We start from the raw sequence: 288,358 nt of genomic DNA on the forward strand, positions 1-288,358 counted from the left end.
TACCCTAAAATGAAAATGAAGTCATCATTTACGCACCCTGGTATTGTTCTAGTGCAGTATGCCATTCTTTCTTTTTCTGGACCACAAAAGGAGAAATAAAAAAAAAATGTCCTGCTCACACTCGTCCATATAATAGCAGTGAATAGCGACTAGCATCAAGCTTTTAGCGCTTTCCCCATCAGCGTCTTTTAAAAGTTTCCAGCCACCACCAGCATTTTTGATCATTTTCACAAAACTTTCATGGCCCCCAGATTATTTTGTTGTGTGAATATCTGAACATGCAATATATCAAAAGAAAGAACATAGAACCCCATTTTATTCTAGCTTCATGCATTCTTTTTTTATCAACACTTGAATGTGGGTGTTTCATAAAAAAAGTAACATTTTGAACAAACAGCTGAGAAAATTGCATTTTTTTTTTTTTTTTAAGAATACACCTTGAATAAGCAATGCTTTTATCGCTCGTGTCTGCTTCTTTTTTGCCTGTGTTTTAATCCGGATATTCTCGTCTCTTTCAGAAGTTGTGTAATAGCGCCCCCTCCCCCTGTATAACAGTGGAACAGTGTATAACATGGAAAGCCGTAAAATTCCGTCAATGGCAGGGAAGCGTTGTCTCATAAATGACGGAAAGTTCTGTCAATGACAGGGAAAGAGTTAAAAAAAATGCAAAAGTATTACAGAATGATTCCATGTGACACATGTTGTATATTCCAAGTGTTCTGGGGGTATATGAAAGGGTTTGATGAAAAACAAACCGAAATTTAATGTATTTAATGAAAATCATGACCTTGGACATTGGTCTTCTTTGTATGGCCCACTAGTGCCACAGTTCACTCCGTTTCTAAAAAAGTACAGTAAAAATATCCTTGTACTTTCTTCACTGAGTTGAATATCTCCCGACCGGAACCGGAACTGTTTGTCTGATGACGGTCAGAATGACAGTTAAAAGATGTGAACATGATAACTTTTTGTTGTGACGAACACAGTTCAAATCAAAGAAGAAAGTACATGGATTGTATTTCATTTCACGTTATTTATCTTGATTTCTCACAACTTGTGTGCTTTTTCTGGGTGAGTCAGAGTGAACTGTGGCGCTAATAGAGTCTCACGAACACGCACGTCGTGTAACTGTGCACAGAAGACCAACGGCCAAGGTCAAGATTTTCGTTAAATAATACCAAAGTCCCTTTAAGACAAGTCATTTCACTCGGCGGCCATCTTTGAAACACCTCTCGGGCATTCAAGTGCAGCTCCTATCTCTTTGAATGGGGAAACATCAAATGCTCCAAAACAGTTTGCCAAGCTTTCGATTAAATTTCATATTTGAAATCACCAATGAAATCTGACAACTGTCTCATAAATTTGGTTTCTAAACGCTCAAATCATGACAAAAAACTGTATTTTTCAGGCTGGATCAAGCTAATGCGCAAGCGCAGTCCTAAATGCGTGTCTCTTGTGCCTCATTTCGGAGGCACGCGTCTGACTGTTTCTATAGGAACCGGAGCTTCTAACAGCCGCTGCAGTGACGCGATGACTTTACCAATCGGCGATTGGCTCTTATTTAGAAGGGGGGACTTATTCCACCATATTGCGCGTTGCACTTTCTCCCATTCAAAACAATATGAGTGATGCGTCTTGTGTTATTCTATAGTCTTTGATAATACATAGAATTTCGGTTTGTTTTTCACCAAACCTTATCATATACCCCCAGAACACTTGAATTATATATGGCATGTGTCGCATGAGATCATTCTGTGATACTTTTGCATCTTTTTTAAAAGCTTGACGCTGGTCGCTATTCACTACCATTATATGGACGAGCGCGAGTGGGACATTTTTAAAAAATGGAATTCTAAAAGGAATTCTACTTTTGTGTTCCAAAAAAGAAAGAATGGAATACGGCATTAGAACAACACCAGGGTAGTTAACAACAGTAATTTATGACTTGATTTTCATTTTAGGGTGAACTAACCCTTTAATATTTTAATTTCTATTCTACACATAATAATATTCAGTATTATTATTGATTTGACTGCACGTACACTATTTTATGAGAAGAAAACTTGAACTGAATTGAGCTGAATGATGACATCACTGTTTTCTGCAGAGCTACTCTATAGCTAATTTCGACTTTGTTTCATAATTGACGGATTTTGCAACATCAACACTGTTATTGAACTGAATCGAATCAACATTGAACTGACTCAAAGTAAATAATAACACTATTGTCTTGTGTAGAACTGCTTTACAGCAGAATTGAATTCTGTTTGCATCATTGATCATTACTTTCCTGTTTCTCACTGCAAAGCTGCTTTGAAACACTGAGCTGAATTGAGCTGAACAATGATACTATTGTCTTTTTAGAGCTGCTTTACAGCAGAATTGAATTCTGTTTGCATCATTGATCATTACCTTCCTGTTTCTCACTGCAAAGCTGCTTTGAAACAATCAAGCGCCATATAAATAAAGGTGACTTGACTTGACTTTAGCTTTAGTACTTAAACTTTAACTTATTTTATTTCAGTAAGTTGCCAGGTCAACATTTCTAATTTTCATTTAGTTTAGGTTTTTAGGTTTTATTTCATTTCAGCTTTAATTCAATTAACAGAAACGATTTTGAATAGATTTAGTTTTAGGAAGCAATAACAACACTGATAAATATGCTGTAAAATTTAATTGAAACTGCAGAGACAAATCAGAAACCATTTGCTGAAGTTGGTCAGTAGTGTTTTTATGGCAGGGCTTTGCGAAGGGTCATTTGGCAGTTCTAAGCATCATCATTTATATTTAGAGGTTTTCTGGGATGTTTAAAACAGGAAGTGGTCGGAACTGTGGGTAATATAAAAAGCCATTGTACTCACATTGATGTGGGTTTAAATCTGTCACATTCAAGCCCACTTTGTTTCCTGTCATCTTTAATAAATACCAAAATCAGTGATTATGAATAATAAATAAAAAAATAAACTGTATAAATTGTAAATAAAACTGTATTTGCAGTGCAGGAAAGGTGTCTTTCAGTGCTCACATCTTTCAAAGACAGTACATTCATGCTACATTGTCTTTGTCACATGCATAGAAACTCTTCACGTCCAAAGAAGTCCAGGACATTTTCAGCTGTCATTAGTAAGCAAAAGCCAAGCTTGTGATGAGTTATTCAAATTAAACGTGAGCCGCCCATGTATTTAAAGTGTCAAATGTATTATGCATCATATGTCATGCTGTCTGGGTGTGGGGATAAACATTGTCTAAGCTTTTGGCTCTTAAAACTCCATTTAATTAAGAGGTACAACCAAAAGGAAACACCCACTCTCACATTATAACAATAACCTGCTTGATGATGATTGTTCTCTGACGTCAAAGCATGTTCGTCTGTGAACTGAGAGCTGTAAAGATTAAAAACAAATGTTTGTAAATGACAAATCAGGGTCATTGGGTGAATCTCAAAACAACATGCCCAGGTCTCATTTCACCACAAAATAAAACCACATTATATGAAATTATGTGTTGTATATGAGTCAGTGAAGCCTATTGTAAGAACATCAAGATTGCTGTCTTATTTTATTATTTAAATGACAAATTAAGCACAATTTGCTCTTAAATTATTATTACCGGAATGTGTCTAGATATTTGTTTTTGAGTTTTTTTCCAAGTAATTCTCATTAATCTTAATGGTGAACAATCATCATTTTAATCTCTTCACTGTAAAACAATGATTGGCATAAATAAAGTATCAAGGCATAAAGTATAAAAAATTCTAATGTGATGTATTTTAATACTTTACCATTGAAAAAATAAATAAATAAATACATAATATATATATATATATATATATGTGTGTGTGTGTGTGTGTGTGTGTGTACATCCTAAAAATAGGCTCCATATTCTCTACACATAATTTAATTTCTTTTTATATGAGCTGGAATATGAATATGAGCCAGACAGGTTTTGTGAAATTTATTATTATCTTATCAAACTGTCAAAAAGTGAAGGTATAACATTTTTATTTTTATTTTAATGCTGCAGCTATTAACACACTTGACTGATGGCTGTTTACACGCATGGACACATGACCCGCATCCACCCCCGTATCAGATGTGAGGTTCTGCCACAGCATAAAGCCCTGAATGAAAGAGTGATGAACTCTGAAACACTAGAGTTCATCAACAGGACAGTGGCTATGTTCCAAAACAGTGATTTGACTTCATAGGCAGCATTTTGCATGATCCTTTACAGGAAAGAATCCCACAATGCTTTGCTACTAGCTCAATAATAAATAAATAAATAAATAAAATAAAAATGTCAGATGAAACTAGAAAATGATGATTATAAATACAATTTAATATATTTTCATATTTTTATAATTACATTTTTGCTTTTATATTATTTTTTTGTTTTTTTTATTATTTATATTTAGGTTTCATTTATTCTTATAAAATTATTTATAGCAATTTTAGTATTTAAACTTGTTTTAGTTTCCAAGGCAAGATTCTTTTTTGTTAAGTTTTTTTTTTTTTTTTTTTTTTTTTAGTTTAAAGGGTTAGTTCACCCTGAAATGAAAATTCTGTCATTAAAGGGTTAGTTCACCCAAAAATGAAAATAATGTCAATTATTATCACGCTGATTCATAACGCTCCGAAGCTTCATGAAGCAGTGTTTTGAAATCGGCCATCACTACATAAGTCGTTATTTTGTTTTTTTGGCGCACCAAAAATATTCTTGTCGCTTTATAATATTAATATTGAACCACTGTACTCACATGAACTGTTTTAAATATGTTTTTAGTACCTTTATGGATCTTGAGAGAGGAAATGTCATTGCTGGCTATGCAGGCCTCACTGATCCATCGGATTTCAACAAAAATATCTTAATTTGTGTTCTGAAGATGAACGAAGGTCTTACGGGTGTAGAACGACATGAGGGTGAGTAATTAATGACATTATTTTCATTTTTGGGTGAACTAACCCTTTACTTACTCACCCTCATGTCGTTCCAAACCCGTAAGACTTTTGTTTATTTTCGGAATACAAATGAATATTTTTTTGATGGAATCTGAGAGATGTCTGTCCCTCCATTGACTGCCTTTGCAACAACCACTTCAACGCTTCAAAAAGATCATAAAGTGATCGTAAAACTAATTTCACTAGAGACTTGATCGCTTTTTATGATGAACAGATTGAATTTATTCTTTTACTCACATATAAACATTGATCAGCGAACATAAGCAGAAGCTCAACCAAACCTGAATGATCATTGTTCGTATGTGAATAAAAGCCTAAATGAAATCTGTTCATCATAAAAAAATGATCGAGTCTCTTCAGAAAATTTGGATTAAACCGCACCAGTGGGCCCCAGTTGAGAACCACTGGTCTATAGCGTTGTTAGCATAGCAACATGCTAACACTAACTCCTGAAATCAGTCAGTCAGGTAAGAAGCAATGTTGGCATGACACAAAGAACTTCTAGAGAGTTCCAAATCAATCACTTGCAAGGTTTCATTTCAGTTAGAATGCTGCCTTAAAAGGCAGTAGACTGCAAGGCAGCTCGCTAGCCGTTATGTTTGGTTAATGGAGTTCTGTGCACCGTCTAACCATTGACACTTCTCTGACTTTACAAATCGCAGTGGTATGACACGTCAGGAGGTCCTGGAAGTGTCTGTCACAACCAGAAACTCTTAGGTGATCATACTGTCCAGGCCTAGATCGTGTCTGAACAATCTTCACTGATCGTTCGGTAACTGTACTAGCCGACAAGCACAAAAGCTTCCCTGATGTGCTTTGAATCAAACTGCACCTTCTTACTCTTGTCCTACTTGCTCTTTTGTGTCAATAATCACCATCATCATGACGACAATCATACAGGATAAGTGGACCTCTATAGATAACCCAACACAGTTTTTATTTGTAGTCTTTGTTGCTGCTCTTTTCTGTCTCGGTCTGTCTGTGCGTCTGTCTCTACATGAGACCTTCAAGTCATTCTTTTACAGCCGTAATCATTCCCTCTAAATCCATTTGTATGGCAGTGTGTGTTTCCATGGCAACGTCTTTCACCATTTTAGTGCCGAAAGTGAATATGAATAATGTTTTATTTACACACACATTGTCCCAATTTATGCATTTCTATTTATCAGAACTGTTTTATATGAAACAAATGGCTAAATCAACCCTCCCGACTGTCAACCAACACGATAATGTAATATCAGAACCCAGAAATAATCTCAGAATATACTCATTTCAGGCAATTCCTATGTGATGAAATGAACTAATGAGAAATTAGTTTTGTTCCTATGCTAATGCAGCAGTGATTAAGCTGTTTTACATTGTAGAGTGTAATCCAATAGACCGGTAACCCAGAAGAAGTGATCATTAAGATTCAGCCTATTCATGCCGCGGATGCTCCGTAGGCAGGAGATGATGTGCCCTTCCCCCTAATGAATGAAAATCAGCCATGCTTGGCTGCAACAGCACCCCCCCCAAAAAAAAAAAAAAAAAAATCCCACAATCCTCATTCCATTCTTATTTACAGAAACGAGATATAGGGGTGCTGCTATATTAGGCAAAGTGCTCTTGTCTCGGACTGGAGCATGTTTGCTGATTTGGTTCTCTGAAGAAACCCTTCATGGTCTCTCTGAGTATATGCCTTCCTAATAACCCCTTATATTTCACAAACAATCATGAAATTTTTATCAGCACGCTGCTTCTTGCAGCTGCGCTGGAATGAGAGGATTAGAGCGTGTTGAAACTAGGCTGCCGTGCGCGAGACGAGCGCGGGATGCTATAGTGCACAGGTTAATTTCATTAAAACGCCAACTCGGGACCGGGAGATGCCGCCGGGGGAGCTTATCATTCAGCTGGCCAACAGAAGGAAAGTCTCGGTAAAATACGACTCGAGCAGCCGGCTTCACGATGGCTTCTTCTGAAGAACGATGTCTCGGAGAAGCTGGGGAATCTCGGCCCCCGGTGGGCAGGATAATGATGCTGGCGAGGATGTGAGGAAACAATTCTCTCTCCTTCTCCCTCTGCGTTTCTACGGCTGTGGAAGAGGAGGGGGAAATCGCTGATCCGTTTCCAGCCAACGGATTCCATTTGAGGAGCGACACTTGCGACGCACACAGGTGCCCGTTTCTTTCCAGTGTGGTAGTGAAGGCGTGTGAGTGTTTGTGTATTTGCACTGGTATAAATGAGTGAGATTAGAGATGTCAAAAGGGGACAGCGCAGCCTCCATCATAGATTGATTGAAAGGCTGAAAACAACAGGGTGAAAGAGCAAGAGGGAACAGATTCCGAGAGGGTGATAAATACTCATAAGGCACAGCGCTGCTTTTCCGGTCATTGGGAGAGAGAGAGTGAGAGAGAGAGAGAGAGAGAGAAACATTTGTGTGACGTGTGTGTGTGTGTGTGTGTGACAGCGTTCCCTCAGTGCGTAGCAGAGAGACAGGTCTGTGCGCTGACACTCACTCCAACGGGCTGATGCACTCTGGAGCTGCGAGCAGGACCCTCTGGGAGACGTGTGCTGCTCGAACTGTCGGAGATGCTTTGAAGACTCGGAGCACTGCGCTACACGTGTTGAATCGCATACCTGCATATCCCTCTGCATCTTAGAACACTCCACACGCTCGTGCATTCGCTCAAACCATGGATACTCTGGCCAACGACACGGACGGGCTGGAGAACTCCTTGAAGTACTCCAAGTGCGACCAGACGGAGAAGATGTGGATTAGGCTGAAAGGAATGTAAGTGCTTCTTGTTTCATACTCTTTCATCAGCATGACTGGAAACCCTGGTTTGATTCCTGGCAAGAGAGAGAATGACAGAGCTGTTTATGAGCGGTATGGTTGTGTTCACTGCTGGGAGTGGGTGAATCTTGACTCTTGGGGCAGCAAGTGTGTGAATGTAATACTAATGAGACTGTCAAGCCTAATCAAGCAATGTTGTTGTTCACATACTTGCTTCTACTGACAGTTTTGGTTAATGAATTCAAATCAGTCTTGTAAGGTTTGGGTTCAGCGGTGTCATTTCATGGTGAAACAATCCAAACATCATTTTTTTGGATTTAATTTTTAATGAAAATATGACGTTGTATTTTGCATTTCATCATCAACTCTGTAGTCAGTACAATTACAGCAAACAGTAGTATTGTGCACAATACGTAAATTTAAATGTTAATTTAACATAAATTTAACTTGTTTTTTAGCAACAATAATTAATAATGGGTCATTTATGATACATCAAAGTTACAAACTTATCAAACTTTTATATTTTTAGCCACAATAAATAATAATAGATCATCTATCAAACTTAATATTCAAAACAGAAATAAAGTTACACACTTGGACTCATATAATGCATAAAGAAAAGCATTTAGCAAACTTTATTCAAAACAGCAATATAATGATATATTTTGACTCTTTATTCAGTATGTTTAATTTGACTGAAATCTTGTTATGGCAATAAATTCCTATTTTCCAGCATAAAAATTACTTTCTGTTGTTCTGGTCACTGCTAAAACATAATAACGTTTAGTCTAATGTTAAATGCATTGGTGCTGGAGCAGAGGGCACTCTAATCAGGCACTGTGACCTAAAGCAGAAGCAAATTTGTAGAAAGTCGGAGTCACTGAATGGCTGATCCCGGGATTTAAACCAGTCTAGTTCCATCACCTCCCTGCAAAGCTCATCCAAGCCTCTTTGGATCTATTCCTATAGACCGATCTTGCTCATCCATTCATCCCATCTTAGGTAGACAGCGTTGTTTTGGGATGCGTTGAAACAGCTCTACTGATCAACATCCAGGCCACAGTTGTTCCTTGGAAACTTCTAGAAGGAATAAACACAATCAAAATTATTTATTTTATTCTGTTTGATATATAATCAAATGTATTAACGATTGATTTGCAATATACCCCAATGCGCTGTCGATTTTCAAACCGTCAGTCTAAAACACGTCAGATAACAGCTGCTCCATGTGATAACTAATTCACTGCAGTGGAAAAGTGAGAATTCCTTGAGATCCTGGCTTTGTTCACACTGGAAATAGAGCATGCTGTTCTTGTCAGTCCCGTACTTTACACACGTAAAAGTACTTTCTCCCATGGCATGTGCTCATTATGGCTGCAAGCTAATGTGCTTCCATTTTTTGTCTTACAGGCAGAAGTACAAACGCACATCTCAAAGGTAAGTCCAAAGTTGGTCTCTATCTGTGTCGCAGCAATTCATTGAAGGAACATTTCATGCATGACAAGTAATGCAAGCTAGATGAATTGAACCGCAATCTTATCACTCCAGCTGGGTCACTAATGGTTTCATTGCCACCTCCATAGTGTGGGGGTTGCATAATGGGTAAAGATCTGGTGTGCTAACGTGAAGGTTGCAGCTAAAATCACGATTAAATGGGCTGATCAAGGAGCTGGAGAGATATTGACATTACAATCCAGCGCTTTCACCTGTGCCAATGAACATGGTGCTTCAAGGACTCCGTCCCTGTAATTAGGCTTTGTTAAAGGGCTAAGCATCTCTATCCAGACACAACCTCAACCAGGAACAAGACATTGGAGTTCTTCCATTTCCATGTGTGATAGCCCACACAATACAAACTGCACTCGCCGTCTGATGCTGTCTTATGATGTACGGATTACAGAAGTGGGGCAGCTCTGGAATGGAACGCTGAAGAGATTATCGTAACGTGTGCATGGCAGATCTGTATTGATATTCCTAAAACATTCTGGTTAGGGTTTGTTCTAAAGCCCTGACACTAAGTATTGAACTTGTGCTATTGATTCAGCCCGAACCGTTGACTAATTTCGAACCATTTTGTGGACAATTTTAGCCTTGGGTGTGCTTTGTACAATTGAAACTTTCATGGAACATTGATAGAACACTTAATGTAACCAACAGCAACAATGTCATCATAATAGCCGCATTCTGAATTATGATTGGTCATCTTTCTTACATCTATTTGAATACTGAATTGTGATGGGTTGCAGTGCACAGTCATTTAGGAAATGTCACAATACCTAGTGAGCTCCCTACTGCCTACATAGCGTACTGCTTACATAGGCAGCACCCAAAACCTGAGATGGAGACTTAACTCACAAATTATTTCAAATAGAGTTTGATGTTGCTAAACTAACAGCACAATACTCTAACATGTATAAATGCATTGCATACACATATTTTGGGTAAAATAGTCAATTTTTAATTAAACTGAACTATTTTTTCAGCGTTTTAATAATGATGACATAAGGACATACAGTGTCTTCTGATGATTTTGTGGGGTTTTGGACAATAGTAGTATAAAATAATAGTAGTATAAAACCCATTTCTTAACGTACACTGAAAAAAAAATGTGGCTTTGAAACAATTTTCACTGAGAAATTGCTAAATTTCACAAATAATTATAAAGAAACGGCTCTACAGAAGGTGATAGTTTCATTATTCAGCTCAAGTCAGTTCAGTGGGGCAGTTGTGGCCTAATGGTTAGAGAGTTGTAACCTGAAGGTTGTGGGTTCGACTCTCAATACCATCTGGAGCAAGGCACCTAACCCCCAATCGCTTGCAAAAATGTCTGTCCACTGTTCTGGGTGTGTGTGTCCACAGTTTGCAGTGTGTTATCACTATACTGTAAAAAATGAATTTTCGGTCTTGTAATTTTCATTAAAAAAAACTAAGGTGATAATTAAAAATAGTTATTAATAAAATTGTGGTTCAGTGTTGTATAGAAAATATTGAGAACATTTCACTAATAAAACCATGAGATACATTTTCCTAATTTTTTTAGGGAAACTTGCATAGTTTTGATGCTTGAATTGAGGAACCGTTTAAGCAAATAAAATTAAAGAAAGGAGGCTACCTATTTATTTTAAGAGAATTAGCTTAATTATGCAGTTTTATTTAGAGACACCTTTGTTAGTTCCCAGCATGCTTTGCATATGGCTGGAAATGGAGAGTAAATATTGAAATTAAGTGTTATTTTATGTGTTTTTGAGTGAAGGAAAAAATCTGTTAACGTTTAATGTTCATTTATGTTTGACATTTGAAAGAGATTCTGTTATGTTGAAGTTTTGATCGTTACCATTGTGCAGAAGAGTAGAGCTCATGGTTAGGTTGTGGATAACTGCCTGTACTAATACTTTGAAACATGTTGCTTTGTTCAATGTGTAATAACTTTGCTATTGCCAGTGCAGTAACAGGTTTGTTCTTACTTGTGTTGTGCTAGCAGAATACAGTGTTTTAATTGTACAATATAACTTAAAGTCAAATATAAACACAATTTCTATTCACTCTAAATCACACACTTTTGAGAGTCAACTTAAAATAAAAAAGGACATTTCACTAAAAGTATTAAATTAATTGTGTCATAGACTAAATAATTTAAGAGATTTTACATGATTTATTCAGGTAGATTCCATTAAAGAATCAAACCTTAAAAACTACTCAAAAATATCATGTGTAATATTGTTACCATAATTTTTTTAAGTAAACAGCACATACCATTTTTTACAGTGTACTCACTACCCCTAATGTTTGTGCACTAACTGGATGGGTTAAATGCAAAGGACAAATTCTGAGTATGGGTTATCATAATAGGACTTCATATGTCACTTATGTTCATTCAACTCAGTTCAGTTATTGTCGATGCTGCCTCACTTGGTTTTGGAAAGGGGCATGGTCAAAGATGTCCATCTAGCGCATGTTTACATAAAAAACAATGGAAAAGCAGCGCAGAAAATGCGTTCTGTGTGAACAGCTTTGTTATGGTTTTTACACTCTAAAAAATGCTGGATTAAAAACAACCCAAGTTGGGTTAAATATGGACAAACCCAGCGATTGGGTTGTTTAGACCTTAGCGGTTGGGTTAAATGTTTGATCCAACCTGCTGGGCAGTTTTATTTAACCCAACTATTGACTATTGATTGCTATATGGCTGGCTTAAAATGAATCCAAAATAGGTTGGAAATTAAAAATCAGACACATAATTACTAGAGGCAACAATAATAATCAAAAGGTGAATATTTATTAATAAGCAATTTAATAAATGTTTATTGTTTAATTATTGTTCATTAAACTTATTAATAAATGTTAAAAAATATAGTAATTTTTAAACAATAGTTGAGTTAAATAAAACTACCCAGCAGGTTGGTCAAACATTTAACCCAACAGCTGGGTCAAAACAACCCAATCGCTGGGTTTGTCCATATTTAACCCGACTTGGGTTATTTTTAACCCCCCACTTTTTAGAGTGTATGTAACCAAGATCTCTGCATTGAGCTGCTTTATTTCAGCATTGTTTTAAATGAACAACGCAGCAGCGCCTTATCAAGTGTATTCAACTGGATAGGCTAAGAAAAACATTAAAACGCAACAACTCTTACGTCATCATCACATCTCATGCGTCACTGCACTGTAAAAAAGAATTGTTGGTTAACTTAAAAAGTAAGTTACCTGGTTGCCTTAAAATTTTGAGTTCATTGATATTAAAAATTTGAGTTAATGCGATGAAAGCGATTAGTTTAAACTCAAAATATTACGTTATCTGAACCACATTAATTAGCTAAGTTGATTTGACAAAAGAAAAAATGTTGTGATAACAAATTATGAAAATAATTTTTTACAGTGTGATAAGGGTGCCTGACGCATATCTAAAAAACGAATGCACCATTTTTGCATTCAAATGTGGATTTTGTTTTAAATTCGATGAATATTCGAAATTCAAATTATAAATTTCAAATTATTTTTTACCAGAACTAAATCCCTTTCCTCAAACTTTAACAATACTCCTTTGTTGCCTTGCAAGCAATGCTATTTCCTTTTGTAAATGCACATTTAGGGACCCATATTAAGTGAATAGTAGCCCACATACATATCCAAAGCATTACTGACTTTGAAGGGCCCTGATGCCTTCACTGGCCCTCCTCTATGTGGAAACCTCTGTCAAGCTCTTTTGTGCAGGCCAATCAGAGCAGTCTAGCTCAGGTGAAGTGGCCTTCACACACCCCCACATTACTGCCTCTGATGCTAAACACTCGCCTGCCCTCAGTAACAGCCCCACATTTATGTAATGCATGCTGAGAGGTGCTACTCAACAATGGCCTTCCTTCAAAGCACAGCTCTCCACTATCAGTTAGGCGGACCTCAGTGTGTGTACTTTAGAGATTCTGTGGAGAGGACAACAACATCTCTGCATCAGTATTCACCTCAGGAAACAAGAGTCGATTGGTAATTCATGTGTCAAAATCAGTCATGTGCTGAAGGTGTGAGAGGTTTATGCGGAAAACTGTGGTTACTGTAATTGGGTGAATCTCACAAAACCTGTCAGGAGCAAGTCCAGGTCCCCAAAATCAACAGAAAGAAATAAGAAATTATAATTAGCTTGAAGACAATGAAGCCTTCTTTAGGACCACTGTGATTTTTTTGTGACATTATTTTCATAACATTTCCTCTCATTTAAAATTAAAAACGTAAAAAAAAATGTTTTGCTGAAAAAAATATGATAGAGTATTGTTTATGTCATGGTGGAACTGATGCTGGTTAAAATATTACAAATTACTGTAATGCAACACATATATAACGAAAGAATGAGAACAAAAAAAAAGTAAAATGTCCCATGCATTATTCAGTTTCTCCCTTAATCTCAATAAAACAAAAAATATTGTGTAAAAACAGGAAAATAAAATGTAACAACGCAAAAGTAAAATGTTCAGATATTACAGTAATTAGAATTTGCCGATAAAATGTGCATGATTGTTACTAAAATAATGTTACAATGGAAAAAAATCTTAATGGTTCTAAAAATGTCCTTTTTTCCTTTTCATTTTAAAATGACATGACCTGAACATGTTTTCATGAGATCCAACCAGTGAGATCCCATTTTGTAAGTGGTTGTTTTGTAGTGTGAAAGGTATATTCAACCACAATTAGTCCGATGGCATGAACTTAAATAGAATGTGAGGTGACAGCGTGTGACACCTTATAATGCAGAAGATAATCAATCAAACTAATTATATCAGCAGTGTTTTAAGCGCGTAGTGTTCAGCAAGCTGTCAGTAATGAATAATGTATGGTGGTCTTATTGATTAAATGACTCTACAAGAATAATGAGTTAAATTCTATAGATGGTTTTAAAACAAAAATCTTTATTCAAATCTTTTGGAATTCAGAAGATGTGAGTAATGTATCCACTAGAGGCCCCCATTAAACTGTCCCAACAAAGTTCACTGAAAATATTCACATGCATAATGTGGCTCTTTACTCACAAAAACCAACCTTATCCATTTCATGTATAATTTGACACCACACTGTAAATTTTTACCTTTCCACTGCACAAAAAGTTCTTTATAAAGTTCTTTAGATTATTACAATGTTCTTCACACTAAGAAAAAATGGCTCTTTTAAGAATTGTTTTCTGAAAGGCTCTTGAGGAACCCAAAATGGTTCTTCTATATGGCATCGCTACAAAAACTCCCTTTGGAGCCTTTATGCTTTACTGATTATGGCAAAGTTACCATTATTATAATGTGGCATTGTGTCATTTTCTTATGAAATCAACTGCACAGACTATTCTTGGTTTCAGCTATAGCAAATCCACTTCAGTGACACCAAAAGCTTACTTGCACTGACCTTTACATTAGAGCAGCACAGTCCATAAGGGTGTTGAGTGAATATAAAAGTGTGAAGAGCTGTGCATAGGTTGTTCATGTAAGAGGCGGCATTGTGTTGGTCCTCTTTCTCTGAAAACACAACAGAAAAGAGTAGAGCATAATACAGCGAATGTCGAGTAGCCATCGAACAATTTCCAGCTGTATTGTGTGTCATTAGCTGTTGAAGTTAAAGACAATGTATTAAACAACAGACTTGTGAGACAAAACATTTCCTGTCATTCACTGAGACAAAACACACACCTAATGTCAATAAATTGCACTGCTTTTTGTTGAATAAGTGCTACAAGCTTTATATATATATATAGTTGTCATTAAGTAAAAAAGAGGGAAAAAATATGAAATTGCCCAACATATCAATTTTTTTCCCATTTTTATATGTTGACTTAAAAATTCACAAGTACGAACTTTAGCTCATGTCTATTAGTTCTGAGGTCATCTGTATGATAAAATTAACATTTGGCATGTATGTACATGTAAAAAAGAGTCTTTCTCATTTGGGAAAAATTATCAAGAAATTTGATGACTAATCTTGCACTACAACTTTTTGTCCAATCAAATGCTCTCATAAAAATGCCCCTCCCCCAATATAGTCTGCTTGTGACTCGCAGTAGAAAATTATGGTTTATTTAAAGTCTCTTAGTTATTTTAAAATGGGCCAAGTTCTTAAAGGGATAGTTCACCCAAACTTGAAAATTTTGTCATTAATTACTCACCCTCATGTCGACTTTTGTTCATCTTCAGAACACAAATGAAGATCTTTTTTATGAAATCTGAGAGCTTTCTGTCCCACCATAGACAGCTACGCAACTGACACTTTGACGCTTCAAAAATATCATAAAGAGTTCGTAAAACTAATCCATATGAATCGAGCGGTTTATTCCAAATTTTCTGAAGAGACTTGATTGCTTTATATGACAAACAGATTTAATTTAGGCTTTTTATTCACATCTAAACATTGATCAATGAGCATAAACAGCAGCTCAACCAAATCTACTTGAAGCACAAGAACAAACATCTTGCAGAAGCTCAAACATGCTGCATAACACAAGAGAATAAACCTCATTGGTTCTCACACGTGTCAAGCAAGCTTGCTTGAGCTTCCTTTTACCACTACTGATGTGTGCATTGATGAATGTTTATATGTGAATAAAAGCCTAAATTCAATCTTTTCATCATATAAAGGGATCGTGTCTCTTCAGAAAATTTGGACTAAACTGCTCAGTTCATATGGATTAGTTTTATGATCTCTTTATGAACTTTTTGAAGTGTCAAATTGCATAGCTGTCTATCAAAAAGATCTCCATTTGTGTTCCAAAAATGAACGAAAGTCTTACGGGTTTGGAACGACATGAGGGTGAGTAATTAATTTTCAGAATTTTCATTTTTATGTGAACTAACCCTTTAAGTTGCAGTCGCAGTATGAGCCCATAAGCACAACTTTCAGTGTTTGGAGCATTATGTGTGTATTTTAAAACTAGCTGCTAATGTGAGAAAGAAAATGTGACATCTGCAGAGTAGACCTTCCAGACATTTCTGCATTGTGTTGTGTGGGCTTCCTGTCAACAGGTTCCTGTCTCGGGCCTCGTACCACCTCTCCAGCATTTGCTAAAACATTCTGGTGATGTCTCCTGGCAACTGAGTGTTTCCTGTTCTCTGGATATGTATTCATTTCAGGCTGTCCAGAAATTGGCAGATGTCAACAAACAGACCGGCATCCTGCGAGCAAAGAGGCTTTGGGGTGTTTTGTTGTGTTACTTTAGCTTGTTTGGGAACATGTAGCTTATTAATGTACTGTTGTTTCGGAGTTGTCAGAGGGAGGCGATCATGCGCATGCCAGAAGTGAGCGTCTGTGTCTGCTTCTTGTCAGAATTAAGCCACACACACACTCTTGCATGTGGTGAGAATGAATGCTGTAGTTTATTTTATCCACTTCCTCTGTATGTCTATGATTTACTTGAAAGCCATTTACTTTTATTCCGTGTGCGTTTCCTAAAGCAAGCTAAAAACCATGTTTGGGTTAGTGCACTTTTATTTAAAAGGATAGTTCACTCAAAAGTTAAGGTTTTGTCATCATTTACTCACCGTTATGTTTTTCCAAAATGAATGGTGATCACAGCTGTCCTTGGTCAAACTCACAATCCACTTTCATTGTGGGGAAAAGAGCAGTTTGGACATTTTTTAAGTCATTCATAACATGAGGGTGAGGAAATGATGAGAGAACTTTTATTTTTGAGTGAACTGTCCCTTTAAGCCTTTGTTTACACTGACAGCAAAGTGACAAAGTCATTTTCGATGGGATTTATCTCTTCCCACATAATAATATAATATGATATAATAGGCCTCGGCGATAAAACGGTATCGATATTTATCGACAGTACGCTTTCATTGATAACGATAGAAAAAAATGTTTGATATAACTCTCGATATAGTTTCACTTAAATGCACTAAAATGTAAACAGACATTAAGTTCGGTTGCATGAACAACTCTCAAGCTCGCTCCGTCCCTGGATCACAAACAGACGCGCTACGAGTGACACGCAAACAAGTTGCTGTGGAGTTCAGATGCGCAATCGCCACGTGAGATCAGAACACACAAACACATGAAAATGAGTGCTGTACCTGCCGGCGACGAGGAGATTGTGAAGAAAAAAGGACATGTCAGCTCGTCAGTGTGGCAGTTTCATGGTTTCCTTACATCTTCCAGTTGATCTACTTCAAAGTTCATCTTGAGAGAGCAGTTGTCATGTTGGTATTAACAGCTGCACAGTGTTTAAAAGTTTATAGTTCAGATATAAACACTAATGTCTATGTTATCGATCAAAAAAATAAATAAAGAAAGAAAGAAACTTGGCGCTGAAAATGACGCATTTATCGTTTACATTGTTTCACCGCAGGTGGCGACAAGTGAGTGTTAAAAAATGTATTTGAATCTTCATTCAACAGATTCTTTCAAATACACTGATTCATCCAGTAATAAAACAAGAGTATTTATGAGTGAGTCATTGAATCATACACAGATTTAAAAAAATAATTCAAATGAATTAAAAAATTTTCATAATCACTTCATTCATAATCATGATCTCAGTTTGAAACAAACAAAAACGTTTCTCAATTTATCCAGAATTGTGCAGCTCTAAGTATCTTTAACACTTATTTATTTAATCTTCATATAAAATATAATATATATTTTCATTTTACTTTATTTTGTTTTGTTTTAAAATTATTTGTTGTTTGACTTAATTAAAAATGCATTGGTTAAATTCAAACTTTTTTTTGTACTGGTCTTTTTTTTTTTTTTTAAGTTATTACAATTTTTTCAATAATTATCAATACCGATCAATATGAAATATTATATCGTGATAATTTTTTTAGGTGTATCGCCCAGCCCTATGATATAATATAATATAATATAATATAATATAATATAATATAATATAATATAATATAAGTAAGCAATAAGGTACGAGAGGCTGTGCTGTATCATATATAAGTCACGGCTGAAGGGCGTATCAGCCGTGATTTATTCACGATACAGCACTAGCCTCTAGGACCTTATTGCTTTTATAAAACGGTTACCACACAATACAAATATTAAAGCCAAAAATATGTATCAATGCAACTTTCATGAAGTAAACTTTAACCAAAGCCTTCCTTCCGCCGGAAAAAATAGTCCCTGACCGTGAACAGCAACAGAAGTTACATTATTATGCCATTAATTGGCAGCAAAGACTGTCTTTATGAGTGTGTCAGTCAGTAACGAAGACTTTTACATTGAAAAGACTGAACTGTTGTGAACATGGAACAAGACGCAGCTGACAAATGCTTTGACTAGCGCTGTCAGTCATGGGAAAACCCCTTAAATGTTAAAAGGACAAGATAATACATCGGAATTTAAACAGATTTTTTACTATGAACATAGGACTGATCTGAAGGAAAATGCTAAATCTGAATGCAGGTAATAAACTCGCTCATTCGATCTTTTTCTCACAATACTCTTCTACATAATACAGTAAGCATCAATGAACAATATAAATTGAGAACATACAGTTTACGTTGCTAAGAGTGGTTGCTAAGGGTGTTGTGTAGTGATACACAGAACCGTTGGGTGAAGCGGTCATAGCCGTGTTTTATCGTAAATAAAACACAGCTATTGACCAATCAGAATCAAGGACAGGAACTAACAGTTTTATAATATAATATAATGCTGTATAGTATAATATAATATTATGAGTGATGTGATAATATAATATTTATATACACTACCACTCAAAACTTTGGGGTCAGTAAGACTTTATTTTGTTTTCTAAAAGAAATAAATTCTTTTTTTTCAGCAAGAATGCATTGAATTGATCAAAATTGACAGTAATAAGAAAAAGTCTATTTCAAATAAATTTCTATTTAATCAAAGAATCCCGAACAAATGTATCACAGTTTCCACAAAAATATGAAGCAGCACAACTGTTTTCAACATTGATAATAATACGAAATGTTTCTTGAGCAGCAAATCAGCATATTAGAATAATTTCTAAAGGGTCATGTGACTGGAGTAATGATGCTAAAAATTCAGCTTTGCCATCACAAAAATAAATTACATTTTAAAAATATTAAAATAGAAAACAGTTAGTTTAGGTTGAAATAGTATTTCACAATATTGCTGTTTTTACTGTATTTTTGATCAAATAAATGCAGCCTTGGTGAGAGACTTTTTCAGAAACATTAAAAAAATCTTACTGACCCCAAACCTTTTATTCTGCAAACGTAATGTTAATTTTTAGCTGCAAGAAAACTGATTTCTTGTCAAAACCGAATGACATCTTATTTGCGATCAGATTTTTCAAAAGGTTTGAAAGCCCACAAATAATTTTAATTCAATTCAATTCACATTTATTTGTATAGCACTTTTCACGATACATATCGTTTAAGGCATCCTGCAGCAGGAGCACCTTCACTACCAACAGCACACAAACCTCCAGAGCTAAAACTGCTGTCAGTGTGAACGGGGCTTCAGCTGGCAGCTGAACAATTTGTTTAGTGGACTGGAATACCAGAGCTTGGCACCATATGTTCGCCCTGAACAAAAAGCCTGTACGACAGTTATCTGCGTCCTTATTTAGAAGCCATCCAGTGATCTGAGAAATTTTCTGAGAGCATGATTTGTCCTTGCTTGTTTAACCTCTCCCTCTCTTCTCATTTATTTTTTACCTCTCTTACTTTGTTGTTGACTGTCTAAATAAGGCCACCTGACTTTGATTAGATCACGGCATGGAGAGAGAAGGGCTCCCTGACAAACAATTTTGCCTGAAAATGAAAGTGTAGCAATGCAATTACCATTTTCTTGCATTCAATCAGTGAATGCTCGAGGCCTCTAATGGTTTCGGCAAACAACCAAATCCTTGCTTTCTTAAAGAGGCTTTGGAGCCATTTTTTGTGCAATTATAGAAGAATATAGGAAGAACATTCACAACACAGCATCATCAATACTATATCACTTCATGTTGAGAGCACCAATCACCTCTGTTCTCAATCGCCTGCATTGCAATCATTTTTTAACTCATCAGTGTAAAGCTGCAAAGCACAAAAAGCTGGCTGTGAGTGATAAAAGAAACAGAAGTGAATAGAAAACAAAAACAAAAACCCATTTATTCTTGATATGAGCACTATCCGCTCCACACTCAAGTATAATGGTTGCTATAGCAACATGAATCACAGCGTGAGGCTATAAGGTTAAATTAGGATTGCTTTATCAGTTTTAGATCGGAACAAAACTGCTACGGCTGGCTCTGGAAACAAACAAACAAAGTCATTAGCAACTAAATGCGACAAATTTTTGATTCTCGTTCTTTCCATGACATCATCTCAAACTGTCAGAGCTTAATGTAAGTGCTTTTTTGACACATCGGTGAAGAATGAAAGAACACCAGGCTTGGTGGTACTGCAGTAATTTCAATGTCACTAACCCAACCTGATCGACCCAGGAGGGAGAGAGAGAGAGAGAGAGAGAGAGTGTGTGTGTGAATTTACCCATCCAGAGGAAAATTGTATTGCTCAGAGGTGGCTCAATCACAGCTCACAAGACTTCAGGGAATAGATCAACAAAATATGAAAAGCATTTACTCACCTTCATGCTGTTACAAATCCGTATGACTTTCTTTCACAAAAGGCGAGTTTTTGAATAATACCCTGGAAGCAATTTTCAAATACTCTAAGTCTGAAAATGCTCTAAAATGGACCCCAAAAAAAAGCCATGTGAACTACAAAAACTGGCATTTGACACTTGCCAATTCTTGCGTTTGAGATCAAACAACATTGACATCACTACTGTAAAATTTGATGAAAAGATTAACAGTGAATAATGACTTAAATTGCTGAAAAAAGTCACAACATATGACTTAATAACTTTAAACAGAAAACTGAGTCATATGGACTAAAATTCATTTTTTATTTTCAGAGGATGAGTTCCCAGATATATTTAACGTAGGATGATAACAATAATTATTGCAATATAAAATTATAACAAAAGTTCGATAAATGTTTGATATAATGTTCATACTAAACAAATCATACTGTGGGGTAATGAATATAATTACAGGATTCTTGTCATTAAGCTATAGCAGTTTTTGTGCATTTGTATTATTCTAAGGGCCAGATTTACTAACAGCTTGCGCAAGCCAAACCCTCTTTTGGCGTTAAAAAACTACTGTCGGGATTTACTAAAGACACACAGTGCAAAATTAGCGCTGAAAAGGCGTGGACTGAGTTGTCTTTGCGGCTGACCTTATTGCATATGCATTTGTAGGAGGTTCCCTTTCAGATGCAAAATTTATGGGAGGAGAGTATTTAAATTTATCACGCAACACGATTTACTAATGTTTGCGCTAGTCAATTTACTGGTATTAGCATTATTTAACGCCCAAAAACACCCATTTTGCGACATGGCTGCAATTGTTGCTGCTAGGAGGAGACATCGCAGAGAACAAAGAGCGCGTGGTAGAAGGGAAAAAATATTTTCCACTTGTATTAATTTCTTTGAAATGCCAGAGGAAGACGTTATCCGAACATATCATTTTTCGAGCCATGTATATATATTTGTGTACGTGTTTGTCAGATTACATGTAACAAGTTGTGTCCTGATGATCATCAGCTCTGCTTATTCGCAACCCAACGCTAATTTGCACTGCTCTTGGTAGATTGCGTTGGTCATTATGTAAATGATTTGACTGTGTCTGTGTTCTTTAATTTCAGCAGTAGATCACGCGCAAAACTTGCCACTCCCATCGGCACATTTATGGAATTGAGCTAAGTAAGACATATAGAGCCAGTAAATCTGACCCTATATGTCTTTAAGCTACTGTTTTTCATAACAGATACCATAGAAACAATATAGTTACTATTTTTTTTTTTTTTTTTTTTTACCATGGCAGTGAGGTGCAATGTGTGGTTTTACCTGTGGTTAACATGATCTGAATACTATGGAAGACCAATAGTTAATTTTAATCCTAACTCAAACCGTCAGAAGTTTACCCTATAAAAATGAGGTTGTTACAATTTTTACATATTATGTTAGTGTTTTTGTTAATGAACATACATTTATATCTGCATCCCACCTCAAGCTACTGCTACTGTCAACTCATCTGCTAATGTCAAATGTGCATTTCTAATGGACAAAACATGTAATATTAATTTGTCTGGCAAGTGTTTGTCATGTTCTGATGATGAAACCACAATTAACCCTCTGGTTTCAGCCCTAGTTTAAAGTCATCATGAAATCAAAATGGACAATTTTTAATTTTTTTTTAAAAATGACGTTTACTGACATATAATTTCACCTTGAAAGAATTTTATGAGAAACGTTTGAGTTCATATTGAGAAGTCTAACTGTTGATTGCAGACTGAACATCTGAGCAGAAACTGAGCCATTGTTGTGATCTTTACTGAAACTCTAAAGGAGAAAAATCTATACACTCGAAAAAGGTCTCCATTTGCTGTCAATTTGCTGTCTAGGACAAAAACAACTGAGAGTTGTGATTTTTATCCCTGTGTGGGAAGTAATGGCGCTTTTTAATTCAAGCTCAGAGTCTATTAAGATAAAAAAGTGTGCTTGAATGATGTTTTTGTGTGTTTTTTAAATTCAAGAATCAACAGCTACATTTTCTAATTTTGATCATTTTGATATAAGATTATTTCCTCTTAATCAAATGTTCAGTCAAAAGCCATCAAGCCCATTAGCACAGAAAAACACATCTTGAATAGTCTTCACATCATCCTAATGTTGTATTTAGTGCCACTTTGAATTGCAGAAATGATTTTATGTGCTTGCAGATTTTTTAATAAGAAGTTTAAATGTCAAATCAATTCTCATAATATCATCATAAGGAATTTCATCAAAAGGGCTGTTACCACTAGCAACATACTCTTTAGCCTCATAATGGCACGAGCGATGTAAAAGGGTCCTGAGTGATGTTTTCCTCAGCCTCCTGCAGGGAATGACTCATGCTTCCCCAAGGGCTTTCAGTCGGGGCTCAGTCTTAACAGAATGCGCTACAGACAAGCTAATTATCAGCACGTTAGCCTGCGTGTGCTAATTAATCCTATGTCTTGCTGTCTCAAACTCCCAGCTTTGTGTTCCACTGCCCCACTAGAACAGTTCTGCCATTTATTTGCATGGCACTGAAGTCATGGCCGGGCCATATGGCTCTGGAGAGCGAAGACCATTGAGATTTGTTGCAATGATTGATCACACATACAGGTTTTTCTGTAGCCACAGGAAAATGTAGTCACACTTCAGCAGTTTTGTGTGGGAGGTCACAAGCTTCTGCGATTATGACACATACTGTATGAAGTAGTGAAGAGAGAAATCTCCCGTAGAAAATAAATCAAAATGAGATTGCTTTAACGTTTCTCGTAGACAGTATGGCAATCAAATGGAGAGTCTCCGGCTTTTTCTTCTGAAAAAAGACCATAACAATCTCATTGATCTCCTGTAGTTTCAGAAGAGATCTCAATAATGTCTCAAACTGTGCTCAGATTTGCAAACATGCCTTAAAAGTCAGAGATCTCAATATGAACTCACACATTTCTCATCAAATTCTTTCAAAAACAAAAATCTGAGATGTAATATACATTAAAAAAGTTATTTTAAAACTGTGCTCAGATATGCAAAAATGCCTTATGCTATCAAAAGTCAGATCTCAATATGAACTCAAATATTTCTCATCAAATTCTTTCAAAAGCGAATTATCTGAGATATACACTGCAAAAATGCTTTTCTTACTTAGAGTTTTTGTCTTGTTTCCAGTCCAAATATCTAAAAATTCTTAAATCAAGAAGCATTTTCTAGGCAAGTAAAAATTATTGTCTTGTTTTCAGACAAAATAAGTCAAAATGAAGTGAGTTTTTCCTTATAATCTGCCAATGGGGTAAGCAAAATAATCTTATTTCAAATCGAAAACAAGGATATTTTGCTTACCCCACTGGCAGATTATTTTGCTTGTTTTAAGGAAAAACTCACTTCATTTTGACGTATTTTGTCTAGAAAAATGCATCTTGATTTAAATTTTTTTTAGATATTTGGACTGGAAATAAGACAAAAAATCTAAGTAAGAAAAGCATTTTTTGCAGTGTATTATCCATATTAATTTTCTATTTTCAAACTCTGCTCAGATTTGCAAAGATGCCTTGTGCAATCAAAAGCCAGAGATCTCAATACAAACTCAAACATTTCTCACCAAATTCTTTCAAAACCAAATTATCTGAGATATAATATCCATATAATGTTTTTTTCAAAAAGATCAATCAAAAGTCAGAGATCTCAATATGAAACCAAGCATTTTCATCATTTTTAAACCAAATCATCAGAGATATACTATCCGTATTCATTTTCTATTTCAAACTTTGCTCAGATTTGCAAATATAGCCTTGTGCAATCATATGTCAGAGATCTCAATATGAACTCTAACATTTCTCACCAAATTCTTTTAAAAACAAAAATGTGAGATATAATAACCATAAAAACGTTATTTTTAAACTGTGCTCAGATTTGCAAAGATGCTTTGTGCAGTTATATGTCAGTTTTCAGTATGAACTCAAGCATTTCTTACCAAATTCTTTCAAAACCAAATAATCTGAGACATGCTATCCGTTGAAATAACCCATTTGACTCATTTGTTTTTATTTTTATTTCTCCTACACTGTCAGAATGTGCAAAAAAATGTATAGAGGTACAACAGTAGTAAATGTACCTTATATTTGTACTTTAGAGTAGTAATATTGTAGATGTACGGTACAAACCTTTCAGGGGTAAATAAGGTACAAGATGTCCCTTTAAGGGTGCCCCAGTGACAAGCTGTTGTACCCCTAAAGATATTTTTTTTTGTGTGAAAGAAGTGTAAAAAATGTAAGAAAAAGTGTTAACAACACATCTGACAACAACAAAGCTGAGAGCTCTCGTACTACGTCTGTCTCTGAAAGTGAGATTATTGACACCTATTTAAGCTGTTTTAAGATATTAAAATATTTACTAAAGAGTGCATTTGTATTGTGGAACAAATGTTGTTAAATTATGAGGTGATAGAGGCACTTCAGGACTGGAATGCGGAGAAAGCAGCAGCAGTTTGTTGCCATAGAGACCAAAAGCGCAACTTGTGGTGCAATGAATTTGTTCAGCTTTCTACCTGGAGTTAATCTAGATACAAAAGGTTGAAAGCATTCCACAAGACTTACAAGATGTAACCACCTTACAAGACAGAAATAGGCCTATAAATTTGAAGACTTGTAGGTTTATTTCTATGATGTGGAGTTCTGGTGAATAGTAAACATAAAACACAGAAATAAATTACGTACAGGGTAATAGAAATCTACGCTAAGGCCTTGTGTCCACCAAAGTGTTTTTTTCCAGAGGCTAGCATATTTATCTAATTGTTTTCAATGGGAGTGTCATGTTTTTTAAAACACCAACAGAGAAAAATTTTCAACTTTGGGTAAAATGCAGCGCTCATCACTGTCACTTTTTACCCAGCCGTCCAATCACAGTGGAGGAGGGGCGGGGCAAATACCACACCGACCAACCGTCGCATTCTGCTTGTACACCGATAACAAACGACGACAAGCACATCTCTTCATTCAAAACTAGTGCCAGAACAAGTATGTTACATTGTGTTGACATTTTTATATTCAGAAACAAACTGTTTGCGAAATCAGATACTAGTAACAGTTCCATGGATATTCCATATTGGGGATGCACCGATACCGATACCAGTATCGGGCCTGATACCAAGCTTGCGTACTTGTACTCGTACTCGTAAAAATACCCCGGATACCAAAGACCGATACCTCGCGTGACGTAACTGACAGAATTTTCCATGCACAGAGACACCGGCGGCAGCAGCAGAAACAATGTCAGCCTCAGAGGTGTGGAAATACTTCAAAATTAATGATGACAACACACACATTGCGAACTGCATGCTTTCAATCACAATTCGTTATCGATTAGTGAAGGCGGGATAGGCGGAATTGCGCTGAATGACACAGACCAGAAGCGCTCTCTCTCTCTCTCTCGCACGCGCTCTCTCGCTTTCTTGTGCGCGATCCCAGTTCTCTCAGACACCGCGCGATCAGTTCTCCTCGCGCCTGAATGGTCAAATGCCCACATAGTTGTCAAAATGTCCATTGTGTGGAGTATCTCACGTAAATACAGTCGGTTATGGCTTAAGTCTATGTAAACATTTGGGTGAAAACAGGATATGTGTCAGTATCCATGGATTCGGTCTTAAAGGGACCGTAGCCTATATTTGTCATTAATGTTAATAAATCAACAAAAGATGTTAAATAAATGTATATATGGTAAATAAACCTACTGTATCTGAAAAACAAGTTTTTTAATTTGTATCTCTATAGTATTTGTTGTATTGTTTGTAATTTGTTTGTAAATTTCTTTTTATATAACAACAATTATATATATTGGTAATTATGCCCTTTGAAGGTTATTGGACACTGTGAAATTTTTGTTCTTTAAGTTTGTGACAAGCACATAAAAATTATTTAGAGTAATAATAAAGAAGCTGTCCTACATTCATTAGTCTCACTGTGTTGTGCTTGGAAAACTGCAACATCACCAAAAATAAAAAAGAGAGAGAGAGAAATTAATAAATGTATAGGCATCGGTATCGGTATCGGCGAGTACCAGAAAAAAAGTATTGGTACTCGTACTCGGTCCTTAAAAAATGGTATCGGTGCATCCCTATTCTGTATCATACAAAGTCCCTTTAAGGCAAGTCATTTCACTCGGCGGCCATCTTTGAAACACCTCTCGGGCTCCTATCTCTTATATATCTTATATATCCTATATCTTGGGGAAACATCAAATTCTCCAAAGCTGTACACCACGCTTACGATTAAATTTCATATTTGAAATCACCAGTGAAATCTGACAGCAACTTTATCATAAATGTGGTTTCAGAAATGACACTATAGTTTTATCACGACACTCTCAAGTCTATGGTGCAGGATGGTGGTGACTTTTGACCTTTGTGTCATGAGGAGATCATGGAAGGAAGGAGTCCAGGAAGAAGAAAACATTAAACTCAATGTTAGGGTCATGTGCCTACTTTGGTGTGGTACACAAGGAGAACAGGCACGGCAATCTGTCCATTTGTGCTTTTACCATCGCCTCTAAGGAAGTCCAGTGATAATCCTTTAAGTCTGTATTGTCCTTTTGAATATCTGCTGTATCCTGGATTGTGAAGTCTGTTGCTATAGATACTGTGGCTGGTGGCTTTTATTGGGTGTTAAGACTTATCCTCCATCTTTGATCCCTTATTGGCTACTTTCTGCTGTAATATACCATATGGATATGTTCAGTCATGTCTGTATGAGATTTTATATTTGGCTGAGGTAGTATTTTCCACATTGTGGTGATTCCATCTTCACATTTTCATTCTGGCTTAAAAAAAAAAAAACCCATCAAGGATTGTGGTGGGATAAGGCTTCTAAACCGCAATCTCAAATGTTTTTGGCTGCATATGGTTACTGTTTCAAAAACTAGCATGCAGTAAGTACACAAAACCTGGTTGAAGAAAGAAGGAAGCAGTGTTTTCATATGCTTTTGCAAATGAACTATAAACTACAGCAGATGTTTCTTAGAGATGTTGCCTTTGGTCTAATAAGTTATTCAAAAATAAATTAAAAATTATATTTATATATAGACAATTATTTGAATACACTGTAAACATGTTGAGAGATGCACCAATATGACAGATATGACTGGCTGATGTAGAGAAGCCACTAAATATTTTTATATTATTGCCTTTACTCAATAAATGGCTGATGTTACAGTCCAACACTGTTTTGTCACTAAACACTAAAAACTAGTCTTTAAAAAATGCTTAACAACATTATTATGTATAGTATGAAAATGGATATTTATTTTGAGATTTGCTAAAGTATACATTTAACAGTATTATTAAATTATTAGTATTTTTAAAGAATAACTAACTTGTAACAAGTATAGTTAGTTTTGGTTCCGTCTTTAAGCGCGGCATATACAAACGCTAAAAAATGGTGAATGGTGGATGTCGTGATCGGAGCTGTGTTTGTTGTGTGTCGTGGGTTTCGTGATAACGGAGATGGAATGTAAACGCATAATCTACGTGGCTGAAAGAGCAAAAAGTGGGGCTAAGAGACAAAATCTCCTATGACAACTTTAAGTATCGGGCGGAGAAAAGAACACAACCCTGCAGACAACAGGTGAATGCCGTTTTCTCTGTTTTCCATTTTTGTGAAGAAAATGTCTACACGGCTTTTTAAATATGCCGGGTGCTGGTGTTTGACATGCGTTTGACCAATCAACGTACACTTACGTCACTGACATTTCCTATAGAGCTGGCTACTCTGAAGTAGGAGCTAATTTAGTTCCCCCAAAAGGAGTTCCTAGAAGTAAAATTGTTCCTAGCTCCTGCAATGCGAGCACGGCAAAATCCGTACTTCAGCCAATAGTTCTAGGAACTATGAAAAGGTTCTTCCGGTGCGAAAGCCCCTTATGTCTTTCTGTGTATTTAAAGGCCCACTGAAGTGCATTGAAACACACAGCTCCTCCCCTTTTTTAAAATAGCCAATAGCATTCTGTTTATATCACAGCTCAGCCAGAGCTGTTGAGCTTGGTAAAGCCGCAGTTTCCTCATAATTTCTAACCGTTTCTCCTCCTAATCTCTTCCATATCGCTTTAAAATATAGCATCCTGTGCAGAATTCAAATTGGGTCCAATACGTTTTGTGATCTGCGTCGACTTGCGCATATGATCCGCTCTGTGCTATCGTGTCTCTGGAGCGGAGCAGGCTGTGTGGTGGTTTGCGTGATACTAACGTGAATCCAGAATGGAAAGCATATTTACACTGTCTGAATCGTTCCCTATATAGTGCACTATATGCTATTCACCATGTAGAAAATAATAAATGTGTGAACAAGTGGCCGATTCCAGCCGCAGCTTCAGCGTCTATTTATAATGTAGGGGGCGGGACGCTTCCGATTCTAGAGAGCTTTTGATTGGACAGAAGATCTGATTAGAAGCTGAAGTGCAGAGTGATGTCATCAAAATCATTGATCCATATTGGAAGTGAGAGACTGCTTATAGCAAATTTTGTAATTATAATTGTTTTGAAGCACTATAGCTTAGATAACAGTAAGGCTAACATATTCATAGTAAATGAATGGAGACTTCATGGAGACTTTAAGCCCTTATTTTCCTCAGTCCTTGGTTCGCTCTTGTCTTTGTTTTATGTGGTTGTGTGTTAGTTTTTTCCTGTGATCTCCTGTGTGTCTCGTTGTGGATTAATAAAGAAGTGTTTGTTTGGATTCTCCTGCGTCATGCGATTACTACAACCACAGAACACGACAGAGCTAGGCGTTAGATGACGGCAAAGGTAATCTAAATGTAAATGAGCATGCACATTAAATATACAACATTAGCCAAAATATATCCAATATTGACTGATACTTATAAAACACTCTAATATTCACCAATATGGTACTGTGCATTTAAAAAAAAAAAAAAAACAAATTAAGGATTTTAGTATTAAGTCATGTAGTATAACCAAGAAGGTGTACAATACCTGGAGAGAGTTATATCCATTAGCATTCTTATTTATCTCAAATTGTCAATCATGTCACTGTCGAACTGCACGCAAATGACATCATGACATCGTTGATTGGCTGATGGCACCACAACAACACACACAGTCCCACGGCCTTCAGTGACTATGCTGAAGCTGTGACGTCAACGGCAGCAGTCGTGGAAAAGTACAAGTCCATTCTGCATTTTTAAAAGCCTCTAAAAAGAATCAGGCACTGGTAACATCTACTATAATATAATGATATATTAGCACTTTATATGTTAAAATTATTTCATAAGAATATGCTGCTTTTGAATGGCCGTCAATCAAGCTGCTTTTCAGAAGCAGATTGTGTAGTTACAGCGTCTACCAGCAGGGGCTAGTGGGGTAAAAGCAACATGCTTGTTGTCATATGACAAGAAAACCAGGAAATGATATCACACAGGCCCTAATGACCATGTGGCAAGGTCAGTCATTTTTTTTTTTATATATATATCAACTTATTGGGTATTTTGATCTATTAATGGCATTGCAATGTTAGTTTAGGGTCTTTTATGTCAAATGACTTCAAGAAAACTTCATGATATTTGTAAAAAAAAACAAATAGGCCTATTGATTTAACCTTGTAGAAAACAATATAAACATTTTTCAAAAGTGCATGAAGCCAACACAAATACAAAAAGTGCATTTCTAAAAACTTGGCGCATACATTTAAAAGTGTATTTTGCATTTAAAAATGCTTTCTCCTTTTCATCATCTCAGATATGCTTATTTATCGTTGAGCCTTATGCAGTTATTAAAATAACATCAGATATGCCAGAGATGTCTGCCTAAGCCGTCTGCTGTATTTCGAAGCCTCATGATAGATGAGTAAACAGTTTGGATTGTTTGTATTTTATTTTATGGGCCATTTAAGAGTAACTCAAACATTACTCAGGCTCTGATGTCAGATTTATCCCCATATTAGTGTTTCTTTGAAAATTTCACATGCAGTATATGCTCTATCTGTATCCGAGTCTGGATCATTTCGGTATTACCTGAAAGAACTGGGATCTGTTTTCGTGTGAGTAATGCTGACTTTGTGAAATTTCCATTTGAGTGCACTTTTACATTAATCTATACAATGTTTTACCACTTTTAGCCCAGTGCTTCATATTTTTATTAGTGTATGCTGACAATATATTTTAATTATGATAATTTGACAGGATACAATTGTATTTGGACTAGTATTTCTCCTTGTCGTCATATTTTTGCCTTATTAGGACACTCCAGTCTCTCTCTCCACTGTACCATTTTTATGTGACGTCTTGATTTTATAGGCCGTTTCTGTATATTTTTTATTTTTTGGTTGATTCAGTTTGTCAGTGAATTTGTCACGTATTAACAATGCATCTTATCTCTGAATATTTTTTATCTTAATGATCCGTTTTCCAAAATCAAAAGTTTGCAGTGACCCCTGATGCACTTTGGGTTCGCAGCGTTGCACTTTCTTTCCATAGGGAATTTGGTTTATGTTTTTTTTTTTTGAACTGCACATGGGGTCTACCTTTCTGACCAAATGAGGAAATATGCTGTTTAAACTTTTCAAGACCCTACAAATCAAAACTTGAGTTTTGTGACATTTAGTCCACGTGTTTTCGCTTTGAGAACTTGAGAGGGTGGAAAAAAAAAAAATCTTTTTTCATTTTTAGACTTAATGTGATGAAACTAAAGCCTATTGGCTGTTTAAAAAGATGACACAAGCCCTTTCAAATGTCCTATCCCGTATTTCCTGTGTCAATAAGAAGATCAGAAAGCTGAATTAAATGGGGTCTTAAAACAGGTTTATTTTTTTAATCTCTGGACCTACACTCTTAAAAATAAAGGTTCCAAAAGGTTTTTCAAATATTCATTAGTGTGAAGAAAATTTTAATAATCTAAAGAACCCTTTTCCACTATAAAGAACCTTTTGTGTAATGGAAAGATTCTGTGAATGTTGAAGGTCCTTCATGGGGCCATCAATGCAAATAAAGAAGCTTTATTTATATATTTTAATATAGATAAGCACTGCTGTAGCTAATAAATCTTACAATAAAATATATCTTTGATAAAGCTGTGCATTAAGTTGCATTTTCAAAAAAATCTTTATCTAATACTACATATTTTGAACAGTTGACAGGCCGTGGAATTTACAGTTTTAATGATCCAGAGAATGTACTGTAGTACCACTTGCCAGACATGTTTCTTTTTTCTCTTTTTGATGTGTCTCCATCTGTATCCACGCCGTTAGTCTCTGAGATTGACATCACTAATATGAATATCATATTAGTGTTTGTAACCATTCCTGAGTCACCATTGGGTGTTTCTCTGCCCTGCTCCAGCTAAAGAGTTTCTTTCGATTAAAGCACAAGAGACTCCCCTGAAGAGCTCATATCTTTCTTCTTTTCTTCTCTTCTTATCATATTATTTCTCCCTGAGGTCCACTTATAATTTTAGCAAAGATTTTGCAGTGCCAAAAAAAATCATTATTTAGTTTTCCATGACAATTTTCCACTCTATCACTGACCCTGGCTATGTCCTAACCAGTCCGTGATGCAACAAGTTTCTTTCCACATGGAGATAACATTTCTCAATACAAATCACCGTTGTTGAGATAAAAATGTGTGTGTTTTATGTGTTCAGACGTCTTCATCTGACATCAGAAAGTTGTAGAAGCTCATAATAAGCCGTTTTGTCATCTTAAGAAGTTGTTTTGAGTTTACAAGTTACAGTATGTTTGCAAAAGATGAACGAAAATGTTTTAAACGCAAAAACGCACACCTCGCTCTGCATCGCATAACTTTGTCCACACATCACACTAAACACAAGCCAGATTGTGATATAATTACTGTTTCCTGACATGGGTCCAGCCCCTTTTTTGACCAGACCCTGTCCGCCAATGTTAATTTGCGTGCTCGACAGCTTTTCTGGAAGGGAGAGTGGCTGTAAGGGAGAGGAGGCAGGCGTTGAGGAAGCGTTTTTGCGTGAGGGACAGAGAGATAAAAGCCACCGTGAAGAGTTCAACTCTGGAGCAGGGCACCTGGCTCTCTCTAAGTTTAACGTTTGGTGTTTGCCTGAGCGTTTTCTGTGATGTGGCCTCCATGGCCTTTTGCACTGGGCCGTCAGTGAGGAAGAAAGAAAGAAGAGAGGGAGGCTGGATCGGGCAGAGTGCACACGGCAATGTGAGGAGCAGCTGGGGACAGTCTGACTGAAGCCTCTGCTCACACAATCCTTGGACTCGTGCTCTTAAATGGATGAGTATGTGACCATCAAAAGAAAGCTTCTCCATAGACCCATATTCAGGTAAGGGATTCAGCTGTGGCTTCCTGGTTGCTCCAGTTAAATGTTCATATTTTGTGATTGAGTTTGTATGGGAACTCTGTTTTGAAGTTGTAAAGTTTGTGTTGTGTAACTTTGAAAAAAGTTGGTTTCTGTGGTGCTTTAGCATGTATGGCCGTTTCTAGAGAGCGATGAGATAAAATGGAGAACAAATTGAGAAATCTGCTTCTTTTTAGATGTTTCTCCTGAGAAATCTTGAGTGTGTCTCTTCTCAGATTTGTCAATATACCAATCAAAAATTAGATATCTCCGTATGGACTCAAATATTTCTCATCAGATTTCATCCAAGTCTAATTTATTTGAGCTATACATGTGGATTTTATAGCGTTATACTCTTGTTGTACAACAACAGTTGTCCCATTTAGCTTTATTTCTCCTAAAGAAATGCATGAGAAACATCTGAGACCAAGCTGAAACATAAACGAAACTTTTTTTTTTTTAACGAACCTGTTAGCAAATAGTACATCTAAAGTGTGACTTTGATTCTCAGGGGCACTTTCAACCTTATCTGCTTTTGCTCTGTTATCAGCCACAGTGTGTTTCAAAGGAATGGGAGCAAAATACCCTTCGCTAAATGCCCCCGTCTAATGTGGTTACACAGTCATTAGAGGCAGAACATTAAGCTGTGGTTCATTGCGTTCCTCCGTTATTTCAAGCAGGTTGCTAATCGCTTTTTTGCATGTAAAATGGAAGCAGATGTGCAACAGGTTCTTTTGCATGCTTTTGTCAGGCAAATCAGTTTAGCGGTTTTAAAGCAGGTTTACATTTTTGCGTTCTTGAGGATTAGGAGATATTGGCTTTGTTCCAAACCTAGCAAGCTACCTGTGTACATAGTACTCAGGGTACTAACTTGTATGGGACCTCATAAGTGACTGATTTGGAACACTCTACACAGACAGCAACAAATAGCAGTTCTCACATGAAGCTCAATTGATTTCAGCAGTGGTGGACAGTGAAGTATTTTTACTTTTGTTGCTGTACTTAAGTACATTTTTCAAGTATCTTTACTTTATCTGAGTATTTTTAATATGGGAAACTTTTACTTAACTACATTCCAAAGCATAATATTATACTTTTTACTCCACTACATTTCATAAAAACATGTCATTCCTTGTTATTTTCAACTGAAGAAATCATCACCCAATTAACCTGTTAAATTGGTTCGCAAATCACACTGAATGATTCATTTGTGAATTAGATTGCATCTGATTGCATCTGTTCTTGAGTCAACAACTCACTGACTCAAATGATCCAGTCAGAGTGAGTCTCCAGTCAACAGTTTACTGGATTCACAAGTCTGGACAAGAACCAAGAACGGGAGATCCTGGGAGCTTAAGTGAATGTGCGACTAATGGTGTGAAAAGTAAGTTACTAATGCCGAATTATTGTTAATGAAAATCATATTTAGGCCATGACTGTCAGTTGTTTGCAAACTAGTGCTGCCCCCCCCCAATCTTATTTTATGCAGTAGGATGGAGTATATAAAATTGGAAAATAAATAAACATTAATCAATCAGCACTTTCTACTTTTAATACTTAAAGCTACAATGTGTAGATTTTTCACCGCTAGAGGTCACCTAGTCAAAACAAAGGCATAGCTTGATGACGCCGAGATTGAGCGCGGAATCTTGGGAGATGTAGTCTTCACCTCACAGTCGGTGGAAAAGAATCAGGACGGGACTCGGGCAGAAATCATGTTCGTGGATGAGATTATTAACATTACTGTAGTATGAAGCAGAGCAGGGCGAGTGCTGTGGGATCTGAACGAGGCCGCTGGAGCGATTGCTAATGAGAGACAAACGCGACACACGCCTCACGAGCAGCGGAACTTTTATTATGCTCCAGTCGCCGGCACCGCTTCTTCTGGTCAAGTGTATGAGGTAACACAGCACTGTTTATCATATTAGATACATTTGACTGTGTTGAAAATGATGTTATAACGTTACTCTGTGCGTTCGCTCGGCGACTGCTTTGAGACACTTGTTCCACACTGCAGTAAGCTAGATCGATATTAGAATACTCGTCCCGTATCCTTGTTTAAAATCACGATTTTCTCACGATTTACAAATAGTTGGAAACATTTGGGATATTGTAAGTACTCAACTGAACAAAATATATAACACTGGCCTAGTGGTTTTTGGATATTTTACTGCAAAAATCTTACATATTGTAGCTTTAAGTACATTCAAAATCAAGTACTTTTGTACTTTTACTGAAGTAAAATTGAATATAAGTACTTAATTTTTATTGGAGTAATATTTTATTAGGGTATCTAATACTCAAGTGTACTTCGTCCACCACTGGATTTCAGTACAGTCTGACGTTAACTTGTTGCAAAGCTAATGATTTGGTACTCTTATATGCATAAAAATACATAGTTATGTGCAATACTTTGAAATATTATTTATAGATATTTTTTTTGTTATTGAATGAATTATAAATATGTTTATATTTAGCATTTTCCCTGTTTTGTCCACCATCTTGAATGAAATTTTTAGTGAGCTTGTTGCAGTGCATTATGGACTGCCTTCTACATGCAGTGATGCCTTTAGAATTTGGCCGAAAGTTGTCTTAAAACTTTTTGTGTCAGAAGTGTGCCAGCGATGCCTATTATAATGCATGTAGTGTTTATTAATATTTTGAATTGGCTTTTATTTTTGTATTTTCAGTTTTCATTTTAATTTTAGTTTAAGTATTTTGTGTGTCATTTTCATGAGTTTATATATATATATATATATATATATATATGTTTACCTTTAATTTATTTTTAATTCAATTTTAGTTTTAGCAGTTTTAATACTTCAACTTCAACTTATTTCAGTTAGTTCCAAGACAACATTTCTAATTTTTTTTATCTAATGTTTGTACAGTCAGAGCTGTACTGAGTTTGCAGTTGTTGTATGAGAGACTTTCTAAGTTCTTGGCTTTTCAATTATCCTGGGATATATTTTTGTGTGTGACTCTTGTTCTCTCTTGGGGGTTTCATGGTATGTTTTGTACCCCGATGTTCCCCTTGAGGATCCTCTCCTTGCTAACTCCAATATCAGCTGTGAGGCCTGCATAGCAATAACAGATTTTTGAAACTTGCAGGCAAGGCTCTGGAAATTAAGCTTTCTCTACCATTTGTTTGCAATGAGTAACATCCCATTGGGCAGTTTTACATGACATCTGTAGTCCATCACATGGACCGCTTTGATGAACTGACGTTTACTATGAGGACCAAACAGACAAAATGAATCAGCGTGATTCAACCAACCATCATCTCTTTTGTTTCCTTTCTCTGCTGAATTTGCTTATTGGTCCAGACTGGGTTATGCTTATTATGGTAGCTTTGTATTATGAATAGTAAATAAATTGTTGTATCTGAGACCTTCATTATCTTTTTATGGCGCTAATTCAATCTAATCTTTGCGAATATGCAAGAAGAGTGTTTTGGAAAGAATGAAGGGAGCTGTCTTAGAGACTGAAGACTAAATTAGTAAAGTATTAAACAGACCCTATCGGATTGCATTTTTGCAGATACTATCGTAATGTCAAGGGAGAACAATGGAGCATTGCACATTTTTCAGAGCTGACATCTTACTCTTGCAAGGTAATAGAAGTTCATAACAAAGCACAGAGGACGTCAATTGAATTAACTCCTCACATTTGAGATTAGTAGCCTCAGTTAGCTAGTGAAAAAACACCTATAAGAGCAAATATTTTACCCTGCCTCTATAGTTGGAGTGTAGGACTATATAGCCTGTATGGTACGGCTTTGAATACAGAAGATCATGAGTGATTTTGGTTATGAAACCTGCATGAAATTTGTTTGTAAGACAAAACAGCTGGAGGCACACGTTATATAACCTTAGTATAAAAATATGCTGAGCGATATTTTCTGAAATGTATTACAGGTAAACTTATATGCAAAATAAACATTTTGGGGTCAGTAAGATTTTGTTTTGTTTTTTGAAAGAAATTAATGCTTTTATTTAGAAAGGATGCGTTAAACTAGTCAAAAGTGACAGTAAAGGCATTTATAATGTTAAAAAAAGATTTCTATCTCAAATAAATGTTCTTTTGAACTTTCTATTCATTAAAGAATCCTGAAAAAATGTATCATGGTTAATATTGATGATGATGATAAGAAGAAATGTTTCTTGAGCAGCAAATCAGAATATTAGAATGATTTCTAAAGGATCATGTGACACTGAAGACTGAAGAGTAATGATGCTGAAAACATCACAGAAATAAATTACATTTTAAAATATATTAAAATAGAAAAATTTCTAATAAATAAAAAGTTATTTATTTTAATATTTCACAATATTACTGTATTTTTGATCAAATAAATGCAGCCTTGGTGAGCACAAGAGACTTTTTTCAAAAGCATTAAAAAATCTTACTGACCCCAAACGTTTGAACCCTGCAGAATGTATGAGCTGAAGAGTAGATTTTTACTAAATTATACATAAATTATGCACATTTGTTGCCTGAAACCACTGTGAATCAGCCTAATAGGCCTCTTTTTTTTAAATCAACAATCTTTGCCAGGAGTGATTATATATATATTGAGATCCTTTGAGCTTTTTATATGTATAAGAATCTAGATTGTGCTAATTTGTCTGATGAGACTTAGATGCAATCTGTATCACATGACTCGTCACTAATAAGGTTTGCATACCAGAATCAGTCCTCTATAATCTGTGTTTTGAGAACATGCAGTACGATATCTGATGTCTGTCACTATGGAATAAGTCAGCACAGATTTCAAGGGAAAATTTTGGCCCATAGTTCCTCATCAAAGCCAGCAACATTTAGGAAGTTAATGAAAAATATGAATACAGTCATAACCTTGCCTTATTTACCCTTAGGCACATATTACATTTCACTCTACCGGGAGATTCAGCTTTCAAACCACTGACCTCACAAACACGTCCCCTGACATTTCTGGCTTGTTTCTAAAAGAAAATTAGGCTTTTTTTTTTTTTTTTTTTTTTTAAAGAGTAGAGAACAATGCATACTAAAGCAATCTGATAGATGACACAAACGCTCGATAAATAGTTAATACTGGGTGGTATTTGATCAATCACCAGTTTTGTGTTTAAAGGGGTATGACACGACAATACATTTAGAATGATTGCGTTACTGCTTTTTCACCCTGCTCATCATATTATTGCGCTGTTTTATTAGTTTAGCTTTCATGTGTAAATAGTGAGGAGTTTGTGCATTAATTGGTCAAATAAATCAAAGGCACAGTGACTCTGTCTCATTCATTTACCAGATTAATCCATCAGTTTATAATTTGATGACATGATATTACATAAGAATACATCTATGGAAATAAGCCTCTGTTTTTAATGTTTTGTCCTTTGCAGTGTGTATTTTCAGGGACAGTATAAGTATGGACACTTGTAGAGTAATGAATGGGAGAAAATGCAACACTCTCGCCTGTCAGTTAAAAGAGCCAATAGCCTGTTAGAGCCAATAGAGAAATACAGTTGCATGATTTGATAACGAAGCAAAGTGGTGTCAGATTCTATTGCTAATTTGAAGTATGTTATTGAAACGTAATCTGTTTTGGAGATTTTGAAATAGACTCGAGCTGCATGACAGGAACATAGCTTCCAATAATGTGTCCACCCAGCTAATAGGGAACATTCTCAACTTTGGCTGAAGTTCTGGCAAGGGTCTCTCAAAATTATGAACAAACATATTTCAGTAAAGTTAATAGAACATTTGTTCAAAGTTATCTGGTCTTTTAATAATGTTCTTAAAAGGTTAGCACAAAAACAGTATTTTTTTTAACATTCAGAAATAATGTTTTCATAACTTAAAGGATTAGTTCACTTCAGAATTAAAATTTCCTGATAATTTACTTGCCCTCAAGTCATCCAAGATGTTTATGTCTTTCTTTCTTCAGTTGAAAAGAAATTAAGGTTTTTGAGGAAAACTTTCCAGGATTTTTCTCCATATAGTGGACTTCATCGGATACCATCAGGTTGAAGGTCCAAATTGCAGTTTCAGTGCAGCTTCAAAGGTCTCTACACAATCCCAGACGAGGAATAAGGGTCTTGTCTAGCGAAACGATCGGTCATTTTCTAAAAAAATAAATAAAAATGATATACTTTTAACCACAAATGCTCGTCTTGCACTGCTCTGCGATGCACCACGCATTACGTAATCACATTGGAAAGGTTACGCGTGACATAGGCGGAAGTACCAAGCAAGTATTTACAAAGTGAACGTGCAAAGACTAAGTCAAACGGCCTTTACAAAAAACGGCCTTTTTTTTTTCCTATACGTCACGCGTGACCTTTCCAACATGATTACATAATGCGTGGTGCATTGCAGAGCAGTGCAAGACCACATTTGTGGTCAAAAAGTATATAATTTTTATTTTATTTTTAGAAAATGACCAATCGCTTCGCTATATAAGACCCTTATTCCTCGTCTGGGATCCTGTAGAGCTCTTTGAAGCTGCACTGAAACTGCAATTTGGACCTTCAACCCGTTGAACCCCACTGAAGTCCACTATATGGAGAAAAATCCTGGAATGTTTTCCTCAAAAACCATAATTTCTTTTTGACTGAAGAAAGAAAGACATAAACATCTTGGATGACATGGGGGTGAGTAAATTATTAGGAAATTTTAATTCTGAAGTGAACTAATCCTTTAATGGGAACATTAGCAAAATGTTTTTAGATCATATTTTTGTTAGCTTGTCAAGATGACCATCGAGTGAAGGGACTTGCTATAACAGGACTGTGGTACTGTGTGTGCTGTATATATTAATTTAACTTTCAGATAAATCATTTCATCAGTAGGATTTGCATTGCCATATGCAGAAGTCTTTAAAAGAGATATACACATCTTGTTAGTTTGGGTGTGCTTGTGGTAAATGAGCAGTTCAGGGGCTGGTGTTGCACCACCCATATCCTTCAACTCCTGTTAATAATCTGTTTCTGAGGTTTTTCCTTTCTACTAAGATGCCTTCATCTGGTTGGTTTTTTACAGCAGTATAGACATGTCCTTCACTGCCTATGATATCCCACAATTCTTTATGTGTGGTTCAGTGGTTGTTTGAAAGAATAAAAATGCTTTCAGAAGGAGCTGTTGAAAGGAGCAAATACTATATATTTGCTCTGTTTTCTCTAAAGCTCACTTGCATTTGTTCTGGATCATTTGACTTGATGTTATGGTGCCTTTGGAAGCTGGTCGGAAGAGCTGTGCTGATGGCGGATGTAATGGAAGCTTGTTTATGCAGAAATGAAACAAGACGGGTGAATTTCCTGAATTTCTGTAGTTTAGGTATTGTTATTGTTCAAGCGACTGTAGGGGTGTCTACCTCTGTGACCTTGGACTTGTTTCTAAGTTGAATAGGTGAGTGTTAAATTCACTGAACATTATGAACACAGAAGAAAGTATTGATAAACCAGAGATTAGACCAGGCCGATTATTGTCCATAGAGTATTTGGACACTTAGGTCACACTTAAAAAAGTAATTGCATTAGAAAATAAACATAAATCTAAATGGCAGCCTTTTTGTGTGATTACTTTTAACCAGTTACTTTTAATCCACTAAAATTATCAAGGTGAATTTTCGTGGATGTGCTTGTCCTATTTTTCTTTAAAATGCTACTTGTTTTTTTTTTTTTTCATGCAAGCCCATTCATGCATTTTTATCTCATAAGTGTCAAAATGCTATTTGGTGCAACTGTAGATCAGTATTATATCAGATGCCCCTTTTTCTAGATATTAGCATCAGTGTTATCTAGGGATGCACCAATACCATTTTTTAAGAACCAAGTACGAGTACCGATACTTTTTTTCTGGTACTCGTCGATACCGATACCGATGCCTATACATTTCTCTCTCTCTCTCTCTCTCTCTCTCTCTCTCTCTCTCTCTCTCTCTCTCTCTCTCACTTTTTTTTTTTTCCAAGCATAACACAGTGAGACTAATGAATGTAGGACAGCTTCTTCTTTATTAATACTCTAATGAAAAAAGTAATAATTTTTATGTGCTTGTCACAAACTTAAAGAACAAAAATTTCAGTGTCCATAACCTTCAAAGGGCATAATTACCAATATATATAATTGTTGTTATATAAAAAGACATTTTCAAACAAATTACAAACAATACAAAAAATACTATAGAGATGCAAATTAAATAAACTTGTTTTTCAGATACAGTAGGTTTATTTACCATGTATACATTTATTTAACATCTTTTGTTGTTTAACAATAATGACAAATATAGGCTACGGTCCCTTTAAGACAGAATCCATGGATACTGACACATATCCTGTTTTCACCCAAATGTTTACATCGACTTAAGCCATAACCGACTGTATTTACGTGAGATACTCCACACGATGGACATTTTGACAACTTTGTGTGCATTTGACCATTCAGGCGCGAGGAAAACTGATCGCGCGCTGTCTGAGAGAACTGGGATCGCGCACAAGAAAGAGAAAGCGTGCACGCGAGAGAGAGAGAGAGAGAGAGAGAGAGAGTGTGCGAGGGAGCACTTCTGGTCTGTGTCATTCAGCGCGATTCCGCCTATCCCGCCTTCACTAATCGATAACGAATTGTGATCGAAAGCATGCAGTTCGCAATGTGTGGGTTGTCATCATTAATTTTGAAGTATTTCCACACCTCTGAGGCTGACATTGTTTCTGCTGCTGCCGCCGGTGTCTCTGTGCATGGAAAATTCTGTCAGTTACGTCACGCGAGGTATCGGTCTTTGGTATCGGGGGTATTTTTGCGTGTACGACTGTAAGTACACGAGCTTGGTATCGGCCCGATACCGATACCAGTATCCCTGCATCCCTAGTGTTATCAATTGAAAATCCCAACTTAAAGCCCATCTCATGCTAAATCTGCATTGAATGCACACTTTTTACAGCTCACTGAAGTTCCGCTGGAGCTGCTCTCATTTATGTGAGTCAATTGACTTCTAAAAGCATTCAAAAGCATTCAGTTAATTAATGTTTTAAGATTAAATCGCACCTCAATTTGTACCATTTATTGAATAACATTGCATCAGTTGTGATAAGACTTTCTGTTGTGTTAATGGAAATCACCGTCCTTGATATTCACAGTAGGATACGTTATACGCTGTAATTGTAAGGATAGAAAAGGCCTTGGCATCAGGTATATTGTATAAGCAGGACAATTCAAGAGTCACATCTGTTAGTAAATACGGTTGTAACTAATCCTAAACATTGTGTGACTGTAAGTTGGCGAAGATTCTTTGTTGCCAGTGGCTCCAGCATTCGATAGAAGAGCAGACTGATCTGATAATCACAAAATGAACTTAATTGACAAAATCCTAATAGGGAAGTCAAGGACTCCAGTGATTCTCTGCATGATTATCTTGTGATTGTCTCTTTAAATTCCCTTTTGAGGAAAAGAAGTTTTGCTGCAAGCGACTATAATTTATTCAGGGCCCATGGAAGGCCCGTGAGAGACTTTGGTCTTCTTTATGAATTCATTTTAAGTAGGGCACTTTATTTGAATCAGATCGCACAAAAGTAAATAGAAACCATTATAATCACTGATGCTGTCTACACTGGATACAGTACACAGATTCTGACATATTCCACGCTCTTGAGTCTGTCGACAGGACAAATGAAACAACATTCGCTTTGACGCGTCTAGTTTAAACAGCTCATTTGCGTCTCTGTACAGACTTCAGAAGGATCCCAGCATCGGAAACAGGTGGATGGCTTATTTTAATGGCATCTCGAAGGATTATATGTTTGTTCGGAACATTTTGTTTTGTCAGCGAGGCACAGTGTAATGGAGAGTTCACAAAGAAACTTTTGTTGACAGATGAAGCAGCCAACTGTATTGGATTTGACAGCAGCTGCATCACAAACCGTACGTAAATGATTTCATAAAGCTCTGTCTGTAAATGACGGCTTTATATTAATAATGTTTTCAAAACACTTACTTGCATGCAATAGCGAGTGGGTGTTGATACTGTTTCCTATGCAGTGACGTTAGCCAATCATAACAGTGGCCATTTACTGACGAGCCTTAAAGGAGCCGCCCCTTAAAAACAGACCAGAATGACGGTTGAAAATAATTTTTTTCCTGCATATATATTGTTTTTGTTTTTTTGTGCAAAAAACTTCATTAATATTATAAGTGAACCTCAAGGGAAAAAAATCCATGTCATGACCCCTTTAATGGCACTAAATTAACACGTTTAACTGTTTTTTTTTTTTTTAGTCAAATTTCTTGAACATCAGGTAAAGTCATCCACATCCCCTAAGGGGTGGGATTTACATCACTTGTGGAGGATAAGCATAGGGAGATGTTTAACAGAGATAGAGTCTTAGCCAGTAAATCACTGCCCTCTGTGCTGCCAAAACACAACTAGACTGACGTTACTTGCATTTAGAGCTTCAGCTTAACTGCTTCAAATGGGAACCCAAGAGGTTAGTTTACAACCCAGTGTAAACCAACCTGTCCTGCGGGCATTAAGATGTGGCTTCAGTACTTGAAGGACTGGAGAAACTGAGGCTTGTGAAGAATGGGATGTTTGTTTAATCAGCGCTCTGCTTGGCTCTAGGAATTGTTCTCTGGCACCGCAGATCACTGCAGACTGCTTGTATCAACCTGTGTTTAGCACGTCACCAGAGGGGCTGAGGTCCTCTAGTCAAATCCATGCACGCAAAATCTTGAAGGGATTATGGTCCTGTGAGGCTGATGGGCACCATGTCTCTTCGCAGGCCCCCTTTTGTAGCAATTGTCTACAAAAAGTGTTATACAGTCAAACCAAAATTTATTCATACACCTTGAACATTTCATTCATTATTACAGTTTATTCGCTCTATTTTAAAAAAAATGGTAATAAAATATGACAAGATCTCAGAGTTAAACTGTCAGAAAAAATTATCTTAATTATGTCAGATAACACTTAAGCAAAACATGGTCAGGTCATAGTGTCAAATTTTTATCAGTTTTACTGGTAGTCCACTATATGAAGAATTTTTGGGTATAATATGTCACAGTTTACTTTATTTTGCTATCCTCACTTACATAAATGAGCTATAGTGTCCTGCACCCAATAGTAAAAATATATAAATAGTGTTTGACTGTATACTGTATAAGTATTTTATATAATAATAGTGTTTTATATAATAATAGTAATAATAACAATAATTGTTGTACAATATAGATACAGTATGTGAGTGACTGATGTATGGATGTGATTTTCTTGTAAAAATAACTTGAGGTTTGGTAAACCAAAAATTTAAATAATAATAATAATAATAATAATAATAATAATGATGTAATATAATTTTATAATGACTGATATATGGATGTAATTTTTTTTTAAAGAGAATTTGAGTTTTGGTAAACTAAAGATTAGCAGATCTAATAAATTATTATTAAATAATTATTATATATAATAATGTAAGTAATTATAATTATTATTATTGATGTTATATATATATATATATTGATGTTATTATATATTATTATAAATTTTATATAGATATTCTAGTGACTAATTAAATTCGTATTTTAGTTTGGTTGGTTGATTTATGTTCTGTTCATTCACTCAGAAAGCTTTCATTTGTATGCCCTTATTGAGCCATCATTCAAGTGAATGAGTCAGTCAGTATTTAACTGACCAGTATCTCTAGGTTAATTAAAAAAAAATGGACAGATGCATGATGACAGTTCACCTTTCTCCAAGTCTTTGTCTGTGTTCACAATCTGTCTATAAATACATTTGGTAAGCAGTGTTGGCGTTAAGGGAGGACAATTTGTGACAATATTTTCCCTGTTGCCGAGGGACTTTTTTGGAACCAAAAAGTTAGCGGCGGGATATCTGTAAAATCAGGGAACACGTCCATTTATTTGTCTGAATAAATGGGGTGGGAAACTGCTTATGTCCGATGCACATTACACATGCGATTTTTTTTTTCTACTTAAAAGGAGCTGATTTGCCTCTCTGGACTCATCACACGCTCTTCCCCACCTCTCTAATTATTTTCAGGTCAGTGAGCAGTCCTATGGGTGCCATCTTGGTAGGGTGAGGAATGCAGAGCTGTCTGAGAGGCTGGCAGCGCGTCCTTTCTTTCTTTCCATCGCGAGCCCTCGAGGGACCGTCAATGACGGCAGCGGCTCTGAGTTTTGGACTTTTGCGTGTAATGGCACAGCAAGCTCATGGGAAAATGTTTGAGGTTGACCTTCCTCTGTATTTGTGTGACTGGGGCACGATGGCCTGCCGGCTGCCATTGCCAGCGTCTCACTGGGCCGCTGGAAGTGACGACGAGAAACATCCCCCTCGCTCTTTCTGCAGGGCATTCTCATGCACCCTAGGATAACAAGCCGGCCTTGTAGTCCCTCTCAGGAACAGTTCTTGAAAAACTCTAAGCAAACTTCCAGGGTTTGTTTTGTTTTGCAATTTCTAATCTGACCTGGGTGGATACACTGTGAGCTATGAAAAGCCTTGGTGGTTCTAGATTTGGAAAACAGGCACTCAGAAAAGGGGTGGAGATGGATTCAACTGGGTCCCTGAGGAACTTTCGGACTGGGTTGACGGAGCAGCATGTTACTCGATGGGCTGAAGAGTCCAGATGCAGCTAAAAGCAGACGACCCAGCTTGCTTTAGCGTGTTTTTGCTTCTGGGAGGCCTGCTATAGAGGTAAAGCGGTGCAGGTTTATTTTATCCATTTCCAGACAGGCTTCTTTTAGATGCTTGTTTTGATTTCCATACACTCGCAGTGGTCTGAAGACCCTCCCCGGTACACTGTGTCAGGGGCCATGGCAAAGTCTCCAAAAATACAGTCAGTCTAAGTGCCTGTGCTCTGAAACCACTCGACAGGATGGTGTCTGTCAACCCGTCATACTTCATCTCGTGTGTTTTTCAGCTAAGTTTACAGTCGTATTCACACAGCTCTTTGGAATGCTTGTTTCTAATTGGTCGATTACTTTGTTCTATCAAATATTTCTGTTTAAAGGGGTCATAAACGGCGTTGTTTTATTGTTTTATAATGTTTCCTGGGGTGCACTTATAGTATGCTTTTATACATAAAAAATTGTCATAATTTAGAAATAAAAGGCATTTTTGCTACCATGATTTTAGCCCTCTGATTTGAACGCTGTTTTAAGGGGCGTGTCTGCTGTGAGACTTCAGTGTAAACGCCCACTGCTGTGATTGGCTAACATCTTTACATTTAAAAAAGCCAAGTATTACTCTCTCTTTTAGCACATTTTTACTATTACAGCTCTCAAGGTTAACTAATCGTGAAAAGTGCTGCATTACATTTAGATCGTGGCATGAAAGGTCGCAGTGATGAACAGCCAATCACAGACATGTTGTTGAAAGCAGTGATCTCATCATTGTAACTCAATTTCTGCACACTAACGAATGCTTTCATCATAACTAACAGTGCAAACGCGATATAACTAAGAGATTCATTGAATAAAACAGGAGTTTTGGCGCGAGTCCAGAACTCAGTCACTGATAAACTCGCGCAGTTTGATTGACAGCTCCAGCGATTGTAAAGGGAGCGTTCTTTGATCGCTTTCTTTATATAATTTAATCATCGTTTAAATAACAGATTATTTTCATCGCCGAAATGTAATTGATTTACCAAAGTATCCACAGTGAAATACCAAATACTAATAAATAAAGCTCAACTGAGACATTCACATTGTTGAAAATAACCATATTCCTGGCATAAGGATCCTTTGAAAGATAATGTTATTTTTAGTCCTGTATCGCTCTCCTCTCCTCCTCATCTCACTAACACGGCAGTGGGCGGGGCTAATATTGCATTGAAGAAGTAGGTGTTGATTTCTTCTGCGGAGGCGGGGTTTCACCTGTCAGATCAGATCGTACGCTGGGCCTGGTGTCAATAAAAGCTTTTATTGGACTAACAAGGAAGTTTTCAGTTCTGAAACTTACAGGATATTCTTATAGTACGATGACCTCTTATATATCAAAAGCTCAAGGAAAAGTTGATTTCTCAATTCATGACCCCTTTAATGACCGCTAAACCGGAGAAGATGGCACATGTGCCATTGAGCCTCGTTAGCAAGTCATAATGGCCATGGCAACATTGTAAATATTACTTTCAGATTTTTACAACAGTCAGTATCCGTTTACCATAAAAATGATTTAGGATTGTCACTAAATTGTCAGCAACTTTTTTATAGAACAGCTATTTTATTGGTAGTATTATGTAGATACTATTATAGTATTTGTTAATATTTTGATTTAGGTTTTTTTTTTTTTTTGTAATTACATTTTAGTAATTTTATGTGCTTTTGTTATTTTTATTAGTTTTTTTTTTTTAATAACAATTCTATATTGCTTTCAATTATTTTTATTTCAGGTTTTGTTTTAGTCATTTTAGTACATACATTTATTTTTTTCAGTTAGTTGCCAAGTTACTTTTTTAAGGTTTTTTTTTTTTTTTTTTACTAACATTTATATTTTATTTTACTTTATTTCAGCTTTATTCAACATTTTAAATAGTTTTACTTAGCAAAAACAACACTGCTTAATATGGCACTCTCCATAATGAATGTCATGTAAAATATTTATTTTATTATAAGTTTATTTGTATTCCTAGCTGAAAGATGCATGAAAATACATGGATTGTAGCACAAGTTAATTTGCATCTTATCTCCCTAGAAAGGCTATTCACACAAACAAACAAAAAAAACACATAATTACACTATTAGTCATATTAAACTTTTTTTAAATGCCAAAAGTAAATTTATGAGTGACTACATTGTTAAAACGTTGAAAATAAGCAGACACGCATTGATTATTTGCAAAATAAACACCTTCAGAGTGATGCAAGACCCCTCTGCTTTGTGTCCTGATCACCCTGTCAGTGTTTATTTACCGATAATGACCAGATGACTATGTTTTTATCATGTTTAAGGCAGTTTTACGCACATTGTGGCCTATAGTATACTTTTTTCTTTCTTTTTTTTTTTTTTGTAGTATATAGAATTCATATTGTGCAAAATGTGCTAAATATCATATGACCTACTGCATTTGCAAAAATGTGCAATATGTAACAAAGCTCACTGCACTGAGTGCTGTATCCCATAATGCAATGCACTTACTTTGACCTTCCAGTGTTATGAATGATTAACTCTTTCTTGGCTCACATTCTGGACAAGTTTTTTTACATACTAAATGTAGGCAATTTATATTATATTGTATTTATAGTATATTGGTCCCACTTTATATTAGGTGGCCTTAACTACTATGTACTTACGTCAAAAAATAAGTACAATGTACTTATTGAGTTCATATTGAATTGCAAAACACTTTTGCTGCTATTGAGGTGGATACGGGTAAGGTTAGGGACAGGTTTGGTGGTGTGGGTAGGTTTAAGGGTAGGGGTAAGGTGTAAGGGATGGGTCAACAGTGTAATTATAAATGTAATTGCATGCAGGTGTTTTTAAAATATAAGTACAATGTAAAAACATGTATGTACACAATAAGTGCATTGTATCAAATGATTAATTTAAATGTAAGTACATAGTAGTTAAGGCCACTTAATATAAAGTGGGACCTGACCTGAGCCAGTTTACTCTAATTTCTCCTCTGAATTTTGCACAGATTATATTTGCCAGCTACTTCTAAGTGAGGAGCGCATGTTGGAGGTTCTGCACTCTTGCTGTCCTCAATGTTAAACACACTCTTACAGGCTTCATGTGAATGCTGATAAGCACAACAGCTGTTGTGGGGGGACCAGAGGGAGGGTGATGCACTCAAGGCTCTGCATCCCGTTACATTCGTTACATTTGTGTCATATTAAATGTCATAGACAGAGGGGGTCAAAAGTTTGACACCACAAATTTATTGTTGTTGTTGTTTCTTTTTTCCACTGAAGCTCAAGATGCTTTTTGGAACTCAAATAATGCTGGATCACATGATCATCTCAGCATCAGAGCTGCTGTCATTAAAACAGAATGTCTGAATACATTCAGAAATTCTATGTATCTATCTATCTATCGTTCTATTGTTCTTTCGTTCTATCTATCGTTCTAATTCAGAAATTCAAATCATTTTTCCACTTCAGTTTTTACCAGATCAGTAGATTGATCATTCTATAGTTTGTTCTATCGTTTGTTCTATCGTTCTATTTATGATTCTATCTATCGTTCTATCGTTCATTCTATCAGTCGTTCTATCTATCATTCTATCGCTCTCGATCGTTCTATCTGTAGTTCTATGGTACGTTCTATCGTTCTATCTATAGTTCTACCGTTCATTCTATCGTTCTATCTATCATTCTATCGCTCTCATTCGTTCTATCGTTCGTTCTATCGTTCGTTTTATCTATCGTTCTTTCTATCGTTCGTTCTATTTATCGTTTTTTCTATCGTTCGTTCTATTATTCTATCGTTCTTTCTATCTATTGTTCTATCATTCTCATTTGTTCTGTCATTCTATCGTTCGTTCTATCATTCTTTCTCTTTGTTTTATCTATCGAATTCAGAAATTCAAGTCATTTTTCCACTTATTACCAGATTGATGGATTGTTCGTTCCATCCTTCGTTCTATCGTTCTATCGTTCGTTCTATTGTTCTATCGCTCTCGTTCGATCTTAAATTCTATCGTTTTTTCTATCTATCGCTTTATCATTCTATCTATCGTTCCATCCATCCATGGAATATTTTTAAGCGAAATTATTGTATTAATTATTTAATTATTATGTAAAAAATTATTTAGAATCAAATTATCTTTAAAATCATGAGAAACATTCTATTGTTCAAACTATGTCTTTGTATGGTTATCTTCATTTAAAGCTGTTTTAAAGAAAGAATGAGAAAAAAAAAAAAACAGTGTTTAAATGGGATGAAACCTGAAGAAAATATAGAGCTAGACTGTGATAAACTGTAAATCCCCTCCTGCTGCAGTGCTGTGTGGTTATCATGGTTTGGAAAGTCCTCCCCTCTGGAGCCTGCAGAGCTTATGTGATAATTATACACACTGTGACATTTTGGGTGGGTGGGTGTGTTTGTGATTTATGCATGGTTACACACCCTCCTCCTCTCCATCAGACTCCATTATCCAGGTGCTCAAACTTGGGGGTCACTGCTGGGTGGTTGGAAACTCGGTTTACCATCAGGGAGGGAAGGAGTGAGTATCACCCACAATGTTTTCAAAGTCCTTATCATTCTCCTGCCCTTTTCCTCTGCCACTCTCCACAAGTCAGATGGAGTCCATCTCACTCACACGCTTTCATGCACTCCAGGTAAAAATAGGCCCTGATAGGTTGACATGTCACTCCAGAGCTGTTCGCCCCCAGCTACTTAACCAGAACCAGATTCTGTCTTTACTTATACTCGATAAACCTGCTTGAAACATATGTAATCACAATACAAATGTTTAATGTGTTTATCTATCTTTTTTAATGTAGATTAAAAAGTAAGTTTTACATGTTATAATACTTTCTCCTAGCAGGGATGACATTTTTATAGGCCAAAACTCAGAAACGAGTTAGCATTTTAGTACTTCTGTTTCCATCGCCCTGAAATCAATGGGTTTTTTGAATGGGTTTGTGGTTAAATGCTTGAAATTAGATCTCTGGTGAACACAAGCTCAAGATATTTTCAAGTTTATTCTACGATATAAAATACATCAGTAATACCCTCTTGTGATTTTTAAAGCTTTTTTCTTGTATTGTAAAAGGCAATTGCTAACAAGTGGCTAAATGGGACTACAGAGGTTGTCAAGGACATTAAACGTCATCACATCAAACAGGGAAACACATCCACTGCCTAGTCCGCTTTCATGGCCTCGTTGTGTGTAGAATCACACTCTTGCAAACTATTATAACTCAAACTTTCAAGGAAAATGTTGTTAAACAAAGACTGAAAGAGCTGTCAGAAGCTTAGTGATGGTGATGTTAAATTCATGTGACCGTGGTGTAGTTCATTTATAGACATTTAGCTTTTCTGACGATTGTATTTACACTTCAAAATTCATAAAAGTTGTGTTCATTTGTGAAATTATCACAATGAACAAAACGTGTAAGAATCATAAGCTTTTGTTAGTCACAGACCTTACTTTCTGCATTGATCCAAAAGCCAATGGAAAAATCCTATTGGGTTTTTGTCGAGGAAACCAGGGTGATGCTAACTTCTGGGTTGGCCTACAAAAGTATGTCATCCCTACACCACTCTATATCCATTTGTTGGTTAATTTCCCTGGAAAATGTAAGCTTTTTAGTTGTGGCGTTATCAAAACATTGCTCTGTTTGTTTAAGACACTCAACCAATGGCGTTGTTTTGGGATGGTGCTATCTTTTTGGCCGACCAATGGCAGATAGGTGAAGTGCTTCAGGAAACCTAAGTCATTATTTTTGCAGTTTGGTTTAAATTGAAGTTGAAACAAAGATTTTCCTTCTAAAAAGATCCTAGTAATTTAAAATGTTCAAAAGATCTCAACAGTGGCATCTTTACAAATCTGAACACAGTTAAAGACAACACCTGCAATCCAAATTGAGAGATCTCAAATATTTCTAATCAGATTATTTTAAGAGCAAATTAACTGAGTTATACTATACACATTAATTGGCCTTATGTCAACAAAAGTCTCATTTGTGTCTGTTTCTCTTAAAGATTTTTAGGAGAAACATCTGAGACTAATGGGGAACTCCATTTTGTCTCCTGAGCAATGAAAGATACCTATGGGCAGCAAAAACCTTTATCTCCTTAAAATGCACAGGTTGTAAAGTGTCTGTCATTATATCTTGGTTCTTTTGCTCTGTCATAAAGCATTTCTTACCTCGGCTCTCAGTTTGTGGTGATGAAGTCCAGTAATTTGACAAAAGCTTCATGTTAAAAGAGCCGCATTAGGAATATCAAACCCACATTTTCACAGGAACGACAGAGAATCTTCCAAAGGTAATTCATTGTTTCCAGTCACATACTTGACAGACAAATTGCAATGAATGCAAGAATGACTAGCTTGGCTTTGAGAGCGGTTTACTGTGAACATTTGCCTCATTTTCACATCAGATGTTATTCTGATCCACCTCAGACTACAATCAGAGTCAGACATCATTCCAGATCATATCGTGACAGGAATTGGAAATAGATAGAAGATGATGTCAGGCCAGACTTCAGGAGAATACCCATCAAAACCGACACAAACAACATGCTCTGTATTCAGTGCTGTTTCTCTCTGTTTTTTACTTAACCAGTAGTTTCATCTGCAGTTGCTGTTTGTATTCCTGCTCTTGTTTGTCTTCCATCCTGTCATGGTGTTTTTGAGGCAGAAACGCCATGGCAGGATGACGTTTAGGAGTTTGTGTTACCAGTTTGAGTTTAGGCGTATGTGTTATCTGTTAATAGCATGCTAAGGAAGAGGTGTTTATTCAAGTAGTTGCTATGTTACAGACCACTGTCATAAACAAAAAAGTGGGTGGGTGATTGAAAGCAGACATTAATAAGAAGACATTTGGCCATTTTGATATTATTGGCCCATAAATGTGCCCGCTTGGCCGATTAACAGAAGTGTTACTTATCCTTTTACTGATATCCATATCAACTCAATGACAGATGTGCTTTACATAATCTCTGCCACTGAATATCAGTCATAAACCAGAGAAGACTTGTGCATGTATATGTATGTACTTTTCCAGATTTTTCAATCAGACAGTTATTTCTTTTAAAGCCACAGATAACTGGCAAAGTGTAAACCCTTGTTTTGGTGCAGTGGGTGATTGACAGATGAGTGGGCGGTACTTCAGTGTTGTCTGGGACTCATCAGAATGGATTAGCATTTACCTCACCAATGACATGTACAGGTGTTTTCAACAACTTTCAAATGTGGTTGAAATGGATGAATCTTGAGGTATTTTGGATCTCGAGTACCTGTGTTTAGTGTTGTCCCGTTTCAGTGGGTTTCTGTGAAACTGGTGATAATATTTTATATATATATAGTTTATTTTTAGTGTTAAAGGGATAGTTCACCCAAAAAAAGACAGTTCTGTCATTATTTTCTTACCGTCTTGTCCAGGGGTGGGCAAAAAAGTGGCCCTGGACTTTCTGGCACAAAGCGGCCCATCACACATGGTCCGCAACACACCTCACCATAAGACCCACCAGCTTATTATGCACAGAGCCACCACTTACTAACATAAATATATAAATGGTATTTTTTATTATTGAAATGCTTATCATTAACATTAATGAATGACAGGTATATCTTTACGTTATAATTTGTTTTTCCTGGTGCACATGAAAAAATGTAAAATCTTTTTTCCATACAGGGAAGTTTAACATCACTAAAGTTCAATATCTACCATTATATCAATCAATAACAACGCTCTGATATGGTCTATAAGACTTAGAATGTAGTGCAGAATGTGGACTGTTTTATGGTGCCTTTAGTGGTTATAGTATTTGTCCTTTCAGGAGCTTGACAACTGTCATTTTATGGAATAGAGGTCCAATTGTGGAAAAGAGTAAATATTTTTATGTTTATGAAAAATTCAGCATATTATAATGATTTCTGAAGGATCATGTGACTGAGGACTGGAGTAATGATGCTGAAAATTCAGCTTTGATCACAGGAATAAATTACATTTTACAGTAAATTCACAGCTATTTGAAATTGTATTAATATTTTTTATATTTGTGTCTTTATTGTATTTTTTTTATCAAATAAATTCAGCCTTCCTCTTTCGAAAACATTAAAGAAGTCTTATTTCAAAAAATACACTAATTAGCAAATTATATTTTTATTTTTGACACGGGACATAGGCTACTTGAATATGAAAGTTGCCTGTTTTACCATGTTTGAGTTTGAGAATGATATTTTGAATTTTGTGAATAATTTTCAAATGATTGTGAAATTACTGAAGCAAGTCTAGGCTACACAAACATTCACTCTTAGCCTATCTGATATGCTGAAAACTGCTACGTTAATGTTTTTTTTCTGCATTGCGTGACCATGACGATCACATAAATGGCATTAAAATATGAAAAATTCAAAAGGGTCAAGTAGTTTGCATCTCCGGAAATGAATGTCCATCATTTAACAGTTTTTTTATCGTAAACAGTCGGCAAATATCGCTGTATATTACTGTCTCGTCATGTTCAGCTGCTTATCTTACCTCGGCTCGCATTCTTCAAGCATTAAAAAGTGCCGCGCTGCTCGGTTTCTGTGGACAGTAAATCCCGCCTCCTTCGATTTGATTGGATATCTTAAACATTTTGACATTGACGCGCGTTTTTAGACAGACTGAGCAAGCTAAACAGATTAGAGTTTTTGCCTGAAGTGGCCGTGCCTCTGCGAGCAATTCATCTGGGCTGACGGAAGGATATAGACTACATAAATTGACTATAATTCATTCTTCATATATTTACGTTGCAACAGGCCGGCCCACATTGTCCAGCGGCCCACCGGGAAAACTCCCGGTTCTCCAGATGGCCAGTCCACCCCTGGTCTTGTCGTTGCAAACCTTCTTTCTTCTGTGGAATACAAAAGATGTTGTTTTAAAAAGAATTTAGAAAAAACGAAGAATACAATAAAAGTCAATGGGGTCCCGATATATCTTGGATCGCGATTAACTGTATTTTGCGTTTTGTGTATTTTGGTTCCAAAGGGTGTGAGTAAAATGATAATATTTGATGCAAACGCAATTCCAAATTGTATATGTGTGTTTGTGTGTGTGTGGTTGAGGTATACCCTAAGTTATGGGGACAAAATGTTCCCACAAATATGGCAATATCCGAAATTTTTTTTGGTCCCCATGAGGAAAACCGCTTATAAATCATACAGAATTATATATTTTTTAATTATTTTTAAATTTTAAATAAAATATTGTGTTAAAATGTTTATTTTTATTATTAAAGGGATAGTTAACCCAAAAATTACAATTCTGTCATTATTTACTAATCATCATGTTTTTGCAAACCTGTATGATCTGATTGTATGAATATTTTATTTTGGTAAAATATTCGGTGGACTCATGTTATTTTTATTATGATTTATATATATTCATGTATTTTTTGTGCTTTCATCTTGTTGCAGTGTATAAATCATTCCTAGGCTTTTGAGGAGCGATAAGAGGGATATTGTTCAGAAAACAAGGAATGTGAGGCAGTATGTGATTGGATTACATGGAATTCATTACTGTCAAATGTTAACTTTGTTTTTTTGACCTACATATTTACAGGGTTACCTCACATTAACTCTGCCAAGATATTTGCTTTGCTTATTCAAAAAACAAAACGTCTTATTGTGAGTGCCATGAGAGATTATCCGAGCGTAGCGCTTTGGCACATGAGATTTGATGATTAAGATGCTGATGAACTGTAATCCTTTATTTTATATGTTAAATGGTCTTTGTTTTCCTGTGGGTGTGGAATTGGCAGTGTCTGTCTCATTTATCCATTTTGTTTCTTTCATAAAACAGATTGTGTTTTCCCGTGTCATGGATAGGTTTTAATTCTCTTTGTGTGTGAGAGTTTAGGCTTTCAAGGACTAATTCACACAACAATAAAAATTTTAATCATCATTTACAACTCCTCCTGTTGTTCCAAACTCATATGAATTTCGGTCAGAGCTGCTTTTTTCTTTACATTGAAAATAGATGATGATGTGGAGTTTGTATCCAAACTTAGAACGTCTCCGTTTGTGTTTCCCAGAAGAAAGAAAGTAATACAGGTTTGGACAGATATGAGTTTGAATGAATGAGATCATTCAGATCAGATGTAGAAGTTTTCCTGAATTAAAACTATGCCTGTTGTTTTCCTGCAGATTGAGATGTCTGGTGAAGCAGCTGGATAAAGGGGAGGTGAATGTCGTAGATCTGAGGAAAAACATTGACTATGCCGCATCGGTTCTAGAGGCCGTGTACATCGATGAAACTAGGTAAGTAAACATTTGCCTTTCACAGTCCCACATATAGGGTTTCCAACTTCAGCGGTGGGAAAGAAGTGACGCTCTTCAGTTCTTTAGACCACATATGCCATTTGAGATTCGTTTTAACCACTGGTGCATGTGACAGCGGGCCATGTTATAAATAAAACTGAAATGCTCTACAGCTGCAGAACAGTAGCCTATATGCCTGTGGCTATGTTAAGATAATCACTGCTTGATGAAATGTCTGCAGTCACTTTAATTTTGCCATATTAGTTCATTAAGTCTTTGAATGAGTTTAAAGGGTTAGTTCACTCAAAAATGAAGATTATGTCATTAATTACTCACTCTCATGTCGTTCCACACCCGTAAGACCTTTGTTCATCTTCGGAACACAAATTAAGATATTTTTGATAAAATCCGATGGCTCGTGAGGCCTGCATTGAGAGCAAGTTAATTTAGACTTTCAAGCGGCCAGAAAGCTACTAAAGATATATTTAAAACAGTTCATGTGACTACAGTGGTTCAACCTTAATGTTATGAAGCGACGAGAATACTTTTTGTGCACCAAAAAAACAAAATAATGACTTTATTCAATAATATTTAGTGAAGGGCGATTTCAAAACACTGCTTCATGAAGCTTTGAAGCTTTACGAATCTTTTGTTTTGAATCTGTGGTTCGGAGCGTGTATCAAAAGTCACGTGATTTCAGTAAACGAGGCTTCGTTATGTCATAAGTGTTTCGAAATTTCAATGTTTCACGAGACTTTGGCAGTTTGATACGAGCTCCGAACTACTGATTCGAAACAAAAGATTCGTAAAGCTTCGAAGCTTCATGAAGCAGTGTTTTGAAATCGCCCATCACTAGATATTGTTGAATAAAGTTGTAGTTTTTTTGGCGCACAAAAAGTATTCTCATCCCTTTATAACATTAAGGTTGAACCACCGTAGTCACATGAACTGTTTTAAATATGTTTTTAGTACCTTTCTGGGCATCTAAAAGTCTAAGTTAACTTGCTCTCAATGCAGGCCTCACTGAGCCATCGGATTTTATAAAAAATATCTTAATTTGTGTTCCGAAGATGAACGAAGGTCTTACGGGTGTGGAACGACATGAGGGTGAGTAATTAATGACAGAATTTTCATTTTTGGATGAACTAACTGTAACGTTGTTCATAGATACGGGAAGAAGGAGGCGGGAACCGGCGAACTTTTCAACATAACGTTAATATATAAAATAAACAAATACAAAACGAAAGTAATGCCGGCAGACCCTCACGGACGTCTGCCGGCCACACAAACATAATAAAACATAACTTAAAGTCCAGGCCTGGTCCTCTCTCGTCCTTCACTGTCGTCGCTCCTCCTTTTATGCTTCCGGAGCTCCTCCGTGAGAGACTTGAGACCAGTGCAACGCGCAGCTGACGCTTATTAACACTCGCGTCACCGGCCTCGCGCCGTTCCCTCACGGCTCTCGCCCGCCCTGCTTGTCACACTAACCCTTTAAGGTCATTGTAAAGTGTTACTCATCATTACACATATCAGTTTAGCTTCTACCAAGGTGATTTATAACACTAGAGATTTGTGACTTTAAATATTTTACGGTTCAGCTTTGTTTTTAGACATTTTAATGAACATAGCATAAAGTCATGTGCAATTGTGCGCCAATGAAACACAAGAAATAGAATTAAAGATGTCTGATTGTCTTTATATTTTATATTTAACTAAAAATCTGATGAAGTACAAAAAACCAACAGATAAAAACTTGATGGATTTTGCATGAATCAGCGAATATTAAATGTTTAAAAAAAGGTACAGTACTGTTCAAAAGTTTGGGGTCTGAATGATTTTTAAAAGAAATGAATGCTTTATTCAGCACCAAATCAGCACATTAGAATGATTTCTGAAGGATCATGAGACACTGAAAACTGGAGTAATGATGCTGAAAATGATAATAAGTGTAATAAAATAGAAAACTTTTACATTTTAAATTGTTATATTTTAATATTTCACAATACTGTTTTTACTGCAAATAAATGCAGACTTGGTGAGCATAAGAGACTTCTGTCAAAAACATCTTAACTTTTGAACGGTATATGGAATCTGCTTTTAACATATTTTATTAAAATGCAATTAAATACTAAAATACTAAAATATGTGACAAACGGCATCCTATATGGATTTAATGGGTCAATTCGGACATATGCAGGATGATCAGTGTTATATTCTGGTTTATATCATGATTTAATTATCTGCTTTTACATTATTTAAAAAATATTTTCTTATTAAAGGATGCAGCTAGATTTCTTCTAGATGATCAGAGCTGCTTTTTTTTTTTTTTTTTTTTACTTTCATGGGACCATGGGAAAGGGGCAACATGTATAAATGGTACGAGCGCTCTCCCCCCGAGGTTTATTTATCTAGTCCACACTTTTGTTGTTCAAGCATTCTCATCTCTATCTCCAGCAGTTAGCAGGAGGTGTTTCGCATTCGTCTGAAGTGAGACGTGCTAAGAGTATTCTTGTTCCGCATCTCGCTCCCCGCGGAAGTCAGCGGCACAGTTAGTCAGCGGAGCTGTGTGTCTCATGGGCCCTCGATCCTAATTAACCGAGACCTAGAGCTCTGTCGCTCTGTTGTGCTTCAGACTGACGTATATAGAGAGCTAGCATTGTCCCACTAGAGCCCTGCCAGCCTCTCGTTTGATGGACTTGTGTTTAGACAGACTCGGCTATGGCTAATTACGTTTTCCTAATGACAGGCACAGGATGTATTGCCATGGTAGCAGCTTTGAGCAATTTTAGCTTGTTACTGGAAGTCAGAGAATATTTGTTATGATAACATGTCGCATTTCCTGGTGTCTGCGTAAGACTGAGCAATAACAGTCTCTATTCTTACTGCAGCATTCATTTCTCAGGAAAAGCTTATTTATTTAATCTTATGCCAGTCGCTTATGGTACTTCAGCGTTGAATACTGGCTTTTTCTCCAATAGAGCAAGGGCAGGATGAGTCACGGCACTATGAGAAAATGAGCAAGTGGCTGTGGAGATGTTTTCTTGCTTTCTGTCTGCACAGAAATATCACACAGGTGTGGAGCTCCATTTGAGTTTGAGTGAATGTCACGAAAACATGTACAGATCACATCATATACTGTTTTTTCCCCACTGGATTTTTATGTCAAAAGTAAAGAATAAGAATAATAAAAATATTCAGCAGCACAACTGTTTTCAACATTGATAAAAGTAAGAAATGTTGCCAAATCAGCATATTAGAATGATTTCTGAAGGATCATGTGACACTGAAGACTGGAGTAATGATGTTGGGTGCTGAAAATTCAGCTTTGCATCACAGGAATAAATGACATTTTAAAATCTATTAAAATAAAACAGTTATTTTAAATTGTAATAAAATAATACTGATTTTACTGAGCCTAAGAAAATATACTTACACCCTAAACGTTTAAATGATGTGTGAAATCTGCTTTTAACATCCATCTTTAATTTATTTTACATTCAAATCTGTAATTTTATTCAAATACAATTTGATGCATTCTCAGTTGTTTGAGAGTAAAATGCTAAAATATGCGACTAATGGCGTCCTTAATGGATTCTGCCTTATGCAGGATGATCTTATATTCTTGTTGTATCATAATTTAAAATTTAAATACAATTAATGACAGTTATGATGTCAAAAGTAAATATCTGCCAGTACAAAAAAGAGGTTAAATTATAATTAATCAGTAATTAGTTTCCATAAGCAAAATTAAATTTATTTTTTTCTTTTGACTTAGGTGCGAAATATGGCTGGGACATATTCTTGACAGGTTTTGTGAAACTCCCCCTATTACAACCCACAGACGGAGCTAAAAATATAACCCCATAACACAGTATTTTTAATCTTTACACATCAGTTATCACACATTCCAATGATTGTAACACCCACCGACGCACATTTAAATGTAGGCTGCAGCATCCTATGGGTTTTCCCACTTTGTAGTTCTGACTTCCACTGATACTGATACTGATCTCAGTTCTCTGATACTGTCCCTGTTTGTCGGTGTAGGTCGAACACATGCAGATATAGGTCGACCAGGCTATAGGTTTGTCAATGGCCAATGCTGATATCAAGAGAGCAGTGTGACATATGACTGATTTAATAACGATAGATCTGATAAAATGAGGTGTGCACAGAATTACTAAAGTTTTTATATTTAGTTTCATTTATTATATTATTTACTTTTATATATTTACTCAGTATTAATATTTGAAAATTATCTACAGTATTTAATGGTGTTCAAGAAATATTTTTAATCAATTGCATTAAAAAAAAAACAACAAAAAAAACACTGCAACCAAATAACTAGATTGCAAGACTCTTCTACTGCACATACTAACCTACAATATTTATCTTGAAAAAGGTCATATGCTGTCGGCTCTTCACAGCAGCTGCTGTAGGCTCTTTGGAGTAATATCCTCTCTGAAAATGTTTGCTTTTCTCTAGGCGGCTTCTGGACACCGAGGATGAGCTCAGTGATATCCAGGCAGACTCTGTGCCCATGGAGGTGCGAGATTGGCTGGCCTCCACCTTCACCAGGAAGATGGGAGTGGTGCGCAGACGGCCAGAGGAGAAGCCCCGGTTCCGCAGCATCGTTCACGCCGTTCAGGCTGGGATCTTTGTTGAACGGTATTTACTGATTTTGATAATGAAATACTTGATTTATTATAGATTTAAGAGTAAATTCATTGTAACTTTATGCTCAATTATTAATTGTCAGTAACATTTTACACAAAATCTGATGATGTTTATTAAAGTGATCACCCAAAAATGAAAATTCTGACATCATTTACTACAACCATAACGGTGTTCAAATATCCTTTGAAGAATGCTGGTAACCAAACAGCTTCGGTTCCCATTGACTTCCATTGTATGGACAAAAAATACAATGAAAGTCAAGGGGAACCAAAACTGTTTGGTTACCAGCATTCTTCAAAATATAATATTTTGTGTTCAGCAGTAGAAAGAAATGCATGCAGGTTTGAAACGACATGAGGGTGAGTAAATGATGACAAAATTTTCATTTTAGAGTGGACAAACCCTTTAACATTCAATTTTCACCCAGTGAGCCACCCACATAGGCAACATAATTATGCTTCCCTTTTAAGATACCTTACTTGGACGAAATTAGAAGCCAGCTTTGCATGTATTGTTCACGGAAAAGACAATCCCAGAATCCATTGCACCTAACTTTGTGAACAAATTATTCCAAAATTGCAGATCAAATGTCATTATACTTATTTTTCATTTTGTGCTGAAAATTTCCAATACAAAATTAATTTGATTAATGATTCAGTATTTTTATGTATAATTTATAATTTATTTAATGTTTTAAAATGTATTTTTTACAGAAAGTTCTGTCATGAAACTCTAGATGGCGCAGGCTGATAACTCAATCTGCTTGCAATCACATTATTCTCTATAGGGCACAGCTGATTGGTTCCTGCTGTATCAGTAGCCAATGAGCTCACTGCTCAACCTTCAAATATTTGGGTCAGCATTTGCTATAGCAGTACAGAAACCCTCCACCTTCCCCAGCTCCACCTGTATAGATCTGCTATGGGTAATTCATATACGCTATATTGAACAGCAGCAGCATGTTTTACTTGCTCACAGCAGTGTGTATTGGCAGTAGCAAGTCCCGTCAACATTGTCATATCCATTACCATGCCAAACACTCCAAGAGCTGTCATGACAGAAATATATTTTATTAGAATATCATGTTATTGGCTGAGAAACATTTTAACATTAAAGGTTCATGAACCCCCTGTTTCAGCACCAGTTAGTTCTTGCCACAGTTTTGAAAAATGCTACAAAAGTGAGCATGGTAAACAGTGGAGGCTGACAACACAACAACTGCTTCTGATTCAGACAGTTTTTTCATTAAGTTAAAAGCATCAAGGCTTCCCACAAATGTACACTGCAATTTACCATTACACACACCAAAATAAACAAATATATTATACATGGTTTTGTAAGCTCACCGTAAATTACACAAATACATACATATCCTGTGACAGCTATAATTTAATGCACAAATAAATGCACAGCTGTTCGCATTTGTACTCTGCATTGAAAATATACACTGCCCGGCCAAAAAAAAAAGTCGCTGTTTGGATTTTAATAGGCAAATACTTAAGAATCTATAAATGGATCATTATTACATGTTATATGTGTGGCAACGGTTCTTTTAACCCTTAAAGATGGAGTGTGTAGCTTTTCATTTCTTAAACAACCATGTAGGAAGACACATCATGGCCATATTCCAGGATGACAATGTCAAGATTCACCAGGGTTAAAATTGTGAAAGAATAGTTATGAGAGCATGAAGATTCATTTTCACACATGAATTGGCACCTCTGAGTCCAGACCTTAAATTCTTTGAAAGTCTTAGGGATGTGCTGGAGGAGACTTTACAGAGTGCTCACCTCTTGCATTGTCAATACAAGTTCTTGAAAAAAAAATGATGCACCTCTCGATGGAAATAGATGTTAATTCATGTGTGAAAATGATAACATAAAGAAACATAATAATCACTGTAATCCATTCATAGATTCTTAAGTATTTGCCTGATAAAATCCAAACAGCGACCTTTTTTTGGCCGGGCAGTGCATATGAATGCGCTATTGCATCTTTAATAACTTTTGAGGCTTATTTTGCAGCATTTTTATAAGCCATTTGATAAGTTAAGGGGCCGTAAAGACACTCAATGTGGATGAATTGGGTTTGTGTCGAAGTTTCTACGACACAGAAACTCTTAGAAAGCAAAAACGTTCATTTTTGACTCATTAATGCATCTTTCACAATCTCACAGTTTGAAGGAAATCAACACGTTTTGTCGTGAATATTTAAGTGAGGCGTCTTCTCATAAGATAAGGACACATAGTCTCATGAATAATTTTGAGACACTGATGAGTCATCGATGTACTATAGGTCAAGTCAAGTCACCTTTATTTATATAGCGCTTTTTACAATGTAGATTGTGTCAAAGCAGCTTTACATTGATAACTGGTACATTGTTTGACTGCACAGCAGCTCTTAAAGAATAGTGTCAATGCAGGCAGATCAAAAGCACTGTTGAATATCAAAATGTCAAGTCAAGTGTCCCCAACTAAGCAAGCCAGAGGCGACAGCGGCAAGGAACCCAAACTCCATCAGGTGACATCAGGTGGCAGACAAGTGGCAAATTGGTGTTAAAATGGAGAAAAAAACCTTGGGAGAAACCAGGCTTAGTCGGGGTGCCAGTTCTCCTCTGGCCAACAGTGCTTTGTTACAATTCAGGTTGCTATCATAAGTCCAATAGGATCGCAACATTAAAAGTATTTATTTCAGTTCCATCCAATTGAGGATCGTATTCATCACGCCGGTATGGACGGTTGTTGAGGAACTGTAACTGTATAGGTGACTGTAACTGTATAGGTAACTGTATAGGTGTAAGAAAACGTCACCTGGAAGATGAAAATGGCACAAAAAAGCTTAAAATTAACTTGTTTTCTCCTACAATTGAAATGAACATATGGTAACATTGTCTTCTATGATGTGCAACACACATAAACGCTGTTAAAATCGCAGATAAATGTAATAGACCAGGATTTTGCCTCTGAAGGCAGCTGCCTGTGTAGGATGTAGACTGCAGCACACTTGTTTTTGGGACAGAGCCTCAGTTTGACCATTTTACGTGCAGCCTCTAAGTGAGTTTAAATCATACAGACAGTCTCATTTCACAGACCTTCCCATTTTTTTCCTGCTAACTGGGAAAATGTCTACCAAGATTACCGACACATAAGACACACACTTAAGGGCTTGTTCTGCATAATCTTTTCCAGTAACTGAAAATGAACATCTCAGTCCATTCCATTTGCATTGCAGTCCTCTTCTCTGTGGCATGTACCCTCACGTCTGAGTAATACGTGTGAGCTGCCTCCCTCTTACATGGGCAGAGCTCCTCATTTCCATGGAAACTCATTCAGAATGTCATAGACACCTGTTGAGCTTCAAGCGCTGATCACCGGGTGGTGTGTGATATCGAATGTATATTAATGATAAAAGACATTCAAATTAGAAAAATATCTATTATTTTGTGGTTAAAAAAAGGGGTAAGCCAGACTTTCAGAAATATGCGCTGGACAAACTCAATTTGATTTTGTACACATAAAATTTATATGAATCTTAATATAATATTCCGTTCCAACAAAGAGCTAAATGAAGAATACATCAGGGTGTTTTAATGTAAGTTGAATTATAGTATATTACATAATAATAATAATAATAATGGATGGAATGATTTAGTTTCTCCACTAAAATTGTCATTTTATGGATGGTGTCATAAAAGACTATTTGTTATAAAATGAATGGATTTTTGTTTATAAAATGGATGGATTTTTGTAATAAAATAGATGAAATTTGTTATAAAATGCATTTTATAAAAGACAAAAAGACAAGTGCTAGATAATATATGAAAATGATTAGTGCTAGATGATGGTATAAAAGTACAAAAATTGTGAAATTATTTAAAATTCACCCAGCTAATTGTATGGAGCCTGTAAAGGGACATAGTGATGAAAAAAAAAAAAGATTGAAGGAAAAATTATATGTCAATGCTTTTGTGTTCTCTTGCGAATGTTTTGCATTTCCCAGAGAAACTTTGCATCCGCTCTCAAAATGTTTTGCAAAATTTCTTGAGGGAATTCAAAAGTTTTGCGAGCAAATGTGAAGTTTTTAAATATATTTTTTCCTCCCATCTCATTTTTTTTCCACCACCATGTCCCTTTTGGGGGTCTGTATAATTGTGACATTGTGATGAAATAAAATGAATTAATATGATTTAACATTATTATGTCCAATAAATTAAGATACTAGACAGAGACAAAAAAAAAAATTCTGCATAAATGTGTTAATTTTCCAGTATTGGGATTAATTCAGCAAGAGCCAAGTTAAAAAGAACACTGGAACTGAATTTGATCATTATGTACAATTATTTTGGAATCTGGACTGTGTTGAGTAACATGACGTTTTCATTATTAAGTGCTTTTCCACCCTCATTTAAAAAGGAAAGTTTAAGTGTTGTGCCCTGCTTTTTTTTTTTTTTTCTGATTATAAAGTGTTCGCACTTGAATGTTCTTGATCATACAGGGAATACAGTTCTGTGAAGATTCGGTCAACTACGTGTAGATGTGTCACTTTTGACTTTACTGCTGCTGTCAAAAACTTCTCATCTCTTAAACACTTCTGTAAAGCTCCATTTTTACTTCAGACCGTAGTTAAAAAAAACCCTTGAAATTGTGAGGGACAATTAAATGATCTTATATTGTTTCTTACAGTGTAAGATTAAAGAGGTCAAAGTTTTTTGCTTAAAAAAAATCATAATTTAAACATCATTCTGGATCATTTTTGACCCCTTTCTGAACTTTAGATTTAATCTGGCTATTTTTCCTTCATGACTTCGATGTAAATAAGTAGTTTATGCATAACATGTCCATTTAACATTTTTAAATCAATATCAAGATTTTAAGTTAATATTTATATAAATGTAAAAGGGAAAGTGTATATTTTAGGTCAATTTAGAGGTTTCTTACCATTTTAATCACATTTTGCCTAGTTCATCACTAGTTAATTTTACATGGTGTGACAAATAATTTGCATGCATAAAGAATAAGCAAAATGCTTTTAAAATATATGTATATTTGGAGTATACAGTAGCACTTCAGAACATCAGCTCGCCAAAAAGATTCAACATCAGCTACCCAAATGCAATTTTTACATGTGAATTCATATACATGTGTTAAAAAAACATTGTACTGAAATGTACCTTGGTAAAAATAAACTTCAGCTTGTCATAATAAAAAATCATGATGGTTTGTGTGTGTGTATCTGCAGAATGTACAGAAGAACATCCAACATGGCAGGGTTGACCTATCCACCATCTGTAATTGCAGCTCTAAAGGTACATATTATCTTTACAGTAGATTATAACATGGATTTAGTTTGTTTCCTTAGTTTTCTGTCTGCCACCAATACATAGGAGTCTTCCTCTTTTTCAGGATGTTGATAAATGGTCATTTGACGTCTTCACGCTCCAAGAGGCGAGTAGCGAACACGCTCTGAAGTTCCTGGTGTATGAACTGCTCACCAGATATGACCTGATCAGCCGCTTCAGGGTACGAGAGACTGCAAAAACCAGACACACATCAAAACTGTGATATTAAACACACCGCTTACTTTGGATTCTGACTCATGTGCCCATAGGGAAACTCTCATGCTGCCACTGAATAAAATTTAATCTGTCATTTATTCATTTCATTTCAACTCATACACCTGAACTTGTCCCCTTTTTTATGCTCCATGAGGACAGAGGCTTTCAAGCTTCAAAAAGAATGCAAAAGAACCATATAAAATATCTATATGATTTATGCAATATATTCAAAGACTTCTGAAGGCATACTATAGAGGGTATGCATTGACGTCACTTTCCCGCCAGGACATGGCCCCCTCAGCAGGACTGAGTGGCAAAACATCTTGCAGCATGACTAGATTTAATAGGGGAAACTGTGAAAATGGGAGTAAAACAAACGATTATCTGCTTGAATTAAAGACAGTTGGACTCCACAGTGTTCCTTACAACTTAACAAAGAACCAGTGGTCCGTGGACATTGACATGTGGCCAGGAATTGGATTTCCTGACATTTATATGTACCTGATTTCGACGCCTGGGAAATACATAAAGCAAAGCCTGTGAACACTTTATGCTAGACAGCACTATAAATACAATATAGGTAGATCTAAATCCGGATGATGACTTATACCGTTGTTATATCGTCATATCACCGAGCCCTACAACTTGTTAAAGCACCAAGGCTTTATAGACATTATGACTTTATATAAAGCTGCTTGGAAACGATGTGTATTGTGAAGTGACTTGACGCTTAGTCATACTTTACTTCAGGATAAAAGTGATGAGGACATCAACTGATATTCTAGTTGTTTCTATATATTTTGTAGAAATTTTTAGGGCCCTCTTTTAACGATCTGGTCTGAACCGCAAGGCGCAGATGCACTTAGGGTGTGTCCAAATCCACTTTTGCTAGTTTAACGGCGAAAAAAATGGTCAGCGCACCAGGCGTACGGTCCAAAAGGGTTGTACCTAGTCTCTTAATGAGTCATGGGTGTGTTTTGTGCGTAACGTCCAATAAACCAATCAGAGTGCCATCTCCTATTCCCTTTAAAAGCCAGGTGTGCTTGCACCATGGCGGATTTGCTATTTACATGGCGGAATATAAACACCCTCAACCTGACGAGTCAGTTTAAATACATGTGTGTATTGCCACGATTGGTTTCATTCATCATTACTGCAAATAGGTAATTCTTATACATGCAATGACTATCCATTATGACATTTAGGCATTTTTATCTTTATGTACACAATAATAATCAACTGCGCCATTGAGCAACAAAAACCTGATCTAAAGTCAATGGCGCAGTTGTTTTCAGTTGCCTCAAAATAGCAACACGCCAACAATGCACTTTTTTGTTATTTAAAGAGCGCGTTAGTAATATGCACCTATAGGCGGGTGCACAACGCGCGTACACTCTGCTTGTTAGACATAGCGACGCGCAGCAGCACACAAACATGCCAAATATTAAAAATAAAAGGATTACAAATGTAAAAGATTATTATTGTGTACATAAAGATAAAAATGCCTAAATGTCATAATGGATAGCCATTGCACGTATAAGAATTACCTATTAGCAATAATGACGAATTAAACCAATCGTGGCAATACACACATGTATTTAAATTGACTGAACACACCACATTTTCAGACCAGCACGCCCTTGGGTGAACAGACGGGCATGAGTGCATTTGCTATTTAAACAACATTGCGCAGGACGTGAAAATGATAACTGCGTCTAGGGCTGAAACTAGCAAAAAACACTTGTGTCGTGCCTGGCGTCGCATTGTGTCGGGTGTATGATAAGGCCCTTAAATTTTTCTGGATAACTGTCAGCTGTTGCCGTCATGCAGACAATACAGAGTTCCATGCTGTAAACTGAATCTTTTTAATAACTCCATGGTGCTCCTATTAAACTAAACTTGCTTTGAAAGGAAAACTGGGTTTGTCTAACATTATCCAACCATCCCCCTTTGTAGAACAGAAGGCTTATAATGGATGTTTTTTTAATAAACACTGACAAAAACTTACAAATATTGAATTAATGAGTTGTCAGTACAATATATAACCAAGGGTATAATTTTACCCCAAAATCCAACATATCTGACACAAAATGATTCTGCCTTGATTCTAGTTGTTTCTGCAAATTGCAGCTTTCGGCTTTCGGCGGTCTGTAAAAAGAGAGCTCTGATTTCTTGTTGAATCTATTTGTAAAATCAAATCACTCAGCTCTTTTACATTTTAGATGTTTTGCGTGTTTTGCGCAGCATTCAAGCTGAACACCAACCCTGTCACTCAGTTTTTTTGCCACTCAATAAGTGTAACCGGAGTGACTCCCACCTACTGTGATGTCGTGCATACCCTCTATAGCTTTGTATGAGAAAAGACTGAAAAATAAGTTGTCATTCACTGGTAATCTTCCCTTCCAGTGAGCTTTTAACCGCTGTGACTGAATCACTGAATCGGTCCAATCACTGAGTCAGTTCAGAATCATAGAATCAGTTCAGAATTGAGCACTCCGTAACCGAAGTTCTCTATAACTGAATCAATACCAGATCAATTTAAAATATCCAACTCAATAATGATTGGTTCACATCATCATCATCATTCATGACACAAAGCTGTTGTATGGCATCAAAAGACTTTTTGGATTACTTTTATGATACATTTATGGTGATTTTGCTTCATTTTTAAAACTTAAAAGCTCCAGACACTGTTTTTTGTAATTGCATAGAAAAAAAGTACTTGGTACACATCATGTTCTTTTTGTGTTCAACGGAAGAAAGTCATACAGGTTTGAAACAAAATGAATGTGAGTTGTTATGTGAGCTATTTCTTTAATATATTATGATTTCATCCTTTTGGAATCACCTAACCAAAGTTTTAACCAAAGTTGGTGTTGTCTCCAAAGCATACATGTTTTGACCCTGTAACAGGAGATTTATATGTGATATACATCTGATATGAGGCGTCTGACAGTTTCCATCTGCTCTCTTTCTTTGTTTTTCACCATTGTGTCAGCTCCCATCACTTCTTACCCTTTTTCACAAGCGTGGTGATGACAGAATCTGAACTCACACACACACAGAGCCCTGATTACAATTTAAATGCATCAGACACACGTTGCCTGTGTTTGTGTTTAAGTGGTGAGGTATGGAGTCCCTGCTCTCCATGTGATTACACATTGATATTACGCTGCTGCAAACTGTTCCCTTACCGGAAGCCCTTCGATTGCCTGTAACATGCTCCATTAATCTGCTGTGGCAGGACATTTAAGGCCTCAGACTGCAGCTTGAAGGCCCATTCTGTCTCTCTAGTAGGGTTGGGAATCCAAAACTAAAGCCAGTTAGTTAGATTTTTTTTTCCTTTAACACATTGGGTTTTATGGTCTCTTCTGCTCTCCAAGGCTGAATTTATTTAATCTAAAATAAAGTAACAGTAATATTGTGAAATATTACATTTTAAAATAACTGTTTTAGTATATTTTAAAATGTAATTTATTCCTGTGATGGTAAAGCTGAATTTTCAGCATCATTGCTCCAGTGTTCAGTGTCACATGACCCTTCAGAAATCATTCTAATATGCTGATTTAGTGCTCAAATATTAATAATAATTATAGAATATAATAATAATAATAATTATTATTATTATTATTATTATTATCATAATTATTATATGTTGAAAACATTGCTGCTTAATATTTTTGTGGGAACTTTTAACAAAATTCTTTTTTTTTTTTTTTGATGAATAGAAAGTTCAAAAGAACAGCATTTCAATAAAAAAATAAAAAAAAAACTTTTGAAATATTATAAATGTCTTTACTGGCAATTGAATCAATTTAATGTATCCTTGTTGAATAAAAGTATTAATTTTAAAACTTTTAAATGGTAGCGTATCACGGTTTCCACAAAAAAAAAAAAAAAAACAGCTTTGCAATCACAGTAATAAATTATTATTAAATTATTATTATTTTTAATATATTTTGCAATATATTAAAATAGAAAACAGTTATTTTAAATTGTAATAATATTTCACAATATTTTTTTTATTTTTTATCAAATAAAAGTGGTTTTGGTGCACATAAAAGACTTCAGAAACATTAAAAAAAATCTTAGTTATTCAAAACTTTTACCTCTAGTTTATACTATTCATTAATGTATTGAATTAGCTTTTTTATATTTTCAGTTTTTTACATATATATTTTAGTCTAATTTTTTTGTAATTATGTACTTTTGTCATTTTTATTAGTTAAACATTAAATATTTATATTTATCTTTAATTTATTTCTATTTCAGTTTTAGTTTTAGTATAGTTCTTCAACTAAAACAGTTGCAATTTTTATTTTCTTTTGTAATGTTATAAATGTCTTTACTGTCATATTTGATCAATTTTATATTTTCTCACTAACTAATATAAATTTCTTTCAAAAACATACACTTTTGAATGGCCGTGTGGTTAAAATGCACAATCACAAGTACTCTATTTTTGTAACTGGGATTGTTGTTCTCTGTAGATACCAGTGTCCTCCTTGGTGTCATTTGTGGAAGCTCTGGAAATGGGCTACAGCAAGCACAGAAACCCCTACCACAATCTGATCCACGCTGCTGATGTCACACAGACGGCACACTATCTGATGCTACACACTGGCATTATGGTGAGCGAGCGCTCAGTGAATTGCGCATGCATGTCTCGTACTGACAAACAAATATGACATCTGTTTGTAGTCAATAGGAGCTGAACGCTTGAGGTCTTAACTTGCAGGTTAATATGCGCAGCTGTTAAAATGCGTTTTAATGATGTTGAATCACTGTAATGATGATTATTTGGGTAATGGCTGACTGGTCCGCTCTCCCACAGCACTGGCTCACTGAACTGGAAATATTGGCCATGGTGTTTGCTGCTGCTATCCACGACTTTGAACACACTGGAACGACCAATAACTTCCACATCCAGACCAGGTGTGTGATGACCTCCAATAAAAAACAGCCAGTAATCTCAATTAATTGTCCAAAATGTAAAACTATTAGACCAGCTTCCAATGATTACATCAAACCTGATGATCTAGAGCAGTGTTATTTTATTTTTGTTTTAGTTTTATTACACTTTTATTTATATTTTGAATCAGATCATGTTAATTTTAGTTTCATTTTTTTTTTTTTATATTTCTTATTACTTTTAATTTATTTTTGTTTTAGTTTTAGTTCATTTTAGTTTTATTTATTTACAGTTAATAATTTTAGTGCTTCAACTTAAACTTATTACAGTTTATTGCCGAAGAAACGTTTCAAATTTTCATTTAGATTAGGTTTTTCAACTAATACATGTGACCCTGGACCACAAAACTAGTCATAAGTCGCACAGGTATATTTGTAGCAATAGCCAACAATACATTGTATGGGTCAAAATTATCGATTTTTCTTTTATGCCAAAAATCATTAGGATATTAAGTAAAGATCATGTTCCATGAAGACATTTTGTAAATTTCCTACCGTAAATATATCAAAAATGTATTTTTGTGAGTGGATATGCATTGCTAAGGACTTCATTTGGACAACTTTAAATGATTTTTTTGCACCCTTAGATTCCAGATTTTCAAATAGTTGTATCTCGGCCAAATATTGTCCTATCCTAACAAACCATACTTCAATGGAAAGCTTTATTCAGCATTCAGATGATATATAAATCTCAATTTCAAAAAATTGATTTTTATGGCTGGTTTTGTGGTCCATGATCCAGGGAATTGAATTATAATGTAGACATAAACAAGCTTATATTTAGTACCTAAAATGTTTAGTTCTCAGTACAAACAGAATCACGAGTTGATTTTATATTAAAAGTTTTTTTATATATAATTTTTATTTAATATTTTTTATATTTTGTATTTACTAGTTAAACATTTTCCCATTGTTAATCAATATTAATATAATTAATATTTATATAAAATATAGAAAAAACAACCATTTGACATTTATTCATATTTATAAAATATTTATTATATTTTTGTATGTATTATTAATATTTATAAATAACATTTCTTTTGCTTTTCCCACCATCTTGAATGGATATTTGTACTAATGTAAGCTTGTCACATTATGGAATTGCCTTCTCTTTGAAGGATGCATGTGAAGAGAATCTTAGAAACATAATGACCTATCATTTGGAACAAATCTATGATGCCTGTGTGTGTGTGCCTGCGTGCGTGCGTGCGTGCGTGTGTGTGCGTGCATTTGTAATAGAGAGAGAGAATCCACTGGTCATATTCCTAACATAGTTCATCTTCCTTGTGGTGAGCTATCGTGGGGCTGAGAGCAGAATTTATCATGTTTTCAATTAATCTTCAGTGGCAGAATCTACGTCAGAATCTGTTCATGCTGTTGTTGCTGTGTTGGTTCACGTCAGGCCGGACATCTTATTCACATTAATACTTGCCAAAGGATCCCTGAGATCCCTTCACAGCAGGCCTCATTTTGCATGACAGCCCATCACAGACATCATTATTTGAAGAAGTACAGTACATCACAGCACTTGCTTTTGCAGCAGACAGAAACCAAATGCAAGGACGGTGCTGCAGTATACAGTGATTTTGGAGGAGCACTCGATCATCAGTGAATTGTGGGAAACAAGGCTTATGTGATGGGAAAAATTGAGGCATTACTCTTGATATCTCCGATTACAGCTGATGTTCCACCTCATCTTGTAGTTCACCTCAGATTTACTCCTCAAGAGAATGAAAAGTAAATCTCCCGAGTACTGTCTGTCTACCTCACTGAATAAAATAGCTTTTCTTGGAAATATATTTGTGTGGAACAGGCTGACTGGCAGGAACTTACAGTAAGATATGATAGAGTTCTTCAGGACTTTTGGTTCAGAAAAAACAACAACCTGTTCTTATCGAGAAACATTTTTAGCTATATAGGGTTCTTGAGGTGATATACACTATATAGTTCAAAAGTTTGGGGTCAGCAAGTTTTTAAAGTCAGTAACAGTAAAGACATTTATAATGTTACAAAAGTTAAAGAGGTACAAAAGTAAATTGAAATATAATTAGGAAATTGCCTTCTCTGAGCTGCATTTGAAATGAAATATACTTTACTGGGTACAAAAATGTATAATTAATTTAATTTCAAATGCTACTCTTTTAAACTTTCTATTTATCAAACAATCCTGAAAGAAAATGTATTTCATTTCCACAAAAACTGTAAAAATGAAGCAGCAAAAACTGTTTTCAACATTGATAATAATAAGAAACATTTCTTGATCATCAGCATATTTTTAAATATACATTTTAAAATATATTCAAATAGAAAAAAACTATTGCTATTACTGTATTTTTGATCAAATGATGATGCAGCTTTGGTGAGCATAAGAGACTTCTTTCAAAAAAAAAAATCCTTGATTCTGATTGGACAATAGCTGTATTTTATTCACAATAAAACACGACTATAACTGCTTCACCCAATGGTTCTGTGTATCACTACACCCTTAGCAACCACTCTTTGAAATGTAAACTGTTCTCAATTAATATTGTTAATTGAAGCTTACTGTATTATGTAGAAGAGTATTGTGAGAAAGAGATAGAGTGAGCAAGTTTATTACCTGCATTCAGATTTAGCATTTTCCTTCAGGTCAGTCCTATGTTCATTATAAAAAACCTGTTTAAATGTCCGATGTATTATCTTGTCCTTTTAACAGTTAAGGGGTTTTCCCGTGACTGACAGCGCTAGTCAAAGCATTTGTCAGTTGCGTCTTGTTCCGTGTTCACAACAATTCAGTCTTTTCAATGTAAAAGTCTTCGCTACTGACTGACACACTCATAAAGACAGTCCTTGCTGCCATCTAATGGTGTAATAATGTAACTTCTGTTGCTGTTCACGGTCAGGGACTATTTTTTCCGGTGGAAGGAAGGCTTTTATTGAAAGTTTACTTCATGAAAGTTGCATTGATACATATTTTAGGCTTTAATATTTGTATTGTGTGGTAACCGTTTTATAAAAGCAATAAGGTACTCGAGGCTAGTGCTGTATCGTGAATAAGTCACGGCTGAAGGGGTTGCAGGCACTCTGCTTCGCGTCATGCCTAACAACGGCCTTCAGCCGTGACTTATTCACGATACAGCACAGCCTCTCATACCTTATTGCTTATATATATATATATATATATATATATATATATATATCCATTTTGACTCTTTCTTTTTTTGCATGGAACACAAAAGGAGGAAATCTGAAGAATGTCCAAGCTGCTCTTTTCCATACAATGAAAGAGTATAGTGACCAGCACTGTTAAGCTTCAAAGTGAGAAAAATTGCAAGCGTATGGTGAGAAATGTGCAAAATGTGCCATTGACAGTAATTGACACCAAGCACATGTTTGTCATTACCAAAATTATATGAAAAAATTTGAATAGGTACAAGTGCAGCTAAGATCTTTTCCTATTATCACTGTGAAGTTGCTTTGAAACCATCTGTATTGTGAAAAGCGCTATATAAATGAAGATGAAGATCTTGTGTTAAATTTGGATCTGTCAGGCCAAGTTTGACATCAATGATGCCAAATGCAATTGGTTCTTGTGTATCACATGACTGGTTCCAACATGACAAGTTTAAAAAACTCAAGGCAATAATTTCACTGAAAAAGAACTCTTAAATGTTGTTGTTTTCACCACACAAAACTTCATAAGACTTGAAAGGTACTGCATGAGTCATATCTACTTTCATGCTATTTTTATGGTGTTTTTTTTTTTGTCCTTTTTGAAGCTTGACAGCCCCTGGTAACAATAAGCTTTCACATACTGTAGAACATCTTTTGTGTTACACGAAAGAAAGAAAGTCATACAGACTTGGAATGACATGAAGGTGAATAAATGATGAAGGAATTTTCATTGTTTGGGTGTACTAACCTTTTAAAATGGTACTACAGTGGCATAGTAATTGGAACATGCAGGACATTTTTTGACTCCTCTTCCTTTGGTTCTGCACAGATCAGAAGTGGCAATCCTGTACAACGATCGCTCGGTTCTGGAAAACCACCATGTGAGCGCAGCCTACAGACTTATGCAAGAGGATGAGATGAACATCCTGGTCAACCTCTCGAAAGATGACTGGAGGTACGCTGGGGTTTGTCACTCAACGCTGGGAAACGCTGGCATTATGTCCTGGGACGTGCCGTTCCTGTGAGGAATGGACGATCTGTTCTGGGAAAGTGCATGTGCTTTGAGTTTTGTTGAGCCGCTGTGTTGTGCTTCCCACAGGGAGCTGCGTACGCTGGTGATCGAGATGGTCATGAGCACAGATATGTCCTGCCATTTCCAGCAGATCAAGACGATGAGGAACACGCTGCAGCAGCCGGAGGGGTGAGTGACGCTCCCACTGTTCTCTCTGAGCGTTTGTGAACATGAGGGTGTTAATGAATGAGTTCGACGGTGTGTCTTCCCTATGAAAATGTGTCATACTTCTTGCGTAGCTGTACTCATTACAACTGGGTGGTGTGACGTATATACTGTGTGATGAAATAAATGTGTCAACTGCTGGAGACTTTTCTGTAGCTTATTCATTCATTTGTTATAAATTATATCCGTCGAGCTGCAAACAGAATCAGACGACACAGATCATTAAACAGGCTCATAAATAAACAACTAGATCTCCAGGGTCTATTTTCCCAATTCAAATGCGTGCTTCTGATGCAAGAAATCCTTTGTTCTGTTGGCAGAAATTATTTTTAACAGGACTTTAACTAGAGTTATTTTAAGACTCTTGACATTTTAAATTTCACATTTAAAGTTTATTTTTAAATTCTTTTTATGTCTGCTTAGACTATTTCTGTCTAATGTCTTTTCATTGTGTACTTTTTTTTGTCAGTGCCAAAGACAATTGTTGATAACTATTATTATCAACAAAACTAAATTCACAAATACAGTATAAAACCACAGACAACTGCAATAAAACCGCAATCACAAATACAGTAACAATACAGTCACACAAATACAATCACAAATACAGTAACAATACACACAAATACAGTCACACAAATACTGTAACAATACAGTCAAATACAATAAAAATATAGTTACACAAATACAGTAAAAACACACACAAATACAGTAAAAATACAGTAACAATACTGTCACACAAATACAGTAACAATACAGTCACACAAATACAGTAAAATACACACAAATACAGTAAAAATACAGTAACAATACAGTCACACAAATACAATAACAATAGTCACAAATACAGTCACACAAATACAGTAAAAATACAGTAACAATACAGTCACACAAATACAGTAAAAATACAGTAACAGTACAGTCACACAGATGCAGTAAAAATAAACACACAAATACAGTAAAAATACACAAATTCACACACATACAGTAAAAATACACAAATATTGTAAAAATAGTCACAAATATAGTAAAAATACAGTAACATTGTAAAATAATTTAAAAGATGTTTTCTATTTGAATATATTTTAAAATGTTATTTATTTCTGTGATGACAGCTGAATTTCCAGCAGCCATTACTCCTGTCTTCAGTGTCATGTTTTGACCATATCACAATGTCTAATATCTATCTTGCATATACTGTATATTGTATTTGTTTTGAAATACATTTGTTATTAGTATTTATTTTTTATTCATTCCTTTAACATAGTCTTTTTTTTCCAAACTGACTTGGGTATTAGTAGCTAAATCTTAGAAATGCTACTGCCTAAGCTGTGATAAAAATGAAGTAGTATTTCTGCCAAAATATAGTTGATACTACTGGAGTACAACAGAGAAAAAGAGAGACAAAATGGCAAAGTTCTTTTTCGTTCTTCGCTTTGGGGTAAAAAGAAGTTCGAAATATGTTAGCAAACATCCTGACACCGCCCACGCTGCTGAGAGCAACGTTTAAGTGAATATGCAAATATGCTTTCCTCTCAATAACAAAATAAACACACAACAAAAATGACAGCGATGAGAAAACAGCAGTTAAGGAAGCATCTGATCACAGTGATGTGGTTGTTTGCACAAGCTCTGAAATTTGGCACTCCGGTAAATTCACATAATTTATTTATATACCAATTTATACAATATTATACAAATTGTTTAAATGCAAGCAGCTATACAGTATTAAACATGAAAAAACAGTGTCAGAATTACACTGAATTACAATTAGAATTACAACATTTTCTACTATAAAACAGCTATCCAGTGTGTTCATGATTTTACTCGCAGATGTCCGACCTTGACGGACCGATCAAAAGAAATGAACCGGTGAAGAACTCCATGTCAAAGAAGGTGGAGCCTCAGAGCACACCTACCCATTACATAATCACCATGGACCAATGGTAGTTTGAAGCTTTTCCGGAAAGTTCGCTTTAGCAAGCTGTTTTCAACCCCCAAAATGAACACAAAACGAACTTTGTTTTGGCCTGATTTTGTTCGAAATGACGTCAGACCAGTTCGTTCTTCGAATTCGCTTGAAGTATATCTGGGCCTTAAAGGGTTAGTTCACCCAGAAATGAAAATTCTGTCATTTATTACTCATCCTCATTTCGTTCCAAACCTGTAAGACCTTCGTTCATCTTCAGAACACAAATTAAGATATTTTTGATGAAATCTGAGCGCTTTCTGATCCCCCATAGACAGCATTGCGATTACCACTTTTAAGGTCCAGAAAGGTAGTAAAGACATTGTTAAAATAGTCCATGTGACTGCAGTGGTTCAACCTTAATGTTATGAAGCGACGAGAATACTTTTTGTAGTGGTAATCGCAATGCTGTCTATGGGGGATCAGAAAGCTCTTGGATTTAATAAAAAATATCTTAATTTCTTAATATCTTAATTTGTGTTAATTTGTGAATGAAATGAGGGTGAGTAATTAATGGCAGAATTTTCATTTTTGTGTGAACTAACCCTTTAAGACAGAATCCTCCCATGTCCTGTGTTTGTGAATGTGTATATGTGTAAGTGTGGATTTATAAATTAATAATTTGTTTACAAACTTTCTGTCTTTCTATCTGACTGATGAAGCTGTGATGAATGTGTGTCTATCAGAATAGACAAAGCTAAAGCGATGTCCCTGATGCTGCACGCGGCCGATATCAGCCACCCCGCTAAGGGCTGGAAGCTGCACTACCGCTGGACACAAGCTCTCATGGAGGAGTTCTTCAGACAGGTACACACACCATAATATTTGTCTCCAGTAACACAAGCAGAACTCCCAGAGACACTCTGCAGACACAAAAATTATCTGGGTGAATTGCAGGAGAAAGATGGAATCCATCGAAGAGCTTATGCACATGATGACCAAATAAGAAAACGTGACATGTAAAATAGGTAATAAAATGATAAATATTATTTTTGAATTAAATATACACCTACAAATCAAAAAACTATTTAAATATTTTTTGTATATTTTTACTAGTGGGTGCAGGACACTATAGTTCATTTATGTAGGTGAGGATAGCAAAATAAAGTAAATTGTGACATATTATACCCAAAAATTCTTCATACAGTGGACTACCAGTAAAATTGATAAAAAATTTGGGACCAAAAATTATTCAGACACTTTGACCTGACCATGTTTTGCTCAAGTGTTATCTGACATAATTAAGATTAATTTTTTCTGACACAGTTTAACTCTGAGATCTTGTCATATTTTATTACCATTTTTTTAAACTAGAGCGAATAAACTGTAATAATGAAGATGAGATGTTCAAGGTGTCTGAATATTTTTTTTTTTTTCCCATGTCAATCATTTTTTTTGAAGTTATAAATAAAAGAAAGATTATACAAGTACATTTTACAAGATACTATTTTAGTCTTTCTACTTCAAAATTTCATGTTTAAATCAATAAGTTGCTGTTTCTTTGTAATTATTTTTTGAAATGTACTTGCAAATTCTGAGTGGAGATTGTTTCAAAGTTAATACTACACCATTTAATAGAGAGAGAGTGAGGGAACCCGAAAAAATCTAATCGAATAAGCATAGACAATATATTTTTTTTAGTCGCAACTTAACAACCAGGATCTGTTGGTATTGTGAGTTTGTTTTGGAAGTTGCTCTCAAAATCCTGTTGGCTTAGAAATTACGGGTACACGATGTCTCTGTCTGCTTGGCTTCTCAAGAACAAAGAGGGAAGAGGAAAGTTTTATTAGGCTGTTCACAGGGCCAGTATGAGTAATTCTTTCTGATTCTTTTATTGTCTCTGCAGGGTGACAAGGAGGCAGAACTAGGGCTGCCGTTCTCTCCACTATGTGACCGGAAAGCCACCATGATTGCCCAGTCACAGATAGGTAAAACTAACACACACATACACACGATCTCTGATAGCCAAGGCCATGTTTGGAACAGCACTCACATACTACTTCTATTATCTCTGCAGTATATACTGTAGTATGTATGCTTGCTTGCTTTGCCAATTTTATGTATGGACTACACAGACAATCTGCTACATTTGCCAAAAGAAGCACACTGCATGGAATACTGTATCCCACAATGTAATGCGCTTAACTTGACCTTCTGTTTTCAAGGTTGATAAACTAAAATTTTTAAGCATCTTTATTTTTTCAGAATGCTTTAAGGTTTAACTTTGACCTTTACATTTCTTTAAATCCACAACTAAATAAATTTGAACAGTAATAGTCACGATGTTTTACATTTCATTTTCTTTGTAAATTGAATAATATATTGTTTTTTATGTCCCTGTTGTGTATGCTTTTTATATATTTTTGTTTTAGATATGATTTAGTTTTTGAAATATATTTAATTTTATATTTACTTTTCAGAATAAATATGTAAATCAAAATTGCCAAGTGCCTTTTTTTGCAAGATAACTGGATGCTACTCATGAACATTCCTGTATTTTATGTAAAATTTGCATATTTGTGCTCAGTATACATTGTATATACAGTATTTACAGTTTATGCACTGTAGAAATATAGTATGAGTGAATACTATCAGTGAACAATGTTACTATGCTGTTATGAATATATCCATATAGAGGTGCCTTTAGTCCAGTCATGCTCAGCTCTTTACTGCCATCAAGAGGCTGCTGAGACAATAACATGCCCTCTTGTAATATTTAATGGAGCTCATAAAATAAATGTGGTTTGATTTAATGACACAATAACTACAGGCATCTTGATTGAATCAAAAACCATTATTGCTAATGAGTTTCTAGCTGTTTAAATGAATGACAAAGGTTTCTAAACAAATAAAATTGTTTTTCCTTCAAAGGGTTCATCGATTTTATCGTCGAACCCACATTCTCTGTTCTGGTCGACACAACAGAGAAGATCATTAGTCCTCTCATAGAGGAAGCTGTGAAATCTGGGGGTGTCCGCAGGTCAAGGTGAGGCAATGGTCACATGTTCATCATGGTAAAGGTGTTTGATTCAGGGATGATAATCTGTTTTTTAATCTGCTCCTGTGGTGCAGTTTGACGGGTCGGGGCTCGGCCACGGTGGTGGAGTCGGTACAGAGACACAGCGGTCGGGGTTCGAACGACGAGCAGGGAGGCACTACAGACTACTCTCTGTGCGGCATCGACCTGAAACAAGTCCGACACCTGCTCTCCGAGATCATCCAGAACAACAAGGAGCGCTGGAAAGAGCTTTCTGTTCAAGGTGCGCATGCAATCAAAAAAATAATAATTTCTGTACAATAAAAAAAAAAAAAAAAAATTGGACATGCACTCTTTCTATATAGAGTTCTAGGGTTCTTGACTCAATTTTAAAGAACATTTTATGCCAAAAAGGTTTTATTTAAGGAGAAATGTTTTACGAAAGCATGAACATATCGTTACGAAACTCGGTATGATTCATGGTCATGTTCTGAGAGGACCAGTAAAGCTTTAGGTCAGCGCCCCCTAGTGGTCAAGAGATATAATTAAATTTATGAAAATGTTTATAACATGAAAAATTCAACATATTGTCATTTAACTTGCATCATTAGATTTGTTGGCTTATGCTGAGTCATATGATACCAAATTTGCCATATTCTACCATACTTAATGTCCGCCATATTAAATTTTATTTAAAACCTACTTTTTCGAACTCTTCCTACAAAATTTGTCTGATTTGTATGAAAAATGGTATGTAGCATCTACAGACACTCATGACAAAACATTATTAAAAGATTTTTGATAGACCCAACCGTTTTATACTGCGTCAACAATTTTGCCTGCAAGCACGCCAAAATGGATATGCGGCTGTATCTTTGCAAAAGTTTTGTGTATTGACAAAAAAAAAAAAAAAAAAACTTGGTACTTCACAGGCATAACTTGAGGGTGCCTACAGAGTTTTGTCATAGTGCCACCTACTGCTCAGAAGTTATAAACCATGTTATTATGTTATAAGTGCTTTAACTTGTGTAATTTAAACAGCTTTATCCTAACCTCATGATCACAGATGTACACAAATATTTCCTTTTCGGCTCTTAGCATATGTTTACATGACAACGATATGCTTAAAACAGAGAAGTTTTTCCTTTGAGTTTTCCGCGTAAAGATGACACCATTGTCAAAACGATCTCCATTCACACGGATCCACGAAAACGACTAAAAACGCTGCATTCTGATGTCAGGCCATTAGATTGCGATGAATCACTATAGACTGAACATGTAATATGCATGTGCATGACGTCATCGTTTTCAGAGATGCACGTTTTTGTTGTTTACACGGAGACCGTTTTCAAAAACTTGAGTTTTCAGGCACCCAAAATGCCGTTGTCGTGTAAATGAACAGCCAAAACGCATTAAAAATTTTACATTTTTAGTTGAAAATGGTGTTGTGTAAATGGCTCCTTATTCAGCTTGACCCCATAATTGCTGCTTGCAGCTATATTTATTATTGTTGTTGTTTTAGAGAAATAGTAAAGTTATTAAAATTATGGAAAACACGTGTGTGTGATCGAAGATTAAAAAAATCTATTATTAATTAAAAACTATTAAAAATGTAAAGAAATAAATAATTTTTAAAAATTTATTTTCAAAAAAACTTTAAAATCTTGCATGCTTTTTCTTCATCCATGCCAAATCATTTATTAAAATAAAATCAATAAATACATTTTTACGTTAGTAAAGCAATTAATTTTAAGGCGCAGTTTTATTTGTCTACAAAACTTAAGTTCAAACGTGCCTTTAGATTGCGTTTTTTTTAAATCATGAAAAACAAATTTATTCAAGTGTGTCTAAATATTTGACCCGGTGTTTAAGTAACAAAAGACGCAAACATATAGTAGTACAAATGACTGATGGCTATCAGAATAATATTTTATTATGTAATTCAATCACACTATGGTGTATATGGGTATGTGTAAAACACAAAATAACTGACTTCATATCTCTGTTTGTATGACAGGACTTATAACTTAGACATGTTGATATATATATATATATATATATATATATATATATAGTATGTGTGTATATATAAATGTATATAAAATAATTGGCAGTCAAAAAAAAGTTACCAATGCTTGAACTTAACTTCTATTGAATTCCTTTAAATGATAACACAGCTCTTCTTCACAGCGCCCGGGGATAATATGGTATTCCCACTGCTGATCTCACTTTCTGTCTCTTCCCAGAGTTGGCCAATAAGCAACATGAGAGAATGTCAGACCTGGAAGAGGAGTCCATGAGGAACACACAAGTCACACTGTCCTGCAGCAGTCCAGCCAGAGGGAGTCTCGACTCGGAGTCAAAGTCCCTGAATGAAATTAACAACACGGACTCAACTCACTCTTCCCAGGACTCTCTGGACCAGAGTTCCCAGTCCCCTTTGGAGGGACCGGGCGACGGTTCATCAGAGGAACACAGCTCAGAAACTCTGCCTTGGAACGGTAAAAGCGCCTGACGTCACACAAACGGTACAGAGCCTGAATGTTTTTAATCAGAAACAGGATGATGTACATAGCATTGTCCTCATTGTATTGTAATGCTATTATACTCTCGGGCTCAGAGGGCTAATTGTGCAAACGGACGCACGGAATGTCCACGGAGCGACTCCTAGAGACGGTAGTGTGCAATGTTGTCATGGCGATTGTGTTATTGCTGGAGATGGACCTCTATCATCCCTTGAGGAGGATTTAGCGAGAACCTGAAACGCAACCTATTTGCTACCCGGGCTTTTTCCTGTTTGTTCAATTAGTTTTTTTTTCTCTTTTTTTTTGTAATTTTTTTTTCTTTGTTTGTTTGTAGACTGTGCCGTTATTTATTAAAGATTACGCAGCTACACTTTGCACCACAATTAGTTTCCGTATTTTATTCTCGATACGGTCATGCTTACCAGCTGTTTGCAGCACATTAGGTCAGAATGACTGGATTATTTTACTTCATTCTGGCATGATGTGTCTCTGTAGACTTATGAATGTTATTCCCTCCAATTTCCAGAACAATCCATAAAGAGCTTATTTTTTTTTATTATTGTAGCATGACACGTATAGTAATTGCAGCTGTAAAATTTTAGTAGAACATGCCGCCTATTAAATCATGAGCCAATTTTTACCTAACAGTAGAGGTATATGTCCTCAAGGGGGCGATATTTCATTTCATTCACAAACAACATGATGTCCCTTCAATCATGCTCTCTAAATGAACAGAATTGTGTCCCTTTAAATCCATACAGTATTTTAGTACATGGCAGTGTCTAAATGTTACATACATTTGGCTGTGTTCGGAATGGAATACTAGCTTACAATTCACGGAATACTGTGCAGTATGTACTGTTTGAAATAGCGCAACAGAATGCATTTTGTAACAATAAACATTTAAAACAGTAATATGCTCTATTTTGTATTTGAAAATCTAGTTTTGCTTAAAAAAAAATGGGGTCAAATTAAGCACGTTGCATTGTGGAATACATTATTCAGTGTTTACTGCACATTTGGCACATTTAGTAGATCATTTGAGATTTCTTGCATACTGTGCCCTATATACATACTGTACTAGATACCACAGAAACTGTAAGAGTAGGCTTTTCTGAACACAGCCATTGTGCATTACACTGTTCCTCAGAATCTCAGAACATACTAAACATATGCTACCAAAACACTGTATCATGTTTTATAATGTTTATGTGAAAATACTGACCAATTTTTTTGCATTATATATGACATAAATGGCCGAAAACAGGATTGTTTGTCATTTGTATCTTATTTCAGGTCTGAGGTGTGGGCTGATGTAACACTTGCTGTCTTCACCTTCACACACACAGAGGTTGAAAGCACATTTGAGCTCAGGGTAGGTTAAATTGTAAAAAGTAAGTTTATTAAACAGAAAAGCATCAAAAAAGAAGACTGCATCTCACTTACTGTGTCAGTCAGGAATGACAGAAACACCTCTGTTGAAATCAACACTTTTCAATGCTTTTCAGTTGAAATTTAACTTAAGAACTTTAGTTTATTTTTAAGGGTCAAGCATTTACATTTTTTCTTGCATTGATGTTATTTTCATTACAATTAAGCACGTTTGTCCCCAAAGTATTATTACAATGCAAAAATTCACATCCATACTATATAAAAAAAAAAATTTGTTTTTTGCTTTTAAAACCCATCATAAATTCAGTACAACAAATACCACCATAAAAACTGTACAATGTATGTATTTGTAAGTATAATTGTAATTTTAATATATCATTTTTTTGTGTGTGTGTTAATGAGAATAGTACAGGGGAATTTTAATTGTCAAGAAATTGTCATCATGCAAAAAAAAAACAAAAAACACAAAAAAATGGCTTTATTTTTTATGCAAAAAAAAAATTCATTTAAAATTTTTTTCTTTTGATTTTTTTGGGGGGGAAATGTACCTATATTTCTTAGTTTTGTGAGATTCACCTAATTGTTAAGGCTTTATAAACTTTATAAATGTGCTACTGAAGTCAACAATACAGAGAGACCGAGACTGATGTTTTACATTTTGTAATTCATACAGTATATTTGTTGGAAACACTTGTTCAACAAATTTACTACATTTTTAATGTTTAAAAATATTAATAGAGTGCTGTTAATGAGCTCTCATCTGTTCAAATGCATTTACACACAAAAGAATTGCCCTGTTATATTGTAGAAACATCTTCTGACACTACATTATAACATCGATGAAGGCTGATTATTTTCTGGAGAAGAAAAAAAAAATTGTGTGTGTTGCAAAAGATCTAAAATAATCTACTAGCCGGTGGGCTGTACAACAGCCGTGCGAGACTTCAGAGTCACGTCTGCATAAAAAACAGCCATACCTACAAAAATATTGCTTCTGTCAGAGAAAGATTCATCAAAGCCTCAAGCTCTTTCCACATGAGGTGATCAAAAATAACGTGGTTGGATGTGATTGGTTTCACATTCCTCCCCATGTATTGCTAAATCATCATCGGCGGAGCATCAGTTTTCTTACGCTTTCATATTACAACAACATGAAAATTAATATGCAATTAAACACAACAGCCTATCAGAGAATGTACAGTGGGGTAAAAAAAAAAAAGCCTCCATTTTGCTTTTTAATACAATTGAATTGTGTGTGTGTGTATATATTCACAAAAATCTAACCTTTCATTGAAGTAAAAGAATTGAAAGTGGGGGGAAAATCACATTATGAAATAAATGTTTTTCTCCAAAACACGTTGACCTCAATTATTGGCACCCCTAGAATTTCTTTAAGTAAAATATCTCTGAAGTATATTCCCATTCATATTTACATTTCATATTCATATTCACCAGGGTGACTAGGAACATGAAATTGTCCAGCCATGGCTTCCTGGTCCACAGGAGTACAAATATGAGGAAACACAAAGGCCAAATTCCCATAATCATTCATCACAATGAGTAAAACCAAAGAATATAGTTCTGATGTGCAGCAAAAGATTGTTGAGCTTCACAAAATAGAAAGTGGCTGTAAGAAAATAGCTAAAGCATTGAAAATCCCCATTTCCACTATCAGGGCAATAATTAAGAAGTTCCAATCAACTAAATATGATACAAATCTGTGTGGAAGAGGACGTGTGTCTAAATCGTCCTAATGCGCAGTGAGGAGGAAAGTTTGAGTGGACAAAGACTCTCCAAGGATCACAGCTGGAGAATTGCAGAGATTAGTTGAGTCTCTGGTTCAGAAAGCCTAAAAAAAATCAAATTGCCACTACATCAGCACATGTTGTTTGGGAGGGTTTCAATGAAAATCCTCTGCTCTCATCCAGAAACATCTCCAGCATATTCAGTTGTCAGACAAGACTGGAACTTCAAACGGGACTGGCTTCTATGGTCAGATGAAACTAAAAAAAGAGCTTTTTGGCAGCAAACTCACCAGATGGGTTTGGTGCACACATGGATAAAAAGTACCCCATGCCCACGGTTAAATATACTGCTGGATCTTTAATGTTGTGGGCCTATTTTTCTGCTGGATGTCCTGGACATCTTGTTCAGATACATGGCATCATGGATTCTATCAAATACTAACAGATAAAAATCAAAACCTGACCGCTTCTGCTAGAAATCTTATAATGGGCCGTGATTGGATCTTCCATCAGGACAATGATCCAAAACAAACATCAAAACCAACACAAAAATGTGTCACTGAGCACAAAATTAAGCTTCTGCCATGGCCGTCCCAGTCCCCTGACCTGAACCCTAAAGAAAATGAGTGGAGTGAACTGAAGAGAAGAAGCACCAACATGGATCTGGAATCAGAAGGATCTGGAGAGATTCTGTATGAAGGAATGGTCTCTGATCTCTTGTCAGGTGTTCTCCAAACTCAGGCATTATAGGTGAAGACTCAGAGCTGTTATCTTGGCAAAACGAGGTTGAAAAAAAGCATTGATTAAAAAGGCTGCCAATATTTGTTGCCAATGTGTTTTGGAGAAAAACATTTATTTCATAAAGAGATATTCCCCACATTTTTAATTCTTTTACTTCAACGAAAGGTTAGATTTTTCTGAATTTTTTTAATAAAACATCAAAAGGATTAAAATTGCGGATATATTTTTACAGGCTTCTTTGTTCATATTTACCAAGGGTGCCAATAATTCTGACCATTACTATATATATATATATATATATATATATATATAGTAACTTCCTATAAAGTTTGGAGCCTCAGCGTTTGGACCCCACCTTTTGGAGTGAAAAGTATTTTTGTAATGAAATTGCATGACTATATTTATTGTCAACATCTGCACAATGAAATTTACTTTCAAACTATTTTAATCACTGAAAAAAAAGTTACATAAAAACAAAGTTAAAAAAAAAAAAAAAAAACGGCTCCAAAACAATATTATAAATGATGTAATTTCCTCATGTCATTTAGCCAGTTTTACTCTGTCTGACTGTCTTTCCGTTCACCGCTGTTCTCTTCTTCCTCCTGGAAAAGTGAAGTAGGGTCTGTTTGTGTTTTCAGCACCTTTACCCCTGTGAAAAGATTTGAACAAGCATCAGCTTTCACCTTTCCATAACAGGTGTGACTCTTAAACCATCCCGTTCACACAACAGCTTACATACAGTATTCGAATCATAGGCCTGTGTGAACAAACCGATGTCAATCCCCTTTGTTCTCGCGCTAGACTGATTATTAGCTTTAACCATACTGGCAGTGACTAAATTAAACATCAATGACGTTCATAACACTAGAAAGTATTTTCAAAGTTGACACGACACAAGTTCACCCGTCAGAGCAGAACAACATGAAGCAAGAGCAGCAGAACAATTTGATTGGCGAGCGGACGGAGCATTTGAGCCGTGCACAGAACACAAAACTGTGGGGAAGCAGCAGGCAGCTCATCTCCGTCTCTGTGAGTTACCGAAACCCACATGAAAACACTCGACACTGCATAACTACTGAGACAGACAACTAGCTGTCCAGTAGCCTATATAGTTCCAATCATGTAATTTCTGAATTCTCAGGTTCAAGTTCACCAAACGTTCATATGCATATGAATGGAAGTAAATGGAACAGAAAATATTATGCAAACAGACCTCAACCCAAAACATAACCCTGAAATCTGATTGGTTGATATCAATGTTGTTCCAGGACCATCAAATCAACATAATCGCAGTGAAAGCTTTTCCTACGTCACATTTCCCCATGGCAGTATTATGTGCTTATGATCTGATCCTACCAGGGACGAATGGTGGCTGGTGCTGGTACGGTGTGTCTTTGCGTCGTGGTGACGGGCCTCCAGGTTCCTCTGACAGTGTGTCCAGGTGTTTTTGAGAGAGCCTCGGAGGATGATGACTCTCCCTTTCCTCTAGCTGGCTATCGCTGTGCTCTCTACCTGCAGGACGAACACAGCATGAGTCCCAGCAATGCAGCAGTCTCAGCGTGACCTGACTTACCTATTTAGATCCAGTTGACTAAAGACTAAAGTAGTTCAAAGCTTGATAGCGGTCATCTCGATGCAGAAGAATATATACAATTAGGAGATTACAATAAGCTCCTTACTTAAAGATGTGTCATTTTTGAGCAAACAGAACTGCAGAAATAGGTTAATAACTCTTTAAACAAGTTTCAAACACAGATTGCATTGGCCATCTTTGTAATGCATCTGCACATTAGAAAATAGATATAAAGTTACCGTTGATATCTACTTCACTGGGGAAGGCCAACATTTCCGGCTGCTCAAGATTGTTTCAATAACATATTTTAAGTCAGCAAAATCAAATTTTGAATAGAGTGCAACAGTGCCCGTCTACTTTTTCAGAGGTGTTGCTTCCCGAAGTATTTTTTCCATTCATTTCTCCCATAGGGATTTAAAAAAAGAGTCTTCGTTAAAGTGTTATAAGCCATGAATCAAGCCAACCAGCTACGAGGTGAATCATAACATTACAAACTTTGATTTGAATCAAAAAGGCATTTGTAAACTGACAAAAATACAAAGGTACAAGACTGTGTACTTACCAGCTTTAGTGAGGGGAAAGAACTACAATCCCATGAGGCATTGCGAACAGCAAAATCAAAATTAAAAACGACGGAGAAATAGAAAACTACTCATTTAAAAATGTTGATTTTATATATATAAAAACAAAATATTTATTAATGAATTTTATGAAGTTTATTGCAAAATATGCATATATGCATATACTGTAAGTATTTTGAGAGAGTAGGGAGACTGAGGGGCAGTTTGCACGACACCGTTTTCAACTTAAAATGGAAAACTTTGTATGCGTTTTGGCCGATCATTTACACGACAACACCGTTTTGGGGGCCTGAAAACGCAAACTTTTGAAAATAGGTTTCAAAGTGCAAGTTTTTTAAAAAATGATACCGTTATCATCCCCACGTAAACAACAAAAACACAAATTTTTGAAAACGGTGACGTCATGTGCATGTGTATTACATGTTCAGTCTATAGTCACATAGTGTTGCTTTACAAAGTGACATCGCCAACTACTGGCCTGGCAGCATAATACAACGTTTTTAGCTGTTTTCGCGTATCTGTGTGAACGGGGATTGTTTTGACAACGTTGTTGTCGGTACGTGAAAAAAACAAAGGGAAAACTTTTCCATCGTACATCGTTGTCATGTAAACATACCCTCAATTACGTCACAGTGCTTCATGGAAGTGGGCGGAGCTAAATAGCTCTTTTGGTGCGTTTTGCTTGTTTTGGCTCACTGATTAGTGGAATTTTCTGTGCAGCATCATGGGTAATGTAGTTTTTCACCACGAATTCCGCTGTTAAACACAATTATTTTAAAAAATAAGTTGAAATAATGTGGGCTGCTGGCATCAACAACAGCAAATACAACTGATGAACGACCTCATAGCTCACAATAGATCTGTCTTTAAAGGTTAAGTTATCTTTAAAAAGCAATTTTCCTTAAGGAGAAAATTAATGTAGTTTTTACTTCCAGAATCTGCTGCTAGTTTGCACAGAAATGACTACTTCACCTTTAAACCAAAATGTTTTGTAGTACAAATAACAAATTCAGCCTTCATTTATTCATCATTTTGGAGGAGAAGATGAACCAAAATGACAGTAACATTAGATAAACAGCACTTACTCAAAATTATTTACATCATTCCTTGTTTTTTTTTTTTTTTTTATTTCAAGCTCCATTTTTTTTTTATTTCATTGTCTCTACTTTACAAGTGAAACAATGCCCATAAAGAAATTGTTACAACTGATCTGAAAGTGCCAAAATATGCTGCCCGCATTTCTGATGCCACAGATATACATACTGGTAATATTTCAAATGCCATTTTATCAAATAGAAAAACAAACAGGTCAGATAATTTCAGTACAGATTTCAAAGTGAAGAACAAGCATTACATTTCACACAAATAAAACTGATTAAAGGAAGTCATCGCTGAAAGTGAACTTAGAAAGTACAATGCATGTATTTAGAGAAAGCATGTCTTCTTATTCCAAAGAGTGGAGGGGACAGTAAATGTTTGGGACGGGTCTACGGTGTGCCGGGTACATTATTACGGCTATCGAGAGACAGATGAAGGACTGCTCAAGTTTTTCTGCTCACTTCCTGAGGTGTTTGCTGTGTCTCCTGCATTTGAATGTACAAAACAATGGATAATAATAATATTGAAATTAATAATAGAAAAAAGAATGAGAATTTTAAAAGAAAGTGGAGGAGAGACAGAGACAAAAAAAAAAAAGTCTTGTCAGTAAAGTCCAGCAGATCTTCGTCCAAGCAATCAGCTTTTCTACTACATGCTCGTGCACCAAGATTGTTTATGGAGGGTAAAAGCACTTAAAATTAAGTAATAAAATCAATAAATAATTAAATAAATAAAAATAAATGTATCAATTTATTTTGTATAATAATAAACACACAATACAAAATAAAGGTACCCATTTATATTGCAATGATACAATCAATAATTAATTTTGACAAATATCTAAATAACCAAACGTACACATTTATTTTGTAATATTTCATAAAAACTCAATTCTTGTTAAAACATGTTTATCCACTTATACAAAACTAATACTGCATTTAAATAATTTAATAATAAAAGGCTAATTTCTGAATGACACCTAATGGATGAATCATGTACTTTCGGTCCCAGAGAGATTTTTCATAATAATAAAATATATTTCACAATAATTAATTACATTAAGTATAGTTTTTGAAAGAAGTTAATATCTTTAAGAATAATAACACTGAACATTTTTTTATTTAATTGTTAATTGGTTTCATTGTTTAATTTAAGAGTACTTTGGTCCTCCATATTTATTTATTTATTTATTTATTTATTTTACCCTGAGATTTAACCTTGTCCCTTCCCAGTTTTTGTTCTGGACTTACCCCCGGCCCCACTGCTGCCTGGCTGCCCCTCAGTACTGACATAAGACTCATTGCCATTGGGCTCTGAGCTGTTGTGATTGGCCCACTGAGCTTCGTTGGCAAAATGCTGTGCTGTGATTGGACTGGGCGTGTCTGGGCTGTCAGAGAGCCCCGCCTCCTGCTGCTCCTGCCTCTGAAAGTGCTGCTCCACCACCAGCTGCAGCTCTGTACTCAACACAGGACACACAGCACAGCGCCACACAGTGGACACAGGCTATCAGCACAGGCGTGCGATGTGCTAACAGTATGAGACCTCTGAACCCCATCTAATTGTGACATGAATCAAAATACACTCAACGGTCGGCTATGAAATGGAAAATGAATGACTTACGAGATGTATGCATGCTATGTATATCTCAAACCAAAAAGTTGTTTAACAAAAAGGAGAGTATTTATGCATTAAAAGTATTTATATAAACTTTTAAAAACTATATAATAGGTATCAGTTGGGCATAGGGCTGGACAATATAGCAAAAAACAAAACAGTAATTTACCTACACATAATTTTTCTATTTTATAATAATATATATATATATATTTGTCATTATTTAAAATTTCTGAGTGATGACACAAACAAATTGAATTGTTTTGAATTGACTCATTCAAATTGAACTCATTAGTTGAATGAATCAAACCTGCCAAATGTAATGCAGTTTTGTGCATATTAACAAGCCACAAGATTGAAAAATTAGTCTACTGACGAGCTCTTTAAGTAACTTAATGGACAAAAAATCTCTTTAAAATGATTATGATATTCACAGTGTTGCTTTATTTTATATCACCAGCAAAATCAAAGCAAATATGAAAAATAAAATCATATGAATACTCAATATATCGCCCAGCCCTAGATGGGTTTACATCAGTTTTCATCAACAGCACAGTATTTCTTGGTGACGTAGGCTATCAGAATAGAGAGCTAATGCACTGTAAGCTGATAGCTCTCTCATAAGAAGGTCTGAAAGCATCTTAAGAGCTTTCAGAAGGTTTCATCTGCAAACCTTCAAATGTAACTGTCTGATGGTGTTGCCTAAAGCTTACAGTTCTCATTTACACAACATACTCATCTAGAAAGACGATGACATAATTTACCAAAGTGTTAAAAATGGTTTAACAATGTTTTGCTTGTTTAAAAAAGAATCTACCATACTCAAACTTGAAAAAGCAAAATAAAATAAAATCAAGCTACAAAACAATAAACACTAAATCAGGAATTCCTGAATAATAAACTACTGCTAACAAAATAGAAGAACTGTGATCTATAGAGACAACAGAGTTACAGAAGTAAAAATACCATTTATTTTATCTTTTATCTTTTATTTATCTTATATCTTTTGACAGATCTACCATTAGCATTGAAGTTTTTCAGCAATTAAATATGAATACAATTCCACAGAATTCCTGTTGAAGAACAACATATTGTACAAAGTAGTATGTCATTCTTCAAAATTAATAGAATGAACAGAATGAATATACACTGATCAGGCATAACATTATGACCACCTTCCTAATATTGTGTTGGTCCCCCTTTTGCTGCCAAAACAGCCCTGACCCATCAAGGCATGGACTCCACTAGACCCCTGAAGGTGTGCTGTGGTATCTGGCACCAAGATGTTAGCAGCAGATCCTTTAAGTCTTGTGAGTTGCAAGGTGGGGCCTTCATGGATCGGACTTGTTTGTTCAGCACATCCTACAGATGCTCGATTGGATTGAGATCTGGGGAATATGGAGGCCAAGTCAACACCTCAAACTCGTTGTTGTGCTCCTCAAACCATTCCTGAACCATTTATGCTTTGTGGCAGGGCGCATTATCTTGCTGAAAGAGGCCACAGCCACCAGGGAATACTGTTTCCATGAAAGGGTGTACATGGTCTGCAACAATACTTAGGTAGGTGGTACGTGTCAAAGTAACATCCACATGGATGGCAGGACCCAAGGTTTCCCAGCAGAACATTGCCCAAAGCATCACACGGCCTCCGCCGGCTTGCCTTCTTCCCATAGTGCATCCTGGTGCACAAGCATTAACTTCAATTTGAGCTACAGTAGCTCGTCTGTTGGATCAGACCACACGGGCCAGCCTTCGCTCCCTAGGTGCATCAATAGGCCTTGGCCACCCACGACCCTGTCGCCAGTTCACCACTGTTCCTTCCTTGGACCACTTTTGATAGATACTGACCACTGCAGACCGGGAACACCCCACAAGAGCTGCAGTTTTGGAGACGCTCTGACCCAGTCGTCTAGCCATCGCAATTTGGCCCTTGTCAAACTCGCTCAAAATCTTACACTTGCCCTTTTTTCCTGCTTCTAACACATCAACTTTGAGGACAAAATTCTCACTTGCTGCCTAATATATCCCACCCACTAACAGGTGCAGTGATGAAGAGATAATCAGTGTTATTCACTTCACCTGTCAGTGGTCATAATGTTATGCCTGATCAGTGTATATGTCTCTCTTCAACAGGAATTTGACGATTAAACGATTTTTTTTAAATGCAGTTGAAATATATTCTATTCTATTCATATATATATATATACATACTGTGCATATATACAGATTTATATTCAGAAACTAATTTAAACCTGGAAATAAACACAATTATTAGATTTTTAAATTCTTAAAACATAAATGTTCTGATTATTATTATTATTTTGTCTTAAATTTAAAGTTCATAATATAATCAATTCATGGTTCTGTTAATTGAAGATTATTTTAAAATCCCTATGGAGAAAATGAATGGGAAAGATGCAATCAAGTTCTGCAATCAAGACTAAAAAGTCTGCTCTACATGCACTCAGCATTTTTCCCTGGAAGGAGTTCAGCTCACCACTTAAATGGAGTTTGTTTCTATTCAAATCAATCTTCTCAAAACTTTTCACTAGCCTAGAAGATCCCTACTTACACAAATGAGGTTTTGACACCACTGAACCACAGCTAGCCCACACCAGCACAGCGAACAAGCTTGGCACCTCTGCAAATCAGATTGCTTTAGCTGTTTCTGCCCTGCATTGACCAAAAGGATGCTGAGTGTTCATTCAAAACTGCTCTGCCAGGCTGTCCATTTGAGGCCATCTCTGTAGAATGATGTATCTCTCTCTCCTCCCCCCACTCCAATCAATAGCTCAAGCTAATGTGAATTTAGCACGTCCATGCCAGGAAATGGCCTTGTCCATGAGTCAGCGAGGCGGATTTCACCACTCTCCCTCCCCCATCTCATTGTCTTAAAACCTCTAGTTTGTTGCAAACTGCTTCAGCATGTTGCATGGTGTCACTTATGTGCAGATGACCTGACTTTGAATCCAGCTTGGGTCATTTTCTGCTCTATACTATGGAAGCTTATTTCCAGCACTAAATTAAAAAAATAAAAAAGGCAATTGCGACTTTTTATCTCAAAATTCTTGTTTTTTTTCTCAGAATTGCGAGATTTAAACACAATTATGAGTTACAAAGTCAGAATTGCGTGATATAAAGTCAGAATTGCGATATAAAGTCACGATTGTGAGATATAAACTTTTTTCTCAGAATTGTGAGTTTATATCTTGCTATTCTGACTTTATAACATGCAATTTTGACTTTATAACTCACAATTATGACTTTATATCACGCAATTATGACTTTATAACTCAATTCTGACTTTATATCATGCAATTCTGACTTTATATCACACAATTCTGACTTTATATCATGCAATTCTGACTTTATAACTCACAAGTGTGTTTATATCGCAATTCTGAGAAAAAAAGTCAGAATTGTGAGATATAAACTTGCAACTGCAAGAAAAAAAAGTCAGAATTGTGAGATAAATAGTCACAATTACCTTTTTTTTTATTTCATGGCAGAAACAAGCTTCCATACTATACTGCCCCATTAATTGGGCAAAAAGAAAAACATTACACCTCGATTAAAACAATTATAATAATAAATATACTCTACTCCTAGCATTGCATGTGTACTAATAAAAAGATATGTCTAAAGAAAGATGACACATTTTCACTGAAGTGGAAACCCCTCAAAAAAACAAGAAACAGTGGCCACATAGACACTGCAAAGTTTAAGGAGTGACAACCACATTATCCAGAATGGCCACAATCTTCGATTCATAGTTGTTGGCTTACTGAAATACTGCATAAACTCCACAAATAAATCATAAATAAAATCGGTATCACTTTACAAATAAGGATTAATTTGCTAACATTAGTTAATTACATTATTTAAATACATACATTACATTATTTATCGTCTCCCAAAAGAAAGAACCGCCTGAACTGCCTGAAATGAGTCGTCAGTAATTCCAGTCTCACTACATAGGTTTGTAACAGATTTGCATAATACCCGCCTATGGGCTTCATTTGCTGCCTGTGAACGTCGTCTACATTGACCTCTCAAATACTGTAGTTGTAGCAGAGGCCTGGAAGAGTTTGGTTCATGCTGTCAACATGTTGTAAAGACAACAATTTCTGCACTGCAAAAGCAAATCCACTTTGCATGCACTTCCAAAGGATGAGGAAGAGGACTAGGGCTCGAATTGAAATGTTAAAACCAACGCCATCGTTACTGTTCATATCACCATGTATAGTAAGTGCTGAGGAAGATCCAGAGCTAAAATTCAGATATGATAAGGGACGTTTAGTTTCCAAAGTATGCTGTAAGTGGTAGACCAATCACAACAGACTGGGTCATCTGACCAATCAGAGCAAAGTAGAAAGGAGGGGTTAGAGAGACTGGATCCTTTATCGAACCCTTTCAGACACTGTGAGAAAAGAGGTGATGCTAACATGTATATTATTAGAAAACTAAAGTGTTTTTTGTTTTTTGTTTTTTAGCCTGTAGGAGACCTCCAAAACAAAATTTGTAACATTTAAAATGCATAATGGAGGCACTTTAACTTAAGTAATGTTAACAAATGAGACCTTATTGTGAAGTGTTACCATAAAATCATATAGCTGAAAATAAGGAAGAAGCAAAAATGGAAATAAAATAAGACAAATCTGAAAAGCTGTTTACTAGATGCACTGACCTGTGCAAAAGAAAGTCTTTACTTTAAGTCACTGCTTATAAAAGACACATTTTCCATATTAAAATGCTTTTTAATGAAGAACTATGAATGGTCAAAAGCAGTTTAGTGCCTTATTATATCATATATCATTATATCTTCATATACAGTATGGTTGAAAAGTCTGAGACCACAATGAAAATCTGAGATTTAGAATCTAATTTAAACCTGGAAATAAATAAATTTTTTTGATTTTTAAATTTAAAAATATTAAGGAAATGTTCTGAATAAGAAATATTTTAAACGCTGCTCTATTTCTAGGCTACTAATCAAATAATTACATTTGTGACATTGTGACTCTCAGATGTTATTGCTTCCAATGAAGCTCAAGATGCTCTTTGAATTATTCTCAAATCATGCTGGGAAAAAAACTGCAAAACAGACACATATTCACTAGAGCTGTCAGAATGTGAGAGTGTATGTGGTTTAGAGCGGAGGAACCGTGTTAATATTAGCGACTGATCCATAAGCACGAGCAGTGTGAGTAGTCTGTTGAGTGGGCTGCATGTGTGGGTCATTGGATGCAAATCGCCGCCTCCATCGGTGAAATATGTGTAGTGTGAATGTTAATGGAGAAGATGGCATGGCTGAGTAAGTAAGTGTACTGTGGATCAAACACACAGATGGCATAGACAGAGCATTCCTACTATGCAGTAATGTAGTCTTTTTTTTTTCTTGTTCAAAAGATTTAAATATTGAGTGGATACTGTTATTTGTGTCATGTCCTTGGGGGATGCACTAACTTCTGACATGAAAAACTGGGGATTTATTTATACATTTTCCAAATGTTTCTTTTATTTTCCAAACAAAACAAGTTGAAATAATTGTTTTAATTGATAATCGGTTTATAGATTTTTTTTTCCCCATCCTGTTAATCTTTTGTAAATCCGTATTACTAACAAAAAAGGTTCCATTAATTACATAATCCTCCAGGAGGTGACATCATTTTGCACAAACATTATTAGTTATTAAGTATTCACAATGGATTTGATGAATTCTTTTTGTTTGTTTTGAGCTATTAATCAGACTGAGATGAGGTATATTTAAGTGTAATGCGTAATTTGTTGCGAGTACACACATGCACACGCACACACACACACATACACATACAATAAAAAGAAATAAAATGTAAATAAGTAGGATGAAGAATAAAAGTAATCATAAAAAATTACAATAATGTAATAAATGTATGTTTTTATTTTGTATATTTTCTTTTTTATTTTAATTTTAGTTAAAGTTTTAATAATTTTTTTGTAATTTTTAGAAGTTTTTGCTTTTTAATTTTTTTTTATGTGTATAGTTTTTATTCATTTTTATTTCAGTTTTAGTTTTAGTTATTGTAGTTAAACTAAATGAAAATGAGAAATGTTGCCCTGGCAATTAGCTGAAATAAAATTAAATATAAAAAAAAAAATTCTGTTAACTTTTTTTTTCTCACAAGAATTTAATGGTTTTAGTTTTAGTTAACTATAATAACCCTGGCATATTATGAACTGTATACAACTGTATACATATAAATTGTAGAAATATTATATTGTAATATTCATATAATATTTATAATACATTTATTTATATTTATTTAATTGGTTTGTTTGACTTGAGCATGATAATATCAATATTATCAATGTTGTGGAAAAATATGAAAGGTACGCTCAATAATCATTAATAAATTTGTTCTTCATGTTTATTTTCTTGCTATTGTATAAATAATCAAGTTATAATCAAAAAGTTTCAGTACTGAGTTTGGTCAAGGCCTTTTTTCTGAAAGTCTGGTGTATCCTTTAATAGAAATACTACCGTAAATTACGACACAAGCACATTCATTTTTTTAAGAGCTCAAAAGGTACTGCATAACAGGAATGACTCAGATGGAACGGTTACGTAAGAGCCTGACACGTCACATAATATGCAGATGGTGTATATGGTACCTCTCATGGTCGGTGGCGTGTAGACGCTCTGTTTCCTCTGGGCTGGAGACAGCTGGGCACTCTGGGCCTGCCGTGGACAGTGGAAAAGCACAGCGTGAGAGGGGATCTGATTTCACGCAGACTCTATTTCAGGAGCTTTGCTCCAGCAGGTAATCAATGACAACTGCATCAGAGCTCCATCCATCTCGCAGGAAAGCTGAGCATCTTAGCATAGAGAGCTCTGCAGAGAGGCAGCCGGCGGCTTAGCTTACATACCGCCACGTCCACTAAGACGGCTGAAAAGGAATACCGTGTGATGTCTGATACAGTGATGGTGTAGACAGGAGCGAGGAAGATCAAATCTAATGCTCATGTTAAGTGCTGGGGTTAATCTCTTGTCTCAGTTATTGCTTTAGAGTACTCACCTCTGTTTGATTTCCTGTAGTCTGCTTGTCATCTCCTGAAGGGGGAAAATGAACAGAGGGGCTTAATTTTAATGCCCTGCTCAATGCTTTATACATGCAGAAAATGTAGCTACAAAGTTACAAAGCACTACAAAGAAAAAAAAAAAAAGATACTACACTCAAAAATGTCTTTTTGAAAAAAAAAAAAAAGAAGTTATTTTTGGCATCTATAGGGGCTTTTGCACCAGAGGATCCTTTTCATAGTTCTTAGAACTATTGGCTGAAGTACCCGGATTTTGCCGTGTTCACACCGCAGGAACTAGGAATGATTTTAGTTCTAGGAACTCCATTTGGGGGAACTAAATTAGCTCCTACTTCAGAGTAGGGTCTAAACCAGCACTATAGGAACTATCAGTGACGTAAGTGTACGTTGATTAGTCAAACGCATGTCAAACACTGGCACCTGGCATTTTTAAAAAGACATCGTGAAAATGAACATGGAAAACAGCGATAACGGCATTTACTTGTTGTCTGCAGGGTTGTGTTCTTTTTTTTCTCCGCCACGATGATACTGAAAGTTGTCATAGGAGATTTCATCTCTTAGCTCCAATTTTTGCTCTTTCAGTTGCATAAATTATGCGTTTACATTCCATCTACGTTATCACAAAACCCATGACACACAACAAACACAGCTCTGATCACGGCGTCTTCCATCCACCGGGTTTTAGCGTTTGTAAATGCCGTGCTTAAAGACGCCGCTGTCGGCCGCTTCACAGTTCCTACTCCCGGTGCGAATGCAACCAGGAACATGGCCTGAGGGAGAAATTAATTCTTGGGGAACTATCCTAGTGGCTAGTTCCTATAACTGAGTTCCTAGAACTATTCAGTGTGAAAGCCCCTTTATAATTGAATATATTAAAACATTATTTACTCTAAGAAAACAGTCGTTCTTTTAAGAATTGTTCAATGAAAGGTTCTTCAATGACACAAAAATGGTTCTTCCACCGCATCGCTGCAAAAACCCTTTTTTGGAACCTTTATTTTTAAGAGTTCAAAAGTTTGGGGTCGGTACGATTTTTGGTTACACTTTATTTCGACAGTTTACTTTAGACATTCTACTAACTATAAGTAACTACAAGTCAACTACCAGTGACTAGAGTATTAGTAGACTGTCTGCTTAATATCTGCTAACACTTTATTGTGAAAGTACATTTCAACTCATTCTACTAACCAGAACCCTAAACTAACAGTCTACTAATACTCTAATAAGAGTCAGTTGACATGAAGTTGCAAATTAATGAGAGTTAGTTGACAAAGCTAGGATGTCTAAAGTGGAGTATAAAGTGCCATCCAATTTAAAAAAAAAAAAGAAATTAATTAATACTTTTATTTTGCAAGGATGCAATAAAATGATCAGAAGTGACAGCAAAGACATATTATATTATATTATATTTCAAATAAATGCTGCTCTTTAAAAAAAATCTTGAAGAAAATGTATCACAGTTTCCACAAAAACATTAAGCAGCACAACTGTTTTAAACACTGACAATAATTTTTTCCAAATTTATCCAAACCTAAAGTACACAATGCACATTTAACTAATCTGTTTCTGTCCTGGGAGCTCAACAATTTTTTAAAGGGTTAGTTTACCCAAAAATGAAAATTCTGTCATTAATTACTCACCCTCATGTCATTCCAAAACTGTAAGACTTTCCAGGGTTTTTTCTGCATTGAAAATTTTTTTGGCGGCCACCAAAACAAATTTTTGTCCCACCAAAGTCTTATTTGATCAGTTATCATGATTTATAAGTGATGCTGAATTGCTGATAAGTCCCATTAAACTCTATTGGTAATGACGGAACTTGCAACCATAGTTCGCTTTGGGAAACGCACCTCTGTTCAACACTGAACTGACGAGACGTCACTGTCTGAATCGGTGAATAACAAATCATTCACTCAGAACACCTCTGAAATGAGAACGTAAGTGTGCTTGCTTACCCCATTTTGCAAGAGTGATTAGTAAGATTTAGCCTTAATAATCCACAGTATTTTCAGGTTATTTATATGACAATATGTAGTAAATTACCTATAAAATCAGTAAGCTTAGAATGGAGTGAGATGGAACCAGAACAAAGCAAGTTGTTGTTAGCTAGGTGCATTCAATTGTATATGGTAGAAAATTAGACTATTAGTTAAAATAAACTTTTTAAATGCTACTTTTTAATGCTACTTTTTAATATTGATTATTAATTATTATTAATATATATACCAAAATAATTATCAGGTCTAGCAAAGAAGCATCTTCTCTTAAAGCACTCTTGACGCTTCATAAAATTGAGGTTAAACCACTGGAGTCACATGGATTACTTTAATGATGTCTTTACTACCTTTCTGGGGCTTGAAAGTGGTAGTTGTGTAGACTGTCAATGGAGGAACAGAAAGCTCTCAAAAACATCTTCATCTGTGTTTCGAAGATGAACGAAAGTCTTACGGGTTTAAAACAACATGAGGGTAAGAATTTTTATTTTTGGGTGACCCTTTTTGCTAAGCCTTTAACATTTGAAGAGTCACTTTTACATAATATGCTACATGATGGAAAAAATCTGTGTGCTTCATTTCTTCTAAATTTATATATCCACAAATTCTGTTAAAGGACACTGGGGGCAAAGCCAAATTTAGACCAATTATACCTCATTTGATCCAAGAATGGAATGCGTTAGGAGACTAACAAAATTAGATTATAGATTCCACTCCCAAGTTTCTTTTTTATAATGCAAACTGCTTTTAGGAGGCTGACCCATTTCTTTCCCCGACTGCACTAAGTGGGGCTTATACATTATTTCAGATGTTATGAAATGTGGGGATATTTGTTCATTTCAGGACTTGAAAGACCAATTTAATCTTCCATGGTCATCATATTTCTTTCGGGGCAACTTATAGTTTCATGCATGCTCTCAAAGCGTATGGAGTGCCTTGAGGAAACAAATCTCTTTGTGAAGTCTTGTAAAGTGGTCTGTGGACTCCAAATGATTTTATAAAATACTGGAATGTTCTTATAAACCTTTCTTGATTGGCAGATTATGCATTTCAGCACCCATTACTCCAGTCTTCAGTGTCACATGATCCTTCAGAAATCATTCTAATATTGCTGATTTGGCACTCAAGAAACATTTATTATTATCAATTTTGAAAAGAGTTGTGCTGCATAATATTTCAGTAGAAACTGCGATTTATTTATTTTTCCTCAACGCTTTGATAAATAGAAAGTTCGAAAGAACAGCATTTATGTGAAAGAGAAATCTTTTGTAACATTATAAATGTCTTTACTGTCAGCTTTGATCAATTTAATGTATCCTTGCTGAATAAAAATATTCATTTCTTAAAAAAAAGACGTACTGATACCAAACTTTTGAAGAAGTGTGGATGTTATTGGATTAAAAATACCAAAGTTTTTATATCGAAGAAATATAACACTCTTTAACAATAAAAAAACAACAGAAATATTGCATGATCAACTTGATCTATCTGATTAAAAGTCGTTGCAAAACATGGTTCAAAAAAGTAAAATTTGTTTGTTAATGCAATTTGGTTTGATATCTAGTATCAATGAAACTTGTGCATGTTTTGGGGGCCACTATGTATTTAACATATTTGTTGTGAATGTAGTCTGTTTTGTATTGTACATTCATACAATGAAAGCTATTATGTACTTTGAGGAGCTTATGCACCACCAATTGGCCTGACGTTACACTTGTTTAAGGGGGAAAGAAGACTTTAAATTTCTCTTAAAGCCACTGAACATCTTTATTCCCTGACCTAATAGCCACTTAAGCCTTTAAATGAAGTCTGAGCAACTGCTGGATTATGACTTCAGACCTGACGTTAAGTAAAACCAGAGGGACACAGTGAACCACAGTAGCCAGAAGAGCTTTCTTCTTTTATGGGCCCACTGGCTCCACACATGAGGACCTTATTACAAAGACGTATCGTACAGAACGTCCCTGCCAAAGCCACAGGTTCTGCTCAATGAATGCTGCACCAAATTACCACTCTAACCGCAATAACAAGCCAAGCCGCTCTTCAACTTCATCTTCTGCTCGCAGTTACGCATTGCCCAGTTTATGACAAGCAGCACTCGTGTGACGCAAGTTCTTAAAGCTTCAAAAACTTTCTTTATTAGGGACCGATTCCAAGTGTTTTGGATCAGAGGAAGAAATGCCAGCCAAACAAAGAGGTGCTTGTTTTGTGAATGCAGCTCTGTGCGTCCCACCTCCTCAACACGCCCCTGCGATTTACATCCAAAATCAGCAGGAGAAAATAAGCAGCCACAACCGCAACGCTACAACAACCACCCAGTGATTGGTCTGCATCAATCAGGGAAAACAAACAGCTCTGAAATTAACAGCATTTCCAAGTCATTTGTCAGGTTTGAATGGCTTTGCTGGAGAGCATGTCATCTCTGTTGAGTAAGACCTGGCGAGCGACGGGAGAGAATAAACTGTCTTAGTCAAGGGAAGCTCGTGAGCTCATAACAAGGCCCTCTTCTCAAGCAGAACTGGCAGATGGCAATGCTGGCTCCAGCGGGAAGGCTTGGTTAAGTTTATCATGAAAACCAGTCAACTCTGCCAAGTCAAACACAAGAGTATGGGCACATATGATCTCTGTGAGTTTCCAGCCAAGAGTCCACAGCACTGGGATGAGGCGGATCATTGCTATGTTTATTCAGTGAACAACTTATGAAGACACTGGATGCTTGAGATTATACATCACTGATTCTTGAGATACAGCTTTACCTGACATTAGTTCTAAAATTAGATATTATCACTACAACATTCCTAACACACACACACACACACACACACACACACACACACGTATATGTGGTTTACGGGGATTCTTCATAGGCGTAATGGTTTTTATACTGTACAAACTGTATATTCTAACCCCAACACCTACCCATCACAGAAAACTTTTGGCATTTTTTGAAATTCAAGAAACACGTTTAGCATGTTTTTTTCTAACCATTTGGTTTACAAGGACACATGTTTAATTTATAATACCCATGTCATTATACACATTTGTGTCCTCATAAACCACATATACAAGAACACACACACACACACACACACACACAAACATTTTATTTTATTTACTGTTTATTTGATCAAAATGATTACATTTAATACTCACCATCCCTAAAATAACCTCAAACCAATACTTTAAACATATTAAAAAATCATATAATATAAAATAATACAATATAATATAATGTAAATTAAATTATATTTAATAAAAACTATATTCTGACAAAAAGGAAATGGTTAATGTTAAAAAAAACGTATAATAAAATAAAAATAGATTTAAAATGTTTCACAGCTTTGTCTCTACACTATAAAAAGTAATTCAGGGGACCTGTTACCACAACTTAAAAAAATACATGGTTGCAAGTTGAAAATTCTAATTTATTGTTTTAATTAAACCTTTTAAGTTGCAAACATTATTTTGTTGAGTTCTGTTGACAATAATATTACATCAACTTAATATCGTCTGTAATTTAAACTCAAATTTCTGCATTAATTGCCTTTTTTTTTTAAATTAAGTTGTAGTAAGGTAATGAAATTGTCTTGATAACTTCGGGAAATATTTCAGTGGATTACTTCCCAGCGTGCTTTGCATAGGACCAGATAAGGAGAATAAATGTTGAAATTAGTGTTATTTTATGTATTTTTTAGTGAAGGGAAGGACCTGTTAGTGTTTAATGCTGTTATGTTTGACATTTAAAAGAGTTTCTGTAATGTTGAAGTTTTTGTGGTTGTGCTGAAGAGTAGATACATGAATGTAAACACTATTGACTCTATAAGCAATGACTGCGCTAATGCCAGTGACAAGTAATATCTTATTTGTTCATTAAATGTATGTTAGTAAAGTTGTGTTAGCATGTGCTATGATAGCTGTTGAACTGAAATAGATAAGATTAATTGGTTCCAGGGCTACAACTCTGGTAGTTGGAGCAACTTAATTGTTTTGAGTAATCAACTTAAAAATGTGTGTTTATGCTACAAATTATTAAGTTCCTCTAACTTAATGTAGCTTGTTGGTGGAACATAAATTCACTCAAAATTTATATACCTAAAAAAAAAATTGATGCAAACTGTTGCGTTAATTTAAACTGTTGCGTTAACTCTGGTGAGTTATTTCATTTTAAGGAAGTGTGCTCTTATTTTCTGTCACAATCTATCAACATACCACCTAACATTGTAAAAAAAAAAAAGTTTGGGAATTTCAGATCTTTTTAATAGCACCTATCAGCAGCTGGATTTAAAACATTTGTGATATGCAAAATAGATATCCTGAATATGATTTTCTCTCTGATTGAGGTGACAATTTAATAGACAGAGCTGAAAATCTACTTGAAACCATCCTGTAATCTCAATTCATTCTTTCAGTCAAGTGAATGCTAAATTCACCAATATTTACCAACAAAATCACTCATTTTGTGAGGAAATGGAAGTAGGACAGATTGATTTGAAACTATTTGAACTGATACAAACTAGATTTTTCTGTTCTGTAGCCTGTTTTGTCCTAGATCTCAACAATCACTCATGTCTGATCTCAATACCCAGCACATTCAAAAGATTCACTGTCACAACATGAAAAATAACATCCTATCCTTCTGTAAAGTTTTTCTGCCTTCAAGTGCTTCTGGGAACTTCCAACTTACAAGCTTGGAACTCATAATTACGATGTGATGCATTATAGATTTTCAGTCTGAATAAATCGGAGTCATTGAGCAATTTCATATTTCTTTCTCTCTTTTCACTTGACAAACACAGGAAGCTTTTTTAGCGCTAATGCAACACTGAAGATCAAAGGATGTGCATTAGGTGTAGAAATGATGCTTTATCTGTGTATTTTATCATTATTCATGCAGCCACAGAGAATGATGGGAAGTTTTGGCCCACAAGCCTGGCGCCTCATAAATGTGGCTAAATGAGTAGTGCTTTCTGGCTAAGCATTATTACTGTTTATCAAAATGTAAACAAAGCAAATTATACAGTATACATTTAGAATTAAAACGTAATTATGATCAATACCAATTAGCTATCACTCATTATTTTCCAAGTAAAACATTGTGGTGACGCTCAAATCGTGAACATGATCATTCTGACATGACTCGAAGGCAGCATTTGTTTGGAATGATTTCTCTACATTTACAGTGCCAAAAACGCTTTCTCGTGTGGGCTGTTGAGTGGGATTAGGGTCGAGGTTACCATGTTTACAGATGACGTTAATGTGTTGGTATTTCCCTCAAGTGGAAAACTTTATTGATTCTGCTTGCATGTGGAAAACATATGAACTTCATCAGCATAATGCAAGTTTGATGGCAAAAGTCCTCAGGTAAAGACTACACAAATGTTCCATGCAAGTCTTGAGGAACAACTACAGTATGTTACCTATTAAAGCCAGTTTCCCACTCCAAGTAAAAATTACAAAAAGGGAATTGTGATTTTAAAATAAGAAATGAAGTGAGAGATAAAATGTCACACTGTGAGATATAAATTTGCAATTGTGATTTAAAAGATTTAAAAATTAAGTTGCAAATGTGGTTTTCCCAATTCTATGAGTAGAAATATTTGTGTTTGTGACATATAAAGTCACAACTGAGAGATAAAAAAACTCACAGTTGGTAGATATTGAGTCACATTGTGAGATATAGAGTTACACTGTGAGATATAAAATCTCACATTGTGAGATTTAAAGCCATATTGTGAGATATAAAGTCACATAGGTATATAATATCACATTTGAAGATATGAAGTCATTGTGAGATTAAAGTCACTATTGGTAGATATATGCCACAGTTGTGAGATATAGAGTCACGTTGTGAGATTTAAGAATATATTGTGAGATTCAAAGTCATAATTCTGAGATATAAAGTCGTATTGTGAGATTTAAGATCACATTGTGAGATATAAAGTCACTATTGGTAGATATATGCCACAATTGTGAGATATAGAGTCACGTTGTGAGATTTAAAGTCTTATTGTGAGATTTAAGAATATATTGTGAGATTTAAAGTCATATTGTGAGATTTAAGACTATATTGTGAGATTTAAGAATATATTGTGAGATTTAAAATCACAACTGCGAGATTTAAAGCCATATTGTGAGATTTTAGGTCATATTGTGAGATATAAAGTCACATTGTGAGATTTAAGGTTATATTGTGAGATTTAAAGTCGTAATTGGGAGATATAAAGTCATATTGTGAGATTTAAAGTCACAGTTGAGAGATATAAAGTTACATTGTGATATTTAAAGTCAATTGTGAGATATAAAGTCATATTGTGCGATTTCAAGTCACATTTGGATATAAGATCAAATTTGTTCATTTTGTGAGAAGTCATATTGTCATATATAAAGTCACTATTGTGAGATATAGTCACATTGTGAAATATAAAGTCACATTGTAAGATTTAAAGTCATGTTTTGAGATATAAAGTCCGATTGGAACATATAAGATCACATTTGGAGATAAAGTCATATTGAGACATTGTCATATTGTAAGATATAAAATTGTGAGATATAAAGTCACATTGTGAGATGTAGAGTCACAATTGGTAGATATTAAGTCACAACGTGGGATATAAAAATCACAATTCCCATTTTATTTACTCTTGAGGCGAGAACAGGCTTCTATAAAGGGTCATTTGCAGAAGCACATACTAAGTGTAGGTATAATTGAATCTCAGCAAAATACATCCCATCCATTTCCCAAATAACCCTGAATTCCACTCATAGATAAGCCCTATCGTTCTATATTGAGGTTAAACTGAAAGTTCACCCAGAAGAGACAACGCTTGAAAAAGATGACAGAGCTACGGTGCAACGGTCTACACAGACTGTCCGCTCGCATATGCTGACGCCATAGGTGGGTTGTTTGTGCTGATAGCAGCCTGTTGACCATTGCCACAATCTCAGCGTGTTGTCCTGTTCCAAACCAAGGCTAGATTACAGGCGCTCCGACGTGAAATGACCTCGTCAGACCTATCATGTTGTCCTTTAAACTAGAAGAGCACATTTCCTCTCGCAATATCATATAATGATTGTACATGAGAATTGGAGAGGGCCTATTTTCATAACAATACAGAAACCCACGGCTTTATGTAAACAAAAGCAGAAATTCAAAGGGAATACTCCATAGCTGAACCCTTACAGCAACCAAACCTTGAAAAACACCACCAAATGATGCTCAAATAGACCAACTCTTGTTTGTTTTTGAAAAGAGTAGTCATGAGTTCTAGTCCTAACGCATTAGGGATGCTGATGCCAGTTAACCAAAGCAAACGTATAGAGTTTGAGATCTGTACAAAGAGTGGTTTCTGTGAACTTGACCCTAAAGGTTCTGCTTAATGAAAAACAGACCGTTCACCGTAGATTCTTGTCTTAAATTAGATGCATTTAGATTGCGCAAGAGCTGTAGTTTAATAGGGTTTTTGTTTGTTTACGGTCCACATAGGCTGAACCAGCTCTTTCAGTGAATATAAACAAGCATGCAATGTGTTTAATGGTTTAAGGCTCTTACCTGATGCACTGGGCTCATTGTAGATGACCAATGTGGCTGGAGTTGGTCTGCGCTTGCGAATCTGAAGAGAAAAAGAAAGAAATTCTATAATAATATTGCAATTCACAAAAGTACAGTAGGGGGTACTACATGAATAAGAGGGATTCTTAGGCCTGACAAGGAGTGGAGTGTCTAAAACCTCTTTAGAGAGCCTAAGCTGGTGTAACATGTATGTTCTGTTCTGTTTAGTTGGCTATGTTTACATGCCGGAATTGAAATCGAAATTGATTTTTTGACGTGCACACTGCACGAATATACAGAGTTTCCAGCTGTTTGCACATAATAAGCATTGTTACGTCCTTGGATGTATTTAATATTATACTGTGATTTGTGGTTATGTTTTCTTTTTCCCTTTCGAGTTTCTCTCTCCTCATTGCTCCAGATTCCGGCTGCTAATCATATGGAAAAGCAGACTGGCTCCTCTCTTGGCATCGCATCCTTTAAAATGCGCTTCTGCGCAAGGCAAGAGAGGCGCGGCTCTGAGTGTGTGTTCTGCCGGGTAGACGCGTTGGTGTCAGCGTTCCTCCGGCCTGTTGTAAAGTTGACTTAAGTGAAGTAGCCTGTTGTATGCCTAACGTTGCTTTCCAACTGTTTTTGCCACCATCTTTTTATTTGGTTATTTTTGCTAATTCTGTTTAATATTGTGTCGGTATTAAAAAGGTAATCTGTAAATTGGGAAACGTCACTAATCTGTAGGAGTTTGTATTATTTTGTTTAATATTGTGTCGGTATTAAAAGGTAATCTGTAAATTGAGCAACGCCACTCTTGTAGGGAATGGGCGCCTATTTTGTTTAGAAGCTATTTTCTCTTGGTTTTGAACAGATAGGGAGATAGGATGTATTTTTGTTTAATTTTTCTTTGTTAGGTTAAGGTAGCCTTTTAAAAACAGTTAGTTTTTGTTTTGTTTGTTATTTTGGCTTATGCCCATTTCTGAAGCTGAGTTAGTGGCTTGTAAACAAAAGAAACTGCTAGATGCTCCTACAATAAATACAAATCCTTCCTTTTGTAACGTTCTTCATTTATGTCACTCCTCAATGCTCCTAGACTGGGACGTAACACCATTCTCCTACATTAGTTCTTAATTTGTTTTAAACAGCAGACCTAATATTTATCCATTTCTGGTCATAATTTGAACACCGTTGTGCCATGCTGCTTATTCAGGCAGTAAAAATGCCCTTCCCCACACCCAAAACCAGTCGTCTGTGGATAAGAGCATGAAACAAGGACCGGTGGGACGTTGTCCTGCTCCACTTCACAGACGCTGAGTGAAAAGAGAATTTTAGAATGACAGGAGATTCATTTATGACACTTTATTCAACAGGAAGAACAGCTCATTCCGCGTGTCATACTGATCAAAATTTAATTTGGATTGAGCTCAATCGTATCGATTAAGGTGTTTACATGAAGGCTTTTCAGTCTGATTGAGCGGTCAAACCAGTTACTAATGGATTATTTGGTTGCGTGTAAGCATAGCCATTGTGTTTTGGTTCTGTTTTCCCTGTTCCTGTTTGCCTGTGTTCCCTGTAGTTTCCTAATGTGTGCCAATTTGTTCCCTTGGTTACTGATTATGTTCACCTGTTGTTCATTTAGTTTAAATTCATTGAAAGTCTTTGGGATGTGTTGGAGTAGACTTCACAGAGTGCTTGACTCTTGCATTGACCAAAAATATATACACCTCTTGATGGAAATAACATCACAACATTTATTTCCATTAAGAGGTGCATCAATTTCTGGTCAAGATCTTGTACTGACAATGCAAGAGTCAAGCATTCTGTAAAGTCTCCTCCAGCACATCCCAAAGACTTTCAATGAAATTAAAGTCTGGACTCATAGGAGCCAATTCATGTGTGAAAATGATTATTCATGCTCCCTCCCAACCATTCTTTCACAACTTATATGGCCATGATGTGTCTTTCTACATGGTTGTTTAAGAAATGGAAAGCTACACACTCCATCAATTAGGGTTAAATTAACTGTTCTCAAACATATTACATGCTAGAAACATAATAATCACTGCAATAATGATCTAATCTGGAAAATTCCCAAAACCCCTCTAAAACCAGCAAACCAGTTTAATCTTACATGTTTTTTTGTTTGTTTTTTTTAACAAAGCAACAGCAGTAATATGATAGACACCAATTTAAAATAAACACATTTATAAAATCACATTTACTTCAATTAATAAGGTTATAAAAAGCAATTCTTCCACTTACATAGTTAATTTCACCTGTAGGCTACCTCAAAATTTTACTTAAAGAAACATCATTATGATTAAGATATGGAGTCCAGGCATGGTGAAAAGCTTCAGTTGACAAATGAATAACACCTTAGCAATTCTAAAGGAATAATTTCCCCAATGATCTTATGTCACTCTTTCAGAGAGGGGAGTTTGTCTGTGATACAGGTTATACGACAACTTTAAACATGGCTCATCCAAAAGGGATTTAGAATCATCACTGTCTATTGTAGTTGTAGTATTACCATGATACTTTTTAGTACTTTTGTAAGCGTTAGCTGACAATAACAGATGGAACATGGGCGTAAAATGTTCATGCTGACTGATTTACCCCATGTGTCCCGACACCAGCATTTGTTGGGTGATTCACTGGGGTCAATAAAATCAATTCCCTAAAGAAGGCTGCTGGTTTAGCCTCACTTTTAGCCTCACAACATGCTGTCTCAACACATGTGAAACAGCATGAGCTCACACTCAACAATGTTGTTCTCCATCCATGTGTTTTAAAATATACCTAAACATCAGATTAATAAGAAATAAGAGATAAGAATGACCCAGAGTGTGAGAGAGATTCAGGAGCCGTCACTTGACCTATCGGGCCAGTACTGCGTTCTCACAACATCAACGTTTGTTGATCATGTACATCTGTTATCAAGCCCCAGCCAACTCACTGGTTGCATGACCACAAGTTTCTCATGACCTTATTGGATGTTGCTGAATTACATGATGCGGATGCTGGTGGTGTCACCAAGGTAATGTTTTTTAGCTTGGTAACTAGTTTTTGTTGAAAATGACTATTCCATGCATCTTGGATTCATCAGTTTAAATAGATTGAAAGCAAATCAAGATTTTGTACCATGTGTGGTCTGTTTCCATCAAAAGCCAATAAGCTGGCCAAACGTTTATCCTGCATGTGTTGATTTTTGGTATGTTGGTTCCCGAGAAAAAGAGTTATGTGATATCAGCTTTTACGGAAAAAAATCATGTCATTATTGCAAATCACACACATACATACATACATACATACTGTATGTATATATATATATATATATATATAGGGGAGACCAGGGATTATATCACAAGAATTATATCAAATTTTGACTGCAGGGCCAGTAAATATCTGAACTACTACTAGCCTGATTGCACCAGCACATAAAATCATTGAGCCTTGAACCAGCATTGCTCCAGGTTCATTTTAAAAGAAAAAAAAAGTCTCCAAGAAGCAAGAGCGAATGCTGCCTTTACTGATGGAGAACTTACTCAGCACAAGAGAAAGTGCCACTGATTGGACAAGCCGGCATCATCATAAAATCAGCCCAGCACTTTCCTGTTATGACATTGTCAGCAACAGCACCAACATCAAACACTTTAACTGCCAGGCATACAGCCTCACCGCTGGATCTGGATCCATCAATGAACAGCTCTACTACAACAAGAATCTATTCTGCTGCATACAATGATAATTACATTTTTTATGATGCACGGTTGCCCTTTATCACCAAATTCACACTCATTTCATTACCATTGTCATTTTTTATGAGAAAAAAAACTATTTTGGCATGTAGTACTGAAATATGAAAGTAAACAATAAATGTTTAATTTCTTCTTCGCACTAAAGTGCGTGCAAAACACTCATTGTTCGACCCATTACTGTGCTGTGCATTAAAAAATTACATATTTACCAAGCACTACATCCAACTATGTATGACATCATATCATAAAACTGATTTTGGCAGCAATCTGCACAGATCTGATGCTTCAAGACAGTCTCAAGGGAGCCAAAGAGCAATGCAGGCCAGTCTCCATTAAGCACAATGCAATAAAAGAGCCTCTCTCTACTTACATGCTCAGCCGCCTGGGGATCCAACTGGCTCTGGAAGAGTGGAACGGAAAACTGAATTTTCTTGGGGCTGTTGGGCTCCATGCTGAAAGAGAGAGTTGACGGAGAGAGAGATGGAGACAAACTGGACCCTACTTATCAGCCCCGGTGATTTCTCTCTCTCCTGTACGGCCCGCCTTCCTTTACTCCACGGAGAGAGAAAAAGAGAGAGAGAGAGAGAGAATCAGCCACATGCAGAGACAAACAGAAGAACAAACAGTCAGTCTGTCCTTCCCACATTCGTGTTGTCCCACTCACTTCGCTGTGATCCCGTGTCCCATAAACCTCACAGAAGCAAGGATTGGCTGCAGGTCTTCTCAGTGTGAGTTTTCCGACTGCTCCGGGACACGCTCAGATCTCGCTCTGCTTTGCTTTCTCTCTCTCTCTCTCTCTCTTTCTCTCTCTCCCTCTCTCACTATCATTAGCAAGACTCAGAGCAATGCAATATAAGCCCCCATCGGGACCTGCTGATGCTCCTACATTATTTATGATCCTGATTCAGGATGCTGTCGGCAGTTTTTGCATCACATGGCCGGATTTCTCTTCACGGACACGGGTAAACTGTGAGACAAGAGAATGTTCTTTATAATGTATAACATGCTCGATCACACTGGCACTTCATTTATGGATTTTTAATTATTCAGGGATTCTTGGGAGGTGGGAATGAATCATTGTCCAGCTAAACCAGACGTTTTATTTTTAGGCAGAGTGGATGTAGTATGAATCAAAGGTTTAAGACAAAAGTGAAGGACGTTTTTGTGTAGTAACGTTTTAAAATATAAATCAAAGATTCCCATAACTTTTGATCGAAAGGATTTCCATGCCTTTTCCAGGCATCTCTGACTGATATAGGGATTTTTTAAATTCACTTAATAAAGATTGCACTCACAAAGAGCAATTTCTAGCTGATATATTTTATATTTAGCTGTCCTTTAGAAAAAAAATATCACTTGTAATATAATAGAGAGCTTTGTGCCATTGAGTTTTGCACATGCAATAAACACTTAGAAAATGTTAAAATTTTATTTTATATATTTTATCTTTTTAAAGTTGAGCATAATTAGAAAATTCCTTGATATTTCCAGGTTTTCAATAACATCAGGAACCATATAGTGTTGTTATAGATAACCAAAACTAAAAAATTCTTGCCATGGCAAACTCACTGAAATAAAATGAATTTAAGTAAAATAAGTTACTCAAATACGTTTAGTAACTTAAGTTTACTAAAATGAATTAGATTTTTTTAAAGAGTAATAAAAATAAACAAATGCACACAGCATAATTACTAAAACTTAAACTAAAATTAAAATGGATACTGAAAATATAAAAATAAAAGATAATTGAAATGAAAATATTAAATAAAAATAAAGTAATGCTGCTCTGTAAAATACTCAAATACACACTTAAAAACTGAATTTTCTCCTATTTCATAAAAAAAAAGCAATGGCATTGTTTTTTGGATAATGAAAGTAAAAACTGGCACAATATTAGGTGTAATGGTTCAAAGTGTGACCATGTATCGATCCTAACCCTAGCCCAGGACAGACGCCACCTGTGCTGTTTGTTCGGGCCGCTGGACATCTGCCAATGAGATAACTGCTATTGATCCACCTGCCTGCTTTGAAATAGGTCATTAGTCTGCAGCCTGTCTAAAACACAAACTGAAGGGGCAAAATGGAGATATTTCTGGAAACTATAACTAATATTCTAAATAAATGATATGAACAGTTGGATAAATTTTATTAAACATACATTTTGTAATGGTAGGCTCCAGCATCCCCACGACCCTACAGAGTACAGGCGTTTTGGAAAATGAATAGATGGATGGATGGATACTGTAATACTGTCCATTACATAAGATTAAGAAGAGAAGTGATAACCTTATTTAGTTGCAGTGTGTACACAGCCAAAACGGAATTGCAAATTATTTTTTTTAATGCAATGTAATAGTTGCATTTAAAAATAATTAGCAATTTGATATTTTATTCTCAAATTTAAAGGTTTAGTTCACTTCAGAATTGAAATTTCCTGATAATTTACTCAACCCCATGTCATCCAAGATGTTTATGTCTTTCTTCAGTCAAAAAGAAATTAAGATTTTTGAGGAAAACATTCCAAGATTTTTCTCCATATAGTGGACTTCAATGGGGTACAACGGGTTGAAGCTCAAATTGCAGTCTATATCACGTATGACCTTTCCAACTTGATTACATAATGTGTGGTGCATCACAGAGCAGTGCAAGATGAGCATTTGTGGTTAAAATGTATATACATTTTTATTTTTTTTTAGAAAATGACCGATCCTTTCGCTAGACAAGACCCTTATTCCTCATCTGGGATTGTGTAGAGTCCTTTGAAGCTGCACTGAAACTGGAATTTGGACCTTCAACCTGTTGTACCCCAGTGAATTCCACTATATGGAGAAAAATCCTGGAATGATTTCCACAAAAACCTTAATTTCTTTTTGACTGAAGAAAGAAAGTCATAAACATGTTGGAGGACATGGGGGTGAGTAAATTATCAGGAGATTTTAATTCTGAAGTGAACTAATCCTTTAAATACAAAGTTCTGTCATGAAACTCTAGATGGCACAGGCTGATAGGTCCTTAACTCAATCTGCTTGCAATCACATAATTTTCTATAGGGCACAGCTGATTGGTTCCTGCTGTATCAGTAGCCAATGAGCTCGCTGCTCAACCTTCAAAAATTAGTCAGCATTCGCTGTAGCAATTGCAGTGCTCTTTCATAAAACCTCCACCTTCCCCAGCTCCACCTGTATAGATCTGCTACGGTAATTCATGTATGCTATATTGTACAGCAGCATGTTTTACTTGCTCACAGCAGCATGTCGTGTATGTATTGGCAGTAGCAAGTCCTGTACAGCAATAACCAAAAGCAGCAGCAGCGTAGCAGATCTATTCCACCAAGACCAAATATATCAACATTGTCATATCCATTATAATGCCAAACAGTCAGAGTTGTCATGACAGAACTACTGTAGACTTCTGAAATATTAAGTAAATAAAACATACACTACTTTTCAAAAGTTTGGGTCCAGTAAGATTTTTTTTTAAAGAAATTAATACTTTTATTTAACAAGGATGCATTAAATTGGTCAAAAGTGAAGAGACTTCTTTCAAAAACATTGTAAAAATGTTACCAGACAAAAACTTTTGTTTATTTGTCAAAATTAAACGTAAATTTATATTTAACTTACATTTTAAAACATGAAAAATAAATAATTACTAATTATAAATAATATACATAACTAGATTTTTTTATTTGTGATTTTGAAAATGTTTTTTTTTTTATTAATAAACTGATCATTTATTCTTACATTTTTAACTAGCACTCAACTCTTCCATAATAACACCAGAGCCAAAGCTTGTTCCTATAAACAAGCTGTTTACAATTTTTTCCGCTCATTAGCCTAGATTCAACAAATAGTATATTATATTCAGGAGTCAGCAAGTGTAACCTGAGGTAAGTCTGGAGAAAAAAGAGGGAGTGTAGGAACCCTGAAGAAACAAACTCACACCAGGCCACCCTGTTCACCTCGGGAACAAACAGTACCGCACCACCTGACCTGACTCATGTTTACACTGTCATCACTGCCACTCATTTACAGGTTGAGGCCTGACCTTGTGACCCTCATCACGGACGAGGAGCGGGTAATATCAGGGAGGAAATTACTAGAGCTTAATGAATGTCAAAGGGTGGAGAAGGCACAAAACAAGCACTGTTTATTACCCACGTCCCAGTGCGTCTGACAGACCGTTGCGTAAGCTTTAACAGATATGCTTTCATTTCACAGCGAGTGCAGTTAATCTAAACAGCAGTCACACAAGCTGTCAAAATCACTGTGCACTGAAGTTTGATGAAAAAGCAAAGAGTTGATGTCAGGCGATGTCATCAGACCAAGTTGTCCTGTCCAAGAGTCCATTTGTGTGTTCAAGAACGTACAAAAGTACAACTATGTCCTTGTGTTCATTGATTTTTTTCCTTAAGTAAGAGGCAGGGTGAGGAAGAAAAGTGGGATTGAGTGGTCGGGAAACATTCTGTACCCTCTATTAGATGTGACGGTGAGCGAAATCCAATAGCAGCTGTAATAAAGTTAATTTTCCCTAACTATTCAGTCTGTCTCCTCCGTAGACAAACACAAAACACCTTTATGCTGTTTACTAGTTAAAAATAAAAATCCCACTTGATCGTAGTTATTCAACACATTTCTGTTATATATCAGTATCCCGCAGGTCTAATGTAGCCTTTTTATGATAATGGGCGCCCTCTGAATCCATTCAAGCGTGCCCGCAGTATCAAACTCACTCTACCGCCAACCTTCTATCTCAGAGACATGTTTCCATGGTAACAGTGGGCCGGATTGAGTAATGTATCAAAATAATTTTTCTGACCCACAGGTATTTTCATCGTCATACTTGGCTAAACACAGCAGTAGGAGTCTGCCATTAAAACTGTTGCCCGCATTAAAAAGGACAAACACGATCAGGCATGAAAGAACTTTTCAGTTCAGATGAAATGATGTGGGCCTGTATCAGACTAAGTGCATTTAAAATATAGGAAGGTTTTATCAGGTGCTTAATATTTGGAACACTTAAAAAGGTTTCATATTCAAACCCTTTTAAGCATTCCATTGAAAAGGCTCTCTCTCTCTCTCTCTCTCTCTCTCTCACTCTATCTTAATGCAATATAGAACTGTTTAATAGTTCAAAACATGGAACATACACTGCCATTCAAAGTTTGTATAGAGTAAGATTTTATTTTTTTTTAAAGAAATGAATAGGCTACTTTTATACCGCTAGGATGCATTAAATTGAAAAAAGTGACAGTAAAGACATTTATAACATTACAAATTTCTATTTCATATAAATGACGTTCTTCTGAAATTTCTATTCACCAGAGAATCCTAAAAAAATATGAAGCAGAAACTGTTTGTCGAAATTTAAAATAATATGAAATGTTTCAAATCAGCACATCAGAATGATTTCTGAAGGATCATGTGACACTGAAGACTGGAGTAACGATGATGAAAATTCAGCTTTGCATCACAGGAATAAATTATGCTTTCAAATATATTAAAACAGAAAGCAGTTATTTTAATTTGTAATAATATTTCTCAATATTACTGTTTTTACTGTATTTTTTGATTAAATAAATGCAGCTTTGGTGAGCATAATACCCTGGGTATACTTTGTTTTTTTACACATGTTAGTGTACGCGCACAGTCGAGCGCACAGCCTGAAAGTATACTTCATTTGACTCGTATGTATACACAGGCATTTGACTCATGTGCCGTTTTGAGCAATCTCTCGACATAAGTTACAACCCATGTAAACATCTTTGTATTCTTTCATGCTAGAGTTGTACAAATGAGGGTCATTTCCAACCTCTTTGCACAATCTCTTGTCTATGTAGGCCTCCATTGTCGCTGTAGCTTGCATGCGTTCCGGTCTGTTCTGTTTATGCAGTTTTTCTTTGACTACCTTGGGAATCGATGCCACCAGGGCACGGTTGCCACCTTGTGGATAAACTAATTACTGCAAAAAAATAAATAAATGCGCATATATGCGACCTGCGCATACAAGTATGCGTGGTTAGGCTACAAAAATCCGGCGGAGTGCATACTCTTGATGACGAAATTCGTGTCACGCGCAATGCACGCTGACCCTAGCGTACGCGTAAAAAGTTAAGTATACTTTGGGCTTAAGACTTCTTTCAAAAAAATGTCAAAAAAAGATCTTGCCAATTCCAAACTTTTGAATGGTTATGTATTTTATGGAATTTGTTTTATTATCAGATTATATAGACAACATTTTCCTGGTTCAGCAGCAAAATAAGAACACTATAAAACAGAGAAACATACATTAAAAACCATTTCTCTCTAAATGTAATTCTTGATTGAAAAAGATCAACAAAAGTAGTTCAACATATGATAACCAGGGTCTCTGTTCACTTCAGGCACTAAGAATTAAGTTTTGCTTACAAACATATATATATATATATATATATATATATTTTTTTTTTTTTTTTCCCTGTTAAGTTCTGCTCTCAAGGTGTATGAAGTTCCCTGGGCATCTCCCATTTCCTCTCATCCTATGTGGGACTGGATCGTACTATCTTCTGGTTGGCCAATCTTTCTTTAATATATAATCTATAATTAAAAACTTAATGATCGCATTACAAAACCTTTTTTTCTACCAAATCTATCTGGATTATCTTATTTTAATGGATCTGTAGACTGAGAGAGGGTGGTCTAATCTCATTTTAACTTAAAACCTGGCTCATCGTCTTATTCACTTTATAGAGCATACATAACTCCTTACAGGAGATTCAAAATGAAACTACAACCAACTGCCATATCTGTAACACTGCATTATCAGGTACTTTTCTTCATATGTTTTGGGAGTGTCCAACTGTTATGGACTTATGTAAACTGAGCCTGCTTCTCATTGTGCAAATATCCATCCCAAATAGTATGTGACATTAGTAAAATTCAATACTATTTAGGGCGGATAGTATGCACATTGGGATGCAGGGTTAGTTTTGTCCTCCTTGCTAAATTGATTACATCCCTAATCCAGGTTTGTCTTCTCGATGATTTTGGCTTCTGTATCAGTTCAGTACGAAAGAGAATGTTTGCTGGTTTTACAGCTGCAAAGAAGACAATAATACAGAACTGGTTTACACTGCACACATTTGTGCAAAAAAACAAAACAAAACATAGACTATAAAAAAAGATGGACGACGCACCTTCACTCTCTTTCATTGTAGTAAGTGAAGCCGCCAGTGTGCCAATATGGCGTCTCGAGTCTGCGCATAGTGAGCGCGAAGTGTAGCCGCGATATCAAGGTCCCGCCCACACTCCGCAGAATCGGTACTGAAGAACAACTCATTATGTCGGTGTGAAATAAACAGTTCTGGAAATGTAGAAATTAAAGTTAAAGCTCCAATCTCCTCCCGAAGATCCAGAAAAAAGTCCGTTTGTGCTTCAGTGACTACTTCGCTCAGAGAAGCTGTCAATCAAAAAACCCGCGTTTTTATAGCATCATATAACTAAATAAAAACAAACTTATTTAAAGAACCAACACTTTAACTAACATCAGCGTGATAAAAACTGCCTAAAATGACGCATTTGACGTGTAATTTGACTGCTGGGTTTATGACCTATACTGCATCCAGCCACCTGGGGGCGATCGAGACGCTTTCACTTTTCAGGACTCGTGTGGCACGCTTGGCAAAAACATATTGGATTCATAGCCTCCTTAAAATAATGACTTGTGAATGTACAACAGCTCTAATTAATATGGCCAAACCTGGTACCATTGAAGCTTGGCAAAGTTTTTCTTCCAACATATTGGATTATATAAAGGAATGATTATATAAAGTAGGCCTAACCCTTTTTTCAGACTCTTGAGTTATTGATAATATGTCCTGTTGCTCCCCCTTCCTTATTTGTTTAAAATGAATGCATGTCCTCATGTTATATCTAAAAGACAATAAACACGCACACACACGTACGCACACAGTTCAACATGAGTGCATATTTACTTTCTGTAAGCCAGTTTACCTGTTTAAACAATGGTTTCTGTTTAAATGGTTTCTTCTGTCACCACTCAGATCCCAAACACACACACTGCTTGTAAAACAAAGATTATAAACACTCAATGGGTAAATGCAATTGATTAAGGAGACTGATTAACTATTGATAGCACAATAATAACAATTATTAGTAAATTTCAAACTCAAGAAACCAAACAGGAAAGCATAATATAAAACAGTAGGCACTGTAAATCCACCCTTCAGAAGTTTATGATGCAAGGCATACTAGAGGGTTTCAAAGCAGAAGTGTGCAGCTCATACTCATAATATTTAAAAAGCTTATATGAACTCTTCTGTACAAACTTGAGTGTTAGAGCTATAAAAGTGTCTAAATCATCAGGACTACTTTTCAAGGTGGATGAACTTGCTAGTTAAAACGTGTTTGCTACATGTGCACAGTCCCTTTCTGGCATCCTTGCGCATCTCGCTCAAAAGGTTTAATTGCTGAAAACTGGATGTAATTCTACAAGGACAAGATTAATAAGCATTTAATTCTGTGGTAACCAGGAACATTCAGTATTTTGTTCAGTAAAAAAACACCAACCATCTCCAACAACCCAAACAAAATTATGACTCGGCAAGTGTACGTACAAAATAAATAAATCTTTATTAATGATTTGCATTAAAGATTATCCCTCATGCATCCCAGGCGGAAAGGGAACACATCCCCTTAGTCGCATAAATCAATTAGTATTACAATTCATTACATCTTAGACAACAACAACAAAAAAACTCATTCACACTGAGGAAAATTAAGTCGAACACTTTAAATCCTCATCAGAAGACAGCAGATTTGACAGACTATCCTCTGCTGTCTTTAAGAATAAAAAAAATCTTTTAAGAGCGTGCTAGTGTACATTTATATAAAGGGAATTTAGTGCTTTTTCTTCTCACAGGACAAAATGTTTCTGAATGTGCTCTGAAGGCTTAAGTGTCTTATCTATACATACAGTATGTGATAGACTATCAACAGGAAATGAAGACAGCTGTGTGCATTTTGAGTAGAACAGTAGTTGTGATTGGTCAGTTCAAGTTTGAGAGAAAAAAGTGAAATGTATTGCACAGTTAGTTCCTCACAGAGGCTGAATTAGAAAACAAGTCTGATTACAGTAGACATTTTTGTCCTAGACAGACAAAGACACACTCGCACAGAAAACTTTAGTCACCCACAAGTCTTTTCAACTGCTGCAAACATTCGACAAGACCTGCATCACATACTTAAATACATCCCAAAAGATTCATTACATTTCTGTAATATGTACCAGACGGATGCCACAGTAAGCCATGTGCCCTTTTGCGGATTTGGACAGTGGAAGATCTCAACCGCTGCAAATGTGGAATCTGGACTTAAACGCATAAACAGATTCGCTGCAACTCGACAGTCCAGAAGCATTCGAGTCTGGAAGGGCTTCACAGACAGAACCAGAAAGAGGTGCTGGGCCGTTCTCAGTGCAAAGCTTTAACCAGTGTTCGTTGCGACTATTTCACAGGATTCACTTCTTCTTCACCTGCAGAAGGAAACAAAACAGTGATATTGACTGAGAAGACTGTAACATGCCTACTGCCTTCTAAAGCATATACTCTGATACTCTAAAGAGCATAAAATTACAGAGAACTTTTCAATTATATTAAACCATCTATCAGTACATTTTTAAACCATCTATCAGTACAGGTTTATTTTACCCTAAGCTCATCACAATTCCATATCAAGAATATTTGCAATGAAATGCCAAAAAAAGGTATCTTTGAAAACATTTACAATTTTGTAACGCTGCATGCTTATGATGCCTTAATATGCTGTCTATATTTAGATTTCAGAATCCTTAAAGGTTCAAGAAATACAGCATTACTATGAAAAGTTTTTGGCCCCTACTCTCTCTCTCTCTCACACACACACACACACACACACACACACACATATACATATATACATACATATATACATACACACACATACACACATACATACACACACACACACACACACACACACACACACATATATATATATGCAAATAAATGCAGGTTTGGTGAGCATAAGAGACATCTTTCAAAAACATAATGTGATCCATCAAACCAACCTCCATCCTCTGTTATGATGCCTACGCAGGGGGCTTCCTGGCTGGGAGAGGAGATCTCTGTGGCGACACAGCAGCCAGAAGCTCGTTCACAATCTCCTGCCTGATTTCATGAGCGATGCTATCTTTAATCTGCGGAAGGATACAAAAGAAATTATGTTAGACTGCATTAAAAGCAGGAAAATCAAAACACTAAATATAAAGTAAGAATACCTAAATGCTGCACAGAGACACAAATTGTTTACATGAACATTTGATGATGATGCCACTACTATTCTGTGAAAAAGAGTACTGTATTTTCCAGAATATAAGTCACGTTTTTATTATCATCTGAAACATGCTGTGACTTTTATTTCAAAGTGACTCATAATGCAATTTACATCAAGTATGCAAAACATGTACAAAGTGCACAAATTTGGATTCGTCCCGGATGTGAGAGGTAAATTTATTTGTATAGCACATTTCCCACATGCTGGTAGTTTTACTTTCTCTTTAAATAAATTTGCTTACTTTTGTAGTGTCCTGAATACTGTTAAATTGAAAGGATTTAAGGAGTGAGGAGAACTAAAAAACATGTTTAGTGTTTATAATGTTTGTAAATGTTTTGTTTTATTTACTGGTATTTTACATTAGTTTCTCAATGCAATAATAAAATGTGACACATACACCAATGCCACTTATTTTATTTTTTTCTCTGAACAATGCAATTTTGACCCAGTGCAACTTATAGTCAGATGTGACCTATTTTCTTGTTTTTCTTGACCTATAAGCTTGTTACTAGAAAAGCTACAGTTTTTATTCAGAAAACAGCCAAACTACTATCATAATCATACTGCTGAAAAATATAGACTATAGAATACATAGAAATATAGAATACATGTGTAAACCTGTCATACAGCAACAATGACAATGATGTTAAATGATTTGAACAGTTTTTTTTTAAAATATTTTTTCCATATATGAAATCCCAAGAACTGGCAGTACTGTGAAGTGTCAAATACATATTGACACGCTGATGAGGAACATCAGGTCTTGCCAGGCTGTTACATCACTCCACAGGCCTTGAAATTACCCAGGTGACTACAAGGAACCAATTCAGTCCAAGTTTCCCTTAGAAGCATCAGAATTGCTGGACCATCATGACGGACTTGTAAATCCACCTAAACTGATGCATGATATTTCATGAGCAAATCCGTCAATCATCACACACACTACCAAAAACCATTACGGCTACAAAGAAGTCGCTCAAACGGTGCCAAAGGCACAGTCAAACATGCTTTTTCCACTTTCTTTTGAGACAGGAACAGAAAACACAAGCTGCTTTTGTCTCTCCATATCATCGTTTCTAGATTCTTTAGCAGAATCGAACAGTATTTCTTACATGTCTCTCTGGAGTACTCAATTCTGATTGGTCAATCATGGCATTTAGCTGTCGGATATTTTTTATTATTACACGGCTCTCTAAAATGCTTGATTCTGATTGGTCAATCACAACATTTCGAAGTCAGTTATTCCCTGTTAACGACATCAATATAAACAGTGTACAATGACTGCTCATCCAGGTATCCGAGGCCAGCACTTCTTTGATGTCATCTCTCTCGTTTCATTCAAATGCAGCTTGTGCCATCTTGCGCCTCAGTTACCAACTGTATTTACTGTAAAATGAAACCAGAGGACTTCTGTATTAATATTAGGCCTACGGTAATATTGTTGAAGTGTTCTTCTTGTTGCAGGAATGATAGTTTTGTTTACTCAAATAGATAAGATAACTAGAAGCTAAAGTTCGTAAACAAACTATGATGTTGGCTTGAGAAAGCCCAAAGCTTGAAGTGGGACAGCTGCGACAAATGTATTATTATGGCACATTTGGATTTCCATACCCAGTGCTATTTTTCCGACATAACAGTTCTCTTTCATCAGTTTCTTCTGAAATTAATATTTCATGTCCCCGTCATTATTTAAGTAGTGAAAAGTTGTCTAATAAATCAACCCTTAAATGTCCGTCTTGTTTGAATTTGTTTGTTAGCAGTGTTCATTGAGACACTATTATAGTTTTTATTAATATTTTGAATTAGTTCTTATTGTTATATCTTCCGTTTTCATTTTAATTTTAGTAAAAGTTTTAGTAATTGTTGTGTTGTGTATTTCAGTTTTAGTTAATTTAGTACAGTACGTCAAGTTAAATTAAAATTAGATTACTTTTATGGTTTTAGTTTTAGCTTCAGTTAACTATAGTAACCCTGGCTCAAAGTTGCTTGATAGGAACAGTTTTTCTTCACGGAAGCTTTGCGTTTAATGAGTTAATAATATATTTTACCTAAAGTCAATACAATTTTTACCTAAAGTCAATACATTTGTACATTGTACATACAACCAGTTATCACAAAATTAACCCCTTCAGGGTCCTGATCATCCTGTCGGGGTTTGTTTTGCAAATAACAACCGACTGGTGTACATTATCCCTTACATATTGCCATTGACAAAGCTGTACATCAGTCCGCTTATTGGGTTAAGTTTTCTCACCTCCTGTATAAGATGTTGTAGGTCACCATTTCCTCTACTTCTACTCCTCCAGTCGGTGGGACTGCAATCATCCGTTGTTCTGCTCCTGCGACCATCCAGTGACGACTCGTCCTCATCTCGGCTGCACTCCAAAAAAGTAGGTGTCAGGCTCGGCTCCATCCTTTCCGGGGATACAGACCGAGGAACCTCCATTCCAGGCCGTGGAGGGACGGTGGGCGTGAGGTTGAGGGTGGCCCGGTAAACGCTGCCTCTTTGCAGGGAAGGGGAGCAAGACTCGAGTGTTCGGTTGAATCTGCCAGGGCTGGATGCTCTCGATGAGCGTCCTGAACTGGGTGTGGCAGCCTCATATCCCAACTCAGATTGAAGGTACAATTGCTCCTTCAGGAGGTCTGTCACCTATACATTCACATACAAGAATGTATAAAGGGTAAGAGGAAACTGAGAGTAGAATAAGGCATGATGATATCTGATACAGCACCCTGTAACAAGAAAATAATCCACTCACCGGCTCCATGGCCCGCAGTGCTGAAGAATTAGACAGGCTTTCCATGCTGTTACCTCTCTGCATGCCCTGTGAGACACACATATGTGTTACTAAAGAGTAAAAAAAAAAAAAGAAAAAAAAAAAAAAAGAGAGCAACATACACTTTTAATATTTAATATAAAATTGTAATTTATTCCTTTGATGGCAAGCTGAATTTTCAGCATCATTACTCCAGTCTTCAGTGTCACATGATCCTTCAGAAATCATTCTAATATGCTAATTTGGTTCTCAAGAAACATTTCTTATTGTTATCAATGTTGAAAACAGTTGTGCTGCTCAATTTTTAAGGACACTGGGATATGTTTGGGTTTTAGGATTCTTTGATGAATAGAAAGTAAAAAAAAACAGCAATTATTTTAAATAAAAATCATGTGTGCATTATAAATGCCTTTACTGTCAGTGTTAATCAATTGAATGCATCCTTGCTGAATAAAAGTAATAATAGTTATAATAATGATAAAAAAATCTTACTTATTACAGTTTACTGACCCCAAACTTTTGAACAGTAGTGTATATAAAAACTTTCCACATCTTAGTCATTTTATAATCACACTAACGGTAGCCTATATAATAGTTATTTTGCTAAAATTCAAATCAACAATGTTTTATATATTACATAATCACAATGTAATGTCTGTTTCTGGTTATTCTAAGTCTATCAGGGTCAGTGAAATTCACATTAGAATTCACATTTAGACTTATTCCTCACGAGGTTATAATAAAAATGAGAAATGCATGTTTTGTTTTATTACCTGCTAACATGAACATACTCTAGGTAAAGTATTTAAAGCAGAATCGGTTTAAGCACATCATTATTTATCATTTATCATGAGGCAGTTGAGGCACTGACCATGTGGTGGCGGTAGAGGCTGCTGTGCTGGGAGCTGCTGCGCATCTGTTCATTCAGAGAGAGCAGGCGATCTTCCAGCTGCAGCTCCAGCTCCTGTAGCTCCTGCCTGACTGCAGTCCGCAGTGTTTGGAGTTGTTCCGCCTCCCGCCTGCAACACCACAGGGTTCAAGTTTTTCACAGTTCAGTTTTTATCAGTTCTGCAGACAGTTAGTAAATACTTGGTACTGTAAATCGCTAGTAGAGGTGCAGCGATCATATCAATTTGACTTGCGGCTGATAGCGAAAACCAATATTTTAACACTATTATCAGCCAGTACAGTTCTGAGGGTCATTATTTATTTTTCAATAGTGATAAATCATTAGTATGGTATGGTTTGTTTACATATTTTAGGGCTCTTTGTTTGACGATTAGTTTATTGCTACATCCGCCTTTTCTCTGGGTCAAATTGTACAGCTGCTCGGTGCTACAGGAACATAATATAGTACAAACAGAAATGTGAAATATTATTACAGTTTAAAATAAATGTTTGCTATTTTCATATATTTTAAAACGTAATTCATCCCTGTGAAACAAAGCTGAATTTTCAGCAGCAATTAGGCCTACTCTAGTATTCAGTGTCCAATGTCCTTCAGAAATCATACTAATATGTTGATAAATCATTAGCATGTATGTTTCATTTACATTTTAGGGTTCTTTGACAATTTATTGCCTTTCTCTCAGCAAAATAGTATAGCCATTCAGTGAAAGAAGAAATTATATATATATATATATATATATATATATATATATATATATATATATATATATATATATATATAAACTGTGGTAAATGTATGGTTTGTTCTTTTTAGTCAAAGAAACTGGTGAATGTAAAAACAATATGCAAAATTTATCACTTCCTACCACACATTAACACTGACAATACAAAAAACATGTTGTAATATAATTAAAATCGGACCCCCGATTTTTTGGCTTGCTACACCAGAACATCTTAGTGTGAGAGATTTGGGCAAAAAGAGCCAGAGAGTGAAACCTTTGCTCTTCGTGGCTTGTGATTTTGTTCCTCACCTCTCATCTGGACTAAGATGCTGGTAGACCATAGACTGCTGTCTCATGAGAGCCAGTTCCAGATCCATCATCTGAGTCCGGAAGACGTTCAGACTCCTGCGCCTCATCTGGAGCTCCTGCAGCAGACATCAGGTTTGTACAGACATTAACAATAGGTTAAAGGTTCACACTTTAGATTAGGGTCCAATTCTCACTATTAACTAACTATTAACCATGACTTTTGGCTCTTAATTACTGCTTATTAATAGTAGGTAAGGTAGTTGTTAAGTTTAGGTATTGGGTAGGCATTTGGTAGGATTAAGGGATGTAGAATATGGTCATGAAGAATAAGGCATTAATATGTGCTTTGTAAGTACTAATAAACAGCCAATATCCTAGTAATATGCATGCTAATAAGCAACTAGTTAATAGTGAGACTTGGACACTAAACTAAAGTGTTCCTGGTTAAAAACGACCTAAAAAAACCTCTTTCACAAGCTATATGATAATCTCAATTTCATAAGAGGCTTCTACTGATGCAACTCAGGGTTATGAAAATGATCTAGCATGTGACCGCTTCCTCTTTGGGAAATGATGTACCTCATAAAGCAGTTGGACAGAGTGTGGTGTACTGATCCTGTCAATGGGTGTGTCCCCTCCATGTACAGATGAGCTCTGCCAACAAAACCACAGATCGGTTATGACTTATGAGTCATGCAGGAAATACATGTATAAACTTAGCCCGGGATAATGCAGCATGCTGACTCGGCTGAATATTTGCATTTAGGGTGGGATTCGTAAGAAACCGGAACACACTTCCTTGTTCTACTTTATGTAGATATATATATAAAACTCTGTTTTCGGGTCAGAGGCTACATGTATTGACAGCAGACACACACACACACACACACACACACACACACAGATATATAGAACCAATTAAACTCCACTTCACTGGCAACTTGTGCCAAGAAACACTCCTTAATAAGATGTTCTTTCTCATTTAGGCTTGTTTAGGACACATCCCACTCTGTTTTTTCACATTACTTGATGTTTCCTAATCACTGTCATGTGTAAATAACATAAAACAGTCCAGCCCGTGCAAATATATCTACTGTGTTATAGGAAAAACTCCACCAACTAACCTATTTCTACCATCAAACCGTTCCGCCTTAGTCACAAACAGTTACTAATACGTCCTTGTCAGGCACAGCCTCATTAATAACCAGGTTTACCATAGGTTAAGACCGTTCGGATATAAAATCATGCCAGGTCATGTAATACACAAGTATAGCCTACAAAGAATTTTGGCAGTTCTTACCTGACCAAGGTTCTGCATTGTCCCACGAATGTCATGGAGGACCCTCCTGAGCTGCATCTCTGTGCTGCCCATCACAGGGGCGGGTGCCGGAGGAGTCCCAAAGGAGAAAGGGTAGCTAGGAGATGGATAATATGGATGACTGTAGGGGGCACCGGGGTGATGTGGAGAACTGTTGTATCCCAAAATGTAGGGGGCACTGTGGGACTGCGCGAGAGGGACGTGAGTTTGGTACGGGCTGCCGTGGATGTTCATTGAAGGGCCGTAGGGGGCTCCCTGAGAAACGTTATAAGGTGAACAGAATGGGTTGTATGGTGTGCTGTGCGGATGCGCATAATGTATATTGTGCTGGGGTGTAAAGGGCGCCCCCTGTGGTGGAGTAAATGTATTGCTCTGAAGTGGCTGAGGACAAGGCGAGCTCTGCGGTTGTTGGAAGGGAGTGTGGTGGGGTGGTCTGGTAGGGTACGAGAAGTTGTAGGCCATTCCGTGTTGTGGAGAGTAGAAGGACCCATTAGGAGGAGGATGAGGAAGAGGGTGGGGCGGACCTGTATATTGAGGAAGGTTTGGGACACTACATGTGCTCCAGTTTGGACCTTCACCCAAGGGCCTCTGGGGCCAGTCGGCAGGGACGCTATAAAGCGAGCTGGAAGAGCGAGTCAGATGTTGGGGTATGTTGAGAGGGTGTGGTGGTGTTCCCCTATCCATCTTTGATCTTTCTGCTGGAGCAGAATTCAAGAGTGTAGATTGTCTGCCGGCATGATCAAATTCATCTTCTTCCATGATGGAATCCACTTCTTCCCGGTCACTGCGATTTTCCTCTTCGTAGCGGTAAGAATACGAGGGTGGGGTACAGTGCTTGACCGAACCCTTTCCCAGTTGGATGCGCATGGAGGTGACCACTCGAGCCGGGCTGAGCGAAGTCAATGGAAGGGAGCTGGATCTCCTTAAAGGATTCCTCTCCAAGCTTTCCCTCAGCAAGTCATTGTCCCTCACCCATACTCGGCCAGGACGTTCCTCGTCCATTGAGGATGACCTTTGATGGGCTGTGTGGAGGGCCATCTTCCTGCTTTGATCCGTGGGATGGCATTGTTCAAGATCCGAAGACTCTGGTCCAGAGGATGAATGTAGATCTTCAGGAGAGTCTGGATCCATGCCCAAACCAGGCTGGGATATGTTGCCCTCATGAGTTACATCTGAGATGGAATCTGTTGTAGGATCTACCATCACGCTCAAATCCACTTCTGGAGAGTCTGTGGTGGGTTCTTCTGCTTTGGAACCAGACTCGATTATGGAATCCCTATCAGAGTCAGGAGAAAGGAGTGGTCCATTGGTGCTAATATTGTCAGAGTTTTGATTGGGAATCTGGAGGCTGGTGATCTTAGGGACTTCTTGGTTGGCTTCACTCTGGCTAGATGTGCCTCTGGGCAGAGGATGGGCTTCCTCAGCCTGCAATCTTTCAAAGTTGGGGTACTCCAATGCTACTGGTGTGCTGACTTCTCCTGCATGCGATGTCACTGTAGTTTCACTATCACAGCTGTCTGAGCTTTCTTGTACCTAATAAAAGAGAGAAGTTTCACTTCCATTATCCAAAGAAGGACTGGTTCTTAGGAAAATTGATGTAGAAAGTTAGACAATTTGTAGTTTTACAATCTTTAACCTCCTAGGACCCAGCAATTCATTTTTTTTGTCCTCATTTATGTTTTGTGAATTTCCCTGAGAACGCACATGGCACAATTTTAAATTCTGTAGTTAGTAGATGGAATTCTCCCTCTACTAGATTTCTTAAGGAAGAATGGGAGAAGGAACTCGGAGTGGAAATTTCTGATGAAATATGGCAAAAGAGTTTAAAGGATATTAATGAACATTCTATCAATTCTAGACACTGTCTTATTCAGTTTAAGGTCATTCACAGACTGCTTTATTCAAAAAAGAAACTGAACAGAATTTTCCAAAATATCTCACTTCTTTGTGACAAATGTAATTCAGTAGATGCGGATTTGTCCCATAGTTTTATTTTTTGCTCAAGAATACAGAGTTATTGGAATGGAATTTTTGATGTGCTTTCAGAAATATTTAGGGTACAAATGCAGCTCGACCCAACATTGATAATTCTGAGACTTTCTGAACATGGGCATCCATTATCAGGAGGACAACACAAATTGCTTGCATACAGTTTAACTACAGCTAAGAAATTATTACTATTGTTCTGGAAGAAGAAGGAGGTACCTATGGTCAAGTTATGGCTTGGAGAGATGACTTCCACTCTTAATTTGGAACAAATTCGCTACTGTTTGAATGGCAAAATTGAGCAGTTTGACAAAATCTGGCGCTCTTTTCTCTGTTATCTTGATGGAAACCCTATGGACTAATGCATCATTTATTAATGTAATATTTTAATATTTTTTCACCATATTTCACAATTTAATGTAAACAGGTCTGGTAAGGGATGGTTGGTGATGTGTTATGTGTGCGTGTTATTATTATTATTTTATTTTTTTCCCCTTCTCTCTGTCTTTTGTTCTATTTTGACTTGTGTTCTTGTATTTTAGGTAAAAGAGTCTGTAAGACTGCAATCCTTCTTTAAAATTTTAATTTTAGTCTTTTAATAAAACTTATTTGATAAAAAAAAGAAAAGTTTCGATGGCATTTTCTTTTCCTCTAACTCTTTTTAAAGGAACAATCCACTTTTTTTGAAAATAGGCTCATTTTCCAACTCCCCTAGAGTTAAACAGTTGAGTTTTTACCGTTTTCGAATCCATTCAGCCGATCTCCGGGTCTGGCGGTACCACTTTTAGCATAGTTCATTGAATCTGATTAGACCGTTAGCATCTCGCTAATGCTAGAGAACAGGAGAAATGCTATATCGCTGCTGTTCCATAAGCACCACTTACTGTCAGAGAGTGAATTTGCATTTTCATTTAGTACGTCTGCCATTTTTGTTTTGTGCAGGTATGTTTTATGAAATACAAACTATAAACTTACATATATATATATATATATGAGAGAGAGAGAGAGAGAGGAGAGAGAGAGAATTATTATGATAACATGGCAAACTAAATTCTGATAAACATGGGCCCAAGGAGGACTGCATGCTTTGTATTCATAGATTGTGGAGAGCCCAGATGGTTATGCCCACACTCACATACCTTCAGGTGGTTACCCGAACCGTCTGTGGATGGGTCCTCTGCAAACCCACTGCTGTCAGACTGCTGGCTGGCAGTCCTCAATAACCGCTCTGTAGGAGACACAACATGAGCACCAAAAATGAGTGTGAATGACTAATTTCCCAGCAGTAGAAGACTTCTCAAAATGAAAGTCAGTTTACCATTCATGCTTATGAATTTTAAGACTTAGACCTCATTATTTTGGTTCAGTGTGGTGAACATGGTAAATTATTGCCACATATTAGTCTGTTTTCCTATCACTTTTTCACTGTAATACTAACAAGTTTGGGTATTCACAATTTTAAGACATTCACTTAAAACTATGTTTCAATACAAGTTAAGCTTTGGTAGAATAATGTTGCTTATTACAGAACATAATTATGACTCAAACAATTTTATGTATATAAAAATTAACTTGAATCCAGAAAATTCTTCTACATACAGTATATGAATAGTGAACATCTACTAAATTCTACCACACGAGGGCAGACTTGCTCCATACTGTATCTAAAAGACATACTACAGTCCCCTTCGCTCTTTAGGGCTGGGCTATAGGACAGCATGATATAACACATCACAGTTATGTTGAGTGTTTGAATAAGAATTTTTTCCCTCTGTTTTCTTTTAGGGAAAGACAACCCGATATGATCAAAGGGTTGTTGCATTCTGTGTGAGTCAGAAAGCATTTTTATCTTAATTTAAATGTTTTGCCTAGGACAGTAATCTAAATCTTACAGATTGTCATGTTGTAAACAATACCATTGCAAAAGTAACTATGAAACCTGTTGCTAAGAGATCTCTTTTACATGTTGTGTTTTGAATGCTTCAAAATTGCATATAGCCTTTGACACAAATACAAATTCAGTTTCCTGGTAGCATGACTGATAACCGCAGTCAGTCCACACTCACCATTGCCATCTCGAGACATGCCGCCAGGACCAGGAAGAGCTTCATCCTCATTACTCTGCAACTGCAAAGAAATAGACTATTACCATTCTGACAGATTTCAACACAGTAGAGTAAATTCACACTTGAACATTACACCAGTTTTAGATACTCAAATGATGCTGCTCATAAGCCACTGTTAGAAAATGTGGTATGACCAAGGGCCAGCGTATAAAATGACCTGGTAAAAAGTACTTGGTGGTTTTGACAGACAGATAGTCACACCCCAAACTCACACTATTGGTTGAGCAAATCTTACTATATCATGCTGTGTTGGGATGCTCAAACAAACAGAGCAATTAGAGACTATTCTATCATCATTTACTCACCCTCAAACCTGTAATACTTACTATCTTCTGCAGAACACACACACAAAAAAATTATATTTTAAACAACGCTGGCTTCCAAACAACATTGGACCCATTGACTTTCAAGATAAAGATACACGAATAAATAGAACCATTATTAATTGCACATATATACAGTATATTATTAAAATTATTATATATTTACTATTAATTTACAATTAATATTTGACTGTTCAATGCATTTATAATAATATAATATAATATAATACAGGAGTTCTGAATCATGAACAGAATCAGCTCTGATGATTCACTTGTTCACTTAAACTGCCGGTTATATTAAAACGAGTAACAAACTCAAAATGTGTAATAAACGGTTACGTTGTTATTTTTGAAATATTTTTGAAACTCTTTGAAAGCAATGTTAAAATAGAAGAAAATGATAGGAAAAAATATTTTAATGTCAAAAATTGCACACTTAATTGGCCACCGATAACTTTGCGTAAAGTCAGATTTTGAGTATCACTTCTATTAGGATTCAGTATCATGCTCCAACATAATCAAAGGCAAAACCATAATCCCCAGAACATCCTCCAGGCGCTCCATGTTCCCTACTTATATTTAGCTTTAAGTGTCATGACCCTCTACTGTTTTTATAACAAAACGCACACAAAAAAATTTAGGAGAAGCTTGGAGATGATTGTCAGCGTGAGAATTAGGCAAGGGAAAGCAGGGAGGATTGTTTTGGTAAAATGGAAGCGTGAGGGAACCGTACCTCCTCCATTTCAAAGGAGTCTCTGGGCTGGCTGAGCAGGTGGGCTATGTGTGGGTTGGGCAGCAGGTTAGATGGTTCTTTATCTGGAGTGGAAGTGATGGTCTCCTGGTGTTCCTTGAGTTCTGACTCTGTCGTGAGGTCACTCTCGTCAGACGCCCGACTGATGCTCACCAGGACCGGGGAAAGTGGCGTGTCTTTGTCCAGAGCTGGTGACGAAGTGGAGTGATCACCATTCGTTAATGTAGAGTCCTTGGAGAGAGGTTCTGGGATGTCTCCGTTGAGTGAGGCCTCTGAGATACTTTGTTGGGCCTCCTCGGTTACTGTTGCCAGAGATGAATCTTTTTTCCTAAAGCCTTTCTGCTGTGGCTTGTGCTCGGTATCCGTCAGCCCTTCCCGTACGTCAGAGTTCACACTTTCTGCGTTGGCAGCATCAGGTGCTGAAGGCTGTTTGGCCGCTCCTTCTGTGCTGGAGGCCAACAGGTTCTGTCTCGTAATGTTCCGTTTTAGAATTTTGGCCACATTCAGAGCGGAATTATTCCTTTTTAATGGAGAAGGTGCTTTAACCTCTATGTCGCCATTGCCGATTTTTTCCATTGGTCTTCCAGACACGTGGGAGTAGATCTCCGTGAAAACGTTTGCTACCGTAGCCAGTACTTCTGTTTGACGGAATCGACCTACAGAAAAAGAAGGAGAGCAACCTTCAAAAATCTTTACTAAAGAAAAAAAAGGAGACTGTGTCAACAGAAAGCACTTGAAACAGTCAACTTTTCAAACAGTGTTTACTACACCTGCTATGGTAAAAAATAAATAAATAAATAAATTGTACATTAATAAATAATATTGTATTACTGTATTTTTAATAGTAAATGTACAATAAATAATTGATTGTAATAATATAATATAATATAATATAATAGGCCTACAAGGACCTAATTTCTAATGAGTAGAAAAAAAAACAAAAACAATGGCCAGTTCTTATAGGGGATGTCCCATACTATATGCACACCTCATATGAAACCATTTTACTGCAGTGTTTTGAAGATATATGACATTATTCCACTTTGTACACCTATAAAGACCTCATTTCTAATAAGCAGAAAAAACAATGTCCAGTTCTTATAGGGGACGCCCCACAGTATATGCACACCTCCTATGAAACCATTTTACTGCAGCGTTTTGGAGAGATTGACATTATTCTATTTTATATATAATATAATATAATATAATATAATATAATATAAGGGTTCAACAAATAAACAAACTAATAAATAAATGAATAAATAAATAAACCGACAAATAAAAGTAATCTCTTAGCAGTGAAACCACATTGTAAATTAGACTGAAATGACTACATTTCAAACATTCTGAATCATTGACAGAACTGACTCATTCGCTCACTTAAACCGCAGGTTATCTTGTCAGACTCAAAATGAGTCAAGAATTGTTTCTGTGTTGCAATGTATAAAATGCCAATTTGTAAGGTTAGTTAAACTAAAAGCAGTGTAAAGACTTATTTGATATTCATATGAGAGTAATAATGTAAGTGAAGTATGTATTTTAATGAAGAAAAAACAATACAAAAAATTAAATAATAAAAAATATAGGGGCATTCCAGTGCAAAAATAGGACCCTGCCTGAAACACTGTCAACTTTTGTGTGATGGTCTTGTGTCGATGGTTTTTAGCAACATCAAACTTGTCATTTGTAATGGCTGACATAAAGGAAAAGGATTTGACAATACTGCAGGCATGTAATGGAATGATAACAAGTGATAACAAGCCAGTGATGAGTGTTGCTCAGAAATCAATAGTCTTCATTTATCTCCTGCAATGCAGCCAGGCTGTCTGAGTCAGCGTTCAGGAACGGCTTGCAGAACATGTGCCAGAAAAAGAAAAGGGGAACAGAGAGTGTGGTTTTCTGTGAAAGAGGGACAAGCACGTCCGATTCGAGATCACAGCCCCCATGGAGGAGCGTTTAGGGAGGAAGAAGCAAGAGTTACGTAAGAAAAGTCAACAAGACATGGGAGAACAAGTCCACAAAATGCCTCACAGTAATGTGACTGCGTTAATAAACATTCAAATCCACTTCTTAATCAAAATGCCCACCTAGTGAAGTATGAGCATAAACAGTTGGTTAGTATAGGTTAAGTGGCATTAAAAAAAGAGAGTGTCAAAATGTCTGTGCACTAGTAACCTAATAAACCTGTTGCTGTCTGTTGGTAATATTATTTGTTCTATTACTTGTAAATTGTCTCCTTTTTCTCCTTATTTTATTACTGACAGCAATAATTGCTTGAATAATAACTTGTGTTTAATAATTACTTGAATAATTAATATTGTTAAATGTTTATTTAATAACACACGCTTGACAAGTTTATCTTGGTCTCATCAGACCACAGGACATGGTTCCAGCAATCCATGTCCTTAGTCTGCTTGTCTTCAGCAAACTGTTTGGGGGCTTTCTTGTGCATCATCCTTAGAAGAGGCTTCCTTCTGGGACGACAGCCATGCAGACCAATTTGATGCAGTGTGCAGCGTATGGTCTGAGCACTGACAGGCTGACCCCCCACCCCTTCAACCTCTGCAGCAATGCTGGCAGCACTCATATGTCTATTTCCCAAACACAACCTCTGGATATGACGCTGAGCACGTGCACTCAACTTCTTTGGTCGACCATGGCGAGGCCTGTTCTGGGTGGAACCTGTCCTGTTTAACCGCTGTATGGTCTTGGCCACCGTGCTGCAGCTCAGTTTCAGGGTCTTGGCAATCTTCTTATAGCCTACGCCATCTTTATGTAGAGCAACAATTCTTTTTTTCAGATCCTCAGAGAGTTCTTTGCCATGAGGTGCCATGTTGAACTTCCATTGACCAGTATGAGAGAGTGAGAGCGATAACACCAAATTTAACACACCTGCTCCCCATTCACACCTGAGACCTTGTAACACTAACGAGCCACATGACACCGGGGAGAGAAAATGGCTAATCGGGCCCAATTTGGACATTTTTACTTAGGGGTGTACTCACTTTTGTGGCCAGTGGTTTAGACATTAATTGCTGTGTGTTGAGTTATACAAGCTGTACACTCACTACTTTACATTGTAGCAAAGTGTCATTTCTTCAGTGTTGTCACATGAAAAGATATAATAAAATATTTACAAAAATGTGAGGGGTGTACTCACTTCTGTGAGATAATGAATGTATATATATATATATATATATATATATATATAAAATTTACTTAACAGATTCTTTGTTAATATTTATATTAATATTTTAATATTTAAAGTTAAACTGCATTTTCTGCACAATTAGCACCATTAAATCGAATTACAGTCTGTTTGTTTGAAAACAAATGAATAACATTGGCACAACTACCTTCAAACAAAGCTTTTAAAAAAATTATATTAAATATGAATATAATAAAACATATTATAATATAATATAAAATATTTTCTGCACCATCAAATAGAATTGCAATCTCTTTGAAAACAAAAAATAATACAAATATGTAAGAAATTAAAAATTAAGCCATTATTTTACAGGCTTTTTTGGTTCTTTTCTTAGTTTGCAATGACATAAGGTTGAGTAAATTATAATTTATATATTTTACTGGTATCGAAATTTTACCCAAACAGTTCATAGCCAGACCAGCCAGACTAGCACTTACTAAAACTAAGCTACAAAACAAACCTGAAGCTAAATGCAGTGCACTCACGATCAACAAAACAGGCCTTATTACAGACTTCACACATCCCTACCCTCACCAAGGTTCTTCCTGTTCCGTTGCTTTGTCTTGGCTCAGTGAGAATTATGCAAATGTAGGCCAACACAAAAGCTGGCACAGAGCTGGCACACAGGCCGAATCCTGATGTGAGCGGATGGCAGAATCAGCTCTGCTGTGCCACAGCCTGCTTGTCACTTTCCCTCTCCGTTGCCGTCTGTCTCTGCCTCTCATTTCTGTGCCCACAGAGAACAATGGCTTTGTTGTGCTCTACTTCTATTGAGCGGAGTCTGAACAGCCCTTGTACACACAGCGTTGTTGATCAGTGAGTGTTTGAGGGTTAGGAACTCAGTGTTTGGTTGAAGATAAGGAGTAATTGAGAAACGCCATAGATTAAATGCTCTGCAATGTGGTCTTAAAGTCAAACACACTTCTTCTCTATAGGCACCGCAACTTCCTTCAACTCATCCCTTGCTGTCTTTGCCATTCTTCTCTATATGGTTATATGGTTAACGCAGTGGCGTGAGACTGTCTAGATTAAGAAGTGCTTTTTTTTTCCCCTCTCAAAAGTGCAGTTCTTTCTCACTCCAGGATCGGTAATGCAATTAAGGCCGCGTGTCCACCTAGACGCTCTGCTGAAAACGCCTATCTGTGAACGCTTGAGAGCGCTTCGGCATCGCAGCGTTTTTTTCAGTTGAGAAGCTTTGTTGCTATGATACGGAATATCCGTGGAAGTGTTACTTGTAACTGATTTCGCTGATAATTTGTTTCAGACTAAAAATGTCGACACAGCGTACAGTACTTGCCATGTATGTTCAGGAGACCAGCAATATTTATTTCTCATCCATTTTATTCTGTTCTCTGCTTGTTGATGTCGTTGTACAGCAAGAATGTTGTGACAGTTGGTCGGTGTTGTATTTGTCCCGCCCCTCCTCCACTCTGATTGGTCGGCTGGCTAAAAAGTGACAGTGATGAGCGCAGCGTTCTACTCAAAGTTGAACATTCTTCAACTCGAGGCGACCGGTTAAAAAAAAAAAAAAGAAAAGCTGAGCGCTCAGCACTTGAACGTGAAAAAGACGCTCAGCACCTTGTTATGCTCCTGCCGTTTAAAAAACGCGACGCTCCCATTGAAAACAATTGGAAAAGTACGCTAGCCACTGGAAAAACGCTTTGGTGGTCGCTTTGTCGCTGGCGGTGTGAACGGGGCTTAAGGATGCATTGATATTAAAATTCTGGCTGATAATGAAGTTGATAGATTTTTCATGTTATGGTTGATAACTGATAAATGTCCAACATTACAATTCTACACTATTTTGTGTCGGTGCCAATAGCCTCATGAGCAGCGTTGGGGAAAGTTACTTTTAAAAGTAATGCGTTACTGCCTAAAAAAGTAACTAATTGCGTTACTTAGTTACTTTTTATGAAAAAAAAGTAATGCATTACATTACTTTTGCGTTACTTTTTCTCACCTGGGCTGGGCTCGCTTGTTTGTTTTTTAATAACAACAAAAAAAGTTCTATTTTTTGGCAAATGTCAAAATGAATAAGCCTCAGACTGAAGGAAATGCATATTTACACCTGTACAGTAGAGGGCGCAGCTCAAACAAACCTTTCAGCTGTGCTGCCATTCTGGATTAAAACGAGATTGCATTTCACTGTTTTTATTCATTTTGAGGAATACTGAATGTTTTTGAGCAAGTGAGATGAGTAAATGCATGTTCACATTTAGTCTAGAACTACAATAACCATCATGTTCACACAGCGCACACAACACCTCTGCACATTATTTCTCTCAACATGGGGACAGGAGAGCTGTCAGTCAATAAATGTGAAAAAGTAACTTGCGTTACTTATTTGAAAAAGTAACTTAGATATTTTGTTGTAAATTGAAAAAGTAATGCGTTACTTTACTAGTTAGTTGAAAAAGTAATCTGATTATGTAACTCAAGTTAGCCCAAACACTGCGCGCCAACATATAGTGCTGTTACGCTTCGGGTGATCCGAGGTTGGAAACCCAGCTCGCGCACCTTTCCCGATCCCATCCCCCTCTCTCTCCCACCTCGCTTCCTGTCCATTCTATACTATAATAATAAGGCAAAAATCACCAAAAAGATAAATCAAAAATTCTACACTATTTTGTCAAAATGCATTAATTAAAAAAAATTAAATCTATTTTTTGAAATGCTGGAAGTGAATTTAGGCATGACGTTCCAGATACAAAAAAAAAAAAAAAAAAAAAAAAACATTGAAAGAACTTTGCAGTAGATCGTTAACCGTGCAAATTTTGCTTTCACTTGAGAGGAGTAGGAAATGGAAAACCTGGAGTGGAGTTACTGGAGAACGTTTTGCATGCAAGCCAAAAAGGAAAGTCATTTCAAACAGCAGAGGAAGTTATTAACTTATTTAGTTAAAAGATTTCTATGACAAACATTTTTTATTTGCAATAACATGCACGATGAATTGTGCACAATAAGCCCAAGAACATGCATTAAGAAGGTAAACAGTCTATTTTGACTTCATGTTGACTTAAATGTTGTCCAGTTGCCTAGCTGCAATGTTATTTATTTGTGTCATGTCCATGCGAAATGAAACAATGACGTAATGATTATTTTTCAGATAAAAAAAAAAAAAAAAGGGGGGGGGGAGGGGACAAATTGCTACACCCTGCATGTTACATTTAATTTTTCCCTCCATTCCTCATTTCGATCAAGATTTTGAACGTGCACAGACACGGCAGTGTGAACCTCGGGGGCTGAAATGCTATCAGATGCCAAGGATTGTGTTGACAGTGCGGTTGACATACTTGTTAGGGCGTAGTTTGGGTTCTCCAGCTCCATGCGCTGAATCTGGGCTCCCAGGTAAACTTTGATGTCGATGCCCTTGGCACTAGAAGACGAGTTGAAGAAACGAGAAGGGATTTTTGAGGCGATGTCTGGCTCCTCCCGTCCAAAGCCGAGGTTGTACAAAATCTCCTCTGGATCCTCCTCATACAGGTCCAGCAGTTCCGAAACACTGCAGGAAAAATAATACATTTTTAAATTAAGATCAAAAGTTGTGTCTGTTAAAGGGTTAGTTTATGAATTAAACTAAATTCATGTTTTGAATTAGTGATTCGGATCTCCTATCAAACGGATGAACTGCTGAAATCACGTGACTTTGGCGCTCTAATTCACTGATTTGATTCGTAAAGCTCCAAAGCAGATATTGTTGAACCACTGAACTCACATAAACTGTTTTAAATATGTTTTTAGTACCTTTATGGACCTTGAGAGGTGCAGTAACATTGCTAGCATCAACAATATCTTAATTTGTGTTCCGAAGATGAACGAAAGTCTTACGGGTGTAGAACTACATGAGGGTGAGTAATAAATTACATTATTTTCATTTTTGGGTGAACTAACCTTTTAACATTAGTTAATGCACTGTGGGTTACTTCAGAAATTTCACATTACTTTTTCCACAGATGCAATTTTAAATGTTAACATAACTTTACTTCAAACAACTCTGCATAAACCTACTGTCAGAAGACACATCAGCACAAGCATGGCTAACAGTTCAAGGCCGCCAAAAATACTTGGACAGCTAAAGGACAAGTTTGCTCTTTCTCCATTTTACCTACACCCAGATCTCCTTGTTTATTTGTCAGCAAAAGTTTGTTGGATGATGCAAAACATGTAGAAAATGAGCAAATTTGTCTTTAAAACCACACTCAAAAATGTGTGAATGAATGGCTATGTAATATATAACAAAATAACCCAATAAAGTGGCATTTATTTAATTAAATATAGCAAAAAACATAAATAAGTAAACATTAAGTAAGTTTTGTTAGGTTTGAAATGAAAAATGTTAAATTAGGGCAAGAAGTGGTGTGAAAAATGCTATTTGTAATATTATTTGATATTATTATCCAGATAACCAATATTGGCATTGGTTTTCAATGCAATATTGGCATTGATTTTCAATTATATAAAAAATAATTAGTAATAGCTATCTAACTAGCAAAATATCAGCTGACTAATTGGTCTATCACTAAAGTGAAACATAAGTACAAGTTATTTAAATATGGCCACATCATCATTAACTACAATAAAGTGTAAATTAAAATGATTTTACATTTATCTCATTCAAACTCCTTGCCCATTCACTGGTTGATTTGTTGCTGTTTTGCAAGCACATAAATTTTGCATGTGTTAATGACTTTAGTACGTCATTGTTGTAAAGTACCTGGATACTGTGGTGCTGCTCTTTGCAGAACCTGTGGAGTTCATACTTCTGCCCTTCTGTTTGAACTGGCTCCTTTTGGCCTTGGCTGGCATTTCATAGCTGAGGAAAGAAGACAGTGACCCACCTGTGACTAGACCAAAACAGAAGGAGATGGGAACATATTGGAAGTCTTGCTTACCCATTGGCCTCTGTTTTTGTGCTGCTGTTCTGGAGGTGATTGGCTGTAGAGACAAGAGAGAAAGAAGAATAGAGGCTTAACTGTGCTGGATTTCTACCTAATTTGATACCAAATTCCCCTGAAACCACCTGTCGATCTTTGACAGCAGTTAACAAAAGCCTTGGCTGCCATTTTAACATTGTGGGATTTGTCTGAAATTCTTTACGAAGAAGTCTTACTTAACGTTGTGACCATGTTAATTCCCAAATGTGATTTATTCAGCTGAGAACCATCCACTCCGGATGACAATCCACTTTGTGGAACGTTTTCCCCAGCACTTAAAGCACAATGACAGAATTATATGCGCACACATCCTAACCTGCCAAACGATTCGTGTTACAAATCACATTAGACACCAGGTTTTAGTTCACTATGGAGGACAGGATTGAACACAGAGACGCAGAGGACATTAGCCAGAGATTTTCTGGCCTGAAGCATCCTGGTTTACATGCACTCATCCATCAGCCTCAGGTGAAAATGCTCAACCTCCAATTTCCACAGAAATTCCCACAACTGGTGCTGCATGATTCCTGTGCTTTCGTCAATAACTGCGGCTTAGGGCTGAGTCATTCAGTGGAACTAGTCTGGACTCGTTTCTTCACATACAGACACAGTGAAGGGTAAAATCTGGTTGACTGCAGTTGTACAATGGCTCATGGAGAGTCTGTAAAGAAAGTTTCTCCTCAACTTGTGGTTTTAAACTAGTCATTCTACAACTGTAAAAACACACTCACACACAAAATATCATAGTTAATCAAGAAAATACAGTATTTGAGGGCCCATTACACAAGCAAATAGTATGCTTTTCATACTATTAATATCGTTTTTAATGTTAATATGCCATAAATATTGTTTTATTACTGTTGTTTTTTTTAACACTGTTAAAGTTTTAAGTAGCACAGACAGGTTCCAAAGATAACACTCGAGTCAAAACAAACAATACAGCCTTCTAAAAAAATGTTTTCCACAGCAAAATTTATTACCATAAATTTATCTAGGATGCATACATTTTCCCTCCAGAGGATAAAATATAAATATAAAATAATATATATATATTATATTATATTTATATTTATATTTTATCCTCTGGAGGGAATATATATATACACACACTACCGCTCAAAAGTTTGGGATCGGTAAGATTTTTAATGTTTTTAAAAGATGTTTCGTCTGCTCACCAAGGCTGCATTTATTTAATAAAAAAATACAGTAAAAACAGTAATATTGTGAAATATTTGAAATATATAAAATAACTGTTTTCTATTTGAAAATATTTTAAAATGTAATTTATTCTTGTGTTGGCAAAGCTGAATTTTCAGCATCATTACTCCAGTTTTCAGTGTCACGATCCTGTAGAAATCATTCTAATATGCTGATTTGCTGCTCAAGAAACATTTATTGTGTACAATTGTACAAAATATTTGTGTACAATATTTTTTTTAGGATTCTTTGATGAATAGAAGGTTCAAAAGAACAGCATTTATTTGAAATATAATCTTTTGTAACATTATCAATGTCTTTACTGTCACTTTTGATCGATTTAATGCGTCCTTGCTGAATAAAAGTAATAATTTCTTTCATTTCTTTAAAAAAAAAAAAAAAAAAAAAAAAAAAAAGAATTTCTAAAAATTCTTACTGACCCCAAACTTTTGAACGGTAGTATATAATGTTACAAAAGCTTTATATTTCAGATAAATGCTGTTCTTTTGAACTTTCTATTCATCAAGGAATCCTGGAAAAAAAAGTACACAACTGTTTTCAACATTGATAATAATCATAAATGTTTCTTGAGCAGCAAATCGGCATATTAGAATGATTTCTGAAGGATCATGTGACACGGAAGACTGGAGTAATGATGCTGAAAATTCAGCTTTGCATCACAGGAATAAATTACTTTATAAAATATATTCAAACAGAAAACAGTTATTTTAAATTGTAATAATATTTCACAATATTACTGTTTTTACTGTATTTTTAATTAAATAAATACAGCCTTGGTGAGCAGACAAAACATCTTTTAAAAACATTAAAAATCTTACCGATCCCAAACTTTTGAGCGGTAGTGTGTATATATTTTAATACATATATATTTAAATATATTTATTTTAATATAATATGAAAGAATAAATATTTTAGAATCAAATATTTTTGAAAAATACAATACATTTTAAAAAATGATAATAAAATAATTAATTTAATTTAATTGTCGATAAGAAATATTTATGGCTTGAAAATGTGCTATATTGGACTCTCAGTATGTAACAAACAAAAACAAGTGTAGCACAAAGAATGCGCTCCCTGATCAAACATCACACATCAGCATTAAATAATTCCTCACCACAAATAATTCCTAGCCAACATCAACATTTCTGAACTAGTGGAATTAAAAGTGAGCTGCAAAGTCACTTTTATTATTTAAGCGTTCCTCTCCCGCTAACTCATTGGCCATAAGGTGCACCATGAAACCAGAGATAAGTTATCTGATGTTGCCAAGACCAGTCTTTTAACCCAAGTATCACATGCATGTGTGTGCATGTCAATGTTTGTCCTTAACAGCACATGATCCAAACAGAAAGTAAACACTAAACAGCACAAAAACTGACAAAAGACCCACTTAAAAAACAACACAGCCACAACACAAGGCAAACAGCAGTCATTCTTGTTTGTCACTCGGTTCATTAACCTCCAAGAAGCTACGTGGAATTCTTGGAATACTTTGGCACATTCCTCACAAAGGAGCACACTTGAGAGCAATTACATCTGATTGAGGGAGAAAGTGGAGAGTACTTACCCTCAGCTCCCAGAGACAGGTCATCTTCAAAGCTACAGCCATTCTTTAATGGCCCTGAAAAGCAAAGAGAACAGCTTTCAGACAGCAAACACTTTGCATTGACCTATCGCGACGAACAAGTGATAATTTCCCATTCTCTTCAACATAAAAAAACACTTAAATACATCCAAGTAGCACTTCAGCTTGCACGCACTGGGTAAAGGTAAATATTTACTCCTAAGCGCAATTGCCTTACCTACAGAGTTATCAGAAAGACTGCCGATGCAGTTTCGAATGACCTGATCCATAACACATTATCTGGCTCTTGGCTTCAGTCCTGTATAGTAATGTTCATCTAATCAGGCACTTCTTTGCCTGGAGTGTGTGGGGGTCTGCTATTGGCCCCAAAGCAGCGTACATGTGTGTGTGTGTGTGTGTGTGTGCACCAATGAATGTGCATGCGCGCTGTAGTGCATTGTGAGATGAGATCTTGCTCCAAAGTTCACAAGGAGTGGTGGAGAGTCAGCCAGCAGTTGAGTAACCTTTTACAGTAAAACCGATCCCAGAAAGTCGCCAACTTCTGTAAACGCAAATAAATGAACCATTTTGGTTCGAAGAAGATAAACTCACCTCTGGACGGACTGCCGCTCTGTTCGTCCAAAGAGGCCCCAAGAGGAGTCCTGTTGAAAGATCAATAACACGTCATATCCTCTCTGTCCACTCGCCAAATCTCTCCCTAAAATATGTCACTCGAGTAGAAACACACACACAAACACCCTTCCCTCTCGTGTTAGTTTCTTCATACACACAGAACTGCAAAGCTCTGACACAGATTCTCTTGCCACTTACAAAACGCTGCCTTCGAAATCCCCTGCCACTTTCATCCAGACACCTGGAGATCCGAACGGCGTGAGAAAAAAAACACACCACGTACAACAAGGCTAAGAATAGCTCACGCTCTGCCGCACTCTGGCCATGTTTCACAACACCAGCAGCACCACCAAAGTCTTTCTAGCTCCGGATATCCAGCAAAGTCTCGGCGGTAGAGACACTTACATTTCCTGCCAGCCTGTAGGAGGATGTCTGTCTCATGTGTGTTTAATGATAATGAGCAGGAATTGGGAATAGGACGAGCACGAGGTATTTTTATTGACCTAGTGTGTGGCACTGGGTTCAGCGGGAGAATTTACACTAGTTAAGTAGCATTTGATTAAATCAACTATGAAGGAACAGATCACCCAAAAAAATAAAATTCTGGCTTTTTACTCATCATTTCATCATTAAAGTCTCAAATAAATGCAGTTCTTTTGAATTTTCTACTCTTCAACATTGATAATAATAAGAAAAAAGTTCAAGTTTCTTGAGCATCAAATCAGCATATTAGAACCATTTCTGAAAGATGATGTGATGCAGAAAACTGGAGTAATGATGCTGAAAATTCAACTTTGCCATCACAGGAATAAATTAAAGAGATTCACGATATATCGGCCACCATATCGGCCGATATATGTTCATTTTTAACATTATCATTATATTAAATTTGGCCGATATATTAAAGCCAATAAATAATGGATTATTTCCTTCAGCTAAGACACTTCGGATACACACTGTTCACACTGATGGTTTTGAATTGTGTGAAATATGATTGGAATCATGTATTGTATATGTATATGTATATGTATAGCATGTATACATACAGTACATCTGTCATACAGTATAAGCTAAATAAAATTATAATTGCGTGCTTGGGACGTGACTTTTAATGGTGAGACTTTTGTTTTTGTAATCAGGCTCTCCAAAATTATACAAAAATTTGGATTTAGATTTATTGGTTATCGGTTTCAAAATTAAAGAATTATTGGTTATCGTATCGGCCAAAATTTTCATATCGGTGCATCCCCAAATATATTCAAATAGAAATTAGCTAATTTAAATTGTAATAATATTTCACAATATTACTATTTTTACTGTATTTTTTATCAAATAAATGCAGCCTTGGTGAGCATAAGAGACTTGTTTCAAAAATATTACCAACCCTACTTTTGATATGGGCCATTGTAATCACATATACACCATTCAAAAGTATGTTGAATGGTGTATATGTGATTACAATGGCCCATATCAAAAGTGATTTGGCTCTGTTTTTTTTATTTTTTTCTTACTTAAGAACAGGGACATCATTTTATCAATGTGAATAATTACAAACATGTTGGTGATACCTTTATTGTACCAAAAATACAAGCATATGGCACTTAGACTTCAGAGATTCAGAGTATAACAGCAATTAAATATTATTGCACCACTGACAACAAACGATTCTCACGTATTCCACGAAAAAAGTTGAGAAAATGACGTTAAGCCAAATTACCTTCAACGTTCAAACAAAAAACAAACATGCAAGGCTTCCTTTTAGATCACAAGATGAAACAGCAGACAAGGACACGCACCAACAATTCTGGAATCTCTGTTTTGTTTTTCACATGGAAGGTTTATGTTGGTCATGAGGGACGTATATCTTCAAAGTAAATAAACGGGCCTTTCCTCCTGCGTTTCAGAGCTAAACAGTCATACATCTTTAAAAAAAACACAGCCTGGCAGTACAGAGAGAAAGACTAAAAACTCTCTGAGGACAACTTCAGCATTAATGGGCCCCCACAGACTCAAACAAGCTACCCAAAAAAAAAAAAAAAAAAACCCGGCAGCACAAAGGACAATAGTCAGTCCTCAAGTAATGACTTTCCTGACTCTGGGAAGATCACGGTCTGAACCCATTGAACTATTCACACAATTCTCTCAAATTTACAGCTTGTCAGAAACACCAGGGAAGACAGGGAACGGAACGCATCGGAGCGATTTGTTTACTTACCAATTCACGTCACACCATGGCGTGTACACAGATCTTTCTCACACCATTTGCATTTGTATTTTATGAGCATAGTTTTTATAGGTAACTCACCTGCAGGTCCTGAGCCAGTTCTCTACTTGATTTGGATTACGACCTGGGGGAAAAAAAATACAAGTAACGGTTCCGTGTAATAACCAAATTAATTTCCCTAAAAGCAACAACCAACAAACAAGTAAACAACAAACCTAACTGTGATGACATACACAGGGTATTCTCTGAACTACCCCTGTGGTTTGCAATTTCCATTTTTTCCAAAACCTTTATTTGCTCTTAATTGGTTTATCATGACTTGCATGGAGAATCAAATGCCAAGCCAAACAGACAAACAGCCAAACCTCTGTATTGTCTCCCTGCTGTGTTCATTACGACATTACAACTTCCAGTAAAACTTCCTGCCGAGCTTTGAACCCCCAAAAGCCCTGCTGATAACTGATTTAAATAATAAAAAAGGACAATCTGCCGTTCTGGTTCCCCCCTGAAAATATAAATATCAGCATAAATTTGCATGCCTTTTTTTTTTTAGGTGTTCATTTGTAAGAGTATTTACGGCAGTTCTCTATATCACTGAATCTTTATAGCCCAATAAATGTTAACATTCACAAAATATTATCTGTAGGCTTAATTCATGTAAAAGAGTGGTAAAAAAACCAGCTAAAGAGGCAATACAATCCGTATCAAGCAAACAATGTGTTAAAATATTAGTTATCAGTATCGGTCTGTAATGTACAACATTTGAATAGCGAATATATTTGTAATGATTTTCCTGGCATTGCTTTTTCTTCAGCCAATATGATGATTTTAATGCGATTAATTAATCTGGCAAATCAGTTTCGACACAATCAAGAGTAATAAGACGTTTTAATAGCGTCTCGGCTGAAATTTCTGTAGCGAAAATATTGTTAGACAATCTCTGTGTGGTATAAGTCTTCATGTGGTATTTTTCATGTATTAAAACATTTACGTAACAACTTACAATGGTAAATATTGCTGTTTATTACTATGTGTTGTTAAATTTAAACGCACATACAGTAAATAAAAAAAAAAATACAGTATCATTCTCAGTGTGAAAGACATACCTTCAATATTTTAACTAGATTTCTACTGTACATTCTGCATTTGAATCTACATGGCTGCTTGGCAAATTTCTGAAAATTCAACCCTAATACTATGTATGTAGTATCCATGACCACAGAACTGAACAAAGCTTAAAAATTGGAACCATTATACCATTAATAGAAACACTGTACCCGTTTCTGAGGCTGTCGAAGTCTTATCCGCCATAGGCTGGGCAGACAGCGGCTCCTCTGCTCCCTGGTCCTGAGACTCAGAAGCCTGCCAGGAGTCTCGGCTCTGAGCCCAGGCCCTCCTCTTGAAACTGGCAGGGGCGGACTCGCACTCCTCCATGTCCTTGGCTCGGACGGGATACTACAGCGGGGGACGGTTCACCTGCACAAAAGCGAAGAGGGACAGACTCAGATCTGAGCTGCACAACAATATCCAGGCCCCCATCTCTCCAGAGGGATTGGTGGCAGGCCCAAAGAAGAGTGCTGTGTCTGTTTTGTGTCATATGAAGCAGACTTTTAAGAGTCTTCCTCTACTGAACCAAGCCACATAAACCAAATCTTTGCACACAACATATACTCGTCTGTGCAAGAACAGAAATGCATGACCCAACATGTCTTTGATGCATTACTTGCACATTAAGTTGGTGAAGGGTGTTAACTGAAAACAGAATGTAATAGACCAGGTGTCAGCACTTTCAACAGCACTGTCTCCAATCACACAGACTCTCAAAGCCAAAATGCGTAGTATACATAGGCGGGCGCAATCCAAAACAGACTCTGAAATTACATATATTATTATGCTAAATGTGTATGAATTCCCACTTTCAAGAATAATTACAGTAATTCTCTGTAAGCATTGCTGAACCCATAAACACCAATAAATGTTGACTTGATGATGAATGTAAATCTGTAATCTACAGTTGGTATAATGCATGTGGAAAAAATTGCATGAAAGCGCCTCTTTGAAAAATAGACACTTCAAATAGCAATTATCTGTAGAGCTGAACGATTTTGGATAAATTAAGAATCATGATATTTTTTTATACAAATACAGATCATGATTCTCCCACAACGAGACAACTAAAAGTAACGTAATTTACTAGAGGTTCTGACAAAATGTCTGCAAATTGCTGCAGTCTATTTGAAATGTTTCATTATTTTGAATGAAATCAGTTTGAATGAATGATTCAATGACTCACTCATAAAGACTTCACTTATTTCATTACTGGATGAATCAGCGTTTTTGGAAGAATCCTGTTGAATGAATGATTAAATCTTGAATGAATAATTCAATGACAAATACAATTCGTTTGTCTCCACCTACTGGCATTACGATATCATTGATACAATCTTTATTTGAAGCAACAAGTTACTTTCAAAAGGTGATTTACTCTATTTTGATAGCTACGGCAGACATCAGTGCTTACATCCGATTTATAAACTTTTATCTTCTGTGATAATTTGAATTATTGTAGCAGAAATAACGATATGTGTGGTTGACAAGTGTTTGTGAAGCTGTTTCATACCTATACATGACAACTGCTCTCTCTGGCTCAGCGACAGGGGGCGAACGCAGATATGAATGTTCGCAGTGTTTGTACTTATCAAAGGTTTAATAGACACAGGCGAATCTTTGCCATTTAGGAATAAGATTGCAATCTTTTAATGATTATTAATGCCGCTCTAATTAGGTGGCTTGTTTTTGTCCAATAACAGATGCTAGAGGTGTAGAAATGACACACTGTAGCTTTAAATAACATAATCATCCCGACAGAGTCAGTCTAAATATCCTAAGGAATGTTTTTGCAATAAAGAGATTTTTTATTTCCATTTTTTAAGTTAATGTATAAAAAACATCTTAGACAGTCTACAAAATGTGATAACCTAAAAAAGATCTAAACTGTTACATGTGATGTTTCTGTTCAGGTGGCCCAAGTATCTGTCCAACAGGAATTTGTTTTGCTTAGCAAGAACAAAAATTAGAGGGAACATTGCTTCCAGATAGTACTGGAAAATCAAATAAGAGATGAAGGCCATGTGATGGCAGAGACAACAAATAACCAGCATGAGAAACTAATAACATCTACAGAGATTCCAAGATTTCTGTCCATACGAAGCAAACCAAAGAAAGAGGGAGAAGGAGGGGGAGAGAGAGATGGGGGCGGGATGAGGGTCTTAGCTGGAATAGATGGTAGAAAGAAAAAGTCAAAAAACAAGTTGAGCAGGAAATGTCTGTTTAGTTGAAAGATTACAAGCTGGTGTGGAGTCATTTCCTGTTTTGGATCTGGCACTTTTTGAAAGAACAGACGAGCCTGACCAAATGGGATGGATTTTATAATTCAGCTGTCTGATCTCCATCAATTCACACACTGCTATTAATAGCATGTGTCTATTTTCAGACTGATCATAGAAGCATGACTAAAATGAAAACTTGTTAACCAGCACCACCACCTCATTTTATTACCAAAGTCTAGTGGTTATAAGGAAACAGATCAACGTTTGGAAATATACCTGCCTGAATATATCTTTAGAAAGTTATCTAATCTACAACTAGGAAGCCTCTTCAAACTTCCAAGGGAGCCTTAAAATAAGACAAAAATAAATATTAAAATAAGCTATTAAAAAAAAAATTATAATAACAAAATAAATAAATAAATCACAAGTCTTGGAAAACCTGAAAATGATGTAGCCTCATTTTAAAAGTGATTTCTACACCTGGAAAAGTCATGGAAATTAAGAAAATCTTATAACTCCATGGGAATTTTTATATATACAATTTAATAGTTATGACAAGACAAGCTCTAAAATATTTTATTGGGTAGAAATTGTAAGTAAAAAAAAAATAATAGTAATAATTAAATCCGTATTCAGAAAATAATGAATGACTGAAAGAGACATGTAAATTATATTAAAATTATATCATGTTAATGTATTATTATTATTATTATTATATCCCTGAAAAACACAGCTCCTAAAACTTCTGCAATTATTTTTAATTTAATTATTTTTATTTTTATTAAATATTTTAATAATATCATTTGATATAATAATAATAATAATAATATTTTAGTTTTCTTAAATTACAGAAACTAGGAGTACTAATAGATTAAATGAAAACAAAACTAGGGCTAATTTTATGAGTTAAATTAAATTACATTTATTTTTTTAATATTTTTTTGTGGACAATGGAGTCAAAAACAATGATCTACAATCATCATTCATTATCACAAAATGTGGTCATCACTCAGGTCATATATCACCCTAAAGAGGTTTATTTTGCGATAATGTCTGGCTTATTTCACCTTCTTATTACATGGATACATTAAAAACAAGATCAGAACGGACATGTAATATTGATTTGAACTTAGATTTTAAGACCGCAGAGCAATATAAAAAAACAAAACTAGCACCAGTTGCCGGGAACAATGGTCAATAAAATTGTCTACAACAATATCTGACTGAAGACTGCTGCAAACAACCTAATATTCTAGAATTGTCTACTATGTTTTGATTAAAAAGCTCCAATAATACAAACACAGTCTCAGTTTAAGCTGTGTATCTGTTCACAGGTTCAAATCTCATCAGAGGTTTTGTTATTTTTGGACTCCAATGACAGAATGGATGTCAAGTCTATTTGGAGAAAGTTAAAAGGAATCAAATTGTGCACTTCAGTATGTTAACTCCCTAAAAACATGCCAAACACCCCTTTTCTCATTAAAAACAGATTGTTCATTTGCAACACACAATGATTAATTACATTAGCACCAGTGGTGTAGTTTTTTAGCAGTCTTTTTATTGGGGAGTTACCTTCTCTTGAGTGTCTTCACTAACCAACAAATTTCTTACACCGTGTTCTCGCAAACACACATCGTCAGTCGATGATGGGTGGGAAAAGGTAGAATGATAGAAGTATTAATGCACCAATTACAACGAAGAATCGTGGCCAGCACAGTTCAAGGGGAATCGTGGACACACAGTTAAATGGGAAGCTAACTTGGCAGTAGAGTATGCACTTTTGAAGCAAAAAAACAAGTGGGTATACGCAAATATTGATCCTTAGAAGTCTTAATACGCAAACAGCCCTGGGCAAAAAGTAGACTAAGTATACGGCGTATACGTGCCTATGGCCCCCGACTACACCACTGATTAGCACGCAAATAGGCCCTCTCTAACGTCATGTTAAACGTAATTTAAACATCACATCAGCAAATGTTGATCTGCCAGAGCAGTCTAGACTGGAACACGGTGTCCATTCACATCTTTTACATAGTTCATGGGAAATATTCATCTCAGACTTGAAATACTATCAAAAAGTGTGCAAATATGAGTCCTAGTACCAGTTTGACACATGGCCACTTTGACAAAAACGTAGTATCAAAACAGTCAAGCATGTTGATAGATTTAATAGAGACAACACAAAAGTCTCTGTCAATAACCCACGTAACAGCAGCCACATATGAGAGCAACACGGTCCATTCCCTTTCACAAACAGCATAGTTGTTTAATTCCATAAACACAGCAGAACTCATGCTCTCCGCTCCATTTTGGACCTGCAATTTGTAAACAGTGCAGACAGAGTTACATACTCTGCTTTAAATGGGTAGAGACTTGGGGAAGAATGATGGGGAAAGCATCGACTTAACATAAATAAGCACTACTAAGCAACGTCAAGCATGCCACGAATCCACCAATCACAGAACAGATGCGGAATGCTAACTAGGGGAAAACATTTGCAGAAAACCCCATACACAAAGTGCAAACAATGTTCCAATATTCCCGGCAACCTAGCTGTGTTTTTCTTATGAACTTTGCGTTATGTAAGATATTTGCATTTATAGACAGAATGAAATGAAGGTTAATTGTTTTAGGGTCAATGACATGACGCCTACATTTTCTGTCCGGTTGCATTTTTTTCCATTAAAATTTGGTTTAGATGCATAAAAAGATACCATATATATGTAGTACCTCTCCTGTGCATGTACTCACTTTAACTTAAAAAAAAACATTAGTTGTTTGTAATTTTCTGTTATTTAAAGTGTCAAAATATCATGTGGTGCGACCGTCCGGCCATAACTTCTGTTTTGGAATGGTCTTTGAAATTACTCTAAATTTATTCAGATTCATTTTCTGCACTTCCACTTTATTACTTTCATGTTGAAATCCATTCAAAGACAGGAAGTTGCATCATATACCAATTTGCAAAGAACCCATGGAAGCAGTGAGCAGGTTTGTAACTCTGTCTTAAATTTGGGAAAAAATAACCTTTATAACGGCTGGTATGTAGTTCCCACATTTGGATATCATGTGGTATGACCTTCTTTCTGCAAATATATAGTTTTATTACAAATTTCATAGTGACCTTTTGTGGGAAGCTAGCTTGTTTTGTTTAGGTGGCCAATTCTGTGCCTGTAAATTTTGACTGAATTTGAAAATATCATGTGGTGCGACCAAATATCATTTGGAGTGTTTTCCATGATAGATATATGTCCTAGATTGTGCTTTTATATTCAATTGATGATTAATATACATAAAGTACTTTATTTTAGCATCATTTGGAATAGACTTTTATGCAATTTGGGTCATTTTATAAAAATATTTCAGACATTTTATGTTTTTATTGTATAATATGAAAAAAATGTAAAACAAAATTGTTTAGAGCATGTAATTTCAGTTTGGTAATTATGCATTTATTAGTCATTTATTGTTTATTTATTTATTTATAACTATTATATCTATTTTACCAGATGCCACTGCCAAGTAAAAAACGCTGGCCATAAAACCGCTGGCGTTTTAATTCTGACCCTGCAGCAAGAATGGAGTTACACCTTGCTAGGAGAAGAGTGAAATGTTATTACAATTTAAAATATCTGTTTTCTATGTGAATCTTTTGTAACATTATAAATGTCTTTACTGTCACTTTTGATCAATCTAAGCCTAATGTGTCCTTGATGAATTAAATAATTAACTTAAATGAAAGTCAGCTTAAATTAAATGGTGCACTTACGTTTGCGATGTGATTTTTTTAATATAAAAAAAGTTAATAAAATTTGTGTTCATGAAAATTGTGAAATTTTAATAAAATCTGTTTTAAATCTATTTTTGTATAAAATTGATTGTTTATTGATCTCTTTAAATAGATTTTTAATGAAATTTAAGGTCTTTGTGTCATTTGGAGCAACCAAAGGTGTGACCAATAATAACAATAACTGTATTAAATTAAAAATAAAATATCTAATTTCTGTGGCTGAAATATGAATAACTAATACAGTATGCTTACGTGAATGGTATTTTTAAAACATTTTTATCAGTTTTATGCAATTTACAGGAAAAATAAGTGTAAACTACATTTAAGAAGGCAACTCTGAAGTTATAGAAAAAAAAATTTAAGGTCATTCTTTACAGAATGTCAAACGAACTGCAAATACTTTGTTTCTAAACACTTTAATTACTGAGAACTTGTTAAGCATGTTAAGGAAATGAATTAATTTTAAGATAAATCACGGTCGCACCATATGACATTTTTTAAGGCTATGGCCAATTCATCTAGATCAACAACAAAAAAACCCCACTAAAATCACTTAATTTAAAATCTTAATATGAATTTATGTGTACACAACATTCTTATGATAACTGGACCTTCCGGTGAAAATTACACTTCTTTCTGGTGATGTTTGCAGGACTTCTCCAATCATTTAGTCTGCTTAAAGGGACTGTTCACCCCAAAATGAAAATTCTGTCATCATTTACTCACCCTCAAGTTGTTTCAAACCTGTATAAATTTCTTTGTTCTGCTGAACACAAAGGAAGATATTTGGAAGAATGTTTGTAACCAAGCAGATCTCGCTCCCCATTGACTACCATAGTAGGAAATAAAAATATTATGGTAGTCAATGGGGGGGGGGGGGGGGAGATCTGCTTGGTAACAAACATTCTTCCAAATATTTACAGCAGAACAAAGAAATGTATACAGGTTTGGAACAACTTGAGTAAATGATGACAATTTTCATTTTTGGGTGAACCATCCCCTTTAAACCCCGCTTCTGCAAGCTTACGTTTTTTTCTGCCTTCTCATAGCTCTTGTTATGAGTGACTTAAAGATGAGGGGGGGGAAAAAATGTAAAAAAAAACCCATATCCTGTTGCTGTTAAAGCAGACTAACAAAACTTGTAAACCAAAAGAGTCTGTGACAAATCGCTGAATGTCAAAGCTGTGAGGAAAATCAGTGACCTCCTCAATTCCACTGAATAAACACACTGTCGCTATCATACTTTACTATTCTCAAACCTGTCAAAAAAAGCTTGTTCGGCTGAAAATTTCTTGAAAAAAAAAAAAAAAAAAGACTATTTTTAAAATGCTCCATGCACCCCACACATGCTCTCGCTATGACCCCCTTCTGTTGAACTGAGGACGTCCTAGTTCCCACATCTCATTCCAGATCTGACCGGTTGCTTATTGTGTCCGTCCCCACGTCCCAAAGGCCCCAAACAAAAACAGGCCTGGGGCTCCAAGTCAAACAGGCACAAACAACAGCACATCAAAGTGCATCCTAAGAAAAATCTCACAATTAATGCATCATGCTTACACAGAGACCTAGTGATTAAGATTATATCCGGTCCAAACAGACTGATTCTCAGTAGGACTGGGTGATTTATTGAACATTCAGGATAACTTTGCTGGAAATATGAAATATTTTCAGATATTATGTTCCCAAAGAACAGCGTTGTCAGAACAGTTCCCCAATTCTTCCTTGTCTCAAGTATGAAAGCATTAAGAAAGATTAACTATTAGTGCTTCTGAATTAAACATAAAGGTGAATTATATAATGTATGCATCACTAGCATCATCAAGTGGAATTGGAAAAATAATGAATAATAATTTAATACCATCTTCCATTGGATGGACCAAAATCATTGGTTGTTATAGCTGGCTAATGAAAATGATTAAATATTATTAAGTGAGGAAGAAAAAAAAAGTGGTGAAAACATGGCTTGATTATTTTTAACTACATTTATAATGTATTTTACTTCTTGCATTAAACATTTTAAATCTACTTGGCAATAATACTTGTTTGGTTGAAATGCCTTGAAATATATTTCATTAAACATGGTCAAAAAGGCTGAAAAATATTGAGATATTATTGATTTTAGCTATTTCTCCCAGGCATAATTCTCAGCTATTTTAACCTTTAAGAGGAGCTTAATCCGGTTTTACAGACATAGAGCTAAAACAATATGCTAGTGAGGAAAAAACAACTGATTTTAAGAAAGAATGGCCAGTGACCTGAAAGTAATGTTATCTCGCAACCATGCAGTGATGTCAAGAGCTTCAAAGCAGAACAAGATCAGTCTTACCCAGCAATCTGCTCTTTTTGAACCACACCTGCAATGTTTTCTTCCCAAAATAGAAACACAATATCCAGTCTGCGGCAGTGCCTTGGTGAATTGCCACCCTCAATGACCTTTGGTGTTGGCTCTAAACACAAGCCCAATGCCTAGTATGTGAAATAACATGGCATTCTGACGAAGTCCTCCATTGTGATATTGTTTCAGAGACCACAGCATCTATGAAAAGAAAAGGTTATTCTGTAACCCTCCCATAAGTCCCTTAGGGGTGAAAAGTGCTGCTGTTGACAAAATCTTTAGGGTCAAATATAACGCCCTTGTGGTACACCTAAAACAAAACAATCCTGTATTGTTCCAGCTCAGCGTTTCTAAACTGATAATACTTTATATCTCTGCAAAGATCACCAGAAGATCAATGTCCGCATGCAGTGAACCATCAGATTTCTCTCTGAGGAATGCCAACATGAACAATGGGGAGCTAACAGCCACAATTTGAGTTATGCGGAAACGGTTAAAAATAAAAAAACTTTTTCTTTTTTGTTTAAAATAATGCATCAGTACGTCAGGATATTATATAAATATTTGTATTTATTTTTGCATTCATTTATATCATTTTCGACAATAAATGGTGGGTCACCTTCAGTGCATCACAGTAACTTCTATGAGATGCGGTACTGGAAAAAAGTGAAGCAAACCAAGTGAGAAAGATTGAAAGGGATACCACTCTCTCTCTCCTACGCAGTTGGCGCAGTGTTAATCGCAATCAAATTATGTCACTGTTAAATATCGCAAAATACTAAATTGTGACATGATGTGTATGAGGTAGTTGCTGATCCCCAGTCTTAATTTCTAGTATTAGAACATTGCGTTGCATAGAGGATGTTTTAGTAATTGCATAGACTGTGTTTTGGGTCTTTCACGTGCAGTGTAAATACCACAACATCCTAATATGGGCACCAACATGAATGTCACTTATGCACTGCAGACAGGAAATACGTGAAACAGACCTAAATCTTAAAACTGCCTCAAAACTTTTAGCTTCAAAAGAGATCAAAGACGAAGAAGGGAGAATTATTCCAGAATGTCTCTTTGTTATTCAACCAGAAAAATGTTCACCGGAGGACTAAAGTCTAAACATCAATCTCTTCTGAGAATGTGACGTTCTTTTGTTTTGAACATGTGACACTGTGCTTATAGTAATGGCACTTTGGGTAATTCTCCCTCTCTGCTTACACTTGAGTCTTTTTCCACTTGTCTTCTGACAGCGAGTGAAAAGACGGACTGTGTCCGCAAGAGCCAGAGCAGCTGGAAGTTTCACTTTCTTAATCAGTACGCTTGTCTTGTTTTCCAGAAAAATATTTAAACATCTTTAAAAAAAAGGAAAGTAATTATGAATATTTTTCTTTGCCATTCTCCTTTATTAATGCACACACTTTCATCACAGTTCTCTTACAGTGCTACTCAGGGCCTAAAATTAACACTCGCCAAGTGCCAAATGTGAGTAAAAATCGCCGTTGGTGAGTATATGAAACGGCATCAATCGCAAGTTGGCCGGTAACTTTTTTATGAATCCTAACAACGCAATATTGTGAGATTATGAACATAAACGTTAATGACGCTCAGGTCAGCACTACATCATCATGAAAGTTTAAGCTTTGCTAATTTAAATATTCAAGCGCAAGAAGACGCAAAATGAACTCAATTCCTCACTTGCGCATTTTGTGGAATGTTTTACGTGCGCACACATCCGAAGTGTGCTCAGACAACACGCAAATACTGATTTGAGCTCTTTCACGTCTTCTTGCGATTGAATGCACAAATTCGCAAAAAAAAATGTTGTCAAAAAATGCCCGTTTCGGTGAGTATCCTAGTAAACGGTTATGGCTTAAGTGAATGGAAACAGTAGAGAAAAATAAAGCATGTGTATCAGTATATTGGATCTATGCATTCAGTCTTAAAGTGACAGCAGTGTAATATTTCTGCTGCTGTCTGTGTTTTTAAAGTTAAGTCAAACAAGAAAAAGGACAACGAAAAAAAAAATCTGAATAACTGATTAATCTATGTTTAAGTGAAGACTAGTGAAGACTATGCAGTGTTATTTTACATTTGATTACTTTATTCAATGTCTCTACCTGGAAACTACTTTTACTTGTCTTTAATAATGTTTTATATTTATATTAGTAGGGCTGGGACAACAAATCGATGCATCACAAATCGAGAAATGATTCTGGATCGATTGATTCTCTCTCCAATCGATTCTGAGCTTAGTTTTTAACAGCAGAGTGCTGCATGCTTTAGAAACAGCCATACGCTGCTCGTTTCCAATTCCTTACACCACTTGAACCTTCTATAAAATAATCATTTATAAAGTTTGAAAAGGTTGAAGTGAATTACAAGGGTGTTTGCAGGGGGCTGTTTACCATAATCTTGCGTCATAAAAGCATTCTGAGGTGCAAGTACATTCTCAGACTCAGCCGAACACGAGCGCTCTTCAGCACTCTTCTACTTGAGCATTTGAGTGCGCAGTTAAAAGGTAGCCCAGAACACCATCTGCTGTTAAAAACTAAGCTCAGAATCGTTTCGAGAGAGAATCGTGATGCATTTGGAAAATCTCAGAATTGAGTGATGCATCAATTTATTCAGTCCTAGTTAGGTTAGTAGTTTTAGCTGTGTTATCGAAATTGGAATAGAGAATTGTGAATTTTCATTGGTATCTAAAATTTTGGTTTTATAACTTTGCAAAAACAGTTTAATGGCTGGTATTTTCTTAAGTCACCGGCCATTGGTAGGTGTGGTTAGGTAGGTGTGTAAGTTAGTTTTAGGCCCTGGTGCTTGTGAACAAGAGCAAAATCATATCAAGCAGTTATCTCACGTGTTATTGCAGCAATCCTCAAATGTTTTTGCTTCAAGATCCATTATACTTTCAACATCAAATGGCAACCCAACAAATTACCGTAACTGTTTATGATACGCAGGTAAACAAAATGAAAAGTTTACAAACATTTATTTTACCTTGCGCAATTTTAAACATGTTCTTGGACAAGGTCAGGCACCTACCTAATTTGTCTAGTTTCTAACAAGCAACATATGAATTAGCACTAAAAGTTTGATGTCAACATCAAAAGACCACTTTTAAAAGCTGATTTTAAGAGTGTTATCATAACTATTCCCTATAAATCACTGCAGAAAATACAAGTACACTGATTCCACCTGGACCTGCTCATTTTCCTTGTTAGTTTAACGATTAATGTTTCTAATAGCAAGAGGCAGATTAAAACCCTGTCTGTCTGCACACACTGATTAATGGTTTTTTAATCCAAGTGTCTGCTTTATGGCACACTTTGTATTCTAGACACTGTTTCCTGAAGCTTGCAAGAGAGCAAGGGTAAAATGAGAGAAAGAACAGGGTGCCAAGGTAACACACAAGGTCAAACAAACCATTTGATGGATCTTAATACTTTATAAGTGGCAAAAGCAACAGGACATTCTGTCTCAGCTACTCTACCACCCAAGAAGTGAGACGGGGAGGTGTGGGACGTGATCGGCGTTTGGAGGGCTGATGATGTAATTTAACAGAATCAACACAGTGCAGTAAAGTTAGTTAGATTCTCTTAGACCTAAACAGCATACCTAAAGTTGTGTGAATATCTGTCTGCATGCCACGTGTGGCAAAAATGAAGCAAAACAACATTGTTTCTTAATAGTTACCTGGTACTTTAAGAACTTTCTATTCATGCTCTCAAGAATCATGAAAAAAAACATATGGCTTTTGTTTCACTGTTTCAACATATGCCATTGTTTCAACTGTTTTGAACATTGAAATGTTTCTTGAGCAGCAAATCAGCATATTAAAATGATTTCTGAAAGATCACGTGACACTAAAGACTGAAGTAATGCTGAATATTCACACACAGGAATAAATTACATTTTAAAATGAAAACAGTTATTTTAAAAATGTAATAATATTGCACAATATTACTGTTTTTACTGTATCTTGATCAAATAAATGCAGATTTAATAACTGGTGAGCATGAGAGACTTCTTTCAAAAATCTTACCGACCCCAAACTTCTGAATGGTAGTGTATATACTTAAAGGGATAATTCATCAAAAATGAAAATTTGTCATCATTTGCTAACCCTTAAGTTGACGGTAGCCATTGACTTCCATAGTATTTTTTTTTCCTACTATGGAAGTCAATGGCTACCGTCAACTGTCTGGTTACCAACATTCTTCAAAATATCTTCTTTTGTGTTCAACAGAAGAAAGAAACTCATACAGGTTTGGAACAACTTGAGGGTGAGTAAATGATGACACAGTTTTCATTTTTGGGTGAACTATCCCTTTAACAAATATTCTAAACAAGAACAATGCTATTTTCTGGTACACTGTTATATGAACAACCAGTCACTAGCTACACTGATTTAAGTGTCATGAGCTTTAAGTACACATAATATCATAATAGGTCTTGGATAATTTTGGGTAGGACATGATGCAAGTAATGGCTTGCACTGCAAGACAAGTCAAGAACTTTTTGCTGACTCAGTGAGTCATTAGAGTGAGTGGTTTTTGAGTGATTCGTTAAAAAGAATCAGTTCATAAGAGTCAATTGTTTATGAGAAGGACTTCATACTGTGAGGAAATCCCAAAAGAAAGACGAGAAAAACTCACAACTCAAAATAGTGGTCCAGGAAGCAGTCATGAAATGATCCAGAATTTAAAAATAAATAAATAAAAGAACTGGATCTCAGTTCCCAATCCTAATTGTTTCCTTATTTAAGAGTTGCATCAGATCTGAAACACTAAAATTGTCCAAAATAAAAGACAACTAGAGGCAGAATAGAACAGCAGCATACAAAAAAAAAAACTGATTATACAAACATAGGCCTCATCATCAGCTGCCTGTTTGTTAAAGCTCCAGCCACAGAGACACACCATGTACTAGCGTTATGATAAAACCGTTTAATCATTAGCCTGAACAAGGTCAGCGGTTCCCAGGGTTTCAATTTGCGCAGTGTGAAACAAACATATGGAGCGCCCAGGGTGTTACCGTTAGCATGGTAGCTTACTAGACACTGGGATTCGGTCAAGAACAGGTGAGGCTCTGATTTCATACCTGTTACCAGAAATATCTAACTCTCAGCATAAGTGAATAATAATAATAATAATAACAATCTCTTTTATTTTTTCATACCATTGCAAACGCACGCACACACACTCTTTGTGATGAATAGCACTGACATTGGACCCAGAGGAGGGCTGGCTGCAATCCCAGGAACTAGGCCTCGGCTAAGGATCTGATTATGGAAGAAATATGGAAAGCAATAGGAAGGAGTTGATGAGAAAAACCAATGCAAGATCCATCAGACCACCACGCTTCCTCAGAACAGTACTGTAAACATCTCAGCACATAGTCCTGATGGATTATGAGTGCACTGCTTTTCATTCCAACTACTCTGAGATGCCCTGCTTAATTCAGAACATGGAATTGCCTACAGCATTGCCAGAAGTACAAGTAGTGAATATTTAATGACAGCACTTTCACATGAATTTCAAGAGAGAGGGGGGAGGGGGGATACAAATGCCAAATAGTTTAAAATGTCATTATAAAACTCTAAATTATGATTAGATGAGTCATTTTTAAAGTCACTGGAAAATGTAGATAAACTCACACCTGTGAACGCTGTTCTATATTAACATTCAAAGTTGTTTAACGACGGTAAACGGTCTGCAGTTAGGCTAATAAACTATATTACATGACATTTTTATTATTAATAAACTTAACTATTTATTTAACATTAGTGTTTCTTAATCACATTAATGGGAATGTTTACACAAATGACAATTCTGTCATCATTTCTGTCCAAACACTCCATTGGCTTTCATTTTATGGGAACAACAACAACAACAAAAAAATAGATCTTTTTCAAAACATCTTTTGTGTTCAACAGAAGGAAAGTCGTACAGGTTTTGAATGACATGAGGTTGAATAAATGACAATTTTAATTTTTGGGTGAACTATCCCTTTAATGTAATCACATTTTATTAAAGTAATAAGCCAGTCAAATCTGTGCATTATAGTCTGATTTTTCCCACAGTAAAAAGGAGGTGTAACATACTCTGTTTTGCTTTAGCAAGCACCAGCCTTAGGCCTAAAAGCTTTTGAGACCAGGTAAACTAGTTCTCATTTTCCAAAAATGTCTCAACTGTCAGGCTCACTGCCATCTGTATAAATGTATAAAACTGGAGTGATGAGGCTTTGAGGTCATATATGGTACTACTAAAAGTTGACAACGTTAACATTTGGCAAATACACTAAAGTTTAAAAGTATGGGGTTGGTAAGATTCTTTTATATTTTTGAAAGAAGTCTCTTATCCACACCAAGGCTGCATTTATTTAATCAAAAATACGTAATACTGTGAAATATTTTTATATTTTAAAATTTTACTTTTCTATTTTAAAGCTACAATATGTACACAGTAAAACCTCCAGTGTTAAATGAACACTGTTAGTGTTAAATTAACATTGCCAGTGTTTATATAATCCACACCGGATTATATAAACACCGGGTGACACTGGAAGTGTTAATTTAACTAAGTAATACAGCATTTTCTCCATTATACAATATGTTTTAAGATTAATTCCATGCCATTTATCAGCACAAGCCAACCAGCATTTATTAATTATATTCTAAAATCGATCTAGCTTACTAAAGTGTGCAACAAGTGTCTCACAGCAGCCGCCGAGCGAACGCACAGAGAGTAACGTAATAACATTATTTTCAACACAGTCAAATGTATCTAATATGATAAACAGCGCTGTGTTACCTCACACGCTTGACCGGAAAAAAGCGGAAGCGGCGACTGCAGCATAATAAAAGTTCTGCTGCTCGCGAGGCGTGTGTCGCGTTCGTCTCTCATTAGCAATCGCTCCCACAGCACTCGGCCCTGCTCAGTTTCATACTACAGTAATGTTACTAATCTCATCCATGAACATGACTTCTGCTTGAGTCCCGTCTTGATTCTTTTCCACTGGCTGTGAGATGAAGACGACATTTCCCAAGATTCCACGCTCAAACCCAGCGTCATCAAGCTACGCCTTTGTTTTGAATAGGCAAAATTTACATATTGTATTCCTGTGATGGCAAAGCTGAATTTTCAGCATCATTACTGCAGCATTATAGATGTCTACGGTCACTTTTGACAAATGTAGTGCATCCTTGCTGAATAAAAGCACACAGTTTACTGAGTCTGACCCCAAAATTTTGAATGGTAGCGTATATCGAAAAAAAAAATTGATTCAATACTGCCACACTCAATGGCCATATTCATTTTTTTAGCTCTCTAGAAGAAGAATATCTCTCCCTCTGCATCTGACTAGCAATAGCAAGTAGAAAAATCATAGTTCATGACTTATTGGCCATTTAAAAAAAAACCTTCCAAATGTCCTGCCCCAAACTTTTCTTTTAGGAAGAAATATCAAAAAAAGAAAAGAAAACTGTGCTTGTCACCATATTATTTCGTGGGGTTTATAAAGTATTTGCTAAACCCTCATCTTACAGTTATTGAGAGAGTAAAGACTGTACAACACGACAGTGTCATTTCCCTCAAGTCTCTTTGAAGCCTTTATCTTGAGGTTTCAATAAGCCGTGTCTGTTTCAGGCCCCTAGCTGAATTCATTTCCTGTGGACAAAGCCCCTGATAGCCATTCACATTAGCCACACAGGACCTTTTCTGGCTTGTTTTTATGCACAGGGCAGAAAAACAACCAAACTTCTCCTGCATTAAGCAGTTTATAAAATACTTCTCTTCTGAGAATGAGGCACATAAAATGCATCAGAAAACATCCTAACCTGCTTCGTTCTCTGTCTTGCTTTAGTGTTACAGACTTCCTTCTTCAGATAACAATAACACAGCATCAACAGTCGCATATAGCAACTGATTTGCATGTCTAATTTGGGAACATGGTAGTTGATGGCTTATAAAATTGTACCTTGGATCTGAAACAGCAGGCATTATGCCAAACTAATCAAGATGGCATCTAGACAAGGGAAGAAAACGCAATACGCAGTCGCAGTGACTTTTCAGTACCATCAATAGAAATGGTTCTCTTTAATATAATCTAACTTCCTATTGTAAATACCTGTACTTTGCTAAGGAAACAGAGCCACACCTTTTGTTTAGTTAGCGTGACACATTTTGCACGAAAAGCAACTCGAGACTTGTTAACACAAAAACTCAGCTTACTTTTCCAACCACTACTGCTGACTTCTCTTGTTAAACAGATAGCTCACCTAAATGGAAATTCTACAGATTGCAATGCAGCAAGTTTGAATAACACAACCACAAATGAGATCTGAGAGCTCTTGCCGTCAATAACAGCTTAAATTTCAGTTTATTCCTACCACAAAGCCATCTACAGGGGTGAATAACTGATTTTAGGTGAACTTTTCCTTTAAGAACATGTTTATACGGTCTCTCCCTGTGGCAGGAATGCAGTAGATCATGCGACAACACACGGATTCACCCGTGTTATCTCTGCAAATACACACCAGCTCTTTCATTTGCTCAAACACACTCTTTCACACACACATATGTCAGCTGTGTTTACACCTGACCAATGTTATCTGAAGACACCCAGAGGACAGTACTCCGCAGTCCTGCCTTTTATGTTTGCATAGAAAACAGCTGCCCTACTTGCAATAAAACTGTGGAAAAGTCATGAACACGATAGAGTGGAATGAACTTAAGGAGACTTGAGAGTCACTAGACTAAACTAGGAACACTGACAATGGTTAAGAGCACTAAAGCTTCAGATCAGTCTAAACCAGTGCTGTCAGTGAAGCACTAGTGGTTCTTAAAGATTCCAAGTGGTCTGCGAGATGATGGGCAGTTTAAAAAAAATAATAATAAAGCAACAGTACTGTTCAAAAATTTAGGGTTAGTAGGATTTTTTAAAGGGGACCTATAATGCCCCTTTTACAAGATGTAATATAAGTCTTTGGTGTCCCCAGAATGTGTCTGTGAAGTTTCAGCTAAAAATACCCCACAGATCATTTATTATAGCTTGTCAAATTTGTCTCTATTTGTGTGTGAGCAAAAACACACCATTTTTGTGTGTGTCCCTTTAAATGCAAATGAGCTGCTGCTCCCGGCCCCCTTTCCAGATGAGGGTGGAGCTTTAATAGCTCGCTCTTAGGTTGCTCAACAACAACAAAACTGGACAATCTCACGCAGCCAATATGACAATTGTCAGTAACTGTGTTCAGCCTTACATTGTTCAAACCGGAGTCGGACACTGATGGAGAGACTGAGGAAGAAGTTACAACTTTTAGAAAGAAACTGGACGTTTCTGAATGGTTAGTGGATAAATTTATGTAGTTGCTGTGGAGTTGATTCAACTCATTGACTTGCATGTGCCGTCATGTTAATCTTTTGTGCAAATCCAGCGTTGAATTGACCCTTGTTTTTGAAGCAGTCCGGCATAAAATGACGGCATGGTAACAACACTCTACTACAACAACTCTTCTTCTCTAAAGCAGCCCAACATGGCCTCACCCCATTTGTTGTGTGTTCTCGGGGGCGTGGTTTATGTAAATTTTAGGGTTAGTGATGTCACTAACCTGGGAATGTTGTAGTCCCCACCAACCGTTTGTTGTAGTCCTTAAACAGCAAATTCTTTAAAAGAAAATATCTCCCTTTGCATTGAACTTTGAGCGTCGTAACTTTGCAGACGTTGTTTGTGCTCAAACAGCAACATTACACACTAACTGAAGTTAAAAAAAGTGAAATCATAATCAACCACCCCTTTCTATCTTATGGTCACCAAGGCTGCATTTACTTGATCAAAAATACAGTAAAAATGGTAGTATTGTGAAATATTATTACAATTTAAATACTGCGATCTATTTTAATATTTTTTAACATTTAATTTATTCCTGTGATGGTAAAGCTGAATTTTCATGATCCTTCAGAAACATCTTATTATCAATGTTGATTATAAATAAAAGTTCTTTACTTTTAGTTAGTTCTTCACTGACATCAATAGCTCCATGAAGAACCTTTAACATCCATGGAACCTTTCCATTGAACAGAATAAAACCCTATGTGAATAAAACATCAAATTAAATCTGTTCATCATATAAATTGATTGTGTCTCTTCAGAAACTTTGAACTAAGCCGCTCAATACATAAGAATTAGTTTTACAATCTCTTTATGTACCTTTTGAAGTGTCAAAGTGTCAGTTGCGTAGCTGTCTATGGAGGAACAGAAAGCTCTCAGATTTCATCAAAAAGATCTTCATTTGTATTCCAAAGATGAACGAAAGCCTTGTTCGGAAAGACATGAGGGTGAGTAATTAATGACAGAATTTTCATTTTTTTTGGGTGAACTATCCCTTTAAGGTGTTAAGTGGTCCAGCACAAAACATCAAATCAAACATTTTCCAGACAAACCTTTGATGATTATGTCATTTGGGATGATCAACACACCATAAACATAGGCTTACAGATGCCACTTTAGGTGAGAGCTTTGGGTGGCCCTAAATGACTTTTGATTCTTTGTTCTAATCATCTAGCTTGATTAGCAATGCAACAAGAATGCAATGAGTGAGATAGGCTACTATCAGCAATGAAGAGCATGTCATTATCATTCCAATATACAACACAAAATGAGCTAATGAGGCTATAAACCTCACAGTTGGCCGGTTTTCAGACACCAACAGGAGAGTGAAGCAGGTGACATGGACATGACCCATTATTATAAGCACCATTATCAGTGTCAACCAAAGGAGACATTCACGAAAAATTTTTTAATGTCATGCGAACAGTCGCAAAAGTTGTCCCGAATTTAGAAGCCAATTCATCACAGTGTAAAAGTTCCCTTCACTTTACTTTTCTAAAATATGAATACTAGTATAATGTTTCAATCACACGCGCATGCAAAACAACTATATTAGACTCTGTAAATAAACCAGGAATAAGCGTGCGCACGCTTAAACGCCATATTACGCATTAAACTAGCACGAGCACTTAAATGTCTGCATTTCAGTGAGCATCTGCGCGTAAAACAACCTCAAGCCAGCATGAGAGCGCGCAAGATGAAAAACAAACATTAAAGAAAGAAACAGCCCTAAAAAAGCGGAAAAACACAACTTACCATCTCTCAACTGGACGTGATGATGATCGCGCGCTGATAGTTAGAAAGTATCTGCACTGAATCATCTGCCAAAACTATTCCAAAACTTCAAGTACAATGCTTCCGCTTCCGGAAAAAAAAGAGTGAAAAGTAACAACATGGGCGAGACGGAGCCCAAAAATACGCCTGGCCTGAAACCTGCTGGAAGAAGATATGCAGTGCAGCATCCCTACTATTAAAGCTTTGGATCAGGTAGGGAATCCCTACCTGATCCAAAGCTTTAATAGTTACACTGTACATTTGTAATGTGAAGTCTAGTAGATAGATAGACTACACTATAGATAGATACCACTGTACCACAACCAAAAAACACATTTACAAAGCTTTTAAGTATTCAAATTATCTATTATCTATTGAATCCTACAATAATATTTAAAATATAAGTAAGCTTAATATATATAAAATCATCACTTATTTTTAATTGGGAGGTGGCTGTCCCGAACCCTAACCCCTAAATTTCAACTTGTGAAAATGATATTTAAATCATTTTTGCATTGTTTTTAAAAATATATTTTTGATTTTTTTTTTTTAAAAAGTTAAAAGTTAAAAAAACAAAATGTTTATTTCATATTTTATTTTTAAACCATGAAACTTTATGTAAAAAAATAAAATAAAATAATTGTCCTGCATTTTCATGTCACTACCAAAACAGTGTATGTTTTAGTCATTGGCCGAGACTTAACCACACCCCTACAATTTTTGATCAGGAAATATTCCCGTGTCCTTCCCTCCCATAGCCTCTCTTTCATAGTAGATAGGTACCATCATTTTGAGTTAAATGTGTTCAAAAGTCTGAAAATGTCACTATCAAACACATTTTTTCTGCAATTAAGCAAACTTTTTTCAGTGTTATTCCATAAAATTTACTTTTAATGTGTGTACAACTGTTCATCAGTACAACTGTGCTAGGTAACCATGTGCTGATTATCATCTTTGAGCTAGGCTCAAAAGTATCTAAAATTGTCACTACCGAAACTGTCATGATCAAAACATGTGGGGAAGATACATGTGGTGAAGATAGATAGTGAGTGAATACATTAATAAAATGTTTTTTTGTTTTTTTTTAATGTGTACAGCTGTTCAAAACTGTGCTAGCTAACCATGTGCTGATTAGCATCTTTGAGCTAGGGTCAAAAGTATCTAAAATTGTCATGACCGAAACCGAAAATTGTCATGACCGAAACATCACCGAGTATTTATGTTTAAAATTGTCATGACTGAAACATAATCGAGTACTTATGTTTAAAATTTTCATGATCAAAACATGACCGATGTCATCAGTGTTTTGGTAGTGACAAAAGGGAACACATAATCATTTATTGGGGGGAAATAAACTAAATTTTAGTACAGTTATGCAAATCATTAGTATTTTAAATGTGAATACAAAATACTTTTTTTTTTTTGTTTGTTTGTTTCTGATTATATTTTAAAGTCTCAGTTGTTTGGTCATTGGTCAACTTGTAAGATGCCCATAAGGCTAAATAAAGTAAAAATCTCTTTATGGCCAAATAAACCTTGAATGTCCTACAGCTAACAGCAGATGTCTGTAAATAAACTGATCAACTAGAAAGGAAGTTACATTACTGAGCAAGGCAAGGAAGTGGTTAACCCACCAATCCATCTGAGACGAAGCACCTGTGATAGACATCTAACCATGACACCTTAAAACCACAGTTTGTCTCATTTGCCGCCATGGATGATGGTCAGTGTATGAAATCTACTGCTGAAAACGAGGCAACTGATTTACAGCAGCCTTCGAGCTGTTGGTACGAGCTATATTTGTCAGTAGAATAACACTCCACACTGTTTCTTTAAGCAGACATATATTAAAACATCTGTAATGCTATTTCAGTCTATGTGAAGTTCTCCAGAATAATTCACAAAGAATGATTAATAAAGCTGAAATTTGCTTTTGTGATGCCTGATTGTTTCAGCAAAATTCAAGTAATTGCTAATTCAATTCAATTCTATTGCCAACATTTCTCAGTAGAATCTTAATTACTGTTCTTTTGCCATAAAACAGATGGGAAGAGGTATTGTGTTCATGTTATTACCCAGTGGATGGTTATAACTTGATTTATGGACCACTGTCAGTATTTCTGAAGCAATATATCTCAGATGAGCATAACAATGGTTATCCCTTTGATATTCTGAATCCTAAATGTTTCCAAAAATATGATATATCAGCAGAAACATATTATCTGCCCCTTAAAAAAAACATATCTTCATTATTTGATAAGCTGAATTTACAGTGCTGTTTAGCAGAATAGATTTCATCATAAATACCAGATAAAATACTACACATAGAAAAAAGCAACATATGCTATAAAACTGCAGAACTGTATGAGTTAACTATAATTTTTGGATTGCCCAAATAATACTGATGAACTTTTTTTTTTTTTTTTTTTTTTGCTTGTGAAGTAAAAACACTGTAGTAGGCTGTATTTAATAGTAAAACTATAATACTAGATACTTAAATGCTATAAATACTATAATACTAAAACTTTAATAGTAAAACTTCAATAAACTGCTCAAGATTATTGAAGTTAGGGAGCCCGGGGCTAGTTGTCACATGGGGAAATTTTGCGGATGCTGGTTTGCATGTTGGTTTCAAACACCTTCAACCTCTCTTAAATTAAAATCATTTCACAAAAGTCATTTTGATTTCAAACAAAAATTCCAATATTAGAATATTTTTTTAACAGATGATGGGTGAATAAGTGAATGCAATAAAATCAAACTGTTATTGAATGTAGAATGTAACAAAAAGTTTGAACTGTGGCCTCAAGACAGTTGTATTTTATAAATATAAATAATTTTAAAGGAAATTATAATATAATATAATATAATATAATATAAATAACATGGGCTATCAGTATATTTCATGAACTGTTATATTGAATATTCTATTCTATTCTATTCTATTCTATTCTATAATTTAACCTTAAGTGTCTGGGAAAGCTGTAGACATTGTGAAAAAGAGCCTAATTTCTCCATTGAATCAGGAGATGGCGCTCGTGACCATGATTAGACTCTTCAGAATTGTAGACCGAAGCTTCGGATCTCAAACACAGGATTCCGGTGAATTGAGGATTTAAGTGAATACCAGCGTATTAAACGTAAAATGCGTCGAATATTAAGCTTTTTAAATAATACAGCTAATATATTTGCAATACATTTATATATGATAAAGCGAAAGCCAAGGCTTTACTGTTTATTTATTTTTACAGTTTAATGCATAAGAAATCAATTTTAAACATATGCTTCCTAAATAATACTTTGTCAAAATCCTTTCTACTTCGTAGAACGTTTGTATAAAAACATTTTGTTAAATAAAATGTAAAATATATTTTATACACAAGCACTTTTTAATACAATTTCTAACATTAACAAGCATTATTTTATTAGATTGCTTAACAGATCGTTAGTTAAAATAGATATATTCATATGCTCTTAATGTAGGCCTACATGATCTGTTGTATGTATTTTATTACTCTATATAATTTTATCGACTTGGTAATGGAAATTATTTACCCCTGTTACCCGTTTATTTTATTGTTAAATGCGTCTGAATGAAAAGAGTCATCCGTTGGAAATGATGTTGATGGCCTCGAGAGGCCGCACTGGCCCCATATGCAGCAGGTGGCCTTACCTGCAACCCGAACCAGCCCTTGAACTGACAAACCCGGAATCCACAGAGCTGCACAGATGGGTCACCAGCCAAAATGAGTGCCTCTGCATGATTTATTGCGCCAAAATACCACAGAACTAATCAGCGGACAAACTAATTAATACAAATCTGCATTTTTGCATAAGTAATTAGAGCAGCGAAACTCGCATGCAGTGAGATAGGAGATAGGGATTTATTCAGTCGGGAGACCCATTCAAGCAGAGAGAGATTGGTTTGGATTCACTGTTTCTCAGGTCTGTTGGTTCAAGCAGAGGGTGTTAAAGGTCAAATAATTAATAAATATCACTGGTATGACCTCATATTGGGTTGTGTTGGGAGGGAGAGGAACACCTTAATGTTAAAGAAAGCAGGAAGCGACCTACTTCTGTTCCTTTGGTATCGGCAGGGCTTTTTTAATTTTATTTTTTAGGATTATATAGAGCATAAGTAGTCTATGTTTTTCAAACACACAACGTGTGAGTAAACACTTAAGTTTCTTCGTGCGCTAAATGCATCGCTGGCGAACAAAAGTAACGGACGCTACATCGACAAAACAATGTAATTATTTGTTGTCGATGTAGCGTCCGTTACTTTTGTTAACGCCTCACGGATTTATAAGAAAAAATGGTACTGAAAAATGACTTTGAGATAGTTGACAGTTTGCTAATTGCTTGGGGCGTGAGACGAACTACAATCGATTAGATTATCGACCCCCTTACAGTCATTGATTAATGCAATATAAATATAACCAAAAATATATTAGCTATATCAATTTAGACATCTTAACTGTAGCTCTTTATTTTCTCGTCTCAGTATTGAGCCAGAGAAAATCAGAGTCTTTAAAAGTAATATGACATCATACAAAGCCTGTATATTTTTTATATGCCTGTAATTTATAGACTAATATAATACCACATAAAGAGTGCCAATGTGTGGGACGTTGAAGAAATAAGAAATGCATAAGCGCGAACTAAAGCATGAAGCAAATGCGACACAAGTCCACTGAGTTGCTGTCAGTGGTGCTGAAATCACTCTCCTCACATCTCTTGGTTTGCATGGCAACAGGGAGATACACACATGCAAACAGACGGCTTCCATATCGGACCTTTGACCAGCACAAACTTGTCGATTTTTATGAGAAAGATTAGCAGCACTCAGAGCCCCTTAGTGTTCGTGGACACTTCACGGTTACCTGGTTATCAAATGTCTGCGGTAGGCCATTAACAGATGTCAGGAGAGATAAGCACAGATAAGCAAACAATGGAAATGAAATATTTTGCACGCATGGACAAACAGCATGGGAGGATATAGCCGAGACGCTCAACTCACACGAATAAAAATAATTGCACTAGCCTACCTCGATGAAACAACTTCCAAAATCTTTTAATATGCTCTTATAATTATTTCTGGATATGGGTCTATTCGCTGGACTGATTTAAGGTGTGTTTCTGAGCTAATTAAAATGCGAAAATTAATTGCGTAGATTTAAAAACAGCGGCCCTATATCCTAAAACTAAAGTCATTATTTATTTAAGGCATGATTACTTCGTGACAAAGGTTTTGTTACTTGTCAGATGTCTTCTTGTTGATATTAAATAATTCCAGAAAAAATGGTCTATTATATCTAATTTCTTCAGAGCACCACATGCGTTTGAATGCCATTGTCTATAGTTATTCCCTCATTTATATACTAGCCTTTTCAACGGTCATCGCGTTGGTCTATCTTTTTTTTTTTTTTTTTTTTTAGGGGGTTGGAAGGGCGATGATATTAAATTGAATAGAAAACAGCAGATTTCGGACGTTGGATCAGGTTAGTGAGCCGTGAAACAGGCTTTTTGTCAGTGCGCGTGCGACTCGCGTGCCGACCGACCAGCGTTGAAAAGAGGGGGACTCACTACCGGGGTCTCGAGCCAGACTTTGAAATTACTGTTTAATCAATATCACGAGATATTTGTAAAAGATTAGCGACAAATCTCCCACCCCAACAAACAACACATTTCTCAAAAACATCAATATAACTTCTCCGGTAATCAAAGCCTAATAAAATTCGATTGTTTTAATTTTAAATAGGCTTAATTATAAAGCAAATTAATAATAAGTAGCTAGTAGCCAACAAATAATAATGAAAACAACAACCAAAGCTTATTTATCCTATTCTTTTAGACAGGACCTATTTCCACTGATAATTAGTGACAAAAACTACTCAGTGATTACGAGCTAATTTATGGACACGCATAAAGAGTTGTCCGCATTAAGACAACGGGATGTGGCTAAAGAAAGAGTCGGTCGTGATTGAATGTGTCCCACGCTTGAAAGGGTTAATCCATCCTGCGGGTACAAACAGGTCCACGGAGTCTCTAACTGGCGACAGATGGCCACTTTCTTTCGGCCACAAAGGGACGGAATACGGAGCTCTGGCGAATACAAATGGAAGAGATCACGTGACGCTTGAGGCCGTTTTCCTGACGTAGTCGGCCATATGGCGCGTGCCGGGGGAAGGGGCGGGGCCAGATGCCAATCACGGGCACAGGGTGGGACTGTAGAGGCAGCCACAGACAGACATCCACTCGCATCTTCCAGCATCAGCAGCACCGCTATATAACCAGAGCATCACATCGGCGCAGCCACATCAGGCTTCAATCCGCAGGACTTCCCACACCACGAGGGGCATGAAACTATCATAACAAGTCATTCAACAATTCTTAGGTATGTGTCTTTATTAATACTGTCTGTATTTCACTCATTTGTGTTAACTATTTAGACTATTAGCTCAGATCATTCTTATGATGAAGATGATTTCGTTGTGGTGACATTTAATTATGAAATGCATATATTTTGTGATGCACTATGATGACATTGGAAAAAAAAAATCAACCCACATATAGCTGAAAAATATATTTATTTGTTACTTTAAATTGGAAAAGAAGCGCCAACCTGCACGGATAAGTTCATTGCACTTTTTCAATCACTTTGAATTGAATTACTGTTGAGGAAAATTGAAATAAAATGCTGTAACAATGTGCAATCACAGAATTTTCCTGTATAAGGACTAATAAAATACATTCTACAGTCTAAATTTCTAAACTTATATCTGATATATGGCACAATATTTGTTGTAAAGGAAAAAGATTCAAAACTAGTTCAATCTTGTTGTTCAGTCGCGTTAAACAGGAAGGAAACACCAATTTACTTATGAGAATGAACATTCAGACTAATTTACTCTCTTAGAAAATAACGGTTCGTCAAAGATTCAGAGATCCAGCAAAGAATCTTGTTCTTATAAAGAGCCAGAAAGTCGTTTTTTCTTAATACCCACAGAATAAAAAGACTTATATTTCTTATATGGGCTATACATAGGGAGCACAATCCTTTTTAAATTCCTTTATTCTTTATTTTAAAATGTACAACAGCAAGGGCTCTGTCTGATTGATGATGTTACATAATAAAGCTGCATAAAGTATAAGCAGCTATGATTCATCCACAGGTGATGTGTTGTTGCATTTGGGAGGTTCACAGTCTAGTGCATTTCATACTTTAAGTGTTGCATGACTCTTTTATGAAAGACAATACGGAGAAAAACATATTTAAAGGCTTTATGTATCATTTGCAGAGTTCCAACATGACGAAGTCTTACACCGAGGAAAGCATGATGCTGGAGTCTCAAACCAGCACAAACTGGACCGACAAGTGTCACAGCGGCTCCCAAGACGAGCGAGACGTGGACAAGACCGACGAGCCCATGCACAAGGATATGGAGGACGACGATGTTGGACTCAACCGACTCGAAGATGAGGACGACGAGGAGGAAGAGGAGGAGGAAGAAGACGGCGACGACACCAAGCCGAAAAGACGAGGACCCAAGAAGAAGAAGATGACAAAGGCACGTTTGCAAAGGTTCAAAATGAGGCGCATGAAGGCGAACGCCCGGGAGAGGAACCGCATGCACGGTCTCAACGATGCGCTCGAGAGCCTGCGCAAAGTTGTGCCGTGCTACTCCAAAACGCAGAAGCTCTCCAAGATCGAAACGCTCCGACTGGCCAAAAACTACATTTGGGCTCTTTCGGAAATCCTGAGGTCGGGCAAAAGCCCGGATTTGATGTCTTTTGTGCAGGCCTTGTGCAAGGGCTTGTCCCAGCCGACAACCAATTTGGTCGCAGGATGCCTCCAGCTGAACCCCAGAACTTTTCTGCCCGAGCAGAGCCAGGAGATGCCCCCTCATATGCAAACAGCAAGTGCTTCCTTTTCCGCTCTTCCCTACTCGTACCAGACGCCCGGTCTTCCCAGCCCTCCGTACGGTACAATGGACAGCTCTCACATCTTTCACGTCAAGCCGCACGCGTACGGGAGCGCGCTGGAGCCGTTCTTTGACACCGCGCTCACAGACTGCACCAGTCCCTCGTTTGACGGACCCCTTAGCCCACCGTTGAGCGTCAATGGGAACTTTTCCTTCAAACACGAGGCTTCTTCGGAATTCGAGAAGAACTACGCCTTTACCATGCACTATCAGGCGGCGGGCTTGGCCGGCGCGCAGGGACACGCGTCGCTTTACGCGGGCTCTACGCAGCGCTGTGATATACCGATGGAGAACATTATGTCGTACGACGGGCACTCTCATCACGAGCGGGTCATGAACGCCCAACTGAACGCGATATTTCATGACTCGTGATTCTAATGGACATTTGTGAGACTGCTCGACATGGTATTCTCTTACGGCTGATGCAAAAAGAGCAACAACATTATATGCTTAATCTTATGTACGTATTTATTGTTGTTACTGCCTTTAGGAGAAAAGAGAATTCGTTGATTCTCGTTCACCTTATGTATTGTATTCTATAGCGCTTCTACGTTGCGGTCACACACAGGTGGGAACAGGCGTGACCTTCTTCAGAATGTGTTAATTATCCATGCTACAAAATCACAAGCAATAATTTGGAAACTATGCAATTTTTAAACCAATACTGGGCCAATTATAGAAATGAATAGAGATTGATATATTTTTCAACCTATTACATTTTACTACTTATCTATCCCATACTGAATTATTTTGTTGTGATTTTGTATAGAATTGTTAATTTTTATAAAGTCAAACCTTGCATCATTCCATGCAACCCCCATGTTAATGTTTTATAAAACTGATTTATCTCCTGTGTTTATATAAAACAGTACTCATTCTAGTAATAACCAGCAGGCAAGTGCTTCAAAATCTGTAATGTTGCCTTAGCAATGAATTACTGTAAAATCATGCAGAGTTGCACAATTCCCATCCTCTGAATCCCGTCTAATCCTATATGTTCAATCAGTGATCCTTTGTGGAATTTCGAATTGCTTGAGTGATGGGGAAAAAAAAAAAATTCGGTGTTAGAGTCTCAGTGTTGTACATAAAAGCTTGACTATCACCTTTTAAACTCACCCTGTGTAAAAGCTGATCGAGAGGCCTGTCTTTCTAAGATGGAAAATAAATAATGGACTGAATTAGTCTGCTCAAACTATTCGGGTATTTTCGACTGAAATTTGTATATTGCTTGTGACGAAAGAACAAACAACGAAGATGCAACCAAAAAAGAGGTTGATTTAAAAGTGATTCTAGTCTTGAGACTGTTGTATGTGTGTATCGGTTTATGATGGAGGTTTAAGAAATAAAACAGATGGTTTTGAATTTAACATTATTATAGTCATTTATGTAAAACACATGCATCACGCCCACCCCTCCAGAATAATGATTTACCATTATATATTGTGATTTTTATTTCATTTAAAACGCATACTTGATTAGTCAGCAAGAAACACAATAAAGGCTGGTTAAAAAAATGAAAACATAATGGCGCATGTTAGTCTCAGAATTTAAGGCTATCAAAGATTTCGAAACTTTTGAAACTGTTAGCTACATTTTGAGATTAATAATATGAAAACTCAAGGTCATGTGAATTTATAACCTTGAATATTATTGAACACATCGTATTCTGCCCTAACATAATATTTAGATGCTGTATCGATTTGGTCCTTTAGTGCGCAATAAGAGTGTTTCTTACCTGAATGCATATAGCCTGCAGCTAAAATAAATATTAAACCAGCACGGAAGAGACAGATGCAAAGCCACAATATAAATGTACCTCCAAAATTGTGACATTACCCAGGTTTATTTGAAACCAGATAGTCTCCTTAAAATAAGATCTCATTATTACACGAATGACATCCCGTGTAAAAGCATCAAAAGTCAGCGGAGAGTTTAATGTCACCATCGCTTTTGCGCATTTATCCACATTTGTATAGAAGAGGTTTTCATCTACAAACATATTTGGAACTTTTAAATACACACTGTATATCTAAATACTTCTAGAAGAAAAAAAAAAATCATATACATCAGTGTAAATGAATTTGTCCTGGAGTCGTCTGTAACCCAAAACCGTTCGTGCCTGTCGTGCAAACAAAATCTTCTTAAAATATATTGGATATTTGTGTTTTATTTGAAGAGCAGACAGCATTTGTCCATTATTAAATGAAGTCCAAGTTGTCACTCACGTAAAATATAGATTATAATGAAGACAAGAAGGTGTAAAAGGGAGTTATTGAAATACCCCCACACATTTTGGACGAGCATGTGTGTACGAAAATAAATGTACAAAAATACATATTATGCCAATGAGGATGAAAGTATTTACAGATAAAATAAAACAATATAAAATACAATCTTGTAAATTCCTTTACAATAGGCACACATGCGCTGGGTGAAAGATTTTTGAAGGCTATATAGAGCAATTTGAGACATCACGACTAACGTCGTCCTTTAGAAATGTTTTTAATTCATACGACTTGAACATTGAGACTGTTGCATATACAGACAAAACACATAAGGAGAAACGTCCACCGGGACTCAGAAGCTTTGGCTACATCCAGGAACTGTCCAAGGTGCTGTATGAGGAAGACTTTTTCACACCTGTTCACCTAGTATGATGGCTAATCGTTTAGCACACCAAATAAACCAGGTCTCCAGTCATTAAATATATGGAAAGAAATTCAGGCGTGCATGTCTGAGGCAGCCTATATTTGTTGACATTAAACAAATTTCAGCTACATCTGAGTGCCATCAATGTCAGACAAAATTAAAAGATTTTTGTTCACTTTCCTATTGCAAGCCGTCGTTTATTTTCTAAAACTAACTAATATATATTTATAGTACATTTTAAAAACACTAATAAGTAATGCAATAAAGACCATTTAATTATACTACAGGGAAATTTTCAAATATCAGCTAGTAATTTATAGTAGGCCCATGTATTCTAACTCTTTTTACAAGAGGTACTACTAATTAGTATATATATTTTTTAACTTTTTTTTTTTTTTTTTTTTAAAGAAATTCTATTAGCTTTTCCAAAAGTGATTATCTTATTCATTGTCTAGTAGGCTAACTAGGCTATTCATTAGACATGTTGTTACTAGTCTACTCTTAACATAAAAATGGATAGTTAGACTAAAAAGAATAAATGTAAAAACGGCTTGTCATAGTATTTCATATTACTACATATTTTTGAATGATTCCTTGAAATAGTAAATAATAGACCATATGTGAGGGAGGGCAGCGCGCGTGCTCGGCTAAGAAAGTCCAGCGGGCGGGCGCGCGCGCTCTAGAGGTGCATGGAGACGAGGAACTTCCTCAAGAGCCTAGCGACCGGGAGCGCGCCGAGCCGGTAAATTAGTACACAAAGGCGAGTTTGCCCCGCACACATTCACATTATGTTTGAATCCCCGTGTAAATCGATAAATGTCCTCAACGCGTGGTCGGAGAGTCAGGAAGAGTTGCGCGAGACTCAACCGGCGTCTCCTCCTCACGGGACGGGAAAGCGAATCAAGATAAAAAAGAAAAAGCGAAAACAGCAGCAAAGCGCGAAACGCTCCGTCTCGGCCCCTCAGTTATGCACCGATGACGACGATCAGGAGCGTAAAGAAACGAAATATAGGCCGGACGAACCGATTGTGAGAGGAATCTTCCAAATCGGGAAAAATAGCCATGACGTGGTTCTCACGGCAACGCGGGTAACATGGACGCCCATTCATCCCGAGACCCCTACAGGTGAGCAGCGCTAAGCTGTGTTTGCCTCCGTTTCCATGGCGATTGTACACTACTCATGTTTACTTCCTGTGTGTTTGGAGCTCAAAGTCATATTAGAAAACAGTTTATTATTTATCGTGTTTATAGACACGACTACGCCTCGTGTACAGTGCACATGCATTCTCAGCACGGGAAAAGTGCTCGGTGACATCATAGAGTAAACATAAGTAAAGAATGTATAAACTTGGTTTTATGAACGTTTTAGAATTTTAGAATGAATCGTTTTAGAATTTAGAGTTTTAGAATAATAATTTGGTCTTTCTCTCTCGTTTTGGTATGGTTCTGTCTTGTACATAAACACGTGATGCACAATTACAATACAATTAACACACGCTCTAGGCTCACACATCAAGAAAGTTTCATATATTTCTGAAAGTGAAACTTTCATGATGTTGTTGATGATGAATCCGTGGATTCTTCCTCCAAACACGTTTGTCACTATGCGTGCGCAACAAAGTGACCTCAGCCATAAGGCCATTGCTTCAATGACAAAAGTTTGTCTTTGAGGTCATTTGATGAAATACAAGTTGGCTAAATGTTGCAGATATGTAGCTAATGTGAATCCCTGAAATGATCACATATCTTTTGAGATAAAAGACATTTATTTTTTATGCATAAATGACACTTTGTGTCTTACAGTGCATTCAAGATATACATTTTGCATTCCCTGGGAACTGAACCCTGATCTTGGCATTGCTAGTGCTATGCTGTATTGTTTGAGCAACAGGAATTGTTTATGTTTTGTTCCAGGCGATTCAATCCATAGTTTTTCAATAACTGTCTATAAGTCAAGGGATAGTATTTGAGGTAAAAAAAAGTCCTCTTGTTGCAACATTAAAAAGGTCCAATATAGCCTAAAAGCCCTTTTAAATGCTTTTTAATGAAAATAAGCTTTTCACAAATATTGCGCTGCTCCATCAGTATTCACTCAAAAACATATTTTTGGTTGTTGTAAACATCATAACCAAAAATGAGCATATTGTGGGCGGGCCTTTAGCTCTGTTGTACCCTACTGTAATAATTACACAAGCAAATAGGGCTACAACAATATAGCAATCCAAATAAAGGGGGGAAAAAGGGGGTAATGTCAGTCCTGCCAGAAACTCATGTGTAACAGCTGTGTTGGTAATGGACTCCGGCTGACTGTTGTGACCACCTAAAGTAGGGCATCTGTCAGTCTTGTGGACAGTTAGCAAATGTCCAAGTAAATGATACTCAAAACTACCATCTGCATCATTACACTAAGAAGATAACCATATGACTTTTTAGGAGGATTTGATTTTCATATCAGATATCAGTGAAACCCTAGGCATGTGTAGTTTTTCTCTTTAGGTATTATTTAAGGAATCCACCATTTAATCTAGACATTTTAAGTTACTAGAAATATATGCAGAGGGGTCATTTATGTGGAAACCGCAGCGGTCTCAAACATAAAGTGCACAAATGCATAGATATGAATTTCTCCATGATTTATGCTGTTTTTTTGATTAGGAAACAAAACCAAATGGGGAAAATGAAAGAATTTTGAAACACGCCCAGCAGTTTGAAGCTGAGGCATGTACTTCCTGTCTTTGGCTGTTGTTTTGTGCAGGCACTTTAAAGCACGAGCGCTGCCGAGTGCAAGAGAGACTTTCAGTCAGCGTAAGCTTTATAGACAGTACTTTTCATCTGTGATCCAAGCTAATGTTATTAAGCCAGAGCTCTCATTACACAGAAAGCATTCATCTAATAACCCCCTATGGCCTTTACCAAATGTTCTCTTGAAAATGCCAAAAAATGACAGCGAGATCCCGATATACTGGGGTTCTCTATTTGACGCTCGTGTGCTTTTTTTCCGCTGAGGGATAACGGATCAGAATATTGCCCCTGATCCCTCAATACAGACAACTGAGAGAGATTGAAGGACATTAACCAGCAGACAAACACAATATCAAATTACATGATTGCAATGTGGCATTTCAGTGCTTGTTTCTATGACAACACTGTGTGTTGGATTTCAGCGATGATTTGATACCTCTGTTTACTTCTCCCATTGCTTAATTTCTGATTTTGCATTTTATTTAGGTTGTCATATGCTTTAGACCTATAAAAACAAAAACAATTGGATATACACAGTTTCCACAAAAATATTAGAAATAAGAAATGTTTCTTAAGGACCAAATCAGCATATTAGAGTGATTTCTGAAGGATCATGTGACACTGAAGACTGGACTAATGATGCTGAAAATTCAGCTTTGCATCACAGAAATAAATTTAATTTCAAAGTATATCAAAATAGACAACAGGTCTTTTAAATTGTAATAATAGGGAATTCAGGTTGATTGGGACACTTTTTCCCAGTCATCTCAATGGCAAAAAAGTGTCCCAATCACCATGAATTCACCCTATTTCACAATATTACTGTATTTTTGATCAAATAAACACTGCCTTTATGAGCATAAGAGACTTATTTTCAAAAACATTTAAAAAATTGTAATTATTCAAAACTTTTGACTGGTTTTGTAAATATATTCTATCATCATTTACTCACTCTGATGTTTTTCTTCCTTGGAAAACAAAATGGATTTTTGGACAATATCCTGACTTTTCCATATAATCAAAGTGAATGAGGACTGGAGCTATCAAGCTCCAAAATAAAGTTTCTTCATTGGTATTGATGGTTCCATGAAGAACCTTTCACATCTATGGAATCTTTCAATTGCACAAAAGGTTCTTATAGTGGAAAAAGGTTCCTTAGATTATTATAATGTTCTTCACACACTAAAAAAAACATGGTTCTTCAGTGAACTGATCACTGAAAGTTCTTTGAAGAACCCAAAATGGTTCTTCTATGCTGGCATCATTGCAAAACCCCCCTTTGGAAGTTTTATTAACCTTTAAGAATACAAAATAAACATATAAAAGTAGTCCATATGACTCGTGTGCTATATTCCAAGTATTCTGAAGCCATATGAAAGCTTTGATTTGATGAACAACTGAAATTTAGCCATCATTTTTCACTGAAAATCTTGCCCTTCATTGTAACTTTCTTTCAAATATGGCATCATTAGGTTTGTCCTTAAGTACTTTTGTGATACTTCAAAATCATATGGGTTTGGAGCAACATGAGGGTGAGTAAATAATGACAAAAGTTAGCTCACCCAAAAATGAAAATTTTGTCATTACTTACTCACCCTCAAGTTGTTCCAAACCTGTATGACTTTCTTTCTTCTGTTGAACACAAAAGATGATGTTTCAAATACTGTTGGTAATCAAACAGTTGACGGCACCCACTGACTAGTGAAAAAATACTATGGAAGTCAATGGGTGCCGTCAACTCTATGGTTATTGGTTATCAACATTCTTTAAAATATCTTCTTATCTTCAGAAGAAAGAAACTCGTACAGGTTTGAAACAACATGAGGGTGAGTAAATGATGACAGAAGTTTCATTTTTGTGTGAACTATCCCTTTAAGACAGCACTAGCCTCAGAGCTGACAACAGGACAAACTGTAAATAATACATAGAGTTTCTTTTTTTTAGAGGTCAGCGCTATTTCTACCGTATGTTTTAAAAATAACGCTCACGAGACATCACTTACTACAGCCTGCCCAGAGTAAACATGCCAGTTAGCTCACCTTTTAAAAATGAAAGTAGAGCCTGCTGAATTGGCCTCATATTCAGCCGCAACCACAGAAGAGCACGGGAGACTGGGATTGTTTGCCAAAGGGATCTGGGTTTGACTTTTTGAACCCTGAATTTGCTTAGCATTGGCCTTGGCTTTACTTCAGTTTGTCTGTTGAATGTACAAACACCGTGATTTGATCTGGGTGCCAGCACAGTTCACGCCTCCAGTCCACGCAGTTCATTTAGATCACTCTGGTGGGTTCATGCCATGTGTGCGCTGCTTTTACCTCTGGCTCTGTAAACATATACAAACAAAGCTCATGGGGCAGAGATTGCAAATGTATGCTTTTATTTATTTATTTTTTAATCATTAAACTGGATACAGAAGGCAACAGTTTAAGTAAATGATGCATGTTGCTGAAAAGCGTCTAAAATGTTTGCACTGAACTTTACTGCTTAGCCTAAATGATGGCTTATTTCAGGAGATCCACCTTACCTATCCACCTTACTTTGCAACACGGAAGTAAGCTATATTCTTTGAATATGCAAGACTTCCCATTCATTAACGTCTATAGGGAAATAACTAGAAGAAATACAAAGTGCAGTAAACTATTTGCACTACAAACCAGTTTGTTTATGATTATGATAATTAACTAAAATAGTATGATAGCAAATACCAGTTTGCAATATCAAGCAGCATAATGGACTGTTTTTGTACAGGTAAATTTAAGAGAATGACACCGGAAGCCTTTGCACATTTAATTTACAAAAACACAAAAACAAAAAGATCCCTTTAATATCTCATTTGTTTCTCTTATAGACAGCAATGAGTTTACACTGAAGTATTCTGCTTCTCAGATTTTTGTACCGAAAAAATATATTTTTACGTCAATGTTTCAGAAGAGACCAAAATGCATGCAAAATCTGAGATTAATATGAACTCAAACATTTATCTGATTCTTTCTAGCCTAAATTATCTGAGGTACAGTACATCTAAACGGTTGTCTTTTTTGTGTCCGTTTTTATTTTTCCAAAGCAATTTTAGGAAAAACATCTGACAAAAAAGTGAAATTTACATAAAAGATAGCAGAGAACTCAATTAAGTCTTCTGAGCTATGAAGAACAACCTCTGACTCACATGAGTTCAACAGCGCTGCAAATGTGTTTATTTACAATGTGATTTTGCAGCGTTGAGTATTGTAACTAATCATAAGCATTTCTCTTGAAAATAATGACCAATCAAAGGTGTTTAAGTTAACTTACCAGTAGTGAGAATCCACTAAAACGCAGAATGAGTTTACGTTTAGCGCAACTTTACTAAGTTTTACGCGCACAAATCCTCTCATTATAACAAACAAAGCAGAAACTATGTAAATAAAAGATTCATTGTGAAGTTTAGTCAGAGTCATTGATTAAAACTGGAGTTTACGCACTCAATGAGTTTGCAATTAACTGACTGACAGCTTCAGTGATTATAAAGTGATTGTAAATTTTAATCACAATTTGAAGAAAAGTTTTTGTTTTTCATGAGACTTTGTGACCTTTCCTACAAATATATACTTGACACCCCAGTATAAAATGTGACAAAAATAGACAAAAATTAGAAGAATCGATTTTTTAAATGTTATAATAGTGATTTGATAATCTCTAAAAATAAATTCAAAAGCAAAACGTGAAAAAACTATGTTAGGGAGTGGAAATTGCAAATGAGCCAATAAGTGGTCCACTGCAGCCGTCTACTGGTTATAGTGGTAATTTCATGTTTTTTTTTTTTAATTTTAAAATAAAAGTGTTTGTATTTCACCAAGTGTTAGTTTTCCTACATCGTTTTACAAATGTGGACAATCTTTGAAGGATGAACAATTTTTTTTTTTTTTTTATCACATTGGAAATAACATTTAATTTGGATAGTAGGCCTATTCATACGTTTGAGCTTTGAAGTGCTGGAAAAAGTTGTGTATAATAGTGGTCTATAACTGTCTAATTTGCTGGGTTATGATCAAAGCTATTTGTGATTCATCTTTGGTATATATGATTTATCTTTGAATTCATTTTTGGACGCATATGTGATTCATCTTTGGACGCACCACACATATCCATACACACTTGTCGTCATGCTGAGGGAGCAAGATCGGATTTCATCATCAGAGTTTGCCATACCTTGATTTTGGTGAATTGACGCCACTTCTCTAAACAATAATAAAAAAGAATAGGACTGGATTAAACTGCTATTTTTACATCCATAATCAGATATGACCATTGTAGGGATTTTCCATTCCATGATGAGAGAATCTAATTACTTTATAGAGTATATCCTGAATGCATGCTCACTTATCTCTGAGGGAGTAATACATTAGATGAGAGATGCGCAAAGCCATTCTTCTTCTATATGCGTTTTAAAATGATTTTGTTTCAGATTATATCCTAACATATTGACTTTAGTTCTCAGCTTTTGTTTCATCGATCACTTTGGCCATTTATATGAGCGCTGAACTGAACGAGCATGTCATGCAAGCAAATGCTAGATGGTTTACCATACACAAGCTGTGGTACTATTAGATCTTTGAAAATGACCTGTTTTTCCCAGAACTCTGAGGACTTTGGTTGACCATTGCGGTCAGCATGGAGCATCTGCCCCAGTGTAGCTCTCTGGAACTGGACTGACTGGCTCAGCCTCAGATTTCTGAGGCTAATTGCACCGCTGAGGTTATCTGATCCCATTTCACAGTACCGAGGGACAGAAGGGGGACATTTTTTAGTCAAGACACATTCTCTGTCCTCCACATGGAAAAATGCAGTGGAGACACTGAGTGTCATATCAGTGCTAAATAACTGTATACTCTTCAATAAGCATCAATCAACAAACAAAAAACATGTTCTCCAACTCTAGATGCAACAATAAGTAATTTAGCCACATTAATGAAGTTATGTTACTTATTTAAGCTCTCCAGTCTTACAGATCACATTTCCTCCCCTTCATATCCTCAATTTATTTTGGCTGGCAGCATAATGAAAAGTAGGTGATGATAATTGTTTATTTTTTAGAGCCTGTTTAAAAATAATGAGCAGAACATCATTAGCATCAATAATGAGTCATTATGCTGAGACATGCTCAGCTCTTCTACTAACACCTGAGACTCGAAGTAGGAGCCTCTGGTTACAGACCCACAGAGAGAGCGTACGCACTTCCAAAACTGCACGACAGCATAAGAATGAGCATAAGAACAGCTTTGCATTGCATGAAATGCCTCTCGCTATACGCCTGATTTAATCTGCAGTGTTTTCACCAGGAAAATTTAAGCACAAGGATGTTTATTAAAATAAAAGGATGTTCACCCAAAAAAAAAATCTGTCTTCATTTACTTTACTCACATTTAAGTTGTTCTAAACTTGTATGACTTTCATTCTCCTGCAAAACATAAAATATTTTGAGGAAACCACATTGGACCCCATAAACGAAACAAAACAAAACAGTTCCAAGCTTGAACAGAACAACAAACTTTTTCTGCACTGACCTTGGACAGAATTCATTTAATTCAGTGAAGCGGTGAATACATAAAACATAAAAGAAAATATTTTGAAGAATGTTGGAGTCCAAACAACACTGGACCACATAAACAAAACGAAACAGAACAGAACAGAACAACAGAACAACAGAACACAACAGAACAAAAAAAAACAGTTCCAAGCTTGACCAGAACAACAAACTTTTTTCTGCACTGACCTTGACAGATAAAGCGATAAGTACTATACTCTTATTGGTAGCTGAACGCATAAATTAGCCAAAAAATTTAATTTAACTAACAACAAACAACACTGGACCCCAATGACAAAAAAAATAAAAAGTTCTGGTGGTGAGGACTATACTCTTATTGGTAGCTGAATGCATAAATTGGCCAAAATATATTAAATTTAATTAACAAACATGCATGGAGCAAGAGGCGTGTACAATGATGAAAATCTGCATGCACAGACTTGGGCTGACCAAAACCCCAAAATTATACAGTAATATGCAGAGCTTGAGTTTTATAGATTCTTTAAAATGCTATTTAGCAAGCAGATTGTCCCGTGTACGCCAATCAGCTGGCTTGTGTACTGAACACAGTCAAAGTTCAAGTGCGTGACCCCTCTGTATTGCAATAGGGATATACAGTGTCACAGTCTAATTGCACACAGGGAACAAACAGACGCTGCCTCCTTTGTTTGCATCCTGGGGGCTTGAAAACGGCAATATAAAAATGTAAATATTGGGTTTTGGTGTGTGGGTCTGGGCACACAGGCTTCCACAGGCACAGGTGGAAAATATGCTCTCGGACGCCATGCTGGGAACCACATGGCCCCACACAACATGGGGGCAAAGAGTGGCTTGCTGACCTGGCACGGGCTTTCCGCAGTTGGACCCCTTTCAAACCACGGTATTAGTTTCATCTACGAGAGCGCTGCACGCATCAACAACGAGTATAGGGAGAAGATGAGACAAAGAGACCCTCTGCCAGACTGAACCCTGTGAATGCAGGTGAAGATTTAAAAGACATTAATGGATATTTGCTATATGGAGAAATAACTGGATTTTCACATTTTCTGACGGAAGGAGTGGTGCTTACACCTACTACCTTGATACTAGGGTGTTGTAGAGGGTTACCAGGTTGTTGCTATGAGGTTGTGTTTACTTGCTGGAGAGACTCTACAGTACAAAATCATGTTCTTAAAGTGTGCTTTTGTCATATTTTCTAGTTAAAATATCTAAAAATCCTTGTAACATGAAAATTTACTTGAGAAGCAACACTGCATTAGATATTAAGACTTTTCTTTAGTTATATGTTTAATACAAGTGCATTTTTCTCTTACCGCACTGGCAGATTTTTTACATTTATTTACCAAGAATAAACCAAGTTAAAAACAATTGGAAAAAATCTGCCAGTGCTATAAGAAAAACTCTTATATAATGCACAAATGCACTTATATTCAAAATATAGTCTATGAAACAAGTCTTAGTATTTTATGCAGTGTTGCTTCTTAAGTACATTTTTAGATATTTTTACTCCAAAAAATCTAGTTGTCATTTTTACAGAGTTTCATATTCTTTTTGGCTTGGGTCCCTCTTTCAATGTGAGTCTATGAGATTTTTTTGGCCATTTTATTGTTTACCAGGCAACAATTTTGTTAGTCTAAGCACTTAGAAAAGTAACAAAACACTAGCTGCAGGTTTCATTTATGTCTGAATCACAAACAGCACAAAGTTTACGTTTAGGGTTTTGTTCAAATCTCTAATCTTAAGTATATGAGCTAAAAGTGATGCTTCAAGCACCACTAATAAAATCAATACATATGCATCAGACAACATGCATATTAAAATCTCACTGTAACAAAGTCTAGCAGCTCAAATCACTCCCGGTGTAGAATTGATTCTTTTTGTCCATACATTAGTTGCATGATGACATGACGTCGGGCCCCCTGTGTCTCGCCTTTGCCGGAGCGCTGCTGAGAGGAAGCTTGTATCCATCTGGAAGCAATAAAGTTTTCTAGAAGAGTGCACAGTTTTATTTAATCTCCCTGTGTCTTACTGTGCCTCAAATGAAGGGCTGTTCCCATCTTGTCATCTGAAATCAGCCTCATGTGCGCCAGAATATGACACTTGCCATGCTGGGGGCCACAGACTCCTCATTCCCTGCTTTGTTTTCTGCTCTCTGGATATCCGCCTTGTGAGGTTCAACAGAATTTTCAAACTAATTAACTAATTTCCTAGCATGCAAAGCTTTTATGACAACCAGCAATTCCTAACATAAAAAGCTCATTTAAAATCATTTTTAATTTTTTTGTTATACATGTGAAAAATTAAAACAAAAGGGAGAACCTGTATAAATGTAAAGCTTAATAACTCGATGCACAGTGCACTCACCCATGTAATTTAGGCATTTAAGTTAATTTTTGCTAATACAGGCATCACTGTTAGTATTTATCATATTTGGCTTAGTGATTTGAATAAACCCCTATTGTAAGGTATTAAACACACAACTCATCCTGCATCATATGTGCTATGGAAATGAATAATACCTTAAATCCTGCAGCTTGTTGAGGACAACATTGATCATTTGGGCCAGTAACACCATGCAATGCCCTAGCAACCACCCAGAAAACCACAGCAACCGCACAGCAATGCTCTGGCAAACACCTTCAAAACCATTGCACTGTTGCTTAGACAAGCACCATTTATATTTCTAGGCTACAGCAAATGTAAAAATCTATCTAAAATCTATTCAGCATATTATATACAAAATTAAAATCATAATTATAATAATAAAACTGCATAAGTGTTGTCAATTAAAAAACTAATTAATTACACATTTTTCTGTAATTAATTGTGATTAATCACACCTAACATTAAAGTTTTTAAGATATTTTTATATTGTAATAATTTCACATTTAATCTCTAAATTAATGTAGAAACAACATAAAAAGCAGTATATTTTAAATATTGGATCTAACAGGTAGGAAATATACAGAAACTGAATAAAGTTATCAAACACTTCAAAGTCTTCACTGCATAATTTATAAATTAAATACATATACATTTTTTTATTAAAACTACAAAAGTTATTCAGTTAAGAGCAATGACTGATTTACTTTCTTGTTGTTGTTCTCTGATTAATAACAGACTTTAGCAGGTTTATTAGGTTTAGGTAAGTTTACCCAAAAATGAAAATTCTGTCATTAATTACTCACCCTCATGTCGTTCCACACCTGTAAGACAAATTAAGATATTTTTGATGAAATCCGATGTCCATAGACAGCAATATAACTGACACTTTCAAGGTCCAGAAAGGTACTAAAGACATTGTTAAAAAAGTCGACGTGACTGCAGTGGTTCAATATTAAAGGGGGGGTATCACACACAGTTTCTGCCGATCTCATGTTAATCTCCAGTACCTATAGAGTAGTAGTGCATCCTTCATATCTCCAAAAAGTCTTTAGTTTTATCATATTTATAAAAGATACATATGCTGTACGAAGTCTTTCCAAAAACAGCCGAGCTCCTGGAGGCGTGCCGTGTGAGCGAAGCTAAAGAGTGAGGATCACGCGCAGCTTTTCATTTTGCAAGCTATCAATGGTCAGCAAAACAACTGTATTTAAACAAACACAATACACCATTACTATAATGAATATAGCGTATAGTGAATGATGAATAATGAATTTATGAATTCACTACGTTCGTGTTGTTTACATTATATGCACTTAGGCGCCTATTGCCAACAAAACAGACATTTGAAGCAGTTTTACTCACCACCTGCGGTTCCGACTCATGACCGGGATCATTATCGCTGTGACTGCTCCATCTTTCAGTTTCAAACGATCTGTAAATCCAGCGTAGAACTGGGCCTTGTTTATGAAACCATAATCCACCGATCCTGAGGGCTTGAGTAGCCACGGAAAACACGAGATATTCTCCATTCATTTTAACCAATAAAAAAGTGATTGCAACTATCAGTTTCTATGGTTATTTTAATAACAAATACAGAGAGCGCAACAATGTAATGCGTGAGCACAAAACTCTCAGCTCCACTTAACGCTGGGTTCTTTGGGAAGCAAGGTTATCTTTCCCTCACAACCAAAAACACACTTCTTTGGTGACATTGTTGATTTCGTGAAGTCCTGTGACCTGTGCAGCGCTGCCGATGACTTCCGTAAAGCCGAACACGTGTTGATGGGCATGCTCTTGCTCTCTCGCACTAGTCGACGCGTGCCCGTACAAGGAATTCCGACCCCGTTGACGTTGACACAGGCCCATACTCGAAAAAAAGACTGCAAAGTTTATGAGGATTTAGAAGAGTTTATTTTTGGCACAGAAATACTCCGTCATATGTCCAACTCGTGTTTTGAAACTTTGGCCATGTTTAGCATGAGAATCCAACTCTTTAACAGTGTAAATAAGTCAGAATGCATGAAATTATACAATTATACAATTATAAAAAGCATTATACCCCCCCTTTAATGTTATAAAGCGACAAGAATACTTTTTGTGCGCAAAAACAAAACAAAAATAACGACTTTATTCAACAATTTTTCCTCTTCCCTGTCAGTCTGTTACGCAGTTTGCACAGTGAACGCAGTGCAGAGCTTCCATGTTTACATCCGAACGCCGACTCATTATTGGCTGACTCCTGCGTCAGCATTACACGCATGCATCATGGTGCTCACATGAACACATCCTCAGCCAATACTGAGCCCACAATTTAACAATGTCTTTAGTACCTTTCTGGACCTTGAAAGTGGTGGCTATATTGCTGTCTATGGACGAGTCATATACCTCTCGGATTTCATCAAAAATATCTTAATTTGTGTTCTGAAGATGAACAAAGGTCTTACGGGTGTGGAACGACATGAGGGTGAATAATTAATGACAGAATTTTCATTTTTGGGTGAACTAACCCTTTTATAGAAAAAAGTGAGCAAGTGCAACAATTCGTTCTACTCTACTGAATTTAATTTCATCAAGCCTGATTTCATGTAATCCGGAAAACATGAATCGGCAGCCAGTGATGATAGCATGTGTGTGTGTGTGTGTGTGTGTGTCAGCGCTGGCTGTGAGTGGTGTCTACACACAGAGACGCATGTAATTGTCAATGAGAGAGATGAGCTCTCCGGAGACGACAGATCCATAGTCAGTCTTCAGGAGGGCTCCGTGTTATATGACCTCGCGTGTTAGCAGACGTGTCATATTGATTTGGCCCTTTGCAGCCCCTTTAGACCAATGACCCTGAACATATGGCTCTTCTTATTTGTGAACTTGTGTGCCCTGCAGCAGAGGTACCAGTGGCAAAAACCTTCTTCATCCCCCTTCTCTAACCCCAGCTTTGGGTTTTTGTATGGATTATTCTCAAATCCCTTTTAGATCACACAAAAGAGGTGTGACAGCTTTTACAAGAAATCTACATATTCTGTCTATGCATCTTAAAGGTGTTTTGCCTTTTTAACTGCTGCAGTATGCAATCTTTCAGGTTGTATGCTGTATGAACTTGAAATGTGGATGTATGCCACAGGTAATCACTAATCACATTTATATGGACACCACATTTTTCAATTAAAGGGCCAGTTCACCCAAAAGTTACAATTCTGTCATCATTTACTCACCTTCATGTTGTTCAAAACTGGTATTCCATTACTTTTTTCCCATAAGAGGAGAACTTTTCAAGAATATTTATGCAGCTATTGTCTATACATTTTCATAGTGAAAAAATAAAATTATATATGTTTTTGAAAGAAGTGTCTCATGCTCACCAAGGCTGCATTTATTTGATCAAAAACACAATAGAACTGTAATATTGTGAAATGTTATAACAATTTAAAATAGCTGTTTTCTATGTGAATATATCAAATTTTATTTACTCATTACTCCAGTCTTCAGTGTCACATGATCCTTCAGAAATCATTCTAATATGCTGATTTGCTGATCAAAGAAACATTTCTTATTATTATTAATGTTGAAAACAGTTGTGCTGCTAAATATTTTTGTGGAAATTGTGATAACATTTTTTCAGGATCAATTTAACTCATCCTTGCTGAATAAAAGTATTAATTTCTTAAAAATAAAATAAAGCAGTAAGCCCCAAGAAGCAGTGGTTTACAGTGAATTTATAACAGCTCTTAATTGTAAACCATGGCTTCAAGGGGCTTATTGCTTTTATAAAACGGTTACCACACAATACAAATTTAAAAGCCAAAAAATATGTATCAATGCAACTTTCATGAAGTAAAATCATTAAAAGGGTTCCTTCCGCTGGAAAAAATAGTCCCTGGCCGTCAACAGAAGTTACGTTTATTACACCATTAGATGGCGGCAAAGATTGTCTTTATGAGCGAGTCACTCAGTCGCAAAGACTTTTATATTGAAACTTGTTGTGAACACGGAACAAGATGGAAATGACAAGCGCTTTGACTAGCACTGTTGGTGTCAGCAGGGCACGGGAAAACCCATTAAATGTGAAAAGGACAAGATTTTTTTTTATTATGAACATAGCACTGACTTGAAGGAAAATGCTAAATTTGAATGCAGGTAATACACTTGGTCACTCGATATCTCTCTCATAATACTCTTCTACACAATGCAGTAACGTTAAGCTTCAATGAACAAAATCAATAGAGGGCCGGAACTATTCGTTTTATAATAAAAAATCTTATTGACCCCAAAGTTCTGATTGGTAGTATATGTATATGCTCAGGAACAGAGTGCTGTGGCTCTGAAATCAAATATAACACAAGTTTGATGTCATTGTGTTTGGAAACGCTCAAGAACAGCCAATGACATCCAAAACCAGACAAGAGTACTAAATATAAGCAAAAATACATTAAATATGCCTGTATGATTTCTGTCTCCTCACTCCAAAAATGTTTTGTTCAATTTCTAGACTTTATACAACTGTATGTATCACATACCAACCATTATTACTTGCATATTCCAATATAATGGGAACTCGGAATAAAGTGACTCAACATTCCTATTAATACAAGCATATGCCAGCTGTCTTATCTTGTAACTATAGTCTCATTTGGATTATAGCAATCAAGTATCCACCTTCAAATGATGCATATATAATCGGAATATGACCAAAATTAAGTTAATTAATAATGGAATAAAACAGTCAGTGGCTTTTATTGCTTAACCTTATGGCACTTCCTGTTCTCATCGCAAAAAGAAACTGGAACAATCAGTCATGAGCAAATGACCTTGGTGGGGTTTTTTTTCTAGCATAATTTTAACTTTCATCAGCGTTCTAATACTTGCGTAAGCTTTCTAATTGCATCAGCAAAGCCACGTCAAGAGATTAATTTTGCTGCCAATTTTAATGCAGTTGTTAAAGTTGCATCATTATTTCCTTAAAAATAGATTAGCAAGTGTGGAGCTGTAAAGTGGCTAAAATACAATGGAGATATGAAAAAAAAAAAAGTTTGTGTAAGCAAGAATTTAGGGGCTCCCAAAAATAGAGAGAGCACAGTATTAGCAAAAAGTAAAGTTCCAATTGTGTGGCCTGTTTCTGAGCAGATCAGCAGGAAACGCTAGTCAGACTCATGCTTTACCAGGTGTAGTATCTCAATCTACATCTCATTGCTTCTACTTAGCGGGCAGCTCATTTAAACTCAATTTTCCTGCTCTTAATTGGGGGGGACTAATTAGTCCTATTGCCAAAGCCTTAGAACATCAGAGCCCAGACCAACCTTACTAGCGCCGTGCACATGCTGACAACCGCGGCCTGAAAAGGGCAGTTGTACAGCAGCTCTTTATTAAAAAGGGTGGACATGTGCAAAAACTGCAACACAATTAGCATCAAGCAGATAAGTCCTGCTTTAATCCTGTTTACGGTCGGCATCAGGCAGATGTGCCAAGATTGATTCGGACAGGACTCCGGCTTACTGTAATGTAGCAGGGGAGAAGCCCCCCTTTTCGGCCTTGTCCCGTTCTCCCCCTACCCATCAGGACCCTCCCTCTCTCTCTCGGAGGCAGCTTCCTGTACATGACCGTTAACACGGCCACTTTGTCATTTGCCCTGGCTCAAGGAAAGCTCTGCCGGGAGAGATTATCTCCTATTCCCACTAATTCAATTGACTCAGGGTTTTGTAGAGTGACCACAATGAAACGAAGCTCCGGAGTTAAATAAATAGAGTGGTGGAGGTATAGAGAGGTTTGAGCAGAAGCCTGAGTAGGAACAGATGGCGGCGGGTGTCTTGCGCAGTAATGTGAGAGGGTAGTTAATGTTCTGAAACGCGGAGGTGCGGCTCGGGGTGCTCCTAATGAAGAAAAGCTTTCACACAAGGAGAGAGAGACTGTCATTTAGAGAGGCAGCTACAGAACTCGGTCCATCTTAAGGCTCGGCGACAGATTTCAGTGCGGTTTAATTGGAGTTTGCCTGTGGGTAATCATTTACAGCAGGGGGTCAGGGGAGAACAGGAAGATTGCAGCCCATCGTAACTCTGGGGTATCAAGTGCAGTGCTGTTAAAAGTCTGAATTCTCACCCATTAAAACTTAATTTCGTTGTTTGTTTTAGTTCTTATAGAAGACAGGGGAATTAAAGGGATAGCTCACCCAAAAAAATTTAAATTCTCATTCTCTGTTGTTCCAAACGTGTATGTAGTTCTTCTTCTGTGAAACACAACAGATATTGTTTTGGATCCCATTGACTTATTCTATGGGCAAAAATAGTTTAAAAGTTTGGGGTCAGTAAGATTTTTGTTGTTGTTGAAGGAAATGAATACTTTTATTCAGCAAGGACACATTGTTACAGAAAAACCTATTTCAAATAAACGCTGTTCTTTTGAGCTTTCTATTCATTAGATAATCCTGAAAAAAATCTGTCATGGTTTCCACAAAAATATTAAAGGATCAGTTCACTTTTAAATAAACTTTTGCTGATAATTTACTCACCCCCATGTCATCCAAGATGTCCATGTCTTTCTTTCTTCAGTCAAAAAAGAAATGAAGGTCTTTGATGAAAACATTACAGGATTTTTCTCCATATAATGGACTTCAGTGGACACCAAACGGTTCAAGGTCCAAATGACAGTTTCAGTGCAGCTTCAAAGGGCTTTAAACGATACCAGACGAAGAATAAGAGTCTTATCTAGCGAAACGATCGGTCATTTTCGAAAAAAAAATGTAAATATATATGCTTTATATAAACAAATGTTCGCCTTCTAAGTGCTTCCGCCAAAACCGCATTTCCGTATTCTCCAAAAAGTTGAGCATGTATGAGTATGAGTATGTCCTACGCCTACCCCAGAGCAGTTGAAAAACATATTTAACGGCTCTGGCCTACCCTATTCAATTTACGGAAAAAATGTAACTGGCGCTACGTTCGTTCCGTAAGTAGAATAGGGAAGGCGTAGGACATACAGCGTAAACTTTTTGGAGAATACGGAAATGCGGTTTTGGCGGAAGCACTTAGAAGGCGAACATTTGTTTATATAAAGCATATACATTTACATTTTTTTTCGAAAATGACCGATCGTTTCGCTAGATAAGACCCTTATTCCTCGTCTGGTATCGTTTAAAGCCCTTTGAAGCTGCACTGAAACTGTAATTTTGACCTTCAACCGTTTGGAGGCCATTGAAGTCCACTATAAGGAGAATAATCCTGGAATGTTTTCGTAAAAAACCTTTATTTCTTTTCGACTGAAGAAAGAAAGACATGAACATCTTGGATGACATGGGGGTGAGTAAATTATCAGGAAAAGTTTATTTAAAAGTGGACTAATCCTTTAAGCAGCACAACTGTTTTCAGCATTGATAATAATAAGAAATGTGCCTTGAGCACCAAATCAGCATATTAGAATGATTTCTGAAGGATCATGTGACACCGAAGACAGGAGTAATGATGCTGATAATTCAGCTTTGCATCACAGGAATAAATTATATTTGAAAATATATTAAAATAGAAAACAGTTATTTTAAATTGTAATAATATTTTACAATATTACTGTATTTTTGATCAAATAAATCCAGCCTTAACTGTTAAGCATGAGAGACTTTTTTTTTTTTTTTTTTTTTTTTTTTTGAAAATCTTACCGACCACCAAATTTTGAATGGTATTGAAATTCATACAGTTGTGTACGGATCCCCTAAAGGGACATGGTGGTGGAAAAAACTATGAGATGGGAGGAAAAATAATAGGTCGATGCTTTTGCGTTCTCTCGAAAAATGTTTTGCGTCCCCCCAGAAACTTTACATTCACTCGCAAAATGTTTTCGTTCTGCCAAGAAGCTCTGCGTATGGTTATAAAACGCAAAATATCTTGGGGGAATGCGAAAGTTTTTGTGAGGGAATGCAAAACTTTTGCGAGAGAACACAAACGCAGTGAAATATTTTTTTCCTCTCCGATCTCATATTTTTTCCATCACCATGTCTCTTTAGGGGCTCCGTTGGTACTGAAGAGTGCAAATGAGGACAGAATTTTCATATTTTGTGTGAACTATCCCTTTCAAGTATTTTAATTTTCAAGTGCAGTTTCTCTGTAGTCAAAAGAAGAAAAAAAACACAAGTCAACATACAAAACGAGCTGCAAGTCGTTTCGTACTAGTTATGAATGCAAACCTACAGCATTTGAATAAGTGCAGAAAAAAACTCACTTCACATTGGCATTTATATATTACAGTCTTTCAATTAAACATGTTATTACTGCTGTGTCTTTAAAGGTCAAATAGGGTGAAATGATAAAAATGTAATTATTTTTTAGCATTAAAAAAAACACATTACAAGTGGTCAGGAGGAGAAAAGTGTGTAACATGACTTTAATGTCTCGTGTGTTTGCTTTAGCTGACCGTAATGTGAGGAAGCAGGAGGAGTATGTGGAGCTGAAGGATGTGTTTGCTGTGAAGGTGAAGCGGCGACGCTCCGTGGGGCAGCAGACGGGCGGGACTCTGCTGGGCATCACACTCTTCCAGTGCAAGAAGAAAGGGCTCAAACTCAAGGACCATGCCATCCACCTCAACAACCTGAGCGTGGACCACTGTGAGACTTGGTTCAAAAGCCTTAAAGAGATCCTCAGCGGTACGTTCACACATCAGAACAGTTATAAAAAATAAGGGCACAAATCAAGCATTAGGCATTTATAATTATTTTATCTTGGAGCTTCAGTGAATTTTATGACATACATTTATGATGTGCAAACATTAACCTGGTCAACATTTGCTTCGCTTTATATTTTATTGTGTTTGCTGACATTTATTGAATAAAGACTGGCCAAGTCTGAAATGAATTGGACACAATTACTCTGTTCCTGAACCTAGTTAGTCTAGCATTTTACGTGCGCTCTTGATGCAAGGCTACTTCAAGAGATGGGCAGCATAATTATTCCACCTTCTAAGATACTTTATTTTTGCCAAATTCTGTGGCAGCATGCATCCTTTGCAGAGAAGGCAGTCTAATAATGCATTGCAAAAAGCTTGGTGAGAAAATTTCCATCCAAAATGATAGACAAAGCAAAAGAAATTGTAAAAAACTTGTGAATTAGAAACCCTTTCTATTCTGATTAGGATAGGTTGAAGAGCTTGCAGCTTTGTCTGGTTAGAACAGTGATGTCTCAAACTGAGAATAATTATCAAAAGTTCTCCTTTATTGAGCAATCTTACAATCTCAGATGTTTGTGGTCCAGGAAGATTAAAACAAACAAATTAAACAAGCTATAATGTATCCAGCCAGCGGTTCCTCGCTCCAGTCTCGCAGCACGTCACATATCGTTGTTGGATTCTCCTTTTATACAAGGAAATGGAATAGATTAGAAAGCTGACTAATACAGTAGACTGGAAAATCTACCTGTTCAATAGACTTAAAAGTTTACGAATATAATAACCTAGAAATACCTCTAAATAACAATTAAATACAAATAAATCATTAGTAAAACTGGGCCTTTTTTGCAGAAATACTTAACAGAACCATTTACCCAACATTTTGTGTGCTGTGTACACTACTGCTCAAAAGTTTGTGCTCAGTTAGATTTTAATTTTAAAGACATTAATACTTTTTTCATCAAGGTTCTTTTGAACTTTCTATTCATCAAAGAATCCTGAAAAAAGAGATTTTCACAGAATATTAATATATGAATTACTGTTTTAAACACTAATAATAAGAAATGTTTCTTGAACACCAACTCAGCATATTAGAATGATTTCTGAAGGATCGTGTGACACTGAAGACTGGATTAATGATGCTGAAAATTCAGCTTTGATCACAGAAATAAATTACATTTGAAAATATATTAAAATAGAAAACAGTTATTTTAAATTGTAATAATATTTTACAATATTTTTGTTTTTACTATATTTTGGATCAAATAAATGTAGCCTTGGTGAGCATAATCTTACTGTATTTCGTAGTGTATTTTTATGTTTATTAGAGTGTTGTTTACTAGCGAACACAAAATTCTATCAATTGACCGTTCACAAAGACCCGCCCCCTTAAGTTACTGTTGCTACGTCCGACAAGCCATGCCGCTCTAACGCAGTGAAAATACATGGCGGAGCAAAGAGGACACTGACAACGCGTCGACAGACAAGACAGAGCAAGTTACTTTTGATATGAAAGTCTCAAATTTTGTCATTTTTAAAGAAATGTAAACAATAAATACTGTTTTGTGGCTCTTTAATGTGTCGTGACAGATCGCTGTAGCGCCTCAGCTCAAGCGGCTCGTGAACCGATCATCTATTCTTACTAATTAATTTATAGCATCAAATAAACATGAATGAACATCAGAAGTAATGTTGCTTCAACCGCGGAAAGATGTCAGTACACGCAATTTTTTAAGTTCAAGTCCACCAACGTAAATCTACTAACTCCCCTGACTGCTTTGTCGGACAAAATGGCGGATTCGGCGATTGGTTAGATCTCCTGTCAATCAAACTCCCGGCGAAGGGTCAATTGCTAGTCAAGTTGATAGAGCTATTTGTATAACTCATTGGGCTGCCTATGTAGATCATTCTATTTCACTCAGAGTGCTGCCTAAGTAGACAGCAAGGCAGCTCACTAGGTTTTGGAACAGAGTATCATAATTAAATAATTTTGAATTTTGTATCATAATTAAATAATTTCTCAAAAATGCATCAGATCTACAAATATGATGTTTTAGGTGTGTCAACAACATCCTGGCTACACACAAAAGTCATGAATAAACACCACGGTCTGGATTATAAGGTACGCTTGTTGAGAGAGCCGAGGGGCACCATCTCCTTTGTGTGATGACCATATCATTATGTGGTGTGCCTGATGGTAGGGGGGTCGGAGGGGGTCTTGAAAGAGGTGGTGTTGGCCGCAAGGACCTGCTGGATCAGACTGGAGGAACAGGTTGGTCCTACGGCCTCCCTGGAGTTTGTAATTATCTGTGCTCCTCTCGCTAGCGTTCACTGCCAAGACAGGCCAGCGGCCTGCCTAGCGCTTCGCTGTGCTGCACGGGAGACAGGTGTCCTTCCAAATGCGTCAGAACTCTTCATTCTCCGGTTCTCGAAAACCTGGGGGAGGGATGCAAGGAGGAGATTTAATAGCGGGGGACTCAGTAAAAGCCCCGTCTAAGACTCTCCCGAGGACCAACAAAATGATTTCTTCTTTCATAAGCATTACCATAAACTTCCTTCGTCAGCTAAATGAGCATTGAGCATTCAGACGCTGCCTTTGTGAAAATGTGTATGTGTAATCTCTGTTAATCCCGGTCTGGAGTGAATGCAGCGCTGCACATTATCACTGATATTATCTAGCCTCACAATTAGGGCTGAAAGTTCAGTTTTTAGAAATCCTTCTTTGCCCCGTGTGCGCCCGACAGCACAATACAAGTAGTACACTATATTTAAAACTGGATTGGATATGGGATATGAGTTTAGACTAGATAATGGTGTGGGGAAAATCTCTGGAAAGTGTTTTTGTCCGATGAGGGCCTAGTCATAATGCTGTATTAACGTCAGCTAATCCCTGGAATTTCAGTTACAGCACTGAATAAGAGGTGATGTAACAGCAGTGCTCAGGAGGTGCATTACTCACTGGGAATTAGGGAGGGGATTGTCCAGGCCTCACAACTTTATACCATCAAGCCCTTCCCCCACCTCAGCGAATCCTTTGGCCCTATAACTTCTTCACACGAAAGAGTTTCTAAGCTGTAGCCCTTTAAAGATTAAAATGCTGGCTTTTTGCGGGTAATTGTGAGTGAGGACTGCATGTACTTTGGGTAGAACATGAATTAATTAACATAATTAAAGAATATGCCTTGAGGGAGCCCAGAGGAGAGAGGACATGCTTATTTAGTGCTGTGAGGAGAAAAATTAATACACAAAGATGAGATTCTTTGTGGTGTCTTACAATGGAAGTACATCGAGACGTTCCAAAACCATTAAAATACACAGTTTCGAAGGTATAGCCTGAAGATTTAAACAATATAGTCCAGTTTCACAGACAATGCTTAAGCCTAGTCCTAGACTAAAATGCAAGTGAAATAACTTGCACCGACATATCTTTAAATATGTCAGTGCCATTGTTTTGTCTCAAAATGCACACCAGTAATGTTTTTTTCTAAGGCGTGTTTAAAAAAAAAAAAGCTACTTAAATGTCTTAATTTGACCAAGGCCTAATCCTGGCTTAATCTAAGCCCTGTCTGTGAAACCAGGCCTGTGTGTTTTGGCATGAATGAAATTAGAATCACTTATGGACCTTGTCCGTGTAAAGTTAAATTATGTCTTCCGTCTTAATGACCTTGTAAAGCAGGTAAATGGTCCTCTCATAAGGAATATTTTCAGCAATGCAGATGTTTATACACCTAAAAAGTAGCCAGACTTTACACACTGCAAAAAATGACTTCTTAATGGGATTAAATTTTAGTAAAAATATCCAAAACTTCTTAAAAATATCTAAAAGTACCACTGCATAAGATATTTATGCAGTTACCGCATTGGATTTTTTTTTTTCCCCACTTGCATTTATATCTTAAAATCAGCTTGAAAACACTTTACTAAAATTACATGCTCTGAAAACGACTCTTAATATTTTAAGCAATGCTGCATTGGAAGTAAATTTAAGGATTTTTACATATGTCAACTAGAAGATTAGATCGGGATTAGTTTTTGTTTGCAGATCAGATCACATAATAAACAGGTTTTTACTGAATAATTCATTTACACCTGATGTAATTTCAGCCATACTACACTGTAAAAAAGAATTGTTGGTTTAACTTAAAAAAAGTAAGTTACCTGGTTGCCTTAAAATTTTGTTAATACAATGAAGGCGATTGGTTTAATCAACAGAAACTTAAAATATTATGTTATCTGAACCACATTAATTATTGAAGTTTTTATTTGACAAAAGAAAAAAATGTTGTGATAACAAATCATGAAAATATATTTTTTACAGTGTAGCATACCAACAAAAAATGACAAAAGTATTATTAAAAAATAAAATAAAACTTGCATTATCACAATGCAATGAAGGTCAAATGACAGTAACATTGCTAATAAAAAATATATTTGGTGATGTAGTTTAAAAGTATAAAAAACAACAACCACAAAAAACAGATTGCCGTTGGTCAGATAAACAGATCACAATAGCATACTACTCTTACTATTTCTGCCATTTAAAGATATGACCGAAAGAGTATGCTAGTATACTATTCTGAATAGCATATTAGCATAGTATGCCTTTCCAAATAGCATATTAATAATTAGCATAGGCAAAAATAGTAAGAGTATAATGCTGGTATACTCGTCTGATTTCAACCACAGTAAGTCAACATACAAATATCTGAAAAAGAAAGAAAACAAATCATATGGTTCTTAAAAAAACAAAAAAAACAAAGTAAACTCCAGAGCTATGACGAAATCACTCAAAATTATTAGCTGGGTTTTTCAAAAATTATGAGATCACCATGAATTTGATTTCTTATGTCATAAATATATCTTCAAATTAAAGGGATAGTTCCCCCAAAAATGAAAATTTGATGTTTATCTGCTTACCCCCAGGGCATCCAAGATGTAGGTGACTTTGTTTCTTCAGTAGAACACAAATGATGATTTTTAACTCCAACTGTTGCGGTCTGTCAGTCGTATAATGCTTGTCAATGGGAACTCCATCTATAAGAGTCAAAAAACATGTACAGACAAATCCAAATTAAACCCTGCGGCTCGTGACGACACATTGATGTCCTAAGACACGAAACGATCGGTTTGTGCGAGAAACCGAACAATATTTATATCATTTTTCATTGAAGTATAAGCGCGAGACATCACTTCCGTCATCAGAACGCGTTTTCAGACCTCACCAACCGGATGCGCAAGGCAGTTGGACATAGTGGTGTTTTAGAGGCGAAAAAGATATAAATACTGTTTGGTTTCTCACACAAACCGAAACCGAAAAATTTTTTCTTTTTTTTTTTTTACAGTGTAAATCAAAGATTTCAACAATTTCGGGTCATGATGAATTAGATTGTCCTTATTTCAGTACATCATTGATGAGGGCCCTTCATGACCTTCTCCAGGTTATGACAGCAGCACAGTTGTCATGTGCTACATGAGCTTCCACGTCACTGTTCATGATCACCTGCTGAATATAAACCTTCACAATCTCTTACAGTTGTTAATAAAGCATGGCAGTTTGTTTGGTCCTTGTGGAAATGTCCACCCCACCCCCTGCATCGCGTGCACATGCTCTCACACGCACACAGACGCATGTTTTCCATAGGTGGATTATCTCTGTTATTTTATTGGCTGAATCATTGGCTCGGGGGATGAGAGCGGGCACGCTGGATTACAGGGGTGCTCACCTGTTACAGCAGCCCAGCGGATCCCGGCCTGGTGTTTCCCAGGGAGGCGGCACAATGGAGGGTGTGTCCCAGCTGACACTCAGCACAAAAGGTGAACGGTCCGAAAAAGAAAACCCAGACCCTCAATCCCCGTTGTGATTTTATTCAAGGTGAGCTCTGAATGCCATACGCAGCATCGGCGTGTTTTTCTGACAAGCCATGTGATGTGCGCTGACACATGAGGTGCGGCCGCCCAGCTGACAGATTAAACCCTGTGGTCAGAGAGCGAGCGGTCGGGCCAGGCCACAGACCAAACGTGCGGGCAACAATAGTAGCACCTGTACTACAGTCTACTTGCATCCAATGTAGTCGTCGAGTTGAACTGGAATAGACTCCTTGTGTCCTTAAACCCTCTTTTGAAAGATTAGTCTAGGCAGGTCAATCAGAGCCCGGGAAGCCCTCGGCGCTCCACTCCGGACACATAATGTGCTCTTGGTGCTCTTGTCAAAGCATGTGGTCACACTCCGGCGTCAAGCTGGACTTTATTGTTGTAGACCTAAAGGGAGGAGAAAAGACAAACAGAGAGAGGAGAGAACTCAAGGGTCATGCACCGGGTCCATCTCATTCCTCCAAAGGCTTTTGTGACCCATCTGAATTCATATGTGCATTTGGCATAAAGCACAACAGTTGCTATTGTGCACAGTGCATGAAATTGCTTTGAGTTGTTTAACAAGATAATAGGGGGAAGCGAAATCTCCCTCGGAACGCGATTGTAAAAATGCGTTCGACATTTGAAGGAAGCTGGGCCTTTGGCTGAGCTTGCGCGGCATTTACATGAGCTGATGTACAATAGCTCGATAGCAGAGTGGATAATGTTACACATTAACAGCTTTTCCATTAAGTCAACCTGCGTATCCATGGTGACTCTTTCCCCTTGGCTCCTTGGAAACGGATCAGTCTGTGTATCTTATTGACTGGAGCGCTTTTACTTCAACTGGGATGTTTTCTGGCCAGCCCAAACTGTGTATATGCCTGTTAGAGTCAGGTACTTTGATCCTGTTTCACATAAAAGACAAAAGAAGAATCTTTAAAAGAGTTTAAGTTGTACTTCAAGTCTACAGTGACCGAGTTAAAGAAGTTCACCTAAAAATGACAAATCTGTCATCATTTACTCACCCTCGTTTCATTACAAACTCTTCCTTCTGTGGAAGAGTGTTTTCAAGTGTTTTCTATTTCTAATTAGCAAAAATTGATAAATCAGAATTTAATATTAAAACTTAAGTTTATAATATCTAGGCCACAAGCATCTCCAAACAGAAATGTACAAGTTTCTAATACTTCCCCATCTTCCATTGTACAGACAAGCCAGTTTCCAGCTCAAAACTACTGCTATTTGCAGCCTAATCTGGCTGCTCAAAGAGACTGCAATTCCATTTGCTACCACTAGTGGCATAAAAAAATGACACACTTCAACTTTAATAATTATGTTTAATGTAGCACATCTTAAAAGTTGTAGATCTGTAGATCTGATCAACATCTTAAAAGTTGATCATGGTCATGCACGAAAAAAAAAACAAGATTTAAATTGACAACGTCACAAAAAATCCTATCCTTAATGAATACTTTTGTCTTATTTTATGCTTAAAGGGGATATATCATGAAAATTTGACTTTTTCTGTGTTTAAGTGCTATAATCGGGTATCTACTAACCCAGAAAACATGAAAAAGGACAACCCAGTAACTTTGTTTTGGAATGCCTTTCTCTGCAAGCATATAAAAAAAGAGCTGCTCAGATTTCGCTCCCCTTGTGATGTAGGAAGGGGATCTTATTATGATATTACCGCCCCTTAATCTGCACGTTTCCACCTGCGGCGCCATCATTTTGTTTTCACAAAGCGAAAACGGTGAACTCCGGTTTGAACAATGTAAGGCTGAACACCGTTACTGACAATTGTTATTTTGGCTGCGTGAGATTCTCCAGCTTTGTTGTTGTTGTGCAACCGAAGTGTGAGCTGTTAAAGCTCCACCCTCTTCTGGATTGGGGGCCGGATTGCATTTAAAGGGACACACACAAAAACGGCATGTTTTTGCTCACACATAAATAGGGGCAAATTTGACAAGCTATAATAAATGATCTGTGGGGAATTTTTAGCTGAAACTTCACAGACACATTCTGGGGACACCAGAGACTTATATTACATCTTGTAAAAAGGGGCATAATAGGTCCCCTTTAAAATATTTTAAAATCCCTGAAACAACATAAAAATGTATGTAGACAGTGTATAAGATTTTAAAACTTATATATTGCATCTTGAATATAAGTACTATGTCTTACTGGCGTTTTTTTTTTTTTTTTCACTTGTAAATTGAATTAAAGTCTAGTTTTAGTTTTAGTTTTTCTATGTTTTTTTTTTGTTTTGTTTTTTTGTAGTGAACATTTAAGGTTGCTCAAAAACTGTTATCTACTTACTTTCTTGCACTGTCAGAAAAAAATTGGAAAATTATACCTTTAGGGGGGTACAAGAGCCTACTGGGACAGTACCTAAAGATGTGAACTATGAAACTTTTAGGGGTAAATAATATACAAAGATGTCCTTTTAAGGGTGCTACTCCAGTGACAAGCTGTTGTAACCCTACAGCTACAATTTTTGCTCATTTTTTCTGAGTGTCAAAAGCAAATCAAATCATGTGGTGCCTAAAGATTCCCACCCCTAAACACCACCGTGAGAGGTATCTGGGGCTCTGTCAGGACGTCTCAGGATAGACAGATGCTCCTGTGGACTCTGCTGTAGGTACAACTGCAGTATCACTTTCACCGAGTGCTGCTTGTGGATTTTTTCTGCGTATTCCCAACGGATCTTCCCCATTTCTCTGTCTGTCACACCCGCCCCCGGATAGACGTGTATGCAGACATAATGGAGGCACCTAACACATGGTGCTGTTTTTTCCCCTCTCTGGCTAATATTAGGAAAGGTGTTATTGTCCACACCGAGAACTACAATGGCTCTAATTGAACAATATGCATGTGCGTCCCACATTTTAACATGGAATAATTAATAGGATGCATTACACACTTAATTTTATTCTCCGAGCCTCTACGCGGTTTTTCTCATTATATGCCGCCTGTGTGAATTAATTGTTCCAATGAAAGCAAGTGTATTGATTTGAAGCCCAAACCTCCACCGCAGTTCCCCACCTCGTCTAGCGGTTGGAGCAGCTCCTGCCTGGTGATGCCCCTGCTGGAGGGGACAAATCTGGAGAGGGCTGGGTCTCCCCCACTGCTAATGCGCGCTAATGCCAGTCCCTGACACCATGCCAGATGCTCCGCTCTTGGCAGAGGATCTAAGGAAATGTCGAAGCACTCGTCCCCCGTATGGAGATCTCACGGCCGGTAGGAAAGTGGCACAGGACAGTGACGCTCTTTTTCTCTCACCCGTTCCATCTCCTGTATGGCCCCCAGATCGCTTACCTCCCCTCGGGCCTGCCGGATCCAGCTCCTCTCCGATCCTGACCTTTCCCACTGCAAGGCCCCAATCTAGGCTTATCCGTTGGAGGGCTCACTCCCCTCGCCAGCCAGCCAGCTAGGGATTTCAGGGCAAAAATAAGACATCTGTTCTTGAGGATTAGCAAATATTCTGTGCACCCCAGAAAGCCCGTTTGGGTATTGTGGGCTCAGCGAGTGGAACGGCCTATGGGTTACTTAAGTGCAGTTTGATGGCTGTGTTATGTACGTTGTGACTCTGTTGTCCTCTATTTTCCTGTTTAGGGGGCTTGGCCAAGTCAACACACTGTTATTGTACAAAACTACTTTTTTTTTTTTTCTTCAAAATCTCTAACCCGAAACCAAAATTTCTCCAATGTAATTCCTAGATCTTTCAGATCCCATTCTGCCTTATCTTTTATGATCAGACTGACGTTTTTTTTTTTTTTTTTTTCCCATATCTATCTATCTATCTATCTATCTATCTATCTATCTATCTATCTATCTATCATCATCATTTTTTCAAAGCTAATATTCAAAGTTTATCTTGATGAACTTTGCTTTTTTTTTTAGTTAAAATCACAGTTAAGAATATCTTTGAATTTAAATTCATTTTAATTCTATCTCCTTACATTTAAAACTGAATTGCAATTCTGCATCCTTAATTCAAACAAGAATTGCAATTTAAAAGGCATTCTCTTTCTGAATTCTCAATGGCGCATAACCCTGTGAACAGAATGACTTCACAATCACAAAATAACGCTGCACTGTAACGTGAAGCATTTATGCTTTGCAATCAAACCATGACTGGACTGCATGGTCAGTCCTCTCATTAGTGCAGTGAGCGAGTGTTTACGGGCAGTCCTGGGGCTTTGTTTGTCTCTGAAATCAATGTGTAACCTGACCCCGCTCTCAGGTAATTTACCCCTGATTATGGGAAAAGTGCTCCCCTGTGCCGAATCATCTTCTCCACAGGGAGACCCTCAGCCACACCATTCAGATGCTCCTTACCTTTCCCATCAGCACCCTCTGTGCCCTGAGATGGGGGCTGGACAGAGACAGATGTAGCCACTGTGTTGGGTGACATTAGCCGGTCTTGATAGCCCTCAGGGGTAAAACAGCCTTAAGCCTCTGAGTCAGAGGGCGGCTGCATCGCTGTAGTACGTGCTGCTGACCTCATGGAATGTCCGCAGGTGGCAGGGACATGTGTCTGAAATGTGGACGTCACTTCAAAGCTATTGAGAAGACAAACAGAACCAACTTGTTTACATGAAGGGAATAATACATGTTGGTGAATGTCACGAAAACATCCAGGTCATATTTCATCCAGGTCATATTTAAATAAATAAATATATTTCTAAATATGTTCTAAACAGGTTTTGTGAAATTCACCCATTTAAGCGATAAATATGAATTACAGCTTTACCTTAAAACAGACTACAAAAGTGATTAACGGCATTGATCAATATTTAGACGAGTCGTCTGGTAGCCCCAAAAGGTTATAATTAACGTGTGAACGCAGGTTCTCTGAAGTCTGCTAATCACAGTGGCCTTTTGCGGGAACACAAACAGGGCTGGCTCATGGAGGTGAAATCTGAGCGTGGCCCCTTCATCTGGATTGTCTTTCAGTGAGCTCCTGGGAGCCACTGTGCATCGCTCACACAAACATGGGATTATGTGCCATAGTAACACGGTATCGTGCTTGCATGCAGGCTACGTCCCCACTCTCCCCTCTGTGGTGTTTAGATTTATCATGAACACCAGCTCAGATATGATCATTTAAACAACAGAAACATAGTTTCCCATTTCAGTGTAATGATTTAATGAGAGATGAGGGCTCTGTTCCAAAACCTAGCAAGCTGTTTCGCTGTCTACTGCATAGGCAGCTACCTTTTAAGACAGGATCCTAACTGGAAGAGAACCTCATAAGTAACTGATTTGGAACACTTTTTTGGCATTAGTATGTTGCTAAACTAACAATGTTATACTCTAAAAAACAAAATGCATATATGATAAACCAAAGTCAAGCACCTTTTCAATTCTAGGATAAGCACGGAATAACTTCTGTAAAAAAAAAAAAAATCAAAATAAATGAATGAATGAATGAATTTTTCCATAATAGTAATAATAATATATAAATAATAATAAAAAATTGTTGTAAACACTTCGTTTCCCAAAGCATCACACTGCCGGCTTGCCTTCTTCCCATATTGCATCCTGGTGCCATGTGTTTCCCAGGTAAGCGACGCACACGCACCCGGCCATCCACGTGATGTAAAAGAAAACGTGATTCATCAGACCAGGCCACCTTCTTCTATTGCTCTGTGGTCCAGTTCTGATGCTCACGTGCCCACTGTTGGCACTTTCGGTGGTGGACAGGGGTCAGCATGAGCACCCTGACTGGTCTGCGGCTATGCAGCCCCATACGCAACAAACTGTGATGCACTGTGTATTCTGACACCTTTCTATCAGAACCAGCATTAACTTCTTGAGCAATTTGAGCTACAGTAGCTCGTCTGTTGGATCGGACCACACAGGCCAGCCTTTGCTCCCCACGTGCATCAGTGAGCCTTGGCCACCCATGACCCTGTCGCCAGTTCACCACTGTTCCTTTCTTGGACCACTTTTGATAGATACTGACCACTGCAGACTGGGAACACCCCACAAGAGCTGCAGTTTTGGAGATGCTCTAACCCAGTCGTCTAGCCATCACAATTTGGCCCTTGTCAAACTCGCTCAAATCCTTACGCTTGCCCATTTTTCCTGCTTCTAACACATCAACTTTGAGGACAAAATGTTCACTTCCTGCCTAATATATCCCACCCACTAACAGGTGCAGTGATGAAGAGATAATCAGTGTTATTCACTTCACCTGTCAGTGGTCATAATGTTATGTCTGATCAGTGTATATATATATATATATATATATGTAGCACTCAAAGTTTTGGAACAAAACCTAGGGTATTAGGGTATTTTGCGAAAAACCAGAGCCCAAAAGGAGATACTCTTGCATCTTTTTTTTTTGTGTGGGTATTTTGATCTTTATGAAGCAGTGACGCAAATGTGCACACCAAATCTGATGCAATAGATGAGCGTAGCCTCACAACGCTGTTTTCATGTGTCGTGCGGCGGGCTTGAAGCCCCCTCGGTGAGGATGAGTGTTGCTGAGCCTCCTGAGCCCCATTCACAGCTATAACAGCAGTGATGGTGCCGCCCCCCTGCACCTGCTCCCTGCGTGGACCCCAGTGTCCCGGCACTGCGGCCCCCAAGAGCCACATAGTGGGAGATTGGATCAGCATCCCCACGCTGAGCGCGACTCGCAATCTTCTTTCAAGAACCCAAATCCCCCCAGCCTCCCCACCTCACATCCTGCATCTACTTGCGTGCACGTTTTGTGTCTATTTGAACTGTGACCTTGGGCACCCCCTGGAACTCTTGTGCTGTGATGTCAGCAGGGGGTACGGCGGAGGGCAAGCCGAGGGTAGCGGCTCGTTAGCAGGTCGAGGGTCGAGAGCTTCAGGGGCCGGATTAGAGTAATGAGGGTGATGGTGGAGGAAGGAGAGAGAGTGTTGAGCTTCACCTCAGCTTCCATCGATCTCAAGCACTCCAGGAAGGCCAGGAGAGAAAGCAGCTCCCTAATTTCTGCTAATTATGATCCACTGTTACTCAATACTGGGTCCTCCCTGCAAATAAGGAAGTATAGAGACTGTCAGAAAGAGTGATGGGAGGAGCACGATACCACAATACTTCCAATATATACGCTAGTTTATGGAAGCTTGTTTCCGCCATGAAATAAAAAATAAAAACAGTAATTGTGACTTTTTATCTTACAATTCTGACTTTATTTCTCAGAATTACGAGATTTAAACTCGCAGTTGTGAGTTATAAAGTCAGAATTGCAAGATATAGACTTTTTTTTTTACTTTTTCTCGCAATTGCGAGTTATTATGCAATTCTGACTTTATATCTCACAATAATAACTTTTTTCTCAAAATTGCGAGATATAGAGAAAAAACGTCAGCCTTTTTCCCCTCACAACTTCACATTATAACAAGCAATTGCGAGTTTACATCTCACGATTCTGACTAAACTCGCAATTCTGACTTTATAACTTGCAATTCTGACCTTATATTATGCAATTCTGACTTTATATCACGCAATTCTGACTTTATAACTCGCAATTCTGACTTTATATCACGCAATTCTGACTTTATATCTGACTTTATATATGAGAAAAGTCAGAATTGTGAGATATAATCTCGCAATTGCGAGAAAAAAAGTCAGAATTGTGAGATAAAAAGTCGCAATTACCTTTTTAATTTTTTATTTCATGGTGAAAACAAGCTTCCATAAGTTTGGCATCAGTATGATTTTTTTTTAAAATTTTTTTTATTAATTGTAAGAATGCATTTAATTGATCAAAAGTGAATGGAAAGACATTTATAATGTTACAAAAGATTCTATTTCAAATAACTGCTGTTCTTTTGAACTTTCTATTCATCAAGGAATCAAAAAAAAAAAAAAAAAAATCACAGTTTGCCCAAAAATATAAAGCAGCATAGGCTAACTGTTTTCAACATTGATGATAAGAAAATGTTTCTTGGGCAACAAATCAGCATCAGAGAGCCTACATGGTGTATTTATTCAAGCTTTCTCATTCTTGGCAGACATTCAGCCACAGTAAACAACAGACACTGATCTGACCTTTTCAATTTTTGAAGACTGAACTCACGCTGTGTGAGAGCCATTCTGCAGCAAGGGTGGCAGACAATAGCTGAACTCACGACAAGAAATCGTTATTATGTAGGACAGGGGCTTTGGCTCACATTAGCAGATGTGCACTTCTCTAAACTGGATGAGTTTCAAGCACTTAAATGAATGCCCATGGGATTCATGACACAAGGGGATTGATGAATCTTCCCGCTCTTTGTTTCTTTTCTTTTTTTTTTTTCCTGTGCAGGTTTTAAGAACCGTCCCAAATCTCTCAAAGTCTTCGTGAACCCCATCAGCCACAAGAAAGAGGCGTACCAGATCTACCTGGACAAAGTGGCCCCGCTCTTCAAGCTCGCTGACATACAAGCCGATGTCACCAGTAAGTCACACACATCTGCACTGTACGGGATAACAAATGGTTATATAGGTGGCTTTTCCTCTCAGGTTCAGCGTGAAGTCTTCACGGACAGGTGATTGCCGCCCCCTTAGGTCGAAGTGCTTTAAGGTCTGCCCTCAGGGTCTGTTCGCTCATAGGATTCATCCCTCAGTGCTCAACAATTCCCTATATGCTAACAAGCTGGTGCTTTACGCCATTAGGCATTGGCAGTGGATCATAGGAAATCAATATTTTAGGGTGAGGAATGTCAAGGTCCCTATGTTAATGCATCATTTGAATACACACTTAAAAGCAAAATTAGTCTTGTTTACCATTTCAATTGTCAACTCTCCATGCACTACACTAAAAACCAACATTTAGAGGAAAAAAAAAAAATTAGATTTGACTAATAATACATATCAGAATATCCAATACTAACAATTTTTGTTTACTCTAAAAATCCTTGAAACAAAATACATTTACTTGAGAAGCAACACTATGATATTAAAAGTAGATTCATAGTATCTTGAATTTAAATGCATTTTGTCTTAATGCACTGGCAGATTTTTTCACAGATCTTTTTTGTTTATACCTAAAACAAGTGGACAAAAAAATCTACCAGTGCAGTAAGATAAAATACACTCATATTACAGATGCATGCTCTGAAAACAAGTTTTTTATGTTGCATTTCAAGTAAATTTATCTTGTTTTACATAAATTTATTTTAGATATTTTAACCCTCTGGGGTCTGAGGCTGATTTGAGGTCCTGGAGTAGTTTTGACACACCCTGACATTTGTGCTTTTTTCAGTTGCTTATAAACATATTAATGACAAAAGTCTCATTACACTGTATTCAGCACAAACTAGGCTACAATAATATGTGAGCAACAAGTATGTACATGTTTGTATTTTTGAGAGAATTACGTATATGCATGGTTTTTGAAAAATCAAACAAAAAAAATAAGTCACTGAACTAAGGCCTCAAAACACATACTAAACATTTTTTCACAAGACTTTTGTGAACTGTATATTTTAGTCTAAAGTTTTTGCTTCAAAATGATGTGAAAATCATCCTGCCTACTCAGTCACATAAAACAATGTATTAATTTTAAATTTAGACTATTGGACAATAACCTGTTAGGTTAAGATTTTCAGCAGTGTAGAATCTTAAGGGTGGGCTCTTTTAACTTGGGCCAGCAATTAACCACCCAGAACACCCTGGCAACCACATAGATTAATGCTAAGAACCTTTCCAACCATAAATCAATGCCCTGCAGTAACCTACAGCACCCTAACATCATGGGAGTGAGGTCTGCATGAGCAAACATGTAGTTAATCCACACACTCTCATGGCAATTTGTAACTATTTTACATTTTAGTGTATTGGTGCCTAAAGGGACGTTCAGACCAAAAATCAAACGTTATCGCTCCTTCATGTTGTTACCGTAGTTGTGGTGTGGACTTCCATAATTTCACAGAATTAGAAAGATCACTATAGCTATTGTCAATGTCCTTGGTGTGAGCGGTCTTTAATTTGTATGAATTCGTATGTTTTTGTTTCTGCTTATGGTTAAGCTCATAGGGGTTGACATTCATGCTTTCTTTTTTCTAAAAATCATATGTTTCAGGTACAAGTCACATCATACGAATTCAGACAAAACTGCCACCAGTGTTGGGGAAAGTTACTTTTAAAAGTAATCCTTATATCGTGTTACCCTCTAAAACTAATTACGTTACTTAGTTAGCCTACTTTTTATGGAAAGTAATGCGTTACTTCACGTTCTCTCACCTGGGCTGGGCTTGCTTATTTGTTTTTAATAACAACAAAAAAAGTTCTGTAAAGGCCCTTTCACACCAAACGTGAAATGAATAAGCCTTGGGTTGAAGGAAATGCATATTTACACCTGTACAGTAGAGGGCGCAGCTCAAACCAACCTTTCAGCTGTGCTGCCATTCTGGATTAAAGAAGAATATGAAACAGGAGAAGAAAGTTCAACACTCTTACTTCAGCAATAAAAACAAAAAAATGAAACAAATGTGATTATTATCTAAAATCGTCTTATTAGTATGGTTGAATTGGGTCATTGAAGGACATCAGCAAAAACATTTGTTAATAAAGTGAGATTAAATACATAAAGTATATTTGTGCTATTTAACATTTAATCGTTGAAGGTTTGCATAAAATTCTGAGTTTGCATTTCACTGTTTTAAATTAATTTTGAGGAATACTGAATCTGTTTTTGAGAAAGTGAGGTCAGTAAATGCATGTAGTCTATAGAACTACAATAACCATCATGTTTACGATCACCATCACTGACTCCAAATTTGTCAACATGTGGACAGGAGAGCTGTCAGTCAGTAAATGGCAAAAAACAAAGTAATTTGCGTTACTTATTTGAAAACGGAACTCAGATATTTTGTTGAAATTTAAAAGTAATGCATTACTTGTTACGTGAAAAAGTAATCTGATTACATAACTCATGTTACTTGTAATTCGTTAACCCCAACACTTACCACCACCTTGTAAAATAGTTACGTTTTCTAATTAGATCAGGTTAAGTTAATCAAGTTACTTTTTTTTTTTTTTTTTGTGTTGCTGCACCAGTACAGCATGGTGAGCAACTCTAAAAACACTCCTAGATAATGCATGAACTAATAAAATGTATACCAAATGCATGCAAATGTACTGCTTATGAATATGCACAAATGCTGTTCATAACCAAGATCTCCTTTTCTTTTATTCCTAAACCTCTCGATATCTATTTGTCTGCAGTGTGTTTGTGTGCTTGAGGTTGTGTATGTGTGTGTGCTCATACTGGAAGTAGCAGCTGTACAACACTGCTGTGGATGGTTCTAAATGCATCTCACACTCATAATGACAGGAGAAGTGTATCCTCCGTCAGTAACCTGACCCAGGGGGAGGGACTGCACCCATCTGTTCTAACACAGTACGGGACTCCCCCCTCTCCTCCCCTTTACCCACCTCCTCCCACACACACACACACACACACACACATACACACAGGACCCTGTACTATATGTACGATACAACCACGGACTACTACACACACACACCCGGACACGCACCAGGCGCCCCCTGCTTTTGGGAAGGGGACTCCACAATCTGTGCTCTAATGAATGTGGCTACCTGATTCCAGAAGCCATTTGAACAGTAACAGAATCCGTTTCCTGATGATTTGCTCCCGAGGGCAGAGGCTGAGAGCTCGAGGTGGAGCCATTAAACAACATTTTACCTAATAGAAATTAAATATCTCATTCTGCCGCTCGGAACGCAGAGCTTTGAGAATATACGTGATCGAATTAGCTTTATAGACTGTGAGAGATGCACGGGCAGTATTCGTGAAATGTCACATTCAAGAGAAGCAATTACAGTGTTTAATTCACAGCTATTTACTCATAACCAACCCTTGTATGTGGAAATGTCGTTTTTGGCATTTACATGGTCATTTAAGAGTCTAATTTAGCATTTTATGTACTAAGACTGGTGCTCTGTACATTGAGCACTGTTTTAAATCTAAGTTTGATTTTTAACTAAAATGAATGATGTCGCACAGCTCAGGCAATTTTTCAATCAGTTAGTGAGATATGAAAAATATGCCTGGGTTTTGTGGTTTTGTTTGACAAGGTCAGGGCCACATGATGCTTTAATTACACTTTGATTTGCAAGTGCTCCCCCTACAGGTCAGCACTAAGAATTGAACTCAGAGTCTATGGCTATATCTGGAATACTAATGTACTTTTATTTCTGCAGTATATGTGGAGCGGAGTATAAATAATATCAGTGACAATATTTTTTAAAACATCCTTTGACTCTGAATATGTTTCAACACAAAATTGGATATCAAAATGGAAATTAATAATTTTTATTTACAAGATGATAATTACACATTTATTAACCCCAAACAAAAGCAGTCAACCAGTTTTATTATTATTGTTGTTCATAATATGAAAATATGATTTTTTAATTTATTAAGCAAGAACACATTAAATTTATCAAGTGTCTACATTGTTACAAAACAAAATTCATTTCAAATAAATGCTGTTCTTTTAAACTTTCTATTCATCAAAGAATCCTAATAAACGTATAATATTTTTTTCTCAATATTAACTTTGTTTATAATAATAAGAAATGTTTCTTGATTCAAATCAGCATATTAGAATGATTTCTGAAGGATCATGTGACACTGAAGACTGGAGTAATGATGCTGAAAATTCAGCTTTGCATCACAGGAATAAATTACATTTTAAAATATATTCAAATAGAAAACAGTTATTTTAAATTGTAATATTATTTCACAATATTCATGTTTTTACTGTATTTTTTTCAAATAAATGCAGCCCTAAGCAGCATAAGAGATTTTTTTTTTTTCAAAAATATTAAAAATCTTACCAACCCCAAACACATTAATATAGACATTAAACACATTATAATGTGTTTCAGAAATTAATAATAATAATAATAATAAAAAAAAAAAAAACGTTTAAAGCTATGGTCACATTAATTACTGTCCCCACAATTGTGTGCATGTTTCATTGTCCACATGCATCTGTAGTTGAGCTGGTACCAGGGATAGCCAGGCATGTCATAATGAGCAGACACACTTGCATCTCTGTGTGCATCATGAAACACATTCTTAAACAACAAAAAAACATCCATCTGCAAGTGTCACATCAGCCACGGTGAGCCCTTTGATGGGTGGTCACAGCTGGGACCCGCTCCATGGCGGAGGTGCCCCAGAAAATGCTAAGTGGGGCACGGGCGTGCACAATGCCATCTGCGGCATGCCACCCCTCTTTCTCCCCGCATTCAGTGGCATTTTTCCGTGCCACACAGGCCAGGGGTTTCTGCCACACTACGCCAAACCTGAATCGACAATTATACTGGATTAAGCCTATATCCAACAAACTGCTGACCACATCCAACCCTCTTTTTCTGACCTATGACCCTTTGTTTACCTTGTTACCCAATTTACATCACTATAATGTAAATAGCAAACCACACAGTGAATGCTGGGAAAATTCTTGTTTTGTGCAGCTTGGGCAAGCCAAATACAAGAGCGGTCGCCTCTTTGTAGCACAACTCATATTCTTGATTAAAAATGCAAACGGCATGCAAGTATAAATTCTGCTTTACAGCCAGTACCATATGTTCGGCTTAAGCCATTTGCCAATGCCTGGAAAAGGGTACTAAAGGCAGTTTGGAGTGCTTTCCTTTTTTTAAAAAACATTAACTCTTTCTTTTCCGCAGTCACTAAGCGAAAGGGCCACGCTCTGTCCATTCTGAAAGACTGCAGCTTGGAAGAATATGATGGGTATGTATACTTCATGGTTTGTACTTACGGTTTAAAAAAAAAAAAAAAAAAAAACTCATCTTCAAAGATCTGATACAGTCGATAAAACATTTCAGCAGTGGGTTAGTAAATCTTGACTAAACTCCAAATTCATTAAAGGTGCAGTAAGCAATTTCTGAGAAATGCTGTTGAAAGTGGACCGGACTGAGCACCAAAACAAAATTGTAGCCAGTCAGCGGTAAGGGGCGTATGCATTCATTGTGGGGAGGTGCCTGTGTTACATAGCATGTTCATGAATTTGGGGGCAGGGAATTTTGGGTAGGGATGTGTTTGTTTTTGGTGATTTAAAATATCAACAGAATTTCTCAGAAATTGCTTACTGCACCTTTAATTGCAAAATAACAGTGTCTTGTGTGTGTGTATGCACATGATATTTTATTTATATTTTATTTTGATATATGTAAATAAAAAACAACTATATATATATCGAGAGAGAGAGAGAGCTTTCTTTTTTTTTAATTGCTTCCAATTTCTTTATATTAAAGCAAATTATTATTATTTATTTTTTTTGTTATCGGAACTGAAAAAAAAAAACTTTAAATTATTTATTTTCATTTAGTTTAACTTGCACTAATTACTAAAACTGAAATAAAAATGAATAAAAACTATATAGACATTAAAAAAATCACTATTAAATATGACAAAAACAACAAAAAACAAAATTATTAATATTACAAAAACAACAACATCAACAAAAAACACTTTTTAAACTATTAATAATAACTATAATATTATAGTATCAGTGATAGTAAAATAGCACTGGACTGTCTAAACAATGCTAAATGTGCTGAACCAAAAGATTAGGAAAATTAATCTGCACTAATTAAAAAGAATGAAACTTCTGTCATCAACCTCATGTCTAGTGAAGCCTATTGCTTTTTAGTCATTGTGTAGAAAAGAAAAGGAGTCATTTATAGAAGAACGTCCATGTTTTTTTTTTATACAATGAAAGTGAATGGTGACCTTGGCTGTTAAGCAAGATTTTCTATGAATAATATATTCATAATATTCTTTGTATGGAAGTCCTGACATTCTCCTAAATAAGAAAGCAAGGAAGAAAAAAGTAATTGAACAACATAAAGATGACAACTATCATTTGAAGGGTGAACTATCCCTTTAAAAGGCGCTTTATGATGCGAATGAAGATGGCATGAATTCAAAGCCAGATGACAGAGTAATCCTGCCTCTCCCTCACATCCCCATGCCTCTCTTGAGGTGACATTTAGCCTTAATAAATAAAGTAGTGTTTGGGACAGAGGGAGAAGAGAGAGAGAGAAAGGCAGAGGTGGACTTTTACAAAATGAGTGATAATACTTTGATTGGAGCGGCGTGCCGCGGGGCCCAGTGCGGAGCTCTCCGGTAGAGCAGGTCTCTCCGGTGCGGCTCGGCAGGTGGCTCCTTAATTACCTGTTCTGGAAGCAGTGATGAAGTACCGCCATCCAGCCGACCGCGGGTGCGGGGCATCGCTCACACCACAACGTACGGTCTCTCTCCACGTGCTCCAGTACTTCTCACAATTAGCTCCTCTTAAATATCTCCGGCCCCGGCTTAACGCTCATCCGTTACTGCCGCCCTACTGTTCCGCTGCATCCTCTGGGCTCAGTGGGAGGGGACGTGCTGGGTCTGGCACAGTGGTCTTTGATTAAAAACACAGCGTGCAGGTTCACGGCAGTGACAAAAGGACAAGGGCAAGCACCGAGCGAAGAACACATTCATGTTGAATGGTGATTAATCTGTGGTGTATGAAGGTGGTAAGAGGGCTTGGTGGCCGGGTTCTTGTGAATCTAGAAATAAAGAGATCAGACACTGTAAGAGGTCATTGTGGAACTTAAAATCTTTATTTGACATTAAACCACAGGGTTAAGGATCACTGGATCTGATAGGACCGTTTCTAAGTGGTGGTGTTGTTATAACTGTGAGGCCTAGAGCTTGGCGGTATCTAGGGTTTCCAGCTTCAGGAAAGGAAAATAAGGGACAATCGTGGTTCTTTATAGGAAAGGCACACACTCAAAATATTTGTACTGTACCACACAGTGTATGTCATTTCATTATCTGCAGTTACTGTATGTGTATAAAAGATGTAAGGTTCTCAGAAACTTTCTCGGCTCAAATTTTTGATTTTGTTAATATTTTTTTTCTGAGGAAAGACAAACATAAATGAAGAAAGCCAAAATATTAGCCTTTCAGACACAAGTTTAAATTATTCTAGCTGACATGATGTCACAAGATGCGACCCTAAAAAGGACGTTCCAGGCAACCCGTAACCCGTGTTTTTCCAACCTTCTACCCGTGAAAATGCACTGAAACAGCAGTCAAACCCGTGACTTCCCATCCGTGAACTCGTACTAGATCGATGTACTCCCAGTTCCGCGCTCTGACGTCACATAGCCCGCAAAACAACAATGACAGCCCCTACGGATTCGGTGTTTATGCAAGTGCACGGTAAAATAATGTAAAATAAAAGGTATAACAGCTTCTCTTGCCTTATGCGCCGTTTTCCTTCTCCGTTTCCCTCAAATAAGCAAGGAGTAAGCACCTTTGGCGACAGAAATGATTGTAAATGAGCATAAGCCCCGTACGGTCCGCCATGCTGGTTTGTTTACACTCAGGCAGTTTGGCATGACTTGCCTGGAACGCTACAAAGTCGTGAGTCGTGGTTTGAAGTCGTGACTTACGGGCTCAAAACCTGCCTGGAACACAGCAAAAATGCTCAAGCATACCTGGTTTTTCTCGTCATAGTCGCAATGTTGCCCATCACAGTTTGGTAGAGGCATCTGAACCGCGTCTCCTCGCAGCAGATCTTCATTTTATAAGCTCTTCACGAGTTGTCAGCTCCATCATATACCATCATATGTGCGCACATACAGTGAGTGCATTTAGCCCAGTGCGCTAAGCGAACCAGGACTTGTATCATTTTCTTTTTTGGTCTGGATCAAAAGAACAAAGAGAACCGAACTACAAGTGTTAACACACCCAAAATCTGCAGTGGTCAGGTTGTACAGTAACTCTCAGAAATTACGAGTTTACATATTGTAATTACAAGTTCTACAAGCATGTGAAGGATTTTAACAGTTCAGAATCGCTGCGGTTATTCATGGCGTGAATAACAAATAAGTATAACCACATGGATATTTATAGTATTTTTAAATTTTACACTACAGTTCCAAATATTGGGGTCAGTACAATATTTTAATTGTCTCTTATCCTTATTGTCTCTTATCAAAGCTGCACTTATTTAATAATAATAATAATAATAATAAAAAACAATATTGTAAAATATTGTTACAATTTAATATATTTTAAAATGTAATTTATTCCTGTGATGACAAAGCTGAATTTTCAGCATCAATACTTTAGTCTTCAGTGTCACACAATCCTTCAGAAATCATTCTAATATGCTGATTTGCTGAGACATTTTTTATCATTATCAATGTTCAAAACAGTTGTGCTGCTTAATATTTTCCTAGAAACCGTAATACATTTATTCCAGGATTCTTTGAATAGAAAGTTTGATGAATAGCATTTATTTAAAATAGTAATAATGTTTAACATTATAAATGTCTTTACATTCACTTTTGATAAATTTAATGCATCCTTATTGAATAAAAGTATTAATTCATTACTGACCCCAAACTGTTGAATGGCAGTGTATATTTAGATAAATCAGATTATATAATTGTTCTAAAAAAAGCAATATTTAATCACAGAACATTATCAAAAAGTGATGACATCAAACCTAATATTATCAAATATACACTACAAAACTCTGTAATACTACTAAAATGCATTTAAAGGTAAAGTGTGTAATTGCTGTGCCTCTATTATCACTAAAATGAATAAATAAATAATAAATAAATAAAAATAGACACATCACCTTAAGTTAGTAGCATTACTGCTTTAGTTACTCCTCAAAACTAGTATGAAAGACTCTGTGGCATCATACATCATATCTTGGCACTTGGTAATAGATTTCATTATAGATAATAGATTTCTGTTGTTCCTGTACAGCGCAGCAGAAAGACTCAAGACTTAACGCTGAGGATAATATCTGTGTGGAATTTCGGCATAAGTCATGGTCTGTCTGTGTATTCCAATTTCACAAAGCTTATTCTTTATCGAGGATTATAGAAATGATGCTCTGATGATTTTGTTGAAATTTAATTTTCTGTCGGCATGACAAATCACTGAGGATATCTAAGCTACTTAACCCGGCGGGGAAAAAAGAGGAAAAAAATGATCACTCTTTCTGTTGTTTGCTAAACAGGATAATCTTCAAGCAGGGAATTTGTGTCAGTACTATTGTTACAGCCTCATGGGGTATGTTTCAGTCGCACAATAGAGTCATGCGAAGTGGTCACTTAAAAAAATGAAAATTGTCATTTACTCAATTGTCATGTTGCTCCAAACCATTATGACTTTGTATGTATATGTATATGGGGTGATTATATGCACCCCATATTATATATATATATATATATATATATATATATATGAGGTGATAATAATACTACTAATGCTGATTTTACATTAAATAGCTGACAGCTTGTCAAGAACTATCTGTAGTGTGTTTTATTAGAAAGGAATGTTAAAACATACCATCTTTAGCACCTCAGCGAAAGCAAAAGAAAAGAGACATAATTCCAGATTTTTTTCCTGTCGAGCAAACATGTTATATCACTCTAAACTCAGTCCCTTGTCCTCATTCCTCTGAACTCGATTAATTAACTTCTGAAGAATTCATTCTGCAAAGGTATTACTAATCACACGTTTTTTCATTAATAGATCATCACTCATTAATTACTTCAGCAACTGATGCTTCCTCCAGTTTAAATGGAACGGTGCTATTTCAGTTACGTCTCACATGAAGTCACGCGGTGTGCCACACACAATAGACGTTAAAGTGATGGCACATCAGCGATGGATGCAATTATTCCCCTCACACATTTATGTTAATTATCAGCACCATGAATGGAAAGACCTTATTTGTGCAATTTTTACTGCCACCACATTGACTGCTGATAGATGGGAAGTGAGATAAGTGCCACACAGTGAGACTGACGTGACACATTGGGGAACGTTACATTTATGGAAGTAGTGCATTACTTTTTCTCACCGTCAGCTCACAGAGACTCTCTCTCCTTCAGAGTTGAAGAGCTATTCTTGGCTTGAAGGAATTTTTACTTTGGAAAGGCTACTTTTCCTCTAATAACGTTTGCTTGTCTGATATATAAGCTATGATTTGAAAAAAAGAAAAAGAAAAAAAAAAGGCCATTCCTGACTTTTTAATGCAGTGTGTCACAAATATAATGTATCTCACACACTAATGTCACATTTTTGACAAAAAAAAAGTCTTTTTTAACCATAAATGTTGAGAATTGTTGGCTGAAAGAAAATAGTCATGCTCTGTACTAGTGTTGTCAAAAGTACCGACATTGATACTGAAATTTTAAAAATGTGAGGATACCAGCATTTCCCTCTAGCATTTTGAGCGCTGTTGAATGGATTCTTAGGGTGCGTTCACACTTGTCATGTTTGGTTCGATTAAAACAAACCCTGGTGCGATTGCTCTGTTAGTGCGGTTCATTTGAATATATGTGAATGCTGCCATCTGAACCCTGGTGCGCACCAAACAAGCGGACAGAGACCGCTGAAAAGATGGGTCTCAGTCCGCTTCCAAATGAACTCTGGTGCGGTTCGAATGATATATGAACGCAACACGGACCAAAGACATGTAATCGAACCAAAAACAGGAAGATGAGACCCTAGAAATGACAGAATCCTCACGCATATCGGTTTTTCGTCATAGTCACGAGTTTGCCCATGACAGGCATCAGACGCGCGTCTCCCACGCAGCAAATCGTTTGTGTGTGTGAGACGGATGAATTCCCGCCGCTGTTTTGACTCTTTTATACATTTTATAAGCTCTTCACGGGTTCCCAGCCAGCCAAAATACCTTCATATGCAGGCTACACACACACAACAAGCGGATCTACCTCAGCACACAGCATTGTTTTGGATGTTCGGTAAGTTTCATCTCAGAATTGGCAATACGTCATAAAATCCGACCAACCAGGTCGTGAAAGTATCCCTATGCCTTTAGGTTCGGTATCTTTTGGTTCGGTAATAAAACTGCCAATCTGAACGCTAATTGGACCAGGACTAAATGTTTTTTTTTCTTCTTTGGTCCGGACCAAACGAACCGAACTACAAGTGTGAACGCACCCTTGAACACCTCTGATTGGCCATTGTGTTCATGCGCTCAACAGATATGTCTGTGATTGGCTGCTTTCAAACGCTCACGTGTGTATCTATGTAAGCACTTGGTGAAGAGAGTCAAAGATGTTTATTTACAACATGTTTTTGAAGTGTTATTCATTGTAGCCAATCACAGACATATCTGTTGAGCCCATGAACACAATGGCCAATCAGAGGTATTTAAGAGTCTGTTCAACAGTGCTCAAAATGCTAGAGAGAAATGCTGGTATCATCACATTTTTAAAATTTCAGTACTGACTTGGTACCGAAGTTGGTACTTTTAACAACACTACTCTGTACATCTCTGGTAACCGTAACAATCTCTAAAACTGAGATACCCATCATGCTTGTAATACAACGACTCCTACAATGGTTATTTATGGTGTGTTCCATTTGTCATCGGAAGTGGGAAATTCCTAGTTCCCAGAAGGAACTTTTAATTTGAACACCCCGTCAAGTCGGAGCTGTGACTGGGAAACTTGGGGGAACCACAACAACCCAGACTTCAGAATCCAATATGGCCGCTCAGCGCATCATCCGTAGAGAAACAGTATTAATTCACATGATACTTTGGCATTATTAAATACTGCTTTTTTATGTTTGTATTCCAAAAGAGCAAGCACAACAAAGGTTTGCCTGCGCGTCTATCTTAGTTTTCCAACCTGTGTACTGGAATGCACTCAACTCGGATGTGACGTCATTCCCAGCTTGAACCAACCCAGTCTCATGGGAAAATGTAACTATTTTACGAGGTGGCGATTTCGTATGAATTTGTACGATTTGTATCGTACAAAAACGTATGATTTTTATAAGCAACACATTATGAAGGACCACACCTAGCCCCGCCCCTAAACTTACCCATCACTGGGGTTTAAATGGAATTAACCACCAATTAAGCAAAACGCAAAATAGTTACGAATTTCTTGTTTAGATTTATCAGAAAAAAATTAACTGTTACTTTAAAAAATTACATAATATGCATTACTTGTATATTGTCAATTTAACTTCAGTGCTATTGTCAAAATGCAATAAAGCAAAACATCTAATAAAGCAATAAGCCCCAAGAAGCTAAGGGGCTAAAAATTAAAATGCTCCGCGTCGTGCCTAACAACGCCCCTTAGCTGTTATAAATTCACTGTAAACCACGGCTTCACGGGGCTTACTGCTTTTATCACACAATACAAATACACAATACCAATACACAATACACATGTTAAAGCCAAAAAATATGTATCAATGCAACTTTCATGAAGTAAAATTATTCAAAGCCTTCCTTCCATTGGAAAAAAATAGTCCCTGACCATGAACAGCAACAGAAGTTACATATATTACACCATTAGATGGCGGCAAAGATTGTCTTTATGAGCAAGTCAGTCAGATGCAAAGACTTTTATATTGAAACTTGTTGTGAACACAGAACAAGGCGCAAATGACAAATGCTTTGACTAGCACTGTCAGTGTCAGCAGGGCACGGGGAAACCCATTAAATGTTAAAATTACAAGATTGAAGAGGACATTCAAACGGATTTATTATTATGAACATAGGACTGACCCGAAGGAAAATGCTAAATCTGAATGCAGGTAATACACTTGGTCACTCAATATCTCTCTCACAATACTCTTCTACACAATGCAGTAAGCTTCAATGAACAAAATCAATTCAGAACAAACATATGTATACGTTGCTAAGAGTGGTTGTTAAGACAGACGCAGTAACATACATGCATCAATACTTATGTAATGCGGTCAGCTGTATGTTTTCAGGAATTTTACAACGGCTTCGAACGTGGCTCAACCAATTAGAATCAAGGTCCGGAACTATGTGTTTTATAATAATGCATTTAAGCACATTTAATAATCATGCCCTCTGATCTGTAAGTATAAAAAGCATAAAAAATTGCATAAGAATTTTTACTTATAAGAGTCAAAATGCAAGTCTAAACATTTTCAAAGTTACTAGAACTAGTTTTAACTTGACACAGCATCCTAAAGGGTTAGTTCACCCAAAAAGGAAAATTCTGTCCTTTATTACTCACGCTCATGTCGTTCCACACCCGTAAGACCTTCGTTAATCTTCGGAACGCAAATTGAGATATTTTTGTTGAAATCTGATAGCTCCGTGAGGTCTGCATAGGGAGCAATGACATTTCCTCTCTCAAGATCCATAAAGGTACTAAAACATATTTAAAACAGTTCATGTGAGTACAGTGGTTCAATATTAATATTATAAAGCGACGAGAATATTTTTGGTGCGCCAAAAAAAACAAAATAACGACTTATATAGTGATGGCCGGTTTCAAAACACTGCTTCAGGAAGCTTCGGAGCATTATGAATCAGCGTGTCGAATCAGCGGTTCGGAGTGCCAAAGTCACGTGTTTTCAGCAGTTTGGCGGTTTGACACGATCCGAATCATGATTCGATACGCTGATTCATTATGCTCCGAAGCTTCCTGAAGCAGTGTTTTGAATAATATTAATATTGAACCACTGTACTCACATGAACTGATTTAAATATGTTTTTAGCCCTTATGGATCTTGAGAGAGGAAATGTCATTGCTCCCTATGTAGGCCTCACAGAGCCATCGGATTTCAACAAAAATATCTCAATTTGTGTTCCGAAGATTAATGAAGGTCTTACGGGTGTGGAACGGCATGAGGGTGAGTAATAAATGACATTGTTTTCATTTTTGGGTGAACTAACCCTTTAAAATGTGATACTCATGGCTCATGACAAAACTAAAGGCCCATAGTCAAATAATTTAAAGAAATGTCAGATGCAAAGTCTTTCTTTGGACAGATCAAAAAATTCCAAATGGATTACTGTGGGCTAATGATGAGCTTATGTTCAATGATATGAAACGAAAACATCTAAAGCCACTTTTTGTAATTTCTATTCAATTTTTTTTTTATGCAATAATGTCTGAATTATCTTCATTTGGGGGCATCTCTTAAATATTGATATACCATTAATTTAATTTAATTAATCAGTATATCATGTAATTAATCTGCTTATCATTTTTAATCAGTTGACTGCCCTACACGTTAACTTCAGCACTGAACCTTGGTTAATGTGGAATGGGGCTTGTTCATTTCGACCCCATCCGTCATTCCCATAAAGCTCTGCATTGTCTCGGCACACTGTGTGTTTGGTGAGGCCTCTCTGTTGAAGCTTTAACCTCTACAGATGAAGATAAGGCACAGTCTCTGACACCTGTGAAAGGCATAAAATGTTTTAACATGGTTAGTCCCACCTACTGCTTCATAAAATAACCCATAGGTGAATAGGTGAGCTTTGATGTATCGCTTAATATTTACTCTCCTGATTTGGTAGATTCACAGCGTCCTTCGAGGCTTAACATATATGGCGGATCAAAACATTGCAGGCAGATTTATCCCAAACACCTGCGACTGCAAGGTCACAGAACTCATTTTGTGAGTGGCATGACTACTTGCCTATTAGTGCTGGCCGTGTCTGCTAAACAAATCTATTTGTGAGATTGTACAGTATTGCTAAAGGGCATTTCTGAATTAAATGTAATCAGCTTTACTAGGCTGTGTTCATTTATTAGTAATGTGCTTAAAGCAGATTAGTGGTCTCAGCCATTTTTAATGATTTATTTTGCTGCTGAGATCTGACAGATTTTCCGCTATTCTTGAAAAAAAAAAAAAAGGACATTTCCCAATTAAAATACATGCCTCTCTCTCGACACTTCCATGGTTTAATCTATTGTTCAATACTACGTAATGGGAATTATGATTTCCATTAATTGAAATGGATTCCTCTAATAAAGACTTAGTAGGAATTTTTAATCATATTTAAGGAATAACTATGCCATTTTATGCCGTGTGTAATCTGTATATTCGATCAAATACTCTTCCATATGGATTTACATTTATTCACATGAGTGAACAACAGCCTAATTGTTACATGTGTGTTAGCCAGCCCTTGGCCATGACTTTGGGTCACATGACTCACCGCCCATCCATTTGCTTTCTCTCTAGTGTGGTATGTGTTGGGGGAGATGGCTCTGTGGCTGAGGTGGCCCACGGGTTGCTTCTCCGAGCCCAGATGGACGCTGGGAGGGACACAGATTCCATCTTCACGCCTGTCCAAGCAGCACTTCCTCTCGGCATAATACCAGCAGGTGAGGATCAGGGGTGGTGTATCTCTTTCTCCTGCAGCTGTCCCCAGTACAGCCCAAAATGTCCAGCTCCTCTCAGGAGAGTGCATGCGAATGAGCGTTCAGTCCTCGCTGAGTCAACATGAATTCAAAATTGACCCAATTTGGTTGACCCAATTTATTATTATACACATTTCTGGTCTTACTGTGCACAATTCATCCCGTGCACATTATTGTAAACTTATATCAACATATCTCCGGCTTTTTCCAGATGATGTCACAAATATAACTCTTCAACCCCTCCCCTCAAACCACCTGGCTCCATTCTAGTATGCAACTCCCACTTTCCACAAAACAATACATTCCCAATGGTTATTCTTGTTGTATATCTTGTTTCACACAGAAGTACATCAGATTATGCAAGTGAAATTGCTTTCAAGCTATATATGTATGGAAATAAATTATAGATATTATATTATAATATATTAGTTCAAAACCCCTTTTACTTACATAATCTGTAAAATTATTATTTTAAAAAATTATTTTTAAATAAGAAAAAAACCTTTCAGAAAATATATTTAATTTTTTTTTGTTTTTGTTTAGAAATTAAATACAATAATTTTAATATAAACTATAATGATAATAATAATAATAATAATAATTATTATTATTATATAAAATAAAATAGTTTCTGGTTTTGTATATATATTTAATTTAACTACATATATATTATTATATATATTATTACTTCAAAAGCAAAAATACACACGTGTATATGTATATGTATATATATATATATATATATATATATATATATATATATACACACACACACACACACACATACACACACACACACACACACATATGCATATATATATATATACATACATACATACATACATACATACACACACATATATACATATATGAGCACATATATATTTATATATGAGCAATATCACACAAGTAGCCGTGCGATATGACTATGTATTACGGACCTTTTCTCAATAGCTAATACAACATATTTATATAAAAATATATTTATTGAACAACAATATTTAAATTAACAACAATAGCGATTATAAATGACAATAGGAAATAAACACAATTGTACAATTCAGTCAAACGTACAAAAGCAGTGCTCTACAGGATGTAAGTTAAATATAGACTTAATATTAAATTATTAAATTTAACATGGCTCAATTCGATTTGCTCAGGAACAAGCAATAGATTAAAAATACCAAAGATTGCCTGTTTTATGTACCCAAAATGAATTATATCTCGTGTTCAACCACTATAAAAGCCAGCGGCAAATCCCCGAAGCACTGGCTGAGATGAAGCTGTTCTCGGTGGGTACACGAGCACTGAACGGCTGCTGCCGGCCTGGAGCTCGCATCTCCGAAAACATCTAAACAAATTGTAATATAGGTGCTATGATTAAATATGAGTCACATATTTCAGGTCTAAACAACTACATTCTCGCCCAAAAAAACTCTTAAAACTACAGTTTGTGGTACAAAAAGTGTAGTATTTGTAAAAAATACAGTGGATATAGCGGAGTGATACAAACGGTGAAAAGGTAGGAGTGCTGTCATCACTAGAATATCGCACAGCTCTCAGCCAATCAGATTTGAGAACTAGAAAGAACCGTATATATATTATATATATAAAAGATATGTCTGTGTGTGTGTGTGTGCTTTTGAAATAATCCTATAATAAATAATTAATATATATTATATGTGTGTGTGTTTTTTAGATCAGGCAGTACACTAACAAAAAGATTTCTTCAAAGCAGATAAGAACTAAAACCCACAAAACACTGTTGACTCCATGATGTATTTAAGAGAAGAAACTGAAATAAAACTTATAATTGATAATCACAGCATGTCAAAATATGACTAGTAATAAAATATGATAATGTATAGCAACAGTCTTGTGGGTAAACCATGCGACTTTTTATGCTTCATTCCTGCACTAAAACAATCAGAGGCGTGCTGCCAATTAAAAATCAAACCCTGTAGTAATTTTGGTCTCTAGTTTCTGTGCTGTCAGAATGATTTAGTTTGATTGTGTTCTGAAACTCCTCTAGCGAAAACAAACAGGCAGCTCATAACAGCAGCAAGCGAGTGTATCATTATCAAATTGATTTAATCACAGTCAGGCCTCTGAATGGCCCACTCGCACACAGAGTTAATTGCCTTCAAGAGTGTCTGAAATGGAGCATCCTCGATTTGCCTTTGAAACGGGATCCACTGGCCTTGGATCAGCGGCCCAGAGCCCTGCGTATTGTCCACGCTCACACAGGACTGACTAAGCTCAGATATTTTCTCTCTTTTTTTGCGGGATTGTGGCACAGACCAACCCCAAAGAGCTGCCAAACCGAGGTGGGAAGAGGAGGGGAGAGCAGGGTAGATTGGTACGGTAGCAGCCCCTACTTTTTCGTCCAAGAGATTGACCTTCACTTGTCATTTCAGGCACAGCAAAATGGAGTGCTGTTGTTAGGAGCAATGGAAGCCCTCCAACTCTGCACCCGCTGCAAACTGACCGTACCGGGGTCATGGTTTCTCTTCATTAGTGCCGAATCCCACGGGAGTATTTGTAAACAGTTTCCTGTCACAAATGCGAAGGGGAAAAAACGACCCCCCGCCTTTGCCGTTTCCCTGCGCAGGTTTGGATGTGTCATTTGGTGACAACATCAGACCCAGGTCAATCCTTAGGGACAGAGAAAATGGAGTCAAATCACTCTCTTTGTTACAGCTTTGCAAAAACACCCATGTACTGCATCAACTACAGTGATTTACTGCAAGTAATTACCAATAAAATATACGTGAATAGCAGCTACATCGACATCTAATTATCTTAGCTGGAAAACAGACTAGTTTCGTTAACACTTTAATTTGTCATATTTTTATGCTCCTTTCTGTCAATATTCATAGCGCACTCAAGTTTTTTGAAAGATAAAACTAATTACAAAGAGTGTTTCAAATACCTTATTTACATGATGCAGGATAAACATTGAGAAACGCAGTGCCCTGCCCAATTAAAGGCTTTCTCTATGCACCATAGTATATACTCCTCGGTACGTATAGCATATAAATTGCAGGCTTCTAATTAATTTGCCTGCTTTTAAGGGTTTCAGGGGGACTGTTAATTTCTTTGATATTCCAGGCAAAGAACCAAAATGTTGGTGCAGTTTCCACGAGACTCTTAGACATGCTTGACTAGCGAGTCATTGCATCACATTCATCTGCCTGGATGAGGGAGACATTAACTGCCTTATGAATATTCATGCTGTCTGCTTAATTAAGTTAATTGTTCTGCAGAAGTGCTCGCACTTCCAAGGACAATTTTTTTTCTCTCTCTCTCTCGCTCTTTCAAAGCCCCCTTCCTTCCTATTCGCCCCCCTATTCTAATATCTGGGCGCTAGCACCATTCGTCACCAGGTTCTGGAATGGAGATGGGTAATATATGGAACTCCCGATGATGTTGGCACAGGCTGTTGCTCTGAGCCTTGCGGGAGAGGCAGATGCATGCTTGAAATATAGAGTTACCGCACGGCAGCGGCACTGCAGACACCACCCAACAACAAAAGAACAAAACGATCAATGTCAAACGCTAAAAAACAGTCATTGTCTGAATACAACGTTGAAAGACAACACATCGCCGAACCTCAAGTGGGCTTTACCAGATCTGTGCGATAAATGGTAATTTTAGCATTCAGATAATGAGATTTTAATATCACACTCACTGAGACTGTTAAGTAACTGCATTCATTATATTTCTTTTAATTGGCGGGAGACCAAGCACTCCTTATATTACAGTTTCTCACAAGCCTTGCACCAGAATTTATCCCTGTAGGACTCGCTTTGCTATAACATAGCAAAGCCACAGCTTGCCGTTTACGACAGGGAGTGAGTCGGCTCCGTTCCAAAACCTAGCGAGCTGCCTACGTAGACAGTATTTTAAGGCATCATATGCACACTCCTGATGAGAAGGCTGTTTCAAAAGGAAAGATACTGTACGCTCTTTAGGCCAAATTCTAAAGCATCATCACATAAATACTTTGCTGAGAAGGCAAACCCATAATGCATTGCGATGAACTGAAGAAAAAGATGACGAACAGCGTGAGAGAAATGTCTCAGAAATTATTAAAATCTATTTAAAATTCTATTTAATTTTATTATTAAATTTTTATTTTTAACAATTTTATTAGCTGTCTTTATTTGAGTTAGTGACAAGCACAAAAAAATGACCATAATGCCATTTTCATTAGTGTACTTTTTTTTAAACCAGCATAAAGTAAATTCAGAACAATGAAACTACAATATTGTATACAAAAAATTAAAATAATCTAAAAATAAAAATAAATAATTTGGGGGTTCACTGTATTTCAAATAAAAATTAAAATCCAAATAAATAAAATTCCTAAAATCCTTGTTACAACAATACAATAAATCTCATTATTATTACTGCAGTGAGGGAAATGTCTAATTCTTACTTCTATTCTTACAGACAATGTAATAATATGATGGACATTTTATTTTAAATTAGAGGCAGCATAAATTAAATAAAAATGAGTCATGAAAACGTGAAAATGTGTCCATTACCTCGATTATATGAACTTGTGTTTTTGAAATGAGAGTGAATGAACACAAGAATACCATTAAAGTCCCCATAAAATCAAAACTGAAGTTTTTTGGCTTTTAGTATGAATATGTTAGCCTTACTGTTTTCTAGAAGCCAGTGTGCTCCAAAACAATGACAAATTCACATTTAGAAGATATAAACATTCAAAACTTATAGTCTCCCACTTCCTCCAATATGGATCAATGATTTTGATGACATCACCCTGCACTTCAGCTTCTCATCAGATCTTCTGTCCAATCAAAAGCGCTCTAGAATCTGAAGAGTCCCGCCCCCTGCATTATAAATAGACTCTGAAGCTGTGGCTAAAATCGGTCACTAGTTCACACATTTACTATTTTCTACATGGTGAATAGCATATAGTGCACTATATAGAGGATAGGGAACGATTCAGACAGTGTAAATATGCTTTCCATTGAGGCGAATGAAGTCTGGTTTTGCTGTAGCGCGCACACGGTCTGCTCCAGTCCAGAGAAACGATAGCACAGAACGGACCATATGCAAAACATTTTGGACCCATTTGAATTCTGCACAGGATGCTATATTTTAAAGTGATATGGAGGAGATTAGGAGGAAAAACAGAGATTACGAGGAAACTGAGGCTTTACCGAGCTCAACGGCTCTGGCTGAGCTGTGATATAGACAAAATGCTATTGGCCATTTTAAAAAAAGAGGAGGAGCTGATCGATATGTCCCACTCTGTCTTCCTGTTTCAATGAAAATTATGTCAACACATTGAAGGTCCAAATTGCAGTTTCAAAGGGCTCTACACGATCCCAGCCGAGGAATAAGGGTCTTATCAAGCGAAACGATCAGTCATTTTATAAAAAAATAAAATAAAAATGTATATACTTTTTATGACCTTTCCAACGTGATTACGTAATGTGTGAAGTTGTGGACACTAGTGCAAGACAAGCATTTGTGGTTAAAAAGAATATAAATTTATATAAAGATTGTTTCGCTAGACAAGACCCTTATTCCTCGTCTGGGATCATGTAGAGCCCTTTGAAGCTGCATTGAAACTGAAATTTGGACCTTCAACCCCATTGTACCCCATTGAAGTCCACTATATGGAAAAAAATCCTGGAATGTTTTCCTCAAAAACCTTAATTTCTTTTCGACTGAAGAAAGAAAGACATAAACATCTTGGATGACGTGGGGGTGAGTAAATTATCAGGAAATTTTAATTCTGAAGTGAACTAATCCTTTAATATGGGGCAAATATATTTATGTGCACACATTATGATAATCCGCAGAAATCTCAGATATGCTTGGGGAAAAAAATAGCGAAAAATGTTACCTAAGTTGATCCTAGAGACCACTGGTAGCAATGGTTCTACAATCAACTTAGACTTCGATGCTTTTAGGAAACACAGCCCTGATTAATCTATCGAGTACTTGAGTAAACAAAATGTTTCAAATGGCGATCCCTAGTAGCAACAGCAGTAGTAAGGCAGATCTCTGGGTTTTGGAACTCAGTCCATCAGACGCTGTTACCTTTACTGAGCTGAGGCTCAAAGCCTGGCTTTTGTGTTGAAATCATCACAACATATGGAAACTCCCAGAGAGGCCAGGAAGCATCATGGATGTGTGTGTGTGTGTGTGTGTGTGTGTGTGTGAGGGAGGGCTACATTACCAGTGACCTGGTAGGTGGGAAGAGGGACATTTACTTGCAGCCAAATTCAGTTGGAGTGTGAGTGCATGTCCAGCACTGTAGGCCTGGCTGTCTCCATCGTCAGAAAGGGAGGGAACGGTTTCATCCAACACCTCCGTCCTGTTCTCATTTACAGACATTTGCTTTCATACCCTGTTGATCTGAGCAAACACACTGGCCAGATAACTGCATGAAAGGAAATGCCTACTCACCCGACAAGGACAAGCCTCTCTCTGCTGTTTGTCTCTGGTAGTAATCAGTACAAATACACACACCTGTTCTCCCTTCGCAAGCTGCCAGAAATGTAAACCGCCTTAATTGGCACAAGGCGATATTAACTTAAATTAATGCCCTTTAACAAAGTCCTCATCCTGTAATGATTAACTTTACCTCACTCATTAGATGGGCGAAACTGCTGCTGTTTTAAATCAATGCTGCATTACAACTCACATACTAGTCCTAAACAGTGTGCAAGACAAGAACTAGGGTGTTCCAAATTAGAGTACATTGAAAACAGTATTCCAAAGGTGTTTGATATTTTTTGATGGGTGAATCTTTAGAAAGGCAAATCTATTTCGAATATACAAAATTACAAACCATATGCCACAGCATTCAGATGGTCTCATAGCATCAGCATCAATGTATGACTAATGAGACAAAGCTTTATCACAAAATCACTTGTGCAGAGAATACAATTGATCCAAATAGAAAGGCTGCTTGTTTAGGAAATGCACAAATCCATTTAAAGGGATAGTTCACCCAAAAATGAAAATTCTGTCATCATTTACTCAACCTCAAGTTGTTCCAAAACCTGTATGAATTACTTTCTTCTGCTGAACACAAAAGAAGATATTTTGAAGAATGTTTGTAACCAAACAGTTGATGGACCCCATTGACTTTAATAAAAAAATTTCCCATATTATGGAAATCAATGGGGTCCATCAACTGTTTGGTTACCGACATTCTTCAAAATATCTTCTTTTGTGTTCAGCAGAAGAAAAAATGTAATATAATATAATTTATAAAACGGTTAGTTCCTGTCCTTGATTCTGATTGTTCAATAGCTGTGTTTTATTCACGATAAAACACGGCTATGACCGCTTCACCCAACGGTTCTGAGTATCACTACACCTTTAGCAACCACTCTTAGCAACGTAAACATATGTTTGTTCTCATTGATATTGTTCATTGAGGCTTACTGTATTATGTAGAAGAGTATTGTGAGAAAGAGATCGAGTGAGCGAGTTTATTACCTGCATTCAGATTTAGCATTTTCCTTCAGATCAGTCCTATGTTCATAATAAAAAATCTGTTTAAATGTCCGATGTATTATCTTGTCCTTTTAACAGTTAAGGGGTTTTCCCGTGACTGACAGCGCTAGTCAAAGAATTTGTCAGTTGCGTCTTGTTCCGTGTTCACAACAATTCAGTCTTTTCAATGTAAAAGTCTTCGCTACTGACTGACACACTCATAAAGACAATCTTTGCCGCCATCTAATGGCGTAATAATGTAACTTCTGTTGCTGTTCACGGTCAGGGACTATTTTTTCCGGCGGAAGGAAGGTTTTTAGTGATTTTACTTCATGAAAGTTGCACTGATACATATTTTTGGCTTTAATATTTGTATTGTGTGGTAACCGTTTTATAAAAAAGCAATAAGGTACTCGAGGCTAGTGCTGTATCGTGAATAAGTCATGACTGAAGGGGTTCAGCTCCGCTTCACGTCATGCCTAACAAGGCCCTTCAGCTGTGACTTATTCACGATACAGCACAGCCTCTCGTATCTTATTGCTTACGTAATATAATAATATAATTTAATATATAATTACCTTAATTTGGGGGGAAATATGACTATTTCTTGACAGTTCTTGTAAGATTAGCCCTAATATTTGCCACAACTCCTTGTGCTATGAAGTTTGTCTACTAAAATACTTTACAGTATGTCACAACAGTAGCATACTCTCACTACACACTCAAAAGTATGTACTTTCCTGAAGTAAATAGATTTAGTGCAGTATAAATACCATGTTCATGTTCTAATATTATGCTCTGAAAAGAAAACATGCTAAAGAAAGAAAATTGTGCATAAAGCACATAGATTATTGCGGACTTTAAATGCCCACTGAAGTGCGTTGAAACACAGTGTTATTCAATGTGTTGACGTAATTTCCACTGAAAAAGGAAGACAGGGCGGGACATTAACACGGAACCAGACTTCATTCGCCCCAGTGGACTGTCTGAATCGTTTCCTATCCCCTATTTAGTGCATTATGTGCCATTCACCCTATAGAAAATAGTAATTGTATAAACAGGTGACCGATTTCAGCTGCAGCTTCAGCATCTATTTATAATGTAGGAGGCGGGCGCTTCAGATTCCCGAGAGCTTTTGATTGGACAGAAAATCTGATAAGAATCTGAAGTGCAAAATGATGTCATCAAAATCGTTGATCCATGTTGGTGGAAGTGAGAGACTGTACGTTTTGAACACTTCTTCTAAATGTGAATTTTGTCATTGTTTTGGAGCACACTAGATTACCTTAAGGCTAACATATTCAGCCAAAAAACTTCAGTTTTGATTTCATGGGGACTTTAAGTGAGCCGTGATTGGTCGAATAGAAATTGAATGGAAAGGTTCCCATTCTGTCCTCTGTAGCAGGTGCTTGAGAACATTGATATGCAGGGGAGAGAGTCTACTATAATAAAGCAAAGCTACATTTTTTCACGTTTCTGTAGCCATTCTTAATGGAATCTCATCACTCACTGAGAGTAAACAGTGTCTGTGCAGGGATACACACTATAGCAAACATCATGGGACCATATGCCACAGCATTCAGATGGTCTCATAGCATCAGCATCAGCGTGTGTCTAACGAGAAAAAGCTTTATCACAAAATCACCTGCGCGGAGAACAGAATTGATCAAAATAGAAAGGCTGCTTGTTTATGGAATGCATAAGTCCACTTAAAGGAACCATTCACCCAAAATGCAAATCCAAATCTGTATACTGTTTATTGAAAAACAGGCTACTGATGAATCTTAATGCATCTTACCCTGACTCAAGCTCATGAAGTTTTTTTTTTTTTTGCGTAATTGTCATGAAAATATTCATAATATTGTCTTAATGTTTCTAAAAATGCAACACAAAATGGCTATATTCCAAGTCATCTGAAGCCATATGACAACTTTGTGTGACAAACCACAAAAATGTATGTCATTGTTTACTGATAATCACACAAAGCTATCGCATGGATTCAGAAGACTTGGAATGCTTTTTTTTTTTTTTTGATCAATACTTTATTGTAATTTTATTACGAGCACAGTTACCAGCAATAACAAAAACAAATTTTGACTGACTTAATTCAACATAACTGATAACAATTATAAAACAGAAATACAATAGAAAGAAAGAAACACATATGGAATAGAATAATAAAAATAAAAATAAGCATACATCTATATATGTATATATGTGTAAGATAAGAACTATATACATAATGTCAGAGATGAATAGAATACAGGAAGAAAGTGTCTGTTGAACTAAAGGTAAAACATTTCAAACAAACAAGAAAACCTGCCGTCCCATATACATTAAATTACATCTCAGTAAAATTTTATGCTGCATTTTTTAAACATTAAGACAATTTTGAAAATATTTTCATGACAATTATGCAGAAATACCTCATTCAGTGTAATATAATACATATTTATATAATGTGGTTGTATTAATTATATGACACACAGTAGTGGCCAAAAGTGATATTTGTTATAATGATCTTACAAGTTCGAATATACCATCAAAATATGAGGAAAATATTTTATATGTATTTTTAAATATTTTAAATATGAGGTAAGAACAACACACTGAGCTTGGTTAAGGTATTTATCTGACAAAATTATTTGGCAAAAAAAAAAAAGGCTACAGCTGACAGGAAAAAGCATACACTGAATAAAACAGTCAATTATTAATATTTCATTGGTTCTCTCTTGTTTTTGTATGTGCTCATAATTTCTTTGTATGACAGCCTGGGCAAAAAATTATGTCTGAACAATTTGACATGTTTCATTGCGTTATTACAAATAAAAAAAAAAAAGACTCCAAGCAACAACTATGCAATATGCTTACAAAATCTTCAACAAATTTTTAATAATATTTGAATAAAGGGTGAAGAGAAAGGATCAATAAGCCGGACGTCAATTAAGCTGGACATCACTTTTTGGCCACTGCTGTATATAAGATAATATTTTTTTTATAATATAACATTTTTTCTTTTGATTTTAGGCGGTTGGGGGTGGGGGATACGACAATTTCTTGACAGTTTTTGTAAAATTCACCATAATATTGCCCACAACTCCTCGTGCTATGAAGTTTATCTCATGTGCTTGATTCAGTCTTCTGAAGCTGTATAATAACTTTTTGTGACAAACAGACCAACATGTCATTGTTCTCTGGCTTAGTTCACTTTCAAATGAAAATTACCCCAAGCTTTACTCACCCTCAAGCCATCCTAGGTGTATATGACTTTTTTCTTTCTGATGAACACAATCGGAAAATATTAATAAATATCCTGACACATCCATACTTTATAATGGCAGTGAGCGGGATCAATGAGTTTGAAGCTCAAGAAAGTGCAGCCATCCATCATAAACATACTCCACGCGGCTCCGGGGCGTTAATAAAGGCCTTCCGAAGCGATGCGTTTGAGTAAGAAAAATATCCATATTTAACAAGTTATGAAGTAAAATATCTAGCTTCTGCCAGACCGCCTTCAATATTTGGTATTCAACGTACGAAGAAAGTGTATCCCCTCTCGCAGTTCAAAACGCGTACACTACGTCAGTTACGCTTTCTTCCTAAGTTGAATACGGAAGGCAGTCTGGTGGAAGCCAGATATTTTACTTTATAACTTGTTAAATATGGATATTTTTCTTGCAAAAGCACATCGATTCACTTTAGAAGGCCTTTATTAACTACTCAGAGCCGTGTGGAGTATGTTTATGATGGATGGATGCACTTTCTTCAGCTCATACTCATTGATCCCGTTCACTGCCATTATAAAGCTTGGATGCGTCAGGATATTTATTAATATAACTTCGATTGTGTTCATCAGAAAGAAGAAAGTCATATACACCTAGGATGGCTTGAGGGTGAGTAAAGCTTGTGTTAATTTGTAGTTCATAAGTCATATGAACTACATTTTTGGTTCTTTTTTGAGCTTGATCACTAACTATTCCTTAAAGAGTTAAAACGTGTGTAATTATCCTTCCATAGGTTCTACTGACGTGGTGGCGTGCTCTGTGCATGGAATAAGACGTGCCGTGACTGCAGCCTTGCACATCATCATGGGTATTTATCTCAGTTTCTTTCTCTCCTTCATGCATGAGCTTCTAGTGATTCTCCAGCCTTACAGCTGCCTGTGCGCTAACAGTAAGGCCTTGAGGAACCACGGGACTTAATGGAGCACAAATATACATGATAATAATATGTAAATGGTATTCGTATTTACTTTTCAATTCCACTGAGTTATGTGTGCAGGGGCAATGGTTTCATTTTTTCACCCTTTGGAAGTCTCTCTCTCTTTTTCGTACATCCCAATGGCAGAGTGTGCGGTGGTTCTCTGTAATCTGTTGTTTAATTAGAGTGCACAGGCTGTTGTTATGGGGGCCGAGAGAAGACAAACCCCCCACGCGGGCTCTGCCTCTCCAGCTTTGGAGATCATGGTTAACAGGTCCCATGAAACGAGAGACAGTCCCGAGAGAGGTGGAGATACGTCTGTCGTCAATCACCCGTACGGTCCCGCCACGAACGCCCGAGCTTCTTTGACATGGCTGTGGGCCGTCGTTGGAAGTGTTACTTCTGGCTGGCAGTGTTCGCTTTGGCTTTAGTATTGCTTGTTCCTATCTGTCTGTCTGTCTGTGAGGCGTTTTTGAAGTTAGCACCAATATGTCTGGGCCATTGTGTCGACTGTGCAAGCTCTCCTGGGCTTAGCTTAACAGACAAGCGGATTTGGCTTGTGTCAGGGGATTACACTCACAAGCTAAGCTCACATCCTCCAAAAAAAGAGAAAGAACACATACTGGCAAAAATTTAGCTTTACAGCTGAATTACAATTGGGATAAACACAATCAGAACCGCACAATAGAATTACCGAATCAGATGTGTTCGGGTTAATGAGGTTCTTTGTTGTTACTTTATCATTGTTCTATGTGGATTACTGACATTTTTTATTTGGTGATATTTTGTTTTCCAGTCACAGGCTTCATAGATAGGTTAAAGCAATAGTTCACTCAAAAATTACATGAAAATTGAAAATCCTGTCATTATTTACTCACCCTCATGTAATTTCAGAATGCTGTACACTTTTATTTACTTCTGTAGAAGACAAAAAAGTATTTTATTTTTCTTAGGGAATCTTAATATAGTTGTTTTTCATACATTGACAATCAGGCTTGAAAAATATACGAAAAAACTGCATAAAAAGCACCATAAAAGTAGTCCAAATGGTTAATGCACTATATTCTAATTCTCATGAAGTCATATTATAGCTTTGTGTGAAGAACAAAGTAAAATTTTAATTTTATAGTTCACCTAAAAAATAAAAATTCTGTCATTTATTCGGCCTCATGTCATTTCAGAATACTGCATGATGTTTGTTGTTGTTGTTTACTTCTGTATAAGACAAAATGGGACTTTTCATGGAATCTTCACATAGTTCTTTTCCATAGTGACAATTAAAAGACATCATATAATTAGTCCATATAACTTGTGCACTATATTCTAAGACTACTGAAGTCATACAATAGCTTTGCGTGAATATTGACTGAATACAGACTGAAATTTAAAGGGATAGTTCACCCAAAAATCAATTCTGTCATCATTTACTCACCCACATGTCATTCCAGAATGCTGTATGGTGTTATTTACTTCTGTAGAGGACAAAAAGAGAATTTTTTTTTGTGAATTTTCACATTTTTCACATTTTTTCCATTCATTGACAACCAGGCTTCAAATTGTACAAAAACAACACAAAAAGCACCATAAAATTCGTCCATATGACTGATGCACTATATTCTTAAGTCGTATGATAGCTTTGTGTGAAGAAAAGACTGAAATTTCAAACCTATATGACTATTTCTTCTGTGGAACACAAATATACTGAAGAATAGCTCAGTGTTTTTTCCATGCAATCAAAGTTAATGGAGTCCAATATTGTTTGGTCCCCATTGACTTTCATTGTATGGACAAAAAGAGTTGAAACATTCTTAGGGTGCGTTCACACTTGTAGTTCGGTTCATTTGGTCTGGACCAAAGAAGAAAAAAACCCATTTAGTCCTGGTCCGATTAGTACGGAGCCCCGCACATGACATGCAAGAAAAAAAATTAAATTGTGCGCACAATTTACTATTTCATTCCCTCAATTTACTAAAGCGTGCACACGATTTACTAAAACGTGCGCACGATTTACTATTTCGTTCCCTCGATTTATAAATCATGCGCATGATTTATAAATTGAGGGAACGAAATAGTAAATCGTGCGCACATTTTAGTAAAACAAGGGAACGAAATAGTAAATCGTGCACACATTTTAGCCTACTATTTTTTTCTTGCATGTCATGTCCGGGGCTCCGTAGATTAGCGTTCAGATTGGCAATTTTATTACCGAACCAAAAGATACCGAACCTAAAGGCATAGGGATACTTTCACAACCTGATTGGTCGGATTTTATGACGTATTGCCAATTCTGAGACAAAACTTACCGAACATCCAAAACAATGCTGTGTGCTGAGGTAAATGCGCTTGTTGTGTGTGTGTAGCCTGCATATGATGGTATTTTGGCCGGCTGGGAACCTGTGAAGAGCTTATAAAATGTATAAAGGAGTCAAAACAGCGGCGGGAATCCATCCGTCATACACACAAACGATCTGCTGCGTGGGAGACGCCTGTCATGGGCAAACTCGTGACTATGACGAAAAACCGATATGCGTGAGGATTCTGTCATTTTTAGGGTATCATCTTCCTGTTTTTGGTTCGATTACATGTCTTTGGTCCGTGTTGCGTTCATATATCATTCGAACCACACCAGAGTTCATTTGGAAGCGGACCGAGACCCATCTTTTCAGCGGTCTCTGTCCGCTTGTTTTGTGCGCACCAGGGTTTGGATGGCAGCGTTCACACATGTTCTAATGAACCGCACTAACAGAGCAATCGCACCAGGGTTCGTTTTAATCTAACCAAACATGACAAGTGTGAACGCACCCTTAAAGTCTCCCCGTAGTCAATAATTTTATGCCTTAAAACTCATCTTTGATCACCAGTATGACATATTTAAAATGTATTCATGGTTTAAAATAGCTTGTAACTCTACACCCTCACTTCATTTAGTATACATGGACCCATGAATATGCAAATTAGCCCCGCCTCCACTCACTCACACCAACTCAGAGATCCACTTGGTCAACTTTACTGTAGTAAACGCCTCACAATGGCAAGTGGAAATACTGGTTTAATTCAGCCATATATGTTTGAACCAAATTCAGAAGAAGTGGAAGAGTGAATTATACAGGCAAGTCAATGTATCAGAATGGTAATGCGTTTTATGTATGGCTCTCAACAATGTCAGACACATAACGGTATTTGATATGATTAGCCTTTAGCTTACTTTATCAAACAGCTAATAATGTGTTGCTAATGTTACACAAACCATGTTCCCGTTCGCCATCATATTACATATAAACAACACTAAAAACTTGATTTCCACCACAGGGAGTCTTTAAAAGTTTTAGCTTTTGTGTTTTACAGAAGAAAGTAAGTCAGGTTTGGAACAACATAAGGGTGAGTAAGTGACAGAATGTTAATTTTTGGGTGAACTATCCCTTTAAAATAACAAAACTGGATTGTGTGACAATATCGGATGACAAACTCTCAAAACTGGTGTGCCTGAAACTCTCCGGCCCAGTTCTGTTCTCGCTTGGCTGCAGACTCGGATGATTAACCCCGATCTGACCTCCACGTGTGAGAGAATGCGTCTCATCATTAAGTCTACAGAATTGAGCCATATGGTAGTGTAACTCATAGCTTTTGACTAAAGGGAGGTGTGAGTTTTAAGAACGAGTGTTGAATTTCTTTTGTTCGCCGAGATTGGCACCTTTTCTGTGCACCGCGGTACACTCGCTATCTCAGCAGGAACGTTGAGAAACATCCTCGTACCGTCGTGATTAATTGCTCCATCAAAACATTGTGGTTCTCTGTACGAACCGCTGAGCTAAGTGTAGGCACTCGCTCAGCAAACGACAGCTTTTCCTTAGACATTCCAACATCCAGGCATTAGGCGTCTTATGTTAAGTGAACTGAATAATAAAAAACACATTTTCCTCTTTGTTTACTACACAAAGTGTCTGGCTTTTGTTGCTGCAAGGCAAAAGAGAAACATCAACGGCACATAAGACACCTGACACGAATGAGAGCGTAATGCCTATTTAGGAAGGCCAATATAGGGCTTGTTCATTTCTAATTAAGCAATATTTACGCATGTGAATAAGGCCAACTGGCGGGATTTGGAAGGATCCAATGAATAATTCATAAGCAGGGAGAGCGTATGCATGGGGAGACAGAAGGAGGTCAGGAATGTGCTGGGCTACGGGGACTGGACTCAACCAATGGGCCACCAGATCCAGTCATTCCTGCTCACTCCGACATATGCAATGAATTAACTCAAGAGATGTCACATTGACACTTGATAGATGACTCTATTGTTTCTAATGGACTAGAATTACATTTGTTGATTATATGATGCACATTAACATATATATCTACTTAAATATGCACATATACATCCATGTACATAAATATATGCATGTACATATTGATTATGTACAGTACTACCATTCAAAAGTTTGGCCAGTACATTTAATTTTTTTGAAAGAAATTTGTAATTTTATTAAGCAAAGATGGATTCAATTGATAAAAGTGAGTGTTGTTTGAAAAAAAAAAAAAAAAAAGTTAAAAACTTTCTATTAATTAAAGAAGCCTGAAAAAAATTTATCCTGGTTTCCACAAAAGTATTAAGCAGCTAATTTCACCAACTCAGAGATCCACTTGGTCAACTTTACTGTAGTAAACGCCTCACAATGGCAAGTGGAAATACTGGTTTAATTCAGCCATATATGTTTGAACCAGATTCAGAAGAAGTGGAAGAAGTGAAAGAGTGAATTATACAGGCAAGTCAATGTATCAGAATGGTAATGCGTTTTATGTATGGCTCTCAACAATGTCAGACACATAACGGTATTTGATATGATTAGCCTTTAGCTTACTTTATCAAACAGCTAATAATGTGTTGCTAATGTTACACAAACCATGTTTTTTTTTTTTTAAAGAAATTTGTAATTTTATTAAGCAAAGATGGATTCAATTGATAAAAGTGAGTGTTGTTTGAAAAAAAAAAATAAAGTTAAAAACTTTCTATTAATCAAAGAAGCCTGAAAAAAATTTATCCTGGTTTCCACAAAAATATTAAGCAGCTAATTTCACCAACTCAGAGATCCACTTGGTCAACTTTACTGTAGTAAACGCCTCACAATGGCAAGTGGAAATACTGGTTTAATTAAAAAAAATGTATCCTGGTTTCCACAAAAATATTAAGCAGCTAACTTCTACATTGATAACAATTAAAAATGTTTCTTGATAACCAAATCAGCATATTAGAACTGAAGAATGGAGTAATGATGCTGAAAATTCAGCTTTGCCATCTCAGGAATAAATTTATATTTTAAAATATATTAAAATAGAAAACAGTTGTCTTAAATTGTAATAATATTTCACAGCATTACTGTTTTTCTGTATTTGAAATAAATAAATAAATGTAGCATTGGTGAGCATAAGAGACTTATTTCAAAAACATTAAAAAAAATCATATCAACTCTAAACTCTTATGTCCGAATCCAATGTTAGCTTCACTTCCTGTCTCCTAACATACCTTCATCTGATCGATTTTCGCTTCTCACAATCCTGTGCATTCAATCTGTGACAGTTGAGCTAAAAAATAAAGATGGCGTCTGAAAGTTGTGGTTGGTGGTCAGTTTGAGTGTAAATGTACGTTTTTGACCAACATTTTCCACGTTAGATGTCATTTCTAGCAAAAATTACTATTGTAGTAATTAAAGGATTAGTTCACTTCTGAATGAAAATTTCCTGATAATTTATTCACCCCCATGCCATCCAAGATGTTCATGTCTTTCTTTCTTTAGTCGAAAAAGAAATTAAGGTTTTTGAGGAAAACATTCCAGGATTTTTCTCCATATAGTGGAATTCAGTGGGGTACAACAGGTTGAAGGTCCAAACTGCAGTTTCAGTGCAGCTTCAAAGGGCTCTACAAAATCCCAGATGAGGAAGAAGGGTCTTATCTTGCGAAATGATCAGAAATTTTCTAAAGAAAAATAAAAGTTTATATACTTTTTAACCACAAATGCTCGACTTGCACTGCTCTGCGTTGCGCCACACATGACGTAATCACATTACAAAGGTCATGCATGACATGTGAAAGTACAGATCCAGTGTCTACAAAACGAACGTGCAAAGATTAAGCCAAACGGCCTTTACAAAAAAAATAAAAATAAAAAGGTGAAACAACGATATCGGATGATTTTGAAGTTGGAGGAGAAAATGAGAGGAGAGTTTTTCGCCCTACCGCGGTACTTCTTCCTACGTCACGTGTGACCTTTCTAACTTGATTAAGTCATGCGTGGCGGATTGCAGAGCTAGTGCAAGACAAGCATTTTTGGTTAAAAAAGTATATAATTTTTTTTTTTTTTCTAGAAAATGGACAATCGTTTCGCTAGACAAGACCCTTATTCCTCGTCTGGGATCATGTAGAGCCCTTTGAAGCTGCACTGAAACTGCATTTTGGACCTTCAACCCGTTGTACCGTTTTTGTGTGTGTCCCTTTAAATGCAAATGAGCTGCTGCACCCAGACGCTTTCCAGAAGAAGGTGGAGCTTTAACAGCTCGCGCTTCAGTTGCTCAACAACAACAAAGCTGGAGAATCTCACGCAGCCAAAATGACGATTGTCAGTAATGGTGTTCAGCCTTACATTGTTCAAACCAGAGTCGGACACTGATGGAGAGACTCGGGAAGAAGTTACAACTTTTAGAATGCATCTGGATGTCTCTGAATGGTTAGTGGATAAATTTATGTAGTTGCTGTGGAGTTGATTCAACTCATCGACTAGCATGTGTCGTCACGTTAATCTTTTGTGATTAACATGACGGCATGGCAACAACATCTACTACAACAACTCTTCCTCTTTAAAGCAGCTCAACATGGCCTCACCCCCTTTGTTTTGGGGGCAGCGTTTATGTAAATTTTGGGGTTAGTGATGTCACTAACCCGGGAAGAAGCTTGTTGTAGTCCCTACCAGCTGTTTGTTGTAGTCCTTAAAAAGTGATTTCTGTAAAAGAAAATATCTCCTTTTGCATTGAACTTTGAGCGTTGTAACTTTGCAGATGTTTTTTATGCTCAAACAGCAACATTACACACTAACTAAAGTTAAACAAGTAAAATCATAATCAACCACCCCTTTAAATCATTATGCTGCCTCAGAAGCCTGTCCAAAATCAGTTTCGTGAGGTACTTTCGTGCGCAAACAAGGCATCAAGTCTTTTGGACGCAACCCTTGTCGCAGTGCTTTATGGGATCACTTTCTTTATGAAGGATGCATGCCATACTGCTTTAGAGTTTAGTCTACATTTGTAATGAATCTTACCGCCCCTTGTCTTGAACCCTTGTGTAGCTGCAGTGTCCTTTGTTCCTAGTGCTTTTGTACTCTTTCTATGGCAGTGTCATGGTGTACCTAGTGCCTCCACATACTGACATTGTTCCGTTCGTGTTCTAGGTCATCATCAGCCTGTGGATGTGTGCAGCTTTAGCTGTATGGGTCGTCTGATGAGGTTCGGTTTCTCTGCCATGTTTGGTTTCGGTGGGCGGACGCTCGCACTGGCAGAGAGACACCGCTGGATGCCACCCAGCCAGCGCCGCGAGTTCGCTCTCATTAAAACACTGGCAAACCTCAAGTAAGCGGTCTCTCTTTCTCAGTTGTGTTGTCAGCTGTAGCTGTCTCTCATCTGGTGGGCTCCAAGGGACTGGCTGGTGCTCTATCAAATCTGGGATTAGTGTCAGACCAGCCTGGCACAGCACACATGGGCACTGTCTCTTAGAAATCCTTATCATAACACTCCATCTAACGCGTTTGTTCTCTCTCCTCGTGTCCCTCCCCAACTGACCGACGGTGCCTGTGAAGACCTGAAGACTGCGAACTGTCCTTTATAACCAGCAGAGGAACCGAGGATCAGACAAAGTGTGTTAAAGTACATTTTTTAAGGTTTTCTCGCCCCTCATCCCCATCCAACTTTCAGCGTAATTATTTGAATGTTATTTTAAATAAACCACCCCCTGCTTAATTGGCCATTGGAAAGAAATCAAAATGCTGGAAATGCTGAAGGTCACCCAGCTAATGCTAATAAGGCAGGCTGCCCCACACTGTGAAGAGCCCATACAACTCCATTATTACTCAAATGCTGTTAATGGTTGTGCGCTAAAACAACATCTCTTTCTTTTACACAGAGCTGAGCGAAACGGAGATGGAGGAGCCATTTGTGAGTACAGCTAAATTAGCAGAAAATCTTGAAGATATTGTACCGCTATAGCCTGCGTATATCTGCTTCATTGGGCAGCAAATCTGCTCTTGGCTAATAAGTGTTTCCTATGAGAAACAAAGGGGTTGTTCCTCAAGGGGATGTTTACCGGCCGAATTAAAAGCTGAATTCTCTATTGGGCTGCATTCATAGTTTTTTTGGAGACTGGACATTTAAACACAATACAAATCTGAAAAAGATTAAATAAACTATCCTGTTATCACAAATGACTGTGATTGGTCCATATGGTCCATCTCCATCAGCGCTGAGAAAAGTTACATTCTCCAATGCTCACACATGTCAGTTCAGCAGTGGTCTGGATGATAATGCAGTGCACTGAAAAAAAAAAAAAAAAAATAGGCATATAATATAATATAATATATTATGGAATCACTTTACAATAATCACTAACATTAACTAACAATGAGCGATTATATTTGTTACAGTATTTATTGTTCTTTTTAAATATTATTTAGTAAAAATACAACTGTTCATTGTTAGCTTAGAACATTAACCAAGATGAATAAATGCTTTAGAAGTATTTTTCATTGTTAGTTCATGTTAATGTAATTAAAGGGTTAGTTTACCCAAAAATTCTGTTGTTCCACACCCATAAGACCTTCGTTCATCTTCAGAACACAAATAAAGATATTTTTGATAAAATCCGATGGCTCAGTGAGGCCTCCATTGCCAGCAAGACAATTAACACTTTCAGATGCCTAGAAAGGTACTAAAGACATATTTAAAACAGTTCATGTGACTACAGTGGTTCAACCTTAATGTTATGAAACGACGAGAATACTTTTTGTGTGCCAAAAAACAAAATAACTTTATTCAACAACATCTAGTGATGGGTGATTTCAAAACACTGCTTCATGAAGCTTTACGAATCTTTTGTTTTGAATCTGTGGTTCGGAGCGTGAAAGTCACGTGATTTCAGTAAACGAGGTTTTGTTACGTCATAAGTGTTTCGAAATTTCAATGGTTCACCACTGGGGGGCGTGACTTTGGCAGTTTGATACGTGCTCCGAACCACTGATTCGAAACAAAAGATTTGTAAAGCTTCGAAGCTTCATGAAGCAGTGTTTTGAAATCGGCCATCACTAGATATTGTTGAATAAAGTCGTTATTTTGTTTTTTTTGGCGCAAGTATTCTCGTTGCTTCATAACATTAAGGTTGAATCACTGTAGTCACATGAACTGTTTTAAATATATCTTTAGTACCTTTCTGGGCATTGAAAATGTTAATTATCTTGCTGTCAATGCAGGCTTCACTGAGCCATCGGATTTTATCAAAAATATTTGTGTTCTGAAGATGAACGAATGTCTTACAGCTGTGGAACGACATGAGGGTGAGTAATTAATGACCGAATTTTCATTTTTGGGTGAACTAACCCCTTTAACTAACATTAACAAATGGAACCTAATTGTAAAGTGTTACCTAATGTATTGTATTATATTGTATTAGACAAAAAAAGCATCATTGATTATGAATAAATGGTATATAACATAATAGTCAAAAAAGTAAGCATCAATTAAAAAAAATAGGCATAATAACATAACATAACATAACATAACATAACATAACATAACATAATAGTCAAAAAAGTAAGCGTCATTATACCTGACCATTTATAAAAATCATCCAGGTCGCTGCTCAAGGACGACCTCTCCCATTCAAACTGCCATTCTATGATCTGCTTTCACATTAAAAACATTCAAGTGCACCTCCAGTATGAGTAAAGTATATGCATGGAAAAACTCTTTGTGTTGTGAAAGGTGAGGATGACTCCTGGCAGACCAGACATGGCCTGTACCTGAATATCAGCATCATGGCTATTCCCTGCCTGTGTTCCATGGCTCCCAGGGGCCTGGCTCCAAACACCAGGTCAGAACCTCTGCCACACTACCTCAATCCGCTCATTAGAAAACTTTTTTGCAGTAATCATGACAACATCCTTCCTAGATGCTTTACATTTAACCCTCTACAGCACAGTTGCCTGAGGGCAACGGAAAGTTTATACACTACTGATCAAAAGTTTGGGGTCAGTAAGATTTTGTTTTCATGCTCACCAAGGCGGCATTTATTTGATTAATCTTTTTGTCAACTTGTTTTCTTTCAATTAGTACAAGTTTTGTATTTCTTTTTGAAACTGATTGATCGTAGGCCTCTGATCTTATGCACCTCAATTTTTGACCAAAAAAGCATTATTTGTGGGCAATATTTAATAAAATTTTAAAATATTCTGTACAATTTATCACACTAGTGTGCTTTAATGTTTAACCGGGAAGTTTGTTTTGAAAAGCTTTTATGTTTTCACAGTGAAAAATGACCTGCCTACAAAAATAGCTTATAAATCTCTCGTTATGCTATATTACCACCAAATATTGGATTCAGTCTTTTTGTCAACTTGTTTTCTATCAATTAGGACAGGTATTGTATTTATTTATTGTATTTGATCTGAGCTTATATTGGTCAAAAATGACCATCCATTGAAAATGAATGGTGGAGAACGAAAACAAGAGAAACATTTAGTGTTTAGGAGCATGTTCATCATGTTCATGTTTACATGTGTGCTTGCAAAGATAAAGGCCTCTGACCTGTGCATGCGTGGATACATACACGTTCATCTACACAAACAAACTATTTTGAGTATTACAGGCTTTCTTTTTTACAGTGATTAACTTTATCCTCAGATCAATGAGGCCCACGATTAATAAGTTTCAAAAATAAATACAAAACCTGTCCTAATTGAAAGAAAACAAGTTGACAAAAAAGACTGAATCAATAATTGGTGATAATTTAGCATAACCAGCAATTTACAAGCAATTTTTAAAAGTCTGGTCATTTTTGACTGGAAACACAAAAGGTGTCACAGGGTTTAACATCGCACAAGGGTTAAAATCACAGCAAAAACAGCAATATTGTGCAATATTATTACATTTTTAAAATAACGGTTTATATTTTAGTTCATTTTAAAATGTAATTTAATTCTGTGATGCAAAGCTGAATTTTCAGCATCATTACTTACATTACATTATCCTTTTTTTTGTATTTGTAATATAAAAATTGTATTGTAAAAGTCTTTAATGCCACTTGTGATAAATGTAATGCATCCTTGCTGAATAAAAGTAATAATTAGTAATTAAAAGTAATTAATTTCTTTAAAAAAAAAATCTTACTGACCTCAACCTATATTGGATGGTAGTGTACATCGTAAATTACAAAATTCTCCTTTAGAGGAGTAAATCTGCTATTGCTTTTTTATGAAAAATTACAGACCAAAATTTAAAATTTAAAAAATTGGAATAACAGATCGATCATGCACAATAAGACCAGCAATGTGCATTATGATAGTAAATAGCATCAGACAAGCCCAATCTGGCGCCAACACAATTATATTCATCTACATCTACTTATACACCTCTGAAAGAAATGCTTTGACCTACAAATATGTTTAATCTATAACTTGCAATATCCCTTAAAAAAGGAAAACAATAAGTCACGATGCAGTCGCCTGTCACTTCTCATTATGGCACATTTGCATGCACAAACGCAAGCTGTTAAGAATCCGTCTCACCTGTGTTTTTTAAATCTTCCTTATTAGCAAAAGAATCTGATTTACACTTCCATTTGCCATAATAAAAGTCATTAGGAAACTCACCAGCACTGTGGTGGAGCTTCATCAACACACCTGTTCTCTAAACTACAAGCGACCATCGCAAAGCAACCAAACTAAATCGGTCCCACCATGTTAAATCAAATTATCTACATTGCAAGCTTTATGTTCATACAGTAGTAGCGATGTTAGTTCTCGTCATGATGCTTGCAGTGGCGATTCTGTTAATTAAACACAGTTTATGTTCCATGATCACCCAAATCTGTCACCAATTCTTGTTCTGAGACCTCATACTGTACAAACTAAGCACTGCCCTCAATCCTTCAGACTATATGCCCTAAAAGCAAGTAAGAAGGGCTCAGTAGCTGATGTCTGTGTGGACTGTAAAACCTTGAGACCAGGTCAGTGTGTCAGCAACATGCAAGGCCAACTGAGTCTCCTGACTGTTTTCCTGGCCCGTGTCGTGGGCGTTTCGTGTGCGAAGCCGTATAGAGTAGGCCAACGTAATCCTGAAGATTGGAATCAGTGGTTGGATCAGACTCCTAAGGTCAAAGCCACCTAACTGGACTAATCAGCACATAATTACTCTGATTAAAGGGAGTGGCTGGGTAGACTTAAGGACCGAGCATCTGTCCACGGGCTTCAACAACCCCCTCTCCTTCCTGTATTTAGAGAGCGACACAAGTTAAGCTCAGCTTCTCGTAAGCACCATCTTTAGTGGGGGTCACAGGGTTCTCATTGCAAGAAATAGTTTGTTTGTGTCTTGTTTTGCTGTCTAAAAGTCCTTTAAATAAGATACTTTTAGTTGAAGCAAATTGTATAAAATATTAAGACTTTCTTTCTGGGAATATATTTTGAATTAAAGGGATTGTTCACCCAAAAATGACAATTACGTCATCATTTACTCACCCTCAAGTTGTTTCAAACCTGTATGCATTTATTTGTTCTGCTGTACACAAAGGAAGATATTTTAAAGAATGTTTGTAACCAAACAGTTGTGGGGCACCACTGACTTCCATAGTATGGAAACAAAATACTATGGAAGTCAATAGCATCTCATCAACTGTTACAAACATTCTTCAAAATATCTTCCTTTAATTGTGTCCAGCAGAACAAAGACATTTGGTTACACTTTATTTTACAGTGCTGTAGTTACATTGTAATTACTCATAAGTACTGAGTAATATTAATTAACTACATGTACTTATTATAGAGTTACAGTTAGGGTTTGGTTTAGGGTTAGTTATTTGTAATTATGCATAATTTACTGTTATTACTATAGTAAGTACATGTAGTAACTACGTCACCTTAAAATAAAGTGTTACCAGAAATGTATACAGGTTAGGAACAACTTAAGGGTGAGTAAATGAAGACAGAATTTTCATTTTTGGGTGAACTATCCCTTTAAGTTTATGCTTACCTCATTGTCCAATTTGTTTTTGTCTTGTTTTAAGCATAAATTCGGCAAAATTATGTGATGTTTATGCTACAAGCAAGAACAAAAATACCAGTGGCAGAGATTTATTCTTTGAAAACAAGTCTTAAAATTTTGCACAGTTTCTTCTCAAGCAAATACAACAACAATTTAGATTGCTGTTCTGATATTACTGTTAATAAACACGTGAACTGTCATGAAGTCAGTGATGAATCAAGAAAGCCATAATCAAAATACCTCCACATGGTTCATAGTTATGTCAAAAAACTGATCCATCCATCCATCCATCCATCCATCCATCCATCAAGAATGGCAGTTTTCTCATTTTTATGCACATAATTATAGGGGTTTGAATCTAGTGGAAATCCGATTCTGTTTGGACCCATTTCTACCTGGAAGCTCCCATTTACATTGTCCACTGATGTGTAGATATGGAACAGTCCTTGTGTGCGGCACATCTATTTATAGACCTGTGGTAAAACAGAAGAGAAACTGATTTTATACAATTCTCATTACCTCTTGGCCATATGAAAAGAGTATTATATGAAAAGGGCTTATTATAATGTTGAATTGGCTTTCTGGTCATGATGTTTTCCGCATTCTCAGTGTTATCTCCATACACGACTGGCACTTAAGTAAGCACAATAAATGTGAACCTTTTCTGTCTACCACAGGCTGAACAATGGCAGTATGGCGCTGATAGTTGTTGACAACACCTCCAGGTCAGAGTTCATCAAGCACTTGAAGAGGTACAGCAGCACAAACAACCAGGTGAGGTCACCTGTGCGGAGCGAGAGAACTTACTTAACTCACATCAGCCTGATACATAGGAAATCCAGCCTACGCAAATAGAGTTAACAACCTCCACAGCTTAAGCAGAATTAGCATACTGTCAAGTCAAATTAGTCGCTGATTGTCAGCTTCCCACAAAACACTTTTCAGGCTAATACAGATTAGCCCATTTCAGAGCCTGTCTCTTCTTTTTTCTTAAGCAATCCAATCTAGAGCTGTTTGTTAACCCACATTCTATAAATAATCTGTGTAGGTTGCGCCGTTGACCTACTGCTACTTCACTCTCGTGTCATTGTGCCGCAGAGCAAAGCTGTGTCAATTTCAGGGTCTCTGTGCTGGACTATTAGGCCTTTATTGTCCATTTTAAAAGAGCTTGTGTGTGTTCACTTCATTTACATGAAGAAAGCTATGTAGAAAGTCAAGTGAATTTTAATAGTGGTTGAATCTCAAAAAAAAAAAAAAAAAAAGAAAAGAAAAGAAAAGAAAAAAGTCTGGGTCATATTTGGCCTCAAAATCAAAAGAAAGATGTAAGAAATTACATTTTGCTTTAAGACAATTGGCTATTTCAAGCCCATTAAGATAAATTCTCATTACTGTAATGTGAAAAAAAAATAAAAAATACTGTATTATTTCAAAGGTGAACTATTTACATATATTCAAGATTCAAGATTACTTTATTTGTCCCTAGGGAAATTTGTCTTAGACATAAAGGTAATTTATGGTACTGTATTCGTATACAGTCAAACCAAAATTTATTCAGACACCTTGAACATTTCATTCATTAATACAGTTTATTCACTATAGTTAAAAAAAATGGTAATAAAATATGACAAGATCTCAGAGTTAAACTGTGTCAGAAAAAATTAATCTTAATTATGTCAGATAACATTTAAGCAAAACATGGTCAGGTCAAAATGAGAATTTGAAGAGAAAATGTGCTTAATTATGTGCAAAAATATATGAAAAATCTCATAACATATGGCAAATATAAATTTTAGTATTTAGTATAAATTTAGTATGTAGCATTACATCATGTACAGCTGTACAGCTTTTAATTTATGCCGTTTTAAACAAAAAAAAATGGAATACAGTAAAAAGTACTGCAGTACAATAATGAAAATCTCACTGATAATAATGGGATTTAAAAATACTGAAATTTAAAACATTATGCATCACAGTAATCAGAATGTAGGGGAGATTTTGTTTAATTGTCATTTAAATAAATTAATTAAATTTTAATAAATAAATAAATAAATAAATAAAGACATACTGATTCTAGGTACAGGCTCAATTTTTATACAAAATTTAATTTCTTATTTTTTAAGAGTGAAATGTGAGCTGGACATTTTTTTTTGTGAGATTTACTGTCAAATCAATTTGTATGTGAACTCATCACCACACAAAGACGCAGAACAGGAAAATTCATGCAGTTGATGCACGTTGTCTGGGTCAAGCTTTACATCATGGCTGCTGAGAGGATTTGGGTCAGAGCCATTATTACTCCACCAGAATACTAGGTTAAATATATATAGTTTACATTTAGTAAGAAAAGGGGAAAAAAAAGTAAATGGTACTTACATAAGATCTCTGCAGTGAGGTATTAGAATGACTGCTAAGCAATAATTTGACAGACATACCTGGGTATCCTAATAAAAGGATATAAGATGTGATGAGTTGAAAACCCAGTCCTGGCCTGGTTCGGTATCCAGGTTCACTCCAGGTCACACACACACAGGACTGAAGTGGACTGATGAGGATCAGTTGTTCATCACTGCCTCCTTGTGGACCTACATTAAACTACAGCCTCAAATATGTCAAATTCAAATAAATATTGCACACAGCTGCACATTACAGAACACATGATAAAAGCTCAGACAGAAAAGTTCTGAAATATATATGTATGTATATATATATATCCACGACTTCTATAATGCTTCTTTGTCCTTCTGCAGTTTGGTTTCTCTTTTATTGAGACACACACTGTAAAGGCAGTGAGGCTGCGGCCACGCTCTCAGGGAAGCTGGGCTGACGACGTCTCGGAAGAGAACGAGGAGTGTGATTCAAAAACAATGCCTATCATCTCCTCCGAAGGAACATACCCCTGGAACATTGACGGAGATCTCTTGGAGGTCCCATCTGAGCTCCTGATCAGGTGAGAAACTCAAGTCAATCATCAAGACAAATTTACAGCAGTAATCCATTAGAGGCTGTGCTGTCACAATAGATAAGAGGTGTTGCTGCCTCTAAAACGACTCTTAACCATAGTAAATTCACTGTAATACACCACTTTGAGTGTCATTGTGCTTTTTTAGGTTTTATATCATAAAAGACGCAAATAATTGAAATTCCAAAAAGGCAAAAGCACGATAAAAGTTATATTTACTTCCCATTTTATAACACCGAATAAGTCTCATCCCTGTTTATTTGCAAAACAGTAGTCAAGATAGCCACTGTATCAGATGTTCACAAGCTGAACTTTACATGATTTGTGTACCCTTACGAAAAAGAAGTTTATTCAAGTATGCTATTAGTATACTTCTTTTAAACTAGGGCTGCAATTAGATTTGGAGAAAAAATCTAATTGCGATTTTTCTGGTTAAAATTGCGGTTTGTGATTTAAAATGCGATTTTATAAAACAAATGAAAATTTTTTTTATAAACAATACCAGGCTTGTTTTGCTTGTTTGTAGGGCTGCACAATTTGGCCCAAAATTTTGTGCTAATATATTATTTTGACTAATAATTTTTGTTATTATTATTATCATTATTGCTAAATAAAAATATTAAACCAAATAAGAAATATTACTGTTGTAATAACTTACATTATTAAAGTATTTAGCATTAGTATTTAATTATAAATATAACTATAATAATTAGAAAATAATATTTAAAACTTGTATGACAAAATGTGGGGTTACCTGTTAACATGCAAGCAGTATGTCTATAAATCATTAGAAAGGTCTAAGGATTTATTATCAAATATTATGTTATTATGATAAAAATCTGTCTCAATAATTTCTTTATTTTTGTCAGGAGGTGTGCAAAATCATGTATTTTCCATGTATTTAATATGAACTACGTGCCTCTTATGCATCCACTGTGGAAAAAAAAACCCTGTACACTTATGTACGCTGGAGAAAAACATATTGATTATATGTTCCCCTCAAAGTTCTTTAGAGAGAGGAATTATTTTTCCTATTTTTACCCTGAGTAGAATTGAGTGAGCTTTACTTGGCGCTAAACATGTCTGTTTCATACTGGAAAGCAGATACTCCAAGCAGACACTTGAGCAGATACTCCAAATACTCCAAATATATGCAATATAACAAACGCTGTTCCAGGAAATCCCAAATGGGCATCATGCTATCGCTCTGACTGAATAAAAAGAAGGTAGAAACGCTTTGATTGATTAAACATGAATAAAATAAACAGACGACTACAACAATGCATGGTTTATATGTTTTCTTCAAGCCTTCTCTGGTATTTCCGTAATAATAAAGTATATTTATAATCCAATGCTAATTAAGATGCTATTTCAAACACTCAACTGACGTTATGAAGTGAGTTTGGAGTAAAAACACATTAAATGTTGTCTTTTGTTAGAAAAGAAGTTCATAAAGGCTTCTCATGTTTGGAAAGTTTGTATATTTGACGTGTGTTGCTTTTTCTAATGCAGTGCTCTCAGATGGAGCGTCATTTACTACTGATCACAGAGCAGCTCTTCACTAACATGCCGTGTACATATTTTTAAAATTAAAAATCGCAGCCTATGCGATGTCATAATCGCACTTAGCCAAATCGCGATTTTGATTCGATTACGATTAATCGTGCAGCCCTTTTTTAAACTAAAAATAATAAAGTATACTTGTTATATACTTATTAGAAATATACTTTATGTACTTCTGAGAAATATACTTAAAATTGCACTTAAGTATACTTGACTTATACTGACAGAAAAGACTAAGTATATTTGGCCTATACTTGGACTCAGTCTTTTGATCGAGATATACTTAAAAGTATATTTATAAAAGTATAGTATAAAAGTACATCGTTTGAAAATATTGATTTATAAAGAAAACAGATATATTCCTAATTCTGAGTATCTGAATTTTTGTGTAGGCTAGTCCACTGGTAATGTACATAGGAATTTAATTCAAATTTACTTCACTCTTTCCTCGCCATTGACTGGATTTTCAGGCTACACGGTAGGGGGCGCTGTTACGCATCTTCTGAAAGAGTACAGAATCTCCGTATCAAAATGCAGGAAAAGAAGAAGCTGAAACAAGCGATAGAAGATTACTCACGCAAATGTAAAATAAAGCGATCATCAAACATTAAACAGCATATAAATAAAAACTGCCAAACGTTACTGAATGAGGACTATGAAGCTTTGGAGGTGTTTATGGACTCAATCTACTCCACCTGTGTTTGGTCATTGTTCTGAATCCCATCCGGACATAGTCTTTGACACTTTTTTAAATGAAACTTAACCACATATAAGTGTTGATAAAAAACTTATAAGTTTACTACTAGTACATTGATACTAGTATACTTTACTTAAAAATATATACTTGAACATTACTTAAGTATACTTGATAAAATGAACTTGAAGTAAGGGTAAGCACAGGCTGTTGTTTTAAGGCACTACAAACATTATATGAGCAGCACTTGATAAAAAAGCTCTCAATTCATCTTCTTAAAGCTGCAGAAAGAGTGTCAGAAGAATAAACAGAACAGTGTGAGGTTCTAAGAAAGAAGGAGGGATGTGTGCGTATTTCAGATAAATCCTTGTAATGTTTAAATGTACTGACAGTCCTGTTTATTTTCCAGAGTTCATCCGCAGCTCCTCACACTCTTTGGAGAAGACGTGGAGGAGGCGGAGGAGTCGCCAGTTAAATGCAGCTGTATCTGAACAAACAACCACACACACACACACACACACACACACACAAGAGAGATTGTGCTAGATAGCGCTAAGAGAAATTGAACAAACAAATTGCACAAAGCAAAGCTTTAACATGTATATATAGAACATTTTATGTCAGAGCAAAGCATTTGACACATAATACATTCCAGTGCATAAAGAATTTAAATTAAACCAAAGTAAAATTTTCAACAATTTTTTAAAGACAGGAAAAAAAAAAATCTTACATTAACTTATTAAAAATACTGATATAAAAAAGCAATGTGCTTTTTTTGTATGCTATTCCCTGAACAGTAGAGTTTTTTTTGCATCTTTTTTTTTTTTTTTGCATCTTGCATCTTTTATATTATAAAAATCACTGACAAGCAATCCATCTGATGTGGTTTCCCAAATCTAAAGATTATATTACACATTTTTAGCTTTGATTCTCACAGGACTGTTTGTTCTTACTATCCTTTCAGGTCTCGTTCATACACCAACACACGCTTACGAGCATCACAGACAAAATCAGCTGACTTTTCCACATTTTCTGCATGGATTTTGGGCAAAATTGAAAAAAAAAAAAAAGATTTTTTTTTTTTTTTTTTTTGTATCTTTAAAAAACATTTTATTCATACAATTTCAGTAAGTTTTCATTTTTGTTCCTCATAACATAGCACCAAAATTCATTCAGCATATGATATTACATATTTGGCATGATAATCAGGTTTTGTAAATAAATTAAATTTGACAATTTAACTTGGATTGAAAATACAAAACCTAATTTTCTTTGTAATTTTAATTTTTGTTATATTTCAGTGCACATTTATAGCTTTAGCTTAGTTTTCATTGTTCTGCATACTCCAATTTTTTATATAATTACTGAGTTAATTCTGTTATTTATTTTCATTAATACCCTTAGCTAAAATATTTCCTAATTTAAGAGACAAAGGGCAGGGGATGAGCAGATCTTTGAATGACGGGCACGTGCAGATTCCTTGCAGGTCTGCGTGTGAGTGAGAGGTGATGGTGTGTGTATATGTGCCATATAAAATGAATACACACACTCTTAAGCAATGGCTGGAAGCCAGACACATGCCAATCTCGTCACTCTTCTGTAGCACAGTACAGACACACAACAGCAGCCTCCTTTGCTCCGTTTCCATGGCATCCAGCCAGGGCACGCAGCAAACACTCGCTCCTTCCATCTGGCGTCTCCGTTCAAACTTCTAACTATTGAACTCAGCAGCGAGAGTTTGGGAGGAGAGAGAATGTGTATCGTTTCCTCCTTTTTTTCAAGAACCGATACTGCAGTGATGCAAAGGTGTGAAAACCCCTATCACAGCAATGTTCTCCTTCAGGAGGAGTGATGGAAAGTGCCTGTGTCACCTCTGTGGAGGGTATACTAACTTGCGGGTGTAAAAAAGCAAGCCTTTCTTCGCATATACACAGGCATAACCTTAGCAAGAAAAGCTACAGCAGTGCAATTTCTCCTTTACAGCAGGCCAATAGCCAATATGTTCAGTGATCGTAGGCAAACCTGTGATGAAACAATTAGGCTCTGTTCCAAAACCTAGCGAGCTGCCTTGCCATCGATACAGCCTACGTAGGCAGCTGTTTTTTAAGACAGCATCAAAACTTAATTATAACCTCATAAATAACCAATGACCACCACAGTTAAGACTCGGCTCACAATTGATTTCAATTGGATTTTAATGAGAGCAGGCTGCTGTCAGATTGATTGATCGAGATTAATCACATCTAACATAAAAGTTTGTAAATATATATATATATATATATATATGTGTGTGTGTGTGTGTATATATATATATACACACACACACACTTATGTTAGATGCGATTAATCGTGATTAATCGATTTGACGGCAACCTGCTAATCGTGATTAATCGCATATAACATAAAAGTTTGTGTGTGTGTCTGTGTGTGTGTGTATATATATATATATATATATATATATATACACACACACACACATATACAAACTTTTTATGTTAGATGCGATTAATCGCAATTAATCGATTTGACAGTACTAATAAAAATACATAACATACACTACTGATCAAAAGTTTTGGAGTCAAAATTGATCAAAAATGACATATATAATGTTACAAAAGACTTCTATTTTAAATAAATGCTGTTCTTTTCCCAAAGAATATTAAGCAACTGTTTTCAACACTGATAATAATAATAATAATAAAAAAATCTTGAGCAGCAAATCAGCATATTAGAATGATTTCTGAAGGATCATGTGACAATGAAGACTGGAGTTATGATGCTGAAAATTCAGCTTTGCATCACAGAAATAAAATACATTTGATAAATTCTCATTTTAAATTGTAATAATATTTCACAATATTACTGTTGTTTGATGCAGCATTGGGAGACTTCTTTCAAAAGCCTTAAAAAATCTAAACCTCAAACTTTTGAAAGGTAGTGTACATATATTAATAGATATTTTAATTTGACTTTTCAGTGTGGAAAAAATTATATTCATAATTAACATTCTCTCACTTTTAACTCTGCTTGTCGCAATGCATTTGTCATACTACCTTAGAATTTGGCCTCATGAAGGTATCTTTATGCATCCTACCTTTTGGAACAGCCTACATAGGTTGCTCACTAGGTTTTGGAACAGAGCCGTAATGTTCTATAGCGACAGTACATTCTGAAGTGAATTCTTTTTTCCCTTGGCACGGCAGCCCCGGAGTGATTCACTCTAAAGTGCATTGGCTTCATCCTGCTGACAGAAAATGCAGATTCTTTTGAAAGTCTTCATCGCTTTGTGATGAATGTTTTCAGCCATTACGGTTAACGGCTATCATGAGTCCAGCTCTTGGTGTCAGAGCAGTAGTCCTTCATGGTTTGTCCCTTCCATTGATTGGTTTTGTATGTGATGTAAATCCCATATTATGTCGTGCTCTCTTTCTTTGGTACATAGTCCCAACTGTCCCGTCTAAACTTCTCCTCCTTCAACTTTCGCTTGAAGAATCCAAGCTAATAAAAGGAAGAGGATGTATTATTGTCAGTAAGGAAATTTCAAACTCAAACAAGCCTTGTTGTAAAGATTTTTTTTTTCCCTCTTTGTTGACATATTTGATTGTAGGGATAAATCTACTAATTTATAGGTTGTCTGAATGTCTACTCGGGCTCAATTAACAGCCCTGTATAATTATGCTTGTTTAGGGCTGGTTCAGGTCCACCAGAAACCAATCAGATTTCTGTACTCTGCGTCTGAAATCGTGAACTGTCTGAGTAGGTACTACATTAGAATTTACTATGTATTCGGACATACTACACTCTTGGCATACTGTTTTTTTGTATACAATATATTAGGGAAGTATTCGATTTTGGATGCAGTGAATGTGCTCTTAAAAGTTAAACTTAATACTTAAAAATGCAATGCTCATGACACAAAACATTGAAAAATTCTGCGCAATGCATCAATGTGTACATATACTGATAATTTAGAAATGGATCTGAAATTATTTTTAGTAAGTTTATTATTAAAGGCAGTGAATATGTTATTAAAGCACTGCTTTAATAGCTATCTACAACTTCTCCAACAGAGTTTTACTGTACTGACAGTAACAGTTACAATGTAGTTTTAAAGCCCAACATGCTGTTAAACCCCCTATGCTAAGCACTTTTCCACGACAAAGACCGTTTTTATAAATATGAGTGTTGGCATGGATTTAAGAGTACGCACACTCTACGATCGAATCTGTGTGTATGTACGCTTTATAAATGAGGCCCCAGATCTTCAGATATTTCAGGTCTAGCTTTAGTGAATTAAATTAATATTTTCTATGCTCTTAGTTCTTAATTCCCATGAGTTGAGAATATGTCATTTTGTCATACTTGAGAACATGTCATGTGATACATACCTTCCAGAGGGTGAGCACAAGCAGCGCTAAAATGATCAGTCCAACAATCAGACTGGATACTATTAGAAAAATCTGCACAGCCATCACAGGCTGAATGCTATACAGAGCCTCCAAGAGTACCTGTAACATTGCAAACATTCAAGTTCATAACAAGCAACAAAAGGTTGTAAATGCAGCATTAATCTCATTATGCATCACTGTTTTTAGAGGTTCAGACTACTTACTCTAGCAGAAATGTCATTCTGTAGTAGGATGGTGTTTGCATCCTGCACTGGTGAAATAAGGTCAATCATGCCTCGTATCATCATGATAGCATGTCTGCCCTATAGGAAACAAACATGTATCAAGGTCATGTGTTTTAGTTGCTCTTTTGGGTAAACAGTTCAGGTAATACATCTGTCAAACTATGTTTGCCTTACTAATTTTTTGCATCCAGTCTATGAGGAAAATGTATTGCCTATAATTGGAAGAAGCCCAACCAAGCCAAGCTTAAAGTCTAGTCAGTTGACATGGTGGGCATCTTGGGCAATTATTTTTTTAGTTTGTGCAATAAAAAAAACTGTTGGCCAATCATAAGTTTGAAAACTATGCTGCTTAATATTTACGTGGAAACCATGATGATACATTTTTCAGAATTCTTTGATGAATAGAAAGTTCAAAAGAAATCTTTTGTAACATTATAATGTCTTTACTGTCACTTTTGATCAATTTAATGCATTCTTGCTGAATAAAAGCAATAATTTCTTTCTGACCCCAAACTCTTGAATGGTAGTGTATTTCAAATAAAAATGTATTATTTCACTTTTTTAGATCCATGCACATTCTAGAGAGCAATTAGACAGGGAAAAAGGCAATTGGCTCTTTCAATGGAAGAAACAGTTTTGAGGGGTGCAATTTCTTCCAATTTATTTTTGTACAAGTGGTCCATCTCCTTCTCCTTGTCTCTAACCAACACTCACTGGACTCATCTGGAGAACCCTGGGGTTGAGCTCCACCTCCATACTGATGGTAACTTCTTTTCCAACCTCCAAGTCACCAAAGTGACACTCCACCATCCTACAGGTTTGATCTTCTGAAGCACAGAACTGTAGAAAAGCAGGAGCATGAGAACTTCCAATAACATTTACACTAAACACACCAGAACTCATTACTATGATTAATATTTTACCATTATGCGCTTGCTTTTTGGGGCGAAAAAGAATACAAGTTCCTGAAAAAAGGAAGCTTCCGGGACGTCACAGTCATCAATAATCTGAACTGTACTGTTCCTCTGGAAGCAATGGCCAAGAGTTGTCTGCAAGACAAAAAACAATAGAAGTTTAAGTAAAGATGTATGCATATAGATATACAGCATACATTATAAGCTAGTTATAGCTAATTATGATACATACTTATTATTGAGACGACTAGTAGAAATATCTCATCTATCTATTCAGTGAAATACCGTACACAAGAACATGTTCAGCAGAATGTCAGAAGTTCTGTTTTCCATACAAGGAAAGTGGATTGTGATTTACACCACCAAGCTAAAGCATATGACTTTGTGTTATTTCATCTTCTGCAGTCAAATAACAGCTTTGTGTGATGAACAGGTGAAATTTAAGATGTTTTTTCCTTGTAGTTCTCAAATTTAGTGGTTGAAATTTTCTAACTTGACATGTCACAATTGGTCATGTGAACATGATCAATGTGGCATTGATTGATGATGAAATATGCCATGAAACCTCTAAAGGCTGACTAAAGTTTTAGTTTTTTTTTTTTTTTAATTAATTCTTTTAATGTTTTTTTTTTTCATCTTATACCATAAATCACAGTCCAATTTCATTGTTTCATTGAAAGCAGAAGCGCAAACATTCTGCCAAACATCTAAAAAAAATAGTTTTTAAAGTTTTTCTGCTCACCAAAACTGCAGTTATTTGTTTAAAGATACAGTATATTTTAAAATATAATTTATTCCTGTGATCAAAGCTGAATTTTCAGCATCATTACTCCAGTCTTCAATGTCACATGATCCTTCAGAAATCATTCTAATGCTGATTTTGGTGCTTAAGAAACGTTTCATATTATTATCGATGTTAAAACAGTTGTGCTGCTTAATATTTTTTTAGAAACAGTGATGCTTTTTTTTTAGGATTCATTGATGAATACAAAGTTTAAAAGAACAACATTTTTTGAAATAGAAACATTTGTAACATTATAAATGTCTTCATTGATCAATTTAATGCATCCTTCCTGAATTAAAGTATAAATTTTATTAATTCAAATAAATCTTACTGAGACCAAACTTCTGAACCATATATGTAGTTTTGCATATGTAAATCTCACCTGTAAATCTGTAATCCTGATTAACTGGTATTTGTATGGCACCAGCATCAGAGGCAAGCTGATCTTTACTCTCGCATCAGGAGCTTTACTAGGACCCATATTCATCACCTGCAAGTTAATAGACATTTTTACCAAGCTAATCATCATGTTAAATGATTCATTAGTGCTTAATGACATTGTTATCTGTCTGATGAGCACTAAAATACCTTGTATGTATAATTGAACTTCTCAGGATAGCAGTCGACCGGCACAGACTCTTGTTCTCCAATCAGAAATGAAGTCGGAGAGACAAATCTGTAGAGGAAGGAAATACAGAATACGCAGAGAAGCGTCCCGTAATTTGGCCTGTTATTCTTCCGACATCCACTTACGGAATCACAGATTCATAAGCAAGCCAGATAACTTACCCGTGAACGCTGAGATCAACTGCATATCTCAATGGCAATGTGAGAACGGCCACATTGTCATGCTGAAGATCTGTGTTCTCAAGGCTCTCACTGAAAAACACACATTAGATTGGTTAATGTTCACTATTGAAGAAACATACGCTGCCCCCAAAAACTATCTGGACATGCAAACCAGTTAAAAATGTGTGAATGCAAGAAAATGGCTCAGATAAAAGGTGAAAATAGCATTTGTTTGCAGACAGCACTTAGTTTGATATTGTCCTATCTAATGAAATGACATGTTAAGTGCAGTTTAAGTGTCCAAATGCTTTTTGGGGTCATTGGATATGTGGAAAAGATCGTTCTATCAGAGGAAATGTTTAATGACTTTAATTATTAGAGTACAACCCTAATATACCCTGAGATTTCATTACAGGAACTCATTACAAAGGCTATGTAGATATCCATCTTTAGAGCCATTCCTCTGTTTTTCTTGTTTCTAAAAGTAACACTGAAAGCACACAAAACCTTTGAACGTGCTGTTTAATGCCTTTGTTTGTCTTTTGCGCTCTGATGAGAAATTTACAAGTTTAAGCAGTAGCAAGATGTTCTCCACAAATGTTTACATTTGGCTCAGATGCATTTGTATAAAACCTTTCATTGTAATGAATTCCTGAGATCTCTGGATCTCTTACCTCGTGGCATTAATGTTAATACTAAGGTCTCCCGCGCTGCTGTTCTGCATCACATCCAGTAAAAAGGTGATGTTGAGCTGGAAGAAAGAAAAGAGATGTTTATATTCCAACAAGACATGGTGACAAACAAACTCATTTAACTTCCATTGCTAATGACATTTACCTTTGAGAAAGGGGCGATGTAAAAATGTCCAACATTGCAGTCCAGTCCAATGGCCACTTTATTCTCCTCTGCAATTTCACAGCTGATGTATTTATTTTCCTGAAATAATGTCACAGTATTAAAGCACATCAAAGACAAGAGTCCATTAAAGAGCATCAGAAACACAAAGAGCTAACCTCAGATATTGAAGACAGATCATCTGAACAATTATTGTGATTAAAATACCTCTAGTACTTTGATGAAATGCAGGTTGCGGGGAAACCTCAGATGGAGTCTGGGTAGAAAAGCATGATCTCCAGTGTTGCCTAGTGTGGTGTTTAACATGATGCTCTTTCCATTACCCAGAGCAAAATATGGCTGTTTCCTGTAGGATAAGTTGGGAAAACAGTTATTTAGATTAAAGTTTAGATTTTAATCCACATTTAATCTATTCTTTAGTCCATATAATTTAGTGCAGGTTAACTCAGAGTGAAGTAAAGACTCGGATGGACGGATGAATTGTTTGAATGATGGATGGATGGATTTTGGTCACAGAAAATCTTCATTTGAAAATGCCATAAAATGCCATTTTAATTGTTTTTTTGTTTTTTGTGGGGGCTCAAAGGCAAAACCTGCTGATTTTGGCCAAAAAAAAAAATTGAAATTGAACAACACAGTCGTAATTACAGATCTTTACAGCTGCTTAATATTTGAAAATTATTACACAATATTTAAGCTACTTTGAAATGTAAAAATGAATGAAAAAGTTAAAAAATATATTATTAATAGAATTTTAGTAAATCTTTTTTTTTTTTAAATATATAATTTAAAATTAGCATTTGCATTGTTATAATAAAATTATATATTTTATTATAAATGGACAAAAAATATTCTAAATGTTTAAATGTGTATTAGAATTGAATATTATATTCATGTAATTATACCCTGTACAATATTTGTTTACAAATCATTTTATGTCTCTAAGTGTAAATAAACTGCTTTTCCCTAAGGTTTATGTATTAAACTCACACAGTTACATAAACAAAACTGAAAATGAAATTGTTAATCAAATCAAATTATGTGTATGACAATGTAAGCTAAAATTTTATAATCTTGACCGATAGTATAAGTTACTAAAGTTAATAAATTGTGCAAAAAGCAAAAGTTCAGTGTCTTTGCAACCAATTCTTTTTATTTTTTTTCCATTTTAAAATTTTATTTTCAATTTTACATAAAAAATAACACACACACACACATATAGGCAAAGATATAGATATATAAATATAAAGACAAATATGATTACTGGTGCTTTTTATAGTTTAAGTAAATTTTAAAATATTTGCAAGACTTATTTTTCTAGAATTTAAAGGAAAGAGGTGTGTTTTTCAGTCGGTGTTTTTCCTGCATCTGTTTGTGTGGCTTGTGCACTGAGGGCTCAAGCCTGATGTTTCTCATCTAAAGGCACCAGGTGCATCTGGGAGAGTGACAAGCCACTCTACCCCTCACTCTCTTTCAAACACACACACACACACACAAACACACACACACACACACACACACACACACACACACACACACACACACACACCCACACACACATACGCCTTATGAATAATCAGATCATGTATTATCACCAATGGGTGAGGGGGGTCCATAAATTAGTTTGCATACGGCTGCAAACATGATCCAAAATGCTAATGTGCACACTCACGCTTTTGCCTCAATTGGGCGAGTCCAAGAAATGCGATGCATAAAATGCCTCAATATAAAGCTTTGGCTTCTGTGCATGCTGCTTTAATGGGAGTATTCATGAGGAGAGCAGATAATCTCAAAAACCCTCCTGTTAGTCACGAACAGCACCAGCACAACTAGAATACTTACAGAGGTCTGTAGTTGTTCACCACGCAAAGTCAAGAAAACATTCTTAAGATGTTTAACAATTTACACATACGACCATACTCCTTATAGCCGATATTATACAAGACTGATATCTGTCATTGACAAAAATGTCCCTCTGAAAAAATACCATTGAGTAAATCATGAATAAATATCCTGATCAGATTTTATACCAAAATTAAAAGAAAGAAAAAAGAAATTATTTTTTTAATGTTAATGAAGCCAATTTTGGGATTATTAAGATGTTTTGTTGCATTAATGACATTGTCATGACAATTAAACACAACATTCCTCCAAAATTCTCATTACCATAATGCATTTAATTTGCTTTACTGAATACAGTACTAAAAATAATCTTGTCCTGATGCTTAAATTAAATTTTGTTCAAATACTTCCATAACGTATTTAAAAAATACTATTTTATGTATAATTTCTTTAAAAAGCATAAAGCTACTATTTTACAGTAATCAAATTGAGTTTTTTTTTTTGCACTACAGAAAAGATTTGGGAGGGAAAAATGCATTTGCCAGGAAAATAACGTGACAATGCACAAAATCCTCTTGATTTGATTTTGTGGTATAATACGAAACAGACATTTCTCAGCGATTTCCATGAGATTCATGCAGTTAGCATAGGTTACGTGGAGATAACTTACTGGGGTAAAACCAGATGAGCAGACACCTGAAGATTGGTTGAACAGTTTTCCAAGGAGCAATATCTGGCAAAGATGGTCTACAAAAAGAAAGACTTCAAATCAGGACGCCTTGTGACCTACAATGAGATTAATAAAAGTGGCCACAGAAATGAACCACAATAACAAAACAGAAATGGAAAAGAAAAACTGACCTTGTTTTTCACGACATCGGTCTGTTCATCCTTCTGTTGTAGAATGGGTTTGAGAGAAGGCAAGCCCGTCTCCCATGAGTCCCGCGCCGTCACACGGTGCTCTCCAAGTTCATATTTCACCTCAAAATGAATGGGTGTGAAGATATCACGGACATCTTTCTGCATACAAGAGAAATAAAACATAAAAACAAAATTATTTCATTTTCTTCATTTTATTTCATTTTTTAAAAGAAATTATTACTTTTATTCAGCAAAGATGCATTTAATTTGTAAAAAGTGACAGTAAAGACATTTATAATGCTACAAAAGATTTCTATTCTATTCTTTTGAACTTTCAATTCATCAAAGAATCCTGAAAAAAATCTATCACGGTTTCCACAAAAATAGTAAACAGCACAGCTGTTTTGAACATTGATAATAATAAGAAATGTTTCTTGAGCAGCAAATCAGCACATTAGAATGATTTCTGAAGGATCATGTGACACTGAAGACTGGAGTAATGATGCTGAAAATTCAGCTTTGCATCACAGGAATAAAATACATTTTAAAATATATTTACATAGAAAACAGTTACTTTAAATTGTAATAATATTTCACAATTTTACTGTTTTTACTCTATTTCTGATCAAATAAATGCAGCCCCGGTGAGACTTCATTCAAAATCTTGCCAACCCCAAACCTGTGACCGGTAGTGTGTGTGGTGTACGATTTTTTTTAATCCTCCCATCTTAATTTTCCTCACCTCAGTGCAGATAATTAATGCAGGTAAGGTTTGCTCTGTCAGCTGTGATGGCCATCTCTAATTGGGGGCTCAGTGGTTGGGAGTTGTCCTGTGGGGTCTCTGGGGCCTGTATTTAGCTGCAGGGGAGATGTGTGACCAGGGTTTTGGAAGCCTCTTCCATGGCCAGTGTAAATGAGCTGGACTCCAGCCACAACAACAGCCTCAGAGGGGTGTTAATTTCTGCAGCAAAGGCTAAATTCAAAGTCAACGCTGCGAACTTGTGTACTTTGCTCAGAATGTGGTCACTGAATTTGGTCACACACATCTAGTTTGTCACTGGCGTGTCTAACCTAATAAGCAGACAAGTGATATTCCATATAATCTGTATATGGCTTCATAAGCGCTTTTGCATGAGCATGAGAAAGGCTGGGTGTTTCCTTCACACCTTCATACAATACCAAGAATATATTTTGCTCAAAACAAGAACTGAAAATAGGCTTGGTGCATCTGCAACTCTCAATAACAAATGTTAAGACAACAAATTGTTGTCAACAACACTTTAATGTACCTTCAGTTTGGGTAGAGGGGAAATAAATGCAACTTAAACTTGATTACTACAGTAAATAATATGAACTTGTCCCTTAGTTTGTGAAAACTTTTGTAATTTTAGTAATGCATTTACAATGGAAATCTAGCAGTATAGTGCGCCTCAGGGTTTCAAACCATAAAAAGTAAATATTTTTATAATAGCACTTACATTATTTGTTCGATAAATGAACACTTGCTATTAGAGGTGTAAAGTTGTCTGAATCCTCCTTTTGAGGTGGTAACTTTGTCAGCGCAGAACTTACATTTACATTTATGCATGTGGCAGAAGATTTTATCCAAAGAGACTAACATTGCATTCAGAGTATACATTTCATATATATAGTATATGTCATGCATATACATATATAGTTGTCAAGACAGGAGTTGGATATAATGATGATTGGATATAACACAAACAATGCTGGCAAATGCTTTTATCACACCAGTCACATGCTATCACAACTACTGTACACTTTTAACACAGTTGCATATTTAGAAAAATCTAAGTCTAAGTCTAAACTGTTTTCTGTGGTGATCAACAGATTCAGAATACATCTTCAGTGTTCAAACTAGAAAATTCTTTTACACAGAAAACAAAATTAAAGCTTTGAGCCCATCTATATGTTGTGTACTAATAAACATTCACAAAATGTAACTTAAAACTAAATTAACTTTGCAAAATGAAACTTGGCAAATATACATATTTTCTCTTTCTTTAAGGAAAATGGACCAAAAATGAATGACTCATCTTGCACTCTCACATACATACACTACTGTTAAAATGTTCGGGGACAGCAATATTATTTTTCAGCAAGGATACATTAAATTGATCAAAAGTGAAAGTAAAGACATTTATAAAAAAAATCTATATTTCAAATAAATGCTCTTTCTTTTCATCAAATAATCCAAATTTTCATAAAATTTTCATCAAATATTTCCACAAAAATATTAAGCAGCATAACTGTTTTCAACATTGATAAGAAAAAAAAAAATGTTTCTTGAGCATTAAATCAGCATATTAGATGATTTCGGAAGGATCATGTTCAAATTTAGCTTTGCCATCACAGGAATAAATTGTATTTTAAAATATATTAAAATAGAAAACTGTTGTTTTAATTTGTAATAATATTTCACAAAATTGCAGTTTTATTTATATATTTGATTAAATAAATCTTGGTGAGCATAAGAGACTACAATAAAAAATTTTACCAACCCCAAACTTTTAGACAGTAGTTCAATTTTAGTTCAACTCTGGAATGACAAAGTCCCTCTCATGAATATCACCTGCCTCTGACCAGCTTTTAACCAAAGTAGTGCTGTCAAAATGATCGCGTTAATGCATGCGATTAATTTTGTCAGTTTAACACATTTAAAATATTTAATGCAATAAACGGAGCATCTGTTTTTTCCATCATCCTTTAGCTAACGTTACATATGATCACGCTATTATTCATGCAAATGCTTTTAAACCATTCAAGCGTGACAAGACACAAAAGAGAACGCAGTGTGGTACTGGAGCGCCGTTTTTGTCCTGTCTGTGTGAACGCTGATTTGACAGACACAACTCATGCGCACAGTAAGCCGCTTCAGACAACGCGCTGGAGCTCTTAATGCTACCTATTAGATTGTGCTACCAACACTATATTTGTATTGTTTTAAGGGTAGGTTTAGGGTAGGGGTAGGTAAGAACGTTGATAAAGCCTCAAACCACACAAATATGATGCTGGTAGCATTTACTGCTGTCGAATTGCGTTACCTACTAACACTGGCGAAAAATGCTACCTATCAGATTGTGCTACCAGCATCATATTCAAATGGTTTGAGGCTTTATTAATGTCCTTACCTACCCCTACCCTAAAGCTACCCTTGCTATGCAAATATAGTGTTGGTAGCGCAATCTGATAGGTAGCATCATTCATCAGAACACCGGCCGCATTGAGTTCTCTTTAACAAAAACACTCAAAATTATGCCAAAGTGCCCACTTTGTAGAGTATCCACGTAAGCACAGTCTTAAGGGAGTTAAATAAAGTCTTAAATGAACACAAAGAGAGCTGAGAAAATAGGATGCAAATCCACGTCATATGCGGCAGGTCTTAAAGTGACAGCAGCCTAATAAACCCGCTACAGTCTGCCATTAATGTTAATCACAAAACAAAAGAAAAAGAAATTCACTGCTCTTAATTGAATAACTTTTGTAGCTTTAATAAACATTTATAAAAGTTAATCTATATTTTAATCTAAATTATGCAGTGAAGACTGTGAAGTGTTTGATAACTGCTTTGATTCTGGATATTTCCTACCTGTTAGATCAAACATATAAAATATACAGTTTTTATGTTGATTCTACATTCATTTGGAGATTAAATGTGGTGAAATTATTACAATATAAAAATATATTAAAAACTTTAATGTTAGGTGCGATTAATCAGTTAATGTTTAGACTATTTTTTAAAAAAAGGAACAAGCCATTTGATACATCCTACCCAAACTTCCTGTTTTAATAGAAAATACACAAATAATGAGCTCATTGAGATGAGACAAGTCTTTCAAGAAAATAACAGATATGTATTGTTGGTAAGCTCAGACACGGCACTTACACAGACTTTACAAAAGATAACAGGGGCCGACAAGCTCCTCTGTCACTTTCCTAAAACACAGCACAAGGTGTCCGCCACATCTGCTATGCGCTCCATCCGTTACTGTTATTGCCCATTAATTAAGCCCTAAAAATACTTCAAATGTAGCAGCCTCCTTGTTTGGGTTTGCCTCTGACAGATAATCACACTTGTTTATGGCCATCGTCTCCATCAGCGGCCATTAATAACAGCGCAGTCATACACGCGCATCCATTAATTACTGTGTAAAACATGAGCTGGATCAGATGGCCCTGATTACGGGAAAAGACAGAGGGAGAGGCGTCCAGAGGGGCCCACCAAACACCTGGAACATTCACTCATACTCACAGAGCCATCTATCCGCACTTTATCAACTGTCTAGGTCTCTTTCTCATCTGTACCATCCTCCCCCATGCCGTCCTGCCTGGCTCTTCCTCTTGTTCTCCAGCAGCGACAACCTGCTATCAACTCCAACAAACTATCTATATGAGCCTCTTTATCATCCCGGCCTCCTGCGTGGAGTCACGCTGTAAACCTAGAGAGAGTCACACCACCTGGGCCTTTCAGAGTGGCTGATTAACTCGAGCATGAAGACCAGAGTGACGTGGGCAAATCACAGCTGTGAAGTCCATGGGCCTGAGTCTGAGTCAGCATTTTCATATTGAGTGTTCAAGTCTGATCAAAGAAAATGTCAAAACGCACACGTTACGTAATCGGATTACTTTGTTTTGATGGATGGATGTGGATGGAAGCACTTTCTTCAGCTCATACTCATTAGTCCCGTTCACTGCCATCATAAAGCTCGGATGCGTCAGGATATTTATTAATATTATGTTCATCAGAAAGAAGAATTCACAAGGCCTTCTGAAGCGAAGTGATGCGTTTGTGTAAAAAAATGTCCTTATTTAAAACAAGTTTTGAAGTAAAATATCTAGCTTCCGCCCGACCACGTTCCGTATTCAAGTTACGAAAAAAGTGTAAACTGTCAGTTTCTGTAAGTAGAATAGGAAAGGCGTAGGACGTACGAAAGCTTTTTGAACTGCAAGAGTTTTACACTTTCTTCGTACGTTGAATACGGAAGGCAGTCTGGCGGAAGCTAGGTATTTTACTTCATAACTTGTTTAAATAAGGATTTTTTTTTTTTACACAAACGCATCGCTTCGTTTCAGAAAGCCTTTATTAACCCCCCGGAGCCGTGTGGAGTATGTTTATGATGGATGGATGTGGATGGAGATACTTTCTTCAGCTCATACTCACTGGTCCCGTTCAGTGCCACTATAAAGCTCGGATGCGTCAGGATATTTATTAATATTTCTCTGATTGTGTTCATCAGAAAGAAGAAATTCATATACACCTGGGATGGCTTGAGGGTGAGTAAAGCTTACAGTAATTTTCATTTGAAAGTGAACTAATCCTTTAAGCAAATATTTAAAATATACTGTCTTTATGTTGTTTCTACATTTCAATGTGAAATTATCCAAAAATAAAATATATATATATATATATATATATATATATATAAAATATATATATAACTATAATTAAAATTGTTATGTGCAATTAATTGTGATTAATTACAGAAAAATGTGTGATATTAGTTATTTTTAATAATTTACAGCACTAAATAAAATATAAATATTAGATAAAAAACCTTAGAAAATTAAAAATGTTGCCTTGGCAACTAACTAAAACTAAGTTTAAGTACTAAAATTACTAAAACTGTAATTAAAATAAATTAGAACTAATAATAATAAATAAAAATGACAAAAGCACATAACAAAATAACTAAAACTTAAGCTGCAATTGAAATGAAAACAGCAAATATAAAAATACAAGCCAATTCAAAATATTACTTAATACTGTCATACTGTAGCGTCTAAAACATTGTCAGTGTCAGTTGATAATAATAACAATGCCAGGGTAATGCATAAAGTTTTATAACTTTAAATATGAAAAAAAAAAAAAAAAAAAAAACTGAAGTCAAGTATATAGTACCACTGCCATTCTGCCTGATGTACAGTAATTTTTAGGAGTAAAGCAATAATGCGATACTCTAATCTGTGTTAAAAGTACCATCCCCCAACAAAGGCAATAAACAAAATCTCCCACCTTCATGAAGGCCTGGTGGGTGATGCAGGTGAGCTGCTCATGCTTGGCCTTCACTCTGCCTGCTGTGACATTTGATGTTCCGTTTCCGTTGAAATAAAATCGAGAAGGGAAGCCATCTTTGTGGTGAACGTCAGCTGTTAGGTTGTACTTCAGTTCTGCACAGGAAAGATGTTCAGAGACAAAGTTAGCATTAGACAACAGGTTAAATCACAACCATTTAACAGTCTTCAGAACAATTCAGAATCTTGTTGCACTCTTGCAGCGAACCCCTAGAGGTTTATGATGCAACTGTAGGGGGTTTGTAAGAATCTGAAAAACTAAATTAATATGTATATATATATATATTATATTTATGTAACCCCTCTACCCAGGTCCTACTCGCCCTGCTCTGTGCGGGCCTCAAACCTGAGTCTCCGGTGTCTGTCGCTAGAGCATCTCTTGAGATCAGAGGAGTGAGGTTTACTTGCACAGCAACTATTAGCTGGCCTCCGTTACTTATATACACTAGCGTTCAAAGAGTTGGGGTTGGTAAGGTTTTTTAATTTTAAATTGAAAATTTCCTTCAGAAATCATTCTAATATGCTGATTTGCTGCTCAAGAAACATGTCTTATTATTATCATCGTTAAAAAAACAACAACAACAACAAAACAGTTGTGCTGCTTAATATTTGTGTGGAAATCATTATACATTTATTCAGGATTCTTTGATGAATAGTTTATTTGAAATTGTAACATTAGAAATGTTACTGTTTTAATCAATTTAATGCATCCATACTGAATAAAAGAAAGAGTATTAATTTCTCTCAATAAAATATCTTACTGACCCCAATCTTTTGATCAGTAATGTATGTCACAATACATCAAAATATAGTTAATTTTGCTGCAAATTCAACAACAACAAAAAAATAGTTAATAAATAAATAAATAAATACCTATTTTGGATAATCCAGTGAAATAATGAATAAATGCAAATTTAATGAATGCAAATCAAAAGGTTCATTACAAATAAATTATGAGGTGGCATCAGGACAAAAACAGTACAACTACTGTTATGAAATGGATAGTTTTGAATTCTGATTGGTTGAGCCACATTTAAAGCTAGAGTTGTCAAAAGTACCAACTTCGGTAACAAGTCGGTAGTGAAGTTTTAAAAATGTGACGCTTTGAGCGCTGTTGAGCGGATTCGTAAACACCTCTGATTTAGGCATTGTGTTCACATGCTCTGTGATTGGCTACAATAATCAATGCACGGGAGAGTTTGAAATCACATGGAAGTGTTTGAATTTGAAAGCGTTTTGAAAGCACTCCCGTGTGTATCTGTGTAAGCGCTCTGTGAAGAGCGTCATTGATGTCTATTTACATGTTTTTGAACTGTTGATCATTGTAGCCAATCACAGACAAATCTGATGAGTGCGTGAACACAATTGCCAATCAGAGGTGTTTACGAATCCGCTCAACAGCGCTAAAAAGCGTCACATTTTTAAAATTTCAGTACCGACTTGGTACCGAAGTCTGTACTTTTGACTCCTCTAGTCAAAGCCGTTATGATGTTCCTCATTGATTGAAAACAACTAAACTCCATGAGGTGTGCCGTAACAATAGTTCTTCCCAATCTTGACTTGTCTAGGACACTTTATTCTCACACGTGCAAATAACGCACAGCAGTCCTGTCGACTGGTAAACCTCTGGGTGGCAGATTTCTACCATCACTACTTCATATCAGTTTCAAGATCATTAATATTTGTCATCAAGCAAGGCTCTGTTGTTTACTATGTGTTCAGTGAGTGTGGCTCTATCAGTGAAGGCAGACCTTGACACACACCCTGAGCCCTCTAACCGCCACAACAAAAGAGGGGATGTAGGGCAGAGATAAAGAGCTGGAAAAGAGGTCTGAAACAGAATTGCCACTGCATTCAGCATGTGCTGATAAGACGAGCCAACACACAGCCTCTCGCAAACAAAGTGCTCGAGCCCAAAACGTTCATCCTTGAACACTGTGTACTCAATTCTAAAAACACGTGTGGGGAGCTCAAAATATCAGAGGACATTATATAAAAATGTCAGATAGCACTGCAGGAAGTTGCAAAAGATCTTGCGTCAGTCTCTTGCACAAATCTCATTGAATGTGGATTTTAAGTTGAGTTCTGTCTTCAAAACCATTTTCAAACTAAGATTAACATAAGAGTATATCTGATGGAATGTTACTGTCTTACCTATATTTCCTGGGATTTGTTTCCCTCCGACTCTAAAGCACACCTCAACATTGATGCACACAGCAGGCTGACCGTTGTCAGTACACTGGGCAATGGAGTGGTTCAAGCTGTCAGGCAACAACATGACAGCGTCCACTTTCACCACTGGACGTGTCCTGAAACAATCAGATTTACTGGTTTAATCATCAGGTCAACAAATTAACACACAGTTTGCATATACAGTATATAGGGGAGGCTGGTGCTAGTTATCACATGGGATACAGATACAGGGATACACATGGTCACAGACAAAGACAGACAGACAGACAGACAGACAGATAGATAGATAGATAGATAACGACAGACAGACAGATAGACAGAACAACAGACAGACAGACAGACAGATACAGACAGACAGACAGACAGACAGATAGATAGATAGATAACGACAGACAGACAGATAGACAGAACAACAGACAGACAGACAGACAGATACAGACAGACAGACAGACAGATAGAACGACAGACAGACAGATAGAACGACAGACAGACAGACAGACAGACAGACAGATAGATAGATAGACAGACAGACAGACAGTACGACAGACAGACAGACAGGTAGATAGACAGACAGACAGACAGACAGATAGACAGATAGATAGATAGATAGATAGATAGATAGGTTTCTATTGTAATAACATCCTGTGTCAGCTGGAGTATCATTTTTCATGGCCAATAATTGTGAAATTGTTGGAAATTTAATGGGTTTTTCTGTAGAAAAACTATGAAGTAATGTCTTTACAGACTTTAACAAAAACAGATTGATTGGAGTAAAAACTAGTCCCAGTCTTCACAACAGCTAGGCCTGGAATATGCTGACTTCTTTGCATTTACTGTGCTGATTTTGGAAGATCATTCTGTGGAGTGTATTTAAATGTGCTAAATGGAGTTTTAAGTCCTATTGGCAACTGAAAATATAATAAATTTAGCTTAAACAAACTGAAACAAATTCGCATTGCAAATACCAAATCTTAAAGCCTTAAAGTTACCAAAGCAAGTGTGACTGAAAATTCTGCTGTTTTTACCTGAACACCACAGCTGAGTTTGACAGGAAAGCTCCCACTGCAACATCTGGATAAGAACATAAAATTCTCATAAACCACACCTGACTTGGTTATTCTTTCACACAAACTCACTGGTACACTGATATTCTTTAAAATATTAACATTTCACTAAACACAATTGCAACACAGGGAGTGGCATCCAGTTATAAATAAATTTGGTTATTTAGCATTTTTAATCCAATTTTGTGTTACAAAATGTCTTAACTTTTGGCACTTCAATCAAATAAGTCAAAAAATAGGTTGCAATTTGTTCTTCAGACTAGAAATGGAGCGGCAAGTCGACCACTGTATTGAGGGATACAGTATTCCACACACTGTGCTCTGGATGCATACTGCACACTTCAGAAACTGTAGAAGGTAATCATGGTATTTCACTCATGGTTGCACTTTATTTTACAGTATGTGCACTTAAGTGTACTTACAGCATTCTCGCCTAAGAAAGTACTGGGTAATATAGGTTCACCACAGGGGTTAAGGTTAGGTTTAGGTGTAGGTTCAGGGTTAGTACAGTTATTGTAATCACTGTAACAAGTACATAGCATGTACATGTGGAACAGGACTGTAAAATAAAGTGCTACCAAAAATGTTCATACTGTGCACAGTATGCATACTACTTTCATTCAAAACGGTCTGTAGTACTTATCCATTCTGGTACTTTGCATATTTTTCAAAAATGTTACTATTTCAAGACAGGAAATAGAGTTTGAGAACAGGACGTTCAGACACATGTGACATAAACAGGACCCTTCAAAAACAACAACAACAACAACGAATAATAGGATTCTTTCAGCTTTTTTCCCTCTTCTTAACTTTGTAAAACATTTCAAGAAGCACATTACAGTTGACACCCATGACATACTTGACAAGAAATGCTGATCTGCCAACATGAGGTGTGATATTTTGGCGATGTATGTACATACAGCAGATACATAGGCTTGCCGCTCTTCTTTTGTGCATGCAGTTTGGTTATTCACTGAAGTGTCAACCACATTTGACAACCGCATTGACTACCAAAAATTCAGGGAGTGACCACCATATTCGTGAGAACAGTAAGAATAGAACTGAACAAGGCAGTGAGTCCCTTTTTGGACTTTTTGGTTTCCTTTGTCAAAAATGTTTGTGTTTAGTAAGGATTTTTTGTTTGTTTGTTTGTATGTTTTTGAAAGGTTTCTCATGCTTAGCAAGGCTGCACAAACATTATTAACATTTAAAATAACTGTTTAAATTGTAATTTATTCCAGTGATGCAAAGCATCATGACTTCAGTCTTCAGTGTCACATGATCCTTCAGAAATCATTCTAATATGCTGATTTTTGCTCAAGAAACATTGATATTGTTGAAACTGATAATTTGTTTTCAAGGTTTTTCTTTATTGAACTTTTGTAACATTATAAATGTCTTTACTGTCACTTTTGAACACTTTAATGCATCATTGCTGAATGAAAGTATTAATTAAAAAAATAAAATAAAAATTCTTAATGACTTTTGAGCATATAGTGTAGGTTGAACTGTTGCCATCCATTCATCCTATTCACTGAGGAATCATATCCTAATTCATGTTGTGTGCTAAAAGCGTTACCTGGGTAATTGTTGCTATCAGTATCAACTCCTCCAGACACTGATTGGCCAAACATCCTGAGGTCATTGCCCAACAAAGAGCCAGTTATTCTCTGCAATGAAGAAAACACAAAGACAGCATTCAGAAGATATTTAGATTCAGGATATGACACAGAGTTGTACTGTACTCCAAAAGACATGCAAATTATTCTATTTATGGCCAGTTTTACATTCATTTCATGAGATTATGTTAATACTTAAATGGGATGAAGGTAAACTGATTTGGTGATTCATAATGGACAGCTACACAAATCTAGTGAAGATGTACTGTAAACAAAAGTGGGGCTGGATGGACAAAATGGTCACATGAATGATGTAAGCAGTCTTTTATACATCTTTTCATAGTTGTTGGCACATTTAGGCCCTGTTTACACATGCGTTTTGGTCGATAGGATCACAAGTGGACGACGCTAAATACAAGTGTAAATGGGGGTCTAAAATGTTTTGAGCTTGTCCACTTTCGACCACTTCCAGAGGTAGTCAAAAACGCATTAGACCAGATTGTTTTCGTAGTGTAAACACTCTTGTGGCCACAAAAGATGCCTACTCTCTGCCTTACTTATGCTGGGTACACACTAAAAGATTTTTGAAACTTATAAGATTTTCAAAATGTGAGAGACCACAAACATGAGGACAAAAAATCCTAGATTTAACCGTTTTGCTTCTATAGTGTGTGGTGTGCCGTGATGTGACAGACAGCACATCATACACGAACAGATTTTCAACCAGAGTCCCGACTGTGAACACGGGAAATCTCGCAAAATCTCTCGAGACTTCAGAATAAACATGACGGACGATAGGCAGGGAGAAATTGCGTTGATCGTGTTTGGAATGATTTTGGAATGAGTTTTACTGGACACGTTGTATTTAAACACTCGTGCTGTTGCCACAAATCGACAAGCTGATTCTCCATTTCTGCTGTCCAAATCCATTTAACTTTGTGCTGCGACTGCGTTTGTTATGCTTCTGTCAGCTCGCTTTCTGATTGGATATTGTTTCGTTTGTCTTTGGGGTTCCCCCCACACATCAGGATTTCTGATCGTAAATATTCAACATGTTGAATATTTACGATTCGCGATCGGGGCGCCTCCGACGCTCTTCTGAGCAGATTCAGTCACTCTTAACACACCTCACACCACAGGAAAATCTGACAAGATAATCTGAAAAAAGATTAAAACACCAGGTATGTGTCTTCCTCTTCTACTTGTGATCCGTTCGACCAAAACGCTTCTTAATACCAGGTGTAAACAGGGCCTTAGATGCCTTTAACTTACAATTATTACAGATGTCTCTAGAATACTTGATTCTGATTAGTCAGTTTATTTTACAATTATGACTGGATGACTTTATATTGTGTGTGTCTTACTTTTTCAGTTTGCAGACACACAAATTGACAGTGCATTCAAGGTATTTATTTGATCAGTTTGTGTTACATGGGAATCAAACCCATGACCTTTGACACTGCTTGTGCCATTCTCTATAACTGGAAAACCACAGTACTGTTACAAGCTAATCACTAAAAACATTTTGTATGTAATCATTTTGGCCTGAAGTTAATATAATTAGATGAACTTCTTGCTAAACATTCGTTTATAACTGGACTCTCATGACTTGGATTTGTCAAGTCCTGATCACTTCTTAAACTATATGAGGAGAGAGAGGGATTTCAGGAAATTACAGCAATTAGACTGGATGCTTTCCTCTTAGTACTCCAGTGACGGAGAGAACAAGAAAGACTCAAAACAATAGGGCAGTTCGCACAGGATGGGGAGAACCGCTCAGGTCTGACCTTTCCCACTTGCGTTTCATTATTCCCCGCCTATAATATCAGTATAAACAGCAGATGGAGAACGTACTTGAGAGAAACTACGTGCAATGCCACTTCTTCTCCCATTGTAGATATATATAGCACCACGCAGATCGTCCTCCTGAGGGGCTCCAATTGCCACATCTGAAACACAGTTATTATTGCATTAGCTTTGTTCCAAAACCTAGTGAGCAGACTAATAAGACTACATTTTAAGACATCATACAAGCCCTATCAAAACAAAGACTGTTCCAAAAGGTATGAAGCACAGATATGCAACTTATACCATTCAAAAATTGGGATAAAATAATATTTGGGGTAAGATGTTTCTGAAATAAGGCTTTGAACAGTTGTGTATCTTCTTTTCTTTTCTATAATGCAGTGCAGGCTCAGTAAAAAACATTAATTCACAATGTGAGAGTAATCATTACAAATATACTTAAAACTAGTGCCAATACTTATGAGTAGTGTAAAAGTAGCGTAATTTAATTAATTAAAAATGACTAATATTTTGTGTGCTATATATTTTTAGCTTTATTAGAACATCACAGAATATCAGCTGCCTATGTAGGTCATTTTAATTTAAAGCAGAGCAAATGCCGTTAAGAGTTTCTAACCATGAAAACATTATTTATATAATAATTTTGTTGTGAAAATGAGTACTTTACTGTGGTACTTTATGGTACCATGGCTTGACTGATACTTCTAACCATGTTCCGTTTCTAAACCACACCGACCACTCTTAGAATTACCAAGCTCATCTCCAAATGTAAATCAGAGATGAACTGACATCTAGCCTTCTAACCACTCATATCAAAAGCCAATGTGAAGATGGTTTTATTGATAGCAGACAGGCTTTTCAATGTAATAGTAAGAAAAAATGAGGAAGTGAAAAAAATGAGGTTTACCATCAAACCTTGCATGAGAAACAAATAAACACCCATAGGTGCCATTTTAAAATACAATGAAACATAGTATAATTTTAGGGCACTTGACTCACAGCATGAGAAGCGTACAAAATGTAAAGGTTTATAAAGGTTCCATATTGAAACACTAATGTATTAGACATACTATACCTGGATATCCATCATCATCAATATCACCAAGGTTTATGATGGTTTCTCCAAATCGTGCTGCATAAGAGTCACTGCCGACTAACTCAAAGTCTGCCTCTCTCAATTTAGCCTGAGAAAGAGACAGAGAGAAGCATGATGTTAATTACAGTATTAGAAGCAAATGTAATTTTTTAGTATATCATTGTTTAGATTGTAATTCATCTTAGTTTCACAACTTAGCACACTATACTATGTACAAATTAATGAAATGCACTAGTTTGACAATTTTCCTACAAACTGAGTCCTGCGTTCACTGTTCATTTACAGCAATAGGCCTGCTGACCAAACTGTTTTTGTGCAAAGTATCATTTTTGTACTTTAACAGTGACCTGAAAGTATGCAAACTATTGTTTGAGGTATCAAGTATTGAGGAAAAACAATGCAGTAAACAGTGACAGTCAAGCAGTCACAAGTGTTAAAAGTGTGGTTCTTTTTGGTGTGTAAGTGGTTAATTTTTGACATTATGGGAAAAAGGAAACCTGTTCTATTAGTATGGCCTTGGTGGTCACGATCAAAGCAAGAATACATCCTTTACACAGAACACAATAAGATAACACAGCTCAGAATATGTAGATGTGTAATTTTTTTCTTACAGAAAAAAATATGTTTACACTTGGTAGTATTTGCTGTACTGCCCTTAAAGGGATAGTTCACCCAAAAATGAAAATTATCCAATGGTTTACTCATCCTCAAGCCATCCTAGGTGTATATGACTATCTTCTTTCAGTCAAACACAATCGGAGAATTATTTAAAAATATCCCGGCTCTTCCAAGCTTTATAATGGTAGTGAACGGGGGCGTGTTTTAAAGCACAAAAAAAATGCAACCATCCATCATAAAAGTAATCCATACGGCTCCAGGATGTTAATGAAGGTCTTCTGAAGTGTAGCGATACGTTTTTGTAAGAAAAATTTCCCTATTTAAAACTTAATAAAACATAACTAACATAACATTACGTCATGCGTCAGGTCAAAGGTTACTCTTCTGCCGCAAATCGATGAGTACGGTCGTCCGCCAGAAGCAAGTTTTTTAATTTATAAAGCTTTAAATATGGATATCTTTCTTACAAAAATGCATCACTTCGCTTCAGAAGGCCTTTATTAACCCCCTGGAGCCGTATAGATTATTTTTTATGATGGATGGCTTCTTTTTTGGGGACTTCAAAACACTTTCACTACCGTTATAATGCTTGGAGGAGCAAGAATATTTTTAAATATATCTCCGATTGTGTTTGTCTGAAAGAAGATAGTCATATACACCTAGGATGGCTTGAGGGTTCCCATCAACCCAACAAACCGTCCCATACCGGCGTGATGAATACAATCTCCAACTAGATGGAACTGGATTAAATATTTTGATTGTTGCAATCCCAATCGGACTTATGACCTGTAACGCTGCCTGAATCATAATCACGCACTGTTCGTTGTTGGCCAGAGGAGAACTGGCCCCCCGACTGAGCCTGGTTTCTCTCAAGGTTTTTTTCTCCATTTTTATCACCTGTAAGTCACCTGATGTCACCTATTGGAGTTTGGGCTCCTTGCTGCTGTCGCCTTTGGCTTGCTTAGTTGGGGACACTTGATATTCAACAATGTTTTTGATCTGCCTGCATTGACACCATTGTATGCGAACTACATTAATAACTATTGATTTTTTACAACAGAATGAATCAATACTTAATTTACTTAAGCTGGACAATGACACCATTTTCTTTAAGAGCTGCTGTGCAGCTAAAATTATTCACCAGTTATCAGCTGCATTGACACAATCTGCATTGTAAAAAGCGCTATATAAATAAAGGTGACTTGACTTGAGGATGAGTAAAACATTGGATAATTTTCATTTTTGGGTGAACTATCCCGTTTAATTTATGCTAATCTATATATCGCTACCTTACCTCTCCCTGGTTTATGTAGACATGCACACGTCCCTCCTCCCTCACTGAGCTGAACATAGGAGCTCCCACCAACAGATCGGACAGTCCGTCTGCATTCAGGTCTACAGCACATACACTAGCACCATAATAAGAGCCGAGCTGTAAACAGGAACAAACATCACCATTGTGATCATTCAGCAGGAACATCCCTTGGGAACACTTAAAATTCTTAAAATTTCTTACCTTCTTGCCCTTGGTTACGTTAACAATTTTCAAAGTGTTGCCCTCGATCCTGAATATGTAGGCCTTGAGTAAAAGAAAACACAGGAGTATGGGAAATGGGAACTATAACAACAGCAGCCTAACAATGGATTGTATATGCTGGCCAACATTACATTTCCGTATAGTTTTATCACAAATATGAATGGTAGCTCCCTGATAACTCATTCTCCAGTCTGTTTCTTTGGTAAAATCATTAGAAACAAGACAGTTACTCAGAAAACTCATAAACACAGAAAACTCAGCACATCTGAAAATAAAAAACCTACTTCCTCTTCCGCACAGATGGAAGAAGAGTTTAGTTTAACCGATTTACCGTTCACAACTGCCTCACAGAGCAGATGTCAAGAGGGTCTCATATATAAAACCATTTTATACACAACCGCCTGGAATCATTGATATTCAGCATGGGATATTCAGGAGATTGTTATTAAGCTATGTACAGTATGTCAAAATTGTTTCAGGGCTTTCCTTGCACTGTCAGTCTAACTAAACTAGAGAGCTGCAACACTAAACTGGATCTGTGCTAATACTCAGATAGGTGAAGATGATGATGGTGGTGGTGGTGGTGTTAACCCTTACTTTACCAGTCTGTTCATGCTGGGGAGCACCACCCACTATCTCAGTACTTTGAGGATCTAGAAAGTGTCCAGCACCAACAGCATAACCTGATGGGAAGAAAACCATACATGGTGGTGAAATATCCAAAATGGCCATTCAGAGTCTGCACAAACACTGTAAAAACTGTAATAAATAAACAAATAAAATAACAGACAATTTGTTAAAGAAGCTATATCTTCCTAAACTAACCCTTACAAGTTACTTTTGTAGCTTGAATCAGTGATATTAAAATATATTTGTGACTTGAATAAAAATGCTTAATTTAGATATTACAATGCTAGATAAGGATTTTTACAACATCTTATTGCATTTACAAAAAGCAATTTCTTCCAGATGAAATACAAATATATCAAAATTATTTGCTTTAGTCATTTTCTGGAAATTTAAATTCCCAGATGTTTTCCATGACAGCAGGAACACTGTACTAAATGCGACTACAAGGTAGGGGTGTGCGATATGTATCGTCTGCGATAATATCGTGATTGTTGTTTTAACGATATGCGATCTGAAATTATCGAGTATGTCCCTCACTTTACAAAAACACATAGAGAGTTGCACGCATACACTACGTGCTAGGTTAGACTAGTGTGCGCGCGCTGGCGCATTTAGAGTGCACGCTTTCACTGCGTGATATAGTCCATTAAAAATCATTTATAATGCACCCAATATTCAAGATAAGGGGGTAAAAGTACATCTGTATGTCTTTTTATATTTGTATCATTTAATATAGTAAATCAATATCACATTTTCTCCAAATATCACAATTACAAATGTGATATTGATTTTACACAACAGTTCAATAAACAAGAAGTTAATATTTAGTGACTTACATTTTAGACACAATATTGCCTGTTTTCGCTCTATTTCGCCAACGAAAATAGTTCCAAACAAAGCCACAGGACTGGTTTGCGTCTCTTGTCAACAAACGGCGGTGAATGACAAATCTTTTGAATTAATGATTCAATGACTCACTCATTAAAACGGTCAAATGCTTTGTTCCTGAATGAATCAACCGTTTGAATGAATCGGTCGACACTCAAAGACTCACTCATTAACATTGACTTGCTGCCACCTACTGGCGGTTTTAATTTCACATCTTTTTATTCTTTAAATAATTTCAAAATATCAATATTCAACATTTTATGTTTAAAACTTCAAAACATTATTTATGCATTTGTAACTGCAGTTAAAATGCATTTGTCAGCTCTGAGCTGCATTAAACAGTGTGTGTAAATGCATTTAAATGACACTTCAGATGCAGATCCTGTGTTTCCTCTGCATTGCAAAGATTAATTTTGTTGATTCTGATTTCATTTGATTGGTAACAGCCCTATTGTGTCTTATTGTTCTAATTGAATTTATTGATTAAAGGTGACACAAAAGATGAGGCATACATTTAATTAGGTTAAAAATGGCTTTATAAAGGTAAAAATGCCCTTAAAAATCTATTTAAACTTACTGAAAAAGATAATTTTTCAAGTCACTGCTGTGAACTACATATGAAGAATATCAACTTTAAGAGTCAGCTGCCCACAGCAGCCCAAAACCTGCCAAGGTACCAACACAATAAACAAACTCAGCAAAATAGAAAATCCCAGAAAATATCGAGATATCATTTTTTGTCAATATCGCACACCCCCTACTACAAGGCATTATAAACAACATGTTATTTATAATAACATTAACATAATTAACATCATGATTTTCTGTAAAGCTGCTTGAAACCATGCGTACTGCGAAAAGTGCCCTACAAATGACTTTGACTACTTTACTGTTAGGAGATGAACCAAAGAAAAACAATTACTAAAACGAGGTTGCCAAGAGATGAAAACTAAGTCACAAATTAACCATGTCATATTTTGCAACAATTTGATGCTCGTGGATTGTGCAAGTGTTTCCTGTTCAAATAAAAAAACGTCATGCCTCATAACAGCAAAAATCTCTTTCCTGCTGCAAGTCTTGAGACAATGATGATCATTGGAGGATGTTTATCTTTAATTTTAAACATTTTATCAATATTGATCACTGTATCCCTAAACCCTATTAAAAACATAAATCATTATAAAAAAGGCCATAGCTCTGTTCCAAAACCTAGTCAGTTGACTTGCTGTGTACTGCCTACATAGGCAGCTGCCTTCTAAGGAAGCCATCATGGAACCTTCATAAATGACTGATCTTAGCTTGTTGCAATGCATTCTCGGATGGCCTTCGCCTTGAAAGATACATGCTGCCTTAAAACTTGAATAAAATTAAGTATCTTACGAGGCAGTTGCCCACAGTCTTTTGTATTCATAATGCCTCATAATGTTGCCTACTAGGATTTGCAAATAACATTGCCAGTTTGAGAACTCACCTAAATAACTTCCATAGAGAACTGCACTGTCATCATCCACATAAGCAGCTGATATGTTGCTTGTGGTGTTGACAACAAGAACGGATCCTGTCCAGTATGAGGTACCAGGAGCTCCCATGACCATCAGGTCCTACAAACACAATGCATCATTACCAAATTAACTGAATTCAATGCCAGCTCAATCAAAATGCCATAGGAGCTCTGAATACCTCTGTGAATAAGTTTGATATTCCTGCTTGGCAGGATCCATAGCCTTCACCAAACTTCCTTTGATGGTCTAAAG

At 36.4% G+C, this 288,358-nt stretch overlaps 6 protein-coding genes and 5 long non-coding RNA genes across 21 annotated transcripts in view; 5 read left to right on the plus strand and 6 right to left on the minus strand.

The window, feature by feature from the left end:
- Positions 1 to 6,563: 6,563 nt before the first annotated feature.
- Positions 6,564 to 85,082, plus strand: pde1a (phosphodiesterase 1A, calmodulin-dependent). Of its 5 annotated transcripts, XM_051906943.1 has the most exons (17): positions 6,564 to 7,111; positions 7,405 to 7,728; positions 9,142 to 9,168; positions 55,868 to 55,981; positions 60,467 to 60,649; positions 65,897 to 65,963; positions 66,061 to 66,177; positions 70,703 to 70,843; positions 71,047 to 71,147; positions 75,169 to 75,294; positions 75,439 to 75,540; positions 78,208 to 78,352; positions 79,392 to 79,473; positions 80,417 to 80,531; positions 80,618 to 80,805; positions 82,769 to 83,023; positions 84,344 to 85,082. In XM_051906943.1, exons 2-17 carry the CDS (start codon positions 7,631 to 7,633, stop codon positions 84,364 to 84,366), a joined length of 1,884 nt encoding a protein of 627 aa, XP_051762903.1. In that variant the 5' UTR covers positions 6,564 to 7,111; positions 7,405 to 7,630; the 3' UTR covers positions 84,367 to 85,082. The 5 variants fall into 5 exon arrangements, with proteins under 5 accessions (XP_051762903.1, XP_051762904.1, XP_051762905.1 ...); XM_051906944.1 differs by having other exon boundaries at positions 6,566 to 7,728; positions 78,232 to 78,352; XM_051906945.1 differs by lacking the exons at positions 6,564 to 7,111; positions 7,405 to 7,728; positions 9,142 to 9,168 and adding an exon at positions 32,700 to 33,073.
- LOC127519318 (uncharacterized) lies at positions 8,060 to 30,191 on the minus strand. Its single transcript, XR_007931781.1, has 3 exons — positions 29,753 to 30,191; positions 14,611 to 14,720; positions 8,060 to 8,811 (listed from the first exon to the last, which is right to left on the minus strand). It is a non-coding gene; the product is annotated as an uncharacterized LOC127519318 (long non-coding RNA).
- ppp1r1c (protein phosphatase 1, regulatory (inhibitor) subunit 1C) lies at positions 84,428 to 112,968 on the minus strand. Of its 3 annotated transcripts, none has more exons than XM_051906952.1 (7): positions 112,825 to 112,968; positions 112,531 to 112,707; positions 108,412 to 108,472; positions 98,847 to 98,881; positions 98,443 to 98,509; positions 88,282 to 88,437; positions 84,428 to 87,574 (listed from the first exon to the last, which is right to left on the minus strand). In XM_051906952.1, the coding sequence occupies exons 2-7, from the start codon at positions 112,609 to 112,611 to the stop codon at positions 87,480 to 87,482; spliced, it is 495 nt and encodes a 164-aa protein (XP_051762912.1). In that variant the 5' UTR covers positions 112,612 to 112,707; positions 112,825 to 112,968; the 3' UTR covers positions 84,428 to 87,479. The 3 variants fall into 3 exon arrangements, with proteins under 3 accessions (XP_051762912.1, XP_051762908.1, XP_051762909.1); XM_051906948.1 differs by lacking the exons at positions 84,428 to 87,574; positions 88,282 to 88,437 and adding exons at positions 90,081 to 90,662; positions 91,428 to 91,631; XM_051906949.1 differs by lacking the exons at positions 84,428 to 87,574; positions 88,282 to 88,437 and adding exons at positions 90,081 to 90,662; positions 91,428 to 91,631 and having other exon boundaries at positions 112,531 to 112,712; positions 112,825 to 112,937.
- Positions 112,969 to 112,992: 24 nt separating this feature from the next.
- LOC127519317 (uncharacterized) lies at positions 112,993 to 119,773 on the plus strand. Its single transcript, XR_007931780.1, has 3 exons — positions 112,993 to 113,129; positions 114,857 to 115,074; positions 118,625 to 119,773. It is a non-coding gene; the product is annotated as an uncharacterized LOC127519317 (long non-coding RNA).
- Positions 119,774 to 120,771: 998 nt separating this feature from the next.
- Positions 120,772 to 168,298, minus strand: itprid2 (ITPR interacting domain containing 2). 3 transcript variants are annotated; one of them, XM_051906939.1, is made up of 19 exons: positions 168,132 to 168,298; positions 148,816 to 149,014; positions 147,620 to 147,662; positions 145,294 to 145,343; positions 144,685 to 144,738; positions 141,855 to 141,897; positions 141,677 to 141,775; positions 140,256 to 140,464; positions 133,734 to 134,407; positions 132,618 to 132,678; positions 131,691 to 131,779; positions 128,548 to 130,098; positions 127,827 to 127,901; positions 127,248 to 127,363; positions 126,179 to 126,326; positions 125,290 to 125,355; positions 124,785 to 125,180; positions 122,265 to 122,393; positions 120,772 to 121,691 (listed from the first exon to the last, which is right to left on the minus strand). In XM_051906939.1, exons 2-18 carry the CDS (start codon positions 148,970 to 148,972, stop codon positions 122,286 to 122,288), a joined length of 3,939 nt encoding a protein of 1,312 aa, XP_051762899.1. In that variant the 5' UTR covers positions 148,973 to 149,014; positions 168,132 to 168,298; the 3' UTR covers positions 120,772 to 121,691; positions 122,265 to 122,285. The 3 variants fall into 3 exon arrangements, with proteins under 3 accessions (XP_051762899.1, XP_051762901.1, XP_051762902.1); XM_051906941.1 differs by lacking the exons at positions 147,620 to 147,662; positions 148,816 to 149,014; positions 168,132 to 168,298 and adding an exon at positions 145,513 to 145,711; XM_051906942.1 differs by lacking the exons at positions 145,294 to 145,343; positions 147,620 to 147,662; positions 148,816 to 149,014; positions 168,132 to 168,298 and adding an exon at positions 144,920 to 145,075.
- LOC127519316 (uncharacterized) lies at positions 161,447 to 162,769 on the plus strand. The gene is made up of 2 exons (XR_007931779.1): positions 161,447 to 162,069; positions 162,208 to 162,769. It is a non-coding gene; the product is annotated as an uncharacterized LOC127519316 (long non-coding RNA).
- Positions 168,299 to 174,377: 6,079 nt separating the features above from the next.
- Positions 174,378 to 177,501, plus strand: neurod1 (neuronal differentiation 1). Its single transcript, XM_051906888.1, has 2 exons — positions 174,378 to 174,546; positions 175,451 to 177,501. The coding sequence occupies exon 2, from the start codon at positions 175,460 to 175,462 to the stop codon at positions 176,504 to 176,506; it is 1,047 nt and encodes a 348-aa protein (XP_051762848.1). The 5' UTR covers positions 174,378 to 174,546; positions 175,451 to 175,459; the 3' UTR covers positions 176,507 to 177,501.
- Positions 177,502 to 177,646: 145 nt separating this feature from the next.
- On the plus strand, positions 177,647 to 259,244 carry cerkl (ceramide kinase-like). The gene is made up of 13 exons (XM_051906855.1): positions 177,647 to 179,908; positions 197,857 to 198,090; positions 212,251 to 212,382; positions 217,650 to 217,713; positions 228,010 to 228,152; positions 239,697 to 239,771; positions 247,316 to 247,493; positions 247,721 to 247,777; positions 248,044 to 248,075; positions 249,894 to 250,002; positions 253,844 to 253,940; positions 255,914 to 256,113; positions 258,792 to 259,244. Exons 1-13 carry the CDS (start codon positions 179,572 to 179,574, stop codon positions 258,871 to 258,873), a joined length of 1,740 nt encoding a protein of 579 aa, XP_051762815.1. The 5' UTR covers positions 177,647 to 179,571; the 3' UTR covers positions 258,874 to 259,244.
- On the minus strand, positions 198,106 to 208,521 carry LOC127519280 (uncharacterized). Of its 2 annotated transcripts, XR_007931763.1 has the most exons (5): positions 208,302 to 208,521; positions 204,717 to 204,865; positions 203,831 to 204,365; positions 203,025 to 203,141; positions 198,106 to 200,543 (listed from the first exon to the last, which is right to left on the minus strand). It is a non-coding gene; the product is annotated as an uncharacterized LOC127519280 (long non-coding RNA). The 2 variants fall into 2 exon arrangements; XR_007931762.1 differs by having other exon boundaries at positions 198,107 to 200,543; positions 204,717 to 208,521.
- Positions 229,212 to 241,845, minus strand: LOC127519282 (uncharacterized). The gene is made up of 3 exons (XR_007931765.1): positions 241,312 to 241,845; positions 240,758 to 240,797; positions 229,212 to 230,843 (listed from the first exon to the last, which is right to left on the minus strand). It is a non-coding gene; the product is annotated as an uncharacterized LOC127519282 (long non-coding RNA).
- itga4 (integrin alpha 4) overlaps positions 258,974 to 288,358 on the minus strand; it is a 35,191-nt gene continuing 5,806 nt past the window's right edge. For both annotated transcript variants that reach the window (XM_051906849.1, XM_051906850.1), the window contains 24 exons: positions 288,285 to 288,352; positions 288,076 to 288,205; positions 285,684 to 285,769; positions 285,066 to 285,128; positions 284,844 to 284,981; positions 282,911 to 283,019; positions 281,884 to 281,978; positions 279,990 to 280,080; positions 278,372 to 278,417; positions 277,308 to 277,462; positions 275,095 to 275,249; positions 269,061 to 269,219; positions 268,870 to 268,946; positions 266,565 to 266,703; positions 266,340 to 266,438; positions 266,177 to 266,253; positions 265,503 to 265,592; positions 265,302 to 265,389; positions 265,096 to 265,203; positions 263,939 to 264,064; positions 263,730 to 263,855; positions 262,995 to 263,093; positions 262,771 to 262,890; positions 258,974 to 261,880 (listed from right to left, as the gene is read on the minus strand). In XM_051906849.1, the coding sequence (XP_051762809.1) occupies positions 261,794 to 261,880; positions 262,771 to 262,890; positions 262,995 to 263,093; positions 263,730 to 263,855; positions 263,939 to 264,064; positions 265,096 to 265,203; positions 265,302 to 265,389; positions 265,503 to 265,592; positions 266,177 to 266,253; positions 266,340 to 266,438; positions 266,565 to 266,703; positions 268,870 to 268,946; positions 269,061 to 269,219; positions 275,095 to 275,249; positions 277,308 to 277,462; positions 278,372 to 278,417; positions 279,990 to 280,080; positions 281,884 to 281,978; positions 282,911 to 283,019; positions 284,844 to 284,981; positions 285,066 to 285,128; positions 285,684 to 285,769; positions 288,076 to 288,205; positions 288,285 to 288,352 (2,531 nt within the window). In that variant the 3' untranslated portion in view covers positions 258,974 to 261,793. The remainder of the gene's footprint in view (positions 261,881 to 262,770; positions 262,891 to 262,994; positions 263,094 to 263,729; positions 263,856 to 263,938; positions 264,065 to 265,095; positions 265,204 to 265,301; positions 265,390 to 265,502; positions 265,593 to 266,176; positions 266,254 to 266,339; positions 266,439 to 266,564; positions 266,704 to 268,869; positions 268,947 to 269,060; positions 269,220 to 275,094; positions 275,250 to 277,307; positions 277,463 to 278,371; positions 278,418 to 279,989; positions 280,081 to 281,883; positions 281,979 to 282,910; positions 283,020 to 284,843; positions 284,982 to 285,065; positions 285,129 to 285,683; positions 285,770 to 288,075; positions 288,206 to 288,284; positions 288,353 to 288,358) is intronic.

Source organism: Ctenopharyngodon idella, chromosome 9, assembly GCF_019924925.1.
Source record: "Ctenopharyngodon idella isolate HZGC_01 chromosome 9, HZGC01, whole genome shotgun sequence".
In the NCBI taxonomy this organism is placed as follows: Eukaryota; Metazoa; Chordata; class Actinopteri; order Cypriniformes; family Xenocyprididae; genus Ctenopharyngodon; species Ctenopharyngodon idella.

What these genes read in the sequence shown, in the direction of transcription:
- pde1a (XM_051906943.1), top strand. Translation starts at nt 7,631, where the DNA reads ATGGATACTCTGGCCAACGACACGGACGGGCTGGAGAACTCCTTGAAG. An exon ending in GCTGGGATCTTTGTTGAACG is followed by an intron (nt 60,650 to 65,896) that starts GTATTTACTGAT and finishes GTGTATCTGCAG; the next exon opens with AATGTACAGAAGAACATCCA. An exon ending in ACGCTGCAGCAGCCGGAGGG is followed by an intron (nt 75,541 to 78,207) that starts GTGAGTGACGCT and finishes TGACTGATGAAG; the next exon opens with CTGTGATGAATGTGTGTCTA.
- cerkl (XM_051906855.1), top strand. Translation starts at nt 179,572, where the DNA reads ATGTTTGAATCCCCGTGTAAATCGATAAATGTCCTCAACGCGTGGTCG. An exon ending in AGCTTGGAAGAATATGATGG is followed by an intron (nt 217,714 to 228,009) that starts GTATGTATACTT and finishes CTTTCTCTCTAG; the next exon opens with TGTGGTATGTGTTGGGGGAG. An exon ending in CCATCTGAGCTCCTGATCAG is followed by an intron (nt 256,114 to 258,791) that starts GTGAGAAACTCA and finishes TTTATTTTCCAG; the next exon opens with AGTTCATCCGCAGCTCCTCA.
- neurod1 (XM_051906888.1), top strand. Translation starts at nt 175,460, where the DNA reads ATGACGAAGTCTTACACCGAGGAAAGCATGATGCTGGAGTCTCAAACC.
- ppp1r1c (XM_051906948.1), bottom strand. Translation starts at nt 112,611, where the DNA reads ATGGAGCCCAACAGCCCCAAGAAAATTCAGTTTTCCGTTCCACTCTTC. An exon ending in CAATGAGCCCAGTGCATCAG is followed by an intron (nt 98,882 to 108,411) that starts GTAAGAGCCTTA and finishes TTCCCCCTTCAG; the next exon opens with GAGATGACAAGCAGACTACA. An exon ending in AGGCAGCAGTGGGGCCGGGG is followed by an intron (nt 90,663 to 91,427) that starts GTAAGTCCAGAA and finishes ATTCAAATGCAG; the next exon opens with GAGACACAGCAAACACCTCA.
- itprid2 (XM_051906939.1), bottom strand. Translation starts at nt 148,972, where the DNA reads ATGGAGGAGTGCGAGTCCGCCCCTGCCAGTTTCAAGAGGAGGGCCTGG. An exon ending in AGCAGCACCACAGTATCCAG is followed by an intron (nt 140,465 to 141,676) that starts GTACTTTACAAC and finishes TTTTTCCTGCAG; the next exon opens with TGTTTCGGAACTGCTGGACC. An exon ending in ACTCCTTTGAAATGGAGGAG is followed by an intron (nt 132,679 to 133,733) that starts GTACGGTTCCCT and finishes ATTTCTTTGCAG; the next exon opens with TTGCAGAGTAATGAGGATGA.